The 288,358-nt window shown below is 38.5% G+C and overlaps 2 protein-coding genes and 1 long non-coding RNA gene across 3 annotated transcripts; all 3 read left to right on the top strand.

The window, feature by feature from the left end:
* The first annotated feature begins 86,067 nt into the window (after positions 1-86,067).
* Positions 86,068-237,123, top strand: LOC121139419 (transcription factor BTF3-like). The gene is made up of 2 exons (XM_040743302.1): positions 86,068-86,296; positions 236,322-237,123. Exons 1-2 carry the CDS (start codon positions 86,068-86,070, stop codon positions 236,666-236,668), a joined length of 576 nt encoding a protein of 191 aa, XP_040599236.1. The 3' UTR covers positions 236,669-237,123.
* Positions 237,124-240,105: 2,982 nt separating this feature from the next.
* On the top strand, positions 240,106-252,007 carry LOC121139418 (transcription factor BTF3-like). Its single transcript, XM_040743301.1, has 4 exons — positions 240,106-240,168; positions 245,526-245,545; positions 250,239-250,297; positions 251,184-252,007. The coding sequence occupies exons 1-4, from the start codon at positions 240,106-240,108 to the stop codon at positions 251,528-251,530; spliced, it is 489 nt and encodes a 162-aa protein (XP_040599235.1). The 3' UTR covers positions 251,531-252,007.
* Positions 252,008-254,871: 2,864 nt separating this feature from the next.
* Positions 254,872-285,829, top strand: LOC121139482. The gene is made up of 3 exons (XR_005876435.1): positions 254,872-255,031; positions 282,453-282,537; positions 285,486-285,829. It is a non-coding gene; the product is annotated as an uncharacterized LOC121139482 (long non-coding RNA).
* Positions 285,830-288,358: the final 2,529 nt, after the last annotated feature.

Genomic DNA, 288,358 nt, shown 5'->3' with positions numbered 1-288,358 from the left:
ATGGCCAACTAAAAGGAACACTTACCTGCTAACTTCTGGCTAGCTTTCAAGAAGCTTGGCAGAGTTCTCCTGTTGTTATTACACGGCTATAAATAATGCATTATTCTAGATAGCTAGGCCGACTTCATTTGGAACAGCTTCATTTTAAAAGTCTCTATTTTAAAAATTCTAATAGTCATTAATAGCCCATTAGCAAAAAATTTTAGGAAGATAAAATCTTAAGACTGGCAAAGGTATTATCCCAAGGTCCCTACAGAGACAGAAGCTACATGTGTGGATCTGTGGAGCTTTTATTTTGCAATTAATGTAGATCACAAGGGTGAATGATCATAAATAATGTGTTTGTATCACCAGTTCCCTGAAGTGGGGGTTGGGACATTGTCTTCTTTCTATCTCCCTCCCACCTCTTTGTAGGATCACTGGGGTTGTAGGGGAACTGGATTAAGTCTGGCTTTTACCCCAGGTCAGAGGATTCAAAATTAAATTCTCACATTTGTGCAACCAGCACTTTACCCACTGTTACCCACTGAGCCTTCTCCCCTGCTCCTCTTTAGTGCTGCCCAGGTCCCAGGCCCCTCTTGGTAGAGCAGAATTTGTAAATATGATGACAGTGGATTAATTGCCAGAAGTCATGCAAGTCACTTTGTCAGGTGCATATTCTCAGGTTCATAACTCTTTGGCCGACAGCATGCCAGACTGTACAACATTTTGAGCAGAAGTCCAGTCTATTCTTCATGAGTTTTAGTATTGCTGAGAACTTCACAGCATGGAGTGTTGATTATCATCTCATTTGCAGGGCAGATCTCACACCAGGTGTTTTCCCACTGCAACCTTTTGGCTATTTCCTGTACACCAGAATAAGAATGCACTTAATGTTATTAAATTTTAGTCATTCATCCTCTTTAGTTTTGTTCATTATTAACTGGTGACAAAAGTTTCATGGGAAGGAAAAAGAAATTATTGATTATAATGAACTTCATTTTGTTATTTTTCTATTTCATTTAATTGTACATCATCATTCTTCATCTGAGTGGATTCTTGAATTGACTTTAATTTTTTTTAATCCTTAAATTTCTATCATTCAGCAAGTGAATATAGGATTGCGTTACAAGTAAAAAAATAGATTATATTTGCTTATCATGGTTTATAATTACCTTAATGATCACACAGAGAAATAAATTAAATCCTTAAAGTAAAAAAAAATCTGTTTGTTACTGTGAAGGGAGCCAACAGCTACAAAACAGTCCTCTTGATTTAGTGTGAAAGTTTCCCAGGCAAAGTTCAGCTTGATACGCTTGATGGATGACTTGGCTGTGTATACAGTTGATGAGTGAATTCCTTAGCAGTAACCATACGTACAATATTATCAGTATCATCAGCTTCTTACACTATCAATATGCTCTAAAGTTTCTACTTAAACATTTTCTCATTTGCTGAATCATACATGAGGGCAAAGGCATACTATACTATCTTGGTGCTTACACTGCATACTTGGTTGTCTGTCCCTTTTGGAAAATTTGAATCTTCTTTCAAGAAGATTGTATATCTTGTTTATCAATACAACATGATATAAGGTATTATAGGACAGAATTGGACAAATATTCAGGTTCAAGTCCTTCCTTCTCTTCTTATAAGGCCCCTACCATCTTGGGGACCCTGCCTTTATCTCCTCACCTAATCCTAGTTACCTCCCACAGGCTACACCTTCAAGTACATATTCATTCGGACAGTACAAACTAAACCAAAGTGCTGGTGTTCTCCCCTCCCTCTGGTTTTTAGACAGGGTTTCTCTGTGTAGCCCTGGCTTTTCTAGTCACTCTGAAGATCAGGCTGCCCTCAAACTCACAGAGATCTGTGTACCTCTGCTTCCTGAGTGCTGGGACTAAAGGCATGTGCCACCACTGCCCAGCAGGTTTTCACTTTTTATGTTTAAATAGTTTGGTTTTCATTTTTCTTTGTAGATTTTATATTGAATACAAGTTTTTACTGTCTGTTAGGAAATTACACAAGTAATTGGCTCTTGTCCAATGTTAAATATTTATTTGGAAAATACAAAATAAGTATTTATAAAGTGTTTGATAGAATTAAATAATCTTACCATTACTATTTGACAATGGTAGAACTTCAGGGAGAAGACGCTGGGCAAGAAGAATTTATATGTAGACTTGGGCTCCTGGGCTTGTCCCTTTTTGCCTAGCATAGTAATGTTCTCAGAGTTGAGAGATAAGCAAGGCACATAATCTTCCATGTTATGGGAAATTTTTGTTGGATTGTATAATTTTGCTTAAATTTTCTTTGTTTTAGGGAGGGTGATTTGCTTGGCTTTCTTAGTATCACAAATACAGAATTTTATGCTAGAATTGGTCATGGCAACAAATGTGGGATAGGAGATTTTGAAGCTGTCCTTTTTTGAAACCCAGGGTAGAAGAAGAGGGAGATGGAGGTTTGCTTGTGTGAAGATCTTCCTTCCTGCTGCTTTCTGGGGTTTTGATCTGATGGTTGTGAGGAAGCCTGGGCCCAGTTGTATGGTAAAGGTGGTGTGAGAGTCACCCTTCCTCCACTGTAACAGTTTCTGAGACAACCCTCTCACCCCCATAAAGAGCAAAAGTTTATCTTGGAGATTTGAGCAGTTGTTGCTGTTGACTTGGGACCTATGGTGGTCACAAGTCAAAGGACTGTATGATAGAGAGAAATCACTTACTCTTATGGCCTACAAGTAAAAGAGAAGAGGCTGAGGTTCCATGATCCCTTTATAGGCCATGTTCCCAGTGACCTGAAGACTTCCTACTAGGTTCTATCTCTTAAAGTTTCCACTAAGTTCCAGTAACAACATTGTGGGAACCAAGCCTTGAATCCAAGAGTTCCTGAGGTCCTTCCTGTCTCAACTCTGATAGATGGGAATTTAGGATAATGAAGGAAATGACACTGAAGACAGAGTCTTGACTAGGTTGGGTTGAAGTCTTATGGAAGAACACTATAGGTGTGTGTGTGTGTGTGTGTGTGTGTGTGTGTGTGTGTGTGTGTGTCCATTTATCTTAGCATGGTCAGCATCTCTTGGAGGGACTAAGTACAAATTGTTGTGAGTCTACATCAACCATTAATTTCTGTTTCAGAAGATAGAGACTGATGCTTGAATTTTCATTTTCAGGTTTGGGGTGATGAAGCAACCATAGGACACAGGGACCATGCTTTGAAAGCCATTGCCTCTTCTGAATTTCTTGTAGACCGAATGAGGGAATCTTTGAGCCCAGAATACTAGAATTTTTATACTGACTGGTGAGGAATTGTGGGACATTGACGAGATCAATCCATCAAATCATCTCTGCAGCAGTGAAAAACTTTAAAATTTTATTGACTTAAAGGTGTGTTTAAAATATTATTTTATTTATTTTGTGTACATGTGTGGTTGTATGTGTGCATATGTATGTGCAGGGCCCAAGGAGGTCAATAGAGGGCAATAGTTGTCTTGAGCTGGAGTTACAAGTGATTGTGAACTGTCCAATATGCTGATAAGAACTGAACTCAAACTCTATGGAAGAGCAGGGAGTTGCTTCTCTCAATTGCTCAACCAATCTTTTTTAGCACATATTTTATTTATTATTTATATTATCATTTTTTGTATCTGTGTATGATATGTGTGAGGACAACATTGAAGAGCTGGTTCTTTCCCTTCATCTTTACATGTATTTCAAGGATTGTCAGGCTTGCATGGCAAGTGCTTTTATGCAATGGAACATCTCACAAGTGCTGGACAACTTACTTTTGACTATGTCTTTATGTCTGTTGTTCTGTGAAACAATGAAAGGCAGTGGTAGAAAGAGTCATGGCCTCTAATCTCTACTTAGAATTTGAAAGGAGAATATGGAATTGAAGTTTTTGTATTAATGTGTCTGTTTTTATTAACACTATCTTAGATAACTTATTCAGTGAGTTTACAAAACACACTTGTGTATTTTCATTAATGTTAAGCACATTGTAAGTTTTAATTAACCACAAACAAAATAATGCTTCCATGCTATTTCTAAGTTGTAGGTAGAGTCATTACCAAGTTTACCAAGTGAAAACTGGGAGATGTTCTGAGGATCAGAGAGGAGTCAATGAGACTCAACTCCACCCTGGGGTGTCATGCATGGTTAGTGGTATCTGAAGTGGTATTCCTCACATTTTAGAAAACTTTGATTACTATCCTTAACTTTCATGTAGCTTAATTGCCACTCATATATGCTGACATCTCGAGAACAGTATTGCATAGTTTTCTAAGAAGTTGATAAGATCAGAATTTATACTCAATGTGGGATTACCTTCACATACAGAAAAGTCTCTTTTGGCTTCCATTCAAAGATTTTTCTGGACCTCTGAAAGTAAAACTCCAACAGGGCTCAGTGTGTAGGTAAAATACTTTGCCTGGTCATGCAACCAGAAATTATGAGTTGAAGAATAACTTCAAAGTGAATTCAATATTGGATGGACAAGTTATCATTTCCCATCAATTTATAACCAAACACAAAATAAAGAACATTCTTCCAGCTCATTTACTTCACCAATAGGTATAGTTTTCTTCATTGACAGTGCATGGTGTGCTCAGCAGTATGAACAACATGAGAACTGTTAATTCAGCATGCATGCAGCATACTGACTCTTTTAGTAACTACCAGAACAATTCTCTAAAAGCTACATATTTAAAAGAAATGTAAAATTTAAATCATGAAAATATCCTATAAAATTTGCAGAATGCCAGTAGATGTTCCTGCATTCATGATCATACAGGTAGCACCAACTGGGTTGAAAAATTAGTGTGTAGAGAGGCAAGGGAGTTCTGGGAGGAGTTGGAGAAGAGAAAAAAACACAATAAAATATTGTATGAAAAAATTAAATAAAAACAAAAACAAAAAACCCACAAACAAAGCACATGAAGTTGGGAGATGGGGTAAAAGGAGGGAGGACTGAGGGTGAACTTGATTAAAACATATTATATACATGTATGAAACTCTCAAACACTAAACATAATTTAAACAAAAGAAAGGGTAATATTCTAAAGCAGTGAGTCTCAACTTTTCTAAAGCTGTGATCCTTTAATACTGTTCCTCATATTGTGGTGACCCCCAACCATAAATTATTTTTGTTGCTACTTCATAACTGTAATTTTGCTACTGTTATGAACCATAATGTAAATTCTTGTGCTTTCTGGTGATCTTGGCTGACCGCTATGAAGGGGTCAATTGACCCCTAAAGGGGTCATGACACCCAGCTTGAGAATCTCTGTTCTAAAGTCTCAAAGATATTACCCACTTCTAAAGACCTTTGTGAGCTTCACATGGGTTCAGGTTAATTCTTCTTGGGACCAAATCTATTGCATTAAAAAAAACTTTAGAACAAAATCTGACAACAGGTCTTCCAGAGACCTGAATTGTATGTTTGCAAAGAAGATTCACTCTCATGGATCTTTCTGAAGTCAAAATTTCAAACTGTTGGACTTTATGCAAGGTAAGGGAATTATAGTTTTTCAAGTTGGTGAGTTAGGCAGAAACATGATAATTCTGTCTGTAGTCTTTGGAAATGTAGAACAAATTGAAGAATTGGGCATGTAATTTATAACTCTTGTGAAAAAGCATTTCTTACTGACTTCTGCACAACTCAGAAAGTTACCCGTCAGGCAGAAGCTCTGTTGCCATGAAAGCCTCTACATTCCTGATATCTTCATATTTGTTGGGGTGGTTTCCTTTGTCTTGTAGGAAGGATATTAAGCTTGGACTTCTGAAAGCAATACTCCAACTGGGCTCAGTTGTACAGATAAAATGCTTTGTTCAGTCATGAAATTTGCAATTCCAAGTTGATGAATAATTTCAAAATGAATGAAGTATTATAGAGACAAGTAATCATGTCCTATTAATTTATATCTAAGTATGAAATAAAAACATTCTCTTTCCACATTTTCTTCAGTGATCGAGGTCAGAAACAGTTTTGAATTGGAAGCCACAAAAAGACTCTTCTAAGTGAGGAGACAACTACATAGTGAGGATAAATTCTGATCCTACTCCTGTGCTGTTTTGTTGGTGTTTAGTTTCTCCTAGGAGAGCATAGTTAATTTAAAGATCAGGAAAGTAAAGAGGTGGAGGAAAGAGGTGGTATAAAGGTACCTTGCTAAGGACATAATCAGAACTTTAATTCTTCAAGGGAAGAAATAATGTTTAAGTGGAGTCTGCATAGGGCATTGTAGCACAGAAGTATGAATGATGCGTGTGTGTGTGTGTGTGTGTGTGTGTGTGTGTGTGTGTGTGTGTACATGTGTATGTGCATGCACGTATGGGGCATATCTCTGAAACTTTCACAGACCTGCAGAGAGGAGATCTGTGAGAGGCAAAAAGGCAGTTGGAGCTTAGTTCAGCACAGGCTCAGTAGTTGGTGTTGGTTCAAGTGTAGAGAGTCGGATCCTTGATCGGTTTATTTTTCGGCATAATCAAGCATGACACTGTTTGGTGAAAACTATTCTGGTGATAATTAACTCAACCCCACATACACAACAAAGCTTACATGAATCTCCTTGAGGAACAAAGTAAGCTAAATACATCAGATGTGAGTGACTACATCAGAACTCATTGTAAAGTCCAGAAAGATAGGTTCCATAGATAGACTGAGAAAAATACATTTATGATAAGGGCCTGGGGGAGGATCCCATGCTGGAGTTTCTAGCCACACAGAGTGACAAGCTTTTTGGGTTTATCACAGGTATTGCATTCCTTTCCTTATAGGATGATCCCTGTGTGCTTAATACTCTAGGTTCCCTAGTGTTTATCTGTGAACATAAAGATCTCTATTCTCTCTCTCTCTCACTCACTTTCTCTCCGTGTGTGTGTGTGTGTGTGTGTGTGTGTGTGTGTGTGTGTGTGTGTAGAAGAATAGGTAAGTACTGAAAGAAAAGCTTACATATGCAAAGTAAATCAGGTATCAACCTATATTTGTGGCTTTAGATACTGCTGCAGTCCTTTGGCTACCTACATGGTGGCAAGAGAATACCTTAATTTTCTTTCTTTTCCTAAAACAGCTGGAGTTGCCCATATAAGACCTGTCATAACATCAAGCCCGTCAAATCCTAGCATAGATGGGGGAAGGACTCATGAAGTCTCACTCCTATCAGAGGAGTGATTGGTATTTGATATGACAGTTGATGGACACTGGGAGAGGGAGACTTTATTTTCTTCAGAGATAGCCCTGGGATATCCATGTGCAAGTAGATGATCTCATGCCCATGCATACACAGGCAGTACTAAAGAGGTTATTAAATTTAAAAAGAGAAAGAGAACTTGAAAGGGAAAAGTGGAGGGGGGGAGAAGAAATAGAATGGGATCCAAACATATTATATACATGAATGAATATTAAATAAAATATTTAAAATATTGTTACATTATATGCCATGAAATGCGGAAGTTTCCCTGACCTTAAAATTATTTTAAAAATTCCTTTAGGCTTATAGTAAATCATTTATCTTAGCTTTATCTTTGATGGTTACTGGAATCCTATGTGTAACAGGAATCATGCATTTTAGGATATTCTCTGCCTTTGTTTCCTTAGCTAAGTTCTCATCGAGTGTCCCTACATGCTTTCTTGGTGGGGGAGACAGAGGAATTCCTGACATCCTTTGTGTGGTTTAAGAAAGAAACAGGAGGCAGTCCAGGTCCTTTCCATCTTGTACCTGTCTTGTGTCTTCTCTCTACTATGGTGTAAAATACACTCAGAAATGTCAAGGTGCCATCATACCACTTTTTATTTCTTCCTGTGGAGGAGTTCAAGGATTCTGTTTCTCAAACACTATTTGGAAATACTGACCACTTAAAACTAATGATGGGCCAGCACTCGGGAGGCAGAGGCAGGCGGATCTCTGTGAGTTCGAGGCCAGGCCGGACTGACAGCCTCCAAAACAATACAGAGAAACCCTGTCTCGTAAAACCAAAAAAAAAAAAAACCAAACCAAAACAAAACAAAAAACTAAAGATGGGTGGGGGAAAGCAGGTGTAGGGAGCGGCCTTTGTTGAGCTTCCTTATTTGACCAAAGGTTCAATGATCTCAACTCCACTCTCACAAATGATAAGCCAAGAAGATTGGCACATACTACGGGGAGGAAATGCATCTCAACCCCATGCCCAGACAGGCTTTGTTACAGGATGCCACCTATTCACTTGGGGGCATTAGTATATGGGGAAATCAACTTTTCTCCCCTGAGTTTCTTACCTTTCATTTCCCCTACGAAGACATCATATGACCTTCTCTTTCTCAATGAAAGAATAGCAGAAAATAAGAAAATGTAGTAAAGTTGCTTAAATCCACTTGGGCAGAAAGTGTATTAAAGTTGCCTAATCTCATACCCATTTGGGCATTTGGAGAGCTTCCTACAAATCAAACTTGTTAATATTGCCTTTTAGGTCTCAGATGGGAATATTTCCAGTCTAAGGCACAGGATTACGTTTATCCGCTGTAAAACAAAACTGATGACAATCATGAATTTGTGTGAAAAGAATTGAAAAATAAAGGCAATATGTTGTTATTGGATTATTTCTGTATGGTAATACACAATTTCCCCCTTTTATCCTAGGTGGGATTTTAATAATTCTTCTGTAGCTGTTGATGGCTATCAGTGACTTCTTAATTGTAAGGTACATGAAATGCAATTTAACCAAATGAAATTATTTTATAATTGTGATTAACTATTACTTTTGGAAGTAGTTGTCATTTTAACAGTTATTTTCTTCTCTGTTAATCTGATTTCTACCCCTTGAGGCAATTCTAACGCTATAGCTTACTTGTATAGGGTATTTACTCTTCTTATCTCCACATTATCAATTTTGTAAACATCACCATTTACAAGAGTTACAAACAGCATAAAATATCTTGGGGTGACACTAAACAAACAAGTTAAAGACCTGTATAACAAGAACTTTGAGTCTTAAAGAAAGGAATTAAAGAAGGTACTAGAAAATGGAAAGATCTCCCATGCTCCTTGATAGGTATGATCAACATAGTAAAAAAGGCAATCTTGCCAAGCAATCTACAGATTCAATGCAATTCCTATAAAAATCCTAGCACAACTCTTCACAGACCTTGAAAGAACAATACTCAACTTTATATGGAAAAACAATCAACCCAGGATAGCCAAAACAACCCTGTACAATAAAGGAAATTCAGGAGGCATCATCATTCCTGACTTCAAGCTCTATTATAGAACTATAGTTCAGAAAACAGATTGGTATTGGCACAAAAATAGACAGGTATGGAATGGAATTGAAAACCCTGATATTAACCCACACACCTACAAACACCTGATTTTGACAAAGAAGCTGAAATTATACAATGGAAAAAAGAAAGCATCTTCAATAAATTGTGCTGGCACAACTGGATGAGGACATGTAGAAGACTGTAGATAGATTCACATCTATCACCATGCAAAAAACTTAAGTCCAAATGGATCAAAGACCTCAACATAAATTCAGCCACAAGGAACTTCTTAGAAGATAAAGTGGGAGGTACCCTTGAATGAATTGGTACAGAAGATCACTTCAGGAACATAAAACTAGTAGCATAGACCGTGATCGACAATTAATAAATGGAACCTCCTGATACCGAGGAGCTTCTGTAAGGCAAAGGACACAGTCAACAATATAAAACAGCAGCTCACCAAATATGAAAAGATCTTCACCAATTCCACATCTGACAGAGGGTTGATTTCCCAAACACACAAAGAATTCAAGAAGCTAGCCACCGAAAAACCAAACAATCCATTTAAAAAGTGGGGTGCAGAATTCTCAATAGAGAAATCTAAAATGGCTGAAACACACTTAAGAAAGTGATCAACATCCTTAGCCATCAGGGAAATTCAAATGAAACAACTCTGATATACCATCTTGCACTGGCCAGAACGGCTAAAATAAAAAACACCAATGACAATCTATGCTGGAGAGGATATAGAGAAAGGGGAACACTCCTCCATTACTGGTGGGAGTGCCAACTTGTGCGGCCACTTTGGGAATCAGTATGGTGGTTCCTCAGGAAAATGGGAATCAGTCTACCTCAAGATCCAGCAATTCCACTCTTGGGCATATACCCAAAAGATTCATACAACAGGGAATATGTTCAACTGTTGTTGTTTGCAATAGCCATAACCTGGAAGCCACCTAGATGCCCCTCAACCAAAGAATGGATGGGGAAAATATGGTTCCTTTACACAATGGAGTATTACTTAGCAGAAAAAAAGGAAATCTTGAAATTCTCAGACAAATGGATGGAACTAAAAGAAACCATCCCGAGTGAGGTAACCCAGTCACAGAAAGACAAGCATGGTATGTACTCACTCATATATGGATATTAGACATAGAGCAAAGGACTATCAGCCTACAATCCACACCACCAGAGAAACTAGGAAACAAGGAGGACCCCAAGAGAGAAACACATGCTCCTTTGAAGAAGGGGAAAGAGCCAAGAACCCCTGAGAAATTGGTAGCATGGATGGAGAGGGGAGGAAGGTAGGAAAAAGAGAAGGGGAGAAGAGGAGGGGATAGGAGGACATGAGGGAGCAGGAAGTTTGAGTCAGGGAAGGAATAGAGGACAGCAACAAAACAGATACCTTAATAGAGGGAGTCAGTACAGGTTTAAAGAAAAATCTGACAGTAGGGAAATGTTCAGAGATCCACAAGCATGACCCCAACTAAGAATCTAGGCAGTAGTGGAGAGGCCACCTTTGATGCCCTTCCCCTATAATGAGATTGATAAGTACCTTAATTGCCGTCATAGAGCCTTCATCCAGTAGCTAATCGAAATAGAAGCAGGCACCCCCAGGTAAGCACTGAGCCATAATCCTGGAATCCAGTTGTAGAGTGGGAGGAGGGATAAGCAAAGGAGCCAAGACCATGCTGGAGAAATCCACAGAAACAGTTGACCTGACCTAGTGAGAGTACATGGACCCCAGTCATAAAGGTGGGACATGAACATTGAACCAAACAAAGCCCTCTGAATGTGGGTTTCAGCTAGGAGGCCTGGGCAGTCTATAGGATCTCTAACAGTGAATGCAGTTTTATACCTAGTGCACAAATGGACTTTGGGAGCCCATTCCCTGTGGAGGGATACTATTGCAGCCCAAATACATGAAAGGGGGCCTAGGCCCTCTCCTAAATTATATGACAGATGTTGATGATTCCCTGGTGGAAGGCCATTCCCATGGGAGGTGGGTTGGGTGGTCGGTGGGGAGCATGGGAGGATGGGAGGGAGAGGGAATGGAGGGGATTGATATGTAAAATAAGATTGTTTCTAAAATAAAAATGTATCAGTAATAATAATAAAAAAGAACGTAACAAAGCCTTTTGATGGAACTGCAGAGCAATCCATGGATGAAAACAGAAACCACTGTTTCTGATTTTCCTGCAGATGGCACTGCTGCTTCTTAGATAGAGAACTTTTCAGCTCTGAGCAGGGTTCAGTTCCTTGTGCCCTGTGGAAAGTTTCATCTATCTGTGCTAGGAGAAGAAGGAGATGCCTTGCAATAAGTACTCACTTATCTGTGCATGACTGAACCCCAGCATGGTCCAGCCAGTTCTGCTGGAGGTCTGCTTTTCAATTAATGCATTCACATGGGCAATAAATTCTGTCGGAGTGCTCTTTGAGTAGAGAAGAGGTCTTTTATCAAAATCCTGTAAAAAAAAGAAAATCCCTCAGTCCATTCTTCCAGGTGCTTCATCTCAGAATGCATGACTCTCACAAGAATTTGGGTCCAGGTATTGTGAATTTTTAAGGGTAGAAATGGTTCCCTGTAACTGAGTCCAGGAATATACATTTAGATTATATTTCAAATGAGTTCAGTAGAAATTTGTCAAACTCTTATATCAGGTAAGAAATTGTGCCAGAGTCCTATGTGGGGATCAAAGATGGAAAATAAGAGTGGTAAACCTTCCCATCCCCCAACAAACATGATGCCCTCAGACAGAGTATATGTGTATGAGAGATAAGTATTCTGGCAAGTGACACAAAATCACCAGGAATTTTATTAGAACAAGAGAGAATGATGAAAAGGAAATGTATGCAGAGGAAGGGAATTTCCAGTTCAAAAGAAGGGGGGGGGGTGAAAGTAGAATTCCTAGTAAGTGAACCAAATGAGCATAGCAGAAGGTAGAGAATGACGTAGTGCTAAGATTGAATGATTTATCCAGGGTAGCAGTAACCCAGGCCCTGTTAAGGGCTCTAAAACCTAACTGCTTACCACTCTCTAACTCTGTGCCCTCCAGATATTATTGAATCTCTTGGTACTTTTGTTTCCACATCTGTAAAATGGGAGTGGTAAGAGTCCATCCCCAAAGGGTTGGTCAGATTAGCTGGACAATGACGGTGTATGCCTTGAATTTCAGCACTCAGGAGGCAGAGGCAGGCAGAGCTCTGTGTGTTTCAGGCCAGCCTAGGCTACAGAGCTAGTCAGTTCCAGTACAGTCAGGGCTGAAACGAAATCCTGTCTTAACAAAACTAAAAACCAAACAAACAAAAGATTAAATTAGCTCACATGTGCAATTATCTGTTCATATTCTCCTCCTTTTACCATAGATTTTTCTTCCTCAAATAATCCTCTCCTACTTTTATACCTTATCTTTTAAAATTCCAATTATGCATTCAAAAGAAAGCACATGACAATTTGTTTTTTAATGTTACTGTGTAAAGAATGACAATGAGGAAAACTGACTAGAGTATATGGTATATATATATGTAGGCTTAATGAAAGGCATTATTTTATATAATGTACATAGCTAACAAAAGAGAGACAAGCACAGCTATATCCTTAACATTTATATTTATAAAGCAAAGAATAAGAATAAAAGTGAAGAGAGACTGTTAGGTTGCTGTGCAGGAAGGAAGGATTTAGATGGATATCCCAAAGAGTTTGAGGTGCTTGGTTAGGAAGAGAAGAGAGGAGAGAAGAGGGGAGGGGAGGAAAGGGTGAAGGAGAGGAGAAGAGGAGGAGGAGAATAAAAAGCCTCAGAGGTGGTAGCCTTATATGTGTGTGCATCTTTATCTTCAGATGGAAATATATCTATAGATATTGAAGAAACAGTCAGTAGAGGTGCATTAGGGAAAGAGTAGGGCGATGGTCAGTGAGGGATAACAGAATCTTCAATGAGGACATAGATGAGTTGTGCAGTGAGGACAGGGAAAAGACCAAGGCTGCGGGGAATTGTTTGCATGTGGGACCAAATGGTGTAAGAACAAGTTTCTTTTGATTTACACAGGAAACAAGTTGATCAGGGTTGCTACGCATACCCTGAGTTCTCACATACCACATATAAATTCTTGGAATATTTCCTCAATTGTAATTTGTACCTCTTACATGCAAAACCACCATTTGAGATCTGTTACTCAAATGTTAGCAGTGTTTCACATTTTGTATATAAAGCTCTTTCTGTCCAAAAGCTGTTCCTTTAGGTACTTCTCTAGTTCAAACAAAACTCAATGGCCCTCTTTGTTGGTTTGCTTCTTGGGAGTTTTACAAATCTCTCCCAGTAGACTTTCTCAGCTTGAGAGTTCTTTCCAAGTGGCAAGTACTTACTCCTTCCATCCTAGCTCCCAGTACACAGTAGCTGTTAAATGAGTATTTGCTGAATGAATTTCTTTACTTACCAAAGGAATATTTGGTGTGTCTTAAAATTTCACAGAAATTGGAAATTATTTCAGTTCATAGCCTTGCCATTTATGAAGCTAAACCGGAGACAGACTTGAGTTGAACAATCCTCTTAAATTCATGTTGTCTTCACTCTGCTTGACTTTTTGTGTGTGCTTGCTAAACCCTTGCTGAGGAGATGGCTAATAAATACCTAGTAAATCTTATTAAATAAATAGACCTAAGGAGGTTTGGGTAGAATATCTTCTTGGAAAATTCCCTTTACATATGAGAATCTTAGTTAATTCTTCATGAGGTAATTTCACCTGCTAATTTCTCTACAATTTCACTTCAGAATCATGCTGACTGCATTTGATTAATAACTTTTATTTATAGAAGAAAAGAACATGTAAATAATTATTCACAAGGGCAAGTTCTTAGGCTGGCATTTTCCAAGGATCCATAGGTAATATAATCTGCATAAAGTAGTTTTGCTTGCAAAATACAATGCTAAATGAAAGATGCTTTTGCTTTTACTTAAATAAACACAGATCCACTGCCTCTGATGTATAAAAGATGAGTTTTCTTTTCTGTTTTACTTAAGTTACTTCTTCCATGGTTTGCTCTACTGCTCATCTCAGGACTAGATATACCTCCTTACTTCATTTTTTTTCTCTGCCATAACCATAGGGTTTCCTATCACCTGGATTGCAAACACTGTTGGCATGTATTGGTGGTTTTCATATCATATGTTGACATTGTCACTAGTCAGGAGTAGGAATGTGGTTTTTTTTTCAAAGACAGATATGACTGTCTACCGTTTCCAGAGATCATTGCTGCCACCAGGAACATTCGCAGGGGTCTTTTTGCATTTTAGCTACCGAGACTACTTTGGTGTGTACATTTTTTCAGCTTCTAAACACTATTTCTAAGTATAGAAAGTCTTTGCTTGGCATCATAGCCCAAGGTTTTGCTTCTGTGAATTTCACTAAGCATACATACAAATAAATAGTAGTGCTGACAATTTCCATCCTATTTAGCTTCCTGAAGACTCTCCCATATTGTGTGATATAATTTCACAAGATGAATAGAATACAAGTGGAAATCATATGTTGTCTTCCTAGAATCCTTTCCTTGAGGAGTCTCTGAGAATTCTGTTATTGAAACGTGTGTAACCTTGTGACTATTCTATGTTTGACTGTGTCTTTTGAGTTTGATTCCTAGCACCTGTGTTGGGTGGCTCACAACTGTCTGTAATGCCAGCTGTTGTGTGGAGATATGACACTTCTAGCACCCCCCCCACACACACAAATACTGTTCAGTGTACTTGGCATGTGTTATTCTGTAAAAGACTCTATCTCTCATGCACACACACACACACACACAAATACTGTTCAGTGTACTTGGCATGTGTTATTCTGTAAAACACTCTATCTGTCATGCACACACACACACACACACACACAAATACTGTTCAGTGTACTTGGCATGTGTTATTCTGTAAAAGACTCTATCTGTCATGCACACACACACACACACAAATACTGTTCAGTGTACTTGGCATGTGTTATTCTGTAAAAGACTCTATCTCTCATGCACACACACACACAAATACTGTTCAGTGTACTTGGCATGTGCTATTCTATAAAAAAATTCACTTATGATGCTGCATATGAACCCAGTCCTTAACGTTCATGCTAATTAAATTACTATTTTTACTATTTAGCTTATTTTATAAGCAAGGTGAATTCAATAGTATAAAATGTATGATATAGGAAAAAGAATCTTATAGTTATAGTGGAATCAATGAGAATTTGTTTATTATCCATGGTGAGAAGGCTTATAAGGTAAGACATAGAATGTAGACTATTTAGTAGAACTACTTGCCTTTAGGAAAACTTATTTGCTCTGCCTCCCAAGTACCCTGAATTCAGATGCTTAAGAAACCACAAACCTTGTATCAGGCCTCAGAGACAGATGATACCTACTTCAGCATCCATCTCAAGGTGTATTTCTAACTTCTCTAAATAAAAAAGATGGATATTGGTGAAGTCATCAGTTACCACTGCCTTTCTCTCTGCAGGTGACACAGATGAAGTCAATTGACTCAAGTATCTGCCCAGGTCAGCATACTGCAGGGACTCTTGACACGGAAACAGATTTCCTGATCTAGCTCCCTGACAGCACACATTCTAATTTCAACCCAGGGCTTCTTGTTTTGAAGGAAGCAGGTTGATGCTCTTACTTTGGACAATCTGTCTACTTTTTCTAGTGCTGTTTTTCATCACCAAGGCTTATAAAGACTGTTTGGCTCATGGTTTTAATGCAAAACCACATTTTTTTCATGGTGTTTTCACCTAGAACAGAATTATAAAAAGCTAAAGGGGGAATGTATCCTCTTCAGAACACAGTGCACATTTATTGCTACCTGATCACCTGGTTTCCAGAAGTGAAATTAAAGTGAATAATAGTAGTATTTCTACATTTCCTCTCAGGTTCACTTATTTTCCTCCCCTTAGTCTCCTGTTGCTTACCCCCACTGTGTACAGTCCCTGTGGTTTAGACTATATTGGCTAGGCAGACATTAAGTTCCATTCTTATTACATGCAGCTTTGAGAGTATGATGGCAGTCTTGTCCCACCTACAGTTAGAACTGTGTCCTCAAAAGAATTTGAAAAGCTTGTAGGAAAGTTAAGTGGTAGGGCACTTGCCTGGCATAAACAAAGCCCTGGTTTTGGTTCTGAGTGATGCCATAAACAAAAAGTAAACAGTGGAAACTGTCAGCAGCCTTGTTCTTTTAGGAGATATTTTACAGGTTAACTCTGCCTTTAAAGTACATGAACTATGAGGGAGGCCTTGTAATAAAAATGTTGTTATAACACAAACACAAATGTCAAAATTACAATAGATATATTTACAGAATTTGCAATACTTTTATGAGTGAACTAAAAGGGAGAGAGGCCAAGGAAGATATGGTCAGGGAGGGAATACTCAGACCCAAGGGAGAGTGGTGAAAGGGAAGGAGTAATGGGCAGTATACATAATGTGTGCCAAGGCACGAAGGTGGGAAACATGTTAGTTAGGGAAAAGTAAGTTGGTCAGTGTGGTTGTTGAGTGGGATGAGAAGAAGGGCCAGGTGTGATATTGTGCCGTCACAAATAGTCTGACATTCTTTTCAGCATTTTTTCCTTCTCATTTACTTCCCACACAGATTCTTGTCTAAATGCTACTACTTTTGCAAAAAGGCTTAAACAACACAAGAACTTCCCCCAAATTTACATGGAAGTAGTAGTCAAATTTAAGTCTAATAGCCTTTAAAGCCTATGCTATTATTCATGGAGAAGTTGATGTCAGCTAAGTATATTTGAAGAAACTTGCACACAGTGGGATCTTGGATTTTAGTTGTATTAATTCAAAGGACTATTTTAAGCCATTTAAAAGAAGATAATATTTAAATTTATTTTTCTAATACTACTCACATTTGGTCATTAATATTATTAAAAAGTTACATCGAGTGAATGATCAGTCAGAAGGAAAATACAATGAAACTGTCTTATGGTGATGGGAATCGTTTTCTACTCTGAATTAAACTAAATTACAATTGAATTCAAGGAAGCGCCTTGAAAATGACAAGGAGTTAGGCCAGCTGAATACATGCTTTTTGAGACCTTCTCAGCTCATCAACATTGAAATGAACTAAGAATACAGAGAGCAGCTCAAAGACATCTGCAGAGAGGCTGCTTTCACAGTTGTTTAGGGTGGATGTCAACACAGGACTCAATCCCACTTCTCGGATGACACAATGATCGTCTCAGACAAGCTGTTTAGACTTGGTTATAAATTTAAAATCTGTATGAATTTGGAGCAAGTGTTAACATCAGGTGGAGGTCAATACAGCATTACCTTGTGTGTCTTCATTTTATCTGAAACAAAAACTGTTCTGTAATCCATTGCACAGGAAATAGAGTGTAAATCAAAAAGGGGCTCTGTATCAGGCACTGTGTTGCCCTTGAACTACGTGCACGGAAACTGAATCAGCACTAAAAACACAGTGGCCAGTTGTGTGGCAAATGAATGCATTTATTTCCCCTCCTTTCTTTCTCTTATGGAATCAGTATTAAGCCAGAAAACTTGGCACATTAAGCTGCCAATACTGCCCTTCATTGCAAAGAATATGTTTATTGTGAAAGAAATCCCAATGTGTAGTCTACCTTGGAAGAGATTACTTGAAAAATATAACGGTGATGAAGTAATATGCTTTCTTCTGAATCCCACTGAGTACACTAACTCAAGCTGTTTCTTTTTATTTGAATTTTGATTCTTTCACTTATCTAAACAGGTTACCTTAATACCCTTGAGCCTCAGTTTCCTCAGGATGAAAATAAGAATGCAACTTCCCTGTCTTCAAGGACCAGTGAGAAGATTAAATATGACAGCATGCAGGGCACAGGGAGGGGCCCTAGCACATGGAGACTTCCCACTGCCCTACCCACAGAAGCTTGTGTTGTTTTGGTTGCTGCCAAAGCACACAGCTCTGTGGAGAAGTTTCTTTGTCCAAAAATAAAGACTATGATATCCAAATACTAGATTTTATCAGACTATTGAAACATCAATTTATGTTAATATTCTTTATTATAAAGTTATTCTGTTGTTTCTGACATTACTTAAGCAGTTGCTATTCATCAGAAAATATTTTTTAAAAGGTTATCACTATAGACAGATCTGTTCACAAAAAGACTGTTATCTGGTGTTTGGCTTAGGAAAACACTTTCTTTCTTTTCCAAGCCTAATATTAGATTCTTAAGAGGTGACAGCACCATTCTAAGTGCCAATCCACAGCATACAGCACAATTACAATGTCTTGCTCACAATGAAGGTTTTGAAACTATACTTAAAGATTTTAGCAATACTCATGAGAACTCTGCTAAAAACTAGGGCAAAGGTTTTTCTAAAAAAATAATTTTTTTTCTTTTCCATGCAGCTGACTTTGGGATCTTTAATTTGTGTGCTACCATGGAAACAAGTCCCATGCACTAGTTCCCATAGCAAAAGCGCCAGCCTGTGAATGAAGATTACTCAAGGTGGCACCATGTTCTTCTGTACTAGGAATCACTTGGAGCTAAAACACCACAGATTTTTGTCATAGCACAGAGGCCAGTGGTTCAAAGACAATTGCTCGATCCCTTTCTCTACTGTGTTCCAGATGCTTTCAAGTTTTCCAATGTGGGGACATCACAGCGCATATTTATTTCTTGAATTTTTTCTAAAATAATTAATACAATATTAATAAAAGTATTAATTATTTAGCTTTATTCTAGCAAAGAGTGTCTTGAGTACGTATAAGGCAATCTTCAAAAATAACCCTCTTTAGACACTGATACTGGAAAAGCACTAACAAAAAAACACTGTAGATTGATACTATTGATTGATAATCTAGTAGACAATGGGGCTCTCAAAACAAAGTCAGAATAAAAGATAAAAGGAGGTTAAGATCATCTTGTACTGTCCTCCATTGCTCTATGTGTTGCTTTATACAACTCATAAAGCAGAACAACTTGTTTTGTTTTATTTAAAATTATTTTGTGTGTGTGTGTGTGTGTGTGTGTGTGTGTGTGTGTGTGTGTGTGTGTGTGCCTTTGGAGGTCATAGATAATCTATTGGAGTCAGTTCTCTCCTTCTACTGTCTGGGTCCATGGATCGATTTCAGGTCACGGGATGGGTGAAAAGCGCCTTTACCTGCTGAGCCATCTTGGTAACCTCAGTACTTTGGTCTGCTTTTAAATGGTTTCTCAGATGTTTATTCTTTTCATTTTCCTATCTCCTTAACATTTATGACAGTATGTAACGAATAGTAGAACAGACTAAATAGATAGGAAAATTTCAAAATAGTGTACATTCTGAGTATATGCTATTCAAAGCTGATAGAATTTGCCTCAATTAAGTGTCTAGCAGATGTAAGCTGTAGAGGTGGCATCCTGACCCTGACATTCAGAGCAGCCCCTGTTTCAACATTTGCTCTGTGTTGAGAAGGTGTCATGATGAACAATTCACAAGTTTTGGTCAGATCTAGTTTTCCATATTGCACGTACATGAAGACAAAGAGTGGCAGTGTAGAATCCCAGGAGAGTGAGAAAGAAAAACAAGCATTGTAATGAGCATTCTTCCCACCAGCCTGGTCCCAAAGCTGTGTCAGTCCCAAATGAACACAAAGGATACTATATTAACTATGAAGCTGTTAACCATTTGCTTGGTTTCTTATTGGCTAGCTCTGACTTAGTTATTAACCCATAACTGCTAATCTGAGTATTTCAACGTGGTCTTCTCTTACCATAGATAAGGGTCTGGACCTCTTACTTCTTCCGCATCCTACATCATGACTGACTGTGCCTCTGTTTCTCAGAATCCTCCTAGATTCCTAGTCGCACCTACCTTGCTTGCCTATTGGCCAACAGTCCTTTATTTAATCAACCAATAAGACAATATATACACAGAAGGACTTCCCCCGTCAAAATTAAAAGTAAAATTAAGGTTAGCAAGAGGGGAGCAAGCAGAACTTCAAAGGAAATGCTAACTTGAAGCCAGGGGTAATGCTGAGAAGGGAGTGATGCACTATCAGAGAACAAAGGGAAAAGAGTGAGCAGACAGTAGTCAGAATCATTCCAGAACTGAACAGGTCCGAAGAGTCAGGAAGTACATCTCTAAAAGTGTATCTGGGAAAGCAGCCATTCCTTCTTAATAACAGACCATTCTCAGGGCTTATGATAGACATGAAAGGGTCAGTACTGGCTGTACTTACAGCATTCTGTCTGTGTGGACACAAAAGAAAACCATGAGGTTGAAGAAAAAGGCAGAAGGTAGTTTGTAATAGAAGGGGTGGGGAGAAATAGTGGACTCACATCATTGAAGAAACTTTTCAGGAACTATTTGGGAATCTGTGCTATGAATTGCTGGCAGCCTAGATGCCAATGAAGCACCATTGTTGACAAGCTGACTTGAAATCAAGTCAAATCAATTACAAATGTAATTGAACATTTCACTATTCTATCTTGTCTTGAAAATGAAGTGATATGAAAGAACATGAAGTCAATGTTTCTATGTGGGGATTGTAAAATTTGTTTCCAGTGGTGACAATGAAGTCATACAGTTTCTGAGCCAGAGAAATCTTCTAAGCATGTGGCATCAAAACCTTTAAGAACCTTAGTAATTTTGAGAAATGAACATGGAAGAGATTTTGGAATGCCCTAACCATTTTTTATTGCAGAAGACTACGTTTTAGCTCTGATATGTATGACTTCTTTCTATAGAGCGTTTCTATCCCATTCCAACTGTTTCCAAGAAGCTTATTTGTAAAAAGAGGTTGATTTAAGAAGCCTGTCAAGTAACTTTTTTTCTCTCACACAATGAGAGTGCAATTGAATTTTATTGATATCTGATGTATGGGCGGAGATAATATGTACTAGACTTTGCGTGTTTCACTATTAGGAGAAATGGAGAAAAGATAAGAATGAATGACTTATAGGAAACTTCATCGTTAAGTTTGTTTCTACATTTCCTTAGACCTGGTACTAGTGTGCTGATAATAAAAATTCTATACTAATAAGTATGCTCCATATACTATATCTCAGTTAGTTTTTATTGGAGGAATCTAAAATGATAGGAGGGAGCCATGAAATTTGCATGACATAGAACAACATGCATTAACCAAAACATTTCCTGCCAAGTTGCCAAGTCCATTCCCAATTTCTAAAACGCACATCATAAAAGCATAGTGAAATTCAACTACTGTTAAGTGTTATAGTGATAGCAGTTGCTGGGAAATGAATGAGTAATTCATTCATTAGAGTTAATGCTCTAATTTCTTTCTGTGGTCCTTCATTTAAGAAATATGATTGTTTAAAATGTGCAAAAATTCACTTAGTAACAATTATTTCTCAAATACTGTTCTGTAGAACTTTAATAAAGACCTCATTGGTTTATGAATCAAAATAATATCTATCAAATTTTAGAAGATACAGCTACCATCATATGAAAAGTTTATAACATTTTTATGCTGTCTTTTTCTTTTAGTTTATTTGTTTTTTTGAGATGAGGTTTCTCTGTGTAGCCTTTGCTATCCTGGAACTCCTCTGTGGACCAGCCTGGCCTGGTACTTAGAGATTTGCCTGCCTCTACCTCCTAAATGCTGGGATTAAATGCATGTGCTACCACTATCTGGCTCTATAGTAGTCTTAAACATCACTAGAATAAACAAAAGTAAACATGCATATAAGATATTTACATAACAGTAACAAAATTACAGTTATGAAGCAGCAATGAAAAAATTTATGGTTGGGACTTACCACACATGAGGAACTGTAATAAAGGGTCACACCATTAGGAAGGTTGTTATAAGGACTCCTCATTAACAAACTGATTCTTACTCAAACTGTTAAATTCAGTTTAACCGAGGATTTTTCTTTCAACAGAGCCATGGTAAATCATGTTAAAAGTACATTTTATTTTGTTCAGTATTTGCAAACTACTGCTGCCTACTTCATAGTGTTGCATTCCAACCTGGGCATTCAGGATTCAACATGATTTGAATCTGGGTGTTCTGCCCCAGCTCCCATGGAGAGAAGGAGTTCTAATCTGTTCCTTGCAACTGAAGTGATATTTTCCTGATTGAACCAACAAAGGAATTGATATCAGTAGTCTTCAGTCGTGATTCTGATTGAGTGTTTCAACCTCAAACTTTTGACCTACCCAATGTAAAGCATTTGAAAACAAAATTTTAAGATATCAAGTGCTAATAAGAACGGTCAAATGCTCAATAATAGTTTTCTTTGCCTGAACAGAGATCTCTGCAGGGAGGTGATTGGCGATTCAGTAGGTGGCATGCTTCCTCCTGAGCCAGAACTAAAGCAGAGCCCCAGGAATTCAACCTGCCCAGGAACTGGTACCTTTGCATTCACAAGTAGAACAAAGGAGGTATTTATTTATGGTATTAAAGACATTTTTTTTCTTGGAGTACTCAGGTGTGCTGGTTAAAATCCAGTTTGGATAATTGCATTCTTCTCACAGAAATTCCACCTACAATTATAACTGCCAACTCCAGTGTCACAAGAGTTTAAATTCTAAATAGCCTGTTTTTGACACACATTGTTCTTTAGTTTCACTTTGCTGTGGCTGGCTAATTTTCTTCCCTTCCCCCATAGCTCACTTGGATGAAGAAAACGATTTCAAGTATAATTAAGTTATTTTAATTGGATGGCACAATAATAAAGTGACTTAGTACATATTAAGACACAGCCTGAATATGTCAACTCAGATTTTGAAGTGTTTATGTGTATAACTTTGGGATTTTACACCTGTGATAATATACCAACTAAGAATTCAAGGAACTCCTCTACTTTAAACTGTTGCCATGTTTTATGATTCTTATTTTAAATATCTGAGAGTCCTACATGCTTGATGACAGCATGTTTATGACGTTGGTATTCCTTCCATATGGTATGTTGATGTATGGCATGGTGGTGTAATGTGTTGAAGGAAGTGCTTCCCACAGAAAACCAAGCCTTCAGCACCACATACATGCAACCCCTTCATGGAGAAGTATGTGTCAGAAAGAAAGTTTGTCTCTATCCTCAAGAGCTAATTAAGAGAAGAAAAATAAAATTTCCCCAGACTTAATATTCAGAATAGGTAACTTCTGTCTTAAGGGAAATAGTCTCAGTAATTAATCTCATTTTCATTCTTGATTCCCTCCATTCTGTCATCCTTTCATGCTGCCATTTAGCTGACCAATCTCAGGGATATTCATTCTTAGATTTTATTTTTCCATATACAAGTTTGTTTTTCACCAGTGTTCCATGTGTTTCTTTTCTTATCTTGAAGCCACCTAGGAAGCTTGAATATTTGTAATGAATTTCAATGTTTTATTAATGCCTAGGTAATACACAACTAGTCAGATAATGTATGCTAAATCCATCTGAGACATCGAGAACTTTGAAAAGCATACAACATGCCCTTGAGTGAATGACTGATGGGAGATGTCCTTCTGTATGATGTGAATATATGTTTCTCATATTGGCTGGTGAATAAATGCTGCTAAACACTTAAAGGGTGTTTATGAGTAGCCAGTGCATGCTACTTGGTGATGGCATGGACCTAGAACTCTACAGAGTTGTGTCAATAAGCATAGCTCTGAGCAGTATCTCTGCCATAAAGCTAGACTCTCAGGAAGCCAAGGAATAGGGCAGATCTAGCCACCACAGTGTGTTTAAAATATACAGAGGCTTGGGATAGAAAAGAAAAAGGATAGAGAAGTTCCTTAAAAAAGAAAGTAGCTAGGCATGGTGGCACACACCTTTAATCTCAGTATTCTGGAGGCTGAGGCAGGCAGATCTCAGTGATGTCAAGGCCAACCTGGTCTACAGAGGGAGTTCAAGGACAGCCAAAGTTACACAGAGAAACTCTGTCTCAAAACACCAAAAATCAAAAAATAAAATTAAAAGAAATAGGATAATAAAAAAGGCCACGTAAAGATGGAAAATAGGCAGAAAGTCTGGATACTGTGAGTTATTGTGCTGTTTTTGAATCATTTGACTACTGAGAAAGGAACAATGGCTGCTAAGAGACATCTGATTATCAATGCTGCTGAATTAATCCAACCTATATATTTTGAAAATGCCTTGACTTAAAATTTAAGTCTAAGGATATGTTACTTTAGAAAAGAGGTTGTGCTTTTGTTTCCACAGAAGACAAAAAACCTGTGGATTCCTCCCAGACTAATATAGTTTGATCAAACAAGACCCCCTGAAGCAGTGGCCCAGGTGATCCAACATCCAACACAGCTGGAACAATATAGCCTTACAGATAACTACAGCCAAGAGTTGGCTGTGATTCTGGGTTTTCTCAGGATTCCTGAGAAATTGAGGGAATTGACCATGCCCCCAAACAGCAGGAGGCAGTTTGGAGAGAACTATGCCCACATTCCCAAATATTATTTATAAATGCTTATTTTCATTTAAATGGGTTTGGTTATAAATGATTAATGATCATAGTCAACTTTTTTCAAAAGAAAAAAGGAATATGATATAGAAATTAATACTTTGTATTGGTATGGATTTTGGTTTATTGATACAAATTTAAGATCAATTTTGTTATATGTATATTTCTATTCTTGTTTAGGTATTGTGTTTGTACAGGTCTTTAAAAATGTAATGTATTTTTAAATACAGATTATAGATAGTCACCTACAATAGTCAAAACTTAGTTAGGTTTTCTAGATATATAGAGATATATTTCAAATAGATAGGCACTCTTCAAAGCCTTTCAAAAACCTACAGAATATGGCATTTAAAATGGTTTATTAGGGTTTTTCATGACAATGAGACACAACTGCTCCTGGCAACACCAGTTAGGACAGAGAGGAAGATGGAGTTTGCTTTCAATATGGCAAGACTAGTTATTTGGGCAAGAAACAACTCCTCTTCCTGGACCCTGGACTGTTTGACTGTTTGCTGTATAAACTGGACATGCATGACCCACAGGAAAGTGACTGCTGATCTTGTCAAAACAAGATGGGATAGTCTTTCAGGGTTCCTACTTCATAGAAGAGTCAGCCAGATACTCTGCAGGACATAGAGAAAAATGACTTACAAACTGCCAATACAGGCTGGACAATTTAAAATTTCCTGTGTCACTGAGAAGTCTCCCAGACGCACTAGGCCTATAGACTGAAGATGGATGTCCCAACATTACAGAAGAACTTTGGGTGACTGTCCAGGCAGTGAGCTGTCTCTGTCAATTCTAGAGTTTGTATATTATCCCTCTGAGGTCTTTGATAGAGTTGAAGTCAGATAGTTATGTTTATGATTTTATTTACTTATGATAAAAGGTAAGTTACATATTAAACTTTTGACTTATAGAGTAGGATAGATGATAGAATATTTTCTTTAAATTTGTCAAATATCAATGGACTAAATATTGTTAACTATAGTTTTTGCTTGGTAACTGTTTTGATATGTATAATTTTACTATGTTAAAGTTAAAACCTTCCTTTTTATTTAGACAGAGAAGAGGAGATGATGGGGGATATCCTTCTATACACTGCGAATATATGTTTCTCTTATTGGTTGGTGAATAAATGTTGATTGTCCAGTAGCCAGGTAAGAAGTACAGGTGGGGCTACCAGACTAGAAATGCTGGGAAGAGGAAGACAGAGAGTGAGTCACCTGGGAGACACCATGTAGCTACCAGAAAGATAGGATGCTGGGTGTTCTCCTGAAAGCCAAGACTACGCTGAGATACTTAGATTAATAGAAATTGGTTAATAATTAAGAGAGAGCTAGCCAGTAAGAAGCCTGAGCCTTTGGCCAAACAGTTTATAGTTAATATAAGCTTCTGTGTGTTTATTTGGGACTAAACAGCTGTGGGACTAGGCAGAACAGAAACTTTTATCTTCAACTGACACTATAAGACAGTTTATCAACTATTTATTTTATTATTATTATCTTGTACACATGAGTGCTGTGGCCTGCAAAGGCCAGGTATGACCTGCTGGATGTGGGTACTGGGAGCTGAACTGGGGTCTCAAGCAATAGGTGTTCTTAACTTCCAAACCAGCTATAGAGAACCCTAAAAATAGACATTTAACATTCAGGGTACAATGATTTTACCAAAACAAAAATTTAAGTCAAGCTCAAGTGCTTGGAGCTCATGTAGAACAAAGGTGAACTGGTATCTGCTGTTTCCTCATCCTGAGTCCCAGTCACTCGATTCCAATTATTTCAGACACATCACTGCATTTTTAATGGCTCACATACTTCAAAACACCTCAACTCCACAGCTGATTTCCACTGTCAACTTATTTTATAACATAACAATTTTAAAGTTCACACTGGCACCCCTTTTCCATCTAGTATCAGAGAACTACAACTGTTTAAGAAAGCCAGAGACCCAATAGTTAAAATGGTAAAAGCAGATTTTATTCGGCACCTACTGCAATAGAAGAATAGGAGTGTCAGGATATTGAGTTGATCTGATGATAACAGACAAATGTAGGGGTTATATAGCTAAGGAGCAGGGTAGTAGGGCTTGTAGACTAAAAATTATTCAAGTAGGGTAATTCTTGTACAAATAACCCAGCAGGATTCTTGCTAGAGGAAGGTCTTGGTAACGTTTGGTGATGGCAGGGGATGGTTAATTTATGCATACATTGTGAATAATCTGATACTGAGAGCAGGGAATTCTTGGTAAACCCACTAAGCAAGTGGGTACTGGGAAGAAGTAAGAAAAATCTTGGGAGTTACTGAGAATGGGTTTCAAAGGAGTTTGTCTGTAGCTTGGTGAACAAGAGAATCCATCATATGCGTACACTAATAAAAAACATGTTACTCATCTGGATGATGTCATCTAGAGAATATTATCAGACTTTCCTGCCTCAAGGTGAAAGCAAGAGACACAGAAACACTGGTATTTAAATGGTCAGTATGAATGACAGTTCTGCTTAAAAGGAAATGAGAGACAGTTTATTCTGAGCCAAGTAGGAGAGACGCGGGCTTAGGGACATGGATTCAGATTACCTTGGATGGCATATGCCACTATGGAAGTACTTACTGGAAGTTTTACAGTCATAGAACAAAATCAAATCATAAATCAATACATCTATCAATCATGCTAAAAGACCTTGGGTAGGCAGGTGGAAGAAATACCTTCTCTGTGATTTAGATGCTATCAGTGTCCTAGCTTTAGCATTGGTAGAGGCTAGAGGTCTGTCAAGAAAATATTGACAAACTTACATCTTGTTGTCCAGGATGTTAGGCTAGATATAGAGGTAGACAACCTACCAAAGAAGTTTAAAATTAGCCCAGAATAACTCTGGTTCCTGATCTGCAAGTTTCCATCTCTCTGCAGTCATGATGTTCTTTCTACTCAGCCAAGGTCAAATAGGGTACAGGATCTTTCATGGAACTCCTTCAGATAATTTGAACTAATAAGATGGACATTGTTTCTTTGAAGAGTGGTCATGAGTTTGCAGCCAAAGTTGTTTTCGACCAGAAAATGGGATAATGGCACACTTTGGTGATGAGACATGCCGTCAAGCATCTTGAGAAGGTGGCAGCTGAATACTTAGGAATTGACAAGGTCTCTCAGCCTTTGCCTTTACACTTCTCTCCTTTCTCTCTCTCTCTCTCTCTCTCTCTCTCTCTCTCTCTCTCTCTCTCTGTGTGTGTGTGTGAATGTGTGCACATGTGTGCATACTCTCTTGTGCTAAGTATTCAATTCAAAGCAAATTTTTGTAATGTGCATGCTAGGCAATGCTATATTCCTGAGCTATATCTCAGTTTTTATTTATTTTTCTGTTTTGTTGTTGTTGTTACTTGTCTTTTTTTTTTTTAGATAGATTCTACCTCAGACTACCTACCTCAAATTTTCAGTCCTCCCATTTCAGTGTCCTGAGTGTGGGGTGTCACAGTGCATATCACGGTGCATAGCAGTCACTCTTTCAAACTTTAGTCAATCTGCTTTGAGTCCTTTTCTTGATTAGGCACCATCACTGGCTTGCTGAACTCAGTTTTAGCTGGAATTCTGCTGAGCAATCTGTTTGAGCTCCTCTCACCTCTAATGTGTAATCAAGTTCCACTTATCCCACCCTTGGTATCTAATCATGTTTGCTTGGTCTTTTCTATTGAATGACCCACAGCCTGCCCAGTGTCTATAAATTCCCAGTGGCTCCTTTATACTGAGTCACATTCAGTCTCTCCCTTCTACTACAATAGCCTTTAACAAAGTCTTGACACCCGTTGAACTCTATCAAGTGCAATTTTGCTTTGACAGAACTGGAAGATGATCTTGCCGTAACTAATTTCTCTCTTATCCTACCATAATATAAACACCCATGCTGAAGGGCAGATTTTGATTGCTACAGTCTGACACATATGTAAATGTTTAGTGTGAGAAAAGGTTTTTTAAAACTCCATTGTGTTTAGCAGGGCATTTCATGAACAGGATAGGACTGGTCAATTTTAGTCAGATGAACATATTTGAAAATAATTTTAGAGTGAGGACTTTGGCTGATGAAAGTACACTTCCCAACCTATAAGAAGGATCCTAGGCAATATGACTTTGGTGTGAGGGGTAGCTCAGTCATGATACACAGGGTATCAAAATGGAAGGGAAATAGAAGGCAAAAATGGGAAGAGGATAGATGTGCTGAAATGATGGCTAAAATAGAAGGTTTTTTCCCCTGTTTCTCAGATTTGTGTGTTTTTCCAGCAAAATAATCTCTGGCAAATACCTCTTATAGGTACACTGAAAAGCATGTTATGAACAGGACTTTTCCAATAGCTTATTGAATTTTATAAATGCAGAAAACCCCAGCCCCAAATTCTGACCCAGTAATATTAGCTAAAATCTTTTCTCACTTTTGAAATATTGGAATAGGATAATACCGGACTGTGTTGTCAAATATCAATTATTTTTAATATCAAATATAAATAAGGAGCCTGGAGAGATGGTTCAGTGCTAAAAGCAATTTCTGCTCTTGCATAGGACCGGGGTTTCATTCACAGCACCCAAGTGGAGCACATACATGCATGCAGATCAAACACACATTCACATAAAATAAAAATAAATCTTTCAAAATAGTCAAACAAGTATACTTTGTAATAAATTATCAAAATATTAGTTTTGCTACTTATTTTCAGCAGAGAAAAAGCAAAATAAATTTCTGTGCAAATTTTCTGAGTCATTGCTCTGTAATAGATGACAAATCAATAAGAGAAAAACCAAAAGAAGTTTATTATCAGGGGTGTGTCATTGGATATTCCAAGAGAAATGACTAAGTTTCAAAGACATGACTGGATTCAAACTTAAGTACCATTCACTGAAACAAGGAAGTGAAGGTGTAGGGTTGGCTAACTACAGATTATGTGCAGGGGCAGACAACAAGAAAATAAACAATGTGTAGATTTTTGTTATGGGAATTCAAGAGAGCGCACTTAGCATCAATAGGCATTTCCAATGGCTCAATCTGGGTTAGTTAGCTTTCACGGCATTGACAATATTCTTGAGGTCATTTTGTTTTGACTCTCAGTTTTAGCTTTTTGCAGTCCATAGTCCTTTGCTTCCATTTCCAGCAGAAAAGAGCAAGAGAGAAATGATTAAGGTCCATATTGATGGCTTAGAGAGGGGGTGGCACAGAAACTTAGACAGCTGGAGGAGAAAGGGGAGAGGAGGAAGAGAGAAAGCAGAGGAAAGAATAGAGGGCGACGAGAAGCTGTAAGTCCCAATAAACCTTTCAGGGACATTCCTTCCCTTCTTCCTGGAACTATACCCCACTTAAAGTTGCCATCAGCCCCTAGTAAACCCATTAACCGAAGACCAAACCTTCATCATGGAAGTCTTCCATGTGGAAAACCTTCCAGATGCAAACTATAACTGTAGCTCATTCATTCCTGGAACAGCGAGGAAGACATCCTTATGCATGGAGATTTCTTTTCTAGATGCAAAATTCTTTAGAAGAGTAACTTGTAACTTGTTTTCAGAGCTTCTATGTCATCACAGAACAGTTTTGTTGCCAAAGGGTACACACTGTGTTCCATAATCTGGTCCACTACAATATACCACTATTATTACCATAGGAGATTCCCCTTTGGTTGATTTTCAAGAATCAGTGGAATAACTTTACTCAGTTAATACATCTTCCTTTCCCCCATTGTCTCTAAGATCAAGAGCATGCACCAAGCTTTCTTTTTTTGGAAAACCCTTGAAATAGAAGACAGGCTAAGACACCTTGCTTGTGAGGACTCTGACAATTTCTAATCTATAATAAAGGAAAAAAAACCCCAAGAAACACAGTAATATTATTTGTGCCTATCAGAAATCAGAATTTTCACATATTTTACAGAACCTATGATACTATACGGGTTGTAGTCTTTCTGATGGGTCATACTATGGATGCTAGAAATGCCAGGCACAAAATAATTGGAAACAATTGTTTCTTTGTTTCTGCAGAGTAACATATAGGGTTGTCATCCCCATTCTACCACTATTTGTTATTGGTGGTCCTTTGCAATATGTGTCTCTTTAATTAAGCTTTATCAGCATATTTATAAGTCAATGTTACTATAATATTTGGCTTCAAATACTAATGTTTCCCAGAGCAGCCAGGCAGCCCAGCTCTGTGACAGACAGCTGTGGCATCAAATGTGCCCAGGCTGTAACCACAATGCCCAAGAGGGAGATGAGTTAGCAAGGGGCAGCGAAAGAGGAACCCACGAGAAGCCCCACTAGGCTGACAGCCAATGCTGCTTCTGTCGAGGTGGACACGAAGCCAGAAAAGGCTCTGAGAGAGGACCAATCACCAGTCAGAAAAGTGTGAACCAAAGGGGAAAGGGAACAGAGAAAACAGACGGAGGTCGCTGACCAACACCTGAAGGTCTAGCTGCAGAGAAGAGAAAGAGGGAAAACCAGAGGCAGCCTCTGACGAGGTGGAAGAGAAGGAAGCTAAGTCCGATAGTGCGTCACGTCTGTCCCCGTTGCCTGTCTCATTTCTTGTACAGCCTAGAGAAACATTACTATCAGCTATTTTGTAATAGTGAATTGGTTTAGTAGCACTGGAAACAATTTTTAAAAGGGGGAACTCCCACCTCATCCCATTTTTAAAGTGTTAATGGTTTTTCAAGAGGTGAAATCAGAGGCTGGAGAGATCGGCTGCTTTCCAGGGAACTGGGATTCAATTCCAAGCGCCCAGATAGCAGCTCACAGCTGTCTGTAATTCCAGTCCCACGGTCCCAGAGGATCCGATTGCCTCTTCTGGCATCCATGTCCTGCAAAGGCAGGCATTTAGGCAAGTACTTATACACATAAAATAAAAATAATAAACAGTAAGAGAGGATAAATAATTTGCTGGTTGTTTAATTTTTGGTAAAACACGAAGAAGCTGAATGAGTCAGGGGAAGCTGTGACCGTGTCAGGGTCAGCCGACATTACACAGAGAGGGCTTAGTTTTATATCCTACTAAATGGCCTTATTAAATGGCAATTTGGAGTTTCAGTGATACATGTAATGTGCCTCAAATACTGTTTTGAGGACCACTGTTTCAAAAGCAAACAAATGAAGAAAACCCACAAACAAACAAAAATCTGAAATAAACACCCCTTTGATCATTGCTCTGTACTAGAGGTATGCCCTCTGGGTCTGGTGGTGGTGGCGGAATAATCTTGGTGTTGCACAAAGGAGCATGTGAAAGTAGCTCAGCAAGGCAATTTCTTTTTGCAAAAAGGGCGTGCCAAGTCCCAAAGCAGGCTAGCTAGGCTCAGCTAGGTAAGATGTGAGTCAATTGAGTTCAGAGAAGGCAACAGGGCTTCTGAGTAAACACGTTTTAGTGTTTGATGGAAAAGAGTAATAGTGCCTATTTCTTACAGCAATGGACCAGTTCCTCACAACTTTGATAATGTGCTGCGAAAGTTGGATTAACAAAAAAGGTCAACTGGTGGGAGCCAAGAAAGGAATGTTGGATGCTATCAGGAAAGATGCTCTTAAGGAAAGTTTACCACCAAGTTTGAACCTGGTCACTCACTGGAGTATTGTTTACAAAGAAACATGATGCATGCTCTTCAGGATTTTGGTAGGTGCCTTAAGAATTGTGTAAAAATTGAATTGTCTATGCCTGTTCTTCACCCAAAAATATCAGTTATGAAACAAAAAGACTTGCTTTCCTAAGCCTTTTTTGATAATTCAATTGTGAAGAATGCTAATTTGTTCAGAACAGCAGGAAGAAAAGCTGACAAAATGGTTCTAAATCTCTTTCTAGACAAGCAAATAGCTGAAAATAATGAGAAAACGGTGAACGTCGCCTCCGAATTCTGCTGGTGTCCTGGCTTTGGCCAAAACAGAACTGATAGTTAGGCTTTGAACTTTTAACTTCCACTTTATGAATATCTGTGTGAGAACCAGAGTGCTTCCGTGGCTCCACCCACCAACTCAAAGGATACTGTCCCTCTGCATCTAACTGGTTGGAGGTTGCCAATTCCAACAAAGACTCTCGGGTGACGCTCAGACCACTTGAAGATAATTAGAGCAGTGAACACCAAAGCCCTTCTACTCCCTCAGAAGAACCCCGCTTTCCCTAAGCGGAGGGTGAGCATAAAGGGCAATTGTGCTTCTTCCTAAAGTATGAATGGAACCAGGAAGTCACCCCTTTGCTCTTGTCCACAAATACTTCAGAGGTCGCAGGATCAGAAATCAGGCAGGAAGTCTATTCAACTCTGCAGGCACGTGGGTAATTACACACGTCAAGACTGACAGTGAAACGGCTGACAAAGTCGCTGTCTTCCTATCAAAGGCGGCCGAGTGAACGGTTACGAAGAGCGCTTTACAACAGGGCCAGTTTTGGGTGCATATGTGATACAGTTAACAACTGCACCTCTAACTCATGCAGTCTGGTTCTGTAGTGTGTGTGTGGCTGTCCTTTACCGAGACACAGGCTCAGCAGCCTAACTAATCCTCACAGGAGTTTTCCCTGCGGTTGCCATCTTATTCTGCTGACCTGATTCGTGAAACCGCGGTGCGCATTCTCAGGGTGCTTATTGATCGGCTCAGAGTGATCTGCGGGAGCATCAGAGCCTCTATCTGCTCTGCCATCTTTCCTCCAATAAGTCTTTGCTCCATTTTCCCCGAGGCTTCTCTTTCCCAGAAAGTTCACTATGAAAATGACCTCCAATAAATCCTCTTCAGCATTTTTTTCCATCAGTCTACCAAAGTCCATTCTTTGCGGCTCTGAAAATCAGAGTTGAATCGTCCTTAAAGTTCCAAGTACTTTAAAGTATGGTCGCTTCTCTCTGCTCTCCCATTTATATGTCACCATGGCTTAAAGGACTATTTCTGCCTCGAGCCAGTGAATAACTCAGTGGGGGAAGCCTCTTGCCTTGCAAGCCTGTTGACCTGAGTTGATTCGCCGGGACTCTCCTTACTGTAGGTGGGAGGAGAGAACCAACTCCACAAAATTGTCCTCTGGCTGCCACATGTGCACCGTGGCACTGGCCCACCCCAAATACATGTTTGTTCCCTGCTTCCAACTGGACTTAACAATTTCTACCTTTCATTTTATTACATTTCCTTAAAAGTAAGGATAAGGTAGACCATAGTGATTTTGATTCTAGCTTTCCAGTTTCTTCACGGTGAATGCAAACCTTACTATTCCCTCGTTTACCAAGGCCACGCCAAAGTCAATACATAGAAATTCCACCTGAAATGCCCTTATTGTGATTACCTAATTTTGTTGACAGTTTTTGTTTTTTTAAAAATTTAATGGACTATGTATCCTTTATCTTTCCAATAGCCACTAAAACCAAATGGTAATGAGTGTTTGAAACGTTTACACAACTTTTGACATTATTTTAGAGGAAGGCTACAGAAATAGCATAAGGAATCCATTTTCAAAACTAGAAAGCATGCAGCACTAGAGAGCAGTACACTGTGGGCATTGTTCTGAACAGATGCTGAGCATGAGCATGGACTAGTGTTGCTCTTCGCCTTGCTGCACCCTCCCAGATGCTGACCGAGACCACAAAGCTAAGTGTCCCCGATAATAAAACGGAGTACATTTTAAGCTAAAAATAATGAGCAAAAAATCAAATCAACTGACTCTGATACTACCTTAAATTGTCAGTGTTGGTTTCGGAATGCTCCCTTCCCCATGTGCCCTCTTTGTGAGGAATTGAAACAGGGCATGAGGCGAATAATGAGGATTTTGCTAGACCCCAAAGGCAGAACACCTCTGAACAGGAGGAATGCTCTTTCCAGACAGAAGCAGGGCTACTCATGCAGCTTCATGGAAGAATGCTTGCCTGGTGTGTGCCAGACCGTGGGTTCTCCTGTTCTACTCCAGCACCCAAGCCACAAGTTATTTTTGCACTGAGCAGCCGTGCACATATGTAATCCTGGGACTCGAGAAGCTGAGGCTGGAGGTTCACAAATTCAAGGCCTGCTTGGGCAATGTACAGAGAACCTGTCTTAAAACACAACTAAAGAAGGCCTGGGGGTATAGCTCAATGGTACTCAGGAGGCAGAGACAGGCAGATGTGTGAGGCCAGCCTGGTTCCAGACCAGGAATTGTAGCTGTGTGTGTGTGTGTGTGTGTGTGTGTGTGTGTGTGTGTGTGTGTAATATATATTCTGTTTACTTGATGTGTATAAAATACAAAGTGTTTCACCTGCATGTGTAAATGGTTATCACATGTGTGCCTCTTGCCACAGAGGACAAAAGAGGGCATCAGATCCTCTGGAACTGGAGTTACAGACATTGTGAACTGCTGTGTTAGTGCTGGGAATTGAATCCAGGACTTCGGAATAAGTATGTAAGTTCTTGACCAATACGTGATCTTTTTACTCTAAAGCAGATATTCTTTTTTAGAAACTATATTGTTAATATCAGTTTGTGTGCACATTTTTGAGAATTCATATGTAATCTTCATTAAAGAAACTATTCTACGGCTTTTTAAAATTTTATCTGATGGGGTAACACTGGGCCACAGGAATCAGGGTACCTTCATTGAATAGGTTCTCTATGTCTTTAGTCTGATGGGGTAACACTGGGTCACGGGATTCACAGCACCTTCATTGAATAGGTTCTCTATGTCTTTAGTCTGTATCCTCTTTACTATGTGCCATAGATCTTGAGGGTTGTTATCATGGCTGCTGCTTCCCTTATTTCTGTCAAGCTTGTTTACTTCTTCAAGCCTGTCTCCAGTCCCCAAGATTCTGTCTTCTACTGGGTAAATAAAAGATGCAGAAACAGATATTGGGGTTCAGGCTTCAAGCTGAAGATCAGAGAAGCAAGGCAGTCAGCCACTAGTTCTTACCCCTACCTCAGACTGAAAGGGGTGATCCTGTCTCCTGAGCTCTCCTCCAAGCCTCAGACTGCTGCCTCTCCTCCACATGACTGGAGACTAAACTCAGAATGCAGCCTGAGACACTGGCCTCCTGTATTTTATATGCCTCTCTAGGGTTGGGATTAAAGGTGTGAACTCTGTTAATCTTTTAGAATGATTCTCTCTCGTGTAGCCTTGGGTGGCCTTGACCATCCTGAGTCTTGGGATTAAAGGTGTGTACCCTCACTGCCTGGCTTCTATAACTAACTTGTGTGGCTGGCTTTGCATTCTGATACTTCAGGCAATCTTTATTATTAAATCATAAATAATATATCACTGCAACTGGGTTTAGTGTGGTGGCAATATTTTCAATTGGAATTTCTTCCTAAATTTATCAAACTTTTCATTTCTAACATTTCTGTTCCTTTCTTTCTTTTTTAAAAATTATTCATTGCTTTTTCTCTTTCAAGTATCTCTTGGCTGAATTTCTTGTCCAAGTTGCTGGCTTCATTTTAAACTCTTGAGGTGACCTTTACCTACGTCTGTTTGTTTGAAACTTTTTTGAGATTACTGATCGTTCTTTGAACGGGACTTATTGTTTGACATTTTATTATTTCCATATTTTGGATTCAATTCTTAGTTTTTGAGGGCAGTTACTTAACTTGCTTTTAAAAATATTTCTTGTGCAGGCTGGATCGACAGCCTCCAAAACAATATGGAGAAACCCTGTCTCGTAAAACCAAAAAAAATATTTCTTGTCATTTTATGCTATAATTTGTATATCTGTTGGGAAAGATAGCACTTTCAGTTTATGTGGATTTTTTCAGTGTTTTGAGACAGAGTTTCTTTGTGTAGCATTGACTGTCCTGGAACTAGTTCTGTAAACCAGGCTTGCCTCAAACTCACAGAGATCAGTCCACCTCTGCCTCCTGAATGCAGGGATTAAAGGTGTGTGCCACTACCACCTGGTTATGTAGGGTATTTTTAATGAGCAGTCTTCTGCTGGGGTTCAATCCTCTATCATGTGTAGACAGGAAAAAATGAACCATCACGAAAGCAACCCACATCATAGCAATGTAGAGAAAGTACAGTATTTAATATTTAGTATTTACTCCAAGTGCAATGGATGTAGGGAAATTTTACTTTCCAAGTATTTATTATTACATGTGCATGCACAGTAAATACATATAATTTATACGTGCATGCACATATGTAAGCTGTCTCCTCTATACCTTTTATCAAATAGCAAGCATCATTGAAAAAAGTGATTCTTGGCAGTGGGAGACAGTTCAGTTGATCACTGTGTCTATCTTTGTCCTGGGTTTCATCCTCAGCACCATCACATGGAAAAGAAAAGTTTCAAAGAGTGTTTATTTTCTTTTTTTCAAATTTATTTTATGTGTCCAGGTGTGTGCAGAAGCCTGCAGGCATGTCTGTGCGCCATGCACATGCAATGCCCACAGTAACCAGACAAGGGTGCCAAGACTGGCGTTACAAATGACTGTGAGCTGTCATGTGAGTGCCATAATCAAACCCAGGTTCTCTGGAAGAGCAGCCAGGTGCTCTTAAGCGCTGAGGCATCTCTCTAGCCCCAAAGAGGGTTTCTCGATGTGTGTTCTGTCTTGCTTTTCTGGCACAGGGCTGGCCTTATTTTCATATTGTTGGTTTAAATAAGTAAAAGTTTGTTTCTCCTAGCAAACACTTTTCCATAGATCCCATGCAGGTTGGCTGTTGACATCCACCCTGGAATTCCATGTCCATTTAGTCTTCTGTTTCTCCAGACTTGCTAACTCCCCACTTGGGTGACTATCATTCTCTGCTGTGACTCTTAGAACTTCAGAAAATTGTTAGATCCAGTGTAAACTCATGCTTGATGCTCACAAGTACTAAGAAATCTTCTGCTGAAATTTTCTTATTCCTGGTGGTGACAGTTTCAGTTGGTCAGCACATTGTTTCAAATTTTAAGTCTAATTCTCAATGTCATCATCATCATCTGCAACAACTTTATCATGCCGTCTTTATTATTAGGGTATGTTTGTGTGCGTGCATGGCATGAGAGCATATAGATCAGAGGGCAACGTGATAGAGTCAGTTGTCTTCTTTCACCTTTATATGAATGCCAGGGATCAACCACAGAAACACTGAGCTTCTCGTGCTGTGATGAAACACCATGATCATGAACGATTTAGGAAGGAAAGGGTTTCTTTCACCTCACACTTCCACATCACAATAGTACAGCATCAAAGGAAGTCAGGGAAGAAACTCAAACAGGGCAGGAACCTGAGGCTGGAGTTGATGCACAGGCCATAGGAATGCTGCTTATCGGTTTGCGGCTCAATCACTTGTTCATCTTGCTTTCTTGTAGCACCCAGGACCAGCAGCCTGTTGGGGACTGCTAAGAACCTTGAACAAAATGGAGTCTGTCAGCCATTTCTTGGCCTTTTGCCTATGTGACTGCGGGCACACATGCCCTTGAGACAAAGGAAATAGCTAACCACAAAAGTTAAATTTACACAGGGCAGCCCACCCGCCTAGCCAGGGGGAAGTAACCCTTATAGAACAATTGCCTTTGTTAACAAAAGGTTAATGTGTTCCTTTGGATGCTTTTTACCCCTCCCTATTTCCTGCACCTGGCTTACGCTGGTAAGCATTTGCAGAATGCAACTGATGGAAAATTACAGCTTCGTCTTTACCTTATTTGGTGTATATTTGAGTTGAGACTTGATTGACATGCTTGTACTGCCCCCTGAGTTGCTCTACCTATAAAAGCTATTCACCCCCAAGAATAAATGCTCTTGATCAGCAAAAGTTGTCTTGAGCCTGTTTCTCTTAACCTCTTGAAGTTTGCTTTTTAAGATCGGATCTGCTGGTGAAGACCCATCAAATTAGTAGCGACCCTCATCACTTCATCCCCGCGGGTCTGGGGTCCCCTCCGGGGGTCGCAGCAGCCTAGTGTTAGCACCACCCACAGTGAGCTGGGCTTGCCCACATGAGTCATCCACCAAGTCAATGCACCACAAGCTTGCCCACAGGCCAGTCTGGTGGAGGCATTTTCTCAGTTGAGGTTCCCTTTTCCAAAGTGACTCGAGCTTACACCAAGTTGACATAAAACTAGCCAGCACGCATAGCAAGTGCCTTCATCTGATGAGCCACCTCACCACTCCTTGACTTTAACTCTTGATACTTTTATATTTACTGAGTAGAGGTATTTATAATCTAATTAACACTTCAATTTTCTCATTAATGCTTATGTTCCATATAACCTTTTAATTTCTCATAATGTGCTTTACCCGATCCTAATTTCTCCCAGTTTTCTGCAGTGTTCTACACTATTTATGCCTCTATAGGCTCTGTATATACTAGGTAAAAAAGAGAATACTCTATACTAGGTAAAAAGAATGCCCTACCTTCTCCATATCCTGTGTTTCTTCTTGGGTATTTCTTGTTCTTTTACATCTATTATAGTTTCTCTATCCAGGGTTTTCTAATAGTCGTTCTTATATCTCTAAAGCTCAATTTCCTTCTCTTGTTCTCAAATAATGTTTGAAGAGGTAGGTCTTTAATACCCTCAACACAAATATTTTAGACTTAATAAATTCACTGGTCACTGATAATTCTTCCTTTTCTTTTTAATCTTTTATCACTTCACTTTTTCTTCTCTCTTTTATATAGGTACTTTGTCCTTTGGCAGTGGTTAGGATCAGACTTGGACCTTGGCATACTTGCCAGTACACTAGCACTGCCAACACTGAGGTGCATACTAAGGACATCTCTTCCTTATTTTTATAGCAATTACAAAGTCTGCCCATGGTTACATTGCCTTCATTAGATGCTATAGGCATAGACACACAACAAATGTGTTTAGTGAAGTGTTTCTGTCGCTAACAGTAGGGACCAATAACAGCTAACTTAAACATAGTAGTGGGTGCCCATGAGTCTCAAGGAGAAGGATGCAAAATCAGGATATGGTTGAAATCTGACATGTTTATATTTCCAAGAATGTGGTGTAGGATATAAAATAAGTAACATAAAATTATTTTTCCATACACCAAAAGTATCTTATTATATTCTGCACAGTACCTCCTCCCACTTCTTCCCTAATACTCTATCTGTTGAGATTAAATGTTTGATTGGTTACTGTAACTATAGGCAATTTTAGACATGCTGACAATAAGCCTCTCTTTAGCTCTTACAATTCTATCTTGATATTTGCAACCTATACAATAGATTGTAAAGCTATGTCTCTCAAATGATGTCACAGTATGTATCATTAATAAATCTTAATAAACACGCTTACATGTCTATCGTGTATAATAAAGGTAACTTAAACCTATAGAATGAAGGAAAAAGTAAGTAGAAATTATGCATATGAAATTATTTACATATGCACAAATACAGATCCATGCCCACATACATACAGAAGCTGCTGGAAGAAACACAATGTATATTTCAGCCTTCATTTCTATAATCAGTCACTAAGTTTCCTATGTTCTTATGCTTTCTTGCTCTACTTTTGATGCTTCCAGTGATTTGCCAGATTGCTTGGTGCTTTGCTGGTTGTATTTTAGTATGGAACAGAAGCTCCAAAGATTTTCATTTACTCCTCTTACTAAAGTCTGAAGTTAGTCAGCTTCTCCATTACTGTGACACTCTCACCTGAGAACAAAATGTTTAGGGAAGATTTATTTTTAGGCATGGTTCAGGTCATATTCAGCTAGCTCCATTACTTTGGGACCAAGGCAAAGGAAAACACCCTGGTTATGGAAGGAAGTTGGTCAGAAAGCAGAGACGAGAGGTCTGAGTACACAGTTCCAGCACCCACATCGGGAAGCTCCCAAGCACCTGTAACGCCAGCCACAGGCAATCCAACTAGAACAGCTACCACCACCATCATCACCACTATCATTGTTAATGGTATTGGCGTAGTAGGAGTGTGTGTTGCCTCAAGTCTGACAACTACATATGAAATCATGACTCCATCAGTGTTTTCATTATCAAGAAACATATTTGTGAGCTGTCTGTCTAGTTAGTTCCTAAGAACCTTGTGCTGTTAAAACTTCCTGGGTTGTAAATATTCTGGTTCTTCTCCTGCGCACAATTCCCATGATGGGAGGCAAGCTCACTAATTTCTCTGATGAGCATCACTATTTAGTAGCTCTACCACAAATTGTTTCTAACACACAGATATTATTTTCTATATTTTTGTCCAGGACTGTTACTATTCTTACTATATACCTTCAACTTATAAGTTTGAGGAGTTAAGAAGGTTTGGGTATAAGTGAAAAATATTTGTAGCTTACTAAAATGTCTCTCTAGTGTCTGGCTGAAATCAATATTATCCAAAGGGTTAGATCAAACTACATCAAAGATGCTATTTTGTTCTTACTTTCATAAAGAACACATGGACAGCCCCTTTTGATTTTATTTTAATATTTTATGATAGTAATATATTTTCTTATAAAGAAAAATGAATAGATCTGATTTTTAAAATATTTTGGTTGACATAATAAAATCACTAATTATATATCACTTTTCAGCAATGTTTTAAATTATGAAACATCCCATCTTCTTATATTGAAATATTATTAAGTAATGGTCCCTCCAAATGCCTTTGGCAAAGGTGTTTACTAAAGGACCAGATAGCCATACCAAAAATTAATAAGAATGAGAAAAAATACTAATTAAATGTAGCATTTCCAAAGACTGAGAGTTCTTTGGAAACATTAGTTGTATATGTCGAAGAATAACTCATTTAGAAATACACTGTATGAAAGGGAATTGCCAACTACAAGTGTTATATATTATGGGACATTTTCTTTAGGCCACAACTGCCAAATTTTCTCATGATTTTTTGTAACATTTTAGTTTTGTAGATGCCTAGTAGCTTTAGTGAGGTTAACAATTAATACCACTCTTAGTGTCTTTAGAAGGAAGCTATTATATATACGTTTGGTTTGGTTGAGGTTCTTCTGTAGAAATATTCTGTTTGACAAATCTTACTACTACAGTGAAGTTGCATTCTGAAGGAAAAATAAAATGGGCTGTCTGACAAGACTGCCAGATGGTACGGCATTGCAAAGAAAGATGCAGAGTCAGCAGCAATATCTGCTGGTACCCACTAGGATCAAAAGAGATAAGAATCAAGGACTGTCTTCAGTGTGATGCTTCACATAGTCTTCAGATTATCCACCTTGAAGTATCACTTTCAAGATGGGTTCAGTAAGTATGGGGATTTGTCTATAGTTCTGTTGTGCTGTATATATTGTCCTCACTGGAGTGTTCTGATCCTGCCCTGCAAGGATCAGTGAATATCAATTATCCTACCTTTAGATATAGGTTGAAGTCCTATAACCTTTATAAAGTTTGTTTTTTGAGGAAGAATTTGACAAATAAAAAATAAACCCAAATATTGTTAACAGTTCTAAATACCAGTAATCTAATATGTGAACAAAGAAATAAAGTAGCTCTACTTCATCTATCTATCTATCTATCTATCTATCTATCTATCTATCTATCTATCTATCCAGTCTATCACCTATCATCCATCTATCTCTGTATCTATATATCATTCATATCTATCAACTATGTATCCATCCATCATCTATCTATGTATTTATAATTTATGTATGTATCTATCATCTGTCTGTCTATCTATCTATCTATCTATCTATCTATCTATCTATCTATCTGTCATTTACTTTTATTTCTTTATCCTCTGAGATTAGAAGTACTCTATATTTTTCTGGATTCTGAGAAGATAAGCAGGTTAAACCCATATTCCTTTTCTTCAAGATCCTTGTTTCTTAAACGAGCAATTGTTTTTTAAAGATGTTTATATGGGAAAATAGATTTCCCTTGTGAAACTGGGAACTACCCCTTTCTCGACTTTTTTATGTAGGTGTGATCTTCTCAATAGTGTTTTGTCAGTTATTTTACAACTGAATAGAGTTTAAATCTCAGTTAAACATTTCTAGTTTACTCTTACAGGAGGAAAGCAACTTTTAAAGAGTATCTATCTGCAGAAGTGATGGAATCACACTTTTAGAACAATGGCAAACTATTGACACAGTACTGATGAGCCCTGGTATTTGAGAAAAAACAGAATTTTAATTATTTAAAGAAAGGGGCAGAGATTTTTTTCCCATCCCATTCAGATAATGAGCCTAAGTGATAGAACCTATAAGAAAGCACAAAAAGATTTTTGTTGATTATAAAAATAGTAGCAAATAATTTGTGTATAAAGAATCCTAGGATATTAACAATTAATAAATATTTATTAAATAACTGTGATTATCTACATGTATTTTCCATACTTTTAATCCCAGCAATTTGGAGGTAGAGGCAGCAACATCAGGGGTTCCAGGCCATCTTTGACTACATGGAAATTTGGAGGTTGAACTGGACTATGTGGAATACTATCTAAAAAACAAAACAAAACAGAAATCTAAAACAACAACAAACTCAAATAATTACATGCTTGTGTGCACTGTGCTGAATACTACAGGGGATAAAAACACGGCTATGATTATAGATTTCTGTCTTTCAGAAAGCTGTAATCATTAAGAGTAGATATATGACATGTACACACACACACACACACACACACACACACACACACACGTCATTTGCTACACAATGCCCTTTCAATCAATGCGGAACTGAATGTAGAACAGTGGTCCCATAAGTTTATATTACCTAGTGAAATTGTAAGTTACTCTAGGGAAGCATGATGTTGACAAGGATGCATTGCTCAGAGTGTGTCTGGGATTAAGTGATATATGCTGGCAACTGTACCATACTTCATTAAAGGTTATTTCTGAGACAGAGTACATTGGGAACATTGTAGAGACTAAGGAAATGGGAGTTTTCAGTCTACAGATGGATGTCATTTAGTTGGTAGAGACGGGCATGGGCAGAGGCAGGAATGCACATTGAGGAAACAGCTGAAAATCCTCAGTTGTGGAACTCAGAGTGTGCCCTGGGGAGAATGGCTGATGTAAAGATGGTCTAGGAATGTCCTTATTTATTATTATTATTTGTCTAAAATCCCCAACTTCTCTTGTCTTTCAACTTAGAAAAAACAATCTGTACTCCAAACAACCATTGTACTTAAACATAAAGTCATTCATGTGTTTTGTCCAATTCTCTATGTGATTTAAAAAAATCATCACAGTCAGCTGAAGCTCATACATCATGAATGCAGCCAGTCATAGAGGATGAAAAGCAGGAAAAGAGTCAAAGCCAGGCTTTAAATAGACTGATGTGAAGCTAGGCATTCTTTAGTAGCAGCATTTCCCTCCACAGGCATGTTACCTTTTAACTTCTAGTCGATTAAAGATAAAACCTCAGAGCTGTAACAGATCAGTAATTAGATTTCCCGGTCTCTCGCCTTTAAGTTAGAAAGTAGGCTGTTGTATCTCCAGTTGCCTTATGCTTGGCTTACTTTACAGCTTTTCAGTTTTGAGACTTTCATGTTTGGATTAAGCATGGCTTTGGGCAAATGTAATTTTTATCAAGTAATTCCAAACCATCCTGTTTTCACAAAATCACAGGTAGAAGGACTTCTTTCTGATCGCTCCTAGTGGGATATTAATAGTGCCTTTGTTAACTTTAAATGTAAGATTTTTAAATAAGCATTACTGTTGTAGCAGAAACTAGTTGTGTTAAGAATTTGATAGGTAAAACATGATTGGAGATGCTGAAGATTATGACTAATAGCCATTTTAAAGACAAGTTTATATTTATGTATGAATTTAATTTCTTAATTTCAACATAACTAAGTCAATGCTAGATTATATGAATTTCCTTTACTGTGGACTCTTCTTTTCAATTATGAAATTGTATGGCTCTCATTCTCAGCAAAAATCAACCATCCATCCCAACTGTGTGCTACTTTTTTATATTAATGCTCATGAAATAATAGAAATTGTTTTATTTATTATACACATAGCCTGGAAGAGATGCTATTTACTGTTCATTTGCCAATATAATCTTCTTTTATTAAAACATTTTCATACAGTATATTCTGACAGTTTCCCTCCCTAAACTCTTCTGAGATCCTCCATGGCCCCCACACAGCCAATGCCAGGCCTCCTTTCTCTATCTTTAGAAAACAACCAGGCAAACAGAAAAGCAAACAAACTGGAATTAAACAAATGACAAACTCAAAACCAAAGGCAAAGCATAAAACACACACACACACACACACACACACACACACACACACACTAAAAATACAAAATCAGAAACTATACTCTTAAATTTAAAGATCCATTCAAGTGAAAGAAGAAATTATGATGGTATGATTTTAATCTACTTATCTTTTTTTTTGGTGTGTTTTTTCGAGACAGGGTTTCTCTGTATTGTTTTGGAGGCCGTCCTCGAACTCTCTCTGTAGACCAGGCTAGCCTCGAACTCACAGAGATCTGCCTGCCTTTGACTCCCGAGTGCTGGGATTAAAGATATGTGCCACCAATGCCTGGCTAATCTACTTATCTTTTTTGTGGCTTTTATTACTAAAATGCAAGTTTGCTTTTATAGCAAAAGTTGTTGAATTTCCATTTAGTTTTTCCTAAGTCCTTCCTAGACTTTCCACAAAGTTTAAATGAGGTATGTCTCCCATAGGAGCTGGTTTGGAATACTTGGTCCCCAGTTGGTGCCACTGTTTGGAGAGGTTTGGAAGTATAATCTCACTGGGGGAAGTATGTTAATGGTAACAAACTTTGATATCTTTTTTCCTCAATATATTTTTTTTAATTTAAATTAGAAAAATGCTTGCTTCACATAGCATGTTTGGATTCCTATACCATACAATGATATTTTTCTTTTCCTTATCAGATTTCAGGTTTAAGTCTAAGATGGTGACATGTTCTAGTTCAGGCCAATTACTAAGCTACATATTCAAATTGTCTGCAACCTCTTCATTAGTATGCTAAAACTGAGGAACCTAACATTTGTGAGAATTTCTTAAATTTCAATGTTAAACATTCATGAAGGTAAATAGAGACCTAGGAAGGTGCACCCTTAACAGATAAGAACAAATATTTTCTTGGGAGTTTCCCTCTGCTGGTGATTCAGCTCTCTGGAGAATGTTTTAATGACTTGCCTCTGCAAAGACTGGTATTCCAAGAATCTCAACCTTACAGCCTAAAGATGCGGATGGAAAAATCACATGGAGGAAGCTGTGTTGTTTGTATGGTTGAGTGCTCCTAGATAAATATTTTACAAATATCAGGATAAATCAGCAATTAACATTTGTTATTGGGGGATGCAACACAACTATATCTAGTTGTATGTAACTAAGTGTTTTCGTTAGAATACAATGCAGAAAAATAAACATTGAGGGTGAACTATTTTCTCCTGATGGATTTAAATTCAAAGAAGTCTTTCTTCTGAATTATCAGCATTCCATTGAATACAGGGACCGTTACCTGCAAGTGTGTGAGGCCAGCATGTCTACCTTCCCCAACTCAGCTCAGAAAATCACCATGCAGACAGCTGAAGAGAACTTTGCCCCTAATTTGCAACCCTTGACTTTTGTTAAATCTTTTAGTCTTAGTTATTTCCATGGCTTATTAGATAAAGTCACACTTAATATTCCTATTTGTTATAGATGTTTTTAAACTCAGATTAATTTTGATAAAAGAATGACCACTGTTTTTAAACTATAGTTCAAATACATAGCTGGGTCTTTAGACAAGTATTGTAAATACATTTTGTTTCTACCTGTGTAACTTTATCAAGTGGACTAGTGACCTGCTAACTATTATAAACATTTCAAGAATCTCCATTGCACTTTTACATAATTGTACATTGAAGAATTTATCCAATTTATCTTAAACTCACACTATCTGTTTTTCTCAACTTATAATTTAAAGAATACATTTTTATTTCCAAATGGATAATACAATATAGTCAAATATTTTACACAATAAATAATGAAACCTTAACTTGGTGCATTATTTGTTGAATAGACTTTAAGCTGAATTCCATGGCAATTTACTATAATAGGACCTCCCAGTTTATATTTTAAAGATTGCATTTAATTTTATTGTCTTATAGTGCCTGATACAAAGACTTGCATGTAGAACAGATATCAGGTGTATCAGTGGTGTTAAGGCAAAACTTTTGTTCATATCCTGTTACTAGATACAATTGAAGAGCATAATGGCTCATCAAAAGTCTGCTGTTCATACTCTTTTTTGAAGGCAACAGGTGAAGGAACTCTGTCTCAACTTTTTTTCAATATGGTGGTTATTTTTATTTTTTCCTCAATATATGTTTTTATTTAAATTAGAAACATGCATGCTTCACATGTCAATCCCAGCTCCCTCTCCCACCCCTCCTCCCTTGTCCTTTCACCATCCCTCCCCCAGCCCCACATCATTCCACAGGGTGGGTGAGGCCCTCCTTGGGGGGATCTCTAGAGTCTGTCATTTCATCCAGGGCAGGACCTAGGCCCTTCCCCATGTGTCCAGGCTGAGAGAGCATCCTTCCATGTGGAATGGGTTCCCAGAATGTCTCATCTTTAATATTGGCCATAGTATGAGGTCAGCTAGTATTTAGGAACAAAGGAAACAACATAGGTTTGAACCTTTAATGTTCTGGATGGCTCCAGTGCCTCTGTTACACCAGCATATAAGGCTGGATGTAAGAGTAGTTTAACAACACCCAACCACCAGAAGCCCATTTTAATTGTGGTTATTGTTGTGGAGAGTGCAAGAGAAATGACTCCCATGCAATAGGATAATGATCCTGTCACTATCCTGTTTTGTGGCCCTTGTGTAGGATAGATATGTTGGATATAATGTGGAATATAAAAATTGTAGTACTTCAAAGAAAGATATGACTTGGCATCTAGTTGCTTACTATGCTCAGTGCAGCAAATATTTTCTTTGTTTTCCCCATCTGGTAAGGCTTTACGAACATGGTGCATCTTTCAGATCACCATAAGACAGTTCCCTCCACCTCTGTCTTTCTTACTCTTGTATATATGCTTGCTGCTCAATAGCTTAGGAAACAGCTTTAAAGATAAAAAACAAAGCATTTTGCTAAGTCAGATGTGGAGTGTCTTAGTTACTGTTCTATAGATGTGAAGAGACTCTGTGGCAAAGGCTGCATATAACAGAAAGCATTTAAATTGAGGGCTTGCTTACAGTTCCAGAGGGTCAGGTCTTTGTCACCAGAGTGGGAAGTATGGGTAGACGTGGTGCAGGAGCAGTAGCTGAGAGTTTTCATCTTATTGCAAGAGGGGGCCAGAGCACTAGGGAGATTTTCAGAGATCTACAAGGATGACAGTGACTGACAATCTAAGCAATAGTAGAGAGGCTACCTTAAATGCCCTCCTCTGATAATGAGATTAATGATTACCTTATATGCCATCCTAGAGCCTTCATCCAGTGGCTGATGGAAGCAGAGGCAGACACCCCCAGCTAAACACTGAACTAAACTCCTGGAAACCAGGTGCAGAAAGGGTGGAGAGATGAGCAAAGGAGTTCAGACCTGGCTGGTGAAACTCACAGAGGCAGCTGACTGAGCAAGAGGGAGCTAAGGATCCCAGACTGAGAGGCCAGCATGGGACTGGTCCAGACCCCTTGAATGTGGGTGTCAGTGAGGAGGCCTCAGCAATCTATGGGGCCTTGGATAGTAGGTCAGTATTTAGCCTGGCTTACAAATGGACTTTGGGAGCCCATTCCACATGGAGGAATGTTCTCTCAGCCTGGACACATAGGGGAGGGCCTAGGCCTTGCCTAGGATGATATGACAAACTTTGAAGATTCCTCATGGAGGGCCTCACCCTCCCTGGGGAGCGGAGGGGGATGGGGTGGGGGTCTGGGAGGTTTGGTGGGGGACGGGGGGGGGGGAGAGGGAAGGGAGAGGGAGCTGGGATTGATATGTCAAGCAAGCTTGTTTGTAATTTAAATAAAATTTTAAAAAAGATGGGGGGCAGAGAGGGAGTGAAACAGGGCCTGATTTGGGCTTTTGAAGCCTCAAAGTTCAACCCCCAGCAACACATGTCTTCTAACAAGGCCATACCTCCTAGTCTTTTTTAAACAGTCATCCACCAATAGGGAACCAAGCTCAAATATATGAGCCTATGGAGAGCCATTTGCATTTAAAATGCTGCATGGGGAAATGAAGCTTTCAATTTCAAGCTCAATGGCTGCTAAACCAGCAAACAGATAAACAAAGACCAAAAAGAAAAACAGAAATTTAAAAAAAGAAAAAATAGTATATAAAGTAATAAGACTGCCTTTTGCCTCAACAAAATGAATCCTATAAATACGGTTGTTGGTGTTTTAGTTCTGAAAAGTAATTTAAAGTACACTTTTAACTCAAAGGCATGTAGTACTTTTACTGGGGGCATTTTACTGCCACCAACTGGAGATTTTCTTTTGTAGAGTGGGAAGGACAGCATCATGGTATCCAAGAGATTCGGCTTTGCACACAGGTTTATTAGCTAGATGCCTATTGTATACAGCTAGGGCTAAAGTCAAGCCAGTGAGCTAGAAACAAATACTTTAAAGCCTATATTTTTAGTTGATGCATTAAAAAACTTCTTAATGAGACGATCATATGATAGTCTTAATGATAATATAATAGATGATATTCAAGTTTAATTCAGATTCTGTTATTAAGTGAGTCTGATTCAGAGACAAGAGATGCATATTTATCTATGTTTTATATTTTGAGAAAATGCTTACATTTCAAATTTTTGATAGTCCTTTTCTTTCTAATTTAAATTTCTTATGAGTGAAGAGATTTTAGAAAAGGCATTTATTAAGGTGCTCAATATATTTATTTATGACCAAATATGTTTTCAAAACAGTGTGTGTCCAAAGTTTTGAAAATGTTGTTAAATCCTTTCAGCATCATTTTACTTGCTTTGGAAGACTTGAATTCTCAGCAAGCATTTTAATTTTGACTGGGGTAGTATAGGTAGCTATTTATTCAGAGATCTCTCTCTCTTCTAGGAGCTCCAGATAATATCTCTGCAATCACCATGCAGGGATGACAGATCATAAAATGATAAATTGTGGTTATTGTCCCATAATCATTAAAAATATTACTAATCCGTTAGTTTTAGTTTTCAAACTGTTTCATATTAGATCTCCTTTCAGGATACAATAGCTTTTTTTTTCTTTTTGCAAAAGGTATCTTTCTCAGTCGGGCGTTGGTGGTGTACGTCTTTAATCCCAGTACTCGGGAGGCAGAGGCAGGCAGATCTCTGTGAGTTCGAGGCCAGCCTGGTCTAAAGAGCAAGTTTCAGGACAGCCTCCAAAACAATATAGAGAAACCTGTCTTGAAAAAACAAACAACAACAACAACAAAAAGGTGTCTTTCTCAGATTCACATATTCCTAGGAGATCTGGGCAGCACAGGTTAATTAGTATGTATTATGTTGAAAGGGGTCTCTCCTCTGTGCTGGCTTTATCCGTGGGTTATGGATGAACTCACCTTGAACTTGTCTGACTCTAACAGAACTGGTCTTTGACTTCATTTGAGCTGCCTTCTTCATTAACCTTCATGTATCTCTGCCTCCACTCCATCCTTCCCTTCTCCACTCCATCCTTCCCTTCTCCACTCCATCCTTCCCCTTCCCCACTCCATCCTTCCATCCTTCCCCTTCTCCACTCCATCCTTCCCTTCTCCACTCCATCCTTCCCCTTCCCCACTCCATCCTTCCCCTTCTCCACTCCATCCTTCCCTTCTCCACTCCATCCTTCCCCTTCCCCACTCCATCCTTCCCCTTCTCTACTCCATCCTTCCCTTCTCCACTCCATCCTCCCCCTTCCCCACTCCATCCTTCCCCTTCCCCACTCCATCCTTCCCCACTCCATCCTTCCCCTTCCCCACTCCATCCTTCCCTTCCCCACTCCATCCTCCCCCTTCCCCACTCCATCCTTCCCCACTCCATCCTTCCCCACTCCATCCTTCCCCTTCCCCACTCCATCCTTCCCTTCCCCACTCCATCCTTCCCCTTCACTCCATCTTCCACAGCTTTGGAAAGAAAGTAATTGTAGCATACACTTTCATTTGTTTCACACTAGTGCTTATGGTCCATGCACTCCTCCCATTCCAGGTTCCCTTTTTGTTTGGTCTCTGTGTTAGCATCCCAGTTTTGAGGTGTTAGTCAATGGGGGAGAGAAAGGAGTATTCAGAGGGGGAAAATGAGATGGAGAAATGAAAAACAACTATCAAAAGAGATACATATTGGATCTTGAGTACTCAGGATAAATAATTTATATTATTTAGTTTGAATCATTCTGAAATTAGAAGTATTTTATGATTTTCAAAATAGTTGTATTATTCTCCATGATGAACTGGGCTGATTTCATTGTTGAGCAATTAGGGATTAGTTTGCTCATTTGGAAACCAGTGAATAACATATCTATTAATACTTGGCATGATTTCTTTTTCTGGGCTTGTGACTGAACTAGGGCCTCACATAAGATAAATAAGTACTTTATCATTGTATGGTAACTCCAGACCTTTTTATTTTTAGTTTTTTACCTTCAGACGGAGCCTCACAAAACTACCCAGGCTGTCCTTGAGCTCTCTGTAGCATCAGCAGGCCTTGTGATCACTCTACCCAAGCCTGTGAAGACTAGAGGTGACAGTTGTATACCCGAAGACCTAGAGAAACAATATTATTGTCACTTAAAATCCCAATATGCAAAACTAGCCATACTAGTTACCATGGGAACCACCAGGCAGTAGGGGCACACACACCTTTAATCCCAGGATTCAGGAGACAGAGGCCGTATATCTTTCTCAGTGAATCCAAGACCACCTTGAGAGTTAATCAGTCCAAAAGAATAACAGAGCTCATGCCTTTAATCCCAGCACTAGGGAGGTGGAGACAGGAGTGATATGGCATGGCAGAGAAAGGAATATAAGGTGGGAGGAGACAGGATCTAGGAGGATTACATTCTGAGGATTTGTGGAGACAGGATCACCCATTTTGGTTTTGGTAGAGGTGAGAGCTACTGACTTGGCTGCTTTACTTCTCTGATCTTCTGCTTGAGCCCTAATATCTGTTTCTGGGTTTTAATTATTTGTTTTATAGATTTCTACCCTTTCTCAGTCAGAGGCCATATCAGGTCCTAGTCCTTTAAACTATAGAACCTGTCTTCATGGTACTTTGCAAAAGAGACTCAATGTAGTCATGCCTTAAGCTTTAATGTGTACTTGGGATTGAAATTACCAGAAAACGTTTTCCCCAAAATTATAGTTTACTTAAATGTGTCTAAAAGACACTGCCTGGTACCAGACTCTAGAAGTTTAATTAAGTTGTGCTGAACTGGATTTCTTTTCTGCAACCTTGAGGTTTATTTCCCTGCTGGCCATAACATTTGCAGAGACTCCTAGAAAATACAATAGGTTCTGAAAAGATGTTGGAGTTGGGTGAGACAATATCAGAGGCTGGGCCTTCATTCTCACCCCCAGAAACTTCCTCACACCCTGTTTGCCTGTAAGGTACTGTGTCAACTCGTTTCCTGCCCTTCACTCTGAGGAGCCACTTGTCCTAAATAAGTGGACTTTCCAAATCCTACTATAGGCCAAGTCTCTTTACATTTTAAAACTTGTCTCTTACACAGCAAAACACAGGAACAGAAAAGCGTTTAAATCAAATGCATGACTGATCAATCTTTATGAAGTAAACATCACCCAGGTCAAGAACTAGCTTCTGAAGCCACCTGTGTAACTCCTTCCATTAGCTTTGTCTCACTCCAAACTCCCTCCCTTCTGCAATTATCCTGACTTTCATAGCAGCGATTTTCTTGCAATTTGCTTTTTATAGTTTTATCATTCAAATATGTGTCCCCAGACATTCCAGTTTAGTCTACACTTAAAACATTGGCATATGTTATAAGTCTCTTAGCCCGCCATCCCCTTTCTTCTGCTTTTATCCTTATTCCTTTATAACGCATGGGAAATTGGAAGCTCAGATTTCCTTGAAAAGGGGAGTTTGATGATATCTTTGTACATTTCTATTTGTTTCTTTCTTTGTCATGGGTATTTCTTTATTGTGAATTGGCTGTAAATTCAGAGGGTAGATCTGACTTAAGCTTGATCCCTTTGACAAGACTATATGCAGTATTTGGGATAATTATAGGAGGTATATGCCCATCTTTCTCCTTCTTTGATCTTAGCTGCTATTGATGTTTAATGCCTGTATGAAGTATCAATCATTCATTGGCAGTTAAAAAATGGTGTTTTCTAATTCTGTAACTTTATTTTCATTTCTTATTTCAGCTATCTTTATAAAGGCACACTTCTCTCCACCTCCTGTATAATTAACTAGTCCTACAGCTCAAGTAAGAAATGTTGGATAAAAATGCTTGCTGCTGGTATTTCATTTATTAGTTCTCAAGATAGTAAGCTGGTTCCTTAACCATTCTCTGAGGGTGGTTTTTAAAAATCATTCTGAACTTAGGTGTTGAATAACTCTTTACAACTTTTGCAGTTCTAAATCAGTTTTGTTGCTCACATATTAAACTATAATAATGTATTTAATCCTAATGTGACTCATATTTATTACTAATACAATGATGGTTTCTTCAGTAGCTGAGACTTTTTATCAGTGTTCATTCTTATGATTTCCAGTTTTATCCTGTAGGCCATAATAAGCATTACTTTATTGTTATAATAAAGGTAAATTCTTATAAAAATGTAAGATAATATAACAAAATTAAAAAGAAAATAAGACTAAGTCTCTTCACCTAAAACATATCACTATAACATTTTGGTAAAATCCTGTTCAAATTTTCATAGGCAAAAATCTACAGAAGAGAATTATTAATGTCTGTCTTGTTTTATATCCAGTAATAGCATAAATTTAGGTAATTAATACCTCACTACAACAGATATCATCACTTTCAATGAATGAACATAAATGAAATTATTTATACAGCCTCTAATTTCCCACTAAAATAATGCTTGAATAAACAATCACTTTTGTGTCAGTGATACAAACCATTCTCTGACCCACTCATATATATTTCTGAATGGGCTGTTGAAAAAAGGATATTCTACTTGTATCTCCTCTAGCTCCCATCCCTGTGCACACGTGTGTGTGTGTGTGTGTGTGTGTGTGTGTGTGTTCAAATGAGGGGTTAGTCCATGATTCAGTAACATGACTGAGCAATGATAGGAAAAGTATCAATCAAATATTTTTCTCAAAAAATTGGAATTGTAAAACTGAAAAGCAAACAAAATGAGTCAGTTGCAGGTCATTTGAGTTGGGAGTGGTAGTGACTGTATTTGACTGTGTGCAAGCTGGTGACTAAGAGGAAGATGGCGTGCATAGAAAGGAAAAAATGTAGCAGACATATCAAGTACCTGTATGTGGCAGCTACTGCTCTGCTTGTTTGGCATATGCCAATGAATAAGACAGTGGATGATCTTTGCTTTTATTACATGCACATTCTAGAATATGCGGTCATTTTAGTAATATACAATAAGGAATATAGAGTGTCGGTCATAGGGGTGGATGATTGGGAAAGCCACTGCCCTATCCTCTGGCAGTTTTCTAGTTATTAACAGCAAGATTATGTAACATTTTTATACTGTATTTATTTCCAGTACTTTGTTTTTTTGTAACATTCAGTGATAACTTCACTATGTCCCCCTTTAAAATGTGAGCTGGTTGGGCTGGAGGGACAGCTCAGCCTTTAAAGGCTAGGCTCACAACCAAAAACTGTGAGTTGCTCTTATTCTTTTTTGTTAGGGATACCTAACTTCGCTGAAAACGTGTACCTCAACATTTGAACATGTGTACAATGGACTTTGTTGGATGCTTTATCATTAGCAGATTACTGAATTAATGAATGTACATACTCAAGTTTCAGTTTTTAAAAAGATATATTTGAGTTTTAATTTCCTAAATTGAAACTCTCATAAAATTGAAAAATAAATGAATATCCACGTGACACATAGCAAATACACAGCGTATCACATGGTCCAGTAATCTGAATCGGGGAAATTTTGATAGAAAACATTTTTTTCTGCAAACAGGGGTAAAGGAGAACGCTAATATGGAGGTAGTGCAAATACAGTGTGACTCTTACCATGAGTGTTGTTGTCTCAAGGACAAATGGAAAGCTGAACGAGAAAGGACTTTAGAGGAAGTCTTACCAGGATGGGATTGTGGCTTCTGAGGAGAGGATGTGGCTTCCTGGAACAACCTACTAGTACACAGTGGTTAAGACACTTTATGGGGACCTCTTACCTTGACAACTGCAGGACACTTCTACTCTAGGGACTTGGGGTGGATGGCACCCTTTGCTGCACTACAAGACTCCCATGAAAATCTACCACTCCCAATACTTCTTCCTCTTCCAACCTGCAGCATCCCTCCAGACTTGTGACTGGCTGTACTCCACAGTGAGCTGAGAGACAAAGGTTATAATGCCATCTGCAAGGCAAGACAAGGTGGGCTAGAGAAGGAAGCCATACAGTAATACTAGCGAATGTGCCTAGTGTGTTCTTTCAGTGTATAAACAGAGTATCTGCGATATAGTAGAAAATAATTATAAAAAGTATCCCATTGCTTTTCTTTACAAAAATAGTATATTTGTGTAAAATCTTATTTGTTATGAAATTACTTTAAGATTGAAAAATTGTCTAGTACTTTAAAAAGCTCCTTCTTTGGGATATAACTCAGCATCACTATGTGGTAAAGTGATGGAAGAGAATGGTCCATCATTCAGTTTTGCTGTGGAAACGAAGACCAGATAGTGTTCCAAGTCTAAGGAAAATGTTATTGATTTGAATTTATTGCTGTGTATTCATCTTGCTGTGCACAGCCTTCCTTCCTCTTCAGATTCCCCACGGACTGCTTACAGTTACTTTCCATGTGTTATTCGCAAGCCTTTTCAAAAGTATTTGTCTCATGGGAATTAGAAAGCCCTAGAAACATTTATATTTTTTTGCTGTATATTCCTGTGTGTGCAAATTTCAAAGCCCAGTCACACTTAGTAAGAGCATCACTATCTGCCTTCTGTTCTTTTAAAGAGCACAGGAAATTGTCTAATGAGACAGAATTTTTTGTGTGCATTTTTTTCTTTTCCTCTTTTAATAAAATTATATTAACATGTAAAATTACATTAACTGATTAAAAGTGCTATTTATATAGAATAGTCAACTCTGCTAAAGTTTCTAACAGCAAAGCCATCGTTTTCTTAGTAGTCCATGTTATTTATATAGCCTGAGACTAAACTCATCATGACTCACCTGTATGGCTACGGTAGCATTCCGAATTGCCTCTTTCACTGGACTCTCATATGGCCCACATCTGTCCTCCTTGGGACTTTCCAAAAGTCCTGGTCTTATTGCAGAAACCCCCAGATGTCATTCACTGAGCAGCTCTCAGTGTGAGGCAGACAGGGTCACGCCTTCAGCTACTCATCTCCTTAACCTTGTGCCTCAGCTTCTTAAGATGTTAGCCATTTTGAAGGTCTACATGCTGCCTTTAGCCTAATGGTTTCCACCCAGCTTTCCAAATCCAGACAAAGGCATCAAATCATCCCTGATGCTTTGGGAGAATCGTGGAGAAAAATTCTGCCACTAATGCCTCTTACAGCCTGTATTTAGGCACTTCAAATACTTGAGTATCTACTATATGTAGAAGAGCACAGCAATGATTAGATTAAGGAATAGAGATTTTTTCTATAGCAACTTGGCTGACTTCTCTGACTTAAAATTGAGCAGGGAGATGAATGAATGGAAGGGAACGATCCATATGACCTTCTGAGAAAGAAATATTTCAGGCATAGGAACAGGAAGTGCAAAAACCTTATAACTAGAATGTGTTTTGGTATAGAAGGCACGACTGGCAGAGAAAATCAGCCAAAGGGAGATGGGACTGGTGCTGGGGTAAGGAGTGAGGACAGACCACATAAGGATGTGTAGACCAGGCTTAGGCCTTTGATATTATTCTAAAATAGGAAATGTTAAATAAAATAACGTATTACATAAAGCAAACTATTATGTAAGATTGTGGAGGGCTAAGTGCCACTCTCACTTGTTTTCATGGTGGAGAATAAATGAATCCACCAGAATATGCAGCAACACATTTTTAAATTATGAAATATTTTCACTCTGTAGCAAAACTTGGTGTGCAACACTAGATGAACCTGCTGTTTTACCTTCTGCAGGGAGGACATATACTTAAGTGAAATGAAATGATCGCTTTTGGAAAAATCAATTTCCTATAAAATCTCTCCAAATGAAAACGGCTCACAATTTTTGCAACTTCTTGGAAAACAGCCTCATGTTGGTAGTGGCTTTGATCATGCATTAACTCTTATTTCAAATCAAATCACTGCAATGGCATATTCTATTTATTTTTAAGACTTTTTGTCTGAATACAAAGACTGCATTTGTGATTTAAATTAGTTTAAAAATTCATACTAAAGTCTTGACAGAAGCAATGAAATAAAAATCATAAAACTATCCAGTCGTTCTCAGTTTGGAAAGGAACTTTTAAAAGGATGACGTAGTTGTTATACTGTAGACTGCATTGCTTTACAACTCGCATATGTCTGGCAACTGAATGAGATTTGTAAAAGTAATATAAAAATATGCAGACACTAACATATTTAGATGCTTAACTGCCACTTGAAAAATAAAGTTGGAATTTAAAAATCATGAACATGTTTAGGATTAAATCTATGTAAGCATGAAACGTGAAAACCAGGGTTGTGGGGATCTCAATGATGTCATAGCTTGTCCAATCAAAGTTGGCCCATCTATGGCCTTCACTTTTCAGTTTGTCACCAATTCCAGTGTCCTTGCATCTATGTGGATTTCAGAAGTGCAATGCATCATGGAATTAACTGGTATGTATGCCCTTCCTGTGATGTGGTTTAGATGCAGCTGGGCGTCCTTCTAGGTGTTATGTGCTGAAATTTAAACCCCACCATGAGACATTACAGAGAAAGAACTTCATTTTAGTAGGGTGTTTGTTAGGTGTGTGTTGGGGGCTCTCAGAAATAATTAGGATTAGACTAAACTATCACGGTTGAGTTCCATGATTTGAATACTCTTAGCTTTATAAGAAGGCAGAGAAAGACCAGAGCCTGTCACCTGTCATGTGCTGTCTTGTGTTTGAGACTATGCCAGTAAGAAAACAATCACCTGAAGAAAGCCCTAGATCTTGGGCCAGAACTATAGCTAAATCAACACTTAGCAAGAGAAAACTGACTATTGCAATGCTTACTAATTTATTCTTACTCACTGAAAACATTGCACAGCTAACATGTAAGGATACTTTATGATTGATCTATAACAGCTCTCAGCTATATAAATCCTCAAATAATTGTGAGGTGCACCTGAACCCACTGGTGGTACAAAATTGAACACCCACACTCGTGTTTCTAACTCTCCTAAACCTCTTATGCAATTCAAGGAGAGGTGGTAGATAGGTCCTTCTGTGTGGCTAGAAGTGCTCACATCAGAGAAAGGAGGGGGAAAACCAGAATAAGAATTCAGAAATCAGGGCTGGAGAGATGGCTCAGCACTTAAGAGCATTAACTGCTTTTCCAGAGGTCCTGAGTTCAATTCCCAGCAACCACGTTAATGACTCATAACCATCTATAATGCTATCTGATGCCCTCCTCTGATGTACAGGCAAGCATGTTAACAGAACATTGTATACATAATAAATAAATCTTAAAAAAGAACTCATAAATTGTGCTTTAAAGATATCTTCTTTTTTACTACTACCATCTGTGGGGGTCATGTTATTCAACTTGGTGTTTTGACAAAATGGAATGTATCTTTCTGGTTAAAGCCACATATGAACTAAAACCACTTCTATGAATTTTCAGAACTTCACTTGAGTTCTAATAAGATGAGATACTTGATATCAAAGCAGATAAAAAGGCATTAGATGATGATACACTTCATCCTATTCATTTCTTAGTTCAACAAGACCTGTAGAAACCCAAAACACCCTTTTGTCAATGGCTCTTTTCTGGCATTTTTTAGTTTGTTTCACTTCAGAATAATCAAAGACTTTCTGTTACAGAAGTGAGAATGGCCTGTGTAATGTTTCTCACACCATCTGCTTAGAGGAATGACTTTTGAATGGGGCACTTAATTTGGCCATAGAGGAAGTCAGGGCAAATCAGCCTTATATTCTGAATACTTTGATATGACCCAGCTCTCTGCTTGAGTTGTGCACAATAATCCTAGGGGTTCCAAACCCTTAGTTTCCTAGCTGTTAAATTGTCCTCAGGCCAAAATAATATCCCCTAGACGCTTTAGATGTGTCTACTTCTGGTGTGTCACACTTTTTCATGCCTTTAAAGTGCCTGGGACAGCTCAAGAACAAAAATTAATTTGAGATAGTGGTAGATAGGACCTGTTTTGCAAGTAGTGTTTTTAAACTACAAGTACATTCTTTTCTCAAGTAAGTTTTGTCTTCACTTACAATAATTTTTTGTAAGAAAGATCAAGATAAAAAACAACACACACACAAATATTTTAGTAGAAGACAACAAAAGAAATGATCAAGGGCAAGGGACTTACATTACTCATCATGAATGCACGAGAACATGGGTTTCATGCCCAAACACACTGTAAAAAAGCCTGGCAGAGAGGTGCATGGCTGTAATCCCCATGCTGAGGGGCAAAGGACAGGTGGAACCTTAGGGCTCACTGGAAAGTCAGCCAGTTGTACTTGGTTAGTTTCAGGACAGTGAGAGATGTTGTTTCATGAGACAAGTTGGACAAGGCCTGAAAAGAAACCCCTGAGGTTGACAAATGGCCTCTACATACACACACATGGTTACATTCAGAAACATGCTCACCCCCACACCATATGCTCATAATATGTGGAAACTAGGAATAGGTGAGTTTTCTTTCTTTTTTTAATATTTTGTTTTTTTAGTTTAAATTTAAATTAGAAACAAGGTTGCTTCACATGTCAATTCCAGGTCCCTCTCCCCTTTCCCCACCTCCCGAGCCATCCCACCAACCCCCCCCAATATTCCTTCATTTCCCCAAGGAGGGTGAGGCCCTCCATGGGGGTGTCCATAGTCTGTCATTTCATCCAGGGCAGGGCCTAGATCCTCCCCCAAGAGTCCAGGGTGAGAGTGCATCTCTCATTGTTAGATGGGAGCCCAAAGTCCATTTGTATACCCGGGATAAATACTGATCTACTACCCAAGGCTCAATAGATTACCTAGGCCTCCACACTGACACCCATATTCAGGGGGTCTTGATCAGTCCTATGCTGGATTCCCAGGCATCGGTCATGGATTCAACAACTTACCCTTGTCATGTCAGCTGTTTCTGGGGGTTAAACCAGCCCAGTCTTAACCCCTTTGGTCATCAGTCCTCCCTCTCTGTCACTGGATTACTTGAGTTCAGATCAGTGCTTAGCCATGGGAGTCTGCCTCTGCTTCCATCAGCCACTGAATGAAGGTTTCATTTCCCAGACTGTCGGGCCATGGGATTGTAGACTGGCACTACCCAGATCTAGGTCTAAGGCCCATATATGAGAGAGTGCATGCCACGTTTCTCTTTTTGTGACTGGGTTACTTCGCTCAGGATGGTTTCTTCTAGTGCCATCCATTTGCCTGCAAATTTCACGATTCCATTGTTTTTTTTTCTGCGGAATAGTACTCCATTGTGTAAATGTACTACATTTTCTCTGTCCACTCTTCAGCTGAGAGGCATCTAGGTTACTTCCAAATTCTGGCTATTACAAATAATGCTGCTATGGACATAGTGGAAGAGACATCCTTGTATGAATGGCAATCCAGATCAGCCCCATGCTGGCCTCCCCACTGTCGGTCTGGGGTCCAAGAGCTCTCCCCTGTTCAGATCAGCTGTCTCTGTTGGTTTTGCCAGCCCATTCTTTGCCAATTTGCTCATCACTCCTCTCTCTCTGTCACTGGGTTCCTTGGGTTCAGTTCAGTGATTAATTGTGTGTTTGCCTCTGCTTCCATCAGTCACAGGATGAAGGCTCCCGGATGGTTATAGACATCAAGTTCATTATCAGGAATGGGCATTCGAGGTGGTCTCTCCACTATTGCTTAGCTTGCCAATTGGTGTTATCCCTTTAGATCACTCGAGGTCACTCTGGTGCCTGATCTGTCTTCGATCCTATGATTCCCTCTTCCCCCTATTCTACCCCCACCCCCTCAACTTCCTGTTCCCCCATGACCAACTCTCTTCCTCTTCACCCCCTCTCTTCTTCCCATGTCCCACTCCACCCCCCCCCCGGCCGTGTTCCCCATCCATTCAGAGGATCTTGTCTCAATCCTCTTCTCTTGGGTACTATGCATATATGCATATCTTTTAGGTTCTTTCCTGTTTCCCAGACTCTCTATCAGTGGAAGTGCAGACTGGCACTATCCTGATCCATGTCTAAAATCCATATATGAGTGAGTACATACCATGTTTGTCTTTTTGCGACTGGGTTACCTCACTCAGGATGGTTTCTTCCAGTGCTATCCATTTACCTGTGAATTTCAAGATTCCATTGTTTTTTTCTGCTGAGTAATACTCCAGTGTTTCTTTCTTTAAAGATTCAAAGTTCTTGCGATGCAGGTCTTTCACTTGTTTGGTTAGCATTACCGCAAGGTATTTTATGTTGTTTGTGGCAATTGTAAAGGGTGATGTTTCTCTGATTTCTTTCTCAGCCCTTTTATCATCTGTATATAGTAGGGCTACTGATTTTCTTGAGTTGATCTTGTAGCCTGACACTTTGCTGAAGGTGTAATCAGCTTTAAGAGTTCCCTGGTAGAGTTCTTTGGGTCATTTATGTAAACTATGGTATCATCTACAAATACTGAAAGTTTGACCTCTTCATTTCCAATTTGGATCCCCTTGATCTCCTCTTGTTATTGTATGGCTCTGGCTAGAACTTCAAGTACAATATTGAAAAGGTATGGAGCGAGTGGACAGCCTTGTCTCGTTCCTGATTTTAGAGGAATTTCATTGAATTTCTGTCCATTTAGTTTGATGTTGGCTGTTTGTTTGCTGTATATAGCTTTTATTATGTTTAGGTGTGTTCCTGTTATCCTAGATCTCTCCAAGACCTTTTTCATGAAGGGGTGTTAGATTTTGTCAAAGGCTTTTTCTGCATCTAGTGAGATGATCATGTGGTTTTTGTTTTTCAGCTTGTTTATTTGGTGGATTACATTGATGGATTTTCGTATGTTGAACCATCCCTGCATTCCTGGGATGAAACCTACTTGATCGTGGTGAATGATTGTTTTGATGTGTTCTTGGATCTAATTTGCCAGTCTTTTGTTGAGTATTTTTGCATCAATGTTCATGAGGAAGATTGGTCTGAAGTTCTCTTTATTAGTTGTGTCTTTGGGTGGCTTCGGGATCAAGGTTATTGAAGCCTCGTAGAAAGAGTTTGACAAAGACCCTTCTGCTTCTATTGTATGGATTACTTTGAAAAGAATTGGTATAAACTGTTCTTTGAATTTCTGGTTGAATTCTGTACTGAGGCCATCTGGACTAGGGCTTTCTTTGGTTGGGAGACTTTTGATGACTGTTTCTATTTCCATAGGGGTTATAGGTCTATTTAAATTGCTTATCTGCTCTTGATTTAATTTTGGCAAGTGATAGCTATCCAGGAAGTCGTCCATTTCCTTTAAATTTTCGAATTTTGTGGAGTACAGGTTTTCAAAGTATGACTTGATGATTCTCTGAATTTTCTCAGAGTCCATTGTTATGTCCGCGTTTTCATTTCTGATTTTGTTAATTTTCATGTTCACACTCTGCTGTTTCGTAAGTTTGGACAAAGGTTTGTCTATATTGTTGATTTTCTCAAAGAACCAACTCTTCATTGCATTGATTCTTTGTATTGTTTTCCTAGTTTCTACTTTATTGATTTCAGCCCTCAGGTTGATTATTTCCTGGCGTCTACTCCTCCTGGGGGAGTTTGCTTCTTTGTGTTCTAGAGCTTTCAGCTGTGCTGTTAATTCACTAGTGTAACTAGTCTCCATTTTCTTCATGTGGACACTTAGTGCTATGAACTTCCCCCATAGCACTGCTTTCAAAGTGTCCCATAGTTTTGGGTATGTTGTCTCCTCATTCTCATTGAATTCTAGGAAGTCTTTTATTTCTTTTTTTATTTCTTCTTTGACCCAGGAATGGTGCAGTTGTCCATTATTCAATTTCCATGAGTTTGTAGGTTTTCTGCAATTTGTGTTGTTGTTGAATTCTAATTTTAATGCATGGTTGTCTGATATGATGCGTGGAGTTATTCCAATTTTTTTTGTAGCTGCTGAGATTTGATATGTTGCCAAGTATGTGGTTGATTTTTGAGAAGGTTCCATGTGGTGTTGAGAAGGTATATTCTTTTAATATGGATGGAATGTTCTATAGATGTCTGTTAATCCCAGTTGGGTCATTACTTCTATTAGACCCTTTGCTTCTTTGTTGTGTTTTTGTCTGGTATTCCTGTCTAGTGGTGAGAGTGGGGTGTTGAAATCTCCCACAATAACTGTGTGGGGCTTTCTAAGTGATTTAAGTTTTAGTAATGTTTCTTTTACGAACGTGGATGCCTTTGTATTTGGGGCATAGATATTCAGAATTGAAATTTCATCTTGGTGAATTTCTCCTTTGGTGAGTATGTAATGACCTTCATCTCTTTTGATTGATTTTATTTTAAAGTCTAATTTGTTAGATGTTAGGATTGCTTGTTTCTTGGGTAAATTTGATTGGAAAATCTTTTCCCAAACATTAACTCTCAGGTAATGTCTGTCTTTGAGGGTGAGGTGTGTTTCTTGTATTCAGCTTTTCTATTTCCAGCCTTTCTTCATATTGTGTTTTTTTTTTTTGTCTCTATTTCAGTTTTCAACCCTTGCACTGTTTAAATTTTTTCTTGCAATTTTCAGTTTATCTTATTGTCCATTTGTTGCATCTTATGAATTTTTTGTTTGATCTTTCTTCCATTTATTGCATTTTTGGTTTGTTTTTTCTTCCATTTCTTCCATTTTTTGATTTGCTTTTTCTTGCATTTCTTGCAGTTTTTGGTTTGTTTATTCTTCTATTCCTTGCTTTTTTGTTTTTTTCTTCTATTTCCTGTATTTTTTTAGTTTGTGTTTTCTTCCATTCTTGCATTTTTTTGGTTTGTTTTTTCTTCCATTTCTTGCATTTTTGGTTTGATTTCTTCCATGTCTTTGAGGGATTTTCCTTTATCCTCTTTTATGGCCTCTATCATTTTCATCAATTTGTTTTTAAGGTCATTCTCTTCTTCATTTGCATTGGAATGTTGGAGTCTTGCTGGTGTGGAGTCTCTAGAATCTGGTGGGGTCATATTTGTTTTTCTGTTGCTGAGTGTGTTTTTGTATTGTCTCCTTCCCATCTCTTCTTTTAGTGGGTGCAGAAAGAGCCCCTTACTGGTCTGGTGGTTTATGGGACCAGAGTTCCCTTTTGGTGGTTTCAAGTATGTGCAATACTCTGGCAGTTCTTCTATTTCTTGTCCTAGTTCTGGTCCTGTGGGTGGAGAAGAAGCCCAGGAATCTGGGGTGCCTAGTGTCCCACCTGGTTCCCTGATCCCTGGTCCTTCCTGACCCGGTGGTCCTCTGGTCTTGTTGGTGGAAGAGAAGACCTGGGATCTGGGGTGCTTGGCTCTTGTCCAGATGGGAAGCTCTGTGGCAGTCCCCAGGTAATCCTCAGGCGCTGGAATGCAGGCCTGGATACAGGGCCTGTTTTATCTGGTCCTACCCAACTTGATGGTCCCCTGGTGTTGTTGGTGGAAGAGGATTTTTCTTTTTTTTTAAAGTATGCTAGCTGGGCATTGGTGGCGCATGTCTTTAATGCCAGCATTCCGGAGGCATGGGCAGGTGGATCTCTGTGAGTTCGAGGCCAACCAGAATGAGTGCCAGGATAGGCTCCAAAGCAATACAGAGAAACCCTGTGTCAAAAAAAAAAACAACCAAAAATATGCTTCTCTCTCTCTCTCTCTCTCTCTCTCTCTCTCTCTCTCTGTAAATATGTGTGTGTAAATATATGTGTGTGTGTAAATATGTGTGTGTGTATAAAAGGTATGAACATGTAAGCATGCCATAGTTGGCATGTGGAAATCAGAAGACAATTGGAGAGGTGTCAGTTCTTTCCTCATTGTTGTCCAAGCCATGGGTTTCTCTTACTGTTTCTGTGTATTCCAGACCAGCTGAGCTCCTTGGTGATGTCTTGTCTTTACCTCTCAATTTGGTTTAGAAGTACAAGCACTACTGTGTGAGCCACCACATCCAGATTTCAAAACAAAACAAAACAAAACAAAAGAAAACATGAGTTTGGACTTCATGTGTTTTCACTTGTCTACTTTAGAATGTCTGTTGTCCTTGCTAAGCTCATGTTTAGGATGTGGTGTTGGTGAGACTTTATATGTGGAGCTTCTGACATTCCCAGGAGACATGGTCTCATAATTAATGAAAAAGGGCATGAATTTGAAAGAAAACAAGGAGGGATAAATGGGATGGTTTGAAGGAAGAAAAGGAAAGGGAGAAATGACATAATCTTAAAAGAAAAATAGAAACAAGATTAAAAAATAAAAACATGGATTCAGGAGTCAAACTCAGGCTGCCAGGCTTTCGCAAGTGTGTTTGCCACCCTAAGGACTCCTATTCCAGAATCAGTGCCCTCCAGAATGGGATGTTATGATGGTGATGGAAGAGAATAAGTAAGAAATATATAGAAGTATGACTAAGGTTAAAGGAAGATATAAGAAATACAGGAGGTGTATTGAAAAAGAAATGCTAAATGTTTACCAAAGTGCAGTTGATTATTCCCATCATCCACTAATAGGAGAACTCATTTTCCATCAAGAAAACATGTCTCCAGTGTTTGGATGCTCTATCATGAAAATGTTTAGAATTTCCCATTCTGGATTTTCTAAACATGGATGTTTTTTTCTCACATGGTTGGCCCTTTAGAGAATTTCCCGTAGCTGCATTTCTCCTACACATCAGCCCGTAGGCCTTGGAGGTTGTTAACACTGGCCTACTTTCCAAGTCATGAAGTGAAGCTCCAAGGTATCCTGTTGTGTAGAGAAACACAGGCAGGAGAAATGACAACGTTTCTGTCTTTTTACATGGCAGAAATAATTCCCATTAATTAAATGGAGAGTTTGAGAAGTACTTGGAGAATTGTTTGTAGTTCTCCTGTGGAGTTTTCTTTGTCACGACTCTGGATGACAAAGCTCTCTTGTGAATTAGAGTCTACACAAAGTAAAAGTCTAAAATTACATCTCTAATTACAAATAAAAGGCATAGACTTCAAATACAGACTTGGGCCCCTACTCTCTACTCTTACTTTTGGCTCTAGAGGACAGCAGCCCCCACTCTTTAACTAGGTGATGAGCTGTTTTTCCATGATCTCCCCTCCTTTATTTTCTGACAAGTACCACAGATGGCATCTGCAGGCAGGTAGAGAGCTAGACTCTGGGCAGTGTGTGTCTCCAGAGTGTGCATGGTTGCAGCTGCTGCCTGTTTAGAATGCCTTGCCATTCTGCATATTTAGGAGTCTAGATGGGTAGTGATGGGACAGCAAATTAACTATTGCTCTGCTCAAAACACAAAAGGGCCTTGTAGTTTAAAACTAAAACTGGGTTCAGATTTCTGCCTTGTTTCCTTCTTGTTGATACCTAAGGAAGGCTGTTCATCCCTCAGTCTTTGTTATAGAGAATTTTGCACAATGGCTGTGTCATGTGAAACAGTGTTGATTACCTGGGGGCAACTGATAGACGATAACAATTTTATAATTTAGGCATTGATTTATAAAATATTGGGTGTATAACCTTGACTTTTTCTTAGTGTTTAAATTCATCCAAGGTTCATACACAGCTCCATTCTTGGTTTAGATCCTCAAGGATTCAGGCATTTGGAAGATATGATTTTGCTATGTCTTCAAATTATTTGCATGCAAATTTTCAGAGAAGGCATTAAATTGTGTTGTTTTGAGCATTCATTATCTCCAAGGTCACCTTACCTTACCTCCTTTTGTTCACTTTTTATTAGTGGGAACTGAATCTTATGGCATTTTAATTTTTCCACACTTTTTTTACTTTTATTTTATTTTAAAATTTAAGTTAGAAACAAGGTTGCTTCACATGTCAATCCCAGCTCCCTCTCCCTCTCCTCCTCCCACACCCTCCCACCAACCCCCCCATTCCCCCTTTCCTGTCTCTGCACTCTTATAGCTACTAAAAGAGAGGATGGAAATTTCTTTTTTTCTTTCTTTATTAATTTATTATTTTTACATTTCAATCCCAGTTCCCCCTCCCTGCTTTCCTCCTGCTCCCCCCTCCTCACTCCCACCTGCTCTTTGAAGATGGTAAGGCCTCCCATCATCTCTTTGAGACAGAACCAAGGTCCCTCTCTACCCCCACATCCCTGTGTTTAGGCTGGACGAGGTATCTCTCCATATAGAATGGGCTTCACTAAGTCTGTTTGTGCATTAGAATTAGATTTTCCCAGTCACACCATTGTCACCTATATTAAGGGAGTCCAGTTTGATCTTATGCAGGTTTCCCATTTGTCACACCTGAGTCAGTTATCTCTAACTAGTTCAGGTCAGCTGATTCTGTGGGTTTCCCCATCAAGGTCTTGACTCTTTTGTTTATATTATCACTCCTCTCTCACTTCGATTGTATTCCAGGAGCTTGGCCCATTGGTTAGTTGTGGATTTCTGCATCTGCTTCCATCTGTTTCTGGAAGAGAGTTCTAGCTTCTCAGGGGTTGTGGATTGTAGGCTGGGTATCTTTTGCTTTATGTCTGGTATCCACTTATGAGTGAGTATATATTGTATTTGTCTTTCTGTTTTTGGGTTACCTCACTCAGGATGTTTTTTTCTAGTTCTGTCCATTTACCTGCGAGTTTTAGGATATCATTGTTTCTTACTGATGAGTAGTACTCTATTGTGTAAATGTACCACATTTTCTTTATCCATTCTTCAGTTGATGGGCATCTAAGTTGTTTCCAAGATGGTTATTACAAATAACGTTGCTATGAACATAGTTGACTAAATGTCCTTGTGGTGTGATTGTCCTCCTTTGGTTATATGCCCAGCAGTGGTATTGCAGAGTCTTGAGGTAGGCTGATCCCTAATTCTCTGAGAAATCACCATTTTAATTTCCACAGTGGCTGTACAAGTTTGCACTCCCACCAGCAGTGAAGGAGAGTACTCCTTTCTCCACATCTTCCCCAGCATAAGCTGTCATTGGTGTTTTTGATTTTAGCCATTCTGATTTGTGTAGGTTGGAATCTCAGAGTGGTCTTGATTTGCATTTCCCTGATGACTAAGGATCTTGAGCATTTCTTTAAGTATCATTCCACCATTTGAGACTGTTCTGTTGAGAATTCTCTAGGATGGGAGGTTCTTTGGCTGCATTTTCCATTGCAGGATTCAATAAAAATATACTCCAATTCTACCCTCACTGCCACCCACATAGCAGGCTGACAACTCCTCCCCTTCTCGGTCTCCTTTTAACTGAGTCTGCCTTTGTACTCAGAGATCCTAAGTTATTGATAAATATGTTCTCTCCTGTCCATTGACCATATGGTAATTGCATAAAGTCATTTTTAAATTCTTTTAGTTAACTTTTGTTCCCTGTAGCTGCTTTATAACTAGGTTTTGTCTAGAGATGTTTTTAATAGGTCAGGTTTCATTTCCTATAAATACTTGCAATACATTAGAAAAATGTTCAAGCAGAATTATATCAAAGGTCCTTCATATTAATTTGTTCCTGATTTTACAACCATGTAACATGCTTTTCCCTAAGCAACAAACATGTAAATAATAATGGCTGTTTCTGTAGTGCTCCAAGAAACAAAATGCAATTAACAAGAAATCAATTTGGGATAAGCAAGTATTGTCAAATTATAAGCCTGTGTGGCTTGAATGAGAAATGTCCCCTGTGAGCACTGGTATTTGAACACTTGGTCTCTAGCCAATGCTGTTGTTCAGGAAGGTCATGGTACCTTTAGGAGGTAGAGCCTAACTGGAGGAAGTATGTCACTGGGAATAGTCTTTGAGGTTTCATAGCCTCATCATACTTCCTGTTCTTTGTTTCTCTCTATCTGTGTTTCTTTCTTTGTCTTTCTGTCTGTCTCTCCCTCTTCCTGTGATTTCTGTGTTCGGATAAAGTATGATCTCTTTGCATCCTGCTATTATGGCCATGCTTTTCCTGGCTGTTGCCATGCCTTCCCTGCCATGATGGACTGTATCCCGTGGAGACATCCAATACTAGGCTAAATACAACCTACTGTCTATTTTCAAGTGGTTTTAATCTAGCTTTTACATTTTGACAACTTGATTTTTTTCAGTGCTGTGTATGTATCCTCAAGGCCTTGTACAAACTCACGTATGGGCTGTAGTACTGAGACATACTATTAATCTTAGATTTAAAGATTTATTTTAATTATGGGTATGTGTATGTATGAATACAGTTGTCTATGAAGACCAGGAGATGTCATTAGATCCCTGGAGCTGGAGTTATAGGCAGGTGTGTGCTTGGAACTAAACTTGGGGCCTCTGCAGGAGCACTACATTGATTAACCATTTCTCCAACCCCTCTGTCCTTATGTTTTAAAGTGACTGAAAAATATTAAAAACCTAGCCAAGTTTGGTGGTGCATGCTTATAATACAAGCTCTTTCTTGGGAGGCAGAGGCAGGAAGTTTACCACTAGTCCAAGGCCAGTGTGGTTTGTGTAGGAGATTCTAGACCAGGCTAAGCTATAGAGTAAGACCCTGGCTTGCAGGATCTGAGAGGTTCCTGATGTGAGTTGTGGATGGCATAGAAGGTAGATATGATCTAGATATATTATATTCATGTATTAATTTACCAAAAAATAAATAGCAGTTTTAACAAAACAAAACAAGTTCTCAGTAACAACAGTATTTCATATATATGAAATGTTATGAAATTAAATCTCAGTGTCATCAGTCTGGCTTATAGACTGTGTGTGTACTGTGTACATTGTGTATGTATGTCACATTTTAGGTTCGCGTGTGTGTATGTATGTGTGTGGGTGCATATCCACATGAGTGCATGTGAGGCTAGAGATTGATGTTACCTGGCATTCTCTGTCTCTCTCCAACTTATGTTTTGAGACACGATCTTTTACTGAGCCTCTAGCTCATCAGTTTGACTAGCCTATCTGGCCAACAAGTTCCAGTGACCCCTATCCCTGCCTCCTCTTAGCTGGGATTCTGGAGTGTGTTACCATGCTTCATATTTATATAAGTGTTGGCATTGAACTCAGTTCCTCATGCTGTGTGAAGGTACTTCTACGACTGAGAAATAGCTCCAGCCTATGAATTACTATATTCTTTTATTTTTTGTTTGGGTAGAAGGCTTTATTTTCTTATAAAAGAATTAAGTCCTATTTGCATCACTAATACAATAATGAGAATTTATATTCCATTATCTAGAAGACATGTCTCCCCATTTTCTTGACAATAGTTCTCAAGGATAAATATGGATTGTATGAATTACTATATTCTTTTGAGTATTTAAACATCTTCCGGGTTACTATTTACTTGATTAAGATCACAATACTAGTAATACTTTAATTTCACATGTGTTTTTTTACCAAGACCAACAGTTTAAACTTAGTTCAATGACAATTATTTACAGAATGTTCATGCCGAACAAAATTGAAAGATTCACTGTTATTTTCCCCTTCCATCTGTCCAATAAGGATATATTTAGACCAGGAAAGATTCCAAGTAATTTATTGGATTATTTGTGATATAATAAGTTAGGTAAAAGGTAGACTCATGAACGGCTGGTGTCTAAATATAGGTTAAGTCCGTGATATTGAGCCATTGATTTTCATAATTATACACAGTACTTTGAAGAGTGGTGTTAATTCTTCTAAGTTGATTGATGGATGGTTTGAAATTTATTATAAAGGTCTAAAGAGATATATCAAGTACAAAATAGAAAATACTAAGTAAACTACCATAAGCCAGTGTTAGTTCTTTGTTGCTTTTCAACTTTCTGAATAAGTGATACTTAATATGGCAGCTGTCATTACTATATTACGAGTAGAAAACTGATGCACTGAAAACTATTCAGGTAGAAAAAGAATGTGTAGAGTAAATGACTGATACTCTAATCAGATACACAATACAAAGGTAACCTCTATATCATTTTATAATCAAATGCTGGTTATCATTTACATTTATTTTAGGTTTATTTTATGTATATAACTATTTTGTCTGCATGCATATCTGTGCACCATGTGCAACTCTGCTGCTCACCAAACTCAGAAGAGTGTGTTAGAATCCCTGGAACTGGAGTTATATGTAGATAGTTGTGAGCCACTGTGTGGATACTGGGAACTGAATGTAGACCCTCTGTAAGTGCAGCAAAAGCTCTTAACCATTGAGCCATCTCTGCAGTCCTGGTCATCCTTTTTATTTAAAGTTCATCAGATGTGCTAAAAAATCAGATATTGATTTATGAGGACACCTTAAAAATCCTCTTAATTAAGTGTACTTTTAAACATAGGAAGCAAGTAGAGTAGTATACCAGATCCTCTACGTAGACATAGCTCAGCGTCAATGGTTTTAATATCTGTATCAACCACATTTCATTGTCAAGAGCTTTCACCTATCAGTAGGTTCAAGTGGTTTCAAAGGCTGCATGCATCCTTAAAAAGTAACTACTCAAAAAAACCCTGTAAATTTATCAAACTCCTAAAATAATACCACCTGGCTACAAATAGAAGATATGAGTTTGGAAGTCGTTGCTGTGTTCCCTGCCTTTCTCCCCTTCTCCTTGTAATTTATTTGTTGAAGGAACCAGGATAAGCTGCAGGATTTTTCATTTTGTGAATTTTGCTGATTTAAGCTCAGTGGTATCATTTTACATGCTCCTCTGAGACCTGTATTTATTCTAAAAGGCATTTGGATTAAAGGACTTGATCAAATTCAGGTTCAATTTTAGGGCAGGAATATTTCATAGAGCCTCTCCATGCCCAGAGGAACCTGGGTATCTTGTGTTATTTAGGGGATTGTCTGGAGCCATCACTTCATTAGTGTGACATTGTAATTATTCTGCTCCCTTTTCTTGTATGAATTGGAAAACTTGTGTAGAGAGAAGCATTCCTTCATCCACTGTTTTCTTGTCTCAGGTATACCTTGAACAAGAAAATCATCACAGAATTTTCACCCAGCACTCACAGTGATTTACACCTTTTCTTTTACATGTGTGTATCATTGGGAATTCACTGAGTCACATGTATTTGGAGTATCAATGTTTTGCAGTTACTATGAGTGTTATTGTTCAAAATGTTTCTTTTTTGATCCAGTATGAATTTATCCACATTATTTTAAGGATATTTTTGAAATTTCCTTCAGTGTGTTATGAGAGTTTCTTGTGTGACTTTAAGGGGTTATTTTTCCAATATTTTATCATTATGCTTATGTTGTCTAAAAATGAAAGAAAAATGAGATGTGAATTAGCATGCCCATCCTTGTTTTGTTTACTTTGCTGTGACAAAACACCATAGCAAAACCCAGTCTATGGAAGAGAGTGTTCAACTAAGCCTTCATTTCCAGCCCACTGTCCATCACTAAGGGGAAGCCAAAGCAGCAGGAACTCAAAGCAGCTACATCTACAGTCAAGAACAGAAATAATAGACTTAATGTATACATGCTTGTACTCAGCTTGCTTCTTTTCCTGAAGTCCAGGGCCAGGACTGAAAAGATGGCTCAGTGGTAAGGAGCAATTGCTGTATTTACAAAGGACCAGGGTTGTGTCCCTAGCAACTACATCAGTGGGCTCACCACTGCTTCTACCTCAAGCTCTAGAGGATCTCATACCTTTTCCTGGCCTTTGTAGGCACCTGCACACCAGAGCACGTACACATTAATAAAGTAAATAAATGCATCTTTAAAATAAAAACCAGGATTTAAATTCAGGAAATGATGTCCACTTTTAGATTGGCTCTTCTCATAACAGTTAACAGTCCAGATAGACGCACAGGCCAACCTAATCTAGGCAACTCCTCATTGTAATTACCTTTTCAGTTGATTCTGTATTGTGTCAAGCTGAAGACTGAAACTTAAATCACAGTACTCTTTGAGTTCTGTGATCACACCCTGAAGGCGACTTCCTGCTTGCTTTTCTGGAACCTCTCACCATTTTTATCTTAATGAGTTTTCTGAAACCATGGGGCTTAAGAGAAAACTGAAACATTCCGGTTGTTGATAACTGATTGACAAAGCTTGCTTGCTTTAACTCTAGTATTAACAAATTACAGTATGCTTGAATAACCATTTCCTTAATGGTATTCCTCAAGATGCTAGCTTTGGGTCTTCTACAAATGAGTTTCTTGTCCAAATAAACTTGGATAAACTGTCTGTAATTTTTGAATATCACAAGGCTTGCTGGCCAAAAGGCTATGATGATTTCATAGAAAATAAAAGGATTTACATTAGTTTATTGTACAGTTACTCAGTCTAACAGCCCATGAAATCCTTATCTGTCCTGTGCCTCTAGAGTATAACACACTCTTGTGGAATCCTGGCCCAGTCAGTGTCCAGGTCTCTTCTCATTCTGAAAGTTTAATCATAGCGCCAGAATGGGTCAGAAGTCAGAATTGCTCCCCCTGCTCTTTATGTGAGACTTGCTTTCCATCTTGGGTCTTCCTCCACGATTTAACTGGGAAAATATTGTTGATTTCAGGCAAGTCTCAGATTGGATGGGACTTTGTGTTACAGTCAGTTTCTAATGAGGCATAGACACAGGCGGGGCTAGTTTTATCAAAGCAAATAAAAACGTGCTTGTAGGAAGGTTAATGTGTGCTAGAGTATTATACATGATTGCTTTAAAAGAGTGAGAGTTTGGAGCCATCCAAACCCAAGAGTGAAGCTCAAGAGCAGTCACAGTGGAAACGGGAGAGTGAGCTTCCTCCTTATCAGCCAGGAAGATTTTGTCTTCAGTACAGATAGTTAGCATTTAGTATCACTAGGGCTTTGGGTTTATGGACCTGAGAGTTTATATGGACTAGCTCCTCCAGTAACTGAGTTACTCTTAGTAAATCATATTCCTCCTTGGGCCACAACTTCTTTATGAACAAAATTATAATGTTTCACTGTTGACTAGAAAATCCCCACGGTCTCCTTCGTGTTCCAATTCGGTGATCTTTATGGAACACATTTAAAAAGCTCCCATGTTTCTTCCACTGCTTGTAAATGCAAAAACAAACAAAAAAGTTTCCCTTCTTTTTGAGTGTGTTTGTATTCCTAAGAATTGCTTAGATTAACATATGGGTCCGGATCTTTCTTGATGAGATTAGTAATGTGCTTGGTGGAAACAATGCAGTGATGGGAAAGAACCAGTGACAAAAAATTGACAACTAAAGGGAAGATACAAAAGAAGTCTAAAAGCCATGGCTTCCTGCAATATGCCAGGGAGCAGATAAATTTGAGATAGTTAGCATCATCAGAGTAATAGAGCAAAGATTTTGAGTGCACAGAGTTCTCCCTATTTCAGTGGAATACCCAGTGCTACAAAAATTAGCACAAGGGCAGACAACAGCAGAGTCTGGGCCAAGTAGAGCGTTGGAGATTGCTTTCTGCACCGCGAGAAGAACCTTATGGGCAGGCTGGGACATCATTTCAGAATTTTGTTTTCAATTCTCAGCATGTTCTTTTCCTAACCTTTTTCTTTTTAATTGCATCCTCATTTTATCTAAGCCACAAGCTTCAGAACTCCTGTGTTCTTGGTTTCGTGCAGACAGTTTGCAAATAGAGCATATCAGAGTTCCTCTGTGGCAGAGACTTTGAAAAAAAAAGTTAACTCCTATTCCGTGACAAAATGTCTGTACCCACAGCAGTACTTAGTCATGGTCTCAGACAAAGTGACTTCATTAAGCCATCTGGTCATGATGCTGCTCAAAGAAAAGCTTTAAAGTGACTGAAACATGTTTACTAGCCACAAGCAATTAACAGTGGATGATCTTAATGTACACTTGTGGTGAAGAACCCCCTACAGCTTGAGAACATACAAGAAATCCAAGCAGTCATGCTAACATAGTGACTTATTTTAATTTTCCTGCAAGACTATTGGGTATGGTGGCTATAATCTGAGTCCACTTTTAGTATTAAGGGATTTGCAATTCAAATGCTTTCTTCTCCAATTAGGACCTGCAATTGTAAATCCTGTATTTTCCTTGTGCTTGTCATATCCTTGGGGACTTTTTCTGTCAAATTGTTGGCGTCACCAATTTCCGTGGTAATTTATAGAACTTGGTTCACTTTGTGTCACCACAGGTTACAAATGAAAATGGAAACAATTTGCTATTAAAAAAATCTGTCAGAAAAAATGCAAATAACACATCAAACAAACTGAGGATGTTTTAAAGGATCAGTGTAGTAATTACAGGTGGTTGTGTTACAGTACAATTTTTATTTTTCTAAATAGTTTATCCCCTCCATTCCTCTCTTTTTCCTTCCCTCAGAGAGTATTCTATATTTAAATTAAAATGTCTTTTTGGAGGAAGAGTGTATCTACTTCAGTTTTCCCAATCATTTGGTGTCAGGGGACTGTGGTGGGCATAGCAGCTTCCCACAGGTCTGAAAACACATCTAAATACACGAAGCATTTTTGCTAGAACCAATAACTTGTTAATATACTGCTGGATCATCATTTAGAAATATAAGAGAAGTTGTGATTTAAAACCTAGGGTTTATTTAGAACTGAAATGAGATCGTGTAAAGACTGTCTTGTCCTGCGTTTACTCACAGTTTCCCAGAGCATCCTCTGCCTCAAAGGTTTTCTTTTCCTGTTTAGATGGACAAGATTCCTGCCTGAAGCTATGAGTCATTTCTCTCTCCAGCATTTAGAATTAATTGGTCATTAACTGAATCAATATGGGATGCTAAAATGATTCATTTTCAGAAAATTTATTAATCATCAGCTCGTGTTTTTCCAGAAATGACTTGCAAAATCTTTGCTTATAAGCACACAGTCACTTTTTGAAGAGAAATTCCATAGTGCGTTTATCCAGTTTTTTTTTTAGTTTTTTTTTTTAAAAACCGGTGACCATAACAAAATAAGTAATTAGAATGTGAGGAGGTTAAGTTCTAGATTTCCTTAGAGTAAACTGTATTTTCTTTTTCTCTCTTTCTTCTATTTTATTTTCAGGCAGGATCTCATGTACCCATACTGGAGTAAATTCTTTGTACAGCAGAGGATGACATTGAACATTGGATACTTCTGCACACACATCCTGAATCCTGGGACTATAATAGTTATCTGCAATTATTTTGTGGGTAGAGTAGCAAATTGCCAAATTAAATTGACTACACTATTGTAACTGCCTACGGCTTTGCAAAAATATATGTATATATATAATCATTATATGAAATGTATATAATCATACACAAACACACATGCTGTAAACACATACCATATATACTTTATTGTTGTTTTGAGACAGGGTTTCTCTGTGTAGCCCTGGCTGTCCTGAAACTTACATGTAGACCAGACTGGCCTCAAACTCAGAGACTCACCTGCTTCAGCCTCCTGAGGGATGGGATCAAAGACAAGCACCACCATACACAGTCTAAGTTTTAGATATATTATTCATTCCCTCAGAGAATTACTACCAATGATAATGTGCATTATTTACATTTTAACTCACTTTCATTTTTGTCTCCTGTAGTTTCCAGAGCTATCATTTACTAAAAGAAATGCTTCACAGTTGAAGTTGACAGACATACTTTTGTCTCTTGTTTGATCATTTTGCATCAGGAAAGCAAATTGTGATGTTTCCTCTATAAAATTGCTAAGTAAATTTAAAATGCAAGTTTTTAGTTGCTTGAGTTCAAACAACAGTCAGGTGAGTAACCACTGGAACGTTCTCCTGTAGATGAGGTACACTAGTATCGTTATCAATTTAAAATTTTTTTATCTTTAGTAAATTTGTATTTATTTTTTAGTAATCACACATTCAACTTGATGAAGCAAACACGTGAATAAATGTTGTTTTCCTTTTCATAAAATAAGTAAGGTGGAAATCATTGGAGGAGGACATCACAATGCTGTCTTCTGAACTGCACAGACACTAATATGGGTATAGGCTTCTGCACACACACACACACACACACACACACACACACACACACACAGAGTTTCTTGAAAGGAAGTCTAAATTTGTAACAATAGACACACAGAGAATAATTTGAACTAATTCTGGCAATATTCACCAAATAGACTGTAAAGCATCTTACAGCTGGTGACCTGTGATATGCTCTTGAGTTATCTATGGTAAGTTTTTATTTAATAATCCAAAAGATACTGTCTTTGCTTTTCTAAAAACATTTTCCAAACATACAATTTTAAAATTATCTTTCTCTTTATATTGATATGATGCAGGCTTTGCTTTTCATCAAATACTTTGCTATAGCAGTCATGTCAAAGGTGTCTTAATTTTCTTCCTATGCCCTTCACACTGGATTCTACTATAGTTATAAATGTATTGATATGGATTCTAATTTTAAAAAGATGTGTGTGTGTGTGCCAATTTTAAATTTTAATTGATGTTCTTTTCAGTATTTCTACTTGAGGTACAAATTGAAGTATGTATTTCTTTTACACAGTGGATAATAATGTTTATAAAATGGATAATGTTTACAAAAAGAAAATGAAGATGTTTTTCATTTTCTGCAAAATTCAGATTCATTGATCAGAAAGCCCAAAGTATTCAGTCATAAACTGAATGATTTCTTCTTTGTATCTTATGCCAGCCCAATCTGTATTCTGGGTCTCACCTCTGATCTCACATGACCTGGTGATGTAATTTGGGCAAAGTTATCTGTGTTGTAGTATACCAATCATCAAATATGGATGATTACAAAATTCTAGTTTAACACGTTGGCTAGTATTTCATTATGTCTAGCCACCAAATATCAAGCCCTTGGGTTAAAAAAAATCACAAAATTATTCTATATGATTCTGCCTTTGAGAGCTCATATACTCTTAACTTGCACCATATGATACAGTTTCAGTGGTGGCTTTTGACTAGTGAGCTAGAACATTTTATATTTTAAACCTTGTATTTCATTAAGGCAAGATTTACCTACACAGAGTTATACAAATCATAAGTGTTACGATTCAGTGAATTTTGACAAGTGAATATGTACGTGTAAACAACATTTACTTCCTAACAGAACAGTTTTTGGGCACAGCCGCTTTTAGTGGATGGTTGTTTGAAGGTGTGTGTGTGTGTGTATACAGTAAATGTGTCTGTGTTCAAATGGGTGTGTGCACCTCGGTGGAGACTAGAAGTGAATTCTGGGTGTCTTCCTTTTTGCTCTTCACTGCCTTTTTTTTCCTTCTGAGACAGGATCTTACCAGTCCTGCTAAACTGGCTTGTCAATGAGCTCCACAGTGCTGGGGTCACAAGCTCACCCAAGCACCTGACTTTTGTATGGGTTCTGGGGAATCCATTCTCAGGTTCTCACGCTTGTTTGGCAAGTGCTTCACTGAGTGATCCATCTCCCCAGCGTCATTGATTTGACTTCTTCGGTGTAGACTGGTTTAGATTGTACAGCAAACTTAACTTGATTAAGTCGTTTAAGTATTTGTTGTTTGGTGTGTGCATTTTTGATAGGTTTCTTATTTGTTTTATCACTAGATTGGTTAAAAAAATACTGACTTCATACTGTATCACCTGGTTAATATTTTATGCTCTGAAATGAAACAACAGTATTAACTTAATATTTATTTCTAGTGCTTTTCTGTCATTACTTGGGATTTTATGCACAAAATGTATGAAATAAATGAACATAGCTTTTTAGTTTTATGAATAAATGGTAGAGAGCTCTTGTCTTCAGTAGTGTGAATCCCTCATGCTCCATGGAATAGCTCTACACCCATGTTCTCATGTGTGGCCCTGGTTAAACTAGGAGGATCACAAAACAGAAATGAAACAAAACAAAACAAAAACATGGTAGTGGGAGGCAGAATTGTGGTGGGGGGAGGGTGGCACAGGGTTAGGAGTGGATAGATGTGTGTGATGAGAATGTACTATAAGAATTCATGAAATTGCCAAAATAAATTGATTAAAAATAAAACAATAAAAATGCTCTTAGTGAGAGTGTAGTCAGTAGAATTTCTTATAAAGAGGAGGAAATTAATCTTTAAAAAGTTTGATGTGGGATAGAGCTCTTGTATATTATAAAGATTTGTTACTCTAATTGGTTTAGTAAAATGCTGATTGGCCAGGATCTAGGCAGGAAGTATAGGTGGGGCTACCACACTAGGAGAATTCTGGGAAGAGGAAAGGTAAAGAAGGGGTTGCCAGCCAGATGCAGAGGAAGCAAGATGAGAATGCCTTACTGAGGAAAGGTACCAAGCCATGTGGCTAAACATAGATAAGAACTAAGGGTTAATTTAAGTTGTAAGAGTTTTTTAGTAATAAGCCTAAGCAATAGGTCAAGCAGTTTATAACTAATATAAGCCTTTTTGTTTTATTTGGGACTGAACTGCTACAGGACCAGGTAGGTAATAAAATATTCATTATTATTTACATTTACTTATTTTCTTCTTGCCTGCTTCATTCCCAATTTTTTTTAGGTAGCTTAAAACAGTAAATAAATATTCACTGCTTGTCTCAAAATACTTACCCAGCACACAGTAATTTGCTTTTTAATAGGTTCTTGAGATTTATCTCCTCTAGTGAGTAGATAGTTGGGGAGTCAGGTTGAATTTCAGAAAGAGTGTGGCAGGCAGGATCATTACAGCCCTTGCTGGGATAGATGGAACAGCTCCCAGCTTGGTGACACGGAAGCCGTTTATTTTTATTTTTCATTTCCTGCTATAGTTTGCACCCTGAGATATACACATGACAAGACTTTGCCTTCAGTTTGTGAGTATGTTTTGTTGTTGACTTTAGGAGTATGTAATTTTGTTATTTTGTCTGTCTGCTTCTAGAATCTTATTTGAAGTTGCGTTTCTTGTTATGGTTCAAAAGGCATAGAGATATGGTGGGCAAATTGCTTTCTTGCTTATGAAATAAGTTTGACATGTTATTTGGTTTTTTGCAAACAGGCACACACTTGTTTCTATCAACTTTGCTTTTCAATCTTAGAATCTTCACTAATTAAGAACAATAAAATTGTGCTTTAACTTATTTTTTAGGTTGGGACTGGGGAGATAGCTGAGTGGATAAAGTTTTCTTTTGAAGCCCAGGGACCTGAGATTGGTTCCCTAGTACTCAGAGTAAAGGGCAGAAGGACCTGTAATCCTAGTACTGGTAGGAGTCTGGAGGATCCCAGAAGCTAGCTGCAATCTGGTCTAGCTAACAGGGTAAGCAGCAGGTTCAGTGAGTCTGCCTCAAAAAATAAGGTGAAGAACGATTGAGTAAACCAGCTAAAATCTACCCCTTATTCCATCTGCGTGTGTGTGAGCACACACAAATTTTAAATTAAATTGAAAAGGTTTAGTTCAGACTAAATAGGGCATTTTGACAGAGTAGCAATTATTATTAGAACTATACTGTAATTAATGTTTAATTTTTCTGATAGCTGATGGCTTTGGTGAAATTATCTATGCATCAGGGACTTTATCAGAAAAGAGATTTTATTCCCCATTTTCACGGCTTTCTTTTGTTTGTTGAAAAGATTTTCTTGAATATCTCTGTCGTATGTAAAAACCTGCTGTATGTCAAGAACCTATTAGTGAACTGTCAGTCTGTTGCCGAGCTCTTTAGACGGAACACAGTTTGGCCCCCAGCACATGCAGACACTCACGCTCTTCAAGGTGCGTCTGCTTATAAATATGCTGCCAATGTAATTTAGATTATTTAATGGGTCTGGTTTTGTAATAAAACCTGTATAGATTTTAAACATTTATACTGTTTTATATTACTTTTTAAGTTTAATTCAGACTATAAAGAGAATACCTTTTCTGTTTCTAATTTGTAAAGCCTTTCTAGGATTATAAAATAAATCATGTTAAAGAACTGTAAAATGGATGATTTGATATGGTGTACTTAAAATCTGACATCCCCCATGTCTTCCTTCTGTGTTTGGAAGGCCCCTGTGACAATTATCCTCTGTTTTTGATCATCAGGTCTGGAGAATTTCCAGAGTTTTGTGCTGTGTCTGTTGCTGGTGTCGCTATCTCAGGGGTTTTAAGGTCTGAGTCCTTAGCTGAGGTGTGGGAAGCCCAAATGAACCTTCACTCACTGCAAGCACCTAAGTTCCTTTTCATGAGTTCAGAATCAGTCTCTTTCAGGTCCCTCATGTCTCCAAGGATTAGTGAACACATGCTGTCCCTCTCACAGTTTTCAGCACATGTAAAATACAACGTTTCTTTTGTTGAGACTCCTAGACGCAGTTTTTTGTCTCCACTCTTCCTATGAAGGCATTACTGCACTAAAACTCTTTGTCTGATAAACCCTGTTGCAAGTGGCTTTCAATAGAGAAGAAAATGACTTAGAAGGCACAGAGATGATAAAATTTTCACAAAGTGGAGATTTGCTGTGTGTATGCAGTCCATTCTTTTATGGAAACGCTTGCGTATGGAAAACAGGTGCTTCTGACAGAACAAAGGCCACTCTCTGGCCTGGGATGCTTTGGAATCTGAATTCTGGGGTGCCTGTGGAAGAAATGTGCAGGCCTGAAATAAAAAGGCGCATCCAACGCAGAGGTGGAATCAAGCATCTGGACTGTGATTTACTCAGCTTCCTTGTCTGAGTTCAAGCCCTGAACATGTCTAGTCTGATGAACAGAATGAATGAGAGCAAATTGACTTTCATACTCCAGCAGGGGAGGGGAGCCATGCAAGTGCGGATCCATCACCCGCCATGGTCGTCCTGACAGCATTCATCCACCAGACGCAACTTCTGTGTGGGCAATGCCAGGGAAATTTATTTCTCTGAGTGAGTTTACTGCCTACATTCAGGGTGTCTCATCTTTCTGGCAATCAGGATAAATTGTGTCTCCGTAATAACACTGTAGCAAGCTATTCTTTACCGCGAGGATTCGGTAATGACTGTGTCTTACATTTGCATTCATTCTGACAAGATTTACTGGTGCTTGCTGATCTGTAAATTTCAAAATGGCAAACAGCATCAAAGGTCAACACAGTGATAATATTAATAGCTTTAGGAAAAGGTTGAGAGGCTCTGAAATTCCAGATGATACACTGGGTAAGAGAGAAATCCACTGAAAAACACCTGTCCTCACTCTTGCTATTGCTTTTCCCTCTTTATAGGGCAGCTATAGCACCCTAGCAAATGAATCAAAAGGTCAATGATGGGGAATTTTGTTGAGTCACAGGTAATGATTTTCCAGAATCCATACCTCATAAAAAAGGACCAGAAAAATCTGGTAAAAGCTATAGGTTTTTCTATATCAAGATTTGGGCTAAGCACCTGGTTTGTGTGTGTGTGTGTGTGTATGTGTTTGTGTGTGGTATATGTGTGTGTACTTGTTTATATCTCTGCATGTGTATATGTGTGTACATATGACCGTGTATGTACCTGCATATGGAAGCCAGAGGTTGACATATGATGACTTCCTTAATCATCCTCTACCTTACTTTCTGAGAAGAGCCTCTTACTCAAGTTGGAGCTCGTTTATTCAGCTAGGCTGTCAGGCAGGCTAATCATCTCCAAGGGTGCTCCTGTTCCTGCCTCCCTAGTGCTGGGGCTATAAACATGTCTAGCCTTTTAGGAATATGTGTTGAGGGTTAGTTACCATGCACTAACAACACTCACCTTAATGTTGTCTCCATTAACTGGAAAACTAAACCAAGAAAACATATTTCATTATACAGATAGTCACTTTGTCTCTTCAGGTTTTTGTAGGGGAAACATGTTTTATGGAAGACTGGACCTTTCCTTACGATTCCAAATAACACAGAAGCTTCTCGATGCTGACACCTGCTAGCACAGTTTGATTTTTTCACATCAAAATACCCTAGACTGGGTAATTTATAGATGGAAAAGATTGCTTTATGGTCTAGAGGCTGAGAGTCCAAGATTAGACAGTCATATCTAGCAAGACACGCAGTGTGGCCTAATTCATCACAAAAACAAACAAACAAGGCATGCTGATGGGTAGAAGTATTTCCTAGTTAACCTCATCTCAAGAGAGAAGCAGATCTTCATCCTGTGGACCTAAAGGTCCAGTTGAAGTACACCAACTATAAGAACAAGCCAAATGTTTGAGACATTATAAGAATGATCACTCAAAGGGCAATAAATTCCAGCCACCTGCAATTAGCCCTCCCCTAAATAACATCAGAAGGATCTTCGCTTTTATAGGAAGAAGAAGGAGAAGGTGAAGGAGGAAGTTGAGGAGAGTTATAAGTATTATTTCTCTGGAGAAAGAATACAGGACACTGATTGGTAGCTGGTTGCTTTAAAATTATTGAGTAGGTTGTCTCTATTAACCAAAACTGGATCCATCCAAACTTACATATCAGGTTGTCTTTGAACCACGGAACATCAGGTGTCACTTTCCAGAAAGCTGCGATTAGAGACATACAACCCCTTTCTCCAGCCAGTTTAGATATCTTGAGGACCAAAGAAGAATGTACGTAGCACTAAATCTGTGGTATAGGAAGAGGAACAAGTGAAGTTGAGCTACAGCTAAATATAAGGAATGAAATATGCAGTGAATTATAAATTGTGCTAAGCAATCTGGTATACAGCCCTGATACCTTGCTCTCATTGAGACATACTACACATACATATGGTTTCTCTCTTTATTTTGTTAATTCAAGTTTTCTAAACCTTCTGTTGACCTGAGATAATTTTTTGCATTATAACACTTTCCTAGACTTAGAAATATTCATAGCCTTTGTTCATTAGATTCCAAAGGTGATTTGGCCCCAATGAGAAATTAATTCAAATGTCCATGGCTAGATTCTTTTTGTTGTTTGGTGGTCTTGTAACTACTTATTTGCTTAGTTTCATCATGCTCTGAGTTTTCCAGGATGAATTCTAAACTAGCCCTAATATGGCTATTATACTGGTTGTATTCTTTTGTTTCTGAGGATAGAATTTCCTGAATGGGGTCTGAGCCAAGGCAAAGCTTACTTTGCGCTGAAGGGCCATGCCAGCTGTGCAGTAACATCGTTCAATATTCTTTCTGGCTAAAATGGATCATCATTTTCTTTTTGAATCATTTCCCATCTGGTGAGACATGAGCCTTGGAGACATAGACAGGGAATGAAAACAGACAAACGTATCTGTTTATTTAGACATTTTAAACACATGCTTGTAGCTGCTATATGCCCGGTGTCATAAAGAATGGAGAAATTGTACGGCACAGTCACTGTGGGGAAACGAATTTTTCTCTCTTTCAAGCAAGTTCCCCTGTTGTAGAATAAATTTGTGTTTCATTCTTTAACCTCTTCTCACAGCCATGTCCTTTCTTATGTAAATGGAAGGTTTTTAACTCTTGGCTGTGTATACTGTTCCACCTGTAGCTTAGTTTGGTTTTATGCTTTGCTTTGGCTAATGGATAGCAGACTCAGACAGAATAAAGGCCTGAAACGTGTTTGCTTTCTTGTGTTTTCCATTTTTCTTTCTGTGACAAGTCTTATCCTTTCAGTCTAGACAAGGGAATGAACATTCTGGACATTGATCTTTGAAGCCCAACTTGCAAAAGGTAGGGTATGCAGCATGAAGCAGTCACCCAATACAGGTCAGGTTACTTCCTTTCTGGGACCAGAAGCCATATGAAGTACAAAGAATGGTGGTTATTTGAAGGTAATTCTTCTGAAATGGGTGTGACTTTTTGGTTGCTACTAGAATTTGGTAGGTTGAAAGCAGAGACTATGCAGTCTCTCACTACTTTGAGTTACTTTGAGTTATTTGACCTCAAAGTGCTGATTGTGCTGATGTGAGGAAAACCTCTTTAAGACAATAGCTACCACCTTTCACTGCTACTACTTCCTTCCTCTAGTCCCACCTTCTACTGATTGGTTGTGGTTTTCTGTAGCGGTTCCATCTGCTACAAGGAGGCCTTTCCTTGATGAGAGGTGAAGGCTACACTGTCTGTGGACATAAAAATAAATGTTTATAGGTTGTTATTAGGGATTATACTGATCCCAGTGAACTGGTGTTGTAAATTATTCTCCAATAACCATGACTTCACCAGCAATATATTGTTAGTACCTAACAATGGTACCAGGCTTGATATTTGTCTTGTTGAGTTTTTTTTTAAACTTTTTATTGACTCCGGATTTCATATCTACTTCCTGATCCCACTCATCTCACTGTCTCCTGGCTTCCAGCCTCTGCCCTTGCACCCTCTTCCACAAAGACATAATCTAAAAGTAAAACCAAACCAAACCAAAACCAAAAAAACCAAAACCAAAACAAAAGCAGCAAGTCAGCCAAACAAACAAAAAACAAATAAAAACCAGTAAGCCACACATTATACCCTTTATTCCATACATCTTTACTTGTAGGTGTTCATTGTAATGAGTCATTGGTCTGATTTGAAGCCTCTGGTTTCTGCTACACTGTCAATACTGGGCCCTCACTGGGACTCTTGGGTATCCTATTGTTGCCTTGTGTCATGGAGATCCTGCAGGACTGGTGTTATTTTTTTATGCTCCAAGCAGTTCATAGATGAGGTGGGTAGCTGGGTGGTTAGCCTTAAAGCTTTCCCTGATCACCCCCACCTGGGCTAGCTCACCCATTGCAACAGACAGCAAGGACTGGAGCCTGTTGTCCTACTCTCACACCCTGGGGTCCAGCTCACCCACACTCACACCACCAGGGTCAGCTCTACTGTTCTGCCCAGGAGAGGTACAGGCCTCACTCTCCAGATTGCTGCATTTAGAGAGAGGGAGGGCCTGCTCTTCCATTCTCACGCCCCTGAGGTGGTTCTCCTGCTCATTTCAGGTGACAAGGGGTAGGAGGGGGAAGGCATTTTTTCCCTTACCCTTGCCACTCCATGGCATGTGAGGGAGAGGGAGGGCGGGGCAGATCTCCTGCTCTCAGGCCCACAGGCCTGTCTCATCTGTGCCGCTGTTAACAGGGCCAGCTCTACTTGCTGCCTGTGCTAGGTACAGAGCCCACTCTCCCGAGTACTGCTGCTGGTGAGGGGCAGGATCAGCTCTCCCATTCTCAAGACTCTGGGGCCAGCATTTCCAGCCTACAGTAGGTGGTGAGGCAAGGTGAGAGTCAAGGCTTATCTCTCACTGGCCCCTGTCACACGCCAGACCACGGGGCTAATTCTCGCACTCTCATGCTTGTAGGCCTTGTTCACCCGCACCCCTATCAGCAGGGACAGCTCTGCTGTGCTGCTCTGGGGAGGTGCAGGACCTGCTCTCTCATGTGCTGCGGTTGGTGAAGGGCAGGGCCATCCATGTGCAGCCCTATCTTCACTGCTTTCAGTGATAACAGGGGCCACGGATACCAACACAGACCACTGCTGTGGCTGGGCCACGGACCCAGACATTGTCCCTGGTAGCAGCCCAGGCCCAGACAAGACCAAGGCCTTGGGTGACAGGGCAGGCTACTCAGATTTGCATGGTCCTGGCAGAGTTTCAAACTTTGGACACTAACCTGGCCCTTAGTGGTAGCCTAGGTCCTTGACAGCCATGTGATTCTTAGTGGCACTATGGTTCATGGGTATCAATACAGACCACAGTTGGACCATGGACCAGATATGGTCCTTGGCAGCAGCCTAGGCTTGGATGTCACCATGGCCCTAGTTGGCAGAGCAGGTCCACTTATATCAGGATGTCCAGTGAACCCTGACATGGCCCCAGGTTTGGACCCAAATCCTGGGCATCCACAGCCTTTGATGGCAGCAGGAGCCTCAGACATTAGTGCAGGTCCTGGTTATGGTAGGGTTACAGGTTGAGCTGGTCTTAAGTCCAGTAAGAAAATAGTTGGTTACCACCAAGTATGAATGCCACTAATGTACCAGTTAGTTATCTTGCCATGCTGGTTGCTGATATGGTTCATAGGCATCATAGCTGAGTAAGACTTTTGGTTACCTCCTTCTTTTGAAAGTTTGCATGACATCTTCTGGTACCATAAAAGCTAGTCCGCAGGTAGGGCTGTTCAGATTAGTTCCAGTTCAGGGGTCTCTGGACCCTGATGGGGGAAGTTCTTCTGTGTATATGTTTGTCCTATTGGTTGATAAATAAAGCACTATTGGCCAATAGGGAAGCAAGATATGTGGGACTAGGAGAAGTGGAGGATTCTGGGAAACAGAGGCACAGTCAGTCACCATTTAGGACTTGAGAGAAGTTAGAAGTCCGTATCCTTTCTCTAGTAAGAGAAGACCACATAGAAATACTCAGATTAGCAGTTATAGGTTAATAATTAAGTTAGAGCTAGCTAACAAGAAACCAAGCAAATGGCCAACAGCTTCATAATTAATACAGCATCCTGTGTGCTCATTTGGAACTGACATGGCTCTGGGACCAGGCTGGGAGAGAATGCATGTTATAGGGTCCTGTTTCTGAAGCACATGGTATTTTCAGAAACAGGGCCTTGCCTTCAGCTTCTGGTGGTTAACCAAGGATGACAGCTAAAGAAGGCTTGCTAAGACTTAAGACTTTTGAATTTTTTTCCTGAGTATTAATGAGTCTTTTAGAATTGCCCGAGTCTTAGCAAGCCTTTTTAGAACTTCCTGAATCTTACCATATATGCCATCCTAGAGCCTTCATCATCCAGTGGCTGATGGAAGAAGAGGCAGACACCCCCAGCTAAACATTGAACTGAACTCCTGGAACCCAGTTGCAGAGAGGGAGGAATGATGAGCAAAGGAGTCAAGACCTGGCTGGTGAAACCCAGAGACAGCTGACCTGAACAAGGGGGAGCTCATGGATCCCAGACTTGTGACTGAGAGGCCAGCATGGGACTGATCCAGAACCACTGAATGTGGGTGTCAGTGAGTAGGCCTCGGCAATCTATGGGGCCTTGGAGAGTAGATCAGTATTTAGCCCTGGCGTACAAATGGACTTTGGGAGCCCATTCCACACAGAAGGATGCTCTCTCAGCCTGGACACATGGGGAAAGACCTAGCTCTGTCAGGGATGATATGACAGACTTTGAAGATTCCCCATGGAGAGCCTCACCCCCATGGGGTGGGGGGTTCGGGGGATTGGTAGGGGGCCAGGGGAGGAGGGGAGGGTGAGGGAGCTGGGATTGACATGTGAAGCAAGCTCGTTTCTAATTTAAATAAAATAATGAAAAAAAGAACTTCCTGAGTCTTATTGAACTTCAGAGGAACTTGTTATAGAACAGCATGAGGGTATGGTCTGTGATCTCTTGTGGTTTTCTCATCAAAATAAATAGACCTAGGTAGGATATGTGTTCTTAGAGTTAAACTCAGTCATCTCCTGATCTTTCTTCTCTAGGATATCTTTTGTCTTTCTTGCTTACTCATGCTCTTGTCGTTAGAAGTTCCTAAACGTGCTGCCAGGACCCACATTTTAGGTTCTGTTTTGTTTCTTGGAGCTCTTTCAGTCATAAATAATACAGTAGTACCTTGGTCTTCATTCTCATGTCTTCCTTAATGGATAGGGAACACTGATGAATACCACAGGATAGAAAGGGGGTTGACTATTTGCTATTGGCTCTCAGTCTCAGGTGGCAATACCATTTGTTAGCACAGAAACTTCTTTCAGAGTTCTGTAGAAGCTCCCAGCTATTGAATTCTCTGTGAAAATGCTTATTTCTATAGATTTTCAAAGAAGGAAGCATGGAAACCATTGTGAAAAATATTCATGGAGAAAATGGGTAACTGTTAATGATTTGTTGAACACCTTTCAGTAAGGACCCTTGACTTGGAGCATTCCACACCTAGCCTCAATATTGTTTCCCCAAGCTTATTTATTCTTGTTTTACTGTTTCTTCCACTCACTAAACAAAAGGCATACAGTAAACTAACAAAGATATTAGCCAAGAGTGGATATCTAAACCCTGAAAATTGCCAGCTGATGATATTGGGTAGGATTTGAATAACGAATTCAGATCTCTGCAAAGCTAACAATACCTCAGTGTATCACCTGTACCAATGAAGTTTTTATTTGACTTCCATTTACAGTTATTCATTGGAATACTACCTATAGGATTTGTGTATAATATACTATACATGTAACCTATTAATATCTATTTCATTTGCAATAATGACACCTTTAGCAGCAGACATGAATGTGCACCTATAATAAGTAGAGAGCTATGAGGAAGAAATGGCAGATCCTGTGCAGTATTCCTTCTGACTCCAGTCCTGAATAATTTTCAGATATTCATTATCTGAAATGTTTTTTCCTAAAGAAAAATTCAAACTGTTTTGAGAGATTGGAAACAAAGGTAAAAGTGTCTAGAAGTGAAAGTATATTGGACTTCTGACCGTTTCCTCTCTGGCAGTCCTAAGCCCAGCTCCCTTTCAGCTGTGTGCTGGTTCCAACTCCTTAAATTTCCTTTTCAAGTATATGTATTTATGGCTTTGCTTTTGCATAATAGAATACTTCACTCTGTGTGAATTTGATGTGTCTCCATTAAATATATGATGAACCCAGCTTCTCTCCATTTTCCACTTGAATATGTGTCACACGAGCCCAGGAACAATACACTTAGGTTGCGTTAATGGGGACAGGTTTTAGTGAAAGCCATCCTTGATTTTAGACCATCCAGCACTCTTCTTGAAAAGGGGAGTGAGTTTGATATTCAAAACTTAATTAATTGGAAACATTCTTAATCAGCAGATTTTTCACCAGTCTAGTCTATCACAGAGTAGAAATGAAAATTGTATGCTGCCCAGAGCACAGGTGCCACTACCTTATTGAGCATTGTAGCAGACTGTAACAATGGCATGATTACAGGAGCTCAGTAATGAGGCGTTTTCTAACTTAGAGGCCAAGAAATGCATTGAAGTTCATTCAGATAGGTACATGTTGAGTTATATTGTTAGGGGAAACCTTTCTACTCTTTCTTTAAAGAGGAAACAGCAGTTCCATGGTCCTCTTTTCGTTTTGTGTTGCTTCAGTTTAAGTGACCACAGTTGAATCTCCTGCTAATTTTTGTCCAAACTTATTTTGCTATTAAAATAAATGATGCCATTTTGGAATAATTTGTTCAGCTACTGTGGTTTTAAGGTTTCCATTTTTGTTCACTGAACAAATTCTTAATTATCTCAGGGCAATGGAAATGCTTCACAAATCTTTGTGCAGGCAAAGTTATTTCTGTGAATAATGTACGAACTAACCTCTTGGGAGCCTATCTGTATTTGAAAGGGTTACTAATGGGCTCCGTCTTTCCCTTGCAATATGCTGCTTTATCATCTACAGCGGCCCTCCAGGAGCTGTGTCTAATCCCTCAGCCCGGCCTCACATCATAGCACACAGTTTTCAGCTGCCTCAAATCCCAGGCTGGGAACACTCTTCTCTTCCTCTCCCCACAGTTTATGGTATTTTGTTTTTTGTGGTTTCAGTACTTCTAGTTATTTAATTGAGCTGAAGTCATGATATATTTTTTATTACAACTTTTCCATAACTTTTTCCTTTGAAGATACACATTTATGTTTTTTTTGTAATATTTTTACTTCTCAGTTCCACACATAGATTATCATCATTTCTTTTAATAATTAAGTTATTGGTGATGGTCTCAGAACCATTGGGAAGCACTGAATGTTTTTACGACTGTTTCTTCCATTGTTGCTCATTACCACCCATCTTAGTAACAGATCTGCCACTTCTTTTTGCCTTAGTGGATGCTACTTCAGATCAGAGAGTGCTTGTCTCTGCAAAGAGCAGCTATCTTTTATCTCCTTGTTTGTGCTCGGATTTCGATTTGTGGAAGGAGAGAAAGCCAGGTTAATTACATTTTACTCTTTTTTTTTTCTATTTCAGTTCTTGACAGGCATTTTCAAATAGGCTATGGAGTGACACCTTCATTAGATACACTTACAAAAGAAGTTAAATAGCACTGTAATTTTTCGATTTTTTTTTCTCGTATTCCCAATCCATGTAAAGGGCTAGTTTAGACATATGTTTTAAGCAAGTTCTAACTTTTTTTTTCTGAACTACAACTCTATGCCTTGCTTTAATTTTTTAACATAATTTCACAGAGTTCTATAGCTGCCAACTATTTTGTTTATTTTACTTCTAATTAGATATATTAACACTAGGGCATGATGCGAGGATTCAGGCATTATGCTGGTCTGCTCCTTGTCACCCGGCACAATGCACTCAGACAATACCCTGGTCAGCCCAGGATCCATGGCTACATAGTCTGCAGGAAGGTGCAAAAGACCCTTTAAAAGAAAAACTCCTGCCCACATCTGCTCTCTTTTTCACTGTTCCCCTGAAGGGGAAGACCGGACTTTCCCTGTCTCTCTCTTCTCTTATGTCCTCTCTCTGTTTCTGTGTCTCTTTCCTCCCCGCCCCTTCCCTTTCTAATAAAACTTCTCACTTAAGCTTTGTCTGCCTGGCATGTTTGTCCCTTGCCCACCATGCAATCCGCCAAGGTCCCCCTCTTGCCTCATTATAACACATGACACTGCCAAGAGCTTCAGATTTCTGTCTTCCAAAGGGAAATTCTTGTCTCAGAAGTGGCTGTAGCAGATAAAATGACTCCATTTTGACCTAAGCAACCAGACTAGAGGCTGACCCAGCCAACAACTTGAGTCTGTTAAAACATTTCCGGAATTTCAGGAATGCAGAAGACCCTGGACTAGGTCACTAGGGGAAGTCTGTAGGAATGAATTGAGCATTTTACCTTTAAAACCCTTTAATCCCATACCTTTAACCCCAGCTCTGGGAGGGAGGCCGAGGCAGGCAGAATGAGTTCCAGGAATACCAGATCTACACAGAGAAACTTTGTCTCCAGAAATAAAAAAAAAAAACAAACAAAACAAACCAAAACAACAAAAACCCCACCGGTTCTAGCTCAGGCTGTTGTCCCAAATCCAGCCAAGAGGACAGTGGTTAGTGTTGTGCCCAAATTCTGAACCCCCAAATCACCAAGAGACCCATTTCTATGCAAAAGGGAAGAATCTTTCATCCTAGTTGTTTAACAAGCTAACCTCAGGCCTTTCATCCATCCACCTCACAGAAAGACCTCCAGAAACCACAAGGTGGGGATCTTATAGGACAGCATAAAGGGAGTGTCTGGGGGCATGCAACAGTCTTGCCAGCTAACTTCTGATTGGTTCCTTGCCATGAGGAGGGCATCTGACCTCCTAGTGACCAGGATAGGAGCACATGCTAGCCTGTCATGGCTACTAAAATGGGGGTGAGGGGCTGGAGAGCACGGCTGGTCCCTTCAGTTAGCTGCAACTTAATAAAATTACACTGATTAAAATTGTGATAAGAGCAGGGCGTTGGTGGTGCACGCCTTTAATCCCAGCACTCGGGAGACAGAGGCAGGTGGATCTCTGTGAGTTCGAGGCCATCCTGGTCTACAAGAGCTAGTTCCAGGACAGCCTCCAAAGCCACAGAGACACGCTGTCTCGAATAACCAAAAAAAAAATTGTGATAAGAATCTGGTGACCTTTCCGTATTCTCCAACTCTGCAACATGACCAGTACTTTCTTTTACCTGTTGCGTTCATAGCACCCCATAATAGTGGAGTCATTTCATTTTTTGGTGTATCAGTTTTTCATCTAATTGCTTCCAGTTTTGTTTTGCTTTTTATGTTATAACAATAAATTTTAATATTTTAAAGAAAAAGTAGATATCTGACTTGGGTATTTGAAAAGTTACTCTTTAGCAGGCTGTTAGCTTATTGAAAGCATTCACAAGAATTCTTTTACACTTTCGTGTCATCTGGAGCAAGGCTTTTGTTGTGTTTGTCATTCTTTGTAGTCTCTTTACCTTTTCCAGAGCTTTACCACATTCTTGGGGCTGGAACACAGGAATTCAGGGCATAGGAGATGTAGAAACTCTGCTTTCAATTTTGCAGTAAAGCTAAGAATGTCTTTGAAACACATACATTTTATTAATTAAAAAATACAAAACAAAAAACCTACCCCAACTAACCATATACTTAGACAAGGGAATTCAGGATATCTTAGACTCAGTGGCATGGAATTGTCATGGAAATACAGCAACCCAGGCCATAATGGCTGATTTACATTGGTAATACAACATTCTCCTTTTTCTATTAAACATTTTGTCATGAGAAATGATTAATCTTGTGACATTTTCTTTTTCATTACATTCCCTGTGATGAGAATATGAGACTGTGAAATGCCTATTACATTTTATGAATGATGGCTCGTTGCAGTAACATTTGAAATTTTCCCCCCCACTGCATTGTAGTGCTGGCCAGCTCTCTCATTTGGTTTGACTATGCAGCTTTCTGATTGAATGTTTCAAAGAGTTACAAAGCTCAAATGCAGCATACTAAGAACCTATAATTCAAAGGCAACATCAATCACACAATGCTATTTTCCCATTAAATAAGATGGTAGCGAGATATGCTAATGTGATAGATAACATGAACTGTCCTCATTAAAATATTGGTATTCAAGTTGGATGAGGAATAAATTGAACAAAAGACTATTTCACATAATTTATTGCACTCCCTGCCACCAACAAACAAGCAAGCAAGTAAACAAACAAACCCAATGCCTGTGGTAGCACTTTTAATATGGACATGAGATGTGCAATAATTATCCTTTTGTATTTTAGGGTATCTGTCATTTACTGGGTGCATGATACCTGCAAACCCTCACATGGGCAGCAGCTCAGGCACTGAGGAAGGACCCAGAACGTAAAGACTGGTTTTATTGAGCAAGAGGTTAGATTTCCTAAGTGGCTTCTCCCTCAGCTACTTGTGGCAAGATCTCCTAGTCTCATCAATGGCCATTGTCCCTTTTGGGTAGCATGAAACATACACTCTGTCTTCTGGGAGAAGACCAGAATATCAAATCTTGGGAAATCTGGAATGGAATGCTCTATGATATCTTGGCTCTTATGTCAATGCCTTGTTCTCCACTTTATTTTTGTGCTATGGTGGCTAACATTGGATCCCTGAGGAGATACTGAAATGAATTCCACTGCTGATGTGCACTTATCTCCATCAGTTCCATGAAAATCTTTAAATGCATCAAATTAGTATGAACTTGTCTGTCACTGTGTTTGTCTAAGTGTATGGTGTTTTACACTTAATGTTTACATTCAAAATTCAATAACTATTTACAAAATGAACAGAGCATAATAAAAGGAAATGAGCCTATATTCTAACAAAGGTAGAATTTTAATTGCTTTTACTGTTGAGCCTACACTGAGGATATTAGGGGTCCTGAATACTTTAAACTCAGTGTCTCTTATTTGTTTTACTCCATTTATTGAGTCCCGTATTGTGTGAAATCAGGAACAGAAAGGGGTGGTTGGAAGTCCAACCTCTCAGGGTAGCCCCCAAGCAAGAGGTCTTTAGGATATTATCTGAAGAAGGTGTTAGATTAGATGAGAGTTGCTGAGATCCAAATCACTGGTCCAGATAATTCTTTCAGTGCATTTAGGGATAGCATCATTTTCATGGCTTTTCTGAAGTTTAAGTTGCTAGTTTCAAGGGGAACCCTGTCATAGAATATGTGCAACTCTATCTTCCGTTGTTACTTCAATGAAAGCTGAAAACTGTTCTGAGACATGCTATCAATAATCTCTCACCTTTCCCTCCTTCCTCCATCTTCCCCTACATCCTGTGCTGACTAGTTTTATGTCAAATTGACACAAGATAAATTTGCCTGAGAGGAGAGAAACTTAATTGAGAAAATGCCTCCATAAAATCCAGCTGTGGGCAAACCTGCAAAGCATTTCCTTAGTGATTGATGGAGGAAGAATGAGCCCATTGTGGGTGGTGCCATCCATGGGCTGGTGGTCCTGGGTTCTATAAGAAAGCAGGCTGAACAAACCATGGGGAGCAAGACAGTAAGCAGCACTCCTCCATGGCCTCTGCATCTGATCCTGCCTCCAGGTTCTTGCCCTGCTTGACTTATTGCCCTCTCTGCTTTTGATGATGAACTGTTATGATGGAACTGTAAGCCAAATAAATCCTTTCCTCCAAAAGTTGCTTTTGATCATGGTGTTTCATCACAGCAATAATAACCCTAATGAAGACACTTCCCCTTGCAGTTAGCCAACTCTGAACTGTAATTACTTATTGAAGAATTGATAATCAAATAATTTTTATTTTCATATTTAATCCTGATGCTTGTTAGAAAAATGATATGAACTGCAAAATCTTCTTTGCATAATCATTACTTTAGGAGTTTTATAATAGATTGTAGTCTGGCAGCATTTGTCCTCGTAGACAGCCTTCAGGGGAATTATAAAAAGTAAGATTTTTCCAGGAAAGTGATTGAAGAGGAAATATTTTTCTTCTGTAGGCTGATTCAGACTTGCACAGGAGTATAGGTCTTAATGAGCAGAGCAGGGCTGCAACATAAACCTTGGTCATACTCTGCCCTTTCTCTCCTTCAGACAAAATGCACAGATCTAGATGATAACTCTGGCACTTAAAGTTGATGTGAACTTTAATATGTGACTCTACTAAAGATTTAGACCTAGATTCTAATGTTAAAAATGGCCTGGTCCTATTTCTGTAAAGATTGTCCTTGAAAAATTGATAATAATAATGAAGATAATAATAATGAATGAGTGAGGAAATCTTAGTGATGGCTACATTATGACATAGATGGTGTGGAGAGTTTTGTGCTCACCAAGTTGCATAATTAAATATTTACAGCTTTTTGAATGTTTATTATAAGGTAATAAGTTGGTTTATAAAGTTTATTTTACTAATAATGCACCTCAGGACTAAAGGAAGTCTTTCACATAGGTGATATGGGATGCCCTTCTGTATGATGAGAATATATGTTGCTTTTTTTGGTTGCTAAATAAAACTGATTTGACCAGTGTCCAGGGAGAATATACTAGTAGGGAAATCCAAACAAAGATAAAGTGAAAAAGTAAGTGGAGTTAGGAGACGCCATGTAACCAACCAAAGGAGTAACATGCCAGAGCATTATTGGTAAGCCACAGATTAATAGAAATTGGTTAATTTGTAAGAGAGAGCTAGCCAGTAATATGGCTGAGCCATTGGTCAAATAATTTAATATTAGCCTCTGAGCAATTATTTCATAAGTGGCTGTGGGGACCCTGCAGGTGGGAAGGAAATTGGTTCAGTGGGACTGATTGAGATAGAGAAAAAAATTCCAACTATACATAGGGCTTAAGAAAATTTGGTCATGAGAGATCATATCATGCTACTTGTTTCATAGGGTATACAGATGGGACAAGAATGAATAGAATTTATGAGAAAGTAGAGAATTTAACATTATGAAAATTTTGAGGTAAGTGGCAGCTACATGGTACATGTTATCCACATTGTAGTATATAACAATATTTATGTTCTCCAGTTTTTCTATATAATTTAATTTTATCAACTTAAGACTAAATTTTCTTCTCTTGGTATAGGATAGAAATGTACCAGTACAGGGATAGTCTTGATTCTGACTTTGCCCCTTCTCAAAAAACATTGTCTAATTCATTCTACTATGTTGTGATCCTGCCAACGGTATATCTATAATATAAAACAGTAAATAATTATTTATATCAACATTTAAATTTTATTAAATATAAGTCATTTTGACTATATATACGTATACCAAGACTAGATGTGTAGAGAACAATTAATAGGCTTAGGAGATAGCTAAGTAGAGTGCTTGTCTTGCAAGCATGAGAACCTGAGTTTGACGCCCAGAATTTACATAAAACCAAAAGCTGGGTTTGGTGGCTCATGGTTGTAATTTCAGTCCTGGAGACATGAGGACCCCTGAGACTCTCTGGCCACCTGGCCTACTTGTAAAGTTGCAGGTTAGTAAGAGACACTGTCTCAACAAAACAAAACAAAAGAAAACAAAGCAAAGTTATTGGGACCTGAGGAATCAGTCTGAGGCTGACCCTGACCTGCACATACATGCATACACATGTATACATGAACCCTTAAACCCTCATACAAATGAACATTCATAAATTCATATACACAAAGAACACTTAGCAATTAAACTTAGGATATATATATTAAATTTTGAGTTAATTGTTGATCATTTTTTGTCTAAAGAAAGCTTACAGTTAACCTATGGAAGACAGAGCTCTGTGCACTGACTGGAGACAGTGTTTTCCCTTATAGTATCATCCTCATTTATAATTTTGTTAGAAATTCTGGATAGAAGGAGCTAAAGAAACAAGACCAGGACAAGTTCAGAACAAAATGTACACTGGATGTAAAGGAAGTTTTATAAAGTTTAGATCTGAAATAAGATATTAATTTTAATGTATATTTATGTTAACAGGATTCATTTTATGGCAGGTTAATTATGTAGTTTTTTTCTTGTAGTGCCAACCTTAAGAGAGAAAGTAGGTTTGATGTACACACTTATGCACATATATTACTGTGTAAAATCTGTCTTCCAGATACATATTTCCTTTACTTTAAGGATATGTTTTATGAGTTTTCAGGAGTTGTCTGCCATTTTCCACTAGAGGATTACTACTTACCTTCATGTTCATGTCCAGAGCTTGTCAACTTTATTTTATTGTCTGCCTCTTCTCACTTCTCTGTCTGTGGGCCTCTTGCTGAACTCACCTCTTTCTTGCTGATTTCCTTTCCTCCTGTGTCTGACTTATTCTCCTTCTGTCTTGGTTTGTCTTTCTGAATCTTCCTCCTTTGTTCCTAAGCTCAATGGCATCTTGGCTTTGTGAACTTCTGAAACATTAAGTCTAGGACATCAACCACATATAACAGAGCACTATTAAGTATTTACTACATGAAAAAAATAAATAGAAAGGACATAACTTCTTCTAGGTATGTTGGAGGAAGAGGTTTATTGTAGATATAAGGGAGAATTCATCTAGAGAGGAGAGGAGTCCAGAGTCAACAAGACTGGAGATGGGGTCAGGTCATATGAGGAGAATGAAGAGGGGAGACTGGAGAACCAGGAGCCAAGAGGCCAGGAGACCATGATAGCCAAAAGGTCTGGATAACCAAAATGGTTGGGTGATATAGGGAAGAGCAGCTTCAGTCTCTAGCTGGAGGAGTTTAGGACAGGAGGGGGGCTATGCCAGCCAGGAGGACCCTGTAATAGGTTGAGACTGAGGGATGCTGGGGGAATCAAGGTGCCAGAGTCCACTTTGATATATTAATGGGCATCTCAGCTGTCTGTCCGGAGTTTGAAACCTAACATGTACATAGCTTGAATTTTGGCACACAATGTGTTATCTTTGGATGGTTGTAATTGATCTGTTTTCCTTTTACCTGAATTATACTTACATAACAGCTTTTTTACCTTTTGATCAGTTAACATTTTTCTAATAGGTTCTCCGGTCTTAGGACTTTGATAATGACCGCAGAACATTTAGTAGTGTAGACATAGGTCCCTTACCCAAGGGAGTGTTACAGTGTGAGAAATATAGTTGCAATGCCATTGTAATGCTGGGAATTTTAGTGACCAGGGAAGGTCAGAATGTGGATGGTGCCATTCTGTAAATAAGTTATATACCAAGATTGTTTGAAAGGTAGCTACCTGGGAATTAGAATGCATTTTCCTTGCAAAAATTAGAGTTTGAGGCACAGAATATTCATAATTATGCTTCTCAGAATGCTGTGCAGTTTAATTTAAAATATCAAAATTCAGAAAAGTTTGTATCTGACCTTTGGAAACTGAGTTATGAACACCCTTAAACACGGTATAGTTTAGTGTCAATACCAAGTCTGTGAGTCAGAGAGGATATCAGTATCATGCAAATAAGCAAAAGAGGGTTTATAATGCTGGCTAATTAAGGCAATTGGTATTATTTAAGGAAAGAGGAGGTAAACCTTTATTGAGCATTCCTCCCAAGTGATTAAGAAAGATCGATGGAGCCCTGCTTCTGTGAGCTGGGAGCTGTAAATTGGGGAAGAATTACTTTTATCTTACATTTACCTTACTCTATTCCTGTGGATAGAGGAAGCCATTAGAGAGGTGCATTACAGAGAATTAGGAGAATGCATTACATATTTTCTCCTGATGAGCTTCCACTCTAGCAGTAATCAAGGCAACTCAAACAATACTAATCATCAAAATGAGAATGTGATCACTAAGCAAGCAACAGAATTTTGTTTCGTTCCACTCTGAAAGGGGATTTATCACCTGATGTTGTGACTGATTCATACAATATGGAAAAATGGAAATTTTCAGCCTCTGTTTTCTTTATATTTCAAGCATTCACATGACTGAGGGATTTTTACAGTCACTTATGAACCCTGATTTACAGCAGTGTGAATGGAGCAGGAGTTTGGGGAGATCACCTTCAGTTGTCTATGACGTTTGATAAGAGATGGAAGAACATACTTCTCTCAAGTGAAGTCTAAGAAACAAATGCAACTTCGCCTTTTTATTCAGCCAAACTTTCCCAGTTACAGGAATCGAGTTAGAAATCTTGCCTGTTTGGCATTCCTCCCAAGTCTGCTTGTACCTCTTCTCAAACACACAATTTATAAGGGGAGCTTTTGAGTAGCAATAGGTTCTCCTGGCCTAACTAAGCTCAGGGTGGCAGTATAGCAGCATCATGGCATACAGGTGTTCCAAGGCTTCTTAGTCATCTCTGGAATGAATCTACATTTTCCAGGCAAATTTCGCACTCATCTTGTTCAAACTTAACTTTTGGTTATCATGCATAATGACTACATTTATATTTACTATAGTTCCTTTGTGTGAATAAGATGATGACATCAGTTGGATAAAAAATTAAAAAGCATGACTGATGTGATTATAAAATTCTTAAGCCATCTCAGAACTAAGAAAAGATGCGGAAGAACTCTGGTCAGTCCCTGATGAATTTGAAAAATTAAAGACATTTCAACTCTCTTAATATCTGGAAGTTAGGTTTTTGGTGCAGGTAATTTGCAAGAGAAAATAAAAGTCATTAAATCTATATGTATTTCTTCCTTTTTATGACTAGAAGTGCTTAAGAGATGGTGACTCAAGAACTTTTGGGGAAAATAGGCAAATAAAATCTGCAATAAAATCTGCTCAGTGACATAGTGCTGGGTTCAAATGAATGCATTTTGGTGGTGTTTGGTTCACACCTTCCATACTTACACAACATCTGCCTGTTCTTAACTTGTCTCCCAAACATTTTAACTCTGTTTGTCAAGTCATAAAGCAATTCCCAACGTGATTGACTACATGTCTATTGAATTTATTAAGCACAAAAACATGTGTAATGCAGTTTTTGAAAGTTCTATTTTGACCCGGCTTTGAGACTAGCCCAATGTCTTGGTCATGCTGAGTGCCTAACCCTCGCCCCTTGGGATCAGTGCTGCAGGTATATGATCTCGCCCTATAATTCCCCTTTTAGTATAAGGAAAAGATTTAGACAAAACTCAAACACATATACAGCATATATACCTAGAAGATGATAAATTATAATCTACTTATATCCTATCCTAAGTATATCTATCCCATCTAAACCTTAAACTTATCTGAAAGAGATGCCCAGTCTGAACGCCTCCTTCCAATTCCAACCCTAAATAATTGAAAACTAAACCTATCAGCTGTAAACTATCCTGCAATATCAACAGTAGGGAAAGGGAGCATAGTATTCTCAAAATTACTTATTACTGAAATGGGACGATAACAACCATGGGATCCTATAGGAAGAAATGTTAGTGTAGCAAAAGTCTCAAGTGGACTAACTACAGCATTTGCATTAAGCCTCTGTTGGCAGGAGATGCTTGATTGAAGTTCTTGACCGAAGTTCTAATGTTGATTGAAGCTCTTGTCTGAGGCTCTGGCCAGATTGTAGAAGGTGCACCATATCAGTTCATTGGTCTGGAGTTGTGTAGAGCAATGTAGTCCCAAACCAGTTTTAGGGTAGTGCCTGTCAGGTGGAGTTGAGCCCCATTTTCTTTCTGAAGGTTTTGAAGAATGCTGTTAGGAAATTCCTTGTTCTCTGTGGAAAACTCAAACGTTAATGTCAACAAAGAAATTTTTAACTTTTGTATGTATGCATACTGGGAAAGGCAACAATAAGGAAGACAGCAAGTATGAGGAAATTAGACTTTCAGAGAAAGAACCAAGTATAAACAGATGACAGTCCCTAGATTTCATTTTCTTCTGTCTTATATCAATTGGCTCCTAGATATAATACAGAAACTCTGAATTTTATTTTACCAATTTGCTTGGATTTAGAGGAGGAGAGCCAAATCCAACTCCAAAGCCAGTTTAAATGAATTGGGACCAAAAGAGCATATAATAGTAAAAACTTATAGTTAGGTTAGTTAGTTAGGTTTTCTAGATATACAGAGATGTACTTGAGACAGATAGATATTCTTCAAATCTTTCAAAGACCTTCAGAAAATGGCATTTAAAATGGTTTAGGGTTTTTCATGACAGACACAACTGCTCCTGGCACACCAATTATGTCTGAGAGGAAGATGGGCATTGAAGAAACTCATTATAGAGTTTGCCTTTGACATGGCAAGACTAGCCATTTGGGCAAGAAACTGCTCTTGTTTGGACAATTTGACTGTTGCTGTATAATCTGGACATGCAGGACCCATAGGAAAGTAATTGCTGAATTTGATGGAATAGTCCTAAAGGGTTCCTGCTTCATGGAAGAGTCTGCCAGACATTCTGCAAGACAGAAAAATGACTAACAAACTGCTAATGCAGATGGACAGTTTAAAATTTCCTGCTTTGTGCTGAGAAGTCTGCAAGACACACTGTGGCCTATGGGATGAAGATGGATGTCCCAATTTTTCAGAGGAACTTTGGGTGACTGTCCAGGCAGCAAGATGTCTCTGTCAATTCTAGTGTTTATATATTATCTTTCTGTGGTCTTTGATGGAGTTGAAGACAGATAGTTATAGTTATAGTTTTCCTTAGTTATGATAAAAGATACATATATATATGTATATATGTATATATATATGACTTTACACTCAAAAAGATAGGATAGATGATAAAATGTTTTCTTTTAAATCTTACTAAATGCTAATGGACTACATATTGTAACTATAGTTCTTACTTGATAACTGTTCTATTATATGTAAGCTAAAGTTAAAATCTTTTTATTTAGACAGAAAAGAGGAGATAATGTGTATATGTTGATTAAATAAAGCACTGTTGGCCAATAGGGAAGCAAGATAGGTGGGACTAGGAGTTGAGGAGGATTCTGGGAAAAAGGCACAGTCAGTCACGATGTTGGACATGGGAGAAGTAAGAGGTCTGGACCCTTTTCTCCGGTAAGAGAAGACCATGTGGAAATACTCAGATTGGCTGTTATGGGTTAATGATTAAGTCAGAGTTAGCCAATAAGAAACCAAACAAATGGCCAACAGCTTCATAATTAATACAGTGTTTCCTGTGTTATTTGGGTGCTGAGACAGCTTGGGACCCAGGCGGCTGGTGGGAAAACTACATGTTACAGGGGGGCAGATGGAGAGAAGAGGCTAATACTGACAACCTCTTACTCTTAGTACTCTGAGCAGTTATACATTTATCCATTAACCACTGCAAAAGGAGGTGTCTCTGACCAGGGCAAAACAAGAGTAGTAGCATCTCCCTTAGGGCTTCTGAATTGTAAGTTTTTTGAGTTCAGTTTTCTGGTGTTGCAGTTTAATGTTCTACAATGCTTAAGTCATATTAAAATATATGTTGCTGGAATCAGGATTTGTGTATTGTTATGTCTTTCCACTCATTGGGCTGTCTCAGTTAGAGCAAATGCTTTGCTTCTCAGCTTCGTGAGTGGATTGCTTCTGTCTGGAGCGGTTATAATCGCAGAGGTGTGTGGTGTTGTAATCACAGCAGTTTGACAAATAAGGGTATAAAATCCAGAATTTGAAGCTTAGTTTTATTTAATTGAGGAAAGATATATAAAAGTAGAATATATATGTACTGATGAAGTAAATCTAAGATATCTATAGAGGCCCAAAGTAAACAGCAAAATAGAATCAGCAAACAATCTTACAAAACTAATCACCAAAATCAAGAAAAAGTTATCATCTGACTATATTGTGATATAGCTAAGGCAGGAAGAGTGAACAACAGGGACTTTAGATGGAATTCAGCATCACTCTGCCATGGAAGCCAAATGGAAGACATTTTCATGTGGAAACATTGAAGAATTAGTCTATTTTGTCTATTTTGAAAATAAAAAGATCTTATTTGAAAGAAAAAGGTATTAATTCTTGATGAGTTCATTCATTATTTCATTGACGATTTTGACATTAACTTTTTAAATTTCCTATTTGAAAACCAAGGTATTAATTTAGAACATTTCTTTCACTTTTAGGATACTATTTTCAGGATGCCTTCTTAGTCAACATATATCATCCAACTTTCTTTTAGATTAAGACACTGGTATTTCATGTACCCTGAGGATGACGTCTTTCCTGATAAGCATTTATACCAGCAGGTTAATTCAAGTTTAGATTAATAATCACTCTAATTAGAAGGCTGTTTCACTTTTCTCTTTGACCCTTGTGTTTATGCATTTATATCGATTCCTGGTACATCCTTTGCCACTTAAATATTTATAAGTTTGAAGGCCGCTGCTGAAAAGTGAGGTAAATGACTCTGATTTGTCATCTGCACCAAAAGGTGAATGGAGCCAATGACTTGGTGAGCACTGTGCAGAGAGCAAGGGAAATGACTCTGTTGGTAGTTTCCAATGAACAGTGTACACAAATTAGCTCACCCAGATATAGGATGAGGCTGACAATATTATCTTATGCTTATACCCCATCCCCATTGTCATAGATGGCACCATTTAGATTTAATATGGGTATCATGTCCAGGCTATCTGTCTAATAAGTGGCATAGAAAGGATTCCAAAGTCAGGTTCCCTAGGTTACCTCCCAATCATCTGTGTGGTGTTTTGTGTTTAAATATTTTCTATTCAACAAAACTTTACAATGTATTTCCTTGAAAATTGGAAGTAGGTACCACCAATTTAAGGTTTTGAGTGAATGAGAGAGGGGGAGAGGGAGAGAGAGAGAAAGAGAAAGAGAGAGAGAGAGGTAGAGAGGTAAAGAGAAGGTCTTAGAAGTGAACCACATCACCATCAGAAACTAGCAGGCCTGTCAGCCACAATTAGCATTTCATTAGCATTCTATATATAATTTTTCTTCAATTAAATCTTCTCAGAATCTCCTCAATTCTATCTTAAAATTCAGTGAACTCTAAAGTGTAAGATTCACAAGCAGAATACATATCAGAGCTTAAAGGCTGCTTCCAAATCCATTTGAAGTGTATCAAATCACATTTCAAAGTTAAAGACAAAAACAGAGCAATTCTTTTTAGGTCAAAGTACTATAAAATGTCTAAAACAACAGGAAGGTGGAAATTAATGTGTCTATAAGTGGAATAGTAAGTTTTCTTTTTCAAGTTTTTATTTCATATTCCATTGTTGATTTATAGATGTGGGTCATCATTATTTATTTAAGATAACTGTACTGGGTGGTTTTTGTCAACTTGTTGTGTGGGAAAAGGGAACCTTGGCTGAAAAACTTCCTCCATCAGACTGGCCTATAAGCATGACTGTGGAGCATTTTCTATATTAATGGTTGAGGTAGAGGCCCTAGACTATTGTGAGTGGTGCTGACTTGAGGTGGGTGGTTCTGAGAAATGTAAGAGAAAAAGGTGGTGAAGAGGTCTCAGGAGGAAGTCGGTAAACAGCTCTCCTCCATGGTCTCTGCTTCAGTTCCTGCCTCTAGGTTCCTGCTTTGGTTTCTCTCAATGATCCTCATAAACCCTTTCTTTGCCAAGTTGGTTCTGTTCAGTGCTTTATCATGGCAACAGAAAGCAAACTAATACAGGCTGCTTTCCAGTTCTCAAAACCTAGTTACTAAGATACAGACATGACTTACAGTTTGAAGAATTTCCAGAAGAATTTGCAAATTTAGCATGGCAAAGTGTGATCTTTCTCCAGAGTAATCCCAGGTCATGAACTAGCTCCCACAAAACCACAGCACATTAAAAGATTTTGTCACATTCATATCATGTGAAGTGGTTGGTTAGGCAGACTTGCTGTTCTTAGCTGGCATCATACAGTGAAGGATTAGCTGCATTTGACTGGCATAACCTGAACTAGCAGAGACTACAGGTGAAACCTACTCTTTCATGTGTGTGGTGTATGCATGTGAGCACATGTATGCAAGTTCATATTCACACTCATGCAGAAGCCTGAGGAGTGCATCACATGCTCTCCTCTATCATTCTCTCCTTTATACCTTGAGACATGGTCTCTCACTGAACCTGGAGCTCACTGTTTGCTCAGCTGGGCTGGTGAACCACAGTGAGTCTTCTGGCTGCATGTCCTTCCCTTCCCTGCAGTGCAGTTACAAAAGCACAGGGCCATGTTGGTGCTTAGGACCTGAATTCAGGATTTCACACTTGCTCAGCAAATGCTCTTGTTGAGTTACATGTTCCCCCAATCCTCAGAGTCTACTCTTAATTACCACTTCTCATCTCTCTTAGACTAAGACATATTTATAAGCACAAACAGGTAAGTATTTTCTCAAATTTCACTTTTTGTTTTGAGATAGAGTTTTGTTACATTGCCAAGAGTGGCCTCCTGGTCTCAAGGGATCCTTCTGCATTGGATCCCTGAACATCTGGGACTACAGGTGAAGGTCTGTAGCCAGCATTCAGATCCCATTTCTATGGTGTGTAGTATCTTATTTGCCCAAGGAAATCATATGGATAAACTTAGAATCAATATGATAAAATATGTCTCTTGATAGTAGGAGGTCAGAAGGTACATGATAAAGGCTGTAAAAACAACAAGGTTTGAAAACAATCACATGATAATATCATGTAACTTATTTTAGCCAACTCAACAAGATAAGTAAATACAATTGAAATACATTGTTAGTAATATTGACTATGGTGGAGATAATTATGTTCTTTAATTAAGTACTAACTATGCTGGAAGCTTCCTATTAGCTAGTGAGGATGTCTTTTGTGGTCAAATGGAATCCTAATGATACAACTGTAAAAGTTCATTTAATTTTGCCAGAGAGATAAACTGAATGGTTACTGAAGAATCAGAAAGAATGCTGACGCCATCTGTGAAGAATAACTATCTGTTTTATCTTTTTAATCCTTGAGTCAGGGTATCATTTTGTAACACAGGCTGGCCTCCACCTCAGAATCTTCCTGCCTCTGCCTTTCAAATGCATGTATTTTATCTTTTCCTGCTATTGTAACTATTTAAAGTGTTACTTCAGAATGACTATTTCTAAAAGAGCCATGGTAATGGTATGACTGCTTCTGAGAAAATGTTTTTTTGAATACAGTATATCTGTATTCACAAATAACACCACAAAGCATATATTAATGATAGGTAATTAAGGCGATCAGGCATCAAACACAGAGTATTGAGATTTAGCCAGATAAAAAGATCATGTAGGTTTATTCACAATTCCACTGCAGTACAATTCTCAATCCATGTTTCATGACACAGAGATAAAATAACTTGCATTTGTTGCTGTTCATATTGCATCATAAGACTATTTGTATTTAATTCTAAATATTTTCAAATATGTTACTGTCTTTGAATAGAGTTATTGGAGTATAATTCACATTCAATAGAATAATATATCTATTCCATGAGCTTTGGTGAATATGCATACTGCTGCAACCACTTCTACTATCATGGTGCAGGATATTTTCATACTACAGAAAATTACCCCATGACACTCAAGGTCACTCTATACTCCCACCTCTAGCTCTAAATAGCATTGGATTTTCTTTCTGTCATCATAGTTTGATCTCTCCATAATTTCAATTACATAGTCTTTTTTTATTTAACTTTTTACACATGTTACTCAGTTCCCTCCCCTCCTCCCCCAACATCCCAACCCTCCCAATCCCCACCCCACTCCATCTTCCCTCCACTCCCCAGGGAGGGAAAGGGCTTCCATGAGGGATTTTCAGAGTCTGTCATATCATCTAGGTCAGGGCCTAGGTCCTCCCCCATGTGTCTAGGCTGACAGAGCCTCCCTCCATGTGGAATGGGCCTTTATGTTCAGCTTTTTCTAGTCCCACCTTTCAGAGGTTTACCTGACTTGTGTGTCTCTGAGCCATCTTCAGATTGTTGTTTCTCATTGTGCTGAGCAATCTTCCATTTGCATATATTAAATTTTGTTCATCATTTATCTGTGGATGGATATTTGGGGTGTTTTCAGTATTGGACTACTATGGTTCAGATGATTAACATTCAAGTATTGATGTGAACATGTTATGTCTCTAGGAATACACTTTCTAGGCCATATATTGAATATGTAATTAATTGTTTTAGGAATTCTGATGGGATTTACCAAGTTAATCCATAATCAGTGATACGGTCATCTCACTGTTCTTTGTCTTAGGTTAAGTTGTATATCCACAGAGTTCATAGTTCATATGTTGAAGTCCTGCCCCCAGAATGTGACAGGTTTTAAAAGAAGGTTACAAATGTATTTAGATGGGGTGAGATATTTACTTTGAGGTTCTCACAAAAAGGTAATATTTGTGCTGAAGTTTTCACATACATGTTTCACATGTAAATGATAAAAGTACCTATAAAGGAGAAATCTTAGTTATGTTGGATGCCCATTTTCATAACTTAGGCAGGTTTCCATTGCTTTCACCTATTAGTTTTATAGAACTTCTAGTTCTTTTTTGAACAGCCCACTTAATGAGTTCATTCTGCATTTTAACAAGGCTTAGGATCATAGTGACATGTCCTGTGGTTTGGATTTGCACTGTCTGGTGTTTGCTGACTTTTTATGTATTTTCTTTTGCCCAATTTTAGCTAAGTTTCTTTGTGTGTGTGTGTGTGTGTGTGTGTGTGTGTGTGTGTGTGTATGATAGTTTGCAAATACTTCCTCTCAATATATGGCTTGTATTTTCATTTCAAAATAGTATTAGAAGACCAAATGTTTTTTAACTTTAATAAAATCAGATATGCTGTTTCTCTCTTCTGTCTGTCTGTCTGTCTTTTGGTATGGCCCTATGAAAAGTTTGCATAATCCCAATTCACACAGATATATTTTCTTCTAGAAGTACTATAGTTCATCTTTTATACTTGGAAACACCATCTACCTGAATTATTTGTGTGTGAATGGTGTGTGGTAAGAGCTCCTGCATCAATCATTATCTAATGGTTCCAGTGTCATTTAGTGCAAAACTGAAATTACACATTGAATTACTATACTTTTTAATTGAATACCCACTGACTGTAAAAGTAGAAGTAACTTCTGAAGTTTTTCTTCTGCCCCATTTGTAATTATGATTCCCTCCTGCTATTACCATACTGCTTGGATTAATAAAAATTCAAATCCCAAAACAAAACAAAACCAATTAGTATAAGTCTTTCAACTTATCCCTTTACAAAAAATGTTATTTTCTTTGGAAAAATGTATATCGCTGTTCTAAGTATTTTACAGATAATTTATTATCTTCTTGTCAGTTTTTTAAAAATTCTTCATGGATCTGGGTTGAGATTTCATAGCACCAATTGAAATGTAGTACTTGTTAATATTTCTTCAGTTTTTCTTAGCATTATTTTATAGTTTTAGTATAGGCCTCTTTTATATCTTGTCATATTCAGCCAATCTGATTATTATGAACATTTGATCATTGTACTTCTCAGCTCAAAATGTCTTTTTAAAAAGAGAGATGGTTCCACAATTGAAGGCTAGGTTCACAATCAGAAATTAAAGTTTTTGTGGGATAAAGGAACTCAAACAGCCCAGGCTGGCTTAGAACTTCTTATGTAGCTATATTGAGTTCTTTATATACCATTTAAATAAGAATGTGATTTTTTTATTAAGAATGTGATATATTATCTTGGTTCTTCTACTACAAAAATTTCTGTCATATCCACTATCTTTCAGGCTTATGATCATTGAACTTGCAGGCAACAGATCCACAAGCTTGCTGCCTTTGCCTGAAGCAGGTGATCAACAGCAAATAGGTGCCTATAAGTGAAAATAGAAACTTTAAAACTCTTCACTGAGACTCCAATCACTTACTTTAGTTTTATCTCAGTGGCTGGTTTACTCTAAGATAGAAAATACATTTTTTTACTTCCTGGGTAAAATATGAGTTCTGTTGTTAAGAAATCATGAAAATTAAATATGTGGTAGTCTCTCCCCAAAGAAATGGCTAGTATGAGGTCACATTTGTACAACCTACATATTTTGGTATAGCTTGTGCACATGTAGTTTTTGCCTGTGGTGTCATTACCAAACATCATTCTTAGAGACTGCCAATTTGCCTAGTGATGATACAAGGATTTTGTTATTTCTCTTGATGTCCATCTTTATTTCTAGTTGTTGTGAAATAACAAATTCTGGTATTTTTCTGTTCCAAAGGACTCTAGATCTTCTAGTGTGTATGAACTAATAGGCTTTTACTTTGTCTCACAGCATCTCAAAGGAGTTAATTTCCTGAAGGTTGTGCCATCTATGTTGGCAACTAGATGGATTAAGATACAGTGAGTACATCTGGGTCCTCAGTTCAGAGGGTGTTAGGGAAGTAGCTGGAATGGCTGGGGTTTCTTTCTAGGAATTATACTTACATCTGGATCTCTTCATTAGCTGATACAGCTTTATACTAAGACCTCTCAACCATAGCAAATGATTTGCTAGCTCTTTGAGGTCTAGTTAAAATGTCATTTACCTTCCCCATTTTTCCATTTTTCCACTTCCTCTTCTAATGTTAATTATAGGCAGAATAAATAATTCTTTGTTCAAATATGCATTCCAGCTCTTTTCATATTTCTTTGTATCCATCGTTTGTGTACAGATGTTCCTTGGCTTATGAAGGAGTTGCATCCTAAAAAATATAGAAAGCTGAAAATGCATTAGCTACTAATAGCCTATTGAACATTGGGGTCCTCTACCCTCATGGTTATGAGGATGACTTGAAACTGTGGGCCCTGTTGCTATCCAGATTCATGAGTGTTGTACTTTAGATTGCTAGCCTAATAACATTTTCAGTGAATATATACTGCTTTTGTGCCATTATGAAATAAAAAGTTGGATCATAGTAAATTGTGACTATGTCCTTAACTGATTTTTCAAAATGTATTTTATGTCCTAATTGAAATTTCTTCTCTCCCTTCTTCCCCTCTGCAGTCCCTCCCCATCAACTCCTCCTTTTCTATTCAGAAATATCAACAAAACATCACATGTAAAGTTATAATAAGATTAAGCATCTTGCCTTGTACTAACACTGGGCAAGGCAACCCAGGAATAGAGTTTCAAAAGTCAGTAAAGAGTCAAGAGACAGCCCCTGCTCCCACTGCCTAAGCTGATTGTTTTAAATCTTCAGTGGCAAACAGTTTAGCTGAATGAATAAAAAGTTTCTGCTGAACAAATAAAATGGAAGATTTGGGTTACATGATTATTTAATCTGATAATTATCTCTTCTCCTTTTCTGTCTCCTTCTCTGTCTTTGCTAGTTAATCAAAAATCAATACGTTGGTAGCAAAATAAGATAGTAAGTTCAGTGTATTTTTTGTCTTAGTATTTTAGAATATGTTATTTGATGATTTAGTTTGTTTTCTCTACCTTATGGCTTTACTAAAAGTAATATTCTCTATGGGAAGAATTAGCTGAATACACAAACTTCTGTTTGCATTCATGCATATGCACATAGCTACAGGTACTCTAGGATGGTCTGGAGAATTTTTTTTTTTTGGTTTTTCGAGACAGGGTTTCTCTGTAGCTTTGGAGGCTGTCCTGGAACTCACTTTGTAGACCAGGCTGGCCTCGAACTCACAGAGATCTGCCTGCCTCTGCCTCCCAAGTGCTGGGATTAAAGGCGTGCGCCACCAACGCTTGGCTCTAGAGAAGTTTTATATTTGTTGCATGCATCTTTTTACCTCATTGCTATTAAGACAAGTCCAGGTTGTTCTCAAGTGTGAAGTCTAATGTTTCTTTCATAGGATTATAGTAATATGCTAACAAGAAAATCCACAATTAATGTTGTGGTTCTAGGAAGTATTTTTTATATTTTCTAAGCAATCTTACTTACATTTTAAAGTTAAAATCGTGGGTTAAAGGGACATAAAAATTCCATGTATAAAAGCTAAACATATTATAACTTTTGCAGCTCTTATCCAATCACCATGCCATTTGTCTACTTTCAGCAGTAAGATATTACAGTATGAGACAAGCAGGTCCTTGTAAATGCTGATAAATCAAGGTAAATTTAGTCTAAGCACAGATGGGGGAGGGATAAGTGCATCTCAGTTCTTTATATTGCTCTAAAGTCAGATACACAATCTTCTGAAAAAACTGGCATTCATAGTTTTCTCAAGGAAGAAACAAGACTGATATTTATAATGACAACATGACAACGTGTAGACTTGCTATAAGAAATGTTTTAAGCTACTTGTATTTGATTTCCTTGTGTCCCATGTCATTTTTAATTTGGGGTTAACTTGGTACCAGGTAGACAAAACACCCCCCCCACACCACATGAACATGCATACAAAGACAGACATGTAAACATAGAGACTGACAAAATTACATACATGTAATTATCATTTAGATATCTTATTTACCAGATTCTGATTTTTCTCTATAGAGTACTAATCTTCTAATTAATCATTCTAATGCTTCCCCCATGATTCTTTGATAAGACAAGGAAGACAAACTTGTATTTTAAGGAAGAGAACTTATTTACAGAGACAAAGAAAACCATAGGTAAAAATTCAATTAAGATAAAAATTTTCAAAGGTGAGGCTTCTTGCCATTGTTTAAGGTACTACTTTCTCTGTCATAATGTTAGTCCCCTAAAAGGGAGATGTTTTTAGGAATAGAAATTGCATTTAGAGATTATAGCAAGCCTGTGTTGGCACTTACGGGGCTACAACGCTTCACAACGATCCAAGGATGTAAATGAAAACAAAGACAGTGGCTCATTCTTGCAAGGAGAATGGTATTTATTTTAACAAGAGTGGAGCCTTATATACCAGCAGCAGGCCTGGTGGAAAACCACCAAGGTCAGGAGTCTATATTCCCAAGGTCCCCTGGCAAAGGGTGGGCCAAAAATAGGAATTAGCATTTAGACAATAAGGATGGACAGAAAACAGGAACTTGCATGCAGGCCTTACTTGGAGGAGGGGACAAGAAGTGTTTTGCTAGAATCTCCTAGTCACAAGCTGGTCAACAGACCCCCTCCATGGGGGAAGGGTACAACAAGAGATGGAAATTTCTTTTACAAATAAAAATTTAACATATCCAACTAAAATATTAGAAAGTCCTTGTACTGTAGCTTCTTTATTAATTTTTTTTTTCGAGACAGGGCTTCTCTGTATTGTTTTGGAGGCTATCAGTCCAGCCCAGCCTCGAACTCACAGAGATCCGCCTGCCTCTGCCTCCTGAGTGCTGGGATTAAAGGCGTGCGCCACCACCGCCTGGCAACTTCTTTATTAATTTTTGTAAAAAATCAGCATACAAAAACTTTCCTTGCATAGCAAGCTCGGTTCATATAATGAGATGGAGTGTGAAATGTAAGTTTTCAGAAGTGGACGCTGGTGACCCAAGAGCACGTGACAACACTCTGTGGATCCAGAGGCTGGGCTCATGACAGCATTCTTATGCTATGGTGTGCCTCTTATCACTGAATTATTATTGAGGAACAGCTACATGCAAAGACACGGCAATGATTAGACCATATGTACAAGGAACAGAAGGGTTACTTAATTCATTGCCAAGGATAACTAAGACAAAGAAGTACAGAAAGAAAATTACATGGAAACAAAACAAGTCCCCAGGTCTTCAGAAACAACACATTCCATCTTCCTGAGGCAGAAAGTCTGTTGCATAGATTCTTCCCTTTTGTCTGCAGTTGGCCAAGGGTCAACATGCTCTTTGATGAAGCATGGTCCTCTCTCAGACAAGGCTGTTGGCAACACCAAATAATGGGTTTTACTAGGGTATTTAATAAGTACTTTTTTTTTGTCGATCCTCCTTTTTTCTGTCCCATTTGTGCTGTGGAGTAATCCCTTTGTACACTGTGAAGATTTGTCATGGTGTTTGGTTTAATAAGAAAGCTGACTGGCTAATAGTTGAACAGAATAAGGTTAGTGGGGAGAGCCAAACTGAGAATGCTGGGAAGGAAAAGGGCAGAATCAGAGGACATGCTAGCCAACCAACAAGCAGGATGTCTAAAAAATGAGGTAACAAGCCATGAGCCAGGTGGTAAAGCATAAATAGAAGTATGGGTTAATTTAAGTGTAAGAGTTAACTAGTAACAAGTATGAGCTATTGGTCAAGAATTTATAACTCACATTCAGCCTCTCAGTCATTTATTTGGGCCTGGGGGTGGGACAGGAATCTTCCACCTACACCTCTGTCCTTTGTTTCCTTCTTGCTGGTCACTCTTCTCCATCTCTCTTTCCCTCCAGCAATTCCCCTTGTGTTCTCATGTAATGTGTATTATGATTTTTATCCATATATAGTCATCTCTTAGGACTTCTTTCCCCCACTCTTATGGTCCTTTTCTAGTTTCATGACCAATGCCCAGGCTCCCCCACACAAACACTAAAATAAAAAATTTGGGATCCACATATAGAAGGAAACATAGTGTTTGTCATTTAGAGTCTAACATACTTCATTTAATACAATAGCTTCCAGGTTCAATCATTTTTCTGCAAATGTCATGATTTTATTTTTCAGAGTGAAATTTTATTCAGCCATAACTCATTGTTATAAAGTTAGATTAGTGGCTTTTGGGGCACAACATTTAATAAATAAGGCAAAGACATTTTCTGTGCCAGCTTGACTAGAGTTTATGGGAACTTTAGAATATCCTAGAGAGTGCCTTGTTTTAATTTATTCCATGTTTCATTCATTTTAGAAAGATAATCTTGAGATCTGTGCACTGGGGAACCTGGCAGAACAGCCCATCCAAGTCTGCCAAAATCCTAGTCCTACCTCCACCCCTGGGAGGTTATAAGCAGGGACTGCTTCTGACCCACTGGAGCCTCCTGAGACCTGGGGACTGTACATGGGGGAACCTGTCCTGGTAGAACAGTCTATCCAGAGTCTGCCAGTGTTCTAGTCCCACCTCAACCCATGGGAGGAGGAAAGATTGGGGCTGTTTCCAGACCAGATTCTGGTGCCCTGCTCAGAGCCTCCTGAGACCTGGGGACTTCGAACAGGGGGACCCGTCCTGGTGGAACAGTCCACCCAGAGTCTGCCAAAGTAGTGGTACAAGTCCGGTATCCATGAGCCATTGGATTATTGCACCTGCTTATACCCACTAGAAGAGAACCTTGGTTCCATATCCACTGGGAGAGAGCCCCCACTGGTACCCACTGGAAGAAGGGGTGGGAAGACAAAAGTATAACAACACAGTCAACAACAGAAAGATCAATATGATGCCATCAGAGTCTAGGGACTCCACACTAGCAAGACCTGAACATCCCAACACAAATGAAGCAGAAGAGAACAACCCTAAAAACAACTTTATGAAGACGATAGAGACACTCAAAGAGGCAATGAGAAAATCCCTTAAAGAAATGGAAGAAAAAAAATTTCAAGAAGGCAAAGACACACCAAAAATTACAAGAAACAACTCAAACAGTGCAAGGTTTGAAAGCTGAAATAGACACAATTAAAAAAAAACAGTCTGAGTGAGTGCTTGAAACAGAAAAGCTGGGTAAATGGTCAGGAACTACAGATGCAAGCACAGCCAACAGAATACAAGAGATGGAAGAAAGAATCTCAGGCATTGAAGATGCACTAGGATAAATAGACTCATTGACCAAAGAAAATCTTAGGTCCAACAAATCCCCAACACAAAATATCCAGGAAATATGGTACACTATGAAAACACCAAACCTTAGAATAATAGGTAGAGAAGAAGGTGAAGAAACCCAACTCAAAGGTATAGAAAACATATTCAAAAAATCATAGAAGAAAACTTTCCCAACCTACATGGGACTGATCAAGACGCCCTGAATCTGGGTGTCAGTGAGGAGGCCTAGGTAATCTATTGAGCCTTGGGCAGCAGATCAGTACCCATCCCAAGTATACACATGGACTTTGGACTCCCATAGAACAATGTGAGGTGCACTCTCACCCTGAACTCTTGGGGAAGGGTCTAGGCCCTGCCCTATATGAAATGACAGACTATGGACACCCCCATGAAGGGCCTCACCCTCCCTGGGTGAATGAGGGGATAATGGGGGGGGGTTGGGGGGAGGGCACAGGAGGAGGGGAGGGAAAGGGAGAGGGACCTGGAACTGACTTGTGAAGCAACCTTGTTTCTTATCTAAATTTAAACTGGAAAATAAAATAAAAAATATAAAAAAAAAAGAAAGACATGCCAATGAAAGTACAATAAGCTTACAGAACACCAAATAGAGTGGACCACAAAAAGTCCCCTCACCACATAATAATTAAAACATCAAACAATATAGAATAAAGAAAGAATATTAAGAACAGCAAAGGAAAAACACAATTATACCCGATTTCTCTATGGAAACTCTGAAAGTCGGGAGGTCCTGGATAGGCATTCTACCAACACTAAGAGACCACAGATGTCAGCCCAGACTACTATACCCAGAAAAGCTTTCAATCACTATAGATGGAGTAAACAAGATACTTCATGACAAAGAACTCAAAAAGCTATCACCAAAATACCTAATAATCCAATTAAAAAGTGAGGTAGCAGACTAAATAGAGAATTCTCAATAGATGAATCTAAAATGGCTGAAAGTCACATAAGAAATTCCTCAACATGCTTAGCCATCACTGAAATGCAAATCAAAGCAACTCTGAGATACCATCTTGCTCCTGTCATAATGGCTAAAATCAAAACACCAATGACAGCTTATGCTGGAGAGGATGTGGAGAAAGACGATTAGTCCTCTACTACTGATGGGAGTGCAAACTTGTACAGCCACTTTGGAAATCAGTATGGTGGTTACTCAGGAAACTGGGAATCAGTCTATCATGAGATGCAGTAAATCCACTCTTAGGCATATACCCAAAAGATGTACATTCATACAACAGGGACATCTGTTCAACTATTTTTCATAGCAGCATTATTTGTAATATCCAGAACCTGGAAGCAACCTAGAATGCCCCGCAACTGAAGAATGGATGAAGAAAATGTGTTACATTTATACAATGGAATAATACTCAGCTGAAAAAAAACAATGGAATCTTGAAATTCACAGTCAGGCAAATGAATGGCACTAGAAGAAACCATCCTGAGTGAGTTAACCCAGTCACAAAAAGACAAACAAGGGACAGTAGATCCGAATCCCAGCCCGACAGGATTCAGTTCACCCAGAGACTGCCAACTTCCAAGTCCCAGTCTCCACCCATGGGACAAAGGAGGTGAGGCAAGCCTAACTTCCAGTGGCCTGAGCAGAAACACCAAAGACCTGAGGACTGCTCACAGAGGATCTGGATCCCAGCCCAACAGGATTCAGCCTGCCTAGAGCCTGCCAGCTTATGGACTGGCGGTGGTGGTGCACACCTTTAATCCCAGCACTTGGGAGCCAGAGGCAGGCAGATCTCTGTGAGTTTGATACCAGAATGGTCTACAAGAGCTAGTTCCAGGACAGCCTCCAAAGCTACAGAGAAATCCTGCCTCGAAAAAAAAAATAGAGGAAAAACAATCCAAAAAAATGCAGGAATTGCAGGAAATGGAGGAAAAAACAATCCAAACTTGCAAGAAATACAAGAAATGGAAGAAAACACAAACCAAACAAATTAAACAAATGCAAGAAAGAAAGGAAAAGACAAAGTAAAAATTACAAGAAACAACTAAAAAACTACAAGGCTTGAAAGCTGGAATAGAGACAATAAAAACAAAACACATTCTGAAGGAATGCTAGAAATGGAAAAGCTGGGCAAATGGTCAGGTACTACAAATACAAGCATAACCAACAGAATACAAGAGATGGAAGACAGAATCTCAGGTTTTGAAGATACACTAGGGGAAATAGATTCATTGACCAAAGAAAATCTTAAGTCCAACAAATCTCTAACACACAAACACACACACACACACACACACACACACACACACACACACACACACCAGGAAATATGGGAAACCATGAAAAGAACAAACCTAAGAATAATAGGCATAGAGGAAGGTGAAGAAATCCACCTCAATGGGGCAGAAAACATATTCAACAAAATTATAGAGGAAAACTTTCCCAACTTAAAGAAAAACATGCCAATGAAAGTACAAGAAGCCTATAGAACACCAAATAAAGTAGACCACAAAAGTCCCCTCACAACATAGTAATTAAAACATCAAACAATACAGAATAAAGAAAGAATATTGAGAGCAGCAAAGGAAAAAGGCCAAGTAACATACAAAGTCAAACCTATCAGAATTGTACTTGACTTCTCCATGGAAACTCTGAAAGCCAGAAGGTCCTGGATAGATATTCTACCAACACTAAGAGACCAAGGATGCCAACCCAGACTACTATACCCAGCAAAGCTTTCAATCACTATACAAGGAGAAAACAAGATATTCCATGACAAAACCAGATTTAAGCAATACATATCCACTAACCCAGCCCTACAGAACGTTCTGGAAGGGAAACCCCAACCCAAGGGAGTTAACCACAACCAGAAAAACATAGGCAATAGATAATCCCACCTTACCAACAGCCAAAAGGAAAGAGGTGGAAAACCACATATAATTCTACCACCATAAACTATTCCAAAACAAACAAGAATGAGCAATCAATGGTCATTAATATCACTCAATATTAATGGTCTTAACTTGCCCATAAAGATACACATGCTAACAGAATGGATTCGAAGATAGAACCCATCCTTCTGCTGCATACAAGAAACACACCTCAGCCTCAAAGACAGACATTACCTTAGAGTTAAAGATTGGGAAAAGATTTCCCAAACAAATGGACCCAAGAAACAAGCGGGGTAGCAATCCTAATATTAGATTTTAAAATAAAATCATTCAAAAAAGACAAAGGAGGCCACCCCATACTCATCACAGGAGAAATCCACCAAAATGAAGTTTCAATTATGAACATCTATGCCCCAAATACAATGGCACCCACATTCATAAGAGAAACATTACTAAAACTCAAATCACATATAAAGCCCCACACACTTATAGTGGGAGACTTCAACACCCCACTCACCTCTAGCCAGGACTACCAGACAGAAACTTAACAAAGAAGCAAAGGAACTAATAGACGTTATGACCCAATTGGGATTAACAGACATCTATAGAACATTCAACCCAAATAAAAAAGAACATACCTTCTTCTCAGTTCCACATGGAACCTTCTCAAAAATTGACCACATACTTGGCAACATATCAAATCTCAACAGTTACAAAAGAAATAGGATAACTCCATGCATCTTATCAGACCACCATTCGTTAAAATTAGAATTCAACAAAAACACAAATTGCAGGAACCCTACAAACTCATGGAAGTTGAATAATGCACAGTTGCACCATTTCTGGGTCAATGAAGAAATAAAAACAGAAATTAAAGACTTCCTAGAATTCAATGAGAATGAGGACATAACACACCCAAACTTATGGAACACTTCGAAAACGCGGCTATGAGGGAAGTTCATAGCACTAAGTGCCCACATGAAGAAACTGGAGAATAGTTACACTAGAGGATTAACAGCACAGCTGAAAGCTATAGAGTGCAAGGAAGGAAATTCACCCACAAGGAGTAGACCCTAGGAAAAAATCAGATCGAAGGTTGAAATCAATAAGGCAGAGACTAGGAAAACAATACAAAAATCAATGTAATGAAGAGTTGGTTCCTTGAGAAAATCAATGAGATAGACAAACCTTTATCCAAACTTACCAAAAGGCAGAGTGTGAACAGGCAAATTAACAAAATCAGAAATGAAAAGGGGGACATAACAATGGACATTGAGGAAATCTAGAGAATCATCGGGTCATACTTTGAATACCTATACTCCACACAATTTGAAAATTTAAAGGGAATTGACAATTTTCTGGATAGCTATCACTTGTCAAAATTAAATCAAGCACAGATAAGCAATTTAAACGGACCTATAGCCGCTAAGGAAATAGAAGCAGGCATCAAAAGTCTCCCAACCAAAAAAAAAAAAAAAAAAAAAGCCCAGGGCCAGTTGGCCTCATTGCAGTATTCTACCAGAAATTCAAAGAACAGCTCATACCAATTCTTCTCAAAGTATCCCATTCAAGAGAAGCAGAAGCCTCGTTCTATGAGGCTTCAATAACCTTGATACCCAAGCCACACAAAGACACAACTAAGAAAGCAAACTTCAGACCAATTTCCCTCATGAGCATCGATGGCAAAAATACTCAATAAAATATTGGCAAATTGGATCCAAGCACACAACAGAAAATTCATCCACCATGATCAAATAGGCTTCATCCCAGGCATTCAGGGTTGGCTCATCATACAAAAATCCATCAATGTAATCCACAGTATAATCAAGCTGAGGAACAAAAACCACATGATCATCTCACTGGATGCTGAAAAAGCCTTCGTCAAAATCCAACACCCCTTCATGATAAAGGTCTTGGAGAGATCTGGGATAACAGTAACTTACCTCAACGTAATAAAAGCTATATAAAGCAAACCAATAGCCAACATCAAATTAAATGGACAGAAACTCAACACGATTCCTCTAAGATCAAGAACAAGACAAGGCTGTCCACTCTTTCCATACCTCTTCAATATTGTATTTGAAGTTCTAGCTAGAACAATACATCAACAAAAGGAGATCAAAGGGATACAAATTGGAAAGGAAAATGTCAAATGTTCGCTATTTGAAGATGATATAATATTTACATAAGTGACCCAAAAAACTCTATCAGGGAACTCCTGCAGCTGATAAATACTTTCAGCAAAGTGGAAGGATACATGATCAACTCAAGAAAATCAGTAGCCCTATATACATACAATAAATGAGATGAGAAAGAAATCAGAGAAACATCACCCTTTACAATAGCCACAAACAATATAAAATAACTTGGGCTAACACTAGCCAAACAAGTGAAAGACCTGTATAGCAAGAACTTTGAGTCTTTAAAGGAAGAAATTAAAGAAGACACCAAAAGGTAGAAAGATCTCCCAAGCTCTTGGATAGGTAGGATCAACATAGTAAAAATGGCAATCTTACCGAAAGCAATTTACAGATTCAATGTCCTGAAAACAGTTTGGTATTGGTAGAAAAATGCACAGGTAGACAAATGGAATCAAATTGAACACCCTGATATTAACCCATACATTTATGAACATCTGATCTTCGACAAAGAAGCTAAAAATATACAATGGAAAAAAGAAAGCATCTTCAACAAATGGTGCTCGTATAACTGGATGCTGGCATGTAGAAGAATGTGGATACATCCATGTCTATCACCATGCACATAACTTAAGTACAAATGGATCAAAGTCCTCAACATAAATCCAGCCATACTGAACCTGTTAGAAGATTAAGTGGGAGGCACCCTTGAACGAATTGTTACAGGAGACAGCTTCCTTAACATAACACCAGTAGCACAGACAGTGAGATCAACAATTAATACATGGGACCTCCTGAAACTGAGAAGCTTCTGTAAGACAAAGGACACAGTCAAGAAGACAAAATGGCAGCCCACAGAATGGGAAAAGATATTCACTAATCCCACATCTGACAGAGGGCTGATGTTCATAATCAAGAAAGAACTCAAGAAGCAAGTCTCCAAAACACCAAAGGATCTAATTAAAAAGTGGGGTACAGAACTAAATAAAGAATTCTCAATGGAGGAGTCTAAAATGGCTGAGAGGCACTTGAGAAAGTGCTCAACATCCCTAGCCACCCAGGAAATGCAAATCAAAACAAGTCTGAGATACCATTTTTCTCCTATCAGAATGGCTAAAATCAAAAACTCCAAGGACATTTTATGCTGGAGAGGTTGTAGAGAAAGGAGAACACTTCTGCACTGCTGGTGGGAGTGCCAACTCATACAGCCACTTTGGAAGTCAGTATGGAGATTCCTCAGAAAAGTGGGAATAAGCCTACCGTAAGACTCAGCAATTCCACACTTAGGCATATATCCATTAGATGCACATTCATATAACAAGGACATCTGTTCCACTATGTTCATAGCAGCTTTATTTGTAATAGCCAGAACTTGGAAGCAACCTAGATGCCCCTGAGCTGAAGAGTGGATAGAGAAAATATCATACATTTACACAATGGAGTACTATTCAGAAGAAAAAAAACAATGGAATATTGAAATTTGCAGGCAAATAGATGGCACTAGAAGAAGCAATACTAAGTGAGGTAATCCAGTCACAAAAAGTAAAACATGGCATGTACTCACTAATTTATTGATTTTAGACATGAATCAGGGGAGTGCCAGCCTACAATCCCACTGCCAGAGAGTATAGGAAAGAGAACCTTCATCCAGTGACTGATGAAAGCAGAGGCAGATACTCACAGACAAACACTGAACTGAATTCCTGGAATCCAGTGTCAGAAAGAGATAACTGATGGGCAAAGGAGTTAGGAGTGGGCTGGTTTAACCCCACAGAAACAGATGACCTGAACAAGGGGTGCTCTTGGACTCCAGATTAATTGCTGTGTGGAAAGCATGGAACTGACCCAGACTCCCTGAATGTGGGTGTCAGTGAGGAGGCCTAGGTAATCTATGGGGCCTTGTGTAGTATTTAATCTATGAGTGCCCATGCCACAATATGGGAGGCTCTCTCAGTCAGGACTCTTTCCCTGGATGAAATCACAGTTCCTGAGATCCACCATGGAGGGCCTCACCTTCCCTGGAGATCAGAGTAGAGATTAGGTGGGGGACTGGGGGGCCTGATGGGGAGGGTGGGGGAGGAGTGGAGGAAGAGGGAGCTGGGATTGACATGTGAAACAAGATTGTTTCTAACCTAAATACAAATAATAATTATTAAAAAAAGACAAACATGGTATATACTTACTCATATGTGGATATTAGACATAGAGCAAAAGATTACCAGTCTACAGTCCATACTGCCTAAGAAGGTAGAAACATAGAGAACTCTAACAGACAAATAATTGGTCCCCTGGAGAAGGGGCAAGGGACAAGATCTCCTGAGCTAATTGGGAGCATGGTGGGGAAGGAGAGGGGGAGTTAGGAGAAAGAGAATGGGAGAAGAGGAGGGTGAAGGAGGACATGAGGGAACAGGATGATTGAGTCTGGGTAAGAATAGAGGAGAGCAAGAAAAGAGATTCCATAATAGAGGGAGCCATTATAGATTTAAAGAAAAATCTGGCACTAGGGAAATGTTCAGAGATCTAAAAGGATGACCTCAACTCACAGTCTAAGCAATAGTGGAGAGGCTACCTTAAATTCCCTTCCCTGATAATGAGATGGATGTCTACCATATATGCCATCTTTGAGCCTTCATTCAGTATCTGATCGATGCAGAAGCAGACACCCATGGTTAAACACTGAGCTGAACTCCTACAATCCAGTTGCAGAGAAGGAGGAGTGATGAGCAATCGGGTCAAGACCAGGCTGGAGAAACCCACAGAAGCAGCTGACCTGAACAAGGAGAAGTTCATAGACCCCAGACTGATAGCTAGGAAAACAGCATAGGACCTATCTGTATCCCCTGAACTTGGGAGGTCTGGGAAATCTATGGGGCCTCTGGTAGTGGATCAGTATTCATCCCTAGCATATGAATGGATTTTGGGAGCCCATTCCACGTAGAAGGATACTCTCTCAGCCTACATACATGGGGAAGGGCCTAGGCCATTCTCCAAATGATGTGACAGACTTTGAATATCCCCCATGGAAGGCCTCACTCTCTGTGGAGCAGAAAGGGGGTGGGATAGGGTGCAGCTGGTGGGGTCAGTCAATAAGGGGAGGGAGAGGGAACTGGGATTTATATGTAAAACAAGCTTGTTTCTAATTTAAATAAATAAAGGGGGGAAAAAAGAAAGGTAATCTTGAATGGATGGGTGTTGGATTTCGTAGATTGTATGGGCATTTTGTTTGTTTTCCTTGTGGTAGTTGCTGTGATTAGTATATATTTAAAATTTTTTTCCACATTTGTGTAAGAAAGAAATACCCTTGTATCAAGTGTCTAAGAAATATCTTCAAAGAAGGATACCATCCAGATCATATTGGCAAAAGGAGGAAGAAGGGGAGGTATAAGCTGAGGCTTCTAAACTGTCATTGACCAATTAGAAACTCGTAACATCTGAATGGTCTTAGTACACCGAGGAAGAGAGCTGTTCTGTGTGAGGTTGAGATCAAGAAGTATCCCCAATTAGTTACTATTCTCCATTAATGATATTTCAATATTTTATTTAGGACTCAGCAAGGAGGAAATGTTCCCTGTGAATCCTTGTAGTTTTTCTATGGTGGTCAAAAGGTTGTTTTTAATGAAATTAAAAATGAGAGATTATGCAAAGGGGAGCCATGCTTCTCGCCCAAGTTACCAAAGCATGTTATGTATCTGGGAACTGAATTCGGAATATTGCAGTGAATGGTTTGAGTCATTCATATATCAAATAAGCTGTAAAGACTGAAGAAGTACAGAGAAAGAACAGCTCTCCAAAGGTTTAGCTGAGGGAGTCTCTGTTCAGGGTGGTGCTTCTCAAAGTGACCTGTGGCCTCCCACGGGAATCATCAATCAAGCAAAAGTACCATGGGATTATCCACTGGGGACATTTTCTCAACTGAGGTATCCTCTTCCCAAATGACTCTGACTTATGACAAGTTGACGCAAAACTACTTAGTGCACCTAATTTCTATACTTTTCCATTTTGTAATCTGTGCATTTATGTCCTACAGAGAGCAGTTCTTTCTTTCTCTCTTTTTTTGGGTCTCAACATGTAGCACTGGCTTGTCTAAAACTCACCAAATAAAATATTCCATCCTTGCATTTGGGACGAACAATTACCTTGCTTTTGCCTTTCCTTCATTTTTCTAAATTTAGTTTTCTTCGAACCATGTATTCATTTGACCAGACAGGTGAGAGCTTATTATTTGTGTTCTCAATTTTCACTTGTCTTTGCTTGTATTTATGTCACTATCTTGCAGTTTGGGTTACTGTTACTCTGCAGATTTAAACTCAGAAGTGTGAGGTATCTTACCCTGTCTTTTTCAATGGAGCCTGCAGAAATAGAGGAGTTTATCCACCAAGTTACATGGAATGGAGATTGTGTTGGTCTTTGAAAGTTCCTTGACACTCCTTGACCAAAAATCATTATAGCAATGTGAATTCTTACAGTCTATGAACATGGAGTGTTTCTGATTATTTATGCTTTCTTTAATTGATTAATGTCACTTGTTTAGCCAGGGCAGCAGGGAACCTGTGGAGTCTGGATGTGCAGAATAGCAGCATCTTCTGCTCTCCTTGGATAAAGGCTTAACTGTGGGTCCTTCCTATAGAGGGCCCCTGAGAAGGCTTAAGTAAGTACCCCTGACAAGGTGGCCTGTTCTTTATTTTTCCAGGAGCAATTTGCATGGTTACTTTAGTTCATTGGTAATGGGTAATTGATCCGAGGAAAAAAACCATACTGCTTAAAGTGATGTTTTAGTTTTTTCATTGTATCATGTTCTTCATCTTTATCACTGATACTTTCTTTCTTTTGTTGTATTTTAGTTTAAGACAAAAATTTAAACTAGTATTTTACAGTTACCTTATCAGAGTGCTTGAGATGAATAGTCACAGAGAAATTCAAATAGATTGAGCATTCTTAATTATATTTAGATACATGAAAAGTCAATTGGGACAGAGAAACTGGAGGTGCAGTGACAGTAAGAAGTGGAGAGCAAAGACTGTGGTTTATTAAAAAAAACAGGGACAACATCCCATAGTGAGTTCCTTTGGTTTTCATGAGGTTGGTCAATAGTATGTCCCAGTCTCTGATTCAGTGAGCCTGTTTTTTCTGGCGTTCCTCTGACATGTGTATTATATTCAATATGCCTTCTTTTTTTTACATTAATAATTAGAGGGAAAAGTGTAGTTTCCAAACATCAATGATGACACTTAAATTAGAAATGCTAAACTAGAAAGGGCAGGGCTGTAAACACTACCACAGTGTTGTGCACAATGGAATTGTCCGAGTCTTTAACACCCTCTTGGAAATCTCTGTCTGCATATCAAAGAGCACTTATCAAAGAGCCAAGACAGGTTATGTATAGTCCTTGTTAATATGAGTTCATCGTAGAGAGGCCATGTTGATTTGGTATGAGGTAGTCAGTTAATTAGTGCAGTAAATTAACATAGCACACAAGTGACAGTACTGTATCCAAAGCAATTTATTGGTGTTAATTTCTTCATTTGCAAATGGACAAAGTTCACCTGTTGAAATGGATATTTTAACATATTCTATAAATTGCTTTTGAACTTGTTATTTTAAAAATTAGCTGCATTTTAGTTAAATTTGAGTGATAGTGCTGGAGTGGACCTTTCCCTCTTAGACTAGCATAATTGAGTATTTGGGTTTCAGGTATGTGCTGTCAGGAGCAGATGCAGAATTTTGATATTTTTCTTGTCTCCTGCTCTCTCCAGGCACCTGTTTGTTGTGTTCATTAAGCTGTAGAGCTTACATTGCTCTTTCCTGCCATTGGTTTATAGGGCCATGCCTCCTTGCACTTTCATTAGCTATTCTTAGGACAGTTTCTTTAGAATGTTCGTCCAAAGATTTTAAGGTAAAGTTTAACTTTATTACCATCATCAGTACCACCCTTGTTACTCATTTAACAATTTATACCATAATTTGTAAAATATTTTCTCACATATTGTGTGCCAGTTAGTCAACTGTGCAGCTCTGTGAGGCAGGTGGCATCTCATGTTTACAAATAATGAAACTGAGACTCATCTACAAAAAGGAAGTCTTTGAGTTTTGTCTTTCTAGAGAAATGGATGTCTTGCTTTTTTTTGTTTGTTTGTTGTTGTTGTTTTTTTTTTTTTTGGTTTTTCGAGACAGGGTTTCTCTGTATTGTTTTGGAGGCTGTCCTGGAACTCGCTCTGTAGACCAGGCTGGCCTCCAGCTCACAAAGATCTGCCTGCCTCTGCCTCCTGAGTGCTGGGATTAAAGGCATGCACCATTAATACCTGGCCTAATAGATGTCTTGTTATCTGCAGAGATTATGTAGCTCATAGAATACAAGAGAGGAGGAGGAGCTCTTCCAAGAAAGTCAAAAGAAAATACAGTGTTAGAGAGAGAGACAGACAGACAGACAGAGACAGACAGACAGACAGAGAGAGACAGAGAGAGAGAGACAGAGAGAGAGACAGAGAGAGAGACAGACAGAGAGAGACAGAGAGAGAGAGAGAGAGAGAGACAGAGACAGAGACAGAGACAGAGACAGAGAGAAGAAACCAGGATAGTAGGATTATGTAGGTAAGAGAATGGGAGGTCAGGGTATAGGAATGAGTATAGGAAGGCTTAACTAGCAATGAGGGCCTGTTGAAGAGTTGTATAGAAACCCACTACTCTACAAGCTCCTAAAATATATAAGGAATTTAAATGGAGTTACCTTGTAATGGGAGAGACAAGACCCAATTAGACATCTTACACTGCCAATTAGAGTCCCCAATTTAATAGCTAAAGGAATTAAGTTTAAGGAAGTTTACTGATGTGCCCAAAATTCACACATCTGATAATGTGTGCAACCATGGTCCATGTCCAAGTCCACCTTGTTTCAGTGCTCTACAGAAAAGAATAACTAATGCTCAACATTTCTCTCTGTGACAGCATTTATAATAATGGAGTTAGAGTTGGCAACTGTTATTTTCATCTCTCCAATTCTTTGCTTTGTTTTGCTAACAATGTTTCCCTTCCTTTGAAAGCATAGTTCTCAGCCACTCCAACTGATCACTTGTCCTGGCCATTAGTACCAGGAATGGGCATGGGCTCCAGTGAGCTGAGTCAGAATGCTTCCTTGTATTCTATTTAAGGAAATATGAAGTCTCTTAGGTCTTTGTGACCTTGTCAATAGGATCACCTAAGCTGAAAACTGAAACAGCTGAATAAATGATAGTGTAAGCCGTGAAGCTCTCCTTTAACAGATTGGAAGACACTTCAGGCAGAGAGACTAGGTCAGGGGAGATAACTAATGGAGAAAATCTTGATGACAGGAAAGTTCTTAAGTCAGGATACAAATAGTCCAGTGAGTCAAGCATTACCTCATTTGTGTGAACTCTCTTCAGCTGCATTTGTGATATGTAAAAGTAAAAATCAAGAAAAGTTTAAGGGCTAAATTTTTTCTCTAAGTCCAGATAAAAAGGCATCTTCTATTATCACAAATTTCTGCTATGAGGATTTAAAATAGAATAATTGGGTTTCAAGTGAAAATTGCCAGTAGTATAGAAAATGTCCTCTATAAATTTAAAAAAATGTTAAAAATGAATTATAATTACAAGGAGGAAGCATGGGAGGAGTTGGAGGGGAAAGAGAGAGGGTTTGAAATAATGTAAATATAGTAGACTACATATGAAATTCTTAAAATAAAATATAAAATAAAATAATGAAGCCTGGTTTTATGGAGAAAGTACTAGAATATATGGCAAAGTAGGCCACAGGGGCCATATTTTACTAGTTAATATCTAAGCTTGGGAAGCTTTTCCTCCGCAGCTCTCAGTCTTGGTTTAGGCATCTGTTCCAAATTGAAGTGAAGCTCTTTCCTTGACTGTTTTTTTTTCTGAAAGTACTTGTTTCTTGACTAATTTCTTACTTCGTGGATTATTCAATTCCCTGAAGCTGTCTTCTATCTACTAATCTGCTTATTTATATACCTTCGTTTTTTCCACTTGAGTATCAGCTTCATGAGAACAGGGAGTTTTGTCTCATTAATGAATGAATCTTTTCAGGTAGACTATGTGGTATGGTAATTATGGGTGACAAAAATCAGAGCATCAAAGAAAAGCTGGCTAGCTTTGATTAAATCTCTATCGTTTTCCTCCTAGGGACATGTCTAATTCATATCCTTCAATTTACCTTGTAGTTTGGTGTGGTACTATGGCAAATTTTGAAGCAAGCAAGAGTGACATGTTACCCTAGAGCCTGATAAATCAAATTCCTCATGCATTGAGATGCCACTATCTTAGTGTGCCTTGGGCAGTGTGGGAGTATTAGTCAGGGTTCTCTAGAGTCACAGAACTTATGGAATGAAAACACACACACACACACACACACACACACACACACACACACACACACACTGAATATACTGGAATGACTTACAGACTGCAGTCCAACTAATTCAACAACAGCTAGATGTCAGTGAAAAAGTCCAAGAATCTAGTAGTTTCTCAGACCAAAAGGCTGAGTGTCTCAGCTGGCCTTCTACGTATGCTGGAATCCCGAAGAAGTAGACTCTAATGACATTGCAGCATGGTTGTACTAGCAAGGTGATGGTAAGCAGGCAGAGTGTCCATATATAGGCTTCCAGCAGAAGGTGTGGCCAGTTTAAAGGTCTGTCCTACCATTCCAAGATATGGATTAAATGCAAGATCCAGCTCAAAGGTGTATGTATGTCTTCCAACCTCCAAGGTCTAGACTAGAAATGGATTCACCTACTTCAAATAAAGCAAGAAATCTCTCACAGGTGTGCCCTCCATTTCCATATTGTAATTCATTTCAGATACAGTCAAGATGACAACCAAGAACAGACATCACAATAGTTTAGGGCCTTCTATTCTTCAAACCCAAGTACATAGACAGCACACTTATGCTTGGCCACTATATGCATTGCTTACAAGCCTTGGGCCTCTGCAAGTTCCACACTGGAGACTGTGCAACCTTCCTAAGGAAAGCTCCTGGGTCCTTGAGGGACCACTTAAAAGAAAGTTTCCTATCCACCTACTGTGAAGATTAATTTGTGAGTGAAATCAATTCCTTTACATTTGAGCTATTGTAATTAGAGGACTATAAAAGTCAACTTGCTAGTATTCTGAATATATAAAATTGAAAATGTAGATGCTTACTCTTCACTGATAGAAACACAAATTCACTTTCCAGTTAAAATTACTCGAAAAGGATTACTAAATTAAATCAGTGTACTATTTCATTATTTTGTAATTTTCTTTGTAATGCCAATGTTGTTAGTAAAATTTACCTCAAATCCCATTAAACAGTCTGGGTTGCTTGTTCCTCCAGGATGGTTAGTCTGGCTAGCCTACTGTGAAACATTCCATGGCTGTGCAGGAAAATTATACGATTGGTTAGAATAATTTGATTACTCTATGATCACCAACTGGAAAGTTTAGTCATAATATCATTTTTATCTTCATTTTGTCCCCTGATAATGCATTCATGAAGTCAATCAAGTGAATCAAATCTTTCTTGGAGGCAGAAGTCTTGCAAACTGTCTCTAACACCATCTGCCACACAAAGAAAGAAAATATGGCTTACTAATTGGTATGTTACAAAAAAAAAAACAAGGGACTGAATGGTGGCAGTTTTGAATCCACAGATTTCTGTGAGACCTCATGCTAAAGAACAAATAGTTCTTGGTCCTATAACGCGGAAAAATCTCATACCTAAAGTTTGACTTGGTGTCCTATTATGGTGGTCACCCAAGGAGAAAGGAAAAACAGAATTTTTAAAAGTATAGCTGCACATTGTATTTTATAATGCAGTGTGTTTTATAATGCAGACTTGCTGAAATTATAGTTAAAGAACAAAGACCTTCACACTAACAGGGAATGGATGCTTCCTTTACTCTGTTCCTTAATTCCTCACAAGTAGCCACTACTGAAATATCTTCTTTTGGTCTTCTTTAATTTGGGAATATTTTCATTTGGGTCTGAAGATGGTTGTTCTTTGGTCATCAGAATTGTTGATTACTGAATTTAACCAAGCGGACTGATGGCTGTGATGATGTTATTACTCTGTGTGGTGGAGTTCTCATTCCTCACTGAAGTCAATGGCTTCCTTCACCTTAGTGTGTGTCTGTGTACTTCCTGGAAGTTGGACTAGGGATGGGAATCTGAGCGCCCATTATTTAGTATGTACATTTTCCTGTATTCTCTGTATTTCTGATCTGGAGTTTTAAAGTCCTTGTGACCATTAGTACTCTGGAGTCTTCAGGCTTGAATACTTTTAGTTCAGATTATTTATAACAAATATCTCATCTCTGAAACAGAGATAGCTATTACTGACTGAGTCTCACTACACTTCATAGGGAAAGGCAGTATCTAGAATCAACCTTTCCCCTGTATTGGGTCCTGAGAGTGTATGATCCTTCACAAGGAGAAGAATAAAGATTTCCTCTGGTTTCTATGGTGTTTGCAGACTTAATTATTTTCCGTGCTGGAATAAATGTAGGCAAGCACACACAAAAAAGAGCAAATGTGTGAAATGGAATTTTTCCTTATTATTAATCTCCTGTTTATTGCTCTGTCTCTGTATTCACTGAATGGATATTTTATAATATATGTTACCAAAATAATGACAACCAGTATCCAGGTACCTTGGGTTTATTACTGTAACCCCTTCCTCAACAGAATTGGATTTTGATTTGATTAGAATATTTAATAATGTGATACTTCTGTATTGAATTTGAAATAAGCAGCTCAGGGTTTTCTTGTAGAAACATTTATTACAGATAGGTAATTACTAGGGAAAACTTTGATGGTACACTATTCCCACATAATGCTGGTCTATTGTCTGGGGACTTGATATTGCTGGAGACAGTAGAACAGTTTGATGGGTGAGTCATAAAGTTGACACAATAAAACAAAATTCAGAAGAGTGAGGATGTCACCTTACACCAGATTGCACTCTGTCTAAATCAGCACACACTCAGGGAATATGATGCAAAGAGAAACTGGAAATGTCTAATTTGAATGGGGATGATAGAAGAGTTGTATTTCTGTGCCCATATTAGCAAAATGTACAACTTACATTTAAAAAGAAAACCAGAAACTTATGTGGCTGATAAAAAACAGAAAACAGGAAAATATAATTTGTATCCTAAATAGCTGGGCAACTTCTAACAATTTAATTTTTAATTCTATAAAAAATCCTTCTGACAAATGAGAGGCCACTGGTAAGGACAGCTCATTCTAAACAATCATCGTCAGTCAATGGGTGAATTTGTTGCTTAAACTTGCTGAGACATTAGCTCCCATATCTATGAGATTATTTGTATTATTCCATGAAAAGGCTTCAAAGTCATTTTCTTATAAACTATAACAGGCTCAGCTTCTCAGAAATTATCCTAAAGATCGGTACCAGCTCTCTGTTGCTGCTGTTTCAAGTTCTGAAATTTAGTGGCCTAAATGACACAAATTTCTTACCTCACAGTTCAATGATGGTTGTACATGGTGTCTCCTTGGGTCTCTAGCATAGCACCCTCTTTTCAAGGAACCACCTAGATCCTTGCCTTGAGTCCCCTTCCTTACAGTCACAGCCATTAGCTGTAGCATCTTCTGCTCTTGCTGCTACTGTTGTGTTTTCTTGTGACAGGGAAGGTTCTTGTTCCTTAAGGATTCTATGATTCTTTTTTTTCTTATTATTTTAATTTTAAACAGCTTGTTTTACATGTCAATCCCAGTTCCCTCTCTCTCCCCTCTCCTCCTCCCGCACTCCCCGCCATCCCCCCCCCCCAGCCTCCCACCCTATCACCATTTCCTTCCACATAGGGGATATCTAGAGTCTGACATTTCCCTCAGGGTAGGGTCTCCAGGCACTCCCCTAAGAGTCAAGGCTGAGAGAGCATCCCTCTTTGTGTTATGGACACATGATGTCTGTTTGCATTCCAGGGTTAAACACTGATCCGCTGTTCAGGGCCCTATAGGTTGCCCAGGCCTCCTCACTGACTCTCACATTCAGGGGTCTGGATCAGTCCCATGCTGGCCTCCCAGCTGTCAGTCTGGGGTCCAAGAGCTCTCCCCTATTCAGATCAGCTGTCTCTGCTGGCCTTGCCAGCCCATTGTTTGCCAATTTGCTCATTGCTCCTCTCTCTCTGTCACTGGCTTCCTTGGGTTCAGTTCAGTGTTTAACTGTGCGTGTTTGCCTCTGCTTCCATCAGTCACTTGATGAAGGCTCCAGGATGGTTATAGACATCAAGTTCATTATCAGGAATGGGCATTCGAGCTGGTCTCTCCACTATTGCTTAGCTTGCCTATTGGTGTCATCCCTTTAGATCACTAGAGGTCACACTGGTGCCTGATCTGTCTTCTAACCTATGATTCCCTCTTCCCCCTATTCTACCCCCCACTCAACCTTCCTGTTCCCCCATGATCTACCCATTAATTCCACTCTTAGGCATATATCCAAAAGAGGCAAATTCATACAGCAAGGGCATATGCCCTACTATGTGCATAGCAGCATTATTTGTAATAGCCAGAACCTGGAAGCAACCTAGATGCCTCTCAATGGAAGAGTGGATAGAGAATATGTGGAACATTTACACAATGGAGCATTACTCAGCAGAAAAAAAACAATGGAATCACGAAATTCCCAGATTAATGGATGGCACTGGAAGAAACCATCCTGAGTGAGGTAACCCAGTCTCAAAAAGACAAACATGGTATGTACTCACTCATATATGGATTTTAGACATGGATCAGGATAGTGCCAGTCGGCACTTCCACTGACAGAGAGTCTGGGAAACAGGAAAGAACCTAAGAGATGTGCATGGTACCCAAGAGAAGAGGAATGAGGCAAGATCCTCTGAATAGATTGGCAAAAAGGCGAGGGGTTGGGGGGCAGTGAGAGCTGGGAAGAAGAGAGGGGGAGAAGAGGATTCTATGATTCTATAGGGCCATCTGGATGATTCATAAAAACTTCCCATTTCATGGTCTTTAAACTGAATTACATTTGACAGTTTCCTTCCTTTTTTTTCCATGTGAAGGAATACATCAAATGGTCCTGGTACGATAACCGAGAGTCCATTGTTCTTCCTGTCACTTAGGTCCCGTGTAAAGGAGGCATATAGGCCCAATATCACATACAAATCCAATTTCTACAGCACAGTTTCTGTAGTGTTTTGAGGAAGGCTCTGAAACCCTTCTGTGATAGTTTGAATGTAATTGGCTGCCATAATCTCATAGGGAGTGGCACTATTAGAGGTGTGGCTTCCTAGGAGTGGGTATGGCCTTATTGGAGGAGTGTGTCACTGTGGGGGTGGTCTATGAGGTCTCCTATACCTCAGGGCACTGCCCAGAGTCTCAGTTCATTTCCTGATGCCAGCTGGATGTAGCACTCTCAGCTCCAGCACCTTGTCTGCCTGCACACCGCCATGCTCGCTGTCATGTTGATAATGGACTGAACCTCTGAAACTGTAAGAGAGCCACCCCAGTTAAACGTTTTACTTTACAAGAGCTGCCATGGTCATGGTGTCTCTTTACAGTAATAAAAATCCTAATTAAGATACCTTCCATAAGAGCTACCACATTTCCCCCTATGCTTTTGAAAACTATGTATTAAACTTCTATTATGCTTTGGGCACTTAGCTAGAATCTAATAAAATCAAATTTAAGATAGAAGTCATTTCCTTTAGAATTTTTCAATATAGTGAAGCATTGATTAAACAGTGTAATAGGCATGAGTACAGGGTATCATAGAATTTTATGAGGCACCCACTACACACTGGAAAATTTGGCACAATATCCAAGAGAGAAGGACATCTAATTGCTCCACATGCTTTTCAGGGAAGGCCGTGTGTGTGCATGTGTAGCTGTGTAGAAGCTTAAGAAAAACAGAGAGAGAGAGAGAGAGAGAGAGAGAGAGAGAGAGAGAGAGAGAGAGAGAGAGAGAGAGAGAGAGAGAGAGAGTGAGAGAGAGAGAGAGAGGTCCTGTATTTACAGTTACTATTGTATTCTGGCAATAACAGTAGTTAAGAAACTTCTGCTTTCATGGAGTTCAAAATAACTAGATTCTTTAAGAGTTAAGAGGACTGAAAGTCCCAATTTAACAGCTTCAGTAGCAATAAGAACACTTTCAGAGCAAAGGGATAGGCAAGGTTGAGGAGAGTGGGGAAGCACCAAGGCATTGACACAGTTGAGAGTCAGGAGTATGAGAAGGTGGGCAAGGGGCCTACTGAGATTCACAGTGACAAGAACCTTGAAGAAGGCAATGAGGCCCCCAAATTGTATGCCTTTGGGGATGATATATAGGCATACCTTAGCAGGGAGGCCTTGGTTGATCACTTTGAGTTTTTTATTCCTCAGTTGCCTTTGAGCTAAACTTAGGACCGAATAATGAAGTAATTTTGCAAGAGGTATAAAGAGTTCTGAAGGCAAGGGAGGTAGTTTTCCTGAACTCAGTTTCAGTTGGCAGAAAGGATGAATCTGAAAATCAGGATATGATCCAGCTTTAGCCTTTGTTTTCAGATCCTGGTGCTGGGCAGGTTACTCACTACCTGCCAGTGCACTGATTGCTTGCCACTGCAATTTCTAGCTTTGTTTTTGTTTTTGTGGATGCCTTAAGCTCTCATCCCTCTCCACCTGCATTTTGGCTTCACCCCCACGTAACACAGTACAAAGCAACACGACACAATAGAACACAGTCCAGCACCACACAACACCACCCGTCAAGTCCTATGATACTACTATCCTTGGAGCTCCCAACAGAACATATGAAATCCAGACAGATTATGAAGACACTACTAAAATTCAAGAAAGACCAAGGAGAACACAGGAGCGCTGTGTGGTACTCTCTGTCAGGAAGATCCACCTTTTCAGTCTGTCCCCAGTGGCCTGCTACATTGCATTTTGCACTAAAGTCTGAACCTGTGCCTTCATCTATCTGTAATAAGCTTAGTTTAGCTCTGTTGTTGCTTCATCACAAAGACTTCCAGCCAACAATTTCAATCCTGTCTGTTGTGTTAATTATCTGAATTAATATGAATATCATATTGACCAAAAGATTAAATACATTTCAAAGTAGAATGGAGAAAAAAATCATAGTATTGTGTTTGTAATTGGTTTGTCATAAGAAGTGGAATTATTAAATCCCTTTCTCATTTTGCAATTTTAGAGGATAAGAACTTGAGAATTTTCAACTGGAATTAGGGATTCTTATAATAAAATATGAAGAACATGTATGTCATTATATTATAAAGATTTGCAATTATGTCTGGATCGGAGCTAAGGGATTACATGCTTTAAATGAAGTGCACATTGTGTGCAAAGCAATAAAAATGAAAAAGTTATGGAAGTGAAAATTTAATATATATGATAATATGCATAAATCTATTAGAAAAAGAAAAGCAGAATTAATTATATTTCTGTATCCAGAGGGTGAATAAAAATGGAAAGAATTAAGAAATAAAAAATTCATTTTGTAATTACTTGAGCATAGTAAAATCAGATGTCAGTTTCCTTAAAGGTCTTGATAACTTATAAGACATTTTATGAATATGCAAATAGGAAATAATGTTAATTATAAGCAATACTTAAATGGTAAAAAAAATCCATGCTGTCTTGGAATAAGAGTAATTACGTTTCTAATTAGCTCATGGTTTCATTTTGAAAACTAATCACAATTGTGTTTGGAAAATTATCAACATTCAACTGAAATTTGAAGATATGCTTAAGGCGTTTTGATGCTCAAGTGGTTTAGAATATTGGGAATGCTCTTGAATGCATTTTAGAAAAGCCTTATGAAGTTGAATGATTTTCCCCATCGTTGGGGTTGGTTAATAATTGTGAGAACTCTTGATAGGTTATTGATGTGTGTATGGATTTGCTTATTCTTAATACATTGTAAACTTTTGTGTTGTAAAACTGTTGTTTTTCTGGAAGAGTGTTTTGTTTTTTATGACAAATAAAATAATTTAAAGAATCTCTCTCTAATATCTTTCAGTGAGTATCTCACAGTCTTAGACCCCCTAGATGGCACCTCAGGCTTGTTATATGCACATAGCTTCTGGCCCAACAAAGGATGGCTGGGCATACAATTCTGTGAGAGCTATAGCCCTAACCAACACAGGGTAAGAGAGCTCAAACATATCAAAATTGCGTTTTTGTGAACTAGATGGGGCAGTGCTGGAGAGCTCAACCTGGTGGTAAGGACAGGAGAAATCTGGTTTGCTGACCAATCCTGCAACCACCCAGGTCCAGAACCAGGGATGTGAGTTGGTCCACCCCAACATCCACCCTTTCTATGTAAAAGGGACAGGGCCTGCAGATCCAAAGCTAAAGTATTTCCATGACACAGATAATAATGAGATATCCGAGAGGACTCCCAGTGGGGGTGCAGTATCTATAGTGTAGCAGAAACCAGAGGCATCAAACCAGACCAATGACTCTTTGCAATGAACACTTGCAAGTAAAAATGTGTGGACTTAAGGGTATAGTGTATGACTCACTGTGTCACACTACAGCATCCAAGACAAGGTTATTTATTTTTCTTTTGATTCTCTTATATTTAGTTTTTTTGGGGGGGAGGGAAAGGTTTCAAGGATAGAGGACAGACACTAAGAGATGGGGATAAATGGCATTGATAGGCATGATGTGAATGTAACAAAGAATAAATTAAAAGTTAAAAAAGTTTGAAAGAGCCGGGCGTTGGTGGCGCACGCCTTTAATCCCAGCACTCGGGAGGCAGAGGCAGGCGGATCTCTGTGAGTTCGAGGCCAGCCTGGTCTACAGAGTGAGTTCCAGGACAGTCTCCAAAACAGTACAGAGAAACCCTGTCTCGAAAAACCAAAAAAAAAAAAGTTTGAAAGTCATGAATCTGAGAAGGAGATCTGTCAGGGAGGGGTAGTAGAGAAAGGATGCTAGAAAGAGGTTATAATAATCAAAATTTACATTATCTTATATAAAATTGCCAAAGAACAGATAAGTTGCTTTAATCAATATTTAGATATGAGTATATTAGAATGTCATTGAGCAGTCCTGACCCCTGAAGCATTGGTAACAATCATATCACCTAGTACCACACAGTTAATGCCCACAGCACCATAGAGGCTGTGAAAGTTGCCTTTAAGAAATGCCTTACTTAGCCGGGCGGTGGTGGCACACGCCTTTAATCCCAGCACTCGGGAGGCAGAGGCAGGCAGATCTCTGTGAGTTTGAGGCCAGGCTGGACCGACAGCCTCCAAAACAATACAGAGAAACCCTGTAAAAAACAAAAAAAAACAAACAAAAAAAGAAAAAGAAAAAAAGAAGTGCCTTACTTCAGTTAACCCTGTCTCTGATCCTGAAAGCAGAGGAGTTTGAAACAGTTCACCGTATGCAGCAAAGCACAACGGATGGAATGGGTCCTCCTGCTTTCCCAGGGCAGGCTAACCCACACCTACACCACCAGGGCCAGCTCTACTGTGCTGCTCAGGCGAGGTGCAGAGGCCACTATCTTGGATGTTGCAGCCAGTGAGGGGCAGGGACAGTTCTCCAGCTCTCATGACTTCAGGGCAAGCTCTCCCACCTCCCTCCCTCACGCCTTCACTTGGCAGATTAGGAGTGGAGACAGATCTCTGGTGCTCAGGTTCTCATGGCTAGCTCACCTTCCCTCCTGCCAACAGGGTCAGCTCTACTGTGCTGCCCAGGGGAGGTACAGGGCCTGCTCTCCCGAGTGCTGCAGCTGGTGAGGGGCTTGACCAGCTCTCTCATTCTCATGACCTCAGGACCAGCTCTCCCACAGCCACAAGCGGTTAGGGGTGGGGAAGGAGGTCATCTCTCCCTCTCCCAAGCCACCATATGGCAGATGAGGGGTGGAGCCAGATCTCCCATGCTCATGGTCTCAGGGCTGACTTCCCCACACCCCTGTCAACAGATTTAGCTCTACTGTGCTGCCCAGGTGAGGTGCAGGGCTTGCTCTCCAAAGTACTGCAACTGGTGAGGGCTTGGGTCAGCTCTCCTGCTTGCTGCAGGTGGCAAGGGACAAGGTGGTGGAGGGCATCTTTCCCTCACCCATGACACCTCATGGCAGATGGGGGGTTATAATCATCTCTGTCACTCTAAGCTCTCAGGGCCAGCTCACCTGTGCCCCCATGAACAAAATGAGCTCTACTGTGCCTTCCAAGTGAGGCATGGGACTTGCTTTCCTGAGTGTTGCAACCAGTGAGGGGCAAGGCCAGCTCTTCCCAGTGGTGCAGTCAGTGAGGGGTGGCACAAGCTTTGGGCAGCCATATCCTCTCAGCCTTGAGTGGTAACAGGAGCCATTGACATCAACACAGATCGAGACTTCAGCAGGGAAGGAACACAGGCATGGGCCTTTGCAGCAGTCCAGGCCCAGACATTGTCATGGCCTCAGGTGGCAAGCAGGCTACCTACCTTAGCCTGCACCTTACTGCCTTTGCCTCTTGAGATCTGCCTCTCTCCACAGTGCATGAACTCTCTCTCCTCCATACCCTGACATATATTTGCTCACCATAATAACCTTATGTTTTCTTCTCAGCACCCAAGGCAGCAGGCATGTGGGTATCCTTCTCCCCCTCAGTCTTAGTTGACTTTAACATTTTTTGTTTGAGGATATCATACATGTGGGTAATATATTCGGATCAAATCTATACCACCTTCCCTCCCCTCCAACTTCTTCCCTTTTTTCTTCAGTAAATTTCCCTCTCAACTTCATGTGCTTTTAAATTTTCTAAAATCCACCGAGACCATTTCTTTTCTTTATTTTTGTTTTGGGCTACAATTTGAAGATTGGTTATATCTCATTCTGTGTCTTTTATAGGAGAATGTACATTGAATCAACCAATGGTAAATGTGACCTATGGAGCAAAAGCTACTTAATGTAGTGTTTCTCATTGTTTCATCCAATTTATCACATACTACAAAGGGTAAGGAACACAGAGAAATAATTTGTAGAGAGATTAATTAAAAATAAAGGTCTCTTATTCACTTGATATCTTCAGTGCGATGTTTACAGCTAGGAAAATAGTTCAATAAAATATAGATTACTGGATAATGACATAACTTTGGGTAATGTGAAGAAGTGTGTAGTCTAAGATATAACAGCAATTAGTGTTGGGGAAGTCTTATGCTAATAAAGCACTGTCTGGCCAATAGGAGTCTAGATAGGTGGGGCTAGGAATCCAGGAGGATTCTGGGTAGGAGAAACACAGGAGAGTCAACATGTGACGCCATGGGAGTAGGACACCGGGAACTATTCTCCGGTAAGAAACATACTTAGATTAACAATTATGGGGTAATTACTTAAGGCAGAGCTAGCCAGTAAGGGACAAACAAGGCCAACAGCTTCATAATGAATATAGCCTCCTGTGTGTTTATTTGGGACTCATGCGGATCTAGAACCAGGCTGGCGCGGCAGAGCCCAGGCGATTGGCGGGGGATATACCAAATCGGCAAGCAAGGAAAAAGCTTCTCTTAACAGAATGGTTGTCAGAAGCGGGATTGAATTTCCACGCAAAACAACAAAAGCTTTAAAGGAATTTTAGAAACAGAAGAACGGAGAGAAGCATAGATTTTGGTAGCAGCATTTTCTCAGGTGTGCTCTGTTTTGCTATCGACAAGCCGAGATTCACGTGGCTCGCTTACCGGAGTCTTCCTGACTCGGCATAAAAAGAAAAAAAAAAGGTTGTTTTAAGAGACTCTGCTAACGATTGATAGGTGTGTACGTACAGCTGGAAGTGGCAGCTTTTGCTGGATGTCAGCATGGACTGAGGCAGTAAGCTGGAGTCACGCTTACGCCCGCCATCTTGAAAAAAAACCGGCAGTTTAAAACAGCCGCGGTTTTACAGATAAGACACGTGGTCAGAAAAACATAAAGATTTACAGTAAAGTCAGACTTGGATGAAGAAAATCTCTAAACGTTTATAGTGTGTTTAAAAATATACGTGAGATTGAGAGAGAAAATGAAACGGCACAGTGGTAAATAAATACAAAAGCTGGCGTTGTAGTGGCGCACGCCGGTAGGATTGCTCCAGAGGCAGAGGCAGGCAGGTTTCCAAAGAAACCCTGTCTCAGAGAAAAATAAATAAAAGTAAAATAAATAAAGTAATAATAGATAAATAAATAAGCCACGTAAATATGGAAAATACACAGAGAGTCTGGATACTGTACGCTATTGTGTTTTTCAGTTTTTTGCTTGCTCAGGAAGGAACTGCTGCTAAAATACACTTGATTATAAATGCTGCTGAATTAATCCAACTTCTATCTTTTAAAAATGCCTTGACTTCAAAATTTAAGTGTAAGGATTTGTTACTTGGAAAAGGAGTTTTTATTTATGTTTCCACAGAAAATGAAAAGCTAAGTTCCTTCCAGGCTTTTGTGGTTTGACGAACCAAGACCCCCGGAAGCAGTGGACCAGGTGTTCCAACAATCGAAACAGCGAAGATGATGCAGTCTTACAGACCCCGAAAATATGGACTTATACTGGTTTCTGAGTTTTGTCATGATCCCCATGGTATGAACAGCGCCCCCTTCCAGCAGGAAGCAGTTTGGAATGAACGACGTCCCAATTCCCATCTTGTTTATAAATCTTTGTTTTCATTTAAATGGGATTGTTTATAATTGGCTAATGATCACAGCCAATATTTTTTTAATGCTAAAAAAGGGGAATTATGGTATGGGTATTGTTTTTCATTTATTGAGACAAAATCGAGGTCAATTTTGTGATGCTTATATTTCTCCTCTTGATTAAGTATTGTGCTTATACTGATCTTTTACAACGTAATGCATAATTGAATACAGACTATAGATAGGTACTTATAATAGAATTTCTAGTTACATAAGTTAGGTTTCTAGATATACAGAAATATATTTGAGATGGACAGTCTTCAAACCTCTCAAAGACCTTCAGAACATGGCATTTAAAATGGTTTAGGGCTTTTCTTGACAATGAGAAATGTCTGCTCCTGACAGCACCAATTACGTCTGAGAGGAAGATGGGCATCGAAGAAACTTGTTATGGAGTTTGCTTTCAACATGGCAAGATTAGCCATTTGGGCAAGAAACTGCTCTTACCTAGACTGTTTGACTGTTGTTGTATCATCTGGACATGCAGGACCCACAGGAAAGTGACTACTGAACTCAGTCTTACAGGGTTCCTGCTTGATGAAGAGTCTACGAGACTTTCTGCAGGACAAAGAAAAATGACTGACAGACTGCCAATGCAGATGGACAGTTTGAAATTTCCTGCTTTGCTGAGAAGTGTTCCAGACACATTGTGGCCTATGGGCTGAAGATGGGTGCCCCAACGTTACAGAGGAACTTTTGGTGACTGTCCAGGCAGTAAGATACCTCTGTCAATCCTAGTGTTTATATATTATCCTTCTGTGGTCTTTGATGGAGTTGAAGACAGATAGTTATAATTATAGTTTTCCTTAGTTATGATAAAAGATAAGTTACATATAGAACTTTGAACTCACAAGGATGGTATGGATGATATTTTCTTTAAATCTTGCTAAAATATTGTAACTATATTCTTATTTGATAACTGTTCTGTTATATACAATTTGACTGTGTTAAAGTTAAGACCTTTCTTTTTGTTTAAACAGAAAAGAGGAGATGTTGGGGAAGTCTTATGCTAATAAAGCACTGTCTGGCCAATAGGAATCTAGATAGGTGGGGCTAGGAATCCAGGAGGATTCTGGGTAGGAGAAACACAGGAGAGTCAACATGTGACGCCATGGGAGTAGGACACCGGGAACTATTCTCCGGTAAGAAACATACTTAGATTAACAATTATGGGGTAATTACTTAAGGCAGAGCTAGCCAGTAAGGGACAAACAAGGCCAACAGCTTCATAATGAATATAGCCTCCTGTGTGTTTATTTGGGACTCATGCGGATCTAGAACCAGGCTGGCGCGGCAGAGCCCAGGCGATTGGCGGGGGATATACCAAATCGGCAAGCAAGGAAAAAGCTTCTCTTAACAAATTAGTAATGGAGTTCATCTATACAAAATTAGAAATAGAGTTTTTCCACTAGGTTTTCATGATTCCATGGCTGTTTATCCTATACAAATAGGTGTCTGATGCATTTTTAGATGTTTGCATGCATATTTAAAAGGAAATCTGTACTTTCCTTAATTAGCTGTCATTTTTAGTAGCTCAGGTTGTTAGCTGAAAATTATAAATTACAGATACATAAAGGACACTATGACCAAGAAATGTCATATACAGCTTATTAATATAACAACAACACAGAATTACTAGAACAATCATATTGGATACTGCCAGAACACAGTGCAGGAATGCAGTCATGTGAGGAGCATTCTGAGTGCTCGTGAGAAGAAAACAAGACAAGAGTCTTATGACCTCAGTTTCTTTAAAACATGAAAATTTTCTTGGAATGTGTTTTTGTGTTTCTCCCAGGTACAGTAGATAGGAGCGAGCTTACTTCAGATCATTCATTTTTTGCTTGCTGTTATTATTCAACTAAATGTTTAAATTATACCACATGTGCCTATATGGAAAAATACGTTTTTGCTGTGTGTGGCTTGTCTTTGTGATTGTATATAGCTTGGACTCCCGAAAACTTTACTCATGTGATTTTTCTTAATTTCCAGAATACAAATTGTTTGACTCTCTCAATAAAGTTGGTTGTTACATGAGACTTTAGTATACCTCATTTATTGGCTCCATTTTCCCAGTTCCTACTGCCTCTAGAGTAGTAACCGATACCAGATATAAAAATTGCCTCCATAGATAGATGCCAAGAGTATGTATTTAAAAATGAAAAATTTCTTAATGTGTCAAAGCTTATACATTTTGAGGACAACTCCAGGTATGATATACTTCTACTTTATTGAAGGAAAAATTATTTATATCCGTGGTATTTTATATTAATTAAATGATAAAAGAGTAGAAATAATGAGGTTAAAAGAATGTTTTAGTGCAAAGACAATCAAGAATTGTTAAATTGGCTAACTATCTCTTCCCTGACACAAATCCAAACTCTAAATTTCTCTCCTCTCTTGTTATATATTCATCTGTAATTCTTATACCCCCTTCTTGTGCCCAAATTCTGAAGCCCCAAATCACCAAGAGACCCATTCCAATGCAAAAGCAAAGAGTCTTTTATTGTTGTTTAGTGGGCTAACTGCATTAATTTGGGCCCCTCATCTGTCCAGCATGGTGGCTGGTGTGAGAACCCAGAGAGACTGCCTGGCAGGCAACTTATTGGGCAGCGCAAGGGGAGTGTCTAGGGAGTATGTGATAGTCTCAGGATTGGTGTGCTTCTGGGCTTGGGTGACCTGTCCTGTGTTGATTGGTTGACTGGTTGCTATGACCTATAAGTCCTCCCAGGGCTGTTGCTATACTCTGCATGTCACTGTTGTAGCACCTTTACCACAAAGCCCTGTAAAGCACATCAGCTAACTTCTGATTGATTCCTTGCCATGTGAGTATCTGACCTCCTAGTGACTAGGAGGAGGGGCAAGGTCAGGCAAGCACATGTTGAGTCTTTTTTTATTTTTTGATAGGCACTCTCATTGAGGTAGGAGTTGACAACTGATTATAACATTTATTTAGTGAACCTTGAATGGATGTAACCACTTCAAAAAGTAGAACAAAATCAAATACCTTACTTGGTATCAAATTTTAAAATATAAAATATTGATTAAGAAAACATATTATTAACAACAGGACAAACACACATTCAATAAACTGAGCAAATGTTTTGGAAAAAGAATTGTTGACAAATATACAAAGAAATTTATATAAGGTGTATCTTTTTATGATTATTTTTAAAAATAATTTTATTGATTTTTTATTATTTTCTTTTAGAAAAAGCTTGCTTCACATATTAATCCCAGCTCTCTCTCCCTCTCCTCCTCTCGCATCCCCCACCAGTCCACCCAGCCTCCCACCCTATCCCTACTCCCTTCCCCATAAGGGATATCCAGAGTCTCTCATTTCGTTCAGGGCATGGCATAGGCCCTCTCCCAAGAGTCCAGGCTGAGAGAGCATCCCTCTTTGTGGTATGGACACCCAAAGTCCATTTGTATGGTAGGGATAAATACTGATCTACTGCCCAGGGTCTCATAGATTGTCCAGGCCTCTGCACTGACACCCACATTCAGGGGGTCTGGATCAGTCCCTTGCTGGCCTCCCAGTGTTGGAATGGGGTCCAAGGGCTCCCCCTTGTTCAGGTCAGCAATTTATGTTGGTTTAATCAGTCCATTCTTTACCCCTTTGCTCATCACTCCTCATTCTCTGTCATTGGGTTCTAGGGGTTCAGTTCAGTGATTAGCTGTGGGTGTTTGCCTCTGCTTCCATCAGTCACTGGATAAAGGTTTTAGGATGGAATATAAGGTAGTTATCAAACTCATTATTAAGGATGGACATTTAAGGCAGTCTCTCCACTTTTGCTTAGTTTGCCAGTTTGTGTCATCCTTGTAGATAGCTAGAGCTCTCACTGGTGTCAGATCTCTCCTCAAACCTATAATGACTCCCTCTATTATGGTATTTCTCATCCTGTTCTCTATTCTTCCCCCCCCATGACCTCCTCTCTTCTCTTCTTCTCCCCCTTTCTTTTTACCAGCTCCTACTCCCCTCCCCCCTGCTCCCAATCTGCTCAGGAGATCTTGCCTCATTTTCCATCTCTGGAGTACCATGCATATCTCTCTTAGGTTCTTCGCTGTTTCCCAGACTCCCTGGCAGTGGGATTGTAGGCTGGTACTCCCAAGATCCATGTCTAAAATCCATATATGAGTGTGTACATACCATGTTTGTCTTTTTGTGACTGAGTTACCTCACTCAGGATGGTTTCTTCTAGTGCTTCAGATAGATCCATGTCTATCACCATGCACAAAACTCAAGTTCAAATGGATCAAAGACCTCAACATAAATTCAGCCACACTGAACCTCTTAGAAGAGAAAGTGTGAAGTACTCTTGAACGAATTGGTATAGGAGACAACTTCCTGAACATAACATCAGTAGCACAGATAAACAATTAACAAATGGGACTTCCTGAAACCAAGAAGTTTCTGTAAGGCAAAGGACACAGAATGACAGCCTACAGAATGGGAAAAGATATTCACTAGCCCCACATCTGACAGAGGGCTGATCTCCAAAATTACAAAGAACTCAAGAGGTGAGTCTCTGAAACACCAAAAGATCCAATTAAAAAGTGGGGTACAGAACTAAATAGAGAATTCTCAGTAGAGGAGTCTAAAATGGCTGAGAGACACTTGAGAAAGTACTCAACATCCTTAGCCATTAAGGAAATACAAATCAAAGCAATCTGAGATACCATCTCACTCCCTTCAGAATGGCTAAAATCAAAAACACCAATGACAATTTAAGCTGGAGAGGATGTGGACAGAGGGGAACACTCCTCCACTGCTGGTGGAAGTGCCAACTCATACACCCACTTTGGAAATCAGTATGGAGATTCCTCAGGAAAATGGGAATCAGTCTACCACATGACCCAGCAATTCCACTCTTAGGCGTAAATCCAAAAGATGCACATTCATACAACAAGGACTCCTATTCCACTATGTCCATAGCAGCATTGTTTGTAATAGCCAGAAATTGGAACCAATCTAGATACCCCTCACCTGAAGAGTGGACAAAGAAAATGTGGTATATTTACACAATGGAGTACTATTCAGCAGGAAAATAAACAATGAAATCTTGAAATTTGCAGGCACATGTAGAGTCTTTTCTGTAGCCTGACATGGCTGCTAAAGCAGGGGCTGGTCCCTTCACCCTAAATCTCAGTAGCATGCCTTTCTTTGGACTTTGTCTCTATTCTCTTTTTTCTCCACCTTTCAAAGAGTGGGAAAGTCTGAGAACACAGTAGCATGTTTGTAGACTGTCTTCTTTAGAGGCTGTGAAACTGAGCTATGAACTTAACTTTCTGCCTGCCTGCCTATATCTATCTATCTATCTATCTATCTATCTATCTATCTATCTATCTATCTGTACAATTTATGTATTTTATATCTTGGCTGCAGTTTCCCTTTCTCCCTCTCCTCCCAGTCCTTGCTCCTATCCTACATCTGTTCCCACCGCTAGTCTACTCTTCCTCCATTTCTTTTTAGGAAAGGAAAGGTCTCCCATGTGTATCAACAAAGCATGACATATCAGTTGGAGTAAGACTAAACACCTCCTCATGTATTGAGGCTGGGCAAGGTGACCCAGTATGGGGAGTAGAGTATCAAAAGTCAGTAAAAGAGTTGGAGACAGTCCCTGTTCCCACTGTTAGTAGTTCCACAAGAGGATAAAGCTATACAACTGTAACATGTGCAGAGTGCCTAGGTTAGTCCCGTGCAGGTTCGCTGGTTGGTTCAGTCTCTGTGAGCCCCTATGAGCCCAGGTTAGTTGATTCTGTGGGGTTTCTTGTGATGTCCTTGACCCCATATAGCTTCTACAATCATTTCTCCTACTCTTCTGCAAGATTCCCCAAGCTCCACCTAATGTTTGGGTGTGGGTCTCTGCGTCTACTTCCATCAGTTGCTGGATGAAGCCTCTCTGATGGCAATTGGGCTAGGTACCAATCTGGTCACAGGAGATGACCAATTCAGGCTATGAAAATTCTTAAAAGAAGAATTTCAAATGGCTGAGAAACACTTAAGGAGATGTTCAACATCCTTAGCCATCAGGGAAATGTAAATCAAAATGACTCTGAGATTCCATCTTACACCTGTCAGAATAGCTAAAATCATAAATAAGCAACCGCTCATGCTGGTGAGCAGGTGGAGCCAGAGGAACACTCCTTCATTGTTTGTGGGAGTGCAAACTTGTACATACTCTTTGGCAGCCTGTGTTGTAGTTTCTCAGAAAACTGGGAATCAATCTACCATAAGACTCAGCAATACCACTCTTGTGCATATACCCAAAGGATGCTCAATCATACCACACGGAGACTTGCTCAGCTAAATTCATAGGAGCTTTATTTGTAATAATGAGAACCTGGAAACAACCTAGATGTTCCTCAACTGAAAAATGGATAAAGAAATTGTGGTACCTTTCCACAGTGGAGTATTACTCAGTTGTTAAAAATATGACATCAGGAAAATTGAAGGCAAATACATGGAACTAGAAAAGTCATCCTGAGAGAAACAACCCAAGCTGAGAAATATAAACATGTACTCACATATAAGTGGATATTAGCTGTAAAATAGAAGATAACTATGCTATCATCTACAGACCAAGAGAGACTGGGTAACAAGGAGGGTTCATTGTGTGTGTGTGTGTGTGTGTGTGTGTGTGTGTGTGTGTGTGTGTGTGTATGTGTGGGAAGAGGAAACAAAGATATCATGAGTGGACTGAGAGTGGGTGGGCATGGAAATGTGAGCAATCAGGTTGCAGGGGATGGATGGAGGAGGAGAGGACTGAAAGAGATTACTGGAAAGGGGGTGCACTTAGGCATCAGGTAAAAACTGGGTGCAAAGGAATCTCCCAGGACTCTACAAGGATGACCCCAGCTAAGACTCTGAACTTTCTATTCACATGAATTTGCAGCTTACCCCCTATTTGAAGGTTCCCACAAGAGATCCAGTTCTCCAGAGTTGAAAGGAGGCAGAGGAGACAGGTTTGCTGGAAAGTTTCCTTTTCTTTTCCCCAAGTGTTATTTTCCTTTATCCTTTTATAATAAATCCATTCACATCCTGTCTTCTTTGATATCAGAAAAAGTTCATGAGCATTCACTCTAAAAAGAAATGTGAGGAGCCAGGGAAAGGCCATTTATTGTTGGCTTCCTCTCCTCATTCTCTCTGGTCACAGGGTAAAGTTATGATCTGTTTGAGATGCTGCTGCGAGCTTGTATGGGCTGCTGCACTTCCTATCAGCACATTCCACAGTCTGCCTGCTCCTTTGAAGGGAGACAGGCTCCACTTGTGCCTCTTTGCAGGTTTGTTTCTTAAACTCGCTTCAGTGAGCTCTTCAGGAGATGCGGAAGAGGTGGAGGACCTCCCTACTGCTCACATTAGAGCACATTTCAAAGACACTTGGAAGCATTTCCCAGCCTCAGAACAAAGCATTAAATAAATTCAAGTATTTGGATTTTTGCCAGCTCCTTCTGAGAGAGCTCTGATTCCTCTTTTCCAACGGGAATCTCTTGACATTTCCCTTTAGGCTAGAGATATTAAATGCAGAGAATTATGGCTCATCATTCCAAATTCAAACATATGAAACTATTGTTCTCATGGGTGTTTGGCTGGCAGATAGCTAGGTTGGAATTGGTTGATATTTGTATTGTGTGTGTGTGTGTGTGTGTGTGTGTGTGTGTGTGTGTGTGTGTGTGGTGGTATGGTGTGTCTGTATACATGTGTATGTTCCTACTTTTGGAACAGGATGAAGCTCAGTAGTAGTTGAGGAGGAAAGACAAAAAGATAATAAATAAATGTTTGGAAACTTTAAGGAGACCCCAGAGACCTGTCAAGGCCATCAAGGACAATTCAGGAAGAAGGATGTCTTAGTGGGGACTGTGGTTTACCTTCCATTCTACAGCCTTTGGTTTATGTACCATCTTGAATCTCACCTACTTTATCTATAAAAAATAACTATCCCACAGATTTGCTATGGAAATACAATAAGACAATGGATACAAAGTAATAATTATATTATGAACACACTATATATTATCTGAGACTGCTAAGATTGTGGGGAAAAGAAAAAAAGGATACTAAAGTTAAAACAAAACAATAAACCCTATCTTTCAATGACCTGCTCTATCTCTTTCATTTTTCTATAGTGCTGTGAAGTGGTCTTCGGGCCTTATGTATGCTAGGTAAACACTTTCAAGAAGAGCTACAACTCCAGTCCCAAATGGTTGCATTTCAGAAGATTTCCATAGTCACTTAGCTCGTGCTGAACAATTTTGGCTAAGTGCTGCTTTCTGACATGTACTTGGCTCTCAGAGGATTCTTCCTAGACTCAATGCTTTGACAGGCCCTGAATCTTCGGGTGGCAGTTTCCAAGGATGCAGAACTTTGAACGAGGGCTTGTAGCTCAGCAGGGCTGGTGGGACACTCTTTAGCCATTAATATGCAACACTCAGGTCTCCAGTTGGTTGGTTGACCATTTACTACTGGTTTTATCTTTCTGAGGTAGATGAATAGTTAGCATGTGTTTTGCTGCTACCTTAAGATAGAAAGGAACTAACACAGTAAGTATGAATAGGATGGAAAATTTGAGGTCTCTGCCTCCTGCTTAGCAACGTACACATTGTGTAACTATTTCAGCTCCTGCCGCCCATCTATTTCAGAATTCAAGTCCATCTTCACTAAATAATGGTTTATTCTAAGGGATAGCTTTTTTGCTAATGACAAAGACATATAAGCTTCCTAATTGTCTATAGTGACTTTTTGTCTTTCATTTATTTAACTATTGAGATAGCTTGAATGAGATCCTCTCATCTATCTATCTATCTATCATCTATCTATCTATCTATCTATCTATCTATCTATCTATCTATCTATCTATCTATCTATCTATTGCTTTTAAATGTTTGGTTCCCAGTTGATGGCACTGGTTGGGGAGGACTAGGAGGTGTGGCCTATCTGGAGAAAGTGCATCACTGGGGCAGGCTTTGAGAACTTAAAGACATTCTGAGTTTGTGTCCTCTGCATGCTTGTGGTTCTATATGTGAGCTCTCGGCTGTTCCTGCCGCCATGCTTACCTGTGGCCATGCTTCCTAGCTGTGCTGGTGATGGACTCCAGCTGGAGCTGGAGCTGGAGCTGTAATCCCAAACAAGTTCTTCTTTCTGTAAATTGCCTTGGTCCTGGTGTTCGATCCCAGCAATAGGAAAGTAATTAAGACAAAGGAAAACAAAAACTATTGCATCTTGGATTTCTATGTATGAACTCACTTTATGGGTTCTCTTGGATCCTTTGAGAAAGAAAACAGCCTGATCTGGCAATATTAAAATAATTCTGGTTTTAAATATTTACCCACCCATCCTTTCTCCACTTCCATCTCAATTTCCAGATCTGAATTTTTGATTCATGCACAAAACTGTACTAATAAGCATTTCCTGAGCTAGGCTGTTTCCTAAGCCCTTGTTCATGTTGGCTTGTAGAAATCACTGGGTGTGGGGAGTAGTAAGAAAAGAAAAGCTTTGTGGTATTCAGTATTTCTTAGACTTTTAGGGTGGAGATATTCTGACTTTGATATTCTTAACTCCTCATGAGGTGTGACCACTCTTGGTATAGAGATGTGTATTGACTTTACTTTTGAAAATAGGGCATTGGTTTATTATTATTATTGTTATTAATTTTGAGACAGGGCTTCCCTGTGTATCCCTGGCTGTCCCAGAACTCTCTCTGTGGCACTAACTGGAGGTTTTAGAATCTTTAGAATGCAGAATCCAATTTTAGCAAATAGTTAGGTCATTGGAGACACCCTTGAAAGGAATGTTAGAACCTCAGATTCTCCTCTCTCTTCCCTTCCTGGATTCCATGAGGTGACCTCTTTACACCACTGTAAGCCTCCTTCATGAAGTCCTGTGGGGCCATTGGTCCAAAGTAAGGGCTAAATGAGCATGAACTCTACTGAAAGCATGAGCCCAAAGCAACTTTTTCTCCGTTAATTCCTATTCTTTCTTGTGTTTTATCACTACAAAAGAAGAATAGTTAGCAAGATGTTTATAGTGAAGGAGCTCTGTATCTTATTTGTTTCATGAATCAGAGTACATGAAGAAACGGAATAGAGTTTTGTGTATTCATCCCTTATTTTTATTTTTTCAAGGCAGGGTTTCTCTGTGTAACCCTGGCTATCCTTGAACTTTTGAACTCAGAGATCCACCTGTTTCTGCAACCCAAGGGCTGGAATTAAAGGTGTGCAGAACCACCATCCAGCATCCTTGTTACATTTTAGGGTCTTATTTTTGATTTATGTTTATGTATGTGGTAGCACATGTACGTGCATTTGAGTCCAGATGCCTTCAGGGGTTAGGGTGTTAGAACTATCTGGAGCAGGAGTTAAAGGTGTTGGTGAACCACTCATCCAGGCTTCTGGGAACTAAATCCAGGTCCTCTGTAAAAGCAGCATGCTCTCCTAACTGCTGAACCATCTCTCCAACCCCACATTAACCAATTACAAATTATTTCATTTAATCACTAAGAAACTTTGAGATTTTATTATACTCCAGACAGAATGGCTACTAAGATTAAGGAAACAAATGATAATATGGATGTGGGCAAAAGGGACCCTTTTTCTCTGTGGGTGGGAGTGAAAACTGGTCTAGACACTTTGGAAATAAATACGGAGGTTCCTCAGAAAGCTAGGAGTAAGTTGACCATACGACCTAACTGCTGTGATTCTAGGCACATGATGAATTCTTTTTGTAGCTACTTAAGTTCTTAATGACTATTTTAAAGTCCTGCTCACATTTCTCTTCTCTTCTTCATTTGGGATTCTGGTTTGGGGCTCAGATTATGTAACTTAATAATATTGTTAGTTTTACTAAGGTATGTTTTGAAAACTTATCTCATAAAACTCTAAACTTTTTAAAGTCAAATTTAAGTTGACCTAATGGACACACTAGGGCACCTTAAAGCAGGACAACATAATTATACATAGCTTTAAAATGAGGGTATGAGATATTGTGTCTAGCAGAAGCTTAAAATTTAAAATTTGAGATTAAATTTAATTTCACTTTCAGAAGCAATATGAACTCAATATGATGCTAGAATCTGAATGCATTTCAATTCTAAATCCCCATGGTAAGTTTTCCATTGTTATAAAAAATTTTCCTGAGATAATTAACTTATAAAGAGAAGAGGTTCTTTTTGGCCCATGATTCCAGAGGTGCAAGATGGAGGGGTAAGAAGGAAAAGTGTTGGATCTTTAACAACGCTGACATAGCATGGTTGATATAGCAAGGTTCCAAGTTTGAGGTCATGTTGGAGATCTGCATGGATCTTTGGTGGCACTTATTAACTCTATGCGACTCTTAAAATTTTGATGTCACTTTTAATGATGTCCCTTTAACCCCTGAATTTCATTCATTATCACCTTTGTGCTTTTAGTTGGCAAATTCTTGCTCTTTTTTAAGTCGTATACCCTACAAAATGGATTTATGATTTTATGCCAGTTTCCTGGAAACTCTACACTGAAAACTACTCCATGAGATCCATGCTTTAATTTGACTAGGCACAAGTTCCTCCTTCTATATACTTTTTGAAGAATCTTCCTACACTATGGGATGGTCTGTGATGTGGCCAGTTCACTCCTCTGAAATGATGTGAAGATGTAGTAACCTACAGATTGCTGCGTTCAATGCTTTGCAACACAGCCTCTGAAGAGGGAATGTCTGAAATAAATAGACATAATTCTAATGGTTTTGATCTTCACACTTGTGATGTGAATCTTAAAAAATGCTCATCCAGAGGACTAAAGGACTAAAGGTAGAGAATAATAGGCTGGTGATTAAAGTACAGGGAGAGGGAATGATGAAAAAGAATAAAATGATCATACAAGTAATATACAAGCACAGGGTTACATTTGAATTATTATGCTACACAAAAACTAAAAAGACTAATTAGTAAGTGGAACCATGAATTCTAAAATAAGCCTGCAAGAGTCCATGTTTAAAAGATGAGGGGGAAATGTTACAACTTCTCCAAAATTTCTTCCAGGTATAAATGATTTCAAATTGCCTATTTGTTTGGTTCAAACCAATGAGGTTAAGGACAATGCAAATTTATCTTTCTATGAAGTATGAAATGATAGGAAAAAAGAAACCCAAGTTTTCCTTAGTGTGCTTATCATTTTGGACTTCTCATTTGGGGTGACAGTGCCAAAACTGTGCTAAATGATGAAAACCAGTAGAGTTTGAACCTAAATATTTGTTGTATTTCTAAATTCCCACAAGATGGCAGAATTTCAGAGTATTTTAAATGTGGGCCTGCTTGGTGGCTAAAATTATTTTAAAACTTGTCACTAGGTTAAGCACAAATCCTATTTTCTGACCAGCGATGCAAATAATACCCACACAGAGCTGAGTCCAATTCTTCCTCTTGTTATTTAAAAATTCTACTAAATTGAAATAATGAAACAACGGATTGCACAGGAGTCGTGGCGCTCTTAATGTAGATAGCTATTTTCTTGTTTTATGGCTCTAATTTGAGGTCATTCATAATCACCTGGGAACACACTCCCACATCTGTGTGTTCCACTTGTTTTATTCATGAGGGTCAGAGACGAGCGGGCGAAGCAGGCTTTAGCAGATGGAATGCCACATCTTGGTATTTCAGAGGTTCTGGCCACATGGCAATGTGGTTTGCACACAGAGAGGAGCACTCAGTCCTGTCCATCATCAGGCTGTGCCCATAAATATTTAAATGATGAAATTTTGCTCATTAGGGGCTTGGTATACTCCAGGTGATACAGGCTTGTTGCTGAGTTCTGTTCTCCCCAGAAAGCAAACTCCTCCTGTCTGTCACATTCTACTCCCTTCTGCTTTTTTATTTTTAGCCTCCTTCCCTTTCTCTTGATTCTCTTCTTTTTATTTAATATTTCTTTTTCTATTTTTAATTTAAATTAGAAACGAACTTGTTTTATATGTCAATCTCAGTTTCCTCTCCCTCTCCTACTGCCCTGTCCCCCACTAGCCCTCATCCCATCCCCTTTTGCTTCCCAGGGAGGGTGAGGCCTTCCATGGGGGATCTTGAAAGTCTGTCATATCATTTGGAGCAGGGCCTAGACTCTTCCCTGTGTGTCTGGGCTGAGAGATTGTCCCTCTATGTGGAATGAGCTCCCAAAGTCCATTCCTGTACTAGGGATAAATACTGATCCACAACCAGGGGCCCCACAGGTTGCCAAGGCCTCCTCATTGATACCCATGTTCAGTGGGTCTGAAACAGTCCTATGCTGGTTTCCCAGCTATCAGTCTGAGGTCCATGTGCTCCCCATTGTTCAGGTCATCTGTTTCTGTGGGTTTCTCCAGCCTGGTCTTGACCCCTTTGCTCATCACTCCTCTCTCTATGCAACTGGATTCCATAGTTCAGCTCAGTGTTTAACTGTGTGTGTCTGCTTCTGCTTCCATCATCTACTGGATTTGTTGGGCCTCAGAAAGGCTCAGATTCGAGGCCCAGTGTAAGCTCCTGAGCCTGACTTGAGTTTAGGCCTCAGATGTGAGGCCCAGTGTAAGCTCCTGAGCCTGGCTAGAGTTTGGTGACCTGTCTCTAACCTGTAACTTCTACGTGGGGGGTGACTCAGCCAGACTTGATGCAAGATTGCCCCCTGCCTAGCTACCTGCCTGCTTGGTGGAATACTATTGGCCCTTAACTCCTCATGTCACCTAACCCTGTCCTAAGATTCCCATCCCCTACCTCACTCCTATGTAAGTTCCTGCCTGTTGGAACAAATTGAGATCCTGCTTCGACAGACTCCCAAATCAGTGTGTGTTTTTTTCTCCCCGGTAACTAATGGGAGGAGGGGCTGAGTCTTCAACACTCACCCCTGGGAAGAGACTGGCTGGACTGTCCCCCCTCCCCTGCTCTACCTGCAGGGGGGACCCTGCACTGGATGAGGGCTCTAGGATGGCATATAAAGTAAGGTAGTCGTCAATCTCATTATTGGGAGAGGGCATTTAAGGTAGCCTCTCCACTATTATCTGCTTGCTTCTCTTCTTGATGCTGGCAGTGACTGTTAGCAATGATGACCAGAGTAAGTTCCCTCACACACTGGCCAATGCTTGAACAGCAGACTTGTTGCTCATGGCTCTGGATGCTGCCTCCTTCTGTCCTGGCTGTCCCAGATCAAGATTCCAGCAGACTCAAATGTGTCCAGAGTCCAGAGGCTCTCTCTTCATAGATGACACCATGTACCTGGTTCTTACATGACAAATGGGACAAGCAATTTCCCTTATCTCCTGCTGTAAGGACACTAATCCCCACCCACATGATATAAATGTAAGCAATTCCCCAAAGTTCTGTTTCTTACAATTACTAGATTTCACCCTGTGAATGCAGACATTATGACCATGTTAGCTTCAGTAGTCCAAGAGAGGAGAACATATTCAGAAAAACTGGAGTAGGTTACAGAAACAGCAGCTTGAGCAAGAGTTATCAAGTTGGTGCCCATCCCAACCTCGTCTGACTGTCATCACAGGTGGCACTTGCACCTATGGATTGAGCCACCTAGGAACATTAAAATTCCTTTTTGTAACTTCCCTTTTAAACTTAATGTGAAGTTAGATAACTAGACAGTTGTTTCATTTGGTGAGAAGGATACAAAAGACTTCAAAAATCAGCTGATACAAACATTATCGCTCTACCTGCATACCCACTGCTGATGAGTTTGTGTTACAGGATGCTAAAGCTCCCATTAAGGAAAAACCCCCCACTGAATTACTGGTGGGAAACAACTCTAAATTAAGGCTCAAAAACTATGATTTTACAATGCAGCAACTGTTAATTATGGCTTTGGAACTTATGAGGTTTGCACTGGGTGGTTTGGTGGCAACTTGTTGATAGTTGTCAAACACCTGGAAGAAAATTTATTTTTGTGAACTTAACTGGGTTGTTTGTTGTGTCATCTGTTCCCAATGTGTTATGGGCACCATGAGGGCAATGCCATTTAAGATTCTGTGATCCAAATGGCGCTGATTCTCCAGTGACCATGTGGAGGACATGGCCTCCAAAGGGGACAGTGATGCCCAGTACTGTTTTGACAGCTTACTCATTGTGTATCCATAAGGGGAGAGACCACTTTGAGTGGGGTTGAAAGCTCCTTCTGCGCTACACTTCTTCTCTGATGCTTCGGAGTCTGAATGGTGTCTCTCCATCTCAACATAGACTTGAGAATTGCTCCAAGAAATGCTGTCTATTAGGGAGAGCTGTTCCTGTGACATGCACATCTTTTGAAAGATAAACACACATTTCCAAGTGTGGAATGTTTCTGTCAGTTGTTTCACACTGAATTTTGGGGAAAAAAAAAGAAAAAATGCATAGTGATGAACATGAGAAACGAACTGCATTTAAACATTTTTTAAACAAACATTCTACATAGTCATCCCTAGTAGGTAAATGTAGAGTTAAAACTTCAGTTGCAAAATTTGGATCCATTTTTTGTGGCTTAATTATATTGACCTAGGCATGGTAGCTCATGCACATAATTCCAGCCCAGGAGAAGGGAGTAATATTGCCACGAATTCAAGGCCAGCTTGGGCTACTTAATGGATTCTAGATAAGCTTGGGTTACTGTCTCAAAAATCAAAACAAAGACATTTGTTACTGGATATTAAGTAGATTATAGAATAATTAAGAGGGTTGAAGAAGTAGACTCTCAAATGCACACCCCAGAAATGGACCAGGAAAGCACTGCTCCTCAGCCTTAATCGCTGGGTTTCTATGGACCAGAAACATAACTGTTGCAGCTGTTGCCCCTGGACAATATTAACTTTGCTCCAATCCATACCATCAAATGGATGTATCTATCTCTCCTGCCTTTTGCCAGTTTGTCTCAGTTTGATTTCAGGTCTCTCCAGGCTCTGCCTGGTGGTGGACAAAGTTAAATAAAACAGATAACTGAAATTTTACATTTGATTTTATCTTCATCTGTTCAAAATAGTGACTATTTGTAATGCTGGATTGAATTTCAAGCATTTACTCAAAATAGTTGTAGAAATTTCTTAGACCAACCCTCTCATGAAGAATGTAAAATAGGTCATGTTAGAATGTTGTGTGCAGTTCTGGCCCAACTATATCATAAGAAGCATGAAGCTTATGTAGAAAATGTATGAGAAGGAAGATTTTCAAATAAGACCAGGAAAAGTTACCAGAGAAAGTTTATGGTGAATATAAGCCTGAAGTAACCAACACACAGGGAGAAAAGTTTAAATGGGATTTGTTTGCAAGCTGAATGCGTGATTTTAAATAAACTCCACGATGTGCTACTGAGCCGAGTAATATGTGTTATTAAATTCTTACCACACCTGCAGCACTGGCTGACAATATGGAGATTTCTCCAGTAGAAGGAGAATTTGAACACCCTGCAGAACACAGACTTTGTGTGAATACATATTTCTTCCAAATTAACAAGTTAATAAGAATATAAAATGAAAAAGAAAACAGTCAAGATCTGTATGTTAATTCATGGAAGATAGATTATTAAAAGAAGTTAGACTAGGGAGGAGACACATACTCCACAGGCTTTCAGCTTAAGGCAGGATTTGAATCGTATTTTGTTGGTTGGTAGTTTCACGACTTTAAACAAAGAGCTTAATGTCTCAGAAAAGCAACTTTTCTTCCTGTATATTGAAGATTATAGGTGGTAGAAATAAGAAGTCAAACAACATGCTGTAGCACATAGTGGGCAAAACAAATAGTGGTTAATGTCATTGCTACTTTTTTAGAGAAACACAGTAGAATGGCAAATCTGGTCTCTGTACATTTGCACATTACTCATAACCTCATCTATATAGACCACACACACAGGGTTTACCAGACGACAGATGCAATTCATGTAGTTCTAGCATTATCATGTGCATCTTTATGTCCCACTCCTCCCAACTGACATATTGAGACATAAATACAAATGTGATGGCATAAAGACTTGGGCCTCTGGGGACCAGAAAAATAATGAGGGTGGCAGAATAGAATGGCACAGTTAGAGGAACCAGAGGACTGCCTTATTTCTCTGACTGTGTGAGGACACAGGGACATGATATCACACAAGAGGTGAGAAGCAAGACCTCACCAGACCTGACACTGTCAGTATCTTGGTCTTGTACTTCTCAGGCCCCAGAGCCAAGAAATGAGTGTCTGATGTTTAAAAGGTAAGTTTACAACTTTACTATTTTATTATAGAAGCTAAGCAGACTAATACTCTTGGCTGATGTCCCCATTTTACTGCATGTGCTTCTTACATAGGACTGCCAGATACCTGCAATGGCTTCATCATGTGCTTTCAAAAGCACACTTTGAGATCACCAAAATCTCTCATGATGGTTCACAGTGTTTAAAATATTTATTCATACCTACTTACTATACATAGTCTGGATTCTATAAACACATTTTCTTTCCAGTGTATCTTTTGCTTCACCATATTCAACACACTGCCCTCCTACCTTTCTCTTTCTCTCCTTCCTTACCCTTACCCATTCCTACTAGCCTTCTTCCTTTTCCAAGTCACTTTTCTATGCCTTGTGCATATATGAGTGTATATATATATATATATATTTATATACGTATGCACACATATTCACACAGTTTATGTATACACATAATGAGAAAAAATGCTGAATTTGTCAATCTGAATCTAGCTTATTTACCTTAATATTATAGCATCCAGATTCATCATTTTTTATTTAATTAAATAATTCTATTTTTTGTTTAAATTAGAAACAAGCTTGCTTCACATGTCAATCCCAGCCCCCTCTCTCGCTCCTCCTCCTCCCACACCCCCACCACCCCCCCAACCCCCTACTGAACCCCCTCTGCTACCCAGGGAGAGTGAGGCCCTCTATGGGGGATCTTCAAAGTGTCATAATATCCAGGGAAGGGCCTAGGCCCTCCTCCATGTGTCCAGGATGAGAGGGCATCTCTCCATATGGAATGGACTCCCAAAGTCCATTCATATGCCAGGGATAAATACTGATCTACTACCCAAGGCCCCATAGATTGCCAAGGGCTCCTCACTGACACCCACTTTTAGGGAGTCTCCATAAGTTACATACTGGCCTCTCAGTCAAGTCTGGGTCCATGAGCTCCCCCTTGTTCAGGTGAGCTGTTTCTGGTGGTTTTTCCATCCTGATCTTGACCCCTTTGCTCTGCAACTGGGTTCTTTGAGTTCAGCTCAGTGTTTAGCTGTGGGAGTCTGCCTCTGCTTCCATCAGCCATTGGATGAAGGTTCTGTTCCCCAGGCTCTCTGGCCATGGGATTGTGTTGGCTGTCAATCCCCAGATCCATGTCTAAAATCCACATATGAGTGAGTACATACCATATTTTTTTTTGTGACTGAGTTACCACACTCAGGATGGCTTCTCCTAGTGCCATTCATTTACCTGTGAATTTCAAGATGCCATTGTTTTATTCCACTGAGTAGTAATCCTTTGTGTAAGTATACCACATTTTTTTTATCCACTCTTCAGTTGAGGGGCATCGACATTGATTGCAGGTTCTGGCTATTACAAATAATTCTGCTATGAACATAGTTGAATAGATGTCCTTATTTTATGAATATGCATCTTTTGGGTATCCTTAATAGTGGAATTGCTGAATCTTGTGGTAGACTGATACCCATTTTCCTGAGGAATCTCTATACTGATTTCCAAAGTGGCTGTAAAAATTGGCACTCCTACCAGCAGTGGAAGAGTGTTCCCCTTTCTCCACATCCTCTCCAGCATAAATTGTCATTGGTGTTTTTTATTCTGACAGGCCTAAGGTGGCATTTCATAGTTGTTTTGATTTGCATTTTCCTGATGGCTAAAGGTGTTGAGCACTTTCTTAAGTGTCTTTCAGCCATTTTAGATTCTCTATTGAGAATTCTCTATTTAGTTCTGTACTTCTCTTTTTAACTGAATTATTTGGTATTTCAGTGACTAGCTTCTGGAGTTCTTTGCAAATTTTGTAGACCAGCCCTCTGTCAGATGTAGGGTTAGTGAATATCTTTTCCCATTCTGTGGGGCTGCCTTTTTGTCTTGTTGACTGTATCCTTTGCCTTACAGAAGCTTCTCATTGTCATGAGGTTCCATTTATTAATTGTTGATCTCAGTGTCTGTGCTACTGGTGCTATGTTCAGGAAGCCGTCTATTGTAAAAATTCTTTCAAGAGTACCTCCCATTTTCTCTTCTAAGAGGTTCAGTATGGCTGGATTTATGTTGAGGTGTTTGATCCATTTGGCCTTAAGTTTTGTGCATGGTGATAGACATGAATCTATCTGTAGTCTGGATGGCATCCAGTTATGCCAGCACCATTTGTTGAAGATGCTTTCTTTTTTCCATTGTATAGTTTTAACTTCTTTGTCAAAAATCAGGTGTTCTTATGTATATGGGTTAATATCAGGGTGTTCAACTGGATTCCATTGGTCTACCTGTCTATTTTTGTGCCAATACCAAGCTGTTTTCATTACTATAGCTCTATAATAGAGCTTTAAGTCAGGGATGGTGATGCCTCCTGAAGTTCCTCTATTGTACAGGTATTTTTGGCTATCCTGGGTCTTTTGTTTTTCCATGTATTTGTTCTTTCAAGGTCTGTGAAGAATTGCACTGGGATTTTGATAGGGTAAATAGTTTTATTTTTATTCCTTAATAAAATGCTATTTTATCTATCTGTCTATCTTTCTATCTAGATATCATATTTCATTTGACAATTCAGATGATAATAGAGGCTCTAACCGACTCCATTTGGCTATTACAAATAAACAGCAATAAACATGTATGTACAAGTCTCTTTAGGATGTATTGATTTAGAGTCATTTGGTTATATTCATAGCATTGTTACAGTTGTGTCATATAGCAGTTTTATTTTTAAAATTTGGGGCCCTCAATACTGGCTTCAAGGGGCTAAGCTAATTTACAGGAGAAAGGATGGATGTGATAAAAGAGAAGAAGAAAGGTACTTAGAAAAGTTGACATATGCATAAAATCCCAGTCGACGGGATATAGGTAGAGTGTGTATATAATATACATCATTAGGTAGATAAGGGATATTAGGAATAGGGAAGTAGAAGAGGAATGGAGGGAGGCAGGGCCTGTGTAGTATGGAGGGCATAAAAAGGTGAGACCTAGGCCAACAGTGGTGGCACATGAACTTTAATCCCAACACTCTGGAGTCATCTTACCACATAATAATCAAAACCCCAAACATACAGAATAAAGAAAGAATTTTAAGAGCAGAAAAGGAAAAAAGGCCAAGTAACATATAAAGGCAAAACAATCAGAATTACACCCGACTTCTCCATGGAAACTCTGAAAACCAAAAAGAACTGGATAGCTATTCTATCAAAAATAAGATACCACTGATACCAACCCAGACTACTATACCCAGCAAAGCTTTCAATCACTATAGATGGAGAAAACAAGATATCCCATTACAAAACCAGATTTATCAAACACATATCCACTAATCCAGCACTACAGAATGATCTGGAAGGAAAACTCCAACCCAAGGAAGTTAACCACACCTATAAAAACACATAGGGAATAAATAATCCCACCTTACCAACAGCCAAAAGAAAAAGGGGGTGGAAATCCATAACACCACCACCAACAAATCCAAAACAAACAAGAATGAACAATCAATGGTCATTAATATCCATCAATATTGATGGTCTTAACTTGCCTATAAAAAGACACAGGCTAATAGAATGGATATTAAGACAGAATCTATCTTTCTGTCCCATACAGGAAACACACCTCAACCTCAAAGACAGTCAATACCTCAGAGTTAAAGGTTGGACAAATAATTTCCATTCAAATGGACCCAAGAAACAAGTGGGCATAGCATCCTAATATGTAAGAAATTAGATTTTAAACTAAAATGAATAAAAAGAAATGAAGGAGATCATTTCATATTTATCACAGGAGAAATCCATCAAGATGAAGTCTCAATTCTGAACATCTGTGCCCCAAATAAAAAGGCATCCACATTCATATAAGAAACATTACTAAAACTCAAATCACATATAAAACCTCATACGCCTGTAGTGGGAGTCTTCAACACCACACTCTCACCACTAGACAGGACCACCAGACAGAAACTTAACAAAGAAGCTGAGGAACTAATAGAAGTTATGACACAATTGGGTTTAACAGACATCTGTAGTACATTCTACCCAAACACAAAAGAATATACCTTCTTCTCAGTGCCACATGGAACCCTCTCTAAAATCGACCACATACTTGGCAACATAACAAACCTCAACAGGTACAAAAATTGGAATAAACCCCTGTATATTATCAGACCACCATGCTTTAAAGTTAGAATTCAACAGCAACACAAATTGCAGAAAACCTACAAACTCATGGAAATTGAATGATTCACAATTGCACCATTCATGGGTGACAGAAGAAATTAAAAAAGAAATTAAAGACTTCCTAGAATTCAATGATAATGAAGACACAACATACCCAAACTTATGGGACACTTTGAAAGCTAAGAGGAAAGTTCATAGCACTAAGTGCCCACATGAAGCTACTGGAGAATAATCACACTAGAACATTAACTGCACAGTTGAAATCTCTAGAATAAAAAGAAGCAAACTCACCCTGGAGGAATAGATGCCAGGAAATACTCAAGTTGAAGGCTGAAATCAATAAAGTAGAAACTAGAAAAGCAATATAAAGAATCAATGTAATGAAGTGTTGGTTCTTTGAGAAATTCAGTAAGATAGACAAAACTTTATCCTAACTTACCAAAAGGCAGAGAGTGAACATGCACATTAACAAAATCAGAAATTAAAGGGGGACATAACAACTGACACTGAGGAAATCCAGAGAATCATCAGGTCATCCTTTGAAAACCTATGTTCCGCAAAACTAGAAAATCTAAAGGAAATAAACAATTTTTTGGATAGACATCACTTATCAAAATTAAATCAAGAACAGATAAGCAATTTAAATAGACTTATAACCCCCTATTGAAATAGAAGCAGTCATCAAAAGTCTCCCAACAAAATAAAAGCCCAGGGCTAGATGATTTCCATGCATAATTCTACCAGAAATTCAAAGAACAGCTAATACTAATTCTCCTCAAAGTATTCCACACAATAGAAACAAAAGGGTCATTGCCAAATTCTTTTTACCAGGCTTAAAAGGTATCCAAACCACACAAAGATTCATCTAAGAAAGAAAACTACAGACCAATATCCCTCATGAACATTGATGCAAAAATAATCAATAAAATACTGACAAATTGAATCCAGGTATACATCAGAAAAATCATCCAACATGGTCAGGTGGGCTTCTTGCCAGGGATACAGGGATAGTACAACATAAGAAAATCCATCAATGTAACCCACCATATAAACAAACTTCAAAAGAAAAATCACATGATCATCTAACTAGATGTTGAAAAAGCCTTTGCCAAAATTCAACATTCCTTCATGATAAAGGTCTTGGAAAGGTCAGGGATAACAGGAACATACCTATTGATATGAAATCAATATCAAACTAAATGGAGAGAAACTGAATGAGATTCCTCTAAAATCAGGAACAAGACAAGGCTGTCCACTCTCTCCATATCTCTTCAATAGTGTACTTAAAGTTCTAGCTAGAATAATAAGACAATAAATTGAGATCGAGGGTATACAAATTGGAAAAGATGAAGTCAAACTTTCACTAATTGCAGATGAAATGATAATTTACAAGAACTGTGTAACAGGAGCTTTCAATTTTCAAGAAATAAATTAATGAAGATACCAGAAACTGGAAAGATCTCCCATGCTCTTTGATAGGTAGGATCAACATTGTAAAAATGGCATTCTTGCCAAAAGCAATTTACCAACTCAATGCAATCCCCATCAAAATACTGGCACAATTCTTCACAGAACTTGAAAGAACAATAATCAACTTTACATGGAAAAACAAAAGACCCAGGATAGTTAAAAACAACCCTTTTCCATAAAGGAACTTCAGGAGCTATCGCCATCCCTGACTTCAAAGCTCTATTATAGAGCTACAGTCTTGAAAACAGTTTGGTATTGGCACAAAATAGACAGATAGACCAATGGAATTGAATTGAAAACCCTGATATGGACCCACACACCTATGAGCACCTGATTTTTGGCAAAGAAGCTAAAATTATACAATGGAAAAAGAAAGCATCTTCAACAAATGGTGCTGGCATAACTAGATGCTGGCACCTAACAGACTGCAGATAGATCCATATATACTGCCATGCACAAAACTTAAGTCCAAATGGATCAAAGTCCTCAACATAAATTCAGCCACAAAGAGCCTCTTTGAAGATAATGTAGGTGGTGCTCTCAAACGAATTGGTGCAGGAGACTGTTTGCTGAACATAACAACAGTAGTACAGACACTGACACTAACACTATTAATAAATGGGACCTCCTGAAACTGAGAAGCTTTTGTAAGGCAAAGGACAGTGTCAACAAGATAAAATGGCAGCCCACAGAATGGGAAAAGATATTCACCAACCCCCCAACTGACAGAGGGCTGATCTCCAAAATTTACAAAGAACTCAAGAAGCTAGTCACCAAAACACCAAATAATCCAATTAAAAATTGGGATGCAGAACTAAATACAGAATTCTCAATAGAGGAATCTAAAATTACTCAAAGACACTTAAGAGCATGCTCAAAATCTTTAGCAATTAGAGAAAGGCAAATCAAAACAATTCTGAGATACCATCTTGCTCCTGTCAGAATGGCTAAAAACAAAACATCAATGATATATTGGAAAGGATGTGGAGAAAGGGGGACTCCACTGCTGGTTGGCATGCAAACTCATGGAACCACTTTGGAAATCAGTATGGTGGTTCCTCAGGAAATTGGGAATTAGTCTGCCACAATGTCCAGCAATTCCACTCTTTAGCATCTATCATTCATACAGCAAGGACATCTGTTCAACCATGTTCATAGCAGCATTATTTGTAGTAGTCAGTACATGGAAGCAACCTAGATGCCCTTCAACTGAAGAATGGATAGAGAAAATATGGTAAATTTACACAATGGAGTACTGCTCAGTAGAAAAAAATTGAATTTTGAAATTCGCAGGGAAATGGTTGGGACTAGAAGAAAACATCCTGAGTGAAGTAACCCAGTCACAGAAATACAAAAATGGCATGTACTCACTCATACATGGTATTTAGACATAGAACAAAGAATTACCAGCTTACATTCCACACCACTGGAGAAGTTAGGAAACAAAGAGGACCCTAAGAGAGACATACAATGTCCCCTGGAGAAGGAGAAAGGGACAAGATCTCTTGAACTAATTGGGAGCATGGGGGCATGGGAGAGGGAGTTAGGAGAAAGAGAAGGGGAGAAGAGGAGGGGGAGACAAGGACATGAGGGAACAGGCTGAGTCAGGGAAAGAATAGAGGAGAGCAAGAAAAGAGATACCATAAGAGGGAGACAGGATAGGTTTAAAGAAAAATCTGGCACTAGGGAAATGTTCAGAGATCTACAAGGATGACCCCAACTAGGAATCTAAGCAATAATGGAGAGGCTACCTTAAATGCCATTCCCTGATAATAAGATTGATGACTACCTTGTATGCCACCCTAGAGCCTTCATTCAATAGCTGATGGAAACAGAAGCAGACACCCACAATTATACCATAGCTCATCATGGCATCCTTTTTCAAGAAAAATGCCAGCATCAACCCTTTAGGAGAAAGTGGGAAACATACTTCCCATATAGTTACTAACGAAATGAAACAATTAGGATGATTTTATTGGGTGATGGGATATTGTTTCATCTGTAAAACAGGCCTGAATTTGTGATGTGTATTCTTTATGGAATTCTGTGTATTCTATTTTCCTCAGTGACTCTATAACAGAAATGTGTGCTAACACACAGGGTTTTAGTCACCTGACAGTTTTCATTTGACTGTAGCTGTATTTCCCAGAGTAAGTTGAGCTCAGATCAACTTTAATTTCTCAGTATTTGCTAAAGAAGACAGTCTGCTTTAGCATGGCTGTCTATATAAGGCAGCTCTCTGTGGCTGGCAGAATGACATGGGCCATCACACAAATAAAAATAACATTTACTTTGGAATTGCCTTTCAGTACATTCCTCTCCGAGCTGCCATGACATTAGTTAATTCAGTGTCTTTATTGTCCTTCCTTATGGAGGTGATCTACAAAACTTCAAAATGACCTGACATGGCGAAGTCAGGTACTTTGTATAATGTTGCTGAGGTGGAAGAGGAAAATAAAATCCAGTTGTCTTGTGAAGGTTTCTCGTTGATTCTCAGCTTCTGTTCTTCAAATAAAGCCATCCATTTCTTTTTATTTTTATTATTTTATTTTTTTGCCAATGAGTCCTCAATGCACAGTTTGTGAATGGGAACTAAACAGTTCTTCCCCAGTGGAGAGAACAAGATAATTTGGAAGAGATTCAATTCTGAACCCGCGCTTATCAGGTTTGCTTTATTAGCTTTGGTGTCTGGATATCCACAATGCACTCTACTCCTGCTGCAAGTGGGGCTGTTTGTTAGGAGAGAAAAACATGCTTTGCCCTTGAGAAACCTTCAAAGTGAGTGAAAATTGCTGTGATGCAAACTCTAGGAAGCAATTTGTAAAGCTTCGGGCTTCGGCATTTGCTGTCGCACATTGTAGACACTGGCCTTCCTTCTGCATTCCATTCTCTATGTGCTTGTTGTGTCAGAAGAGTTATTTTTGTTTGCTGTAGGAAGCCCAGGGATATTATCTGAGGAGAATGTCAGAATGCCACAGAAAATGTAATCCTGCAAGCAGGAACAACACTAATTTAAAGAAAAGTTTAAAGAAGTCATTTGCTGACTAAGTATCTCTTATTCATTTTCCTGCAGTAAATTTTTTCCTACAAGCTTGTTTCTGCCTCTCACTTCAGTCAATGACTACCCCATATTTCTATTCTATTAAGGATCATCTGCCTCTTTTTGTACCCAAATAAAATCTATGCATGTAAGCAGATTGCCCCAAACTGTGACTAACACACATATATTCCTCTTGTTCACATATATTAAATTGTTATGCTAATCTCATAATTGTGTGGGAAGCATATCTAGGACTAATACCTATGGGAAATTGGTAAAACTATCCCCTAAGGTGAGACTCAGAGGGATGGCAACATCTTCCTTTGGTTTGAGTGATGATGTTGACAGTGTGAGCAACTATGTTCAGGAACAATTGACATGAGTGTGTGAAAGCTGAGACTGCTGCCATATAGAGACCTCCCAGTGAGACTTGCTGGGCCCTACCCATGTATTGTGTGCAGCATGCACTCGAAGGTTGTTGCCCAGCAGTGTGCTCTCCACCAGAGCAAGCCCAAACCCCTGGATCTCAGCTTTTCTGTATGTGTGTCTGTCCTTTCTTTCTCCCCTTAGCAATTCTGGTCTGAGTCAAGGTGCCAAGCTGTGCAGAATGCTGCACACATGCAAATTACTAAAAAATAAAGCAATTTTGAATTGAAAAACACAAGCCAAACAAATAAGCAAACAAGCCTATGTAACTCATTGGCAACTTTCTTTGTATTCTCATAATGTCGAACATGTTTAATGATTTGAACTGAATGAAATATTCCCCAAAGATCCCTGGCACAGAATACTTAGCCTTGGCACTGTCTGTAATATGATATTCTGTCTAAATTCTTTACCTTATTACCAAGTCATTTTTATTTTATTGAGGAAGAGAAAAGGCAATACATCGATTGGTTTAGAGAAAGTGGGTATTTAACCTTACACAACAGTCTAATGTACAAGCAAAGGAGTAGATTTGAGGAGATAAAAATGTTAGAAACAGGATGGTATTAATGAGAGTGGAAGATAGTTGAGAGAGCTTGTGCCCCTCTAAAATTCTAATGTAGAAACTCCACCCCACCAATAGTATTAGCAAGTCATACTGGAAGGTGACAACATGAAGCTAAGACCCTTTGAGAGACTAGAGGGAGAGAGAAAAATGAAGTTAAATATGTCAAGGAACATTAAATGCATATCTGTCACAATAAAAGCCACCATTTTGTATACTTACTATAAACTAATAAAAACAAGCATTTTGTCATTAGTCTCTAATGTGTTTGGTTTGTTAAATTCTTGGAAACACCTATGCTCTGCAGTGTTTCTTCCTGTTAGGTAGTGGAAGTTCTTCATGACATACCAAGTAGATTCAGACCTTTAATGATTATAGTTATAGTCTCATTTTCATGCTGAGACTTCATCCTGTTCATTTTGAAGTTTCAGATACAGAGTTATGCTAATCTTGTCTACAAGTATTCTCTCACATATCCAGAAACAATATTTACCAGGTACCTAGATATCCCTCACCCAGTAAAGTTACTACTTGAAAGTAACCAGCATATCCCTATGAGGAATTAGAGTCCTTAGAAGAAACGTGAGTAGGCCCCTTGCTCGTTGTATTGTTTGGGGACTCAGTGAGCTAGCACTGTCAATTAACCACAAGACATGCATCCCAGTTGAGCCCTGAAACCTGCTGATGCCCAGATACTGACCACCCCCAACCTCCAGAATCATGAGAAGTTAACATGTGTTACTTATAAGCCGCCATCTCCATGGCATCTTGTTAACAGTAGTGTGCACAGACTGGATTACTAAAGCACACAGTAGACTCATACTTTCCAGTCTCTCCAAACTGTTGTAAGATAGAAACACAGCTTTTGGAACAATTTATTTCAGTAATCACAATAATAGGATGAGACCAGTGATACAACTCTTATACTAAAGTGTGGGGAATGCATGCTACAGCTGAGCAAGCTTGAGAGAGAGGCAGGAACCAAAGGTACGCATGCCCATAGCAACACACAAAACTTACCTCTGTAAATTACAGCTATTTATTAGCTGCCATAACTCTTCTCTTCTGGCTCAAACACTAAGGTCTTGGGGCAACAGATTGACTTGGAGTCTCTGGTAAGAAGAGTCTTAATAGATTATTTCAGAAGCCTGTTACATCCCATGGATGGTGATCAAGCAACATCCAAGGCCAGCCTGGCTTATGGAGAGGTCTTCACAAACGTTGGTGAGCATCTGAGTTTGTAACTGTCACACAGACTCTGTGCAATATCTAGCCCCATTTCTGTGATGGGGAGGGGTCCAGTGAAATGAAGCACACCAGGAAGACATTGAATGCTCAGTTATTTCTCCTTGGGCATCACAGAAGTTGATTGCACTCCTTGACATCTGCACTGTTACACTCTCTCTGTTCATCCTTCTCTTTATCTAATTCATTTCTGTTTTTCCCCTGTCCATTTCTGTGCCTTCTTTCTTAGGTTTCTTTTTGGCAAGTTTAACTGGATTCCACCAAAGACAGGCTACGTCAAGAGACTAGAAAACAGTAAGAAAGAGCTGGGCATTTTCCTTTTCTGCCTGAACTATCTCCGAGAAGTGCTTTTTTTCTATATGATTTGAAGAAGAGGTTGTTCCTCTATAACAGTGCTCAGGTGATGTTCATGATTCTTTCAGCTTTCACGGGTCTGATGACTTTCCACCAAGGCTGCTCCATTCCTTCTTCATTTCTTTCTCCCTCCCTACACTACCTGTTGAAGTATCTCTTCCTCAAAGTGCCTTGGTTTGAATCCCTTGGGTGAATTCTGTTTCTTACTGGGAACCCTGACAATAATGTCAAACTTCAAATGTCTTTCACTTGTTAATTTCCATGTATAGAGTAAGAAAGGATGTTTCCATCTTCTAATTACCCTTTTCATAGATCCTCTGTCTTCGAAACAGATTTGTGACTCAGTTAAGTTATTAGAAAAGGAAGACTGTTCAGGCTTATCTCCTGGAGTTCAGATGAAGAGAGAAGGGATCATATGAACAAGGTGGGGGACGAGGGGGACACGGGGAGTGGTCAAGAGCATGATTGGGAAAATCACAGAGACAATTGACCTGAGCTAGTGGGAGCTCACAAGCTATGGACTGACAGCTGGGGAACCTGCATGGGACCAAGCTATACTCTCTGAATGTGGGTGATAGTTATGTGACTTAATGTGTGGGGGTGGTGGGGGACCGGCAGTAGCACCAGGGTCTATCCTGGTTGCATGAACTGGCTTTTTGGAGCTCATTTCTTATGGCATGATACATTTCTCAGCCTTAATACAGGGAGTAGGGGCTTGGCCCTGCCTCAACTTGATATGACAGACTTTGTGAACACCCCAAGGAAGGCCTACCTTCTCTGAGGAGTGAATGGGGGTGGGAAAAGAGGAAGTGGGGGGCTAGAGAAGGGGAGGGATGGGGAACTGGGGTTGGTATGTAAAATAAAAATATTTTTTAAAATAAAAAATAGCTTCTTGGCCACTCTGCTTTAATGTGGTACTAAGTGGATTAGGAAGTGTTTACTCCCACTAAGTTTCCTTAGCAGTAATACTAGCATTTTTTGAAATTAATACATGATTAAACCAAGAGTATATGGCAGAGTTGTTATAACTATTGACATCTCTCAGAGAATGGCATAGAAATGAGTAGTGAATTGTGAATATTCTATTATGATCCATGCTTTTAAAACATCAGAGATGGCTGTCATGTGACACTGATAGCTGTACTGTAATTACTGCTATATAGCTGCATTGTTTTGTGTTTGAAACCTTCACATATATCCAGAAGAATTATAATATCTGAAATGCTCTTATTGCATAAAAAAGGAAACGCAAAAAGCTGATGAGGGATTGACTGTATACTGATTCTGTTTAGTTGTTTCTATGATATTTTGTCTGGAATAATATATCCTCAAGTTCTTTTGGAGAGAGGTAATTAAATATATTCATAAAGCTGAACACAGATGATGTGAATTTATATTACACTTAGGAGTTCATTTATTCACTTTCCTCATTGAATTTCCATTTAAAAGTTTGCAAGTTTTACAGGAACTATTAGGAATAAAAGAGAAATCAGTGGTGCAACGTATTTTCTTCAAAAGGACTGTGGCTTATGAGGAACGCACCCATGAGAAAACTAATGAGCGCTGTGAGGTGGTCCTCAAGCCATGACCAAGCACATTTGCACTCTTGTGATCACAGTCTGTGTAGCTCATGGGTCATGTACTTTGTGCCTGGCTTGTGCATTCCACAGTCTCCATGAGAGACCCAATGTGACCACGTGAGCCAATATGGGCTAACCATAGACGTCTATGCAGGGGCAGCATATGATTTAGGCCAGATTAATAGTGACTTCCCATGAGACTTTAACTGTAATTTAAAAAGGAAGATCTTCCTTCCTTCCTTTCTCCCTTACTCCCTTCCTTCCTTCCTTGCCTCCTTCCTTCCTTCCTTCCTTCCTTCCTTCCTTCCTTCCTTCCTTCCTTCCTTCCTTCCTTCCTTCCTTTCTTTCTTTCTTTCTTTCTAGTCCTATCAGCAGCTAGCTCCACTACATCTACATGTGAACAGGGTATTGGAACCCACACCTGCACATGTGAGTGTATACTACATACTTATATCACACACACACATAAACACACACACACACACACACACACACACAATTTCCTTGAGTGAAAAGAATTTGTTATAAAAAGAGTATTGCCTTTTATTCAGGGTTTACAGAAGAAGAAGACTTAAGCTATCCGACTGTTATTAGTTTCCTCACTGCAAAAAAATTGCATTGATTTTATGTGTGTGTGTATGGTGTGTGTGTGTGTGTGTGTCTGTGTGTGTGTGTGTGTGTGTGTGTGTGTGTAGCAAGAGCCACAGAGCCATCTCACAGGCCTCTTGTTAATAGCTTCTTAATGAACAGCCATGGAATCTACTTCAGAGAATTAGCAGGAGAGTTAGAAAAGCCAAACACAAACTCGGCTAGTTCTGGAGCTAGGATGTTTCAAGGACTCACTGAAAATTCATTCCTGGACACCCAGAAGCAACAGGCTTGGAGCAAGGTGAACTGAGGCTTTTAACACACAATCCCCATAATTCTGATCAGCTCATTCACAGGCCATGCTTTGTTTCACAGGAGGGATGGGCAAGTGTTTGATTAACTGTAAAGGGCAATCAAGTTGGGAGGAGAGGGGAGTGTGTTGCTGATGGTGATTAGAAGGCTGCAAAAGGACTCTGATTGTAGTGAGAGCTGATGAGCTCCATTTAAGTAATTGTTATTCATGTTTATGTTGAAGCCCCTGTCATGTGTTTCATTTGCTGATTTCTGTGTGTACAAAGCTGCTAATAAAAAGGTACTCTGGAATGAAAACTATTAGGTTCTCATCCTTGGAATTGCGGGAGCTTACAGCTTTGACTGGTTTGAGGCAGAGCAAGAAAAAGGGAAAATGAACCTAATACCGTCTATAATGAAGCTGTTGTATTTTTATTGTTTTATACTCTGTTTGGATTTTTTTAAATTTTAGAAATGCTCTCATTTACATATCCACCCCCCATTCCCTTGCCCTCCCATCCTCCCATGCTTCCCAGCAACCCCCCAACCTAACCCCCACCCACTTCCCAGGGATAGTGAGGCCCTCCATGGGGGATCATCAAAGTCCATCACGTCATTTGAGGGAGGGCCCCGACCCTCCTTTCCATATCTGGGCTGTAATAGTATTCCTCCACAGTGACTGGGCTCCAAAAGCCCATTTGTTTTCTTTTATAATAATTTTTTATTTAACATTTTACACATGTTACTCCCAGCTCCCTCCCCCTTTCCCCCTCATCTCAACTCTCCCAACACCCCACTCCATCCCCCCCTCTGCTCCCCAGGGAGGGTAAGGCCTTCCATGGGGGATTTCCAAGGTCTGTTATATATTCCCAGGTAGGGCCTAGGGCCTTCCCCATGTGTCCAGGCTGAGAGAGCCTCCCTCCATGTGGAGTGGGCTCCCAAATTCCATTTGTGTGCCAGGGATAAATACTGATCTACTATCCAAGGCCCCACAGATTGCGGAAGCCTCCTCACTGACACCCACATCCAAGGGGTCTGGATCAGTCCCTTGCTGGCCTCTCAGTCACCAGTTTAGGATCCTTGAGCTCTCCCTTGCTCAGGTCAACTGCCTCTGTGAGTTGGATCAGTCCCATGCTGGCTTCTCAGTCATCATTCTGGGGTCCATGCATTCCTGCTTGTTTAGGTCAGCTGCCTCTGTGGGTTTCACTAGCTGGGTCTTGATTCCTTTGCTCATCACTCCTTTTTGCAGCAGGGTTCCAAGAGTTCAGTTCGGTTTTTATCTGTGGGTGTCTGTCTCTGCTTCCATCAGTCACTGAATGAGGATTTTAGGATGGCATATAAGGTAGTCATCAATCTTATTATCAGGGGAGGGCATTTAAGGTAGCCTTAATGCTAGTTGGTATCCTTCTTGTAGATATCTGAAAATCTCGTTAGTGCCAGATCTATAATGGCTCCCTCTATTATGGTATTTCTCATCCTGCTCTCCTCTATTCTTACCCTGACCCAACCGTCCTACTCCCTCATGCCCTCCTCTCCCCTCCTCTTCTCCCCGCTCTTCCTCCCATCTTCATCTTCTCTTCTCTCCCCTCATGCTCCCAATCTCATCAGGAGATCTCATCTCATTCCCCTTCTCTGGGTTACCATGCATATCTTTCTTAGGGTTCCCCCTTTTCCCCAGACTCTGGCAGTGGGATTGTAGGCTGGCAATCCCCTGATCCATGTCTAAAATCCATATATGAGTGAGTACATACCATGTTTGTCTTTTTGTGACTGGGTTACCTCACTCAGGATGGTTTCTTCCAGTGCCATTCATTTGCCTGCAAATTTAAAGATTCCATTGTTTGTTTCCACTGAGTAGTATTCCATTGTGTTGATGTAGCACATTTTCTCTATCCACTCTTCAGTTGAGGGGCATCTAGGTTGCTTCCAGGATCTAACTATTACAAATAATGCTGCTATGAACACAGTTGAGCACATGTCCTTATTGTATGAATGTACATCTTTTGGGTATGTGCCTAAGAGTGGAATTGCTGGATCTTGGGGTAGCCTGATTTCTATTTTCCTGAGGAGTCTCCATACTGATCTCCAAAGTGGCTGTACAAGTTGGCACTCCCACCAACAGTGGAGAAGTGTTCTGCTTTCTCCACATCCTCTCCAGCATAAACTGTCATTAGTGTTTTTGATTTTATCCATTCTGACAGGAGTGAGATGGTATCTCAGAGTTGTTTTGATTTGCATTTCCCAGATGCCTAAGGATGTTGAGCACTTCCTAAGGTGTCTCTCAGTCATTTTAGATTCCTCTATTTAGAATTCTCTATTTAGTTCTGTAGCCCACTTTTTAATTGAATCCTTTGCTGCTTTTGAGACTTGCTTCTTGAGCTCTTTTTAGGTTTTGGAGATCAGTCCTCTATCAAATGGGGGGTTAGTAAATATCTTTTCCCATTCGTGGGCTATTTTTTTTGTCTTATTGACTTGTCCTTTGCCTTGCAAAGGCTTCTCAGTTTCAGGAGGTCCCATTTATTAATAGTCAATCTCAGTGTCTGTGCTACTGGTTTTATGTTCAGGAAGTGGTCTCCTGTACCAATTTGTTCAAGGGTAATTCCCACTTTTTCTTCTAAGAGGTTCAGTGTGGTTGGATATTTGTTGAGGTCTTTGATCCATTTGGACTTAAGTTTTGTGCATGATGATAGGTGTGGATCTATCTGCAGTCTTTTACATACCAGTGTTGAGTTATGCCCAAAGTCCATTTGTGACACTGGCTCCATTGTTAGAGATTCCGGAGACTGCCTTGGCTTCCTAGCTGGCACCCACATTTAGAGGACTTGGTTCAGTTCAATGCTGGTTCCCTGGCTTTACGACTAGGGTCTGTGTGCTTTCACTACATCAGGTCAACTGTTTCTGCGGGTTTCTCCAGCACCGTCTTGTTTCATTTGCTCATGTCTCCTTCCTCGTCACAACTGGGTCCAAGATTATGGCTCAGTGTTTAGCCGTGGGTGCCTGTTTCTGCTTCTATCAGCTACTGGGTCAAGGCTCTAGGAATGGTAATCAAGGTAGTCATCAATCTCATTATAGGTGAAGGGCATCAATGGCACACCTCTCCACCACTGCCTAGATTCTTAGTTGGGGTCATCCCTGTGGATTCCTTACTATTTCCTCTGTGCCAGAACTCTCTCCAAACCTGTACTGGCTCCCTTTATCAAGGCATCTCCTTTCTTGCCCTCCTCTATTTCTCCCCTGTCTCAGTCCTCCTGTTCTTCTCCCCCTTTTTCCCCCTCCCCTTTTCAACTCCCCCATTCTCCACGCCTCTCTCCCCCATGCTCCCAAATTGCTCAGGTGTTCTTGTCCCCCTCCCCTGATTCAGAGTACCTCTGGCTGTGTGGATTGTAGGCTGGTAATCACTGTTGTGTTTTTTAAATGTCTGGATGGGCATTCCTTTCTTTGTTTGGAAACTATGACTTTCTAATATTGATCCACTGGTGTTGGGAAAAAACAACACGAGAAGGTTTTTGCTAGTATGACAAACATGTCCCCAAATTCTCTTAGTTTGCTTGTCTCAAACTAGCCTGTCAGTGTTACTAATCTGGGACTGGAGAAAGGCTCAGAATAGAGGTAAGTGGGTCAAAGCACAAAAGGTTCAGCTAGACAGGAAAAAGAAATTCAGGAGATCTACTACAACATGGTGATTAAAGTTAGTCATAATGACCTGTGCATTTGAAATTTGATCAAGGAATAGATATCTAAGGTTTTCATAACCAATGTAATTATGTGAAGTGATGATATGCTAATTAGTTTGATATTTATCACCCCACAAAGAAAATATACATCAAATTAACACCACAAACATATAAGATTTTATCTATTGTATCAGCCTAAAAAGTAACATTACCCCTGAAGACCCAGAGGCTAACAAGAACTCTCTTACCTGGCATGAGAAACCTTTAGAATCGTTGGTCGGAAAAGTCCAAATGACTCCCAAAACAATTACGATTATCCATCTAGTCCTTATGTAGTGGTATTTTGTTTGATTTTAACGAAGAAAGCTTGCTTGAAGATCTAATTCACTAGAGCTAATCCATTAGAGGGTCAGACACCTTTAATCCCAGGGCCCGGGAGACAGAGGCAGAGGGATCTCTATTAGTTCAAGGCCACCTTAGGCTACATGAGATTGAATCTATCTAAAAGAGAACCAGAACTCACACAAAGGTGATCCCAGCATTGAGATGACATGCCTTTAATCCCCGCACTATGGAGGTAGAGGCAGGAGTGATGTGGCTGGGCAAAGATAGGAGTGTAAGGAGACAGGAGAGCTGTGCAGTCTGAAGAGCAGTGCAGTCCGGGCAGTCTGAAGTTTGGTGGAGACAGATGCAGCTTGGGGATGCACTCTGAGGACAGGATCTCCCTTTCAGTCTGAGCATTGGTACAGGTGGGAACATTCTAGTGTTACTCAGGGCAGGGTCCAGGCACTCCCCCTAAGAGTCCAGGCTGAGAGAGCATTTCTCTTTGTGTTATGGACATACGAAGTCTGAAATGACAGACCCTAGATATCTCCTATGCGGAAGGAAGTGGCGATAGGGTGGGAGGCTGGGGAGGATGGTGGGGGGAGTGCGGGAGGAGAGGAGGGAAAGGGAACTGGCATTGACATGTGAAGCAAGCTATTTAAAATTAAATTAATAAAATAATAAAAAAAGAATTCATGTTACATCTTTGGTTACCTCTCAGAAGTTTAAAGTAAGCCCCTACCAAGGAAGACACCGCACACTTTGGGAACAGATGTAGAGCATTTTGGGCATCATCCACAAAAGCATTGTGCAGGTCATTTCCGGCTCCAGTGCCCTTCTGCTTTCTTTATTGGAATCTTCATTTTATGATTACTACATATGAATGCAATTATATGTAGTTTTTCCTTCACTTACTTAATATTTTTGAGTTTGAATACTATCTTAGCAATCATTATCACTGTTTTCATTGCTGACTAGACTATGTGTATGAGCTCATTATATTGGTTGCCTTTTGCTGTGAACATTTGTGTTGTTTCATTTCATATTAAATGTAAAGTTTGTAATAGATTTTCTTGGAACGGAGTTTGTCGGGTTGAGGACTTTTCTTCTAATTGAAATTTTACTAATATTTTATAATGAATGATGATTCTATTAGATGCATATTTACTTCTGCTTTAGTTTGTGAATTGTATTACATATACTCATTGGTTGATTTTTTTAAAAATGGAGTTCCATTTTCTAAAGATGCATTTTATGTGCATAAGTGTTTTCCTCAATGTACACACACACACACACACACACACACACACACACATTTATTTATCCCCATATATATGTATGTGTGTATGTGTTTGTTATCCTTGGAAGCCAGAACAGGACATGGAATCTCCTGTAGCTGGGAATTGAATCTGATTTCTCTGGAAGAGCAGTCACTGAGACATCTTTCCGGCCCTATATACATTAGTTTTAAAGTGTTGAGCCAGTCTTGTGTTCTTGCATAAACATTATTTGCTCCCAATGTGCTTTTCTTTGAATAGTGTGGATAAGTTTTGCTAAAGTGTTTCAGACTTGCATCTATAGTGAGGTATATTGTTCTAAGGTTTTCTGCTAATGACTTTGTCTGGTATGAGTTTGGGAATAATGCTTGTTTAAAAAGTACTTGACACTCTCTTTTTCTTTTGAAAGAGCTGTAATAGAATTGGCTATGATTCAGCAGGTGATCCATCTGGCTCTTGAGTTCCCTGTTGGAGAAAGCTTCCCACCTTGAATTCCATTTTCTTAAATCATAAGAGCTGTTCAGATGCTCTGTGCCTATGTTAGTTTGTTGACTTTCATGAAGCTTTTCTTTTTCACTTAGGTTTTGAAGTGCATTACCATGAGATTGTTCACAGACTGATGCTGTTGTTCATTTCATACCAGCAGCATCTTTAGTTATGACTATTTATATAGGGTTTGAAGTTATTGGTATAAAATTGTTCAAGCTGTTCCTTTTTGTGTTTTCTCACACTAAATACTACAGCAAGGAATTAGTCTCTTTCATTCTCGACAGAGATAATTTGTGCCCTTTATTTTTGTTCTTATCACACCAACCTACAATTTTATATTTGTATTTTTCCAAATTTTCCATATCATTGTAAAGTGTTCCATCTTACCCATTTATTTTCAGCCGATAGATTATTCTTATTTATTCTTACTTCATTATCTTTTGTTTATCTTAAAATCAGTTCTTTCAAATTAACATACGAAGTAATGGGTCTCATTATGGGTTTTGTTATAGCATATTCATACTTTATTTTTGTGTATCCTCCTTTAATAGTCTTCTCTTTTAATTTCTGTTATATGCTCATTGCTCATGCTTGTGTGTGTCTATCTCCTTTTCTGTTTTGTTGTCCTCTCCTTTCTGCTTTGATATCTATCTATCTATCTATCTATCTATCTATCTATCTATCTATCTATCTTTGGTATATATTCCTGTGATGGTTAATGTTGATATCAAGTTAACAGGACCTAGAATGCTGAAGATAAGTTTCTGGGCATGTCTGCGAGAGATTATTTAGCAAGGTTAATTAAGGTGAGAAGACTGCCCTAAATGGGTAGTACCATGGTTCTCGGACTAAATAAGAGGGAGAATATAAGCTGAGCACAGGTATTCATCTCTCTGCTGCCTGACAACAGGTACTCCTTCTGACATGTCTTTCCTACAGTGATGGACTGTAATCTTGCATGGTGGTCTAAATAAAGACTTCCTTCCTTAAGTTGACTTTGCAGTTTCTTTTTAAAAACAATTGAAATATTTGATACTATAATATAGTTACATAATTCCTTCCTCCCCCTTCCTCTCCCTAAACCCTCTCATGTATCCTTCCTTGCTCCCTTTCAAATTCATGGCCTCTTTTTTCTTTAATTGTTGTTATATATTATATATATATAGTAATATGCAATATAAAATAATGATTATATATATCCTAAATACATAAATACAATCTTCTCAGCTGGTATAATGTTAGTTCATGGATATGTTATCCTGGCTATCCATTTATCAGATGATCAATTGTGTGCTCTCCCTTTTATTTTCCTTCATTTAAGCAATTCAATCTCGTTATTTTTCTCTAAATTACTTTGGGTTTAACTCTGAAATTGTTTGAAAGTAGAGGGTTGTATCATAAATTTTTATTTTTATTTGTGATGTTTTTTGAGGAAGAGAGATGGAGAGAGGAAGGGATGGAGGGAGAGAGGGAGGGATGGAGAGAGAGAGAGAGAGAGAGAGAGAGAGAGAGAGAGAGAGAGAGAGAGAGAGAGAGAGAGAGAGAGAGAGACTACTATGTAGTTCTGGCTTGACTGGAAGTTTCCTGAAGACTAGAATGGTTTCAAACTTGCATTCATCTTTTTGCCTCTGCTTGATGAGTTCTGTAGCTTCAGGTATGTGACATCTCTTGCAGCCCTAGAGTTTTATTGTTCATTATCCAACACAATCATAATTAAAAATATCTGTACACAGTCAAAGCATCATAATATGAATTTGAATGTATTCTATATTCATTTTAATTCAATTCAAAGCACTTTCCATGAACACTTGGAATGACTTGGACTTTGCTCTTGTTGGATAGCAACTATATTCTATAAGCTTCAATCATGTTGATATATATTGTAATGATTTTTGTCTTCATCTTTATTGGGGTTTCTGTATAGCTTTCTGCGTAATTACAGAGGATATTGAAACCCAATTTGCATTTGGGTTTACTTACTTACTTTTTCATTATGACTTTAAGTTGGGATTAGTAGTAGAGTTTATTTTTATTTTTGTACAAGGTTGTTATGCAGTTACCAAGAATTAACTATCACTGATTGCACTGCACTTTGGCTATTATATACATACTCACCAGTTAATTGTGGCAGAAAACTTACAAGCAAACCTATACATTGGACTTTAAAAAGAGTATAATCTCCCTAGGGAGGTGGCTTTGTGAGTGAAGCTCTTGCTACATAGATGTGGGGACCTGTGTTCGGATCCCTAGAAGCCAAACAGAACCAGATGTGGTAACATTTGTCAGTATTCCCAGTATCCCAGTGAGAAAATGGAAGGCAGACACAAGAAAATCCCATAGCAGCTCATGTCTGAAAAGCTTGGTGTGTATAGCAGCAAAATTGATAATACCTGCCTCAAACATGGTAGAAGGCAGGGACCAACACCTGATGCCCTTTGACCTCTACATGTGCAGTATGGTATATGTACACCTGTAGTCACACATGAATACATGCACATATACACATTCACAGACAGACTCAAACACACAATGACCTAAAGAATGAAATCAGCAGGATGAAGTCAATATGAAAGTGACCAAAAAATTATGAATTTATTTGAGACCTCACTGAGAAATACCAACCTAATGGGAATGTATGGAAAATTGTGTTTATGGTAATTTAAAAACAATTTTCTGGAGCCTAAAGAACAAACACTTCTTTTGTAAAACCCAGTGAGGTTCTGTGTCAGTGTACCCATGGGTGTAGGAAACCTTCAAGCAGTGTCAGTGTACCCTTCAGATGTCCCAGGCTTGTAAATGTGTGTGTGTGTGTGTGTGTGTGTGTGTGTGTGTGTGTGTGTGTGTGTAGAAGGAGACCAAACCAAAGAATTTTATATTGGGATTAGAGTCATTATCCATGAGTAATTTGTCCTTTTCCCTACATAAATCCATACTCAGCTTCTTTTATTTCTGAAAAGTTGGCCTGCTGTTTTTTTTAAATGGAAACACTTTCTGCTTTTCTCTATAATGAAGTTCTTGCTTCCTTTTGTAACATAGACCTTCTACCATGTAGTCTGGTGTCCCTGAATGTATGCCCAAGTCAAGACTGGTTTCCTAGGCTCATACTACTATTAAGAGGAGCACCTGTTGAGTCAGTGAAGAAGGGAGGATTTAGGGAGTTGGAGATACAAAATATTCTCTTAGCGGTGACATCAAATGGTAGGACCTCACTTAAGATGGCTCAGATGGTACAGATCTCAGATCTTCTGTCTTAGGTTCTTCAGTGACTCTCTGTTCTGTGTCTGTATAGCTTGAGCAAACTTCTATCACTTGCTTATAGCTGCACTAAACGAGGGGATGGTTCTTCCCCTTCCCTACCACACCATCAAACATTGGAGATTAGATACACCATTCTTTTGGAATTCTAAGATCCAACACATGTAGATTTGATTGGTTGCAGTACTTCAGTGTACCTTTTCAAGCATGGCCACCTCTCACAGCAACCATATCCTTGTTTTATTTTATTTCAGAGTCTTCAAAACAGAAGACAATGATGATTATTCTGAATCTAACATCTCCCACCCCACACTTTTCAGTTAAAAAATTACAGTTTAAAAAACTATCAGTTTTAAAAGTGCTTACAAACTAAGCTACTTCAGCTTTTGCTTAAATTCTGAAAGAAAATGAGTTTAGAATTCAAGATCATATAGACTACATTACATTTGGAATCCAGAGTCAATTTGGTGTTCTACAAAGGGAAAGGACTCTAACACATCTCTATTTTCATCCTTTAATTTATATTTGTGGAACTTGTCAAGGCCATCTTCTCCCTAAATACTTCAACTGTCATGAGCACCCCTACTTAATACACTAGACTGCTATTAACTAATATTGACTACTACTGACTACCACTGACTACTGCCGTCTACCACTGACTGCTACTGCTCCTGCTGTTACTACTACTACTACTACTACTACTACTACTACTACTACTACTACACTTTCTCTGATTCTATAATCCAGAAGCACCCTTTTGATAATGTTAGTAATCCTGTGTTTTCTTAAAGGAAAACAGAAGTCAATCTGTACATTCAGGATAAATGGCAGACTCATTTTTTCTTACAATGAGTTAATTTCCTGACATTTTCGTAAACATTGGTTCCTGGAAATATGGAGAGGAACAAATCTACTTTTAGTAGATTGAGAACTCTTTTAAAAGAAAGTCAAGAGAGCCCTGTAAACCCTTCTTACCAAGGTCATTTTAGTGACAGTGGACCCATATCAGACACCATATTTTCTGGCACCTTGATGTTGGACTGCTCAGTCTTCAGACTGTAGAAAATAATTTTCAGATATCTTGAAGCTACTTAACCTACTGTATTTTGTTACATCAGTTACAATCATCTATGAATGTGTTAAGACATATGAGTTTATGAAGCTGAGAATGCACAATACTCTGTGGATTTGCAAAGATAAATAATGATCTAGTAGGACTTTGTCTGGTGCCTTGCCCTCAATGTTGGTGAAGTGCAATGAGATCTGTTTCCATAGCTCTTCTAAAATCATACAATATAATATGGTAAGTGGAGCAATCAGTATAAAGAATAAAGAAAGACTGTGAGATAATTACACAGATACAAGATATAAGATATGGTACATTTATAGTATCAGAATAAATTTAAAACTGGTCTTTGTAGAAAAAAACATCAAAGTTGAAAAATATGAACTATTGATTCATGACTATTCCTTTTGGACATTCTCAAATAATATAAAACTGATTTTATAAAATTATACAATCATACTTCTGAGTAAGCCATGTATATTTCTATCACTAAAAACTAATCATTAATTTTTCTTTATGATTGTCTTAGAAATATTGTTTCTAAGATTTTATTTAATATATGCTAAGAATAGAATCATATTCTTATTATTTTCAATTGTCAATATTTTGTGACTACTTTCTTAATAGATTTAAATTTTAAGTAACTGAAGTCATTCATGATTTATTTAATATTATAATTCTGACTGAATTTGATATGCTTTTCTATAGTAGCAAATGATATAATGCATATTTCTGCATATTGTAAATAAATGTTCCATTATTTCCCTGGTAAAATTCAAAACAGAATTGCTAAAGTTTGATAAGAGTAACCGTTTAATTTTAAGACATAGGTTTTATCAGATGAATTAGAACTTGTTAATAGTTGTGCTCTAAAACTTAAATTGAATGACATTGTAGGTTCCTTTGTGTCTCAAGAACATTTAAGCTGTCACAAGGCCAACCTGCAAGCTTTAACAAGTACTGGTTAGATGTGTTATACCCTCTTAGTGTGAATGTAGAAGTTTGCTTATTTTCTTGGCTATCTTGCACCAGCATGGTTAAAAAACCAAATGCCTGGTATCTTAAATGTCTGGACAAGAATCTATAGTGCAAAAGCTCATAGGCCACAGGGTTGACCTTACTACTATTACTCTGATATGTTGACATAGTATTAAATTTCTCTCTTAAAGATGAAGGTCAATGCAATAGCGAATACAATATATTTATTTACCAGAGAAAGAAAGAATTACACAAGGTGGGAATCAGAAAAGTGGCAGGCTTCCAAAACGGGGCTTCCTTTTTCTTTTGCTTCCTTTTATCTTCACTTGTGCTAATTTCCTTATCTCTGCCCTTATGGGCATGAAGAGTTTTGTGGGGCTCACCCCTACACTCTCTAATTCTTATCTCTGTACCTATAGATTAGTATAGCTCTCAGTATTCATCAAAGAAGTTTATTTGTACAGTGGATGGTTGCCAGCAAAGAAAACCATAACATGTTAAAGTGAAGAGAATAATTGACTGTGGATTTCTCAGTCACAGATGGGACATTCACACCACACACATCCTCCCAAAGTTCAGGGACCATCTTAGAAGACGGACTGGAAAGATTGCATGATCAGAAGTTAGGGAAATGGAAACAGTGTCTTCTGGACTTGATAGGATCATGTATTGATGAATTCATAGTAGTTGTGGTTGCTTGCATGTGATTTTCCCCAAACCAAGGCAGTCAACATTTCCGTATAGAGGGAGTGGGGAGGGGGCCCAAGAGTCCAAATCCATCTCAGGAGCTATTGACAAGTGATGGCTTCTGAAAGGATTTCTTTAAAGTGTGACCCCTAGTCTCCACCATGCTCCAGTGGATGGCATCATACTAGTGAGTATCTGTGAATCATAAATTGAACTTGCTGGGTTTTCAAAATAAGAACAGAAGTATAGACAATTGAGAGCAGGCGAGTGTGAGCTCTGCATCTGGGAGGAGCTATTGGAAGGAGTGGGAATAGCTGTGATTGGAATACCTTGTATGCTAGCATGTAATTCTCTAAGAATTAGTAAAAGTACTATGTAAACAAAAGGAAATAATAGAATTCCTTATTTCTTTTGTTTTAGGTGAGTTTACTTAATGTATTTTTGTTGAGCAAAGAACCCAGGTAGGCCAATGTAGATATTAAAAAGGCAGCTATTGGAGGAGTCTGATGAAAGCTTTCACAAATATTTTCTTTTTGGTTGCTGTATTTTGTTTTTCCTGATATTCTTAGGTAGATGTGTTGATGTCAGGTGGGTATACCTGAAAACATGCCAGTTCAAGTCCTTCTGGGAGTCAGAAATCTAAGACACTGTACTTTCATTACTGTCTCATTCAGTTTCTGTGAAAACATTTTTACCTTCATTTTGAGTTTTAATTATGAAGTTGACACAGAGTCCTCACTCATTATTTATTGCCAAGGTGAAAATCCAGGGCATTTATACATGGCAATATAAATATGGAAAGCAATATTCTTAAGGAGTATTTGTTTATTGAACTCTTCAAAGTATATAAGCCTAGTCATTTGTGTGGGTTCTCCAAAGAGTGTAACAGCAAGAGAAAGGAAGGGATAGGTGTGAAGATTGGGGTAGGAGGGAGCCAGTTGCACAAGGCCTTGTAAAAAGTTGTTAATTTTTCTGTTTTCATATTTAAATATTTAGCTTATATATTCTTTCATATTTCTACCCAAGGTGAAACTAGTTTCTATGATTACCTCCAACATTTGTAATTACTTCCAACCTTTGTAATTCAATCACACTTTTTATCAAGACATATAGTCTAAATTGTAATTTTTGGCTTATTATATCATCATTCTCTCAGAAAAGATGTCATTTGAGGACCAGGTTCATGTTCCAGATAATTTTCACTTTGCAAGTTCTAGACTCATACACAGTCCAAAAATACTTGCTGATTTTAGTTCCTGAAAGCATGGAGTATGAAGAGAGCAAGGAAAAAGAGTGCACAGGGGACAAAGGAAATATGCCTTTGCCCTTGAGGCAACAATGTCAACTACCTAAAGCTGAAGACTCAAACCACTTCAAATGATTTTGTCAATTAATGTCTCCTCTATCATCATGTTTTAATTACTTACCAGACTTTACTTTTAAATACATCCATCATTTTTTTCCCTCAGGAAGAGAATTGTATGTTGTCTTTTTGTTCTCTGTCCTGATTTAGTATTAGCATCCACATTGGTCGAATAGTGTAATCATGGCTCAGATGTCAGGGTGAAATTACAAAGAGTACAGCATTTTCCCAGTATGCTTTTGAAAACCTATTTTATCTTTTATATTAGGTAAATAGACATAGTTTTATAAGGGAATATACATTTGCATTCTAATTCTTGTCATGCTGATGTTACATAAAGCATGTCCTGAGAGCCACAAATGAGCAAGAGCTCCTTAAAGAAGAAAGACTGTAGCAAGATAAAGAAATCAAAGCCACCAACATTATGTTATTCCAAAAGAAACAAGAAATTTCCAAGAAGGATCAGAACTAAAGGAAAGGGATTTCTGTCACAAATACCACTGAGACATTCAGAAGAGAGCCAGAAATTTTCAGGGGGAGGAGATGTATTTACCCAGCAATCCATAGTTCTGTAAAACTTTCTAGTTAATGCACACAAAAGGCAGGGACTTTGATACACCCACTAGGAACCTAATGTTTCAAGTTTGTATAAGGAAACATCTAAAAATGTATAAAGTGAAAATGTCTCATATTGGATTTCGAAAACTTTTAAAGACATTTTAAAAAGATTTTTCAAAGTAAAAGCTGGTCTCACCAAAATCCGCTATTGTCAGTTTGCATCCACACAGATTGATTCCCAAGTTGCTAAGCACTGAAGAAGAAAGATTATTGTTTTGTGGTTCACTAAGACCTCAAAGCACCATGTCTCTAAGCCACTGCTACAGGATAGGGGAGATTTATGGGAGTTTGTATAATTATTCGGTCTTTAGGGAAAAAATTGTGAAAAACAGTAATCACTGATGTCTCTTAGAATGCTTATCAGAAAATCAATTTCAACATTAACAACTTATTAATAAGAACTAAAAACCTAAAAACAACCCAGCCTTGTTTTCAAGGAATATTTTATTCTACTTTCACATCTAATTTTCTTCTTCACCCTTAATGTTACCTTCCCACTCCTTATATACATTACTGCACGTTTGCTGTCTGCTAGAATTTTTATCTTGAATGCTCTTCCAAAGTCCCTATGTTTAAAGGTTTGGTTATCAGTTAGTGATACTATCATGAGGTGGTGGAATCTTTGTGTAGTGGGGCACAGGGGTGATCTTCCAATGGCTGGGGACATGTCCACAGAAGAAGATACTGAGATCCTGGTCTCTCTTCATTATCTTTTGCTTCCCAGCCATGATGAGTGGTTTTGTTCCACAATGAGCTCCCACAATGATACACTACCAGAAGCCAAGACAATGGTGGCAGCTAACCATGAACTGAAACATATAGCCCTGTGAGTCTAAATTGCCTTTATATATTTATATATTAATTCTTAATGGCACTTATTGTAGAGTCAGAAAGCTAATCGGCATCCTATTGTTTGATTTTTTGTAATCTTTCCTTCCCTTTCCTGAGTACTTGTTATAGAAAGGACATGAAAAGCAAGACCTTTGTTTCTCTGCTCCATTCCTTTATCTGCAGTTACTGCAGAACTGCCTCACACGCAAAAATGCTTAAACATTAAATTACACTACACACACACACACACACACAGTGTGTATGTATGCATGCACATGTGTATTATAACTTGAGGAAGTTGGTTCTTTTCTCCACCAGGTAGAATTTAGGCTATTAGGTTTGCCAATAAATGTCTTTTCCCACTGACTCACCATGGAATGTTCTGAATAAATGACTGTATTTATTTATGTGGATGAAAAATCCTGTGAGTTACAACACACCTTTTAAAATACATAATGGTTTTGAATTTCAGAGAGTAGAATTGTTGTATTTAAGAACAATTAACAATTCAGGAAAGATCTACTAGCATTCCTGTTTTATAAAAATAAAAATTAATTTTGAGTTTTTTCCATATATTTTTGTTTAACTTTTTACGCATGTCATTTTCAGTTCCCTCTCCCTCCCCTCCTTCCCAACTCCCAATCCTCCCAACCCATCACCCCCACTCCACCACTCCCAGCTCCCCAGGGAGGGCAAGGGCCTCCATGAGGGATTTTCAGGGTCTGTCACATCATCCTGGGAAGGGCCCAGTTTCTTCCTCCTGTGTCCAGGCTGAGAGAGCATCCCTTCACGTGGCATGGTTTCTCTCAGTCTGTCTGTATGCCAGGAATAAATACTGCTCCACTCTCCCAGTTCCCACAGATTGCCAAGGCCTCCTCTCTGTCACCCAGGTTTGGTGGGAAGGTTCTGGATCAGTTATCAGTCTGGGGTCCATGTGTTCCCTCTTGTTTAAGTCAGCTGCCTCTGTGGGTTTGTCAGCCTGATCTTGATCCCTTTGGTCATCACTCTACTTTGCAACTGGGTTCCAGGAGTTCAATTCTGGTCACAGCTCTGGGTGTCTGCTTCTGCCACCATCAGCCATTGTATGAGAGTTCTAGGATGGCATATAAGGTAAACATCCTTCTCATTATCATGGGAGGGCATTTAAGGTAGCCTTAGTGGCAGTTGGTGTCATTCTTGTAAATCTGTGAAGATATCACTAGTGCCAGACCTCTCCTCCAACTTATACTGACTCCCTCTTTTCTGGTATCTCCCATCCCTTTCTCCTCTATTCTTACCCTAGCTCAACCTTCCTGCTCTCCCATGTCCTCCTCTCCCCTCCTCTTTCTCCCATCTCCTTTTGTCCTCCTCTCCCCCCCCCCCCGAATCCAATTAGGAGATCGCATCCCCTAACGCTTCTGAGGGTTACCATGCATATCTCTCTTAGGGTCCTCCCTGCACTCCAGACTTTCTGTTGGTGGGGTTGTGGACTGGCAATGCCCTGCTCCATGTCTAAAATCCATATGTGAGTGAGTACATACCATGCTTGCCTTTTTGTGACTGGGTTACCTCACTCAGGATGGTTTCTTTCAGTGCTATCCATTTGCCTGTAAATTTCAAGATTCCATTTTTTTTCTGCTGAGTAGTACTACATTGTGTAAATGTACCATGTTTTCTCTATCCACTCTTCAGTTGAGGAACAATTCTTTTTTTTTTAATTATGAAACTGATGGCCTTTGGTCATGGTTTCTTAATGGCTAGCTCTGAGTTAGTTATTAACCTGTAACTACTAACCTCTATATTTTACAAGAGCTTATGTTTCCGAGGATGCCAGCCTCATGCATTTTCTCTTCCCGGATTACATGGCGACTCCCTATCTTGACCACATTTCCCAGAATACTCCTCGATTCCTAGTTCCACCTATCTTGCTTTACTATTGGCCAACAGTGCTTTATTTATCAACCAATAAGACAAACATATACACAGAAGGACTTCTCCCATCAATAGGTTATTATAAATATATTTATAAAATTCAACCGAATCATCATAATTAACCATTTAGTTATTGTCATCATTTCCTTTCACTCTGTTCAGATGGTTTCATAGACATGCCACAGAGCTCAAATCCATCACTGAGGTTTTCACAGAATAGATGTACACTTTTTTTTTTTAAACCGTGGAAATTCGTTATGTTCCAAAAGCTTAGATCTACACTTTTTGTCTTAACCTGTCCATGCTTGCAGAAGCCATAAAGTCATAGTTCTCATGCCCGTGAGAACACTGAAGATGCAGAGACCAGATGACTTAAGTAGAGAAAGTAATGCGTTCTTTCTAAGAAAACTATGGACTACAGTATTTCTTAATTCTTGTGAAGCAATTGGGGGGGGGACAACAAAACTATACATTTTACATTTAAGCTAAGAAGGAATTAGTATGAGTTTAAAGGACCTTATTGGACATTTGCAACTGTCAGGAAAATTGGGAATCCTGAGTGATCCCACTATGATAGCTAATATTTTTCAAGTATCTTACACTTATTTTTTTTGTTTTTTTTAATTATGAAGCTGCTGGCCTTGCTTGTTTCTTACTGGCTAGCTCTGACTTAAGTAATTACCCCATAATTGTTAATCTAAGTACGTCTCTTACCGGAGAAGTTTCTGGGCTACCCCATGGCATTACATCTTGACTCTCTGTGTTTCTCCTTCCCAGAGTCCTTCTGGACTCTTTGTCCCACCTATCTTGATTCCCTATTGGCCAGCAGTGCTTTATTGACAAATACACAGGACTTCCTCCCAACATCTCCTTTTTTCTGTTTAAACAAAAGAAAGGTCATAACTTTAACATAGTCAAATTATATATAAAAGAACAGTTAACAAGTAAGAACACAGTTACAATATTTTGTCAACATTGAGCAAGATTTAAAGAAAATATCATCCATCCCATCCTTATGAGTCTAAAGTTCTATATGTAGCTTATCTTTTATCATAACTAAGGAAAACTATAATTATAACTATCTGTCTTCAACTCCATCAAAGACCACAGAAGGAGAATATATAAACACTAGGATTGACAGAGACATCTTGCTACCTGGACAGTCACCCAAAGTTCCTCTGTAACTTTGGGGCATCCATCTTCAGCCCATAGGCCACAATGTATCTAGAAGATTTCTCAGCAAGGCAGGAAATTTCAAAACTGTCCATCTGCATTGGCAGTCTGTCAGTCATTTCTCTGTGTCCTGCAGAAAGTCTCGTAGACTCTTCCATGAAGCAGGAACCCTGTAAGACTGAGTTCAGCAGTCACTTTCCTATGGATCCTGCATGGAAGAACAATTCATTTTGAGTTTTAAAAGTGCTTACTTCATGTTAGGAAAGAAGGGTCCCTGCTAATGTGAGTATTATTTATGTGTTCTGGCTTACTTTCTTTTGGCTGATAAATATTATGATCAAAACAATTTAGGGAGGAGGATTGTTTCTAATTCCAGGTTATAATTCTTATTTTTGTAAAGTCAGAGTATAAACTAAAGCAAAGCAAAAATACTAGAAGGAAAGGAACTTGAAGAAGAAATCTTAGAGAAATCCTGTTCACTGTCTTGCTTCCAGGCTCATTCTAAGTTACCCATACATATATGAACATCAGATCTTTGACAAAAAAGCTAAAAATATACAATGGAAAAAGAAAACATCTACAATCAATGGTGATGGCATAACTGGATACTGGTGTATAGAAGAACGGGTATATATCCATGTCTATCGCCATGCACAAAACTTAAGTCCAAATGAATCAAAGAACTCAACATAAACCCAGCCACACTGAACCTTTAAGAAGAGAAAGTGGGAGGTACCCTTGAATGAAGATCGCTTCCTGAACATAACACCAGTAGCATAGACACTGAGATCAACAATTAATACATGGGACCTCCTGAAACTAAGAAGCTTCTGTAAGGCAAAGGACACAGTCAGTAAGACAAAAAGGCAGCCGACAGATTGGGAAAAGTTATTCACTAACCCCACATCTGACAGAGGGCTGATCTCCAAAATTTACAAAGAACTCAAGAAGCAAGTCTCCACAACACCAAAGGATCCAATTAAAAAGTGGGCTACAGAACTAAATAGAGAATTCTCAATAGGGGAGTCTAAAATGGCTGAGAGGAATTTGAGAAAGTGCTCAACATCCTTAGCCATCAGGGAAATGCAAATCAAAACAACTCTGAGATACCATCTTACTCCTGTCAGAATGGCTAAAATCAAAAACACCATGACAATTTTTGCTGGAGAGGATGTGGAGAGAGGGAAATACTCCTCCACTGCTGGTAGGAGTGCCGACTCGTACAACCACTCTGGAAATCAGTATGGAGATTCTTCAGGAAAATGGGAGTCAATCTACTACACCACCCAGCAATTCCACTCTTAGGCATATATCCAAAAGATTCACATTCATACAACAAAGATGTCTGCTCCACTATGTTCATAGCAGCATTATTTGTAATAGCCAGAACCTGGAGGCAACCTAGATGCTCCTCAACTGAAGAGTGGATAGAGAAAACATGGTACATTTACACAATGGAGTACTATTCAGTGGAAAAAAACAATGGAATCTTGAAATTTGCAGGCAAATGGATGGCACTAGAAGAAACCATCCTGAGTCACAAAAAGAGAAACATGGTATGTACTCACTCATATATGGATTTTAGACATGGATCAGGGGATTGCCAGCCTACAATCCCACTGCCAGATAGTCTGGCAAACCCAACTTTCAACCAATGACTGATGGAAGCAGAGGCAGACACCCATAGCTAAGCTGAACTCAAGGAACCCAGTGACAGAGATGGAGGACTGATGAGCATAGGGGTCAAGACTGGGCTTGTTTAACCCACAGAAACAGCTGACCTGAACAAGGGGGAGTGCTTGAACTCCAGAATGATGGCTGGGAATCCAGCATGGGACTGATCCAGACTCCCTGATTATAAGTGTCAGTGAGGAGGCCTAGGCAATCTATGGGGTCTTGGGTAGTAGATCAGTATTTATCTCCGACATACAAATGGACTTTGGGTGCCCATCCCACAATGAGAGATGCTGTCTCAGCCTAGACTCTTGGGGTAGGGCCTAGGCCCTTCCCTGGATGAAATGACAGATTATGGATACACCCCATGGATGGCCTCACCCTCCATGGGGAAGGGAGTGGGGATTGGTGGAGGGAGATGAGGGGGTTGGTGGAAGGGTGTGGGAAGAGGGAGAGGGACCTGGGATTGACAGGTGAAACAACCTTGTTTCTAACTTAAATTTAAAAATAATAAAATCAATCCCCCCAAAAAGTGAAAAATTATACTTTATAGTTTTTTATTAATAAATTGGTTAGTATTTATTTCTTTGAAAACAATAAACACTTGTAACAAAAGTTATCCAGAAAAAACAAAAAACAAAAAAAAACAAAAAGAAAAATAAAGTGAGTTAAGTCTGTTAAAAAAAAAAGCTGAGTGGGTGGGGGTAGAATAGGGGGAAGAGGGAATCATAGGATAGAAGACAGATTAGGCACCAGAGTGACCTCGAGTGATCTAAAGAGATACCACCAATTGGCAAGCTAAGCAATAGTGGAGAGACCACCTCGAATGCCCATTCCTCATAATGAACTTGATGTCTATAACCATCCAGGAGCCTTCATCCTGTGACTGATGGAAGCAGAGGCAAACACACAATTAAGCACTGAACTGAACCCAAGGAATCCAGTGACAGAGAGAGAGGAGTGATGAGCAAATTGGCAAAGAATGGGCTGGCAAAACCAGCAGAGACAGCTGATCTGAACAGGGGAGAGCTCTTGGACCCCAGAGTGACAGTGGGGAGGCCAGCATGGGACTGATCTGGACCCCCCAAATGTGAGTGTCAGCGAGAAGGCCCGGGCAACCTATGGGGCCCTGAGCTGTGGATCAGTGTCTATCCCTGGAATACAAGCAGTCATCGTGTGCCTATAGCACAAAGAGGGATGCTCTCTCAGCCTGGACTCTTATGGGAGTGCCTGGATCGTACCCTGAGTGAAATGACAGACTCTAGATATCCCCTATGTGGAAGGAATTGGCAATAGGGTGGGAGGGGGGGGGAAGGGGAGTGCGGGAGGAGGGGAGGGAGAGGGAACTGGTATTGACATGTAAAACAAGCTATTTAAAATTAAAATAAAAATGATAAAAAGTAAAATAAAATAAAAATTAAAAAAAAGATGCACTGTAGCATAAATCCAACAGTGTAAACCGCTCAGCGTCCAACATCTGGACCTTACACATAATCTGACTCCAAAAGGCTGAGGCAGTCCCACTTGTCCAATTTTCCATTTGCAGCTTTCCCAGCTTATCTTGTGGGCTAAACACAGCTGTGCTTCATGCCTGCTGTTGCTTTTGGTGAATGTATCATAGCCTTAACATCTCTGCTATCCTGATGTTCGGCTACAGCTGAGGTTGCACTTTCACCAATGGCCTATCTTCAGGGTCTGTGACCCTGCTCCTCTCGATGTCTCCTTCAGTACTGTCTTTCCAGGCCACTAAAACCAATACCATATTGGATATTCTTACATTATCAATTTTATCTGGCAGTTTGAAGTACAGGCCCATTCCTAGCTTTCAGACAGATGTTTGGACTACTTACCCATATGATTTCATATGAGTTGGCTGACTTCTTAGCAGTCATGACTAGTTCTTCAGCCCCAATTGAGTAGGGAACATTTTTCTAAGCAGTGAAGCATGGATTTCACTTCTCCAGACTCTTTATCCACATTACCATATGAACAACCCTGATAGCGTCTTGGCTTCCATATGAAACTATGATTCAAGCTTCCCCTGTCTGTCTTGTTTTAAGCATTATTTTCCAAGTTTCTACAACACCTCATTAATCTCTGCATGTGCAACAGCTTTTCCCACCGAGATTCCTAACACTTACATGATCGATCCCAACACAGCATACTCACGTCCATCACAGAAAGCACCTTACTCTTCCTATCCATTTCTTTCTTTCTTCCTTCCTTCCTTTCTTTCTTTTTTAAGTTTAAATTCAGATTAGAAACAAGGTTGCTTCAGAAGTCAGTTTCAGTTCCCTCTCCGTTTCCCTCCCCTCCTCCCGTACCCTCCCACCAACCCCCCCCCAATATCCCCTCATTTCCCCAGGGAGGGTGAGGCCCTCCATGGGGGTGTCCATAGTCCCTCATTTCATCCAGGGCAGGGCCTTGACCCTCCCCCCAAGAGTTCAGGGTGAGAGTGCATCTCACATTGTTGGATGGGAGTCCAAAGTCCATTTCTATACTCAGAATAAATACTGATCTACTGTCCAAGGCTCAACAGATTACCTAGGCCTCCTCATTGACACCCCCATTCAGGGGTTCTTGATCAGTCCCATGATGGATTCCCAGGCTGATGCCTGGGATTCAAGAGTTAACCTTTGTCAGGTCAGCTGTTTCTGAGGGTTAAACCAGCCCAGTCTTAATCCCTTTGGTCATCAGTCCTCCCTCTCTGTTACTGGCTTTCTTGAGTTCAGCTCAGTGCTTAGCCATGGGAGTCTGCCTCTGCTTCCATCAGCCACTGAATGAAGGTTCTGTTTCCCAGACTCTCTGGCCATGGGATTGTAGGCTGGCACTCCCCAGATCTATGTCAAATATCCATATATGAGAGAGTACATGCCATGTTTCTCTTTTTGTGACTGTGTTACCTCACTCAGGATGGTTTCTTCCAGTGTCATCCATTTGCCTGCAAATCTCAGAATTCCATTGTTTTTTTTTTTTTTTTTTTTTGCTGAATAGTACTCCATTGTGTAAATATACCACGTTTTCTCTATCCTCTTTTCTGTTTCAGGGGCATCTAGGTTGCTTCCAATTCTGGCTATTACAAATAATGCTGCTATGAACATAGTGGAACAGACATCCTTGTTGTATGAATGGGCATCTTTTTGATATATGCCTAAGAGTGGAGTTGCTGGGTCTTGTGGTAGGTTTATTCCCATTTTTCTGAGGAAACTCCATACTGATTTCCAAAGTGGTTGAACCAGTTGGCACTCCCACCAGCAATGGAGGAGTGTCCCCCTTTCACCACATCCTCTCCAGCATAAATTGTCATTGGTGTTTTTGATTTTAGCCATTCTGACAGGAGCGAGATGGTATCTCAGTGTTGTTTTGGTTTGCATTTCCCTGATGGCTAAGGATGTTGAGGACTTTCTCAAGTGCCTCTCAGCCATTTTAGACTCCTCTATTGAAAATTCTCTATTTAGTTCTGCAGCCCACTTTTTAATGGGATCCTTTGGTGTTTTGGAGACTTGCTTCTTGAGTTCTTTGTAAATTTTGGATATCAACCCTCTGTCAGATGTGGGGTTAGTGAATATTTTTTCCCATTCTGTGGGCTTCCTATCCATTTCTGCTCTAGTTTCTGTTGCTGTGATAAATACCACCACCAGAAGTAGTTTTGTTAGGAAAACACTTATTTTCATTAGCAAGTATATTTTTGAGAGGAGTCAGAGCACTAATGCAAGCAGGACATGAACCTTAAGCAGAAAACACAAATGCATCCTGCCTAGTGATTTACTGCCAGGCTTCCTTTCTGCTTCCTTACACACACACACACACACACACACAGACACAGACACACACACACCACACATATCTATATCATCTATATCTATATTTATATCTTCTATATCATCTATCTACATATACACCCTAGGCTCACTTTCCTAGGAATGGTATTGCCCATAGTGTTGTGGGCACTCCTATATTAGTTAGCAATCAAGAACATGCACCCACAGACATGCTCACAGGCCAATCTGATGGGTGCAATTCTACAAATGAATTTCTCCTTTCCCAGGTATGTTATGATGACCACCAATACTACCCATTACTAGGTCTAAAGTTTAAACCTTAGGTTTGTAATAATTAGCTCACATATTGCACTGAGTTTGGGTTCTATGCCTTATTTCTCTGCTGCTCTATGTAGATGCTTCAGAGCAAGGACACATTCTTATATTTTTCCTAGCAGCGCGTGAAGTGTCAGACAGTGAGCTTTCTCCTAAATGTCTTTGCAACACTATATTATTTGAAGACTCTTTCATCTTCCTTGTGACTGGAAGACAGTGAAAATAAAAAATATTCTTTTCATATATGCATATTTTATTAATGGAATCATGGCTATCTTTTGAGCTTTGTATTGTAAATTAGTTCCCTCTTACACTAGAATAAATGATAGATGAAGTTAAAAGTTTTGGGATATACTGTTTATAAATTCAAATGGTAAAGTTACTCATTTCAAATAATCATAAATAATAGTTTGTTAATGAAATCATTGACATCAAGAAAAGAAATTAGATTTATAATGAATAGAGTTTTAGTGAGTATATATTGTACCTGGTGTTGGGGTTTGCAATGCAAATCACATTATAATGTGTCATATTAACTACAACACATTCCTCATTCATCCATGTTACAAATATTTGGGTGCTTATAATTGATCTGGCATGTGAATGGCAAAGACAGAAACATTTCTGTCTATATTTGAAAGTAATATTTAATCTTGGAAATCTTGAATTTCTCCAATAACTCTTAACAAATTTCCTACTTTAAAAGTCTACTACAATAAACATTAAATAAAGATATTAATTTATTTCCAAGGGGCAGTGTGCAAAGGCCTGTTACCTTTGAAGCACAAAATGGATTTCTTGAATAGTAAGTTGAAGACAGCTCTCAATAACTGCAGAGTAAAATTACAATTAAGTGTACAACATCCTGATATTTAAAGATAGGCCACTAAGTTTCAAATTGCCAAGTAAATTAGTAGGATATAGAATGAAACAAGTTCTTATTATAAAACTAAGTTTTCTTCTTCTTCTTCTTCTTCTTCTTCTTCTTCTTCTTCTTCTTCTTCTTCTTCTTCTCCTCCTCCTCCTCTTCCTCCTCCTTCCTCTTCCTCTCTCTCTTCTTCTTCTGCCTTGCTGTGTCTTGGGAAAGAAAGCTTCTTTTGACTGGTCTTTTACTGCTTTTAAACTGAAAGTGTTGTAGTCAATATGTTGAAGTTTCTGGAGTAATGGTAGCCTATGCTACATAAGAAACTACATTAATCCAGGCATATAAAGACAAGATGCATGGTTTCAGCTTATGAATATTTATTGCCAGCTTGGCTCTTCTAAGAATTTTTTAAAGAAAATTTTATAGATATTTCCTATAAAATCTATAAACAAAAGAATGAGGAATTGTGTCCTCCAGCAAGAGGCTAAAGTTCTCATCTAGGCTGTAGTGAAAGATAGTGTCAAGAGGAAGTGCCTTGGCTACCTAGAGCCTGATGTCTCTCACCTGCTGTGCATAGCCACACCCAGAAGAATGTGTGGACAGGATCTATGATGCAATGGGAAGTCATTTATGTTTGTAACCTATGACATTTATGGTCCTGAGGAATTTTGTATCTAGTATCATAAGTATAAATTAATTTTATTAACCGTAACTGTATATATACCACCATCCAAATAAATACCTAGAGTAAGAAATTCCAAGTTGGGTACTATTCAGTATGAACTTTTCCATTTAAAAGATTTGCTTTTTATTATTTTGTTTATGTGTGTGTGTGTGTGTGTGTGTGTGTGTGTGTGTGTGTGTGTGTGTGTGTGTGTTTGTGGCCACAGGAGATTTTAATCTCTTGGAGCTGGAGTTAGAAGTGGTGGTTAGCTTTCTGTCTTCAATGCAAGGAACTGAACTCTTGTCCTCAGTGAGAGTAGTTCACATTCCTAATGACTGTATTCTCTCTGATTTTTTTCTTGTTTTAGCATGTTATAATATTTCATAAGTAAGACACAGTCTTAAGATGTGTTATAGTTCTTTTCTTTTAAAAATATATATTTGAAAACTGTAATTTTTGGAGGAAAAGATGACTCTTTACAGCATAGTTTTATAATTTACATGATGATTGAGAATCACAGTGTTGCCCCTGTACCTATAGAACATAATCTTGAGATGGTCTGTATAATAAGAATGGGAAGTGTTTTCTGATCAGCAGCTTGAATACTGTAGCCAGAACTGTATAAATAAAAGTGAACTGAAGACTTTAGTTCATATTCACATAATTAATACACATTCTTTTTTTCTGGTAAAGTTAAGAGAAATCTTGGTAATTTATTGTATATATTTAATTTATGAAATGCTCAGTTTTTTGAAGCTTGAAGCTGAAACTCTCTGAAAATAGCAATAGTAAGTAACAAAATTTTGCAAAGATAGTGACATTTACTCTGAAAAATTATGTCAAGAGAAGAAGTTGAGAATAGCTGCCAATGGGCAGGATTATAAAAAGACTGGGTGAGTGTTTTAGAGGACAAAGCCTTTGTCCCTACTCCCTTTGGGAATCCCTTATGTTCTAAAATCTGTGTGTTGTACCTAGACATTTAAATATTGCTTTATAATACTTTCTAAATATTCCCCAAAGTATTTGTTTATTTTAGTAAGTCTCCAAGATGTTTTGGAGAAGTGTCTAATGACATAGGAAGTGATCATAATAAAATGAAAAAACAGAAACAAATTATAAATATAGTGGCATTTTGATTCTGTAATTAAAGTAACAAAACAAGTATGTAAAAGTGAATTTCAGGAAGTAAATCCATTGGGGGAATTCTTAAGTTACAACTTATTAAAATCCTTCTGTGTACACATATGTAATTTTTAAATTTTTATCATTGAACAAATGCTCATTCATTCTTTTGGAGAAGAAGATGGCTCACTTATGAGCGTTGGCTCTTATTTCTTGTTGAAATGTTATTTTTCATATGGAGAATTTTTAATGAATTTTCTACATATCAAGAAAAAAAATCCTTGAGTGCTGTATGTTGCCTAAGTTAGTTTTCTATTACAATGTGTGGTGAATAAATGTGGTTCTTGACTTACGATGATTTAGTTTGTGGTCTTTTGATCTCACTGTAGTATGAAAGCCATACAACGTCTGTGAAAACTGAACTTAAATGTTGAATTTTAATCTTCCTCAGGGTAGCTTTATACTGTTCTCTCTCACTTTCTCAGTGATGGGTAGCTTCAGGAGCCATAATTCACAGAGTAACAACCCACACTCTACTTTGAACCCAGATTCTAACATTTTGTAATTCTTCTTTTATTGAAAATGATTTTTTTCCTCACATAATATGTCCTGATTAGCTTTCTGTAGTGCCTCCCTACCTCTTCTATCATCTATATCCAAGCCCTTTCTATCTCTTATTAGAAAACCAACAGGTTTCCAAGGATAATAATAAAATAAGATAAAACAAAAGTTAACACATCATAATTAGACAAAAGAGAGAAAAAGAGTCCAAGAAAAGACACAAGAAACAGAGTCCTATTTGTTCACATACTCAGGAATTATATAAAAAACACCAAACTGGAAGTCATAATACATAGACAAAAGACATGTGGGGATAGAAAGAGAGAAGAAAAATTATAAAGAAAATAATATAATAAAAAAGGAAGAGCCTTGATATGGCATTATGAGACAAGGCACTTCCAAAGACACCACTGAGTGTGTTTTCTGTTGGTCATCTACTCCTGGGAACTGACATGTTTTTTCCAAAGATACAGGTTTTAAAGACATTACAAGAGATGTTCAACACTTTATTACAATAGGCTCTCTGTTAGATTTTGCCCAAATATTCTGAGCATATTTAAGGCAGAGTGTATTAATCTGTATCATTGTAGGATAAATTTATGAGGCTATGACCACACTATAGGTTAAAGACCATCTACATTCTTAAATAGTCCCACAGAGTGAATTTTTCTTAAGTTCAGAAAGTTGTCTGACCTAGTCCGACTACAGTGTAGATAGTGAAGGATTTTACTCATGACTACTGATAATTGTAATGAAAGTATGTAAGCTCATAATTTATATCTGACAGCACTGTATCATGAATGTATTACAAGTGCAAAACAGCAGATAGCTTAGAAATTAACAGCTGAATAGGAGTGATTAAGAGAAGTTGAATTGCTATGTTTACTGTATAAACAAATGCCACCATTTGATGTGATGGCTGGTTTTAATCGTCAACTATACACCATCTAGAATTACCTGGGGAGACTCAGTGATGGATTTGATCTTACAGAAACTCACCATTAAAATAACACTTGGACTTTGAAGACTTGAAAGCTTTTAAAGTTGAACTACATCTTACATTATGAGATAAACATGAGACTGTGGACAGGGGATTGAACACTATGGTTTAAGAGTGATGTGTTTAGTTGCAAGAGATGCAACTGTGATTGTTGCTATTAATTGTCATCTTTACACAATCTAAAAACATATGGGGTTGGAGTCTTAATGGGAAACTGTCTAGACTAGGTTGGTCTGTTGGTGTATATATGGGGGATTATCTTGATTGTATTGAGCTGGGAAGAACCTCTCACAGTGGGTGGCACTAGTCCTTATATAGAGTATCTTATGCTTTATAAGCATAGAGAAAATCAGCTGAGTACTGGCAAGCATGAACAAATCCCTGCTCTCTGCTCTCAGTCATGAATATGTTGTGGTTAGTTGTTTCAAGTTCCTGAGACCTTGGTTTCTCCATAGTGACAGAATATAACAGAAATGTGAGTCAAATAAATCTTTTCTCCAGTAAAGAGTGTATTTTTTTCTTTTTGTTGACTGTCTTATAGTTTCTTCCCACAAACCTAAGAAACAGTAGTGGTTTTTTTTTTTTTGTTTGTTTGTTTTTTGCTACATGGGAACATTTCCAGTAGTGTGTGGCTATTGGGGAAGCTCCATTGGGATAGACCTCAAAAATGAGAAAAGTATTTCACTAAAGAAACAGGAAACAAAGCAAAGATGCTAAACAAGTATTTGTTATCCTTGAATATGAATAAGATTGGGAACAGTTTGAAATTTAGGCTATTGTTTGTGTCACCAAAAGCCTTAGAGATAAAACGTTATGGCTCATGTTAGTAGGTTAATGCTGGGAGCTTACTAGCTAGATAATTTTATGGTACCTTAGGCCTAGTGTATTTGTTCCCTGATAATCAGTTGGCTCAGAGTATAGTGTTCACGTGACAAATGAGAGGTGGTTTACAGGTAAACAGCTTAAAGATGTGAACCCAGGCGCTATGCTGAACACTGATATGTAGTGATATTGATGTAGTGACCCTGAGCATGAAAATGAAAACTAGAAATACATGAAAACTAGAAATACATATAAGAAAAAAAGGGCCTTTCAAAGTCTTCAAATGTACTTTCAAAGTCTTCATACTATGGATGTGTTAAGAACTTTGGGGGGTGGGTAATGGGGACATATAAACTGCAACAGCCCACAGGAATATATTTAGTAGGTGTTAAATTCTTTTGGAACTAGGGATGAAAAACTTGCTACATTGTGAGCTCTAATTCATTCTGTTTATGTGTTTCCTGGATATCTGGAATGGCCTGAGAAACACAGTTATGCGATTTTATCACATTGTATATATTCCAGAGTAAACACGCAAAACTGTGACTGACATGATGGCAACAGAAGACATGATGACATGGATCACTATCATAGACGGTTATGTCACTCATGTTGCTTGTCACTATATTTAATGAGACAAGTTTATAGAATAGTTTGGTAATGTTCCATGGTTCAGATAATGTCACAAAAGCCAGTAGATATGAGTTCAGATTATGGCTGATGACTATGCAGTTCTAGAGAAGTTGCAACAGAATACTATGACAGAAAGAACATCAAACCTCATTTTGTCAAATTGTATATTTATTGTCTGTGTGATTTATTCTCTTGAGTTTATTTTAGACGTTTTGGAAGTTATAATACTATATTTTCCACAGGAAGATTGAGACATGTAAAGTAGCTGAATCAGTACTTGATCATCTTTACAGACCGAATAAGTAGTAATGAATGTATGTCTTTCTGTTTAGTTACGTTTAAAAATGAGTTCCACGAACCACTAGGTAATAAGGTAAGCCTTGAGTGCCCATTTGCAGAATTCTGCATGTAGAGTGTTCTTGAGAAACAGTCTATGAAATATTTTATGTGTGTAATGTACTGATTTCTGGAGAGTATATGTAACTTCTATAAGCCTTTCTGGTAAAGCCTCTGATTACAAAAATGCACATGATGAGTGTGTTCAATTTACCAACGCCTTTACATCAGAATTTGGATTAACAATTAATTTCAGACAACTTAGTGGGATAGCTAAATATGTTGGAAGCCAGACCATAGAATGTGAGCCTGTTATGGAATAGAAACTTAAAAAATGTATTGAAAAGAGAATTTTTGTCTCATTTCAATTATAAAATATAAGCCAGATGTGGTAGAATATTCCTGTTGTCTCTGTATTCAAAAGGTTGAAGGGGGAAGATGATAAATACTTACTATTCTAGTCTGGGGTATAAAGTGAGACCTTGATTTGGACATTGTAAAATAAAAATTTCAGTTAACTTTGTTACTTTGTACAAAACCATAAAACAAGGCATTTGTTACATCCATGAGAATAGCAAACATTTTTAGCATTTTTCTTTAAATGTTCATGAAATAATATAAAAGTTATCTAAAAAATTTCTCTTTCTTAGTGCTTCTATAAATGGAAAGGCATATTTCTTAAACTTTTGATAATTTTTGGAGATCAAAACTAAGAACCATACAACTGGATAAAGTAAATTGGAGGGGTATACACACACAAAATGTCTGGAGAAGGTATAAAGAGAATCCAGGAAGGTACTGAGAAATTGATGCCAGTGAGGAGTGAGTGCCCCAGTGACAAAAGAAGTACTTTCCAGCGAAGCAAGCAGAGAAAGAAGTTGTATTTGGGACAAAGGAAACCCAACAATACCTTCATTGTTGAGAGTGGAATGTTAGAAAGCACTGTGATTGGTAATAACCAAGGGCAGCTGTTAGTGTTTATGCCATGCTGCACTGGCAGCACCCAAGAGCCTGCTGAGAGCAGCGCATTCGTGGGATCTGTTCCATACATCCTGTCTTCTGGACTTGGAAGGTGTCATCCAAACTTACCTTTCAAACAAGCCTTCAGGTGTGCTGGTCCTGGCTGAAGTTTGAGAAGTGATGCTCTCACTGATGATCATAGGAGGATGTGGGATGGGTGACTTACCAAACAGTGCAACTGTAGGCAAACAGGTCAAGGAACTAGGAGGATGCTAAACCTTCAAGAGCCTTGGTGATAAGGGTAAGTGTGTAACTATGAATCAGGGCAGAAATCTCCGGTAAAGAGAAAGAATGTGCTGGGGACTCTCAGTGTTGAAAAAGAAGAGCGATCTTGCAAGGTTTGCAGGGGAAGCCCATGGCAGTCTCCCGGCAGCGTTAACTGGATGTGGTACCTATTTAGGAACGCAACAAGGAAGTGTGTTTTCCCGGGACGAAGAGATTTCAGAGTAAAAAGGTGAGGAGTAAGATGCCAAGGACTTGGTGATTTAGCTGGTACCAGTTGGGAGTTTTCCAGGGTGAACTGGAAGAGTGTGATGACAAAAGCAGAAAATGTGTCTAATTAGGGGCCGTGTTGAACAGCATCACAGGGACCATCCTTCAGAGGGTCTTTTAGTTATGAGTGTGTTGTCTGTACTGAAGGCAACTCATCCTATTCGCGCAGCACATGAGAACCAGAACTAAGGAGCACATCCCTTTTAGCCACTGCTTCTCACACTTGACTTCACATTAGTATCAAATGGGTGAAGTTTTTTTTTTTAGCATTTCAATCTTATGTTCATTTTTTATTTTAATTTTAAATAGCTTGTTTTACATGTCAATACCAGTTCCCTCTCCCTCCCTTCCTCCCGCACTCCCCTTCCCCCCCACCCTCCCACCCTATTGCCAATTCCTTCCACATAGGGGATATCTAGAGTCTGTCATTTCACTCAGGGTACGGTCCAGGCACTCCCATAAGAGTCCAGGCTGAGAGAGCATCCCTCTTTGTGCTATGGGCACACGATGACTGTTTGTATTCCAGGGATAGACACTGATCCACAGCTCAGGGCCCCATAGGTGGCCCGGGCCTTCTCGCTGACACTCACATTTGGGGGGTCCAGATCAGTCCCATGCTGGCCTCCCCGCTGTCGTTCTGGGGTCCAAGAGCTCTCCCTTGTTTAGATCAGCTGTCTCTGCTGGTTTTGCCAGCCCATTCTTTGCCAATTTGCTCATCACTCCTCTCGATTAAATGGGTGAAGTTTTAAAACTCCCCAAATGCACGAGTTTATCCTGAGACCAATGGGGCAGGTAGGACTTGGATACCTTACTTTTCAAAAGCCCCCTAAATGACATTAAGAATCTACTTTGCCAAGTCAAAAGAAATAGCAAGAGTCTTTGGCTTGGGGACCTGTGGTCTTTATCAGACAGACCAGTTTTGGCTCAGTCTGTCTTGTGGTAAAAGTCGGTTTTAATCTTTTGCAGGATCACCTCATCTAACTAGCTGAGGTCTGTTAGAGGAGCAAAGCAAATCACCCTGAGCAGATCAGTGGAGTGTTTGCATATATCAGCTAGGAAAAAAAGTACAAAAGAGAGTTTCTTCTTCAAGAGCAGAGCAGTCGGCTTGATCTCTGCTCTCTAGGACACTAGGTGACTGCAGAAACGGCAATTGATTATACACACAGGGCTCCGAGTGCACTGTATGAACTTTCCCGCTTTCAGCTGAGCATGAGGTGAAAGGTTCACCGCACAACTATTCATGGCTAATTAGCAGTTGGAAGTGCTCTGAAAAATGAAATCAGAGGAGCATATGGACTTGCACCTTACCCAGGGCAGTAATCTGAAGGACTGCTGATGACATCCAGAGGCAACGGCATCTTGTAGTTTTGTTTATTTTCATTTGGTTGCTAAAAAGTTTAACTCAGAGCTCTAATTTCTTAGAAAAGGAAAAGAAATGTTCAGAGCCATGTAATTTGTAGCATGCTACCAGAATACTTTCATGGCACTGGTATTTTGACCTTAAGCACAGTCATTCCAGCAAAGAAATTTACAGAGGGGAAAATGTTTAATTTTGGATTTAGGGAAACTTTTATTTTGAAATGCATTTCTCCAATGCATGCTTTTGAACCAAATAAGCTGTACTCTCTTAGAAAGCCTGTTTTAATTCCCTCATTTTATGGGAATAGTCAGTTAAACTACATTGCAGAAGACATCTATTTTTATTATTTTAATCTCTTTTTTGAGGATTTCATACACGACTACTGTGTTTACAACATTTCCACCTCTCCCTAGTTTAGCTACATTTTAAAAATAAACAATTATTCAACACATATGTACTGAACTCTAAAAGGACTTTTAAAAACATGTTTTCTTTGTCTTTTTACTAGTGCCATAATTTTTGAAACTGAGATGTAGAATTGGAATTTCTCATCAACTCTTTGCCTCTTATTAAATCTGTGGGCTCGAGTAACACCTGCAGGAGAAAGGAGTGATTCTTGTCACCTTTTTGCACATGGAAATGCGTGCTATTCTCTTTGAGAAGAAGGTACTACTTAGAGTTAACTTGTTATTATTTGCCCAGCATGAGTGACAGAGAATTCTGGGAGACCTTTGCAGCATAATTTATTGTTTCCCTGAAAATTTCTTCCATCTGAAGTAGAGACAATAGCTGTTGACTAAGGACTGTGCTAAGACTGGGCTGGTCACACAGTTCTGTGCTGCTTTCAGAAAGATGTCAGCGTGATAAACAGATGTTCAGGACCAGTTTTCTAATGTTCACTTTGTTCCTAACGAGTTCCTTGTGGATCCTTCATCCACAGCTTCTTACTCCTTTATCAGGATCAGTCAGAGTTTGTTCTAGATGTAGCAGCACCCACAGCATTTGAATTCCTAGATAGTCTTGTGTGCCTTCTTTTTCCATCTATTGTGAATGTGGCCATGGAGGTCATTGTTTTTCATTTACTTCACACAGAGGGCAACAGATTCAATTTTATCTTCCAGTATAACAACTCTATGTGCTTCAATGGCCTCTGTCTCAAATGATTTTTGCTGTTGTTGTTTATAAAACATTGTGGATATTCTACTCTGAACCAATTAAATAATAAATAGGAACCAGTGGTCTATGCTCTTTGGAGATGACTCTAATATGTACTTTGGGCTAAATACCAATATTAAGACAAAATCATATTTCCTTAGGGGGTGTTTATATTTAGGAGGTGAGTAAAGCAAGTATTTAAACTGGGATCTATCTAAGCTATTTGCTAGTCTAGAACCACTGAAAAGAAACCCGTTGTTTTCTAGGAATGTTTCCTTAGAGACCATGGGTTTTCTTTTCTTCAATTTTAGATATTAAGTTAGTGGTAGTTATTATTCTTATATTTAACAGTGAAATATCCATCTACAAGAGACTAACTTCCTAATTTTGTGGAGTAGGTAAGGAGAACCCCAAATTTACACAATGTAACAGTAAGTCTAGAGAAGCATACGACCTCCAGTGGTCGTATGGTTGTCCCATCTCCTTCTCTGCTTTAATGGGGAATCATTTCCTGTATGGACTTGCCTGTTTCTCTCTTAAAGATGATGAGGGCCACAAGAAACATTGTTCAGGACTAAGAATGCTGTGATGGTGATCACTGGGATGATGGACACTTTCACTTGAAATCATAGTTTTCTAAGACTAATGTTGGAGTTGGTATTAGCAAATTAATAACTAAGGTTGGCAGGTTTTTGTATTCTTGAAGTAAAACTTCACGTATAGTGAGGATACTAGACTTTTCAGGAATGTTGCCTGTGATAGAAACCAGCAGATTCATTTCTAAAATGTTTACTTTCTTATGTATGTATATGTGCAATTTGGGTGGTTGGGGAGGCCAGAAAAGGGAATCAGTTCTCCTGGAGCTCCTTTTACAAGCAGTTGTGAGCCACCCATTGTCAGTGCTAGGAATTGAATTTGAGTCCTCTACAGGAGCAACAAGTTCTTTTACATACTGAGGCATTTCTTCAGCCACTGAATTCATTTTTACTTTCCCCCTTCATTACTTTTAAACTTGTGATTTGAAGCTGAAAATCCAATAAAACTTGGTTCATTTTTATTTGGTTTGGTAAAATGGGGATGGCTACTGCATCTGTTTTGCTGTCTTTTGTCATTGTTTGCTTGTTTCTTATCCTTTATCTCCTATTTGAATTATATTCTACAACACAAATGTCCCTTAAGTTCTTCTTATGGGCATACGTCCTGCCCTCTTCTCACTATACCCCTTGGAGGAACATACTGTTTGAATCAAAGTCAAGACTGCTGTCAACTGACGGCGTCAGAAATGAAGTTCTTTTGCACAAAGCTCCAAGAAACTAAAATCCATTACCTATTTGGGTGTCTTATGAGCCTATGACATTTATTTGGCATGTTATGTCCCAATTAGTATTTTCAATGAGACAATTTTATGTGTGTTTCCTGGGAGTGGGCCAGAAAAAGGTACTGTGGATTTTTCTTACCTGTGAATGAATGAGTTTGAAAAACTTATGCTAAATGCATTATGTTTTTGCAGAGGTGTTTTCTCTTCTTAATAAGTTAACAACATTAACAAAATGGAATGGAATAGTGGTAAACAAGAAACGCTGTGGCCTTAAAGAATGACTTGGCTGCCTTGGCAAGCCAGTCACACACTAATGAGATCCATGAGATATAGATGACTTGGTCATTTATGAAAGTTGGAGTCAGGTTATTTCATATGTAATTCATGTGATCAAAATAAAATTTTATTTCTATCTTTCATGACACTGAAAATGTATTCAAAAGGGGAGTGCTCTTTCCCTGGCCCTGGAAATCCTGAAGGCCAATGGTATTTCTTGTGTCTGATAACAACAATCTTTTGACTCTGGTTCTTGAAGTCCAGAATAAGATATTAAGTTGAAGTCTCAGTCTTTATAGTGTTATTTTAATTTTCATTGATCCTTGAATCTGTCTCCTTCTTGGGGAAGTCAGCTGCTTATAGTTTGTACTTCTCTTCACTGAGGAAGCAACAAAGAATATTTATAGGTAAGGTTGTGTTCACAGCTTTTTTCTTTTTGACACTCCTAATACCTGAATGCTTATGTTTTCCCCCAAATCCATATGCACAAATGAATTCTCTAGTTGAAGACAATAGAAGGTGTGACATTATGTTAGAATATAAAGTTCTCATGGATGGTATTAGGGCCCTTATACAAAAGGTTCCAGATAGGCACAAAAGATTCTTGGCCTTGCAGCCTTGTGAGAACTTGTAATAAATGTGCTGTTCCATGAACCAGGAAGTCAGCCCCAACCAGTCACTGATTCCTCTGGCACTTTAGTTTTGGGATTCTTGGCTTTTGGAATAGTGGAAAACTATCCACTTTTGTTATTTTTAAGCTTTTAATTTGGTGTATTTTTGTATAGCAGCTGAAACAGACTAAGGTCCATTTCATTTAATTGACTCTCACATTGGAGTCATCCAATGGGAAAAAGAAGGAAGAAGAGAAAAAATGACTTCAGATAGTGGGGATGTATCTAGTAAAGCTTTGGAAAATCGCAGGTATTCCAGGATGAAGATTTTCTTCTCTTTGTGTCACAGTATGTATTGAAGGTGTGTAATTTTTTGTTTTGAGATGTATTATTTTTCTTCATTTTGGTGATGTTGAGTTTTGAACCCCAGTCTTCACAATGCTAGACAAATATTCTAATATTTGAATATAGGCTCACAGACCCCTTGCCTCCCCTCCTACCCCTTTTGAATTTCCCATGTAACTTATGAGTTGTTGTCTCTCAGTTGCTCATAGTGGTGGGCTCCATGAGGAAACTACTCTTGTTTCCAACTCTTTTCAGGAAGTTTATTACTCTGTCCAGCCCAGTCTGCTCCTTTTCTTTGCAGCATGTCTCACCATCTTTGGTTTGATAATACATAGCTACGAATTCTAACACAACCACCTGTATTCTGTTGACATAGTCGCTTTATGATTCTAAGTCACAAAATTTTCATCTTTAGAGAACTGATAGTTTAAAGAACAATGACTTTAGAGGACAGAAGAGACACCTGCCACATGTATCATCTCTTTCTTTGGGGAAGTGGAGGTTTTAAGAACTTTGACATAATCATTCTTTGTCCACCTTAACCCAATTTGTCATCTTTGTATTTTTGCTATTGACATTTTCTTTGTAAACTTCACATCTGTGTCAAACTTCTCCATCCATACTTGCGTGTATCGTATTTCTCTCTTAACTGAAGCTAAAGCAGAGGGAGTTATATTTTAGCTGCTGTTAGGTGTATATTTGCATGCATTGTCTACTCTATGTATGTCCTTCAAAAACTAGGGTTAATAATAATGTGATAAAAGAGAATTCAGACAGAGTGGTTTGATGGGAGATGTCATTCTGTAAATCTGTCTCTTATTGGTTGTTGAATAAAGCACTGTTGGCCAATAGGGAAGCAAGATAGGTAGGACTAGGAGTCAAGGAGGATTCTGGGAGAGAGAGGCAGAGAGAGACACCATGGAGGTGCCAGAGGAGTAAGAGGTCCGGACTCTTTTCTCTGGTAAGAGAAATACTTAGATTAACAATTATGGGTTAAATACTTAAGTCAGACATAGCCAGTAAGAAACCAAGCAAAGGGTCAACAGCTTCATAATTAATATAGTGTTCTGTGTTGTGTTATTTGGGGGTTCAGACAGCACGGCAGGGTCCAGGTGACCAGCAGGGGAAGACACACTCTACAGTGGTTGATATTGTTTTCTGTCATTATGACCAACACTTTTCTGATTGATTAGAAAACTATGGCCTTGTCAAATGCAGTTTCTCTTGGATATTAGATTAGCTAATATAGTGAGGGAAAAGACTTGAAATAACAACTATAAAAAGTCAAAAGTCTACTGGGAAATATTGAATCTTCCTACAGAAGTAATTTTCTAAGAATTGAGTTAGAAAAATTGAATTTACTTTATATGGCCTCTAGTATGTTGGATGATTTAGGTTACTATTAGGTGCCAAATGGCAACAGAGTATACTGGGTCTGTACTAATTCATGAGGCTGGCAAAACACTTCATAACTCTTCATTTTTAATTGGCCTTCTGTACCTGAGCACCATAGCTCACATTAAATGAACCATGAAAGTTAAGTATTACTGTGCTCACTGGACATTTGTACTGGTATATCAGCTTTTACTAGCTTTGTGGGATTTACAAAGTTAGGATAGTTGAGGTATTAAGGAATGTGATTATATTTTATACAGCTAATTCTTTTTAGCCTGTAGAATATGAGTAACTGTATAATATGAGTAAGTAAATATTGTTTTCTTCTTATAAGAGATATACATTTTTCAGCTATATATTATAATTTCTATTTTACCTTTTAAAGGTGAGTATATCACAGTTCAGATTATATACATATATTAATACTTAAGGCCATGTATAACACATTTGCTTATTGGAGCATTAGTCTATAAAGAAACTTTACTAATGTTTTTTATTTACTCAGACTGTTTGTTCCATTTCTAGAAAAAATGCAATCTTAATATTCTAATGAAATACAATTAGAGTCTGAAATAATTTAGTGATAATAATAATAAATATGCTGAAATGATAAAATATACTTCTAGAAGATAGTTGAATCACTAGATGGAAAGTTCCTCAAATCCCTAATGACTGTATGAACTGCATCATCACCACACACATCCCACAGGTTCTATTCATTGTGACATGTGGCAAATCCAAGTCTGTTTGTTACACCATAAGCAGAGTAAATCATTAACACATGTTATTGATATTTTAATTACTTCAGTTTTATTCAATATTGAATGACAAATTCTTTAGAATGTCCTCAGACTTGAGGAAATAATATAAAATCATAATAGTATTATTGATATTATTTAGAAACATTTTAAATAAAAATTCAGAGATATTAAAAAAGAAGAGATGTGTGAATAATGTTGCCTTAGATACTGCAATTTATCTAAGTTGTGATATGAAGGGAAATAGTACATCCAGATGTTATTGAAGCAGTTATAGCCTGGGTAACTAAAGGAGCTAATAGTGTCATCATTGGAAAGTCAAGAATTTTGACAGTGGTAAATCTTGAATCTGTAAGGAAAAATAGAAGCATAGATATCTTGTTAGTGAATTGAGATATTTATTCCAGGAACTGAAAGAAAAAGATATTCTATAAAACTGAATATAATGTTGAACTTCATAAGAGAACCATATATATATACATTACCAACTCTTAGTTCACCACTTGCACTAGCTGTTCAAATCTCCCTATTCCACACAGTTATAGTTAAAGATTTTATTTGTGAGGATGAAGTGCAATAACCTACATAAAGTACTGATAATAGTGGCTGCATCTAGTAAGCACGCAGTAAATGCTAGTTACTGCTATTACTAGTAGTCGTGAATAAACAAGGAAGCTCAAGAAACACTGGGCCTCTTCAAATAACGTCAGTAAATGAAAGTAGAAAACACCACACAACTTTATAAACTCTGTGGCTTGTCTCTGTCTGCCTCCTAAGTTCAGATACTAAAGGCTTGATGTCTCTGTTGATTAGATTTTTAATCAACTTGACACAAGCTAGAGTCTTCTAAGAGAAGGGAACCTCAAGTGAGAAAATGACTTAGTATTGTGGGCCAATGGACAAGTCTGTGAGGCATTTTCTTGATCAATGATTAATGTGGGAAGGCCCAGATCATTGTGGGTGGTGCCAAACCTGAGCAGGTGGTTCTGGGCTGTACAAGAAAGCAGACTGAGTAAGCCTGGAAAGAGCCATCCAGTCAGCAGCAGTCTTCCATGGCCTCTGTTTCAGGTCCTGCCCTGCTTGTCTTTCTTCCCTGACTTCCCTCTGTGATGACTGGTACCTAGAAGTGTGAGAAGGAAACCCTCTTCTCCCCAAGTTACTTTTGGTCATGGTGCTTTATCATAACAACAGAAATCTAAAAATATTATGATACTGAGATGTGAGGGCTAATGAAACATGACTAGACCATGGGGACAGAGTGACTGGAAAGAGAAGACAATGGATCTGGTAATATGATAAACATCTCCAAAAGGAAGACAGTTGGTTAATTGTAATCGAATGACTCGCAAAAACTTGATCATAATCTCCGGAAAAGTTCCAAGTGGATGAAATGCAGACAGTCACCTTTTCATTTGTGTATAGAGGTCAGGCTGGGGATGGATCAACTGATATACTGCATGAGGGATACAAGAGGAATGACATTTTGTTGACAAGATAAGTTCTATTTTGGTTCTAATTGAAACCTGAGTGGTTAGTTAGCTGTCTCTCTGGAGATATTTGAAATTTTTACTGTGGAGCTCAGAGCTAGATAGGTAGGCAGATCTGACCATCAGTCACATGGGTATTATAACAAACATATGGTACTTGAAAGAATATCAAGAGACAATTGATAAAGTGCATCAAGGACAGGCTTAAGGATTAAACCTTGGGGATGCTTGCTCTTTGGATGAAGCAGAAGTAAATATAATTAGATACAATAATTAAGGAAAAGTTGGAGTTAGAGACTGAGAAAGAGAACCAAGACAAAGTGTGTTTTATAAAGCAGCGAGCCAATGCCAAGGAATGGGCATGATGACCTTTTGACTCTGTAGTTGAGTAGTTCTTTTGGTGGATGTATGAAGTTCCTTCCTGCATTTAAGGGAGACTTTAACTGCTGTCTCCAGTGTCTAATGTAGTATCTTATATTGTTGCATTTCTTCAGAATTGCCAAGCTTTATGTACAAACATTTTCAGTCACAAAAGATAGTAGTACTTTTAGTGAGGGAGGTTAGAATCATGTATCTTTAAAATTCTTTTTAAGATCTTTTTTCCCTAAACTTTGTGGAATATATTTTTCTTTTTAAAGACAGGGAGGCAAGAATGACATAGAAGTTTACTGAAGATGATTCAACTAGCCTTAGAGATGTTTATAGTTGAAGTTAGGGTAGTGCTTTTGGGAAGAGCTAAGAAAGGAGACCATCTACATTTTATCATTTTTCCATTGTAAAATGTGATGCTTTCTCCTGTATTCATTCACAGATACATCTTTATTAATTATTTCACTTCTTAAGAAGAACCCTTCATGGGAATATAACTGGCTTGGCAGAAATGAAAATATTCTGACGAGACAGTCCTGTCTCTAAATCTAATCAAGAAACTATTGAAAAAAATGGACGGCACTAGGGAAATATCCAGGGATCCACAAGGATGACACCAGCTAAGAATCTAAGCAATAGTGGAGAGGATGCCTTAAATGCCCTTTCCCAATAATGAGGTTGATTACTACCTTACATGCCATCCTAGAACCTTCATCCAGTAGCTGATGGAAGTAGAAGAAGACACCTACAGCTAAGCACTGAGCAGAACTCCTGGAATCCAGTTGAAGAGAGGGAGGAGGGATGAGCAAAGGGGTCAAGACCATGCTGGGGAAATCCACAGAAATAGCTGACCTGACCTAGTGAGAGCACACGAACCCCAGTCATAAAGCTGTGGAACCAGCAATGGATTAAACCAAGCTCTCTGAATGTGGATGTCAGGAGGACTGGGCATTCTATGGACCTCTGACAGCGGAACAAGTATTTATCCCTAGTGCACAAGTGGACTATGGGAGCCCATTCCCTATGGAACAATACTTTCTCAGCCCAGATAATATGGAGGAGAGCCGAGGCCCTCCCCAAAATGATGTGACAGACTTTGATGATCCCCCATGGAAGGCCTCACCCTCTCTGGGGTATAGATAGGCGGTAGGCCGGGGGGTGGTTGGTGGAGGACATGGGAGGACGGGATGGAGAGGGAACTGGGATTGATGTGTAAAATAAAATAATTTCTAAGTTAAATAATTAAAAAAAATGAACCCAGAAGAAATGGGACTTTCCACAGTTTCATGGTTTAAATCAGAAATGTCGCCCAGTCTCAGGCATTTGCACACTTTGTCTCTACTGAGTGCTGCTGCTTGGGAAGACTGAGCTGATGAACCTTGCTGGTGTATTCACTTGGGTGGATTTGAGTTTACAAGCCTTGTGCACTTCCTTTTCTCTATTTCTACTTCATTCTTACATATGATTGTGTGAACTTTCTGCTCTTTTTGTCATGCCTGCTGCTTACTGTCAAGTTATCATGTCATGGTATTTTCTTATGCGGTTGAGATTGTGTGCCAAAATAAATTCTCTCTGCTATTAGTTGGCTCTGCCATGGTATTTTTATAAACAGCAACAAAAAAGATAAATGATATGCCCAGGAATTTCATCCTGGGAGAACAAAAAGTCCCAGCTAGAGAAGAAACTTGTATCTCAGAAAGAGATTTTATATAAGTCAAACAACTTGTCAGACTACTATATGGGATGAGACTGAATCCTAGAGAGTGATGGTCATTGATGAAGACAAACTTGAGAGAGTTAGATGGATCTGTTTTTCTTTCCATTATGGACCCATTGGCTTGTTTTCAACTGGCTTGAGGAGGATGGATGGCTGTGCCTGACTTGGGGCACCCACTGTGATCCTAAGTTCAAAACAGAAAGATAATATTGTTGTATCTCTTTTGATCTGATACATTATCTACAACAGTGACTACAGTTATGCATTTGTTCATTCGAAAGGATATGGTACTTATTATTTTCCTTGTGATATCCAGGGTCCTGTGAAGATAAATGCCCAGTGAAACAGACCATGTGTGTTTCTGGTATCTCCATAAAAAGGAGCTAATAGAAAAGATTAAAAGTTGAAATTGTAAGGATACTCAAAGATAAGGCAAAAAAAGACCTTGTAGGTCATGTTTAGATTTTAGCCAGATCCAGTTAACACACAGTACACGTCTATTAGATATTAATCCAAAGAAAGAAAATGTCTGGGTAGTTTTTATAAGCAGTGGGGATAGAAGTAACACAGTGAGAAAGATCAGGTAAGTGAGATTTGTAGAATGAGATTTTGGGGAGTTAGAAAGATTTATTACATGAGCTGATAAGAAGTCATGAAGTGCCATGGCTCTGGGTCTACTGATCTACTGAAGCTAAAGTGGTGGTGGGAAACACACACACACACCACACCACACACACACACCACACCACACACACACTACACACATACCACACACACATACCACACCACACACACACATACACATACACCACACACAGACACCACACACATCACACATACACATACACCACACACACACACAGACACACACACACATACCACACCACACACACACACACACAAACACACCACACACACAACACATGCACACACCACACACACACACATACCACAACACACACATCACACACACACCACACACATACCACACACACCACACACACACACACCACACCACACACACACACCACACCACACACACACACCACATACACACACACATACACACACCACACACACACACACACACACACACACATACACATGAGCCAGGGGGTGGTATATAGAGAAAGGCTCTTTGCTAAACTGAGGGTAGACTCAGGGTCCAAAGACTCGGGAGTCTGGCCTATCCTCCAGACCTAAGGGGTCTCAGGGTCTTTGAGGAGTCTTCTTCCTATAACTTAGGATTGGTCAGTTTTAACAAAGACAGAGAAGCTGGTAGGCCCAAAACCTTTGTGTAAACATGTTCTGATCTGGGTTTGAAAATCTCAGAAGGTCGCTGGCAGGGCATTGCTATTGGCTGGAGAAAAAGGCAAGGAAGAAACTGAAAGTCCACTGTATTCAGTATCTACCTGCATCCCTTCACCCTACCCATCTGCATTTCAGGTATCTGACTGGCTCCTGGCATGTACCTCTGAGAGGGGGCCTAATATTACATTCCTCCTGTACGCTCCTTTTCAGTCTTTCTTTGTGACTGATTGATTGCATTTTATTGTTACACATTCTCACATTTATTTTCAAGTACAGTCTCAGTGCAATGGGTCATGTCCTGAACCCTCTAAAACTGTGAGCCAAAATAAATCGATTGTCTTGGACAACCGTGGTAGTAACACAAGTGAATACTCCTTGATTAGCAAAAAGGGAAGTATCACAGAATGGATAGTTACAGTTTTGATCTTCCACAATGAAACTGTTCAAGCAGATTCAGCAGTGAGGAAGTGGCTGAGGACACAGCCTCAGAGAAGTCAGGTGTGAACTTTGTAAGAACTCCCCCCCGTTAGAGTTGCAGAGGACACATTTCCTCCCCAGCTGGAGTGGTGATGCCACATAACCATATTGACTGCAGAGTGGATCAGAAGAGACAGCGCCCAGCACAGTAAGTGTCTCTTCTCAGTATGAGGGAACAGTTAGGAAATCAAATCTTAGATGCCATTCAGTTGACAACATGCAAGCTGGCCTCTCCAAACACATGCGATTTCCCTTGCTACAGTGGTGGCAGCTCTCCTGCTGCAAGATTTGTTTGGCAGTTTCTTTATGATATTCCCTTATATTTGATATATTTTGAAGCAGTCTACCATCTGTATATATGTGACTGCCATTTGATTTATACCCAGAGGCCATGGATTTCTTTCTCTTGCATTTTTGGGTCATTACATTTGTTTAACTATTTTCCAGCATTTCTCTCTGTATTCCATGTTTGACTGAACCTGGACATTGTGGAATTCTGCCTCACGCTCCCTTCTTTCCTCTAATCTTCTTTCTAGACATTACATATTGATCTCATGTCATAGATGTTGCTTTTAAGGTTAATGGAAAAAGCATCCTTCACTTTGAGTGTCTTTTTATGTTAGACTATAATTTCCTTTCCTAAAATACATCTAACTATGGCCTACAAGAATTGTGATTAAAATTAAAACATAATATTTATGAGGAATTTTAAAGTTTACTGTAATCCCATAAATATTACATATTAATTAATGTATTTCTGGTGTATGTATGTGTTATTTAAAGATAGTTTATCTGTTGGAGAAGTGTATAAAGACATAATTTATGAGATCAGGGCCCCATTTATTTGGACTATTCAAAGAAAGCAGGAACCATTGAGAAGGTTGAAATGATCAGATCTGTGTAACATTGAATTGTTGTTTGACTATGATCTTGCTGTACTTCAGTTTAATGCAGATGATATATCATCCTCTTATTTGTATTTCTACATACTCACTGCCAAGAACATTTTACTATTCTTTATTCTTAAAAATTGCTTCTATTCTCTTACTCATTGTTTTTCCAATTATTTTCTATAAACTAGAATAATAAGATCACCTGGAAGTTTGTTTGAAATGTAAAATATTAGATCCAGTCCCAGACCTACAAAATAAAATGTGTGTCTTAGTTATCTTGAAGTTAAAACATATTAATATTTGAGAACTGCAGTTCTAATAATCAGTGCTCTTGTCTCCCCATGCTCTGTGGTTAAGTCTGTGCCTCACCACATTGCAGATCCAACTTTTCTAGGGATTATTAGCTTGTCAAGATCCAGTGTATCCAAAAAGTCTATAAACTAATGTATTGTTTCTGCCTGGAATCCCTAAACTGCATTAATCTGGGCAGTGCTGTTATAGCATTAGCAATTAATAAATCAACACATTTCTGCCAACCCCAATCCATGACCCTCTTAGTTTCTAGCCATTATTGGGAGATTACTTTTCTGAGAAAAGGGTATGTCTTAGTTAATTTTTCCTTGCTGTGATTAACCCCATGGAAAAGAAACAGTTTGGGGAAGAAAGGGTTCATTGTAGCTTACAATTTATAGTCCATCATCCAGGAAAGTCATGTCAGGATCTCAAGGAAGTAACTGAGGCAGGAATTGAAGTAGAGACAATGGAGGAATACTCCTCAATTGTCTTGATCCTACTGGTTTTCTTGTACATCCAAGGCTGATCTGCTTAGGGAATATAATGCCAACAGGAGCTAGGTCATCTTGTATCAACTGGAATCAAGAAAATTCCCCACAGACATGCCCACCTGACCTGAACCCATAGGAACAAGGGTAGCAAAAGACAAGGTATTAAGTGGGAGGACCAAAAAATGAGAAATGAAGAAGACAAACACAATAGCAAGGACTAGGAGGTCTTGCATAAATTGATGACTTATGCCAAGCTAATTTATTAAGAAGTATACATTATATATTAAAATGGCCAAGGTCAGCAGAGAGCTAAGTCAGACAGTGTTGACAAAGAGAACATGGGATAACTTTGACACAATGCCTTATGACTGATAATCACAGCCCAGAAGTAAGAGTTAGATCTTCAGAAACCACAATCTTGACTCCTTCAAGGCACAGGCCCCATCGCTAGATCAGCCTGGCCAAGTCCACTCTTGGTCAAGGACACAGATACTGTTCCCTTTGTCTTTTCATCAGGGAACCCAAGAAAGTCTTGGGTTGATCTAGCTTCCCACACCCATAAACCAATCTGATGAAGACAATTCCTCGACTGATGTTCCCTCTCTCTTTTAGCATCAAGTTGACAACCAAAATTATCCTTAACAGGCTGCATCAAGCACAGTATTATACACACAGGGGTAGAAATAATTGCTTTTATGTCTTTAAAGTCATTTTGGGGCAAGCAGCTACTAGATTGGATCCATGATTCAGTTATGCACTATTCTCTTTCCTTACCGTTTTCCTTCCTTGCTTTTCTTTGGTAGCTGCTTATACTCAAATTCTAGGATGTACAAGAGAATGGTCACAGTCTTCGGAACTTCAGTAATTTCCTGTCTTTATCCAAAGGCCATATCCTAATCAGAAATAACATAATTCTTTGTCTTGTTCCAGTCCCACAGTTGGACAGTATTTCTTTATTGATGACCCCCTTTACCTCCTCAACTCCATATTGTTTTATCTCCAGTTGTTCATATATTCCTTGAGTTGACTCAAGCTAAACCAAGTACCATTAGGTATAGTCTATGTCTTACTGGTTTATATGTCCCCCAAAATTCCACTGCTAAGATTTTTGGCTACATAGAATCATTGCTCTACAATTAAAATGCAAGTCACTGTGAGAAAATAATTTATCAAAATAGGGAATCAAATTTCATATAAATTATAATTTAAACTCTATTTGAATTTTATTATTCAGGACTTTTTAGAAAAAGGTTAATTAACATTTGGGTTTGATACACATATTGAACAAATTTACTTATTAAAATGAAGTTCATAAGTATTGAGCTGATTTATACTGGAAGGAAATTTTCTGTTTGGTAATTTGAATTCTATTTCTTAGATAAATAGTTTTATACTTCTCTAAGCTTAGCTGAATATGCGAAGTGATAGATTCAAGCCAGTGGAAAGAATGCATGGATCTTACTCTCACCCCCGCACACTCTGAAGCTACATTGCTCTCTAAATGGGAGCTTTTTTGTTAGTTCTTTCAAATGTTTTGTAAGTCAGAATAAACTGTAATATAATTTTTCTGAATTAACTAGTCTGCTGTAGTCTTATTATTTATAATTTGTTAGGCGTGTTTGGTGAAACTGAACAAAGTGTGTGCAGTCAGTACTTGATTCCATATTTATCTTAGCTCAATACGAGAGCAAGAAACCTTATTAAAAGTAACTGAACTCATATGGTGGGAAATCTTGGCCAAGTCGCCTCTTCTGATCAATGCCAAGAGAACTTGAGTGGGAAAGCATGGGACTCCAGAACGCTGAGCACTTGAGTGCAATTTGCATGACAAGACTTACTTTTACTGTTACAGCTCCTTTGATAACAGGTTTATGAGTTTGCACTTCAGCAGAGAAGCCTACTTCACAGCCCAGCATGGTCAAGGTTATATAAAATACAACCATGTTATTTGTCTTCAGAAAAATATCTGAGGTATGGGAACATCATTTCCCATAACTACTTTCTGGAAATTGAGGATGACCATGGGCATTCCAGTGTTCCTTCTGACATTCCAAATTCCCTTCCTGAGAAATACCAACATTGGATATTCTTATGCCCATGTTACAAATTCATTATAATCACACATAATCTTAATTCACACCCAACAGATGGATTTGTCAAAGTCATTTTTGAAACTTTGAATGAGGTTGTGTGTTAGTGACTTTTGTTGTCATTAGGACCTAGTACCTGGCTTGCAATGTGAGAGGATTTAGTCTGTCATCATGGGGAAGGCAGAGTGACTCATACTCAAGGAAGAAGTGGTAGGCTTCACAGCATCTGGCTGAAGCAGACAGCAGACAGAGGAGCAGGAAGCAGAACCAGGCTATAAAAGTCAAAGTTCACTTCACTCTCCTTAGTGGCCCATGGCTTCCTGCAATGTATCATGTCTGAAGGTTTCACAACTTCACAAAACAGCATCACCAGTTGACCAAATGCTCAAAGTTGAAGAACAAACACATTTAGTAGAAAATATTTCACATTGAACTTGCAATGACCATTTACCACGTTTTCCACAATTCCAAACCCCTTTAAAATTCACTTTCCAGATTTGGATGTGTAAGAGTATGAATGATTAGAAATGGCAAACACATGCTGTCTAAAAGCCAATCAAATTTTTCTTTAATGAAAAACCTTTAATAGGTTAAGTTCCCTAATAGGCTTTTCTCCAAATACAAAAGTACCTTCTGCTGATGGCTATCTTCTGGTATCTGATGCAAATGCAAATACTTTCAGGAATGGTAAGGTCTCTAGATTTGGTAGCGACTCAGAGCTGGAGAATATCTGTGATGTGACATGTCTAGTCACAAGGATTAGGGCATCACTAACTAGTGCCCCCAGATTGTCATAGTTTCTATAGTTGACATGATTCCTTCCAGGAAGCTGATAACATTGATATTTCAGCTGTATCGGTTTTCTAGGAAAGTTGAATTAAATCAAGATTGACTTCCAGAGGAGAGTTAGCTTTTTCAATATGCCGCCTATATAGGCTAATAAAATATAAAGAGACAATAACACCGTGAGAGAATTGCAACAACTATACAAACTTTGCAAGTGTTGTAAACCTCATGTTTTAATAATACAATGGTGACAATTCCAAGGAATCTGAATGCCCCATGACAACATAAAAGCTATTAGTAGACAGTGCAAGACAAGAAAAGTTAGACCAACTGCTTCTGAGTTGTGTATGATAAAGTTATTGCCTCTGTACCCAACTGTTAGATGTGCAGCATTGGGAACAAGTAAGGGCTCTTAGGTCGGACTGCCTGTCCCTTTCTGTATACCCCTAGACCAGTAGTTAATCTCTTTTATCTCAGCTTTCTATCTGTAGTCAAAAGTTAATAAATGTATCTTGTCATAGAGGTATGTGAAAATTTAAATAAAGTAATGTAAATAGAGTTATTAATGAAGTGTCTAAAACACAAGTAAAATCAAGACATACATGAAAGTAATTGATTAGTGGATAGGCAATTGTAATTGTTTATGACATTTCCTGCAGAGACTATTTCTGTGCACTCCAGAAGAAGTAGGAAACCTCTGCAAGAATATCAGTAAATTTGGAGTGGAGAGTGGAAACAACACGTACAGTGTTAATGGCAAAATACCACGAGTCGTGACTTCAAGCGAGATCCTGTGGTAGCCAAGGTTCAGGGCAGAACTGTTGCCCTGCCCTTTCCACAAATCCCACTGCTAAGCGGTCATTCATTTCCTTACAGTTTACAGTTTAGCAAGCACGCATTCTCTCTTTCTCGTCCAGCATAAACTAACACACACACACACACACACACACACACACACACACACACACACACACACACGAACACACAGCATACAACACACAAAATCTTAGACCAGAATCTTACCCCCAAAACATTGATTGCTGTCCTATGCACCTTGGGTCAGGATCAGGGGAAGAGGCTGACTTAACAGAGTGAAATAGCAAAATAGATGTTATAGGGCAATGGAGCCATTCTGGGTTTTTCTCATCGTGAAAATTATAATCAGTTGATCTACATACAACCAATGGGTAAAAATTATTCAATGTAAAGTATATATTAATAAAACTAAAAATAAGAAAATGAGAAAGGGAGGTATAGGGGAAGGAAGGAACAATTACTAATAACATCCCCTCACCATCATCTGTGGAAACAGAGTAGAGTGACATTTGGGTTGGATATTTGTATCTCAGTGGAATTATTATTTTGATATAATTCCATCTAATGATGGTCTGACATAGAAGTTTGGACTTGACAATGATGTGAAGGCAGCATTAAGTATGACATTAATGGAAGCTGTACTTTGAATTTTTAACCATGATTTTGATGTGTGGCATAGTATGTCCTTGTAATGATAAGCTTTTTCAATCAGGTGTCTAGAAAACCCTGCTTTGTTGACTATGGATTCCTTTTGGGGGGGCAGGTTTTCTTCTATAAAGCATTTGTGATTTAGGAAACTTTCTATTTATGATGGATTTATTGGAATATAGTCACATCTGAGTATAAGCATCTGAGTATTTTAACTTGAAATAGGAAACAATGAAAGTACTGGTAAAAAATTAAGTATAGTTTAAGATCCTATTTACCTTCTAGAACTAATAACTAATAACAGAGAAATGGTAATATTGAATTTTAATAGAATACCCTGAGAAAATAGCTCTATCAGCAATTAAGCAATATTCGTAAGTCAAAGAGCAATAAAGCAAGCAAACAACCAAATTATAAGTTAATTTGGGGATTTTTTTTCTGTTTTTCTGGTAAGTGGGACAGCATAGATGCTCTTATCATGTATACAGTGAATTTAAACTTTCTTACCTCAGACCCACCTAGCTCCTGCATTTGACTCTCTTTCATGAGTTAAAATAGAGTTTTGGTTTCTTATGATTCTTTCTTTCTCACTAACCCTCAAGATTAGTAATGTAGAAACTGCAGACTTCAATTGAACTGATAGATGGGCCCAGTAAGTACCTTTAAAAATAGTAAATGGTCAAATCTGACCTTTGGATGCTGACAGCAGAGGGGTAATTGCATTGAAATCATTTCCCTTCCAGGGAGAGAAGCTTGCTGAGTGCTGGCCCCCTGCTTAAATAGAACAGGGTTATTTTTTCCTCACAAGTGAATCTTCTGACACTTTGAAGCCAAGTGTCATTACTTTTGCCTGGCTCGTGGATTGCTAGATTCTCCATAAGTGTGATTTAATAGCCTGAATCTGTCATGAAATATCTATAGCTTTTTGTGCCTTGAAGATTTTGAATTTTACTTATAACCACATTATTAATGAAATGACTTACATATAACATGACACAATATAGCATCTTGTGCAAATAGTACTATTCTAGTACAAGTGTACATTTTGGCTTGAATTTGGATAACACCTAGACAGGATCTGATAAAAAGTAAATATTTAGTCAGCAATGTAGGTGTCATCTTTTTGCAAATTTTTAAAGGATGATTAAATAGTGAGACTCTGCATTAAGCTAATAATTTTAATGAAGTTTAACAATTAAAATTTAAAAGCAGAATGAGAATATAGTTCAAAGGAAGAATATTTACTGGCATATGGATACCTTGGATTCCATTTCCATTATGACAGGACAAAGAAAAGGTATGTTGCTGAGATATACATGTAGTAAGTTAAATTATTTAAAATTTAAAGGTCTATTTTTAAATATTTGTCTGAATTGAAGTTCCTTTCTTTTTTAAATTTAAGTTAAAAACAAATTTGTTTCACATGTCAATCCCAGTTCCCTCCCCTCCCCTCCTCCCCATCCCTCCCCACCAGGACCCCCAGCCCCCACCCAATGTACACTACAATCTCCAGGGAGGGTGAGGCCCGCCATGGTGGATCTCCAGAGTCTGTCATGTCATCCAGGTAGGGTCTAGGCCCGAATTGGAGTAACTGTCTATATCTAGAAAGTACATGCTTTTGCAAAAATGGCATATATCAATACTTTTACAAATAGACATTCTGATTAAGGTAATATTTATATTTTATAATGGGATGGCCTTTCCCTTGCTCAATCCATTTTACTTTATGCTAGCTTTATGAAGGTATAACTGATAAAAATTGTACATATTTAAGGAAATATTATGATGGTATGCATATGATTTATGAAGTCCTTATTGCAATGGGAAAATTGACATACTCAAATTACTTCTTGTGAAAAGCACATTTAAGATTATTCTCAATGACTTTTAAGGGTTAAATGGCTCAATTTTAACTATATGGACCATATTATATATTGCTTCCCTAAGATGTAGTTTAGAGTTAATGCATTTTAGCCACAATCTTCCTAATTTTTCCTGTTTTTTAGCCTAGGCAATTTTGTATATTAGTTTTTGTGAGTTTGTCTTTCTTAAGTTTCATGTATCACGAGGATATAATAATTTGTCTTTCTGAATTTAGCTTATCTGATTTACTTACATGTAGAAATGGTAGAATCCCCTTCTTTTTAAAGCCTGAATATGATTATATGATTTCTCTCTCTCTCTCTCTCTCTCTCTCTCTCTCTCTCTCTCTCTCTCTCTCTCTCTCTCTCTCTCTCTCTGTGTGTGACATTTTCTTTAATCACTCATCTTTGAATAGATACTAGTGTTTTTCTATATACTGGATGTTGTGAAAATTGTGATAAATGAGCACTCACATATATCACCTTAAGATAGTGACTTTATTCCTCTGGATCCATGCATAGAAACTGGCTTGTCTACTCACGTGGTAGTTGTAATCATACATTTTTAGGAAACTCTATATTACTTTCCTTAATATGTGTTCCAAGGTCCAATCCTACTCACAATGACTTGTAATTCTCTTTCTTCACATTCCCACCAATGCTTGTTAAATTTTTCTTTTATGCTATAGACATTCTAAATGTATAAGGTGATGCACTATAGTTTAGATGTGCAGTTCCCTGACTAGTTAGGCTGAGCATATGTTAATAGACCTGTTTGCCATGGACATATTCCTTTGGAGAATTTTCACTCAATTTTCTGCTCATTGTAGAATTGGATTTTTATATTATCCCTTTATCTTATGTATATTATGCAAATATTTTCTTTAAATCTATAGGTTTCTTTTGCCATACAGATACTTTTTAAAAATATCCTTGTTTGTTTTTGTTGTCTCTGATTTGGTGTTATATTAAAAAAATCATTGTGAAGATCAGAGTCACAAGACTTTCTTATATTTTATTTTTTTCTAGAAATTTTATAGATTCATTTAAGTTGACTTTTCCATATGATTGGGAAGAGGTCTTATTTGCCCTTTTGTACTGATATTAAATTTTGTTAGCAGTGTTTATTTAATATGGTATTTCAAACATGTTACATTCTTTATATCTTCCTTACAGTTTTATATATATATATGCATATATATAATTGAAAATAAACCCATGTGTATGTGGGTATATTCTATATTCTGTTAATTTTATGTTTCCATGACAATACCCTACTTCTTTGATTATGATACCTATAAAACGTGACCTGAGAGCAAGGTGTTTGATGCTTGAAGAATGTTGCTTTCATTCAAAATCTTTCAGATATTTTATGGCATTTATCATCTCACTCAAATTTCAGATGATTTTCCTATTTGTACAAAAAGTCCATTAGAACTTTGAAAGAGGTTATATTGAATTTATATATCAAATTAAGCAATATTGGTGTGATGATATGGATTCATCTGGCCCATGAATGCAGGATATTATTCTCTTTATTGTTTCTTCAACTTCATCAATACATTAATTTTATATTTCTTTAAAAAATTTTGCTGTATCCATTGCTGTGAGTATTCAAGACATCCATAATTATTATTTCTATTTCTTCTTTTAATTTTGTAAACATTTACTTTGTATATTTAAGTGTTCCAATGGTTGATGCATATTTATGACTATATCTTCCTGATGAATTTACTTCTTTATTGGAATATTATTATATAATGACTTCTGACTTAATTTATGATTTGGGACTTTCTGTTTTATATAATACAAATACATTAGAAGAAAATACTTCTGATTGGTTTTGATTTCTGTTTGCATTGAATATCTTCCCATACCCTGTAATTTTCATTCTTTTTGCGTTGGTAAAGCTAAATCAAGTCCCTTGTTGGCAGTTTGTAGTTGATTCTTATGTTCAAATCTATACAAGGATTTGGAGTTATGTTTTGTGTAGGGTGATAGGTGTCGATTTATTTTCATTCTTCTTCATATAGTTGTCCAGTTTGACCAGCACTATTTGTTGACTTTTCTCAGTCTTCTTTGTCAAAATTCATGAGTCTATATGTATGTGGAGTTATGTCTGGATCTTTAATTTTATTCCATTGATCTAAATATCTGGTTTTTTTGGTGACACCATTCTGTTTTTATTGCTATAGATTGGTAGTACAACTTGATATATGACATGATGTTACTTCCAACAGTTCTTTTGTTATTCAGGGTTGTTTTAGTTATGTGTCTTGATTTCTTTTTGTGTGTGCTTGTATGAAAGTAGATATGAAATTTAATCCCACGCAACTGCTCTGTCTTATTGGATATTTTAATCTAAATATAAATAGGCAAAGCAATTAATGAGTTTACTCTTGTAACTGCCATGTGAGTTGGTTTCCCAATATCCCCTTCTCTAAATTACATCCCTCTAATTTCATCATTCTTTATTTTTAAGTAATATCTCCTATAGAGCTTTGCTTTGTGGTACATCAAACTTAAATAAAACCAGTTATAACACTATATTTTAAAATCTAACAATGATCATATATACAACCTCTACATATTTTTTTTACCAATTTGTATTTTGTTAAGACTTACTTTGATGAAATCCTTTTTTTTTCCTTTTGGTAATATGTATATCTTTCCTTGATTCAGAAGGACAGTTGATGGAGAATATCCTTCTGTATATGTATTTCTCTTATTGGTTGATGAATAAAACACTGGTTGGCCAGGCAGGAAGTATAGGTGGAGGAATAAGAGGAAGGAGGAGGCGGCAGAGAGAAACAGAGAGAGTTGCCATGTATTGACCAAAAAGATAGGACAAGCCAGTTGTTCTCTGGTAAGATAAGGTCATATTACTATTTATGGATTAATAATTAAAAGAGAGCTAACCAGTAAAAAGCTCTAACCATTGGTCAACAGGTTATTTTTTTAATTTAAAATGCTTTCTTTTTTTTAATGTAGGTTAGAAACAATCTTTTTCACATGTCAATCCCAGCTCCCTCTCCCTCCCCTTCTCTCCTGCCCTCTCCAACAGATCCCACAGTTCTCCACCCAATTTCCACTGTGATACCCAAGGACTGTGAGGCACTCCATGGTGGATCTCCAGCATCTGTCTTTTCATACAGGGCAGGGCCTAGGCCCTACCCAAGAGTCTGGACTGAGAAAGCCTACCATATTGTGGCATGGGTACTCAAAGTCTATTTGTACTTCAGGGATAAATACTACCCAAGGCCCCGTAGATTACCCAGGCCCCTTCACTTGCACCCACATTCAGAGGGTCTGGGTCAGTCCCATGCTTTCCACACAGCCATCAATCTGGAGTCCAAGAGCTCCCCCTTATTCAGGTCAACTTTTTCTGAGGGTTAAACCAGCCCATTCTTAACTCCTTTGCCCATCAGTTCTCTCTTTCTGACACTGGATTCCAGGAGTTCAGTTCAGTGTTTGTTTTTTGGTATCTCCCTCTGTTAACATCAGTTACTGGCTTAAGGATCTGTTTCCTAAACTCTTTGGCAGTGGGATTGTATGCTGGCACTTCCCTGATTCATGTCTAAAATACATATATGAGTGAGTACATACCATAATTTTCTTTTTGTGACTGGGCTACCTCACTCAGGATGATTTCTTCTAGTGCCATCCATTGGCCTACAAATTTCAAGATTCCATTGCTTTTTTCCTGCTGAATAGTACTCCATTGTGTAAATGTACCGTATTTTCTCTATCCACTCTTCAGTTGAGGGCATCTAGGTTGCTTCCAGGTTCTGGCTATTACAAATAATGCTGCTATGAACATAGTGGAACAGACATCCTTGTTGTATGAATGGGCATCTTTTGGATATATGCTTAAGAGTGGAGTTGCTGGGTCTTGTGGTAAGGTTTATTTCATTTTTTTCTGAGGAATCTCCATACTGATTTCCAAAGTGGCTGAACAAGTTGGCACTCCCACCAGCAATGGAGGAGTGTTCCCATTTTAATACATCCTCTCCAGCATAAACTGTCATTGGTGTTTTTGATTTTAGCCATTCTGACAGGAGTGAGATGGTATCTGAGAGTTGTTTTGATTTGTAGTTCCCTGATGGCTAAGGATGTTGAACACCTTCTCAAGTGCCTCTCAGCCATTTTAGACTCTTCCTGTATTGAAAATTCTCTATTTAGTTCTGCAGTCCAATTTTAATTGGATCCTTTGGTGTTTTGGAGACTTGCTTCTTGAGTTCTTTGTAAATTTTGGAGATCAGCCCTCTATCAGATGTGGGGTTAGTGAATATTTTTTCCCATTCTGTGGGCTGCCTTTTTGTCTTGCTGACTGTGTCCTTTGCCTTACAGGAGCTTCTCAGTTTCAGGAGGTCCCATTTATTAATTGTTGATCTCACTGTCTGTGCTACTGGTGTTATGTTCAGGAAGCTGTCTCCTGTACCAATTCCTTCAAGGGTACCACCCACTTTCTCTTCTAAGATGTTCAGAGTGGCTGGATTTATGTTGAGGTCTTTGATCCATTTGGACGTAAGTTTTGTGCATGTCGATACACATGGATCAATCCGCATTCTTCTACATGCCAGCCTCCAGTTACACCAACACCATTTGTTGAAGATGCTTTCTTTTTTCCATTGTATATATTTAGCTTCTTTGTCAAAGATCAGATGTTCATACATGTGTGTGTTAATATCAGGGTTTTCAATTCGATTCCATTGGTCTACCTGTCTATTTTTGTGTCAATACCAAGCTGTTTTCAGGACTATAGCTCCATAATAGAGCTTGAGGTCAGGGATGGTGATGCATCCGGACGTTGCCTTGTTGAACAGGGTTGTTTTGGCTATCCTGGGTCTTTTGTTTTTCCATACAAAATTGATTATTGTTCTTTCAAGGTCTGTGAAGAATTGTGCTGGGATTTTAATGGGGATTGCACTGAATCTGTAGGTTGCTTTTAGCAGGATTGCCATTTTTACTACATTGATCCTACCTATCCAAGAGCATGGGAGATCTTTCCATTTTCTGAGGGCTTCTTTAATTTCTTTCTTTAAAGATTCAAAGTTCTTGCGATGCATGTCTTTCACTTGTTTGGTTAGCGTTACACCAAGGTATTTTATTGTATTTATGGCAATTGTAAAGGGTGATGTTTCTCTGATTTCTTTCTCAGCCCTTTTATCATCTGTATATAGTAGGGCTACTGATTCTCTTGAGTTGATCTTGTAGCCTGCCACTTTGCTGAAGGTGTTAATCAGCTGTAAGTGTTCCCTGGTAAAGTTCTTTGGGTCATTTATGTAAACTATCATGTCATGTGCAAATAGTCAAAGTTTAACCTCTTCCTTCCCAATTTGTATCCCCGTGATCCCCTTTTGTTGCTGTATGGCTCTGGCTAGAACTTCAAGTACAATGTTGAAAAGGTATGGAGAGAGTGGACAACCTTGTCTTTTTCATGATTTTAGAGGAATTGCATTGAGTTTCTGTCTATTTAGTTTGATATTGGATGTTAGTTTACTGTATATAGCTTTTATTATGTTTAAGTATGTTCCTGTTATCCCAGATCTCTCCACGACCTTTATTATAAAGGGGTGTTGGATTTTGTCAAAGGCTTTTTCAACATCTAGTGAGATAATAGTGTGGTTTTTGTATTTCAGCTTGTTTATTTGGTGGATTACATTGATGGAATTTCATATGTTGAATCATCCCTGCATATCTGGGATGAGACCTACTTGATAGTGGTGAATGATTGTTTTGGTGTGTTCTTGGATCTGATTTGCCAATATTTTATTGAGTATTTTTGCATCAATGTTCATGAGGGATACTGGTCTGAAGTTCTCTTTCTTAGTCGTGTCATTGTGTGGCTTGGGGATCAAGGTTATTGAAGCCTCATAGAAAGAGTTTGGCAAAGACCCTTCTGCTTCTATTGTGTGGAATACTTTCAGAAGGATTGGTATAAGCTCTTCTTTCAATTTCTGGTAGAATTCTGCACTGAGGCCATCTGGACCTGGGCTTTTTTTGGTTGGGACATTTTTGATGACTGCTTCTATTTCCATAGCGGTTATAGGTCTATTTAAATTGCTTATCTGTTCTTGATTTAATTTTGGCAAGTCATAGCTACCCAGGAAGTCGTCCATTACCTTTAAATTTTGAATTTTGCGGAGTACAGGGTTTCAAAGTATGACCTGATTATTCTCTGAATTTCCTCAGAGTCCGTTGTTATGTCCCACTTTTTATTTTTGATTTTGTTAATTTGCATGTTTATGCTCTGCTGTTTGGTAAGCTTGGACAAAGGATTGTCTATCTTGTTGATTTTCTCAAAGAACCAACTCTTCGTTGCATTGATTCATTGCATTGTTTTCTTAGTTTTTACTTTATTGTTTTCAGCCCTCAATTTTATTATTTCCTGGCATCTACTCCTCCCGGGGGAGTTTGCTTCTTTGTGTTCTAGAGCTTTCAGCTGTGGCATTAATTCTCTAGTATACCTATTCTCCAGTTTCTTCATGTGGGTACTTAGTGCTATGAACTTTTCCTGCAGCACTGCTTTCAAAGTGTCCCTTAGTTTTGGGTATTTTGTGTCTTCATTCTCATTGAATTCTAGGAAGTCTTTAATTTCTTTTTTATTTCTTTTTTGACCCAGGAATGGTGCAGTTCTGCATTATTCAATTTCCATGAGTTTGTAAGTTTTCTGCAATTTGTGTTGTTGTTGAATTCTAATTTTAACGTGTGGTGGTCTGATAAGATGCATGGAGTTATTCCAAATTTTTGTAGCTTCCGAGGTTTGATATTCTGCCAAGTATATGGTCGATTTTTGGGAAGGTTCTATGTGGCACTGAGAAGAATGTATATTCTTTTTTATATGGACGAAATGTTCTATACATGTCTGTAAATCCCAGTTGGGTCATTACTTCTATTAGTCCCTTTGCTTCTTTGTTGAGTTTCTATCTGGTATTCCTATCTAGTGGTGAGAGTTGTGTGTTGAAATCTCCCACTATAAGTGTGTGGGGCTCTATATGTGATTTAAGTTTTAGTAATGTTTCTTTTACGAATGTGGATGCCTTTGTATTTGGGGCACAGATGTTCAGGATAGATACTTCAACTTGGTGGATTTTGCTTGTGATGATGTATCGACCTCCTTTATCTCTTTTGATTGATTTTATTTTATAGTCTAATTTGTTAGATATTAGGATTGCTACCCCTGCTTGTTCCTTGTGTCCATTTGATTGGAAAAATTTTCCCAACCTTTAACTCTCAGGTAATGTCTGTCTTTGAGGGTAAGGTGTATTCCTTGTATGCAGCAGAAGGATGGGTTCTGTCTTTGAATCCATTCTGCTAGCCTGTGTCTTTTTATGGGTGACTTAAGGCCAGTAATATTGAGGGATATTAATGACCATTGATTGCTCATTCTTCTTTGATTTGGAATGGTTGTTGTTGATGGAATTATGTGTGGAATTTCACCCCTTTTTTTCTTTTGGCTGTTGGTAGAGAGGGATTCTTTAATGCCTATGTTTTTCTGGTTGTAGTTAACTTCCTTGGGTTGGAGTTTTCCTTCCAGAACTTTCTGTAGGGCTGGGCTAGTGGATACGTATTGCTTGAATCTAGTTTTGTCATGGAATATCTTATTTTCTCCATCTACAGTGATTGAGAGCTTTGCCGGTATAGTAGTCAGGGCTGGCATCCATGGTCTCTTATTGTTGGTAGAATGTCTATCCAGAACCTTCTGTCCTTCAGAGTCTCCATAGAGAAGTCAGGTGTAATTCTTATAGGTTTCCCTTTATATGTTACTTGGCCTTTTTCCTTAGCTGTTATTATTATTCTTTCTTTATTCTGTATATTTGGGGTCTTGATTATTATGTGGCCAGGTAACTTTTTTTGTGTCCACTCTATTTGGTGTTCTGTAAGCTTCTTGTACCTTCATTGGCATGCCTTTCTTTAGGTTGGGAAAGTTTTCTTCTATGATTTTGTTGAATATGTTTTCTGCCCCTTTGAGGTGGTTTTCTTCATATTCTTCTATACCTATTATTCTTAGGTTTGGTCTTTTCATAGTGTCCCATATTTCTTGGATGTTTTGTTTTAAGGATTTGTTGGGCTTAAGATTTTCTTTGGTTGATGAATCTATTTCTCCTAGTGTATCTTTAACACCTGAGATTCTCTCTTCCATCTCTTGTATTCTGTTGGTAATGCTTGTATCTGTAGTGCCTGACTATTTGTCCAGCTTTTGTATTTCCACCCTTTCTTCAGATTGTGCTTTTTTTATTGTCTCTATTTCAGTTTTCAACCCTTGCACTGTTTGCATTGTTTCTTGCAATTTTCAGTTTATGTTTTCGTCCATTTGGTGCAGTTTATAAATTTTTTGGTTTGTTCTTTCTTCCATTTCTTGCATTTTTTGGTGCTTTTTCTTCCAGTTCTTGCATTTTTTGGTTTGTTTTTTCTTCCATTTCCTGCCTTTTTTGGTTTGTTTTTTCGTCCATTTCTTTGAGGGATTTTCCTATATCCTCTTTTAGGGCCTCTATCATTTTCATGAAGGTGGTTTTTAGGTCATTCTCTTCTGCTTCATTTGCATTGGAATGTTGGAGTTTTGCTGGTGTGGAGTCTCTAGAATATGGTGGTGTCATATTTGTTTTTCTGTTGTTGAGTGTGTTTTTGTATTGTCTCTTTCCCATCTCTTCTTCTAGTGGGCGCAGAAAGAGCCCCTTACTAGTCTGCTGGTTAGGGGACCAGAGTTCCCTTTCGGTGGGTGCTAGCATGTCCAATAATCTGGTAGTTCTTCTATTTCTTGTCCTTGTTCTGGTCCCATGGGTGAAGAAGACCAGGAATCTGGAATGCTTATCCTCCCACCTGGTCCCCTGGTCCCTTTGCTGGATCTTTTGGCTTCCTGCTCTTCTTGGTAGAAGAGAAGACCTGGAACATGTGGTTCTTGGCTCCTGCCTGGATTTGAAGCTCTGTGCTGTTCCCAGGCAATCCCCAGGCTCTGGAATGCAGTCCCAGATGTATGGCCTGTTCTACCTGGTCCCTCCAGAATAGCTGGTCCCCTGCTCACGATTCTGAGCCTGTTGTACCTGGTCCCAACGGAGCAGATGGACCCTTGGTTTCCCTGGATCTGCTGGTTTCCTGGTCTCTGTCAGTATTGTATTGATTATTTTTCATCAATGTTCATGAGGGATATTGGTCTGAAGTTTTCTTTCTTAGTTGTGTCTTCATGTGGCTTGGGTATCAAGGTTATTGAAACATCATGAAAGAGTTTTACAAAGACCCTTCTGCTTCTATTGTGTGGAATACACTGAGGAGAATTGGTATAAGCTGTTCTTTGAATTTCTGGTAGAATTCTGCACTGTGGCCATCTGGATCTGGGCTTTTTTTTTGTTTGGGAGACTTTTGATGAATGCTTCTATTTCCAAAGGGGTTATAGGTCTATTTAAATTTTGCTTATCTGTTCTTGATTTAATTTTGGCAAGTAATAGCTATCCAGGGAGTCGTCCATTTCCTTTAGATTTTAAAATTGTGTGGAGTACAGGCTTTTAAAATATCACCTGATGATTCTCTGGATTTCCTCAGTGTCCGTTGTTATGTCCCACTTTTCATTTTTGATTTCGTTAATTTGCATGTTCACACTCTCTGGTTTGGTAAGTCTGGATAAAGGTTTGTCTATCTTGTTGATTTTAGAAACAATTTTTTATTACATTGATTTTTTTGTATCGTTTTCCTAGTTTCTGCATTATTTATTTCAGCCATCAATTTGATTAATTCCTGGTGTCTATTCCTCCTGGGTGAGCTTACTTCTTTGTGTTCTAGAGCTTTCTGTTGTATAACTATTCTCCAGTTTCTTCATGTGGGCACTTAGTTCTATGAACTTTTCTTGTAGCACTGCTTTCAAAGTGTCCCATAAGTTTGGGTATGTTCTGTTCTTATTTTCATTGAATTCTAGGAAATCTTTAATTTCTTTTGTTTTGTAGGCAACCAACAATATTGATTGCCTATTTGGTATGACTGGCATATTACATAATTAAGGAATCCTATTACCTCATTAAAACTAATTGCTATTTATCATACTCCAAGTCGAAAATTTTATTTATTTTTTAGATATTTTTTATTTTTAAATTTAAATTAGAAACAAGGTTGCTTCATATGTCAATTCCAGGGCCCTCTCCATTTCCCTCCCTCATTCTGTGCCCTCCCACTACCCCCCAATATCATTGAATTCTATGAAGTCTTTAATTTTTTTTATTTCTTCATTCACCCAGGAATGACACAGTTGCACATTATTCAACTTCCATTAGTTTGTAGGGTTTCTGCAATTTGTGTTGTTGAATTCTAATTTTAACGAATGGTGGTCTGATAAGGTACATGGAGTTATTCCAATTTTTTTGTATCTGTTGAGATTTTATATGTTGCCAAGTATGTGGTCGATTTTTGAGAAGGTTCCATGTGGCACTGAGAAGAAGGTATATTCTTTTTTATTTGGGTGGAATTTTCTATAGATGTCTGTTATTCCCAATTAGGTCATAACTTCTATTAGTTCCTTTGCTTCTTTGTTAAGTTTCTATTTGGTAGTCGTGTCTAGAGGTAAGAGTGGGGTGTTGAAGTCTCCCACTGTATGTGTCTGGGACTTTATATGTGATCTTAGTTTTAGTAATATTTCTTTTATGAACATGGTTGCCTTTATATTTGGGACATAGATGTTCAGAATTGAAACTTCATCTTGGTGGATTTCTCCTGGGATGAGTATGAAGTGCCCTCCTTCTTCTCTTTTGATTGATTTTATTTTGAAATCTAATTTGTTAGATATTAGGATTGCTACCCCCACTTGTTTCTTCAGTCCATTTGATTGGAAAATCTTTTCCCAACCGTTAACTCTGAGGTAATGTTTGTCTTTGAGGCAGAGGTATGTTTCTTCATATGAAGCAGAAGGAAGGATTCTGTCTTCGAATTCATTCTGTTAGCCTGTGTCTTTTTATGGCGCGTTAAGATCATTAATATTGAAGGTTATTAATGACCTTTGATTGCTCATTCTTGTTCATTTTGGAGTGGTTGCTGGTGGTGGAATTCTGTGTGCATTTCCACCCCTTTTCTCTTTTGGCTGTTGGTAAAGTGGGATTATCTATTACCTATGTCCATCTGGTTGTAGCTAACTTCCTTGGATTGTAGTTTTTCTTCTAGAAATTTCTGTAGGGCTGGGTTAGTGGATATGTATTTTTTAAATCTGGTCTGGTCATGGAATATCTTGCTTTCTCCATCTATAGTGTTCGAATGCTTTGCTGGGTATAGCAGTCTGGGCTGGCATCCGTGGTCTCTTAGTGTTGGTAGAATATCTATCCAGAACCTTCTGGCTTTCAGAGTTTCCATGGAGATGTCAGGTGTGATTCTGGTAGGTTTGACTTTGTATGTTACTTGGCCATTTTCCTTTTCTGCTCTTAATATTCTTTCTTTATTCTGTATATTTGGGGTTTGATTATTATGTGGCCAGGGGACTTTTTTGTGATCCACTCTGTTTGATGTTCTGTAAGCTTCTTGTACCTTCATTGGCATGTCTTTCTTAAGGTTGGGAAAGTTTTCTTCTATGATTTTGTTGAATATGTTTTCTGTCCCTTTGAGGTGGATTTCTTCACCTTCTTCTATACCTATTATTCTTAGGTTTGGTCTTTTCAAGATGTCCCATATTTCCTGGATATTTTGTGTTAGGGATTTGTTGGACTTAAGATTTTCTTTGGTTGATGAATCCATTTCTCCTAGTGTATTCTCAACACCTGAGATTCTGTCTTCCATCTCTTGTATTCTGTTGATTATGCTTGTATTTGTAGTATCTGACCATTTGCCCAGCTTTTCTATTTTCAGCATTCCTTCAGACTGTGTTTTATTTACTGTCTCTATTTTAGCTTTCAACCCTTGTACTTTTTGAATTGTTTCTTGTAATTTTTGCTTTGTGATTTCCTCTCTTTCATGCATTTGTTGAAGTTTTTGGTTTGTGTTTTCTTCCATTTCTTGCATTTTTTGGATTGTTTTTTTCCTCCATTTCTTGCAATTGTTTTATTTTTGGGATTTTTCCCCTCTCTTTCTTGTATTTTTTGGTATTTTTTCTTACATGCCTTTAAGGGATTTGCTCATATCTTTTTTGAGAGCCTCTATCATTTTCATGAAGTTGTTTGTAAGGTCTTTCTCATTTGTTTCTTCCCCAATGGACTGTTCATGTATTGCAGGTTTTGATTCTCTAGTTTCTGGTGGTGTCATATTGTTTTTTCTGTTGGTGGGTATGTTTTTGTATTGTTTCCTTCCTATTATTTCTTCCTGTGGGTTCAGTAGGAGTCTCTTCTTCCCCTGTTGGGTATGTGACCACGGTTCCTTTCAGTGGGTGGGAGCAGGTCCAATATCCTGGTGGCTTTCTACTTGCATGGATGGAGGCCATCCTAGTATTGAATCTTAGCAAACTGTGGGTAGGCTGGACCCCTGCCTTGCCTTGCCTGTTCCATGGGTGGAGACCGGGACTTGGAAGCTGGCAGTCTTTGGAGGGCTGAATCTCATTGGGCTGGGATCCAGATCTGCTGTGTGCAGTCCTCAGGTCTTCAGTGTTTCTCGGCCAAGAGCTTATAATTAATATAAGTCTTTGTGTGTTTATTTGGAGCTAGTTGGCTGCAAGACCAGGCTGGAAAGAAATTTTGACAACAAAATGATGCTCAATGTGAAGCAATACAGATTCAATTGCAATAGCAGACATCCCTTCCTCCCTTTGTTTAATGTTTTTTAAACCTGCAGGTCATTATTTTGTGTATATCTTATACCTTGTAGTTTTGTGTTTTTATGTGATTCCTGAGTGTGAGAACATATGTTGCTGCATCTATAAATGATTCTCCTCATGGTGATTCAAAAGAAAATGACCCCCAGTGGCTCATAGAGAGGAGCACTATTAGGAGGTGTGGCCTTGTTAGAGTAGGTGTGACCTATTGGAGAATGTATATCACTGAGAGTTGGGCTTTGAGGTTTAGCAACTCAACTTAGACCCAGTGGCTCACCCTTGTTTCCTGTTATCTGAGGATCCACATATAGAATTCTGAGTCCCTCTCCAGCACTATGTCTTCCTTGCTATGACAATAATGGACTAAACCTCTAAACTGTGAGCCAGCCCCAATTAAATGCTTTCTTTTATAAGAGTTGCTTGGTCATGGTGTTTCTTCACAGCAATAGAACCCTAAGACACCTGTACTTTTTCATTGGCTCCTTTTCTTCTGTTTGCATGTTTTGCCCTGTCTCAACTTATTTGTTTTTGCTTTATCTCGTCTTATTTTATTATTATTCCTTAGATGCTTTTTAAAAAATTTCTAATGACAGACAGAACTCATGTGGATCAGCTGGGAACAGAGGTAAGGAGGAACTGGAATGAACTGAGGGAGACAGGAATTGTAATCAAAATATATTGTATGAAAAAGCATATTTTCAATAAAAGAAAAACATATGTCAAAGGAAAGGATTAGCCTAGACCTTACAATTCTATGAAAACTACTTGTAGTTAGGAACTGAGTCTTAGTATTTCATATATGAAGCATGCAATGTGCTGTAAGCCTGGTCTTACTGAAGAATAAATGTTTACTAAGGGAAACTGTATTAGAAAGTACTGACTTTGGATTTCTTACTAAGAAAGGGAGAGCATTAAAAGCAATGAACTAAACTGAATTCATTTAGTGATTAGTTATGAAGCTAAGAATTTTCTCAAGATTTGGTTGTACAAATATTTTACTTTCTGTCCCAGAACATACTTAAAACATTTCCAATGATTACTATGCAAAGAATTAACTTAATCTTATCTAATCAATTTGTTAGTATAAAACAGCCAATATAATATTTCAAAATGGGATAAGTTAAGATTTTAAAATAATCAACATTAAATTACTACAATTAAAATTATGACTGATTCATGACACAAGAACAAGGACATGAAGAAAATGAATGATGGTTTTTGCTCATTTTTTTTCAAGTCAAGACCCTTAAAGTTGTTGTATTTTAAGAGAAGCAGCTCGCAAAGGAAGGATGCCACTAGACAGTGTTCAAACAGAGTTTTGTTTTTTTCTGCTTGTGTTTTTTTAAATTAGTGATAGGGATCATATAAAGGGGAAAGGTGAGGGGGGAGAACAGGCTCCAGAGACAGGAGCAGAAGGAGAGAGGAGAAAGGAAAGAGGGGGAGAGAAAAAGGGGGAGTGAGAGAGGGAGGGGGACTGAGAGGGAGAGAAGAAAGAGAGAGGGAAGAATAGGAGTTGGGCAGGGCCCTTTTAAAAGGGAATATAGTGAGTGTGCACTATATTGGTTTACAAACCAAGGAACAGTGATCCATTTTAACCACCCCAAAATTCAGGCGTCTCTGGCAGCAAACACCTTCACCATTACAGGCCATGCTGAGACAAAGCAGCTGACAGAAATGCTTCCCAGCATCCTAAACCAACTTGGAGCAGACAGTCCGACTAGTTTATGGAGACTGGCTGAAGCTCTGCCCAAACAATCTGTGGATGGAAAAGCACCACTTGCTACTGGAGAGGAGGATGATGATGAAGTCCCAGATCTGGTGGAGAATTTTGATGAGGCTTCTAAGAACGAGGCAAACTGAATTGAGGAGACTTCTAAAGAAGGAGACACTTGCAGAAGTCACAGGAGCTGCTATTTTCTATCATGACTGCTTTTTAAAATTCTCTTGTTTATGGATCTGATAAAAATCTAAATCTCTAATTTTTAAGCCCAAGCCCCCTGGATACTGAAGCTCTTTTCAGTTTTTGCTTAAACACAATTAATTCTTTGCAGCAAATAAAGCTGAGGAAGCCTGGGAATAAAGTTTGGAAAGAGGTTAATAAATTCTTTTCCTAGTTAAAAAGACAGGACAGTACAGATATCTGAATACTAACAAAAGTCAGTGGGAATTTAATCTTTGGGCTTTAAGACAGCTAGGGTATCTAACTCCAGTTTAGTCATTCAGTAATTTCATTGTGTTACCATAAAATTATATACATATTTTTATAAGGAGCAATTTATTGGGATACTAGCCTTTTTCCCCCTTTGGTTATTTTGAGACAGGGTTTTTTTCTGTGTAACAACTCTAGCTGTCCTGGAACTCTCTGTGGACCAGGCTGAACTCACAGAAATCTGTCTGCCTCTACCTCCTGAGTGCTGGGATTAAAGGCTTGAGCCACCATCGCCTAGCTGGGATACTGGTCTTAATAAAGCATCAGGTTATCCTCTGTATCCCCTTATAATTCACGGCATTTACCTCGTATTAAATGTTGGTCTATCATGGTGGTACATACTTGTAATCCACACAATAAGGATGTACTGGCTGGGGGGATCAGGAGTTCCAGGCAAGCCAGTCCGACCTATTTGGGAAGGTTAGAGGGAGGAAAAGGGAAATGATGTGATTATATTGGAATCTCAAAAATAAAATAAAAATTAATTTGCAGTAGAAAGAATTGGTTCTTTCTTGAGTCATACAAAGCAGAATTGTTCAATTTTAGAATCATCCAGAACAAAATAACAGTTTTAATGTGGCTCAAAGGACTTATGGTAGTGGTGTGGTTTCTTCCAGGCTCTACCATCCACACATTTTGTTGTCTTTCCGTATATCCAGAACCTTAAACAAAGGATGTGATTAAAGTACAGGTCTCTCTCTCTCTCTCTCTCTCTCTCTCTCTCTCTCTCTCTCTCTCTCTCTCTCTCTCTCTCATCAAAACTTAAATCTTGAAAGTTTTCAGAATTGTCATTGAATACTTAGCTCACCAAAATTTTAAGATTTGATTTAAATCTTTTCTTCATATGATAATCCATTTTATGTATAATACTAAGGAGAATTCAATGATTTAATCGTAGACAGGAAAGAGCTCTGTCTGAATCTTTCTACTTACTTCCTTTTAGAAGCCCACCTTATATATTAAGAACTTTGTAAATATTCAGCCTCTTGTAGTGAGATATCCATCCTGCCCATACCTGTAGCACTGACCACACACTTTTGGACGTGGTCACAGGTGAGGACCGGACTAGATCTGGGGTCTTGAATTCCAGAGCTCTGTCTTGCTCCTGGTTGGGTCACAGGGGACATCCTGGGAGCATCCTTGGAGCTGGAACCAGTGGCGGTCACCTGCCAGTTGTGTAAGTGTTATCTCCCTGAATAAACTTTACCTAACCTGTACAGAGTCTAGTGAATCTTGATTCCCATGCAATAGCCACTGGAATGGAAATACTTCTAGTTACAGGTTTCAAAGAAATCAGTAACTTTTGAAAATATTGAAAATATAGTTTGAAACAAAATTAAGGAATAGGGAAATGTTTTCAATGCGGCATTAAGGATATAAAACACCAAAGATTAAACTCCTCTTATGTAGAATGAGGCTTTATTTTAAACATGTAGGAAATAGAAGCAATTATTAATTGTAGGGGCTACAGACATTACTAGCCTCTTAAGAGCATTGCCAATTTGAAAATGTACTATAGCAGATACAAATCAACCAGATAATTATGGTTATCTTAAACCCCAGTGTGTGTATGTTTTTTTTTTATTTTAAACATTGTATTCTTTGGGATAGTTACTTAAGATGTTGACTTTTACTTATAATTTTATACTTATTCTCCATGTTTTAATGAGAGTTCTATGTGCATGGTTTAAACATGTAACATTCAGTAAACTGCAAGCCACCTTCCTTGGTGCAGTTACAGCAGAATGAACAATAAATCACAACTTGTAGTCTGTGTATAGGTCTACTTTTTGTAGGCAAACAGGAAACCATAGCTTACACATCAACCTTTGGGAAATGTGGACAGGTGTAACATTCATTCATGTTGCAGCATGCATTGATCTTTCATTATGTTGTGTTGCAGTGCTATAAACAACCTTGCTTATCTCTTAGCCAGTTGATGGGTATCTCCAGCGTTTCCACTGTAAGACAATTAAAAATGATTCACCTATTAATACTTCTGTACTTGGCTTTGTAATGACATGTATTTTTAATTTCTTGGGTATATTATTAATAGTGGAGTTTCTGGATCATATGGCAAGAATTCCTCATAATTACATAATGTATTGCCATACTGATAAAATCATAGTTCAGTGTGGTTTTGTTTATACTTCTCTAATGACCAACAGTGATGGGTAACTTTTCATTTGCTTACTAGGCATTCATGCATCTTCTTTGGTGCAATATCTAATCAAAAGCATTTGTTCACTTAAAAGTTAGATTATTATTCTTGAGTTGTGCTAATTTTTATTAGTTTCTGGTTCAAATGCTTGATTGAATAGGGTAAGTGAACATTTCTCTCATTCTTTGACTTGATTTTTCATTTTTATAATGGAATTGTCTGAAGTGCATTTTCTTCCGTATTTAGGTTTTAATCATTTTCTAATATGTAAGTATTAAAAGTTGTAAAGTCTTATTTCAACATTGCTTCACCCAAATTCAATTTATTGTTTATTTTTCAAACTTTTTATTAGCAAATTATTTATATTATGGTACAGGTTTCATGATTACATGTTCACACATATAAACAATATGCTTCAATTATATTCACTTTTTACTTTCTCACCTGCCCCTGCCATCTGTTATTTTTGCTTTCTTGTCATTTGTAAAGATACATTTTCATTTTTATTTGCATGTGTGTGTGTGTGTGTGTGTGTGTGTGTGTGTGTGTGTGTGTGAATGCAATGTGAGAGCAGGTACAAGAAAGAGGTGTCAGATCCTGTAGAAAAGAAACTACAAGTTGTTGTGATCTGTCTGAGTGGAGTGTTGCAAACTTCATTTGGGTACCCTGCAAAAGTATCATGTGTTCTTAAGTGTTAAGCTGTCACTCCAGACACCCTAAATCAGTAAATTTTGATTTATTAATTTTGTGTATTCAGTAGGAAAAATAATTTTTTTGTAATTTCTTTTTTGAATCTATAGTTATTTTAAAATATGTTGCTTAATTTTCAAGTGTTTTATGCTTTCCCAGGTTTCTTTCTTTTACTTAAGATTCAGTTCTGCTGGGGTTGGAGAACATACTTTGTATATCAATCTTTTAAATTAACGGATGTTGCGGGATTCTGGTCTTGAAGAACAGCGGAGCACTGACCTTGAGTTTACGGCTTCTCAAGTAAGTGACTTCTCCCTCAATAAATATCATAATGCATCCCTATCTGTGTAGCTTAATCTTTCCATGGTAAACGGAGGCTTGTTGTATGACCTAACCTATTTTATCCTAAAGATAATTCCTTGTATACTTTGAGGAATTCATCCAAGGATGAGTTAGTTGATAGTTATGCTAATGTTCCATGAACATGTTGATTTTCTCTGCAGATATTTTAGATATTACTGAAGATGGGTATTAAAATCACATTTTAAAAAACTTTTTGAAATCAGTTTTTGCTATGGGTAGGCATCTGTTATTAGTTGAAAGTATGGTTATTATATTCTTCTGATATAATTATTCATGCCATAATTAAAGGTTTATTTTTAAAAATCGTATTTTTGATATAAATTTTATATCATATTACCATGGCTATTCTTTCTTTCTATTACTATTTAAGTGGTAATTTCCTTTTACATATGTTTTGAATCTAAGGCATTTATTTTTGTAGACATTATGCAATTGTATATTTTTCTTGTGATTTCTTACTCTCTTTGTGTCATTCTGGGAATCAAACCCAAGGACTTATGTATGCATGCTAGGTTAGCACTTTATCATCAAACTATAGTCCCAGCCTCTGTTCCTTTTGAACTAAGCTCTTTCTCTTTCTGGCTTGTCAAGTTGTCAAGACAGGGTTTCTCTGTATATCCCTGACTGTCTTAGAACTTGCTCTATAGATCAGGGTTGCCTTGAAATCAGATTGGCCTGTCTCTGCCTCCCAAGTGTAGGGATTAAAGGTGTATGGTATCACCCTCACCCAGTGAAGGCTGTCTCTTTACAAGCAGTAATTTCATTGTTACAATGAACTATTCTAATTTTTTGTCAATCTGTTTTCTGAATGTTAGTTGTTGGCCCATGGATTAAAACATTCATTTCAACTTGTCACTATTTTTTCAGATGGGTACTAACAATTCTAGTCCTTTTCTCTTCTTTTAGCCTGCCTTTAGATATTAAACTTTTAGGTTTTAAATATATTATATATATCTTTCCTGAAGTTCACCTTTGAATCATGGCTCTAATTTTTTTGTAGAATACTGTGATTTTTCTACATGGCAAGAAAAGACATATCTGACATTCTTCAACCTGTAGACTTACATGATTTCTATCAATAGGCAACACTTTCTTTGAAACTGAAATGTCTCCTGCAATGCTGGATCTCTTTTGGTAGAACACACTAACAGCTCAAACATTCCTCAAGTCTCACTGAGTTTTACTTCTGTGTGGTCAATTCCAGTTTCCACATGTATGTTCAGAGCATCATAGTTGGCCAGAAGTACATGGAGTAACTTGTAATGTTGGCTTTGCTATTCATGTCCATAGCCTTGTGAAGGATGCTGCTCATTCTGTAAGCACCAAAACTAAGGGCTAATCAAACAGAACCTGACATCTAACTGACAAAGCACAAGGAGCCATCTATTGTCACAGATGAGGGTATTCCCATGCTAGAATGTAATACAGTTTTATCATTTAAACCTCAATGTCAGCAGCTGTGCTAAAGTTATCATGCTTTTATGAGTATTTGCCAGAGAATGGAGTTTCTGATGCTCTTTTATTTTTGCCATTTATTTCCCCTCTAGGAAAGGACTTACTGTTTCCACCACTTAACTGTAGCCATTAGTCTCATTAAAGGACAGGGGAATAATGTTGATACAAGAAATAATGAAAATAAAATATAGTTTATCTCATATGCCTGGATGAAGTATTTCTGTCAAAATGTAGCCAAATTCTGACTGATGTCTAGGCATTAGTATATGAGCTAGCCGCTAACCAAAACAAATATTGATTTTCTATTGTGGATAAAGAAAATAGCTGGGAAAAAACAGAAATGGGCACTCTATGAAAATATTTTCCCACTTCAATTCTGCCATGCAGCATTTAGAAAAGTATATGTTTGGGTAATTTAGGGCTAACTTAATATTGAAAAAAACTCTTGGTTGAGATGAGGATCAGATTAGTTATTATCAATTTAATGCTATCAGAATTTATAGATTGTTTTAGTGACTGGACTTGGGTAATATGCAGGAAGATTTTCTCTTGATAAATGTCTTACATTGCCTTGTTTTCAAATTTAAATTAGAAACAAGGTTGCTTCACATGTCAATCTCAGCTCCCTCTCCCTCCCCTCCTCCCACACCCTCCCACCAACCCACCACCCACAATCTCCCTCCATTCCCCAGGGAGAGTAAGGCCCTCCATGGGGGATATCCCGAATCTGTCATTTTTTTAGTGGATTTAAACTTTGAGAGAGTTCTTGTCCTAGTTTGTTTATCTGCCTCTTATGGATATCTTTTTTATTTTTTATTTTTTTAAATTTAAATTTAAATTAGAAACAAGGTTGCTTTACATGTCAATTCCAGGTCCCTCTCCCTTTCCCTCCCCTCCTCCTGCATCCTCCCACCAACCCCCCCAATATCCCCTTATTTCCCTAGGGAGGGTGAGGCCCTCCATGGGGGTGTCCATAGTCTGTCATATCATCTAGGGCAGGGCCTAGACCCTCCCCAAGAGTCCAGGGTGAGAGTGCATCTCTTATGGATATCTTGAAAATTAATATTTAATTTATAGTTTAGTGCCTCAGAAAGCCTCTTGGATGATGTATAATTCTACTGATAATGTGTGAAATGAAAAGCATCTGATTTATTATTACTTTTTGGAAACAGAGCTACAGTGAATGTGTTGAGAAGTTACTTAGTTTATTTTTTGTTAAAAGTTGATAATATTTAGAACTAGGTTTCAAAATATATACAATTGCACCGGTAAACTTTTATAGAAATGGACATTTGAAATTATGCAACAAAAACTCAGCAGTTTGAATTCATGATAAATAAGGATGAAATTAATACACAAATCAAAAATGTTTTTTCATAAAGGGGACTAAACACAAATACTTATCCTCTGGGGCATCTGATAGGGTTCCATAGTGATAATCCTGCTGGAAGCAGAGAAATAAAAAATAGGACATGTGTTTGCAGTGTAGATCTGCCTCTCATCCCTATTGGATGCAAGGTTAGCTGGAAGTTTCCCCTGTCTGCTATTGTTCAGCATCATGGAAGATTGTGGCCCAGGAAAAGACCACAATTAAGAGTGAAAGATATGATTTGCATTGACTATGCATTTCTCTGCACTAGTAGAAAATACTATTGTAATTTGAAGAAGATCTATTTTATAAAGATTCTGAAAAGTGAAGAAAGTGTCCTCTTGTCTGATATTAGAAAACATGTGATAAAACAGTAATTATTTTATCTGGATTAAACCACCAGTGTGTGAGAGACTACGCCTTAATACTGGCTTAGAAAGCAGAAGGGAAATATGAACATTTTCCAAGTGAAAGGCTAGTCCTGTTTTATTAATATATGGCTTCTCTGTTTGCCATTATAGATGAAGAGCAATTCCCATAGCGTTGTTACCGCAACATGCCAGTCTTTGTTATATCTAACAGCTTATGCAGTCTTTCCCAGTGATCTGCGTATTAGCAGAATAAGGCTTACACTGCCTCTTTCTGTTGTTTGGTATTAGTTATCTACTGCTACCACAAATATACTGACTTTAAATCATACAAATTAACATTCTGTTTCAGCTGTCATAAGAACAGGGATTGAAAGTTGTTACTTCAATCCCAGTAAGAAAAAAATACTGGATAAAATAGGAGTCAATCTCTCTTAGTTATGTCTGAGATCTGATATGTTCAGAAAATCAGCACTTGGAACTTTGGAGTGACAGGTATATCTAGAAGGTTGTAATTAACATATGATTATGACTAGAATAGACATGACTACTGTTGTGTGTTTTCATGAGTCTTTACATCGTAAATCTGATGAATGACTAAGGTTGAGTGTAGAACATGAGGGAGAAGTTTGTGTATTATAAGAATGTTCACATTTCTTATGTTTTATCTGCATAGGACCCACCAAAGTGATGGCCTAAGTCTCATCCTTGACACTTTGCCCACAAGGGAAGGAAAGTAATTATGTGAAGTATAGACAGAGCCTTATCCAAGACAGAGACATAGAGTCCAATCAAGCCCTTTACAAGAGATGTATACTGGGACTGCATGTGGGGAAAGTCATCTTAGACCAACCTTTTTGGTTGTTCTTCCTTTGGTGTCTAAGAGGGAAGAGGGCCCAAGCAGAACCATTTATGCCTGTCACTGCCCAGGAACAATGGTCTATAAAACTATGTATTTTATTTGAAAAGTACCTAATGCCCCTTTCTACATTTTAACAAGACTCCAACAGTTGGGCCTTCAGTATGGATTGTTTCCAAAACAAATGAGAGTTGCACCCTAGGAGAAGTACTTTAGGGAAACACAAAATTCAGAGGGAAGATAACAACCACAGACACTAATTTCTTGGCTGCATAGGTCTGACAAATGTTATCTCATTTAGTTGGGAGATTAACATTAATCTTCCCATTGGAAGCCCACTTACTTCAATTTCTGTTGACCTGTACCCTATGTCTGATTTTCAACAAATGATCACCATGGATACACAATAGAAGAAAAGGTGAGATGAGACGAAGGGAATATCAAAGTTATGTATAGCTATGATACTAAATGTGAAAATTGACTGGAAATTTAAAAGTCCCCAAATGGAAATGAAAGAAAGGAGGTCAAAAACAAAGCTAGCAGAAGAGCAATGGAAAGTCTGGGAAAATGTCCCTGTAACATGTAGAATTAGCCTAATAAACAAAGCAGAAAGGTAAAGAGGAAACATTTGAGGAAATGATGTGTGAGTCCTTTCTAAAATTGACAAGGGCCTCCAATCCACTCATACAAAAAGTTTCTGAACACCCAGAAAATTGTGTACTAAAAACCAACCAATCTAACAATAAAACAAAAATGATACCTAAGAACACCTAAGAACAAATTGCAGCAAATCATAGGTCAAGAGAAGTTACTGACATTAGTGGGAGAAAATAAAGAAAAATAAATGCAGCTCACCAGAAGAGAGACAAAGATTAGAATGGCATTGGTCCACTCTTCAGAACCCCTTTAAGCAACATGTTTCAGATTTTCTTTGCTGTGACAAAAGACAAACAACTTAAGGGTGTGTGGATTTATTTTGGAACAACTTCAGGGCCTTCAGTACATTCCAATGGGGAGAATGGGATAGCTCCTGGTCAGGAAGGAGAGAGAGGGAGAGAGGAGAAAACAGGTGTGTAGGAGACAGTGTGCCTATGCTAAGAGATATTCTCCTTTACTCACTGTATTTAGTTCAAACCTCCCAGATTATGGAATGATGCCTCCCACACTCATGGCAGCTCTACTTAGTCTTTTCCTGGAATACCCTCACTTGTATATGTAAAACTGTATTTCTCTAATCTCCTAGGTTATTATCAATGCAATCAAGTATGCAGTCAAGATTAAGAATCACATCAGACAAGAAAAAAGCTAAAACATTTAATGTTGAAAGGAAAAAAATACCAATCTCAATTTCTATTGTAATGGGAATTATCTTTCAAAGTTAAAGGAAAAATAATTCTAGCCAAATTATGTGGGAATTTACTTTCACCAGAAATATCCTGACAGAAAATGCTAAATGCTGGTTCTCACTGAGTACTGCAATAAAATGAAATATCAGAAACTGGGCTCTTCATGAAGAAAGAGAATTATAATAAGGAACAAATAATTAGAAAATAAAAACCCTCTTTTATACTTTTAATGACTTTTCTTTATTATTTTAATATATTTATTATTGTACATAACACTTAATATATTTTCATATTGTATTTTTACTGTTTAGTATCAATTTTATGAGAATTTCATATGTGTATACAATAGATTTTAATCATATTCATCTCCCACTCATATCTCACAATCCCCACATCCCTCCTATGTCCTCTCCACTTCACATCTTCTTCTTTTGTCTTTTTGTGTAGTATAACATATATACATGGGACTGTAACGGATGGAAGCAGAAGCAAACACCCTCAGCTAAACACTGAACTGAACTCTTGGAATCCAGTTGCAGAGAGGAAGGAGTGATAAGCAAAGGGATCAAGACCAGACTGGAGAAACCCATAGAAACAGCTGACCAGAACAAGGGGTGGCTCATGGATCCCAGTCTGATAGCTGGGAAACCAGCATAGGACTGTTCCAGACAACCTGAAGGAGGATGTCAGTTTGGAGGTCTAGTTAATCTATGGGGCCTCTGGTAGTGGATCAGTATTAATCCCTAGAACAAGAATGGACTTTGGGAGCCCACTCCACATAGAGGGATATTCTCTCAGTCTAGACACATGGGGGAGGGTTTAGACCCTGCTCCAAGTGATGTGACAGACTTTGAAGATCCCTCATGGAAGGCCTCACCCTCCCTGGGGAGCAGAAAAGGGGTGGGGGTAGGGGAGGAGAGAAGGAAGAGGGAACTGGGATTGACATGTTAAAAAAGCTTGTTTCTAAGTTAAATTTTAGAAACAATTTTTTATTACATTGATTTTTTTGTATCGTTTTCCTAGTTTCTGCATTATTTATTTCAGCCATCAATTTGATTAATTCCTGGTGTCTATTCCTCCTGGGTGAGCTTACTTCTTTGTGTTCTAGAGCTTTCTGTTGTATAACTATTCTCCAGTTTCTTCATGTGGGCACTTAGTTCTATGAACTTTTCTTGTAGCACTGCTTTCAAAGTGTCCCATAAGTTTGGGTATGTTCTGTTCTTATTTTCATTGAATTCTAGGAAATCTTTAATTTCTTTTGTTTTGTAGGCAACCAACAATATTGATTGCCTATTTGGTATGACTGGCATATTACATAATTAAGGAATCCTATTACCTCATTAAAACTAATTGCTATTTATCATACTCCAAGTCGAAAATTTTATTTATTTTTTAGATATTTTTTATTTTTAAATTTAAATTAGAAACAAGGTTGCTTCATATGTCAATTCCAGGGCCCTCTCCATTTCCCTCCCCTCATTCTGTGCCCTCCCACTACCCCCCCAATATCATTGAATTCTATGAAGTCTTTAATTTTTTTTATTTCTTCATTCACCCAGGAATGACACAGTTGCACATTATTCAACTTCCATTAGTTTGTAGGGTTTCTGCAATTTGTGTTGTTGAATTCTAATTTTAACGAATGGTGGTCTGATAAGGTACATGGAGTTATTCCAATTTTTTTGTATCTGTTGAGATTTTATATGTTGCCAAGTATGTGGTCGATTTTTGAGAAGGTTCCATGTGGCACTGAGAAGAAGGTATATTCTTTTTTATTTGGGTGGAATTTTCTATAGATGTCTGTTATTCCCAATTAGGTCATAACTTCTATTAGTTCCTTTGCTTCTTTGTTAAGTTTCTATTTGGTAGTCGTGTCTAGAGGTAAGAGTGGGGTGTTGAAGTCTCCCACTGTATGTGTCTGGGACTTTATATGTGATCTTAGTTTTAGTAATATTTCTTTTATGAACATGGTTGCCTTTATATTTGGGACATAGATGTTCAGAATTGAAACTTCATCTTGGTGGATTTCTCCTGGGATGAGTATGAAGTGCCCTCCTTCTTCTCTTTTGATTGATTTTATTTTGAAATCTAATTTGTTAGATATTAGGATTGCTACCCCCACTTGTTTCTTCAGTCCATTTGATTGGAAAATCTTTTCCCAACCGTTAACTCTGAGGTAATGTTTGTCTTTGAGGCAGAGGTATGTTTCTTCATATGAAGCAGAAGGAAGGATTCTGTCTTCGAATTCATTCTGTTAGCCTGTGTCTTTTTATGGCGCGTTAAGATCATTAATATTGAAGGTTATTAATGACCTTTGATTGCTCATTCTTGTTCATTTTGGAGTGGTTGCTGGTGGTGGAATTCTGTGTGCATTTCCACCCCTTTTCTCTTTTGGCTGTTGGTAAAGTGGGATTATCTATTACCTATGTCCATCTGGTTGTAGCTAACTTCCTTGGATTGTAGTTTTTCTTCTAGAAATTTCTGTAGGGCTGGGTTAGTGGATATGTATTTTTTAAATCTGGTCTGGTCATGGAATATCTTGCTTTCTCCATCTATAGTGTTCGAATGCTTTGCTGGGTATAGCAGTCTGGGCTGGCATCCGTGGTCTCTTAGTGTTGGTAGAATATCTATCCAGAACCTTCTGGCTTTCAGAGTTTCCATGGAGATGTCAGGTGTGATTCTGGTAGGTTTGACTTTGTATGTTACTTGGCCATTTTCCTTTTCTGCTCTTAATATTCTTTCTTTATTCTGTATATTTGGGGTTTGATTATTATGTGGCCAGGGGACTTTTTTGTGATCCACTCTGTTTGATGTTCTGTAAGCTTCTTGTACCTTCATTGGCATGTCTTTCTTAAGGTTGGGAAAGTTTTCTTCTATGATTTTGTTGAATATGTTTTCTGTCCCTTTGAGGTGGATTTCTTCACCTTCTTCTATACCTATTATTCTTAGGTTTGGTCTTTTCAAGATGTCCCATATTTCCTGGATATTTTGTGTTAGGGATTTGTTGGACTTAAGATTTTCTTTGGTTGATGAATCCATTTCTCCTAGTGTATTCTCAACACCTGAGATTCTGTCTTCCATCTCTTGTATTCTGTTGATTATGCTTGTATTTGTAGTATCTGACCATTTGCCCAGCTTTTCTATTTTCAGCATTCCTTCAGACTGTGTTTTATTTACTGTCTCTATTTTAGCTTTCAACCCTTGTACTTTTTGAATTGTTTCTTGTAATTTTTGCTTTGTGATTTCCTCTCTTTCATGCATTTGTTGAAGTTTTTGGTTTGTGTTTTCTTCCATTTCTTGCATTTTTTGGATTGTTTTTTTCCTCCATTTCTTGCAATTGTTTTATTTTTGGGATTTTTCCCCTCTCTTTCTTGTATTTTTTGGTATTTTTTCTTACATGCCTTTAAGGGATTTGCTCATATCTTTTTTGAGAGCCTCTATCATTTTCATGAAGTTGTTTGTAAGGTCTTTCTCATTTGTTTCTTCCCCAATGGACTGTTCATGTATTGCAGGTTTTGATTCTCTAGTTTCTGGTGGTGTCATATTGTTTTTTCTGTTGGTGGGTATGTTTTTGTATTGTTTCCTTCCTATTATTTCTTCCTGTGGGTTCAGTAGGAGTCTCTTCTTCCCCTGTTGGGTATGTGACCACGGTTCCTTTCAGTGGGTGGGAGCAGGTCCAATATCCTGGTGGCTTTCTACTTGCATGGATGGAGGCCATCCTAGTATTGAATCTTAGCAAACTGTGGGTAGGCTGGACCCCTGCCTTGCCTTGCCTGTTCCATGGGTGGAGACCGGGACTTGGAAGCTGGCAGTCTTTGGAGGGCTGAATCTCATTGGGCTGGGATCCAGATCTGCTGTGTGCAGTCCTCAGGTCTTCAGTGTTTCTCGGCCAAGAGCTTATAATTAATATAAGTCTTTGTGTGTTTATTTGGAGCTAGTTGGCTGCAAGACCAGGCTGGAAAGAAATTTTGACAACAAAATGATGCTCAATGTGAAGCAATACAGATTCAATTGCAATAGCAGACATCCCTTCCTCCCTTTGTTTAATGTTTTTTAAACCTGCAGGTCATTATTTTGTGTATATCTTATACCTTGTAGTTTTGTGTTTTTATGTGATTCCTGAGTGTGAGAACATATGTTGCTGCATCTATAAATGATTCTCCTCATGGTGATTCAAAAGAAAATGACCCCCAGTGGCTCATAGAGAGGAGCACTATTAGGAGGTGTGGCCTTGTTAGAGTAGGTGTGACCTATTGGAGAATGTATATCACTGAGAGTTGGGCTTTGAGGTTTAGCAACTCAACTTAGACCCAGTGGCTCACCCTTGTTTCCTGTTATCTGAGGATCCACATATAGAATTCTGAGTCCCTCTCCAGCACTATGTCTTCCTTGCTATGACAATAATGGACTAAACCTCTAAACTGTGAGCCAGCCCCAATTAAATGCTTTCTTTTATAAGAGTTGCTTGGTCATGGTGTTTCTTCACAGCAATAGAACCCTAAGACACCTGTACTTTTTCATTGGCTCCTTTTCTTCTGTTTGCATGTTTTGCCCTGTCTCAACTTATTTGTTTTTGCTTTATCTCGTCTTATTTTATTATTATTCCTTAGATGCTTTTTAAAAATTTCTAATGACAGACAGAACTCATGTGGATCAGCTGGGAACAGAGGTAAGGAGGAACTGGAATGAACTGAGGGAGACAGGAATTGTAATCAAAATATATTGTATGAAAAAGCATATTTTCAATAAAAGAAAAACATATGTCAAAGGAAAGGATTAGCCTAGACCTTACAATTCTATGAAAACTACTTGTAGTTAGGAACTGAGTCTTAGTATTTCATATATGAAGCATGCAATGTGCTGTAAGCCTGGTCTTACTGAAGAATAAATGTTTACTAAGGGAAACTGTATTAGAAAGTACTGACTTTGGATTTCTTACTAAGAAAGGGAGAGCATTAAAAGCAATGAACTAAACTGAATTCATTTAGTGATTAGTTATGAAGCTAAGAATTTTCTCAAGATTTGGTTGTACAAATATTTTACTTTCTGTCCCAGAACATACTTAAAACATTTCCAATGATTACTATGCAAAGAATTAACTTAATCTTATCTAATCAATTTGTTAGTATAAAACAGCCAATATAATATTTCAAAATGGGATAAGTTAAGATTTTAAAATAATCAACATTAAATTACTACAATTAAAATTATGACTGATTCATGACACAAGAACAAGGACATGAAGAAAATGAATGATGGTTTTTGCTCATTTTTTTCAAGTCAAGACCCTTAAAGTTGTTGTATTTTAAGAGAAGCAGCTCGCAAAGGAAGGATGCCACTAGACAGTGTTCAAACAGAGTTTTGTTTTTTTCTGCTTGTGTTTTTTTAAATTAGTGATAGGGATCATATAAAGGGGAAAGGTGAGGGGGAGAACAGGCTCCAGAGACAGGAGCAGAAGGAGAGAGGAGAAAGGAAAGAGGGGGAGAGAAAAAGGGGGAGTGAGAGAGGGAGGGGGACTGAGAGGGAGAGAAGAAAGAGAGAGGGAAGAATAGGAGTTGGGCAGGGCCCTTTTAAAAGGGAATATAGTGAGTGTGCACTATATTGGTTTACAAACCAAGGAACAGTGATCCATTTTAACCACCCCAAAATTCAGGCGTCTCTGGCAGCAAACACCTTCACCATTACAGGCCATGCTGAGACAAAGCAGCTGACAGAAATGCTTCCCAGCATCCTAAACCAACTTGGAGCAGACAGTCCGACTAGTTTATGGAGACTGGCTGAAGCTCTGCCCAAACAATCTGTGGATGGAAAAGCACCACTTGCTACTGGAGAGGAGGATGATGATGAAGTCCCAGATCTGGTGGAGAATTTTGATGAGGCTTCTAAGAACGAGGCAAACTGAATTGAGGAGACTTCTAAAGAAGGAGACACTTGCAGAAGTCACAGGAGCTGCTATTTTCTATCATGACTGCTTTTTAAAATTCTCTTGTTTATGGATCTGATAAAAATCTAAATCTCTAATTTTTAAGCCCAAGCCCCCTGGATACTGAAGCTCTTTTCAGTTTTTGCTTAAACACAATTAATTCTTTGCAGCAAATAAAGCTGAGGAAGCCTGGGAATAAAGTTTGGAAAGAGGTTAATAAATTCTTTTCCTAGTTAAAAAGACAGGACAGTACAGATATCTGAATACTAACAAAAGTCAGTGGGAATTTAATCTTTGGGCTTTAAGACAGCTAGGGTATCTAACTCCAGTTTAGTCATTCAGTAATTTCATTGTGTTACCATAAAATTATATACATATTTTTATAAGGAGCAATTTATTGGGATACTAGCCTTTTTCCCCCTTTGGTTATTTTGAGACAGGGTTTTTTTTCTGTGTAACAACTCTAGCTGTCCTGGAACTCTCTGTGGACCAGGCTGAACTCACAGAAATCTGTCTGCCTCTACCTCCTGAGTGCTGGGATTAAAGGCTTGAGCCACCATCGCCTAGCTGGGATACTGGTCTTAATAAAGCATCAGGTTATCCTCTGTATCCCCTTATAATTCACGGCATTTACCTCGTATTAAATGTTGGTCTATCATGGTGGTACATACTTGTAATCCACACAATAAGGATGTACTGGCTGGGGGGATCAGGAGTTCCAGGCAAGCCAGTCCGACCTATTTGGGAAGGTTAGAGGGAGGAAAAGGGAAATGATGTGATTATATTGGAATCTCAAAAATAAAATAAAAATTAATTTGCAGTAGAAAGAATTGGTTCTTTCTTGAGTCATACAAAGCAGAATTGTTCAATTTTAGAATCATCCAGAACAAAATAACAGTTTTAATGTGGCTCAAAGGACTTATGGTAGTGGTGTGGTTTCTTCCAGGCTCTACCATCCACACATTTTGTTGTCTTTCCGTATATCCAGAACCTTAAACAAAGGATGTGATTAAAGTACAGGTCTCTCTCTCTCTCTCTCTCTCTCTCTCTCTCTCTCTCTCTCTCTCTCTCTCTCTCTCTCTCATCAAAACTTAAATCTTGAAAGTTTTCAGAATTGTCATTGAATACTTAGCTCACCAAAATTTTAAGATTTGATTTAAATCTTTTCTTCATATGATAATCCATTTTATGTATAATACTAAGGAGAATTCAATGATTTAATCGTAGACAGGAAAGAGCTCTGTCTGAATCTTTCTACTTACTTCCTTTTAGAAGCCCACCTTATATATTAAGAACTTTGTAAATATTCAGCCTCTTGTAGTGAGATATCCATCCTGCCCATACCTGTAGCACTGACCACACACTTTTGGACGTGGTCACAGGTGAGGACCGGACTAGATCTGGGGTCTTGAATTCCAGAGCTCTGTCTTGCTCCTGGTTGGGTCACAGGGGACATCCTGGGAGCATCCTTGGAGCTGGAACCAGTGGCGGTCACCTGCCAGTTGTGTAAGTGTTATCTCCCTGAATAAACTTTACCTAACCTGTACAGAGTCTAGTGAATCTTGATTCCCATGCAATAGCCACTGGAATGGAAATACTTCTAGTTACAGGTTTCAAAGAAATCAGTAACTTTTGAAAATATTGAAAATATAGTTTGAAACAAAATTAAGGAATAGGGAAATGTTTTCAATGCGGCATTAAGGATATAAAACACCAAAGATTAAACTCCTCTTATGTAGAATGAGGCTTTATTTTAAACATGTAGGAAATAGAAGCAATTATTAATTGTAGGGGCTACAGACATTACTAGCCTCTTAAGAGCATTGCCAATTTGAAAATGTACTATAGCAGATACAAATCAACCAGATAATTATGGTTATCTTAAACCCCAGTGTGTGTATGTTTTTTTTTTATTTTAAACATTGTATTCTTTGGGATAGTTACTTAAGATGTTGACTTTTACTTATAATTTTATACTTATTCTCCATGTTTTAATGAGAGTTCTATGTGCATGGTTTAAACATGTAACATTCAGTAAACTGCAAGCCACCTTCCTTGGTGCAGTTACAGCAGAATGAACAATAAATCACAACTTGTAGTCTGTGTATAGGTCTACTTTTTGTAGGCAAACAGGAAACCATAGCTTACACATCAACCTTTGGGAAATGTGGACAGGTGTAACATTCATTCATGTTGCAGCATGCATTGATCTTTCATTATGTTGTGTTGCAGTGCTATAAACAACCTTGCTTATCTCTTAGCCAGTTGATGGGTATCTCCAGCGTTTCCACTGTAAGACAATTAAAAATGATTCACCTATTAATACTTCTGTACTTGGCTTTGTAATGACATGTATTTTTAATTTCTTGGGTATATTATTAATAGTGGAGTTTCTGGATCATATGGCAAGAATTCCTCATAATTACATAATGTATTGCCATACTGATAAAATCATAGTTCAGTGTGGTTTTGTTTATACTTCTCTAATGACCAACAGTGATGGGTAACTTTTCATTTGCTTACTAGGCATTCATGCATCTTCTTTGGTGCAATATCTAATCAAAAGCATTTGTTCACTTAAAAGTTAGATTATTATTCTTGAGTTGTGCTAATTTTTATTAGTTTCTGGTTCAAATGCTTGATTGAATAGGGTAAGTGAACATTTCTCTCATTCTTTGACTTGATTTTTCATTTTTATAATGGAATTGTCTGAAGTGCATTTTCTTCCGTATTTAGGTTTTAATCATTTTCTAATATGTAAGTATTAAAAGTTGTAAAGTCTTATTTCAACATTGCTTCACCCAAATTCAATTTATTGTTTATTTTTCAAACTTTTTATTAGCAAATTATTTATATTATGGTACAGGTTTCATGATTACATGTTCACACATATAAACAATATGCTTCAATTATATTCACTTTTTACTTTCTCACCTGCCCCTGCCATCTGTTATTTTTGCTTTCTTGTCATTTGTAAAGATACATTTTCATTTTTATTTGCATGTGTGTGTGTGTGTGTGTGTGTGTGTGTGTGTGTGTGTGTGTGAATGCAATGTGAGAGCAGGTACAAGAAAGAGGTGTCAGATCCTGTAGAAAAGAAACTACAAGTTGTTGTGATCTGTCTGAGTGGAGTGTTGCAAACTTCATTTGGGTACCCTGTAAAAGTATCATGTGTTCTTAAGTGTTAAGCTGTCACTCCAGACACCCTAAATCAGTAAATTTTGATTTATTAATTTTGTGTATTCAGTAGGAAAAATAATTTTTTTGTAATTTCTTTTTTGAATCTATAGTTATTTTAAAATATGTTGCTTAATTTTCAAGTGTTTTATGCTTTCCCAGGTTTCTTTCTTTTACTTAAGATTCAGTTCTGCTGGGGTTGGAGAACATACTTTGTATATCAATCTTTTAAATTAACGGATGTTGCGGGATTCTGGTCTTGAAGAACAGCGGAGCACTGACCTTGAGTTTACGGCTTCTCAAGTAAGTGACTTCTCCCTCAATAAATATCATAATGCATCCCTATCTGTGTAGCTTAATCTTTCCATGGTAAACGGAGGCTTGTTGTATGACCTAACCTATTTTATCCTAAAGATAATTCCTTGTATACTTTGAGGAATTCATCCAAGGATGAGTTAGTTGATAGTTATGCTAATGTTCCATGAACATGTTGATTTTCTCTGCAGATATTTTAGATATTACTGAAGATGGGTATTAAAATCACATTTTAAAAAACTTTTTGAAATCAGTTTTTGCTATGGGTAGGCATCTGTTATTAGTTGAAAGTATGGTTATTATATTCTTCTGATATAATTATTCATGCCATAATTAAAGGTTTATTTTTAAAAATCGTATTTTTGATATAAATTTTATATCATATTACCATGGCTATTCTTTCTTTCTATTACTATTTAAGTGGTAATTTCCTTTTACATATGTTTTGAATCTAAGGCATTTATTTTTGTAGACATTATGCAATTGTATATTTTTCTTGTGATTTCTTACTCTCTTTGTGTCATTCTGGGAATCAAACCCAAGGACTTATGTATGCATGCTAGGTTAGCACTTTATCATCAAACTATAGTCCCAGCCTCTGTTCCTTTTGAACTAAGCTCTTTCTCTTTCTGGCTTGTCAAGTTGTCAAGACAGGGTTTCTCTGTATATCCCTGACTGTCTTAGAACTTGCTCTATAGATCAGGGTTGCCTTGAAATCAGATTGGCCTGTCTCTGCCTCCCAAGTGTAGGGATTAAAGGTGTATGGTATCACCCTCACCCAGTGAAGGCTGTCTCTTTACAAGCAGTAATTTCATTGTTACAATGAACTATTCTAATTTTTTGTCAATCTGTTTTCTGAATGTTAGTTGTTGGCCCATGGATTAAAACATTCATTTCAACTTGTCACTATTTTTTCAGATGGGTACTAACAATTCTAGTCCTTTTCTCTTCTTTTAGCCTGCCTTTAGATATTAAACTTTTAGGTTTTAAATATATTATATATATCTTTCCTGAAGTTCACCTTTGAATCATGGCTCTAATTTTTTTGTAGAATACTGTGATTTTTCTACATGGCAAGAAAAGACATATCTGACATTCTTCAACCTGTAGACTTACATGATTTCTATCAATAGGCAACACTTTCTTTGAAACTGAAATGTCTCCTGCAATGCTGGATCTCTTTTGGTAGAACACACTAACAGCTCAAACATTCCTCAAGTCTCACTGAGTTTTACTTCTGTGTGGTCAATTCCAGTTTCCACATGTATGTTCAGAGCATCATAGTTGGCCAGAAGTACATGGAGTAACTTGTAATGTTGGCTTTGCTATTCATGTCCATAGCCTTGTGAAGGATGCTGCTCATTCTGTAAGCACCAAAACTAAGGGCTAATCAAACAGAACCTGACATCTAACTGACAAAGCACAAGGAGCCATCTATTGTCACAGATGAGGGTATTCCCATGCTAGAATGTAATACAGTTTTATCATTTAAACCTCAATGTCAGCAGCTGTGCTAAAGTTATCATGCTTTTATGAGTATTTGCCAGAGAATGGAGTTTCTGATGCTCTTTTATTTTTGCCATTTATTTCCCCTCTAGGAAAGGACTTACTGTTTCCACCACTTAACTGTAGCCATTAGTCTCATTAAAGGACAGGGGAATAATGTTGATACAAGAAATAATGAAAATAAAATATAGTTTATCTCATATGCCTGGATGAAGTATTTCTGTCAAAATGTAGCCAAATTCTGACTGATGTCTAGGCATTAGTATATGAGCTAGCCGCTAACCAAAACAAATATTGATTTTCTATTGTGGATAAAGAAAATAGCTGGGAAAAAACAGAAATGGGCACTCTATGAAAATATTTTCCCACTTCAATTCTGCCATGCAGCATTTAGAAAAGTATATGTTTGGGTAATTTAGGGCTAACTTAATATTGAAAAAAACTCTTGGTTGAGATGAGGATCAGATTAGTTATTATCAATTTAATGCTATCAGAATTTATAGATTGTTTTAGTGACTGGACTTGGGTAATATGCAGGAAGATTTTCTCTTGATAAATGTCTTACATTGCCTTGTTTTCAAATTTAAATTAGAAACAAGGTTGCTTCACATGTCAATCTCAGCTCCCTCTCCCTCCCCTCCTCCCACACCCTCCCACCAACCCACCACCCACAATCTCCCTCCATTCCCCAGGGAGAGTAAGGCCCTCCATGGGGGATATCCCGAATCTGTCATTTTTTTAGTGGATTTAAACTTTGAGAGAGTTCTTGTCCTAGTTTGTTTATCTGCCTCTTATGGATATCTTTTTTATTTTTTATTTTTTTAAATTTAAATTTAAATTAGAAACAAGGTTGCTTTACATGTCAATTCCAGGTCCCTCTCCCTTTCCCTCCCCTCCTCCTGCATCCTCCCACCAACCCCCCCAATATCCCCTTATTTCCCTAGGGAGGGTGAGGCCCTCCATGGGGGTGTCCATAGTCTGTCATATCATCTAGGGCAGGGCCTAGACCCTCCCCCAAGAGTCCAGGGTGAGAGTGCATCTCTTATGGATATCTTGAAAATTAATATTTAATTTATAGTTTAGTGCCTCAGAAAGCCTCTTGGATGATGTATAATTCTACTGATAATGTGTGAAATGAAAAGCATCTGATTTATTATTACTTTTTGGAAACAGAGCTACAGTGAATGTGTTGAGAAGTTACTTAGTTTATTTTTTGTTAAAAGTTGATAATATTTAGAACTAGGTTTCAAAATATATACAATTGCACCGGTAAACTTTTATAGAAATGGACATTTGAAATTATGCAACAAAAACTCAGCAGTTTGAATTCATGATAAATAAGGATGAAATTAATACACAAATCAAAAATGTTTTTTCATAAAGGGGACTAAACACAAATACTTATCCTCTGGGGCATCTGATAGGGTTCCATAGTGATAATCCTGCTGGAAGCAGAGAAATAAAAAATAGGACATGTGTTTGCAGTGTAGATCTGCCTCTCATCCCTATTGGATGCAAGGTTAGCTGGAAGTTTCCCCTGTCTGCTATTGTTCAGCATCATGGAAGATTGTGGCCCAGGAAAAGACCACAATTAAGAGTGAAAGATATGATTTGCATTGACTATGCATTTCTCTGCACTAGTAGAAAATACTATTGTAATTTGAAGAAGATCTATTTTATAAAGATTCTGAAAAGTGAAGAAAGTGTCCTCTTGTCTGATATTAGAAAACATGTGATAAAACAGTAATTATTTTATCTGGATTAAACCACCAGTGTGTGAGAGACTACGCCTTAATACTGGCTTAGAAAGCAGAAGGGAAATATGAACATTTTCCAAGTGAAAGGCTAGTCCTGTTTTATTAATATATGGCTTCTCTGTTTGCCATTATAGATGAAGAGCAATTCCCATAGCGTTGTTACCGCAACATGCCAGTCTTTGTTATATCTAACAGCTTATGCAGTCTTTCCCAGTGATCTGCGTATTAGCAGAATAAGGCTTACACTGCCTCTTTCTGTTGTTTGGTATTAGTTATCTACTGCTACCACAAATATACTGACTTTAAATCATACAAATTAACATTCTGTTTCAGCTGTCATAAGAACAGGGATTGAAAGTTGTTACTTCAATCCCAGTAAGAAAAAAATACTGGATAAAATAGGAGTCAATCTCTCTTAGTTATGTCTGAGATCTGATATGTTCAGAAAATCAGCACTTGGAACTTTGGAGTGACAGGTATATCTAGAAGGTTGTAATTAACATATGATTATGACTAGAATAGACATGACTACTGTTGTGTGTTTTCATGAGTCTTTACATCGTAAATCTGATGAATGACTAAGGTTGAGTGTAGAACATGAGGGAGAAGTTTGTGTATTATAAGAATGTTCACATTTCTTATGTTTTATCTGCATAGGACCCACCAAAGTGATGGCCTAAGTCTCATCCTTGACACTTTGCCCACAAGGGAAGGAAAGTAATTATGTGAAGTATAGACAGAGCCTTATCCAAGACAGAGACATAGAGTCCAATCAAGCCCTTTACAAGAGATGTATACTGGGACTGCATGTGGGGAAAGTCATCTTAGACCAACCTTTTTGGTTGTTCTTCCTTTGGTGTCTAAGAGGGAAGAGGGCCCAAGCAGAACCATTTATGCCTGTCACTGCCCAGGAACAATGGTCTATAAAACTATGTATTTTATTTGAAAAGTACCTAATGCCCCTTTCTACATTTTAACAAGACTCCAACAGTTGGGCCTTCAGTATGGATTGTTTCCAAAACAAATGAGAGTTGCACCCTAGGAGAAGTACTTTAGGGAAACACAAAATTCAGAGGGAAGATAACAACCACAGACACTAATTTCTTGGCTGCATAGGTCTGACAAATGTTATCTCATTTAGTTGGGAGATTAACATTAATCTTCCCATTGGAAGCCCACTTACTTCAATTTCTGTTGACCTGTACCCTATGTCTGATTTTCAACAAATGATCACCATGGATACACAATAGAAGAAAAGGTGAGATGAGACGAAGGGAATATCAAAGTTATGTATAGCTATGATACTAAATGTGAAAATTGACTGGAAATTTAAAAGTCCCCAAATGGAAATGAAAGAAAGGAGGTCAAAAACAAAGCTAGCAGAAGAGCAATGGAAAGTCTGGGAAAATGTCCCTGTAACATGTAGAATTAGCCTAATAAACAAAGCAGAAAGGTAAAGAGGAAACATTTGAGGAAATGATGTGTGAGTCCTTTCTAAAATTGACAAGGGCCTCCAATCCACTCATACAAAAAGTTTCTGAACACCCAGAAAATTGTGTACTAAAAACCAACCAATCTAACAATAAAACAAAAATGATACCTAAGAACACCTAAGAACAAATTGCAGCAAATCATAGGTCAAGAGAAGTTACTGACATTAGTGGGAGAAAATAAAGAAAAATAAATGCAGCTCACCAGAAGAGAGACAAAGATTAGAATGGCATTGGTCCACTCTTCAGAACCCCTTTAAGCAACATGTTTCAGATTTTCTTTGCTGTGACAAAAGACAAACAACTTAAGGGTGTGTGGATTTATTTTGGAACAACTTCAGGGCCTTCAGTACATTCCAATGGGGAGAATGGGATAGCTCCTGGTCAGGAAGGAGAGAGAGGGAGAGAGGAGAAAACAGGTGTGTAGGAGACAGTGTGCCTATGCTAAGAGATATTCTCCTTTACTCACTGTATTTAGTTCAAACCTCCCAGATTATGGAATGATGCCTCCCACACTCATGGCAGCTCTACTTAGTCTTTTCCTGGAATACCCTCACTTGTATATGTAAAACTGTATTTCTCTAATCTCCTAGGTTATTATCAATGCAATCAAGTATGCAGTCAAGATTAAGAATCACATCAGACAAGAAAAAAGCTAAAACATTTAATGTTGAAAGGAAAAAAATACCAATCTCAATTTCTATTGTAATGGGAATTATCTTTCAAAGTTAAAGGAAAAATAATTCTAGCCAAATTATGTGGGAATTTACTTTCACCAGAAATATCCTGACAGAAAATGCTAAATGCTGGTTCTCACTGAGTACTGCAATAAAATGAAATATCAGAAACTGGGCTCTTCATGAAGAAAGAGAATTATAATAAGGAACAAATAATTAGAAAATAAAAACCCTCTTTTATACTTTTAATGACTTTTCTTTATTATTTTAATATATTTATTATTGTACATAACACTTAATATATTTTCATATTGTATTTTTACTGTTTAGTATCAATTTTATGAGAATTTCATATGTGTATACAATAGATTTTAATCATATTCATCTCCCACTCATATCTCACAATCCCCACATCCCTCCTATGTCCTCTCCACTTCACATCTTCTTCTTTTGTCTTTTTGTGTAGTATAACATATATACATGGGACTGTAACGGATGGAAGCAGAAGCAAACACCCTCAGCTAAACACTGAACTGAACTCTTGGAATCCAGTTGCAGAGAGGAAGGAGTGATAAGCAAAGGGATCAAGACCAGACTGGAGAAACCCATAGAAACAGCTGACCAGAACAAGGGGTGGCTCATGGATCCCAGTCTGATAGCTGGGAAACCAGCATAGGACTGTTCCAGACAACCTGAAGGAGGATGTCAGTTTGGAGGTCTAGTTAATCTATGGGGCCTCTGGTAGTGGATCAGTATTAATCCCTAGAACAAGAATGGACTTTGGGAGCCCACTCCACATAGAGGGATATTCTCTCAGTCTAGACACATGGGGGAGGGTTTAGACCCTGCTCCAAGTGATGTGACAGACTTTGAAGATCCCTCATGGAAGGCCTCACCCTCCCTGGGGAGCAGAAAAGGGGTGGGGGTAGGGGAGGAGAGAAGGAAGAGGGAACTGGGATTGACATGTTAAAAAAGCTTGTTTCTAAGTTAAATAAAAGAAAATGGGGGGGGGGGGAAGGAAAGAAACCAATGACCTGAAAGTTCCAGTTTCAAGGGATCCATACCCAGACTGACCAGACTTGAACCAAGAGAGAGTGAGCCTGTCATGTGCCCCAAGTCACATAGCACAGCACAGTTGTGCCTTGGTGGATCTCTCACTACATTTTGTTATGAGGTTCTATGTTCAAGTAGTGCTATGCATATTCTCATGGCTGTCGAGCCATCCACTGGGCCTGGTCAAGCTACAATGTGTATACCCCTAAAGAAAATGACTCATTTCACTAGTAGCCATCAACTGTCAATAGATTGTCCTTTTTCTTAAACAGTTAAGATAACAGTACAATAGTGACAGTATACCAGGCCATTATTTCATATGGATAAGTGAAACATCTTATCGAATGGGAGAGAGGAAATAGGACACCATATTAGATTAGTTCTGAAATACTCAGTGAGAAGACAGGGGACAGAGGAATGTTGCTTGCGAGTCAACATACATTACTAAAAACTTGTATTACAAACTGTATGGCAATCATTAAAACATTGTTTTTGTGCCATATAAATATAAGCCAAGAGACAAAGGCCATCCTTGGTTCTTTAATAAGTGGCCTTTTTCGTAAACAGCTCAGCACATCTCATTCTTGGTTTATTACTGCTACCAAGAGAGATGTGCTAGTGAAATAATGCAAAAAACACTCGTGAATGTGACTCCCTCTCACCTTAGTTACACTTCTTAGAATTCAACCACATTCTCACTCACAAAAGGGAGAGTTACTCACAAGCTTCCGATTTCTTTCTACTATAGTCATGTTTGAGGAGCATTTTTATGGAGTGTGACAACATATCAGGTTGATAGTGAAGAGCCTGATGTTGTTCAATGCTTTAAACTATTTTTCCTTTCTTTTATCCCTTTTCAACCCTTCCTTCCCTCCCTCCTTCTCTCTCTCTCTCTCTCTCTCTCTCTCTCTCTCTCTCTCTCTCTCTCTCTCTCTCTCTCTCTCTCTCTCTCTCTGTTTCTTTCTTTCTTTCTTTCAACTTCCCAGATCCTATGCTTCCCTTTTATAGAAAAGACACAGGCAGGACACTGACTTTGAATCAAATGGGAAGCATTTCCATCCATTTTTAAATCTTTGTTTCCATCTCTTTTCTATGCTTTAGATAGAAGGGGATATCTTTCTCCTTTTTACATGACATGCACTCCACTTTTCTTTGAACTGTCTAGTTCTTGCTTCCTCAGTCTGCTAACATGACTATTTTGCATACAAACATTTCCCTACTATCCATGTATTCTCCCCCTTGTTACTTGTATTTAAGCTTTAAAATGTTTTGAATTCTTATTTCATTTTCTTGATTCTATCCACTCCTCAACCTAGAACAAATTCTATATAAAGACTGCACATTGTTTTTCTTTTTACTTTCTGTTTTTTTAACTTTAAGTTCTTCCTCCAATTCCACCTCCTGTCCTCCTTGACCACCCCTCAAGCTCACCACCCACATCCACTCCTCCCAACATGGAAGGGATCTCATGGAGAGTTCAAAAAGTCTGACTCATTAAGTTGGGGCAGGACCAATCACCTGCCTCCCGTGTTAAGATTGAGCATGGCATCCCACCATGAGGAATGTGCTCCAACCAGCTAGCTCATGCACCAGGGATAGATCCTAGATCTACTTACAGAGACCCCTCAGACAGCTCAGGTTTCAAAACTATCTTCCACATATGGAGGACCTAGTTTGGACCAATGAAGGCGCCACAGCTACTGGTACAGAATTCATGAGCTTCCACAAGTTTGGTTCAGCCCTCTCTGTAGATTTCTCCATTATGATCTTGGCTTCCCTTGTTCATGTGTCCCCTCCTCTCTCTTCTACTGGATTTTGGAGTTTGGCATGGTACTTCATTGTGAATTTCTGCCTCTGATTCCATCAGTTACTGGATGAAGGCTCTATGATGATAGTTGGGGTGCTCACCAATCTGATTACAGGGGAAGGACAGTTCAGTCACCCTCTTCACTAATGCTAGGAATCTTAGCTGGGTCATTTTTGTGGATTCTTGGGAGTTTGCCTAGCTGCTTTTATTACTATAACTCTGTATCACAGTTTGAAGTCAGGGGTGGTGATGCTTCTGGAAATTACTTTATTGTATATGATTGTTTTTTGGTATTCTGGGTTTTTTATTTTTCCATATGAAGTTGAGTATTTTTCTTTCAATGCCTGTGAAGAATTGTTTTGAGATTTTGATGGAGAAGGCATTGAATCTGTAGATTGCTTTTGATAAAATTGCCATTTTTACTATGTTAATCCTACCTATCCAAGAGCATGAGAGATCTTTTCATTTTCTGATGTCTTCTTCAATTTCTTTCATTAGAGACTTAAAGTTGTCATACAGGCTTTTCACTTGTTTGGTTAGAGTTACTCCACGATAGTTTATATTTGTGTCTAACATTGTTTTTCAATTGCTTGATCTAGTATTGATTCTTGTACTAATAAGTCAATTTCCCCCATATTGTCTTTTGCCTGGGATTTCATAATATTCTCCCAAGTATTTTCCAATTTCTTTGATGTCTATAACCATCCGGGAGCCTTCATCCTGTGACTGATGGAAGCAGAGGCAAACACACAATTAATCACTGAACTGAACCCAAGGGACCCAGTGACAGAGAGAGAGGAGTGATGAGCAAATTGGCAAAGAATGGGCTGGCAAAACCAGCAGAGACAGCTGATCTGAACAGGGGAGAGCTCTTGGACCCCAGACTGACAGTGGGGAGGCCAGCATGGGACTGATCTGGACCCCCCAAATGTGAGTGTCAGCGAGAAGGCCGGGGCAACCTATGGGGCCCTGAAACAGTCTTCATGTGCCTATAGCACAAAGAGGGATGCTCTCTCAGCCTGGACTCTTAGGGGAGTGCCTGGACCCTACCAAGAGTAAAATGACAGACTCTAGATATCCCCTATGTGGAAGGATTTGGCAATAGGGTGGGAGGGTGGGGGGGAAGGGGAGTGCGGGAGGAGGGGAGGGAGAGGGAACTGGGATTGACATGTAAAACAAGCTATTTAAAATTAAAATAAAAAATGATAAAAAAAACCAAAAAAACTATTCCCCAGTAGCTTTATTCTGTCTCCTGGCTCCCTGGAACAGTTTAGGATTTTGTTGATTAGATGTTGGAAGTAACTCACAAGTTGTGAACTATTTGTGATTAAAAAACAACTTCCAAAAATTATCCCTCAGTTGTAGGCATGATATATATTTTTTCTTCTTTAGTGCTCATTGGATATGACGTTGTTTTAATACGTAAGATTTTATGATATTACATAATAAAATTTTTGTTCCTCTAGCTCTAAAATAACTAGCTATATCTGCTCAGGTAAGCATTAATTTTTCAAATCCTTAGTCTTTAATCAGTGAAGTAAAATATTTAACTTACTTGATCTTAAAGGAGCATTTGCCACTCTTAAAAATACAATTATGTTTTAGTGGATAGATCTTTTCCAGTGATACTGACTGCTAATATTTGACTTTGTCCAAATCAATGATGGACCTATAGATTGTGCTGTCTAGTTTTTGTACACTTGGCATGAGTTAGACATACCTGGAAAGAGGGCATCTCAAGTGAAGAATTACCTTCCTCAGATTGGCCTGTCTCTGGGGACATTTTCTTGATTCTTGATTGACTTGGGATGTCTGTGTACAGTTCCCACAGTAATCCTAGGTAGATAGGATTGAGCTATATAAGAAAGGTAACAGAGCAAGACAGTGGTAGCAAGCCAGTTATCAATTTCCTCCCATGATATCTGCTTCAGTTTCCAACTCCAGATTTCTGCCTTCATTTTCTTCAATGATAGTTCCTCCCCTAAATTGGTTTTGATTAGTGTTTATCACACTAACCAAAAGCAAATCTAAGACAAAGGTTGTAAATTAACTATGTAAGCACACAACCCATTACCCTGATCCACCAGACAGCCCTGATGCTACACTGATATGTAATATCTTTTACCAAAATTAGAGGAACTGTTAATTATTCACAAAGAAATACTAAATATTAAAGCAAGACGTTTTCCTTTATTTCTGTCTACTATTGAGAGTTTAATGGAGCTGTGCAGACATAATCTTCTGTCACTTGGAGGAGAATCTTACTAATCCATCTGACATTACTTCAGTTTAGTCATCTTTCTATGAGTACTAGAGAGACAAGCTGCCAGAAAATTCCTGTTGTAACTGAAATGTAGCTGCCAACATTTTTTCTTCATCCTGTCAGATGTAGAGAATCTTATTCTGAGTGTGCCAAATAGACTTTCAGCATTCTTGACTTTCCAAGAACAGTTTGGTTATTTGCTTTGAAGGAAGTACAGTAGGTTTCAATGGTCCTCAACTGTGTCAAGGCATGGCTATGTGAGTGGCGACATAGGCCCCAGGGCTGTGAAGAACCTAGCGTGTGTTTTCTGGTCTCTTCCTGCGTGTTAAACATCAGGACAATGTGGGTAACTCTGGAAAGAATAAGAAAAACACTGATGTTAGATATATAAGTCCTAATTAATTTCCTCATTCACTCATGAATTATTGAGTAGCTCAAAACTAACACAGTATAATTTGAAAAAGAATCCTTTCCTCCAGATAATCCATGCCCATCTGCCTGAACCCTATTGTAGTACATATGTGAAAACATAAGAACCACAAGATAAATTTGCCTCATTCATTGTGTGGTGTATGACATGTCCAACACTGACAGCAATGAAGAACAAACATGCCATTATTCTCATGGATCGGGACAAAAAGTAAAGATATATGAAGAGATAGTTAAGCTCTGTGATAGATTACTGGAAAAAAATAAATCCCCCCTAATGTAACTGATGGGGAGCTATTAGAGTTCCTCTTTGATCAGTGGATATTGATAATGAGATCTCATGGTCCAGAAATTGGTCATGTGGGAAGTTGGGAGAAGGTGCACACACACACACACACACACACACACACACACACACACACACACACAAAAGAGAGAGAGAGCTGTATGTTATTCTATTTGTGCTTTTATAACAACAATACCAGATACTGACTTTCCATGTATCAGTAAACACTCTTTTCTTATGGTTCTTTCCAGAGTTTTCTGGATGCTCTGAAGGCCATCCTCTGAAGGCTTAAAAAACATTAGACCCTTTCAGGGTGAGAACTTATAAAGCTAGGTCACTGGGGTCATACTTTTGAAGGGACTGAAATGTCCTGAAAAGGTTCATGTGTTGAATGCTAGATCCTTAGTGCAGCAGTGTTCAGAAGTATCTGTCTCATTATGGTTGTAACCTCATAAAGTAACCCTTTTGATGGTTTTATAGTTGAATGGGTATTAGAAAGTGTTAGGGACTCTAGTGGGTGTGACTTCCTTGGATGAAGCAGCTTCTGGGAACATGTCTTTGGAAACCCTTTCTTGTCCTGCTGTCTTCTCTGCTCCCCTGTATCTGTAAGGTGAATAGCCTTGCTAACTCAATTTTGTTCACTTTCAGCTTTGCTCATTCATACCTTCCCTTCCTTTTGGTTCATTGTAGGATTAAAGAAACAGGGCCATGAGCTTAAACCTGAAACTGTGAAGTAAAATAAAACCTTTCTTTTTTAAATCTTCTTGTTTCCTTGGATATTTTGTCACATTGGCATAAAGCTAACTAACACAGAGGTATTGGAACATGGCTCTCATGCTCACCTCCCAGATACAATGCGGTGAACAGTTTCCCTTATAATATGTTCAACCATGATGTTTTTTGAAACTGAAGTCCCAAACAACAGTTCCAAATGAATGTGGACTGAAATGTTGAAACTATGAGCAAACAGTAACTCCTTTATAAGATTTAGTTCAGGTATTTTGTCTCAGAAATGGCAAGATAACACAGCTCTGGAGAGAAGGGATTCTGAAATGAAGGCACCAGAAGATTTGGTGCTTTATGAAGGACTGACTCCTTTTTCTCTTCCATCATCTTCAAAGGAGGAACCCTTAGCCTGTAGTATCCTTTCCTGCATTATCAATAACTTTTAGTCTCCGCAGAACACCTGCAACGTCATTGTGGCTACCTAAAACAACAGCACTGCAATGTTTTCCACAATGATACAGACTGTTTCTTAGTTATTGCATTATATGAAAAAGGGAGAATGATATAAATATATTTGGAGTATTTCTTTCTAATGATGAGATTGTGATTCATTTAAATTTTACTTAGTAGATTTTCTAAAATTTCAGAATACATTATGTTCGGTGCATTTTCATTCCTTAATGCATGGAGTCAAATATCATAAAAATATAAAAATTCATTATTTGAAAATGAATCATCCCCCACTAAGTGGTGGATTATATATTTCAACAATTCAACAAATATTTTTAGAAGTTTAAATGGAAAACAAAATGTAGGACAGTCAATATAAATAAATGTCAAAGCCATAGTTTTGAAATGATCAAAGTTTATGTAGCTGTGATATAATAGTTTATATAACATAACACAAATATTTTGTAAAATTGTATAGTATATATGTGGTCTAGATATATTTTAATGTAATGAAATATATCCCAAGGACACTGATTAATTAAAAAACATTTATGGTTTCATCAGGGGTGAATGATTAATAAAGAGAAATTGATGAAGGACTACCTTAAGTTACATCTATAAACTTTATTTCTTTTAAAACAAAACCAAGAAATGTGAAAAAAATCACTTAATATTGTCTCTTTAAGCCATTCTGTATGTTAATATATTAAGAAAAATGCATATAAATTTTATGTTAAACTGCAAAGTATTATGACCATGTGTGATATCACATTGAAATCTTAGAACCTCTTAGATCAACCTAAAATTTTTAGTATTAAATGCCATGCATACACTGATAAAGACATGAAACATATTTTAACAAATAGATGCCAATTTAATGTCTGCCAAATTACCACTCATGTTAACAATAGAACAAACATGGGATGTAGTCACTCATATATGGATTTTAGACAAAAAGCAAAGGATTGCCAGCCTGCAATTCACACCACCAGAGAAGAAAAGAAGCAAGGAGGACCCTAAGAGGGACATGCATTGTCCCCCGGAGAAGGGGAATGGGACAAGATCTCCTGAGCTAATTGGGAACATGGAGGAAGGAAGAGGGAGTTAGGAGAAGGAAAAGGGGAGAAGAGGAGGGGAGAGGAGGGAGCAGGAAGATTGAGTCAGGGGAAGAATAGAGGAGAGCAAGATAAGAGGTACCATAATAGAAAGAGCCATTATAGGTTTAAGGAGAAATCTGACACTAGGAAAATGTCCAGAGATATACAAAGATTACCCCAACTAACTTTCTAAGCAGTAATGAAGGGGTTATCCTAAATGCCCTTCCCTAATAATGAGAATGATGACTACCTTAAATGTCATCTTAGAGCCTTCATCCAGTAGCTGGTGGAAGCAGAAGCAGAGACCCACAGCTAAGCACTGAGCCAAATTCCTGGAATCCAGTTGTAGACAGGGAGCAGTGACAGGTAAAGGGGTCAAGACCATACTGGGGAAACCCACAGAAACATCTGACCTGAACAAGGGGTTTCTCTTGCATCTCAGATTGATAGCTGGGAAACCAGCATAGGTTGACCCAGTACCCCTGGAGGTGGGTGTCGTTTAGGAGGCCTGGGCAATCTTTGGGGCATCTAGTAGTGGATCAGCAATTATCCCTAGTACATAAATGGACTTTGGGAGCCCATTCCGCATTGAGGGATACTCTCTCAAAGACTTTTTCAGCATCCAGTGAGATGATCATGTAGTTTTTCTTTAACAGTTTTTTTTATATGGTGGATTATATTGATAGATGTTCATATGTTGAACCATCCCTGCATTCCTGGGACAAAGCCTGCTTGATCATGGTGGATGATTTTTCTGATATGTTCTTGGATTTGATTTGCTAGTATGTTATTGAGTATTTTTATATCAATGTTCATGGGTGAGATTGGTCTGTATTTCTGTTTCTTAGTTTTGTCTTTGTTTGGCTTGGATACCAAGGTAATTGTAGCCTCATTGTAAGAGTTTGGCAATGAACCTTCTACTGTGTGGAACAGTTTGATGAGTATTGGTATTAGGACTTCTTTGAATTTCTGATAGAATTCTGCACTGAAACCATGTGGACTTGGGCTTTCTTTTGTTAGGTGACTTTTGATGCCTGCTTGTATTTCATTATGTGTTATAGGTATATTTAAATTACTTATTCTTGATTTAAATTTGATAAGTGATATATATCCAGAAAATTATCCATTCCCTTTAAATTTTTTAGTCTTGTGCAGTACAGGTTTTCAAAGTATAACCTGATGATTCTCTGGATTTCCTCAGTGTCTGTTGTTATAACCCCCTTTTTGTTTCTGATTTTGTTAATTTGCATATTTGCATATTCTCTTTCTGCCTTTGGTTAGTTTGGATAAAGTTTTGTCCACCTTGTTGATTTTCTTGAACAACCTTCTTTTTGCTTCATTGATTCTTTGTTTCTACTTTATTAATTTCAGCTTTTGCTTCTTTTTGTTGTAGAGCTTTCAGTTGTGCTTTTGATTCCCTAGTGTGACTATTCTCCAGTTTCTTCATGTGGGCACTTAGTGCTATGAACTTTCCTTTTAGTGCTGCTTTCAAAGTGTCCCATAAGTTTGGGTATGTTGTGTCTTCATTCTCTTTGAATTCTAGGAAGTCTTTAATTTCTTTTTTATTTCTTCCTTGACCCAGGAATGGTGCAATTGCACATTTTTCAATTTCCCTGAGTGGGTAGGGTTTCTGCAGTTTGTGTTGTTGTTGAATTCTAACTTTAAACCATTGTGGTCCTATAAGATACTGGGGGTTACTCCAATATTTTGTTTGTATCCGTTGAGGTTTGCTATGTTGCCAGTTATATGGTTGGTTCTAGAGAAGGTTCCATGTGGTGCTGAGAAGAAAGTGTATGTTTTGTGTTTGGAGGGAATGGCCTATAGATATTTGTTAAAACCAATTGGGTCATAACTTCTGTTAGTTCCTTTGTTTGATGGTTAGGTTTCTGTCTGGTGGTCCTGTCTATTGGTGAGAGTGGGGTGTTGAATTCTCCCATTATAATTGTGTGTGGTTTTATGTGTGGTTTGAGTTTTAGTAATGTTTCTTTTACAGATTTGGGTGCCTTTCTATTTGGGTCATAGATGTTTGGTAATGAGACTTCATCTTGATGGATTTTTTTTCCTCTGATGACTATGTAAGAGGTGACTGTCCTCACCTCTTTTGATTGATTTTAGCTTGGAGTCTAATTTGTTAGATATTAGAATTGCTATAACACCTTGTTTCTTGGATTCATGTATTTGGAAAATATTTCCCAACTCTTTACTCTGATGTAACATCGGTCTTTGATATTGAGGTGCTTCTTGTGTGCAGCAGAAGGATGGATTATGTCTTCGAATCCCTTCTGTCAGCCTGTGTCTTTTTATAGGATTAGTTAAGACCATTGATATTAAGGGAAATTAATGACCAATGATTGTTAATTTTGATTGTTTTGGATTTGTCGCTAGTGGTCACATTGTGTGTGGATTTGTTCCCTTCTTTTGGCTTTTGGTATGGTGGGATTATCTATTGTCTATGTTTTTGTGAGTGTAGAAACTTCCTTGGGTTGGACTTTTCCTTCCAGTACTTACTGTCTCTGGGTTTTTGGATATGTATTGTTTAAATCTGGTTGTGTCATGAAATATTTTGTTTTCTCCATCTATAGTGATTGAAAGCTTTGCTGGGTATAGTCGTCTGGGCTGGCATCCATGGTCTGTTAACGTTGGTCGAACATTTATCCAGGACCTTCTGGCTTTCAATATTTCCATAGGAAAGTCAGGTGTAATTCTGATAGGTCTGCTTTTATATGTTACTTGGCCTCCTTCCTTTCCAGCTCTTAATATTCTTTCTTTGTTCTGTATGTTTGGTGTTTTGATTATTATGTGGTGAGTGAACATTTTTTTGGTCTGATATATTTGGTGCTCTGTAAGCTTCTTGTACTTTCATTGGCATGTCTTTCTTTAGGTTGGGCAAGTTTTCTTCTATGATTTTGTTGAATATATTTTCTGCATCTTTGAATTGGGTTTCTTTACTTTCTTGAATACCTATTACTCTTAGGTTTGTTCTTTTCATGGTGTCCCAAATTTCCTGCATATTTTGTGTTGGGGATTTGTTGAACTTAAATTTTTCTTTTTCAATGAATCTATTTATTCTACACCTGAGATTATCTCTTACATCTCTTATATTCTGTTGGTTATGCTTGTATATGCAGTTCCTGAATATTTACCCAGATTTTCTGTTCCCAGCATTCCCTCAGACTGTGTATTTTTATTGTATCTATTTCAGCTTTCAAGAATTTCACTGTTTGAATTATTTCCTTCACTTGTTTGTTTGTTTTTTCCCTGGATTTCCTAGTTTTCTTTAAGATAAGAGATTTGTTTGTTTCTTGTAATTTTTGGTTTGTCTTTTCCTCAATTTCTTTATTTTTTTCTTTCATTATTTAAAGGGATTTTCTCATTCCCTCTTTGGAGGTCTCTATCATCTTCACATAGTTATTTTTAAGGTCATTCTCTTCTGCTTCATCTGTGTTGGGATGCTCAGTTCTTCATGTTGTACAGTCCCTAGACTCTGGTGGCATCATATTGATCTTTCTGTTGTTGAATATGTTTTTTATACAGTTGTGCTGGTAAGGGTCTCTCTCTCTCCTGGTGGACACAGGTCCAAGGTTCTCTTCTGGTGGGTACAAGTAGGTTAAATAAATACTCCTATGGCTCTTGTCTTCCTGTGAGTGGAGGCTGGACTAGTACTGAAATGTAGGCGGACTCTGGATGGCTTGTTCCGCTGGGACAGTTTGTCCTATGCACAGTCCCTGGGCCAGGAGACTCCGAGAAGGGCAAGCAGAAAGTGGGCTGGACATATCTAATGATTTTTTTTTGGTTTTTCGAGACAGGGTTTCTCTGTGGCTTTGGAGGCTGTCCTGGAACTCGCTTGGTAGTCCAGGCTGGTCTCGAACTCACAGAGATCCACCTGCCTCTGCCTCCCGAGTGCTGGGATTAAAGGCGTGCGCCACCAACGCCCAGCCTAATGATTTTTAAATACATTGATCTTTACTACTCTAGTATGATACAGAGGACACTGTGAGTTAAATGTTATTCAAGGCAATTTTATATAGATAAGCAATTGTGGTGTTTGAAAACTTGGGCCACATTTACTCCAGCATACTCTATATAGAGCATTAATGCCTTTGTTTTCTTTCTACTGGTACAATGAAATATTATGACAAAAAACATTTTAGGGTAAATGGATTTGCTTTATTTTATGCATTCTCATAATGGTTCACTATAGAGAGAAGTCAATGCAAAACTCAAACAGTAGTAGAATCAGGAACTGAAGCAGAAACCATGGAGGAACACTTCTTACTGGCTTTCTCATTATGCTCTCTTATACAATCCAGTACCACCTGCCCAGGGTGGCATTGTTCACAGGGGGAGGGATACTCCAGCATAAATCATTAATCAATGAAAAGCCCTGTAGACCTCTCTACACATGGATCTTTTGGAGGCATTTCCCAATTGAGGTTCCTTCTTTTCAGGTATCTCTAGTTTGTGTCAAGTTGCCAAAACCATATATGTATATGTATATATGGTGAAGAAGATTGACAGTCAGCAGAGAAGCATATTCAAGATTGTAGAATGTCCTTATGGTAAGTGTGAAGTAGCATGCATGATTGTGTGCTCTCTACAGTGACTGTGCAGGCTGCTACTGGTGGTGATGGACTCATTTACCAGCCGTAACGGATGAGCCAAACCTGTTGGTTATTTTCAGTAGCATTCAATTCTGCAATCTTTAAGTTCAGTGTAAAAGGGTTTCCCAAATATAAGGGTGGCAAGAAAGCATGTACTATAAACAACTAACTTTGGCAGAGTCACCTTGGGGACTTCCTTAGAGAAGGAAATTTCCATAGCATACAAAGTATTTTGACATGGAAATAACTTAATAACTCTGTAGAGCTGTCAGTGTTTCTTATGGGATTTTTTTCTATCAAGATAAATCTTAGTTTTATCATTTTTTTCTGTGGTTTTAAAATGAAGTTTTTAAAAACAGCAGATAGCCAGTGACTAGAAAAGCAGTGAACTTGCTGTTGGTTGGTTTTCATGATAAGAAAAATACTCAGAACTTCTGCATTTGTATTGTTTGAAAATAGGTATGACTTTATGGACAGATGTCTACTTGAGACTGTCACCTTTGCCATTTATGAGCTGCATGATCTGACACTCCTTAGTAAACTTCTCTGCCCCCTCCTCCATTTTTTATTCAGATAAAAGAGGCTTATAACAGAGACTGCTGCATGGTGCTTGCATGAGGATCATAAAAGGTAGAACCTGTAAAACTCCTTGGGCAAAAGCAGACAGTACCAATTAGTGCTATTATATATTAGGGACAGTATTATTTGCTTCAACTTTATATCAATTTATGATACCAAATTCATTCACTAATGACTATTAGTTACTGCTCAAAGCACTGGATTTCAAATACGTTGAGAGTTTGGAGCAGTTGTTATCAATGGGTCATCAGGAGGTGCGCTTCAGGGTCTCTTCCCTCTGTCTCCCTTGGCAACAGGAGGTTTATCTGAGATGCTTTTGTTCTTGTGTGAGTTCACACATCCCAGAGCAAGCGTCTTGTGTACACTCTGAGTTATGAGTTACAAGCATGAAGCCCGTGTGGGAAGTTGGCCAGAGCACTGAGGAGAAAGTTGCTCAGTTCAGAATTATTCCAATTTCCCTTTACCTCTTTTGCTATGGTTTTTACCTGGAAAGGGGAAAGGGCACTAAAATGATACTTTGGAACCTAAAGTGGTGTTAAAGATGGAAGACAGCACTGAAAATAACAGCAGGAAGAAGAGACCTGGGCCTCTGAGGTTTGGGCAGAACTTCTGTGTAGATAGGTACTGCCTACTTCCTAGCTTCCAGAGGAAAGAAATGGGAAAATGTCAATTTTCAAGTATGGGTCTTTTCAAGTTTTGGAGTTGCTGAATAGCAGTTTTTGTTGACAAAATATTTTTCAAGATACAGGTCCTGGATTCAAGAATTTTTCATTTTGTAGGTTTTGGTCAGGGGTAGCTATGTCTGGAACGACTCTCATTGTGTCCTGATGATTTTATTCCAGGAGTGTGAGTTACTGTTACAACTTTGTTTTCTCATCTCCAGCAGAGGAACTCCTCTGAAGTGGTAGAAGGGGCAGTGGAAAGAAGCCGTTTGCAAGCACCCATGAGGCATATGCTAAGGGAGGAGACCATTCAAACGTTTCTTTCATCATCACTGTGCCCAGTCATATTTCATCATGAAAATTCATACTGGGAGAAAAAACAAGGATTGGAGTGAATTTAATAATTCTATGAGATTAAAGTTTTGCAGTGAAGAAAAATAAGTTGCCTTTTCCCAACATGGTCGAATAAGTCACTAAAGTCTAAAACCTCATTGGAAGAGGTTAAACTTTAACAAACAACTTCCTTTAATGTCCTTAGTCTGTGATTTTAGCAAAGCTAGAGGACAAACTGGCTAAGTCCCTCTGGTACGAAGGTAGTGTATACTAAATCAAAGTAAATTTAAAATCCAATTTGCTAAAGATCAGTGCTTAAAGCATACACATGTTAAAGAGAAGAAATAGCCATTATTTGTGGTCCAGTGAGAGAATACTTCTGAAAACCGTTTGCACATAAATCTTCTTGATAGGAAACACAGAGTGTATCCTTGTAGCCAACACTGCACATGAATGTGACAAACGAACTTGAGAAGTCAGCTAGTCCCACTGTAGCAGTTTCATTCAGAAAGATCAAAAAGCCATTAACCCGAGTGATGATGCCTTTTCTGCGAACGAGGTCTGTGAGGGTCAAAATTACCCAGCAATTCCATCTTCATTTCTTTAACATGGAAACCAGTAGGCTCATATTTTAACCTCTTGTCTCTAACCGGCAGCCTCATTGAGATCCTGTGTGGTAAAAAGTTTGTCATGGCCATCCATCTGGATGCTTTTCTAAACCCAAGTTCATCAATTACAAGGTCAATCTTCTCTCAATAGTTCTACCTAAAGCGAGGTACAAAAGCCTATTTTTTTTGTCACCTGTCCTGAAGAGATGAAAATCCAAGGATGTATCACTGAGTGTGGAAAAATAAAAACTATGGTTCCTCTTTCAGCCGTGAGCTTGTACTGTCCTCGGTGATGAGCCTTTTTCTATGCTTCCGTGGGTGTGCCAAGTACCATCGCCCTTCTCAGAGCTGACTGCATTTCTCAATCCGAAGCACTTGTGGGCCCTTTGGGATGAAAGACACTTTCCTTGCTAAGTGCCAGCTATTTTTATTGTTATTATTGCTATTAAGTCAATTCCCAAAGTCATCTCCACTAACACAGCATTTTCAAGAATGACATATTGCAGCTGTGCACTGGGAAATTCTGTTCAGATAGTTTTTTGATGCCAATCTCATAAGTATTGCTTGCATGGAGGCACTTTGGGGAATGACACTTCTTTTGGTGGCTCAACATGCCCACAGGTAAAAAGCTATTAAGGGAATAACGATAGGCAAAAGCAGGTGGCAGATACTTTTCTCCCCATCTCATCTTCAATCTAAGGCATCTGTTGTTTAAGAGTGTATGCGGTCACCCCACATAAAGACTGGCTCTTGAGAATAATGCAGCGTGATGATATTCAAACACTTCCTTTGAGTGCCATAAGACTAATTGGTTTAAAATGTTTCCATCCCAAGAAATATGCCAAGTTTTGGAAGTGTGGCTTTTCTATTTAATTTCCAGAGGGAATTTCTGTAATGCCTTTTCATTATGTGTTTGAGAAATCCATAGTGCTCATATACCCACAATTAGGCAACTGTACAGAATAAAAAAAAAATCAGGGAATAAAGTGATCTAGGTTCCCATTGTATAGAGGTACATTGTGAGTCAGCAGCAAAGACAGAACTCACCAAATACCTGATTGTAGAGGTTCCTAATTTAGAAAAGTGGAGACTACTTGGTGAAATATTTCTGAGGAATTTTCCCTGTGGATTAGTTCAATGTACTATCGTTTAGCTCTCTAATATGAAATACCTTATGATAGGTTGATTTTAACCTTTTGTCTTTGCTGCACCAATTGAATCCTACCAATTCTAGATTAGGACTAAGAGGAAACCTGCCTACCCCACCCCCACAGATTTCCCATCTTTACTTTCTTTTTGACCCAAGCTTGATAGTGTTGCCTCTATGTCCTTTTAATAGTCAAAAATATGACAGAGACTTTGGTAAAAGATGACAACCTGTAAATAATTTCACTTAATTAGCCTGCTTTTGAGAAGATCAACTCCTTCTGTTTTCTTCTTCACTTAGAATAATTGAGAAAAGACAGATCTATATTCAATGACAAATTAAACCCAAACCCAATTTAGGATTCCAATTGATCAACTCTATCAATCTGCATGGGACTAGATTGGCAAAATTGCTACCTCTTTTCTCTACAATGGACAGGAATCCAGAAGTTAAGAGGAAATAATGATTGCAGCAAAATTGGTCCTATGTAGATACTATCCAATGAGGAACAATAATTAAAATTCTCTACAATAATGTAATATGTAGAAATAGATACTGATTTTGCTAGTAAGTTAAATATGAAGATAATTTATCTGTGCTTTTATTTAGGATTCAGTTGATATTTTAAACAACTTATATAAGGAAACTATAAATTATACCTACAATTTATGTTTTTAAATTTTCCTTTTTGTTTTTTCTTTTATTTGTGAGATTATAATATAATTTATTGCTTCCCTTTCTCTTTGCTCCCTCTGAATTCTTTCTTTGACTTCTCCTTGCTCTCATATGAATTCATGCCCTCTTTTTTCATTGTTGTTACATACATGCATATATATGTATATACATACATATTCCTAAATACAGTCTATTTAATCTGTATAATGTTACATGCATATGTTTTAAGAGATGACAATTTGGCACTGGATAACTAATTAGTGTGCGTATCCCTGGTTGAGATCTCAGGATCTTGTCTTTTTTGAGATAGGATCTCACTATATAACCTAGGCAGGGCTCAAATCACACAATTCCTGATTTACAACTCCATAGAACTGGGACTATAAGAGTATATCACCACACCAGGGTTCAGATCTTCAACTTTGATATCCTACAGACAGACTTGACTGGCAAAATGCTTACAAACAGCTGTTAAGTGATTTCTTTCTTCTCAGCAGTATGGATTTTATTTTATCATAGTAGTTGATAGAAACACTATTTTTATTTTTTAAATCTTTCAGTGTTTCAAGAATATTTTTCTGTTCTTTTATATGATACATTTATCTTCCTCAATAGAGTTCTTATTATTAAATTCCTTTTGTTCTGAAAATTAAAATAAATTTCTCTTTCTCAATGGTACTTTACAACTTCTGTCTTGTCATTTATCTTTCCAGCTTGACTGTGTAATTTTATAAATTTAGGGCTTTTTAACAGTGCCATAAAATACTTGATTATATTTCATGATTTTCCCTGACGCTATTAATGGAAATATCAATGCTTTATAGAAAATAGATAAAAAAGAAGCAGATGAAGCAAGTAGGCTAGGATAGTACTAATTTACATTGGACACTGAAATAACAGTAAGGTAACCTGTGTTTTTTCCCCTTTCTTTTATTTAAATTAGAAACAAGCTTCTTTTACATGTCAATCCCAGTTACCTCTCCCTCCCCTGTCCCCCACCGACCTTGTCTCCCATTCTCTTTCTGCTCCCCAGGGAGGGTGAGGCCTTCCATGGGGGATCTTCAAAGTCTGTCATATACTTTGGAGCGGGGCCTAGACCCTCCCCTGTGTATCGAGGCTGAGAAAGTATCCCTCTATGTGGAGTGGGCTCCCAAAGTCCATTCGTATACTAGGGATTAATACGGATCCACTTCTAGAGACCCCATAGATTAACCAGACCTCCAAACTGACATCCACGTTAAGGAGGTCTGGAACAGTCCTATACTGGTTTCCCAGCTATCAGTCTGGGGTCCATGATTTCAAGTCAGCTGTTTCTGTGTGTTTCTTCAGCCTGATCTCAACCCCTTTGCTCATCACTCCTCCCACTATGCAACTGGATTCCAGAGTTCAGCTCAGTGTTTAACTGTGTGTGTCTGCTTCTGCTTCCATCAGCTACTGGTTTCAGGCTCTAGGCTTGCATATAAGGTAGTCGTCAGTCTCATTATCGGAGAAGAGCATTTAAGGTAGCCTCTCAACTATTGCTTAGATTGTTAGTTAGGGTGAACCTTGTAGATCTCTGGAGATTTCTCTAGTGCCAGATTTCTCTTTAAAACTATAATGACTACCTCTATTGTGGTTTGTCTTTTCTTGCTCTCTTTTATTCTTCCCTTGATGTGATCTTCCTGCTCTCTTATGTCCTCCTCTTGCCTCCTCTTCTCCCCTTCTATTTTTTCTAACTCCCTCTCCCCTCCCTGCATGCTCCCAATTAGCTCAGGAGATCTTGTCCCTTTCTCCTTATGTGGGGTACCATGTATGTATCTCTTAGGGTTCTCTTGTTTCCTAGCTTCTCTGGCGGTGTGGATTGTAGGCTGGTACTCTTTTTCTCTATGACTAAAATCCATATATGAATGAGTACATACCATTTTTGTCTTTTTTGTGACTGGGTTACCTCACTCAACATGGTTTCTTCAGTTCCATCCACTTCAAGAATCCATTGTATTTTTCTGCTCAGGCATACTCCATTGTGTAAATGTACCACATAATCTGTGTTTTAAAAAAGTATAACAATGGGATTTAAAAAGGAATAAATGGACAGTTTTTCATCTTTCCATGAAATTATAAGCATGTAGCTTAAAATTTTCTACACTACATCAAAATTTGTCGCTTACACTATAACGTATTTTGTTAGGAGGAAGGATGATTGATAGTATGTTTTGAGTCTGGAGATGAGACTAGTTTGTCACACTACAATGCAGAAGACAGTTTCTAGTGCATAAAGGAGTCTTGTGAAACACCACTGTACCCAAGAGTATATAATTATGTGCTTATGGTGATTTATTTAAATTGGTTATTTAAAAGCCATTTGACTCAATTTTAATTGGTAAGACGAAAAAGTACACTAGAGGGAAGAGAGTGCTTAGTCTTTGAAATAAGTGGTGGCTTATGAATGTCTGTTTTGTCCCCTACTAATTACACTACTTAAACAGGTTACTTTAAGAACTTCAGTTTCATTTGTAAAAATTAAATATTTTTTCAAAGCTGTTATATGAATAAAAATGATATCACTGAAGGATTCCATTACAAGATGTGAACCTTCATCCAGCCAGTGTGCCCTAACATAAATATGTAAACTTGCTGAAAACACAAGATTTCTTAGAGTTGATGATTTGCTTGCTTTGTTGTATAGGTTCGTGGCTGAACTTATCACATGAAAAATCATTTCAAACTGTTGAAAGAGAATTCAGGAATGCTTTCCTAGTGTGCTTTCTATTGCTGTGATAAATACTATGACTTTTTCTTTGTATCACTATTGATGTGATTTTTAAAAAAGCAACATGGGGAAGAACGGATTATTTGGCTTACACATTTGGATCACAGTATGTTTCTCAGGGTATTCAGGGCAGGAACTCAAATAGAAGTAGAGTCATGTCTAATAAGTGGTGGTGCGTGCATGTAATTTCAGCACTTGTGAGGCAGAGGCAGGAGAGTCTCTATGAATTCAAGGCTAATCTGATTTACTAAGCATGTTCCAGGATAGCTACAGTTGTTAAACATAAAAACCCTGCCTTGAAGAAGGAGGAGGAGGAGGAGGAGGAAGAGGAGGAGCTAGGAGGAGGCAGAACAATGAAGCATAAGTCATAGAGTAATGCTGCCTATTGCCTTGCTCTCCAAGATTTGCTTAGTTTGTTTTCTTATACAACCGGAAATAGTGCTTCGTGGGCTCTTCAGTATCAATTATTAATGAAGGAAATGTCTCACAGATATGACCACAGGCCAGTCTGGTGGAGGCCAATTTTCAATTGATGTCCCCTCTTCCCAAGGAAGTCTAGTTTCTGTCAAGTTGACAAAAACTGACCAGAAAACATGGCTTTCAGTGAAGCATAGGAGGGTGTGCATGCCTTACCTTCATGTCTTTAAGGACTATTTTAATCAATTGGTTTAGAAAAGTTTAACCTAATATTTTGACCCATACTTAAGAGAACTGTCTGGAGGCTGATTTTTTCTCTATATTAAATGAAGACTGTGTGACCTTATGGTTTTGGGTGGACACAGGAAGTTCATTTGTAGTGCATTTTTTTCTGAAGTGATTCTTCCATGAGCAGTCTTTGGGTGAGATAAGGATAATCTATATGTTTACGTGAATGAATTAAATCATATGGTATGCTTCTTAGCATCTTACAAAGCTACAGAGCTAGAAAGGTTGAGAAGTTGTACTATGGGAAGAAAAGAAGGGTTGTCTAGATAAAGTATGTAAAATATAAGATGATGAAAATTTGGAAGTGAGTCATACAGGCAAATGGGGCTTTGCCCATTATTCCTCATGTCTGATGATGAAGATGGTGTTCACGTTTATGAATTAATTAACACTCCTATAAATTTTATTGTTCATAAAGTTTCATCTAAAGCATCAAATGAGAAGCTGACTTTTCCCCTGTAGTATTTAAACTATTTTGGGACTATGTTTTATTAACTTGAATCCCCACCTCATAACCACTAAGGAGTTATGGATGTTTTTGACATATTAAATGATACATTATGATTAAATTGATCTGACATCAGTATGAATCTTGCATCTAATCTAGTCCTCACTTTAATTCTTAGCTTTTGGGTAAACATAAGGCTGTCTCTAATTTTAACTGCACATGCTTAGTGGTGCCATAATGGATGGATTTTTCTTGAGAAAAAAAATAGGCTATAAATAAACACATTTGTCATTGCTGGTAAGTGAATGCTATACTTGCATATTGTTAAAGTAATGGCTTTGGGGGAATTTATTAAGTCTAGTGAAAAAATCAGATTGCATTTTGCTAAAGTTAAATTATTAGACTTTTAGGCAAGCCTTTAAAGCAGCTGTGATCTTCCATTTAATCTATACTTCATGGTGGGTTGGGTGCTGCTGTTTGTTCTTCTTCATTGACAGTGTGCTAGCTGCTGGCATTTGCAGTCTCCTACTTTCATATGCATAAATCCCATTATTCTCTATGGTTGATGCTTCCAAGATGAGACGGTGGCTTTCTTGACCTATGTGTTGATTTATTTTAGAAACTGAGAAAGTATCAAAGCACTGAAGTTGGATCCTATTAATCTTTGCTTGCTTTCTGTCTTTTCTCTCTGTAATTTTTATTATTAAAGCTAAAACAAAAAGAGTGCTGGCAAGTATGCACATAACAGAAAATGGTTTTAAGTTGGATGTCTATCACAGTCTGAAAATTGCATTTCATAGCATCAGTGTAATGAATAATTGCTTTCAAGCACATGTATCTAGCTTACTTGAAAGATCGTATATCTTCTTAATATGAAGGTTTTTGGGCTGTTTTGCTTTCTTTTAAAATAAGGAACACACACACACACACACATATATGATGAATAGCATGCATGTTGCTTTGGGAAGAAATAAAGTTATTTGAATTTTTATTATAATTTTCTAAGAAAATAGTTGGCGAAATCTGAAGACATGCTTTGTTTTGTTTTGAACTTGGGATAAGTTGGTAATGAGATTTTTTCCTAAATTTTGTCTTTAGCTTATATATAATACACCAGATTATTTAGAAAAACTTACAATTACAATATACTTACATTTTAACTTAAATTATTGTGGTGGTTTAAACAGGAATGGTTATAATGGGTTTATATATTTGAATATATGGTCCTCAATTGGTAGAACTTTTTGGGAAAGATTAAGACTTATGGCCTTGTTGGAGGACATATATCTTTGGAGGTGGGCTTTGAGGGTTGAAAAGCCCACACCATTCTCAGTGAGCTCTTTCTGTGTTTGTACTTGTAGATCAAATGCAAGCCCTCAGCTATTTCCTCAGAGCCATGCCTGCCTGCCTGCTGCAATGATCACCATGGACTCACTCTCTGAAACGGTAAGCAAGCCCCCCTTAAATGCTTTCTTCTGTAAGTGTCTTGGTTATAGTGTCTCTTCAGAATAATAGAAAAGTAACTAAGACAAATACAGTTTTTATTAGAACAGAAATTATGATGGAGAACAAATATTTAAGATACTATATTTTAAAAGATAAACTCTTTTACAGAGTAAGAGAGTTCCTAAATATTAAAAATGAAAAAGTTAAGAAGTAAAACAGATATAATACTACATAGTAAGTTGCCTGCCCTACTGAAACAGTGTCAATATCAATTAGACTATTAGTCTTTTTATTTATTTATTTTGGTTTTACGAGACAGGGTTTCTCTGTATTGTTTTGGAGGCTGTCAGTCCAGCCTAGCCTCAAACTCACAGAGATCTGCCTGTCTCTGCCTCCCGAGTGCTGGGATTAAAGGCATGTGCCACCACCACCCGGCTTAGACTATTAGTCCTAATGGTCTGCTTTCAAGCATTAACATTTAAATTATAATTCTTATAACTGCAATTCATTAAAATTATTATCCTACAGTTATTTTTTTATTTAGTTTTTGAGACAGAGTATGGTATTTTCCATTCCTCACTCTGGACTTAAAATCTACTTCAAGTTGGCCTCAAACTGGGGGTATTCTTCTTGCCTTAGCTTCCTGAGACTTGGAATTACAGGATGACAACCATGTCTGTTTGACTACTTTACTGATGAATATTTATAATAATGTACTCTTAAGTAATCTACGCTGCAAACGAAACCCCAAGCACTGCAGTGTCTGAAGTCATAAATATTTTCTGAGTTTGGGGTGTGGAAGAAGGTTCTGGATTATGAAAAAGCCTTTGACAAAATCTAACACCCCCTCATGATAAAAGTCTTGGAAAAGTCAGGATACAAGGGACATACACAAACATAATAAAGGTAATCTACAGCAAGCCTATAATCCACATCAAATTAAATGTAGAGAAACTTAAAGCAATTATGTTAAAATCAGGAACAAGACAGAGTCTGAACTAGCCGGTTATATACCTAGACAAGGGCAGTGGAGGGACTAGGACACGAATCCAGCCACAAAACCTTCAACCTACAGTTAGTCCTGTCAGCCAAATGTGCTGTGGTAACGGTGGCACAGAACTTGTTTGGAGTGGCCAACCAATGACTGGTCCAACTTGAGGCCCATACTGCAAGAGAGTACCCAATCTTGACAATGCCTCAACAGCCAGGACAGAACCAAAGAGGGTTGCAAAAAATCAATTAAATGATTCATAATGATATTCTGCTATACTCATGAATTGGAGCCTAGCCCAGTTGTTGTCAGAGAGGCTTCATTCAACAACTGATGGGTGCACGTGCAGAAACCCACAACCAAACATTAGGAAGGATTAGGGAAGAAAGAATAAAAAGAATTGTAGGAGCCAGAGGGCACAAAGTCCACTGAATCAACCAATTAGGACTTGTAGGTGCTCACAGAGACTGATATGACCATCAGGGAACCTGTATGCACTTAGGTCCTCTGCATATATGTTATGGTTGTGTAGCTTTGGTGTTTCTTGTGGGATTCCTAACAGTGGGAATGAGGGTGTCTCTGACTCTTTTGCTTGCTTTTGGGACCCTTTTCCTGTATTGGATTGAATCATCCAATCTTAATATAGTGTTTTGTAACTTGTTATGATGTGTTTAGTTGGTATCTCTGGGAGGCCTGCCCCTTTCTGAAGGCAAATGGAGGAGGAGTGGATCTGGGAGAGATGGCAGGTGGGGGCAAGGGAATGGAGAGGAGGCTGGAGGGGAAACTGTGGTAGGGATGTAATATATAAGGGAAGAATTAGAAAAAAAGTTTGTGGACATGATGCATCTGGAGCTCTGGTCATCAGAAGAAATGGCTGGGCTCAGGATTACTTCCAGGCTTACTTACTAGGTTGCTGTTATGACATCATTTCCCAATATGCTGCACAGAATATGACAGTCCCTTTTATTATCCTTATATTGTCCTTTCATTCTAGATGAAATTATCTAGAAGAAAAAGAAAATACCTCCAAATAAATACTGAAATTTGTTTTGTTTCTTTAAAGATGTGGGGTGTGGATTCTGGGTGGTGGGGACAACTGGGAGTCATATTCAAGACTTATTTCCCATATGTGTGCTGGGCTTATCACTGGGCACTCTATATGTATATCTATAGTGCACTGATTACTATAGTGTGTCTGTGTGAGAGAGAGAGAGAGAGAGAGACACACAGAGAGAGACAGACAGACATACACACAGAGATAGATAGATAGAGAGAGAATATGAATTTAGAATAGGGTTATTTTTCTTGCTCCTTTGATGATAACATAACCACAGCACAAAATAGTCAATTAAAAATCAATTTCCTTCCTGAAATATCACATCTGGAGAAAAACTTTATAATTTAATATAGATATCCTTAAAGAATAATTTAGAACTAAAAATAAATCCTATTTCTAAGCCCCGAGCCAGACAAGTCAGGATGACTGAGAGGTGAGAGGCTTGCTGCTGTGTGAAGAGACCATTTCTTTGGCAGCACCTGAGTCTTCAGACTCTGAGATCTAGGTTTGTGCTGTAGCTGTTCTCAGTCTTAACATAAGGTATGCCATTGCTGGATGAGCTGTTAAAATCCCATAGTTATTTAGTAAACTGACCCACCCCAAATGCAGTCTTGGTTAGAACTTCTGACAAAGGTAGTAGTAGTTTGAATTTGAATAGATTTTTCTAAGTTGACTGGTTATTTTATGTCCCATATTTTTTTAAACCATGATACTGAGAAGTCCCCCTGATTATAGAGAAAATTCATTTTTGTATCTGGCAGGATATTTACCTATTCCTTGTAGTTGTAAACAGTTTATGGAAGTCCATCCCATGGTCCTCACCCCTAAACATAGGCTGATTTCTCTTTTACCTCAGTCTTCAGTTTTGAACAGGCTTCTAATGACCTCTGTATTTTACAGGTCACATTTCCAGACATGATGGCAACACCTGATTAAGTTGCATGCCTCTGCATCAAAGCTAAGGACCTCTCAGTCCCGTTGGATGAGTTGTTCTCTATAGCAGATATGAGTATGATGGAAGACTTCCAGCTGCCAGTTCTGTCTCCAATCAATTGTGGAGGTGGTATTGCGCTTGTGCATGTGACTATTACCTGGGATCTATGAACACACACACAGATCAGGAGCCTCTTCCTTGAATAGTAGATTTGATAACAGAGCTTTCATGTGGGAATAATATGATTTCATGAGTTTAGACAGTTTTCTTTTTTTAACGTGTTTTTAAATTTAAATTAGAAACAAGCTTGCTTCACATGTCAATCCCTGCTCCCTCTCACTTCCCTCCCCTCCCAACCCCCTCCCCATCCATCCAATCACAACTCCACTCTCCAGGAAGGGTAAGGCCCTTCATGGGGGATGTCCAAAGTCTGTCATATCGTCCCAGGGTAGGGACTAGGCCCTCCCCCATGTGTCTAGACTGAGAGAACATCCCTACATGCCATATGGGCTCCCAAAGTTCATTTGGATGCCAGGGATAAATATTGATCGATTGCCTGAGGCCGCAAAGAATGCCCACACCTTCTCACTGACACCCATGTTTCTGGGATCTGGATAAGTCCCATGCTGGCCTCTTATCCATCAGTCTGGGGTCCATGAGTTCCCCCTTGTTCAGGTCAGATGTTTATGTGGGTTTCACCAGCCCAGTATTGACGCCTTTTTTCATCACTCCTCCCTCTCTGAAACTGGATTCCAGGGATTCAGATCAGTGTATAGCTGTGAGTGTCTGCCTCTGCTTCTACCAGCCACTGGATGGAGGCTCTAGGATGGCATACAAGGTTGTAATCAGTCACATTATCAGGGAAGGGCATTTAAGGTAGCCTCTCCACTATTGGTTAGATTGCTGACAGTTTTCTTATTCATCATTCTTTCCAAGAAATTTCATTCTTTCATTTTCTTTTCTTAAAATCCTTTTTTTTTTTTTGATATTTGTATCAGGTCTTTCTTGTCAGACTTTCTTTGGACCACCAGCCCCCAAATAATGACATGGAGAATTATTATTAATTATGAAAGCTTGGCATTAGCTTAGAGTTGGTCCTAACTAACACTTAATACAGCCACTTTGGAAATCAGTATGGAGATTCCTCAGGAAAATCAGAATCAGTCTACCACATGACATAGCAATTCCACTTTTAGGCATATACCCAAAAGATGCACATTCATACAACAAGGATGTCTGTTCCACTATTTTTATAGCAGCACTATTTGTAATAGTCAGAACCTGGAAGCAACCTAGATGCTTCTCACCTGAAGATTGGATAAAGAAAACGTGGTGCATTGATACAATGGAGTACTATTCAGTGGAAAAAAACAATGGAATCTTGAGATTTGCAGGCAAATGGATGTCACTAGAAGAAGCCATCCTGAGTGAGATAACCCAGTCACTCATGGTATATACTCACTCATATATGGATTTTAAACATAGATCATGGAGTGCCAGTATACAATCCCACTGCCAGAGTGTCTGGGAAACAGAACCTTTAACTAATGACTGATAGAAGCAGAGGCAGACACCCACAGCTAAACACTGAACTGAACTCAAGGAACCCAGTGACAGAGAGGGAGGACTGATGAGCATAGGGGTCAAGACTGGGCTTGTTGAACCCACAGAAATAGCTGACCTGAACAAGAGGGCTCTTGAATCCCAGACTGATGTCTGGGAATTCAGCATGGAACTGATCAAGACCCCCTGAATGTGTGTGTCAGTGAGGAGGCATAGATAATCTATGGGGTCTTGGGTAGTAGATCAGTATTTATCTCTGGTATATAAATGGACTTTGGGTGCCCATCCCACAATGAGAGATGCTCTCTCAGCCTGGACTCTTGGGGAAGGGCCTAGTACATACCCTGAATGAAATGACAGACTATGGATACCCCTCATGAAGTACCCCCCTTCCTGCGGAAAGAAGTGGGGATTGGGCAGGGGGGATGAGGGCTTGATGGAAGGGCATGGGAGGAGGAGAGGTAGAGGGAACTGGGATTGACATGTGAAGCATCCTTGTTTCTAATTTAAATTTAAAAACAAAATAAAATAAAAAGAATGTAAACCAAAATTTAAAAGAATAAATAAATTATTTAAAAAAAAGAGGTTGACAGATCTCTTTGAGGCCAAGGCCCCCCACATATACACAAGTTTTATCCAGTCCTAAAGAGAAATAGCTCACACAATCATGATCTCAGCCCCTGGGATCACACGTCTTTAATCCCAGCATTAGGGAGGTATATAAGACAGAACCAATATCTTGGTATCAGGCGTTCATTCTCCATCTGCACTGAGTATAGGAAGCATTCAGTCTCAGGATTCTCCAGTCATGCTGAGGAGAGGCAGCAGGATCAGCCCTTTCAGCCTGACAGATATGTTTTTGTCCTGATCTTAACCTTACAGTTTGAACCCTAATATCTGTCTCTAAGTCTTTTATTTACCATATTAAACCCAACCATTAAATAATTTTGTTGCTATTTCATAGCTATAATTTTGCTACTGTTATGAACAATATTGTAAATACCTGATATGAGGCAATTTACTTTGTCTATCCAATCATAATGCCTGTGAACCACAATAAAGACCAACAGGGTACTAAAACCCTAAAAGTTCAATAGTGCACCCACACCTTGGGGGGCAACCAACATCTTTCTAATTGGATTTAAGATCCACTTAATATAATCCCAGCACTCGAGAGGCAGAGGCAGACAGATCTCTGAGTTCAAGGCCAGCCTGGTCTACAGAGCGAGTTCCAGGACAGCCTCCAAAACAATACATAGAAACCCTGTCCAGAAAA

The sequence above is a fragment of the Mesocricetus auratus genome, unplaced genomic scaffold (genome assembly GCF_017639785.1).
Source record: "Mesocricetus auratus isolate SY011 unplaced genomic scaffold, BCM_Maur_2.0 Super-Scaffold_15014, whole genome shotgun sequence".
NCBI lineage: Eukaryota > Metazoa > Chordata > Mammalia > Rodentia > Cricetidae > Mesocricetus > Mesocricetus auratus.
The sequence above is the reverse complement of the archived record's forward strand: the minus strand, read 5'-3'. Positions and strand labels throughout refer to the sequence as shown.

Coding starts and splice junctions, on each gene's coding strand:
- LOC121139419 (XM_040743302.1), top strand. CDS start 86,068: ATGGTTCATGGGTATCAATACAGACCACAGTTGGACCATGGACCAGAT. Junction 86,297..236,321: donor TAGTGCAGGTCCTGGTTATG/GTAGGGTTACAG, acceptor GAAGAATAGGAG/TTGGGCAGGGCCCTTTTAAA.
- LOC121139418 (XM_040743301.1), top strand. CDS start 240,106: ATGTTGCGGGATTCTGGTCTTGAAGAACAGCGGAGCACTGACCTTGAG. Junction 245,546..250,238: donor GTTATTATCAATGCAATCAA/GTATGCAGTCAA, acceptor ATTATTCCTTAG/ATGCTTTTTAAAAATTTCTA. Junction 250,298..251,183: donor TGGATCAGCTGGGAACAGAG/GTAAGGAGGAAC, acceptor GAAGAATAGGAG/TTGGGCAGGGCCCTTTTAAA.